A 286,383-nucleotide genomic window follows, 5' to 3' on the forward strand; every position below is an offset into this window, starting at 1 on the left:
TGTTCCCCTTTTTAACCATAGGTACAATGTGCACTTCTCCAGTCCTAGGTCCTCATCCCTCCTCCAGGAGTTCTCAAAGATAATCATTAATAGTTCTGAGGTTGCTTCAGCCAATTCCTTAAGTGCCCACAGGTGAATTTCATCAGGCACCACCAACTTGAATACATCTACCTTATCTAAATATTCTTTAACCTGTTCTTTCCTCTATTTTGGCTGCTGTTTCTCCCCCCTTGCTGCTAATATTAACTGTATTGCATATCTGGTCACAATTAACCTTTTTAGTGAAGATTGAAGCAAAATAGGCATTAAACACCTCAGTGTCAGTGACTGGGACATGGGCAATCATGCCTCATAATCAGAGCCCAGGGTCAAAACATGAGCCTGGTGCTTGATGCCAGAGCCTGGTATCAGAGCTGAGGTCAGACATCAGGAATCTGAATCAAGAGGTCAGAATTGGGTTAGCTAAAACAAAGCAAAACAGGGACAAGGCTAGAAGAAAGCAGGAGCTATCACCATGCCGCTGGGCTTAAGACCTGGTCTGCTAAATTTGGAAACCAATCCAGTGTTGTAGCCACTCAAGTAGCCTAGTTCAGGCCAGCTGCACTTTTTAGGTTGTTCAGAGACTGGCTCAGCCTTCTTGATGTTGTCTGTTATTAGCTTCCTTCTTTGCTAAGTAGAGGGCCTACACTTTCCTTCATTTTTCTCTTGCTCCTAACATATTTATAGACTCTCTTCTTATTGCCTTTTTTGTGCCTAGCTAGGTGTAGCTAATTTTCTGATTTGGCCTTTTGTCCCTATGTGCTTGTGCTGGTTTCCTGTGCTCATTCTTAGCAACTTGTCCACATTTCCACTTTTTCTAGGATTCCCTTTGATTTTCAGGTCATTAAAGAGTTCCTGATTGAGCCATATTGGCCTCTTACCGTTCTTCCGATCTTTCCTTCACATCAGGACAGCTTGCTGTTGCACATTTATTAGTGTCTCTTTGACAAACTGCCAGCTCCCCTGAACTCCTTTTTCCTGTAGATTTTCTTCCCAGGGGACCTTAGCTGCCAGTTCTCTGAGTTTGTTAAAATCCATTTTCCTTGTTCTGCTGCTCTCACTCCTTCCTTTCCTTAGAATCATGAAATCTAACATTTCATGGTCACTTTCACCCAAATTGCCTTCAACCTTCAGATTCACAACCAATTAGTCAGAATCACGTCTAAAAGGGCTTTTCCCCTGGTTACTTCCTCCACCTTCTGAAACAAAAGGTTGTCCCTGATATATTTCAAAAACTTACTAGAACCTTTTGTGTTTTGCTGTGTTGCTTTTCCAACAGGTATCTGGGCAGCTAAAGACTCCCATTACTACCACGTCTTGCATTTGGATATTTCTGTTGTTTGTTCTAGAAATGCCACACCTACCTGCCTTTCCTGATTTGGTGGTCTATAGTAGACCTCTCTCATGACATAGCCTCTATTTCCCCCCGCCCCTTTTATTTTAACACATTGTATGGGACCAGGACATAGTTTTGCCTGGCAGTTTTGCCTAGCGGTCCCAGCTGGGCTGAGGTCTGCCCACCAGGGAAGGGAGTTTCTGTGTCACAGTTAGAGGAATCCCAAGGCCAGGTTCTGTAAACAGGAGTCAGGGTTAGAGTCAGGCCAGGTCAGAGACTAGAGGCAGTACCAGGTTAGGATCATGAGTCAGGGTCAAAGTCAAGCTGGGATCAGGAGCTGCAGTATAGTAGTAGCCAGCAAAGATCTATGTGGGTGCCCAGACATCTTCCTGGGCCAACCCCTGGGGTTGAGTAGGGGCACTTGTCCAATCAGAGGACTGCAGGGTACTATCACTCTGGGTCTCCTGGGTGGTACTTCCTGCAGCGCCTATTCTCCATAGTGCTCCCTGGCTGTACCTCTACAGGGCCTTCCAGTGGGACTGTGTGAATATCAGGTGCTACAGACCCACATTCTAGTCCCTGGGTCCTTACACTCAAACTTTCAACTGGTCTGTCTCTCACCTCCTTCTAGACCTCAGAACAAGTGAATACCAGTATATTCTTGATGTATTACATAGCACCTTGTGGGCAGCAGGTGGATCCCCACTTTGGGGAAGCTAGCCCCCAGCCCCACCCCTTCTGCCCATTCCCCCCTGTGGCCAGAGCCCCCAGACCTCCTGCCCCCCTATGGCCAGAGCCACAAGCCCTCCCCCCACCCCCCAGGAAGCCCTGAGCACCACCCCCCTCAGCCAGAGGAGCCCCAGGCCAGCTGTACCTCCCCTCCCCACAGGGCCGGCTCCAGGCTTGGGGCGGTGATCGGGGTTTGTTTTTGTTTGTTTTGGTTTGGCCAGGCGGTGCTGGGGGGGGGGCAGGGACTTGGGCGGCACGATGCGGTGCTGGTGGGGTGGGAACTTGGGCGGTGTAACACTGGGGGCGGGAACTTGGCCCGACGTGGAGCTCAAGGGGGCGGGGACTTGGGCGGTGCGACGCGCGCCGGGAGGGGTCATGCAGAGCTCGCAGGGGCAGGGCGGCGCTCTTTTTTTTTTGCTTGGGGCGGCAAAAATGTTAGAGCCGGCCCTGCCTCCCTAAACTGCCCTAGGGAAAAAGTCTTTTCCAAAACACTTTTGATATGCCCAATGCGGTTCCAGGACAGCTGAGGAGGTGCTATGTGCTACACAGTTTCCTGGGTTCCTCAATAATCCCCCTGGAGTCCATGGAGATTACTGAGGAACCCAGGAAGCTGAATAGCACATTCTGCCTCCTCAGCCACCCTGGAACCTGCATGGGGCATAATAAAGGAAAAACTTTGCCCCAAACCTCACAATGTGGGTCCTGCAGCAGCACCACAGGAGGCAGAGCCTCCCCTGGCCTATTATACCCACCACCCATGTAACACCTCATCCTTTTTTCTCTGCCTGTCCTTCATGAACAAGCAGTGCCCCTCTATACCAATATACTAGTCATGAGAGTTACCCCACCAAGTCTCTGGGATGCCAATTAAGTCACAGTTTGGCTCATGTACTAATACTTCCAGTTCATTTCCCTATGCTCCTTGCATTTGTGTATAGACATCAAAGACACGATAAATTCTCCCACTGTTATCCCTCTCGCTGCTCCTATGGCCCTCTTGTAATTTTCCATTTCCTGAACTGTGCACTGATACCTGAACTCTACACAGTATTCTAGTAACAGTCTCACCAATGCCATATGCAGAGGTACATACAGCTCAATGAGAGGTAAATTCAGTGCTGTAAATTCAACTCCTACTCAATACCCCCCTGTTTATATATCCAAGGATCACGTTAGCCCTTTTTGCCACAGCATCACACTGTGAGCTTAGGCTTAGTTCTTGTCCATTAGGACCCCCTAAATCTTTTCCAGAGACACTGCTTTCCAGGGTACAGTCCCTCACTCTGTGGATAGGGCCTACACTCTTTAGGACTAATTTTCAAAACCATTTAGGCACTTCAACATGCACATAGATACCTATAGGATTTTCAAAAGAATCTGAGCAGGTTAGAAAAAAACATCTGCCAAGGATAGTCTCTACTGAACCTGCCATAGCACAGGGAGATGAACTCGATGGCTTCCTGAGGTCTCTTCCAGGCCTACGGGTCTATGATATCTAAGAAGTCATGTGATAAAGAAAAAAACTTGTGCTAGAGGAAACATAAAAGGAACAGAAATTGTGAAATAACAAATGTAAATTACAAAATCCTGGCAAGAACATAGGAAATGTTCTGCTACAAATATGGTAAGTGATTGTTTAAATACTAGCATCAATTACTATTTTCTGTAATTATTTATTATTAAAACTGTACACTCAGCAGCACAATGACATCCATGTGCACCATGCTGACCAAGGTGTGCTAAAGAAAACAGGAGTAACCAAAACGCTGCTTTTAAAAGTGAATTAAAAATAAATAAGTAAAATGGAGTGAAATTGCATTTGCAGTGGCTTATAGGAAACAGTAATTTTCAGGGAATCGGAACAGCAGATAAGACCCACATAAAGTGACAATGAATTATTTTATGTAACAAAGATGTACACGACAATGTGCTTTAACACCACACCCAAGAGAGGAGGTGCTAAGATGGCCCAGCAATGAACACAAGCCTCTCTGCCACCCAAGTCCTATTTTGGCATCTACTGCAGCAGAGGGCTCACCCCATTGTGATAACTTTTATCCCCTCTGTCCCTCACTATCCCAGCACATCTCCCTCTGTCCTAACTTGGGTTCCTGCGCCCTCTCCCTGCACAGATTCTGCCCATCCCATCCCTCTGCTACAAACGGGGCCCCTCTGTGGCCCTTCAGCTGGGAGGAGATTCTGATGGCAAGTGAGGGCAGAAGCTTCAGCAGTTGTTCCTAGTATCAACCCTGCATTGCATAAGAGAAAATGAAGATTTCCTGGACAGATGTCAGGATATGCTTCTGCAGGCACAACATTCTGAAGAATCAGAGCAGCCTGCGCAGCAGGGACAGAAGGACAGTGAAGAAAATTGGCAGCATGTGACCTCCAGAAGAAGAAAGAGGAGCATCCATGTACCAGCAATACAGATACAGGTGAGCAACCTTTTCATGTTCTCTCCACAGGTACTAATGCGGTGAGTGGACTAGATGATATATCTGAGGGAAGAGAGGAGCAGGAGACTCCACTGATTGGAAGGCATCAAATGCGCTGTCCTCAGGGCCACCGGGGTGGGGGTGGGGGGGCTCAGAAGTGGAGCAATTTGTCCCGGGCCCCACAGGGGCCCCCATGAGAATGTCGGAGGCTCCCTGCCTCCACCTTCCCCCACCCCGCAGCGCCTCAGCGTGCCACATCCAGGAGCGGCCCTGGAGAGCGCTGCAGGGGCATGGCTCAGGCAGGACCTGAGCTCCCGCCGCTCATGGTAAGGGGGCAGGGCTGCAAGCTGCCGCCAAGCGGCAGGAGCTCAGGCCCCACTGGAGCCACGGTGCTGCAGCGCGTCCAGGGCCGCTCCTGGATGTGGCGCGCTGAGGCTCCGGGAGAGGCAGGGGTAAGTGGCATGGTAAGCCCCTCTGAGCCGGGCTCCACCCTGACCACCCCCCCTGACAGCCCTGACCCCCACCTCCAAGCTCAGCCCCACTGAGCCGAGCATCCCCCTGACCCTATCCCCCCCACAGCCCTGACCCCCCAGCTCTGACCCCAGCACCTCTGAGCCAGGCACCCCCCTGACCCCATCCCCCCCCAGCCCTGACCCCTGGCTCCGAGCTGGACACCCAACAACCCAGAGCCCAGCTCCCCACTCAGCCCTGGGCAACAGCAGCACCACCCCCAGGCAGCGACAGCCCATTGGCACCAACCATCACCATCACCCAGTGACAGCTGTGGAAAAAGCTAATGTACCCAATGCTATTTTTGCCTCTGACTACTCCACTGGGCAGCACAGTATGGGGAGGAGAGGAGGTTGTGACATAATGAGTGTAATATAATATCTCATTGAAAGGTGACAGGTCCAGAAAGAGTTAATTAACTCACAGACTGACCTGACCCATGGCCGAACTGTAGAACCTGGTTAGGAAGATATGTCAGTGAACAGAGCTTTGAAATGCAAGTCTGCATTGTTAGAGGTAGAAAGGTAGATGTTTGCTCAGGGCTTGTGATGTAAGCAAACAAGTCTTGTCTATCACTACAGCTTTGATTCAAAAGATCAAAAAAGGAATATTAACATTTAGGAAGACACTGGAGTGAAATAGTTTTATGGTCTATGTGTCTCTTTGAAGGTTGTGGTAACCTGTATCTGAACTGTTTAGTGGATAAATTACCCTGTGCTAATTGCCAGGAGGTTTAGAAGAAGGAAAGTTAAGCCTATTGTTTTCTCAGGCCAAAAGGCTGCAGAAAATGTATAAAAACCCTGGAACACGATCCTGCTTCATCTCAGATCTGCTTTGGGTTTCAAGAGGGGGAAACCTTAAGCCATAAGGATTGAGATCCCCAGTCATTGACTGGAGTCACCCTGAATATGGACATTGGACTATAACCTATGGACTATTTCTAAGCTCAGTGCTTTAACCACTGGGCTAGGAGTTATAAGGTGGGCACCACCACCTCTTCAATTGAACAGCTGTTTGAATGGGACCCAATCTGGGAGGCATGCTGGGAGGATCAGGCCCCACATGCACAATCAGCAGCTGAATGCCGATCTTCCCCTGGTCCATGACTCACTTGGGGGCTTAGGTGGGAGATAGGCACCTCACACTCCTAGAATGGGGCAGAGTTGTGCACGGCCAGAGGCAGAAACAGGTGCCAAGGGAACTTGTACCCTGAAAACAGGACGTGCATCTCCCCGTTTCTGAACCCCAGTGCCTGCATCCAGTCCCCGATTTTGCCCATCTGCCCCGTCTCCTTCCCCTCCCTCCTGCCCCCACCCCCGTTTCACTCTCCTCTGGACACCTGTTAGCTCTGCACAAATTCTGCCCATCCCACCCCTCCCACTTTCCTGTGTTAGTCCCCTTCTATTGCAGGAAGCAGATTGTTGTCTCAAATGAGGACAGAGAGAGAGCAGTGGTTTCAGGGGATAATTTATTATTATTCAGAGAATTTTATTCCATTAATCTTGAAAAGACTTTGGATTCTTAAAGGTTCAGTTGTGATCATAGGTGCTCCTCAGCCTCTAGGACAGTAATGGAGTCATAACAGAGGATTCCTCTCAGGGTTTGCGTGGGGTGTGGGGGCTGCTCCCTGGACAATGACAGACCACATATAGCAAGGGAGAGAGATAGAGCCTGTATCTGCACTGCTAGATTCTGTCTCCTGCTGGTGCCTTGATGTTCAAGCCCCCACCACCCCACTATCCTGGGGTCCCATATTCTTACAAGGAACTCCTTGTGGTGAGATGTTGACAGATGTTTTGCTGTGTGTGTGTGTTCCCTCCATGTGCCACCACAGCCCTGCACAGACAGCAAGCACAGCAGACCTTGAGCGAACCGCCCAATGACCACAAGATCAGTTAAGGGATGAAGGCACCAGGCTGGGTTCATTGTTGACGAAGCGCGGTAATAGCACCTGGAAGACTCTACGAAGATACTAAGACTTGTATGTCCGTGACAATGGATGTAGCTCAATCAGTGGCGGGACTTTCCACTGCCTCCTAGGCCGGCCAAAGATGCTCCCTCTGAGACACATCTTTATACCCTGATATAAACAAGTTAGTATGGCTCCCTGACGTCATCTTGTACATCTTGGTTCAATTGAAACATTTATTGCATATTGTTATCCTGACCTAATCTTTTAGGTGAGCTCAGTGTGTTCCTGTTTTCCTTGGGGAATGTTTTTGTACCATTCTTGATATCAGAATGTTTTGGTACTGTTTGATATTCGGATGTGTTTGCATGAGTGCTTTGTGACTAGCACTTCTTAGTCAGATTCTGTGAACAGCTTCTGCCTCATCTCAGGTCTCTAATGCAAGGGCTTATGTCTCAGGATCTCTCCTTACTACAGGGTCAGGGGCGGCTCTAGAAAGTAGGCTGCCCCAAGCAGCGCGGAGCGCTGCGCCGCCCTTCCCCGGTCCCGCGGCGGGTCCCCTCTTCCCGCGGCTCTGGTTGAGCTCCTGCCGGCATGCCTGCGGCAGGTCCACCGGAGCCCGGGACCAGCGGACCTGCCGCAGTCATGCCTGCGGGAGCTCAACCGGAGCCGCGGGAAGACGGGACCCGCCGCAGTCATGCCTGCGGCAGGTCCGCTCATTCCGGGCCCCGGTGGACCTGCCGCAGGCATGCCGGCGGGAGCTCCACCGGAGCCAAATGCCGCCCCCTGGGAAACGGCCGCCCCAAGCGCCTGCTTGGCGCGCTGGGGTCTAGAGCCGCCCCTGTACAGGGTGTAAGTGAGCAGTGCGTGGGCAGGAAACCTCTCAAATGACCAGAGTCATCACACAGGAGATATTTCCTATTTTCAGAAGTAGAAACAGTGTATAATCCATAGACGCCGACTTTTAGTTCTCACAGGGGTGCTCCATCCCTGCTCTGCCCCGAGGCCCTGTTCCCACTACATCCCCTCCCCTGAGACCCCACCCTCGCTTCCCCTCTTCCTGCCCCACTCCACCCCTCCCCCAAGGCCTTGCCCTCATTCTGCCTCTTCCTGGCCATGCTCCGCCCCCCTCCCTAAGGCTGCCACTCACCCACCCACCACTTGCTGCTCTCTGCCCTCCACCAAGCCCCTACCTGAGCCCCCAAACTGGTGAGCACTATTTTTTTTAGCTGTGAAATATCAGTTAAAGAAGAAAAAGTTGAATAATGAGCCAGCACGACATTAGTTGCTGGGTTTTCTTCAGCTTGACCCTGCGCTGATTAAAAAGTTAACACACACACCAGGTAATTTTTTATAGATAGTATAAGGTTGTTCCCAATTAAATACTGAGCTGTAAAAGTGGCCCGAGTTAAGGAAAAAATCCCCTTCCACAGAGGTGGGGCATTTATACCTGTTGAATTCCTTGAGCTTTTTGTACAGCACAATCATCCTATAGACAGGAGAAGTTTTCCTTACAGATGTAGATTTTAGACATCACCTTTGGATTGTTTATAACATGAGGGATCTCAGCCTTGGACGTTTGAGCCTTTCAAGAAACGCTGTTCCCTGTTCAGGACACTGGAGTATGTTCAATAACAGCGAAGTAGCAAATTCTGATGGGAAGCAGATTCTGATCCAGTGCACTTGCCTGTGAGCAGCAGCCCAGTGCTTCTGTTCCACCCCCTGCCTGCAACACCCAGCCTGGGAAGGGGGAGAGGAGACCACACTGCAACCCTCCAGAATCCAGGCTGGGGAATGGGGGTGAAGGACACACACTGAGGGTGGCAGGGGGAGTTCAGACATCAGATTACCAAAAAACACAATATAATCCTAAAACCAAACAAACCATGATGTTGGGGCAAATTCCATGATTTCTTTTGGGGCGAGGGAGAGGCTGACTCATGAAAAGCCGCACAGGGGCCACTGAAACAAGGGAGCAACTTTGGCTCAATCTCAGGACTTCCACAGCCTGTGCCGAGGTCTGCACCAGCCCCTGCAGCCACTGAGCAGGGAAGTCACAAACTGCCTCTCCTCTATCCCTTTGCCAGCACAGGAGTGAATCTGGCCCATTGAGCAAACCAGCTCCTGCCTCAGTTTCCACATCCATAAAATACATTTATTTTTATTCCTGTTACAGTCTATGGAGGACGAGGCCCCGTTGTGCTGAGCTCTGCACAGACACTGAGTAAATAGCCCCAAAGAGCTCACAGTGCAAGGCCCTGATCCTGCCAGGAGTCAAAGTTTCAGTCATGTCAAAGGATCCAATTTGTGTAAAGCTACTTTGCACTGGAGTCTTGGCAGGATCTGGGTCTAGGTTAGGAGAAGCTGCAATGGGAGGATCAGAGAAACAAACTGGGGGTGGAGGGGCAGGGGAGGACGAGGTAACAGGAAATCTCCCCTACACAGAGTCTTTCTTAAGATGGCAGTGAGCTTTAGTGGCTGTTGATTCAGCAGCTTTGAGGTATCTGAATGAAAGAGGAAATGGAAGTGCAAGGGCTCAGATTAATTTGTATCTGGCCTCTTTAGAGAGCTCACACTTTAGGGTCCTGATCCGGCTAAGAGTCAAAGTTTCCATCATGTCTAAAGCTACTTTGCACTGGAGTCTTGGCAGCATCTGGGTCTAGGTTAGGAGAAGCTGCAATGGGAAAATGAGAGAAACAAATGGGGGGAGGGGAAGGGAGGATAGTCAGGATATGGATGAGGTAACAGGAAATTTTTCCTACAGATACTATTTCTTAAGTTGGCTGTGAGGTTTAGTGGCTGTTGATTCAGCAGCTTTGAGATGCCAAAACAAAAGAGGAAATAGAAGTGCAAGGTTCAGATTAATTTTTATCAGGCCTCTTTAGAAAGATCTGAGTGCATGTATCCCTGTCTAATAATTAGAACATTAACATAGAACAGTTAAAGGTGATGATACCATTGTAAATGTCACAGAATGAAATCTTAGTGATCCTTTTATTCCCTCCACTCTGCCATGTGAAGTGGAGAAGAACAGCAGGAGATCTTTGGCATCTCAGACAAAGGGTGAGGTTTCAGCGGGTGTTTATATTTAAATGAAAAGAAAATTCCCATGGAAACATCTTCACTAAAGAAACATGAACAAAAACTCAAAGACACTAAATAATCAGAAACATTGTCACCGACCAGGACCCAAACACCTTATCTCAGCCCATATGAGTCCCAGATTCTTATTAAAGATCTCTGTCTGTCTGTCTGTCTGTCCCTCCCTCTCTGTCTTTTTCTCTCTCATAAATAAAACATCACATCAGTTAAAATATTCAAGGATATTTAGAGCTGAATCCAATAATCACCTGTAAGGGTCCGGGTGCGGGTCCCCTTTTCCGGTGAGGGGTCGCTCTTCGCCTTCGGGAGCCTGGGATCCAGGCCGCCTCACTACAGGAGGCTGGAGTAGCCGTTCAGTCTATACGCCCAGGCCCTAACTCAGGGCGGGGCAGCAACGAGAGGCAGGGCTCAGACCCTCAGGCAGGGCTGAGCAGCAATAATAGTTCAGTGCTCAGGTCCTTGTGGTAGGAGCTGAGCAGCAACCAAGTCAAGAAGCCCAAGCCCTCGATCAGGACGGGGCAGCAAACAATTGCTCAGGGGGCTCAGATCCTTGCAGCAGGCACTGAGCAGCAACAGGCAAGTGCAAGCTCTATGCCGGAGCACTGGTTTGAGGGGGAGACTGCCACCCGTGAGTGGGGTGGCAGGGGGGACACAGGCCCACCCACTCCACTGTGTCCCAGCCCGGGGCCCTAACAGCGGCGTGGATCCGCTGGAGTCAGTGGGGATCCTGGCCGCAACACACTGACATAGGCTCAGGGTCAGCGGCAGCCAGACTGGGGTCGGCTATCCCCGGGCCACTTCCACTCTCCCCCTCCACTGGTACCTGTGTCGTTGCGGCTTCAGCTGGGGGGTCTACCAGCATGGGCTCCTCCGGAGATGGGTGTATCGGTGGGCTCGACTCCTCCTCGGGGTACCGAGCTTGGGGTAGGCTCGACCAGTCGTCCTCTGGGTACCGGGTTCGGGGCAGGCTCGGCCAGTCCTCCTCTGGGTACTGGGCCAGGGGCAGGTTCGACCAGGCGTCCTCTGGGTACCGGGCTCGGGGCAGGCTTGGTTCGGCAGGAGCTCGGGCACCAGCGTCTGTCTCCTCCCGCGGTCGGGGTCTAACTGAGCGCTGGACCTGGGCTTTTGTACTTCCTGTCCCGCCCCTTGACTTCTGGGGGGCGGGGACAGGCGGCGGTGGCTCCACCCACTGAGGCAGCTGATCTGGCTTATCCCTCTCAGGTGCGCCTGGGAGCCAGGCCGCCTCACTACATCACCTCTATCAGCACTGGTTTGGCTTTGGTGGCTTCATTAATATGGATATATTAGTAGGCTGGAAGACCAAGGAATTTCCAAGCATGCTTTCACCACAGAGTGCCGCTGCGTGGCCAGCGATCACATGGTTGCCAAAAGTTTGGCGGTGGGATACAATCACCACTGATGGACACAAACTGAATATCCAGCTGGGCCACGTTAAGGACTTAGCTAGAGATTGATTTGGGGGATGTTCAGTCTGCAAGGAGGCCACGTCCCTTTGGGATTTGCCATGACCATATGTCCATTAAAAGTGGGGATGTCGTTACAAACACAACAGCATGAAATCTTATCTTCCTCCTCCTCCCTCTCACCTCCCAGATGTCCCACCATCTGAACTGAAGAGAAAAAGGAGGAACCCATCAGATCACACAGATATGGTGAGACTCCAGGGGGACATTTTCTTTATAGGAAGAGAAAATTCCCATGGAAACATTGTAATGAACATGTAGATAAAGGGAAACATTGTAATAAACATGTAGATAAAGTAACAAGTCAAACATACCCCTCTAATACATCATACGCCAAGAAGATTCCAAGCCGAAGCCACACAAACAATCCTGAAACCAGCCTCATTGCTCAGTTCATGGTCTTGACGAGGAAGAGAAACATTTTCGCTGTCCACCATCCAGACTTAACTCTGCCCTGGGGTTCTGTGAGGCTTTCATCTGTCTGTTTCATATTAAATCCAGAGGAACAAGTGATGTGACGGATCCTGCCCCATGGTTCTTCTCCAGCATCCCCCTGTTCCCTTGGGCTGGGCTTTTTCTGATATTTCCCTTTATGCTGCTCCCTTCTTCATGGGTTGAGGAAAAGCTTTCCCTGCAGTGCTGCCATGAATGTGACGCAGGATCCAGATACGGCTCATCCCAGCCTCACTGTGTTAGAGTATAAGAAAAGTATGAAAAGAGAAGATGTGTAGCAAGACCTGCCTGACAATCCAGAGAGATTTGATGCACATCACTGTGTGCTGGGCTGTGAGGGATTCAACTCGGGGAGACATTACTGGAAGTTGGAGGTGGGGGGTGGGGATCCTGGGCTGTGGGGTCACCAGAGAGTCTGTGAGGAAGAAGGATCAGAACAACCCTAACCCTGCAGAGGTGATCTGGGCTGTGGGGCAGCGTGGGATCAGTTATAGGGTCACAATGTTACTCTGGATTTGAGGGGTGTGTGTACTTCAGATTTTGATCATGCTACATGCAACCATTTTATGAATTAATAAAATAGAACACTGCACAGTTAAGGGTTAATTTGAAAAACAGGCTTTTAGAGTCAAGGTCAAAACTAGCTGGCAGTTTCTGCTAATCAGAATGGGAGGAGGGGAAAGAAAAGTCAACAACTGAGACTGAAAATCTTGGTGGATGAAAACCTCGAGTTTGGGCACCTTCGATATAGAAGTATTGTTATGATTAAAATTGTTAGCAATGCTTGTTGATAAGTAGTTTATAGAAAGTTAGGAAAAGTGATGATTTAGTTGGGGTCACTATGACCTACGTGTTTTGTAGAAGTTAGTTATAAAAAATTAGCTAATAGAATGTATTTGTAGCAGTCCTCTGTAGCCCTCTTGAGAGAGGTTTTTCTTGACACCTTTTCTCCCTGGCAGGTGAGCACCTGGCCACTGCGAACTCGCTGTTAATTACTCAATACCATGCCAGCTGTTAGGTGAATATTTGGGATGTTCTAAACCCCTGCTGTGGGTTCTGAAAACCCCGGGTAACAATCAGAGACCTTCTTACATAGCTTCTGCCTCTCCCATAGACTGACTCCCTCAGTAACTTGGGTTCTTCTCTAGGGTTACCCAAAGCTGGGCTCTAACAGCCGTGTGTTAGGGAGAGCGGCTGTGAGACTGGAGAGCACAGAGGGAAGGCAAGTACTAGAATGTTTGTTTGTTTCTCTGTGGGGAATTAAAAAAATGTTATTATTATTCTAAAACCTGACAGACAGAATTTCTGTCCCCCCGCCGTCCAATATTCCACTATCTGAAGTGGAGTAGCTCTTCTCCAATGCCATGTCTTCCCCTCTGCTGATCAGCATTCCCTCAAGGTCGAGGATGATCTCTTTCACAGGGTTTATTTTTATGGGTCCTTTGGTGACTGAGGAGTTTGATCTTTGAGTCGCAGGCTCATTGGCAGACATTGCAGGTGGTGTTGGAAGTCAGGGTTGGCCCACGATTGCTGTGTGACAGTCATCAGTCCTTTCTTTCCTGGTATTTTTCTGTGACCAGGGCATGGTGATTTTCCTCGAAAGTGGACATTCCTTCTCTGACAAGTCTTCACCAGTTATCCCTATCCTGGGCCACTGTCTCCCAGTGTGTGATATCAATGCCACATCTCTTGATGTTTATCTTGAGGATGTCTTTGTTTCTCTTGACCTCCCCGTTTCCCTTCTCCTTTGGTGAGTTGGCCATATAGCAGTTGTTTTGATAACCATACGTCAGGCATGCACACACAGTGCCCACTCCACCTCAGCTGGTGCTGGATAATCAGGGCCTCAACATTGAAGATGTTGGCTTCTGTGAGGACAGTGACATTAGTGTGATGATCCTCCCACTTTATGTTGTGGATCTTTAGAAGAAAGTGCTGGTGCTGGCATTTCAGGTTTTTCAGGTGTTTTCTATAGGTCTCCTAAGCCTCACAGCCATAGAGGAGAGTTGGGATTACCAGCTTTATAAACTAAAAGTCTACTGTGTGTTCTGATGTTGTGATTGTTGAACTCCTGGCGAGACAGTCTGCTAAAGGCAAGGCTGGCACAGAGGATTCTGTGCTGAATCTTGTTGTCCATATCTGCTCTCTCTGAGAGATGACTGCCAAGACAGGCAAAGTACTCTACATCTTCCAGTTGTCTGTCAGAGTAGATCTTCCTTGATGTGTCTGATGATTGACTGGGAGCTAGCTAGTGGAGAACTCTTGTTTTGCCGATGCTCAGAGTTAATCCAAGGCTTTTTTAAGCTTCAGAGAAGCAATTAAGGGCTGTTTGTAGATCCTCCTTTGAGGGTGAAGCTACAGCACAAGGAAGGGGGCACCAGCTGCTGGAGGGGGACTCCCCAGGGGGGTGAAATCTGTTATATTTTATCTACTTTTTTATCATTTAAATGTGAGCACATCATCAGAATATTGTCAGCCAGTTTCCTCAAGCTCCTTCTGCATTTTTAGCTGTTTTCCCTCAATGTCCTGTGATAACATAGTGTGTGAACTATATTTAATGCCATTTCTTTCTCTTTTCAGTTGTCCTTGCCCTGCAGAGGTGAGTTGGAACTCAAATTCTGGCTGGAATCACCCTAAAGTAATTTATGAGGGGTTAGGGGTCTAAACCTGGGTATTTAGTCAGTACCAGACCTTCCCCTCCCTTTTCTTTAGGGAATTGGACCATTCAGGACCAATGTCGTTTGCTGCATCCGCCACTCTAATAGCTTTTCCTCCTTTCTGTCTCCAATTCTAACTTGTTTGTCTTGCTCATATTGGGCCAGCTTGTGGCCCTACAGAGTCCTGCTTGTTTACATGTCCAGAGACAGCCTCACATTATAACTTCGGAGTGGTCTTTATTTGTAGGTATTATGACTGTGATGTTGTTTAGTGAATATCACCATTTCCAACTTGTTCTAGGCTAGCACCGTTCTTTGGTATCCAATCAGAATTCTGGATTCCTAATGCTGGTCTGTAATTTCTCTGTAAAATTGCAGACTAAACCCTGGTGCCAACACTCTGAAGCTGAAGTCACTGTGAATTACAACTGTTCAATACCTCTCACTGTGGGGCCCCTGCGACTTGACTGAGAGGGAAATAATATTGGTGCATCTGTTTTTTCTCTTTAACACTTAAAGGAAAATATCTGCTGGTTAAAGATTCAGTCACCCACCATCTTCAATGAGAAGCTGACAAAGCTCCCAATACACATGGAAATCACCCAACCAGGCCCCCAGCAACAAGAAGGGAGCTGTGACTAAACTGTCCTGATATTGCTAAAGGGGGGGGGGGAAAGAGAATTCTTAATTTTTTTATTTAAATAAAACTTTTTCTTTTCCCTCAAATGATTGATGTTTGTTTCCCCCCTCAGATTTTGTCCCATTTTCTCTCTACTAATATTCAAAGGTCAATACAAAATCGCCGATTGTGGGGGGTTTCCTACCAGTTCAATCTGCAGCAACTTCTCTGTATTTGGGAGAGAAACTGGTGCCCCGAGTTTTTAGTCCAGATGTGTGTGTGGGGGGGGGGAGTTGCCAACTCACATAAATCTCACACATGTTCCCCATTGAGGAGAGACCGGGGAGAATCCCAGGGGATGAATGTGCGTCGTGTGGCTGGTGCCCGGCTAGACGGCGCTGGGACCCTGCGGGGGTGAGGGGCTGTAAGGACTGAATAGAACAGAACTTGGGAGAGCGGCACCACCCGGCTGCTATCTCATTAACTCTCGATAGAAAATCCTCTGCAGACTGTGCCCCATTTATCCCAAAATACCAAATATTAATAAACTGCCCAGCCCCAATTTGCCCATCCCAGCTGCTGCCCCCTCCCAGCTGCCACTGAACCTTCTAGATCGATCCCTCACCCTGTCAGTTAAAGGTCCAGCGCCCAGGAGAGAGATTGGGAGAGAATGATGCTGCAGCCAGATGGGAGACACTGGGGTCCCCCTGCTCCAACCCCCCTGGCACTATTGATCCACAGTGCGGCAGCTTCAGCAGGGGAGATTGAGGGACCCCACATCAGAAACCCACTTTCTGAGAGGGGTGAGAGACCCCTTTTCAAATCCTTCCTCCCCCTCTTCTAGAAAGGGGGGACTGGAACCTGGGTCTCCCGCATCCAGCTGAGTGCTCTAACCACTAGGCTCCTCTGCCTGGATTTTGAATGGGACCCAATCCAGGAGGCAGCCTCTGATCGTGCTTATAAACTCAGGCCCTGCATATCATTTAGGGTATGTGAGCCCTGCAACATAAATAAATAAACAAAAAAAAAAAAACCCACGGCAGCGAGTCTCCGAGCCCAGCTCTACAGACTCAGGCTCACACGGGGCTCACACTGTGGCACTCAAATAGCGCTGTCGATGTTCCCACTTGGGTGCTGAAACCCAGCCAGGGAGTTTGTCTCACAGCCCAAGCTCCAGCCTGAGTGGAACCTATGACAGGGCTATTTTTAGTGCCATAGCACAAGCCCAAGTCTGTAGACTCAAGCTTTGCTTTGGGTCTTTTGTTGCGGTGCAGCCAGACCCTTAGAAGTTCGTCAGCTTATCGTCCACTGGTTTGCGCATCGCTCTGGGACTTAGGCAGGAGACAGGCCTCCAGATGCCCACAGGGAGGCAGCATTGCAGGTGCCTAGAGACTCAAGCACAGACGCAAAGGGAACATTTTCATTAAAAAACTTAGGGCCCAAGTGAATTCAGGCACCTACAGGTTTGACAGAGGGTTTGAGCATCACGGTGGGGCCAAAACCAGGATTTAGTGCCTAAAATAGGGACTTGGGAACTTGACTCTTTGGGGTGTTCAGCCCTTCCTCCATATTTGGCCACGTTTGAGACACTGTGATGGGGTCCCCAGGGTGCAACCTGGACTGTGGGATCACTGAGCCCCCTGTCCCACTAACCTGGGGCATCCCTCTCACGCTGTGATACTGATGTCAAGCCACAAACCTCTGGCAGGTGCTGCACTTACACAGACATCCACAGGCAGGGACACGCCCCACTGAGTGACATGACTGATCTCCCAGACACTCATGGACCATCAATAGGGAGGCTCCAGCCAATTCCCCCCAGCTCCTCAGCCTTGCACCCCAGAACTGTGTTGTCCTGCCCTGGTCAGAAGCCTGGCCAATGTAAGTTCATTATCCAGGCTCCCCCTCCCTTGATGTGGAGAGGACATGCACTAGCCTTAGTCAACTGAGCTGAGATGTTCCAAGCACTTCAACCAAAACACACAGTTTTAGTTAAATATCAAACAGATTTATTGGCTACAGAAAGATCGATTGTACGTGGTAACACATAGCAAATGTAGAGATCAAAGCTGGTTATCTAAGAAATGAAAATAAAATCAGAGTCTAAGTTCTACAAACTAAAGAGGATTTGAATCAAGCAGTGTCTCCCCCTGACAGATGGTCTAGTTCCTCAATACTCAGGCTGGGACTCTTTTCCAGCCTGGGACCCCCTTCTGTTATAGTTTCTTCCAGCTTGCTGGAAAGATCTTTTGCTGTGACATGGGGGTCACTCAGTCCCCACTGGTGAAGCCATCTCCATTGCACACAGTCTCTGGAGAGTGGATTCTTTCCTTGATGGGTGTTGATGAGCCATTAACCACCGTCTGGCTACTCCATTGTTGTACCTGAAAGGCTAGTTGTGGTGTTCCCAACCTGACAACATATTTCAGTAACACATATAGCAACAATTCATCACGTCACATACAATAACACATACAACCCAACAGATCAAGACTTTAAAAATGATACCTTACAACACATACTTTGTACAAAACATATCATAATGATCGGACAGTGGTGAATATGGGGATTGCAGGGTGCTGCTTTGAGGGACAGAGGCCTTATATTCAACTCAATGCATTTCACCTCTCTGTCTGTAACACAATAATGTTTCAATGCTGCATCTGATCAATTCCAACACTTCAGCGAATTTTCTAGGCATCAGCGGGCAGAACTGCACTGATTGTGTCAGAAATCTGGAAGCAGGAAATGGGAGACACTTGGGGCCCCTGGCACTGGGGGGGACAAATGGGGGCCCTTGATGACAGAGTTGGGGGTAACGGCACCTTTAATCCCCTCTGTGGTGTATTGAGAAGCCAACTACAGCAGTAGGAGGGACAATAACTCCTCGTGGGGAAGCCCCTGCCCCAGCCAGTTTGGTTCTGGTGAACAGGGCAGGGATTTTGGAGGAGGCCTCCACACACGCTGCTGGGACTCAGCCTCACTTTCCCTTTGTTAATTTCTCCCCATCCCCCGGATGCTTTTGCCCCTAAATTCTTTATGTTCAAAACAGAACCAGAAACAATAGAACCCTCCAGATGGTGGCCTGTGGCGGGGCAACCCCGCCCCGCACTAGCCCCAGCAGCGTCAGACCAGTAGCTCTGATGGAGGAAGTCCCACCCCGTTCATACTGGGCATGCTCCAAGTGCTCTGGGAGTATAAAAGGAGGGAATTCAGCTCAGTCTGGGCTGGTGGCTGCAGGGGAAGGACTTACCTAAGAAGCTTCTGTGGGATCAGCCAGCACCCTTGAACTTGCTGGGATCTGAAGCTTCCCCTGGCCAGCATGAAGCCCTGCTGTGGGAGGAGCCCAAGGAGGCGATGGACCTGGAGATTTGTGAGAGACTCCAACTTTCAGGATGGTAGGAAGCTGTGACGGTGCTGCCTGTGGGAGCCAGCTGAGGTCACTCAATCAGGGTGAACTGCAAACAAAACGGGGCAGATGAACCCCAGACGCTGGTGGTTATTTCAATACTTAGATTTACCAAACCAGCACAAAGCAGCTTCTATAGTACCTCACTGGTCACTTAGAAGTCCAAACCACGCAGTTCCCTTAAAGTGCCCAGCCTCAGGCCTCCGTCCAGACACACCTGTCAGATATGATGATGATTCCTGAAAATCTTACTTCATCATACAAAAGAAAAGGTTCTTCCAATCCCAAAGGATCAGCCACATACCCAGGTCCAATTATAACTTAGATCTTACCCAACATACATGCTATAGCCAATTCTTATTAACTAAGCTAAAATTTATTAAAAAAGAAAAGAGAGAGAGAGTTGGTTAAAAGATCAATATACAGACAGACTTGAATTCAATTCTTGAGGTTCAGATAGACAGTAGAGATGAGCTTGTAGTTGCCAAATGCCCTTTTAGAAATAGTCCATAGGTTATAGTCCAATTTCCATATTCAGGGTGGCTCCAGTCAATGACTGGGGATCTCAATCATTGTGGCTTAAGGTTTCCCCCTCTTGAAACCCAAAGCAGATCTGAGATGAAGCAGGATCATGTCCCAGGCTTCTTATACATTTCCAGCAGCCTTTCGGCCTGAGAAAACAATAGGCTTAACTCCTTCTTCCAAACATCCTGGCAATTAGCACAGAGTAATTTATCCATTAAACAGTTCAGATACAGGTTAGCACAACCTTCAAAGAGACACATAGACAATAATACTATTTTACTCAAGTATCATCATAAATGTTAATATTCCTTTTTTGATCTTTGAATTAAAACTATAGCAATAGACAAGACTTGTTTGCTGACATCACAAGACCTGAGCAAACATCTACCCTTCTACCTCTAACAATCCAGGCTTGCATTTCAAAGCTCTAGTCGTTTACATATCTTTCTAACCAGTCCTCAAGGTTCACCCATGGGTCAGGTCAGTCTATGAGTTAATTAACTCTTTCTGGCCCTGTCACCTTTCAATGAGATATTATATTATACTCATAACGTCACAGAAGCTACTTGGGGGGTGACAGACTGGTATCTTGCCCCCAGTAAGCTTCAGTGTGTTTCAGTAGGATCTCCCCACTGAGCCAGTGTCAAGGCCCTATGGCACAGTAACCGGGGCAATCCTATGGACTACAGCCACTGGGCCATGCTGCCTTGTGACCAGGGGCAATTCTATGGACTCTGGCCGCTAGGCTGCGCTACCTTGCAACGAGGGGTACGAATCCTCACAGGGCCACAGAAAATACTGACCCTAGGACCAGTTCTCCATCCACATCTCACACTGCCCATGAGACCTCCTGTTCTCAGTCATAGCTCTGACCCCAGTTCTGCATGGCTGGATGGGTCCCTCCACAGCTGGGATGGGCAAATCCCCTCATGCAGCCCCTCCCCTGCCTTCCCACCAGTTAGGATGGGGGACTCTGGAAAGTCTGGAGGATGCAGCCCCATTAGCCTTGGCCTCCTACCTCCTCAGATGCAGTTGGTGGGGACAGAAATGAGGACACCCCAGGAGGGGGATGTCTAGAGGGACCTGGGATTGTTTTGGGAGTTGCCAAAATAAAAGCCCACCAGGGCTGATGGGATGTTCGCCCCAGGGAGGGTGTTGTAGGGCAGCAGGGGCCATGTTTTTCTGGGTCTGTCTCTGGTTTGTTTGTTTCCCCAGCTGCCCCCACCAGAGGGCTCTGGCTATTGCTCAGGGAGGGGAGGCTGCTGGGCAGATGCTGCTGGGTCACAATGGCAGATGCTGCTGCAGCTGCCATTGTGACCCAGGAGCCCAGGCCGAGCTGCTGCTCCCTCAGAATTGAGTTTTCCCCTTTAATTATTGAATATTCATATTAAATCTGAATTATGATGCTTTTTTCCATAGTCCAATAGTAAAACTAGAATTCCCTCCGATTTCCCTCCCATCCCTGTAATTCTCAGTAAGGCTGTGATTGGACCATGGGAATTTTTAATAAATTTCACTGCAAAAGTGTGGGAAAAACACAAGGAGTCACAGAAAGGTCACTTGGTGTGTGACTGGATCCTTCCTCCTCCCAGGCAGCACCAAGACTGGTCACAAATCTAAACTTAATCCCCCTCTTCCCCCCCCCCCACACCCAGCCCTGCCACTGACACAGGCAGCAGGGAGCCCTGAGTGATGCTGCATTAACAGGGGCAGGGTGGGGGATGGAGCTGGCAGATCCCATGGCACTTGGGGGTGAGGGGCAGCAGAGGAAGGGGAGGTGATTGACGGTTGGGGTTGGGGGCTGGGTTTGGTTAATCAAAGTAATTTGGGGGAACGGGGCAAAGTCTGCAGAGGCTATTACATCAATATTTAATGAGTAGCTGGGAGTTTAAGGGTCCAGCCCACTGGCCCGTTAGCAGCCAGGTGATGCTGCTCCCCCATGTTCTGTTCGGTTCTCACAGCTCCTCATCCCTGCAGGGTCCCAGTGCAATCTAGCCGGGCACCAGCCACACAACTCGCATTCGTCCTCTGAGATTTTCTGCTGCTCCCTTCTCTCCCCAGTGCAGGGATTTTCACTCTGTTTATCCGTTGGTGGATGTGGTGCCTGCCGTGCTCTGTGCGCTGGTGACTGGAGGCAGGTCTGACACATCCCCTGGCTCTGGGAACCCAGTGTGGGGATGTTTGGGGGTGGGGGTTCTCATCTCCTGTGGGAGTTTGTCCTACAGCCTGGGAGCGGCTCCTCGGCAGCCGGCAGATCCTGATCAGCAGCTCTGAGAGTGCAGGGACCCTGCGCCCTCTCCATGGCTTTGACTCCATCCTGGGCTTCCCCTCAACAGCACCTTCCCAGCACATATCCCTGGTCTGGACCCACCTTTCTGCTGCTGGCCTCCCTCTGGGGCCATGGGAAATGGCAGGGGAGGAGCCAGCACAACCAGCTATGTCCCTGCATGGTCCCAGTTCCCAATTCTGCTCATTGTCAGGCAGCCAGGCTAGAAATTAAAGCCGTGAAAACAAGAATAAAGTACCATGGATCCCAATGACATCTCTATTGGGTCTGTGAAATGAGAGGAGTTAATGTCACACCCAGCATCAGCATCTCAGCACACAAGGGAGCTGTGCTGGTGTCTGGCTGTTATAGCAGCGGGGATACAGAGAGAGAAACACAAAGGAAAGTGAATGTCTGTGCGGATCTCGTGACTCCCATAGTGTGTGTGGGCTGCGAAATCAGCGGCGTCACTAGGCATGAACGATGAAGCCCTTTTTAACACTGCAAAGCCAAACTGCTTCCAGCCTCCCCTGTCTGACCCGAGCACAACACTTGCCCAGCTCAGGCTCACCAGCTCCCTCGCCACAGACGGCACCGAAGGAGGGGGCTGCTGGGGACAGAGCAGGTCAAGGAGGGGTTAGGGGTCTGGTTGTACAGGAAGGTGCCCAGGTGAAGGACGTGGATTGGGGAGGAGCCGTGTGGTCGGGTGAACACGTGGCGAGAACGGGAGATCAACTGCCCAGGCTCCTTCCTGTGGGCGGGTCCCATTTACCCAGCCTGGGCCCATCACTCACACAGCCCTGGGGCTGGGCTCTCACTCCCCTTCCCCTGGCCCAGCCACCGAATCCCCTTCCCCAGCTCACCCCACCCCTCCATCGCGCTGGGACCAGCTGCCCCACATAGCTGAGTCTGTAGCACAGAGTGGCCCCTACAGCAGGGCCCTGGCACTCTCACTCCTGCCCTCTGTGGCTGTTTCATGCCCCTCCATGAGCAGAGACTCCCCTGGGGCAGGAAATGCCGGGAGGTTCCCATCTCTGAGTCATATAATACAGCTAATGGCCCTGAGGGGACCTGGGAATCACTGAATCTCCCTCCCCCTATTGCACAGACACATCCCCGCCAGGTAACGCTGAGTGGGGCGTTATCAGTGCAGATAAAGGTCTCTCTTGCGCTGGTCACTGTGTGTAACAGAGATGTAAATTCCTTTATCAGGCCCTTGTCAGCATCCCAGTCACAGCCCCACAGTGACACCAGCTTAGCAACGTCCAAAGTCAGATCTCCAGTGCAGTGACTGGCTACAGGAACTTCCTGAACCAACACTTCTTCCTCAGTGTCGCTGAGATCCAGGTCTCAGTGCAGCTCCCAGAGGAGTGCCGTAGGGCTCCTGGGGTCATATGGCAGCAGCAGTGATGCACTCGAACTCAGGAGCGAATGAGCAAAATTTGGCCCCATCCCAACTTTTAAAAGGGAGATGGGTCAATCTGGAAACTAGACACCAGAGCAGAGGAGGGCACGCAGCTAAACAGGTCATTAACAGTTCCCTGCAAAGCAGTGTGGGATAGTTATTGGAGGACTGCCAAAGTGGTGTGCAGCAGGATTGTGTGCACACAAACAATAGACGGATCAAACTCTATTCGCAGCATGGGGATCTGCTTTGCAAGAGGACTCCAGAGTTCACCATAAATGCAGAATTAGTGTGCTGGGAAGGACTGTGATATGTGTGCACATATGTTTTTAAATCAAATTAACTCAACTTAATCCAGTTTAAACCCCCCATGTAGACAAGTAGGGTGGTCACTGACACGTCCCCAGAGTACTGGACATTCCAGTATTTCTGGAACAGGATGGGTTCACCCTCGCTGGCTTAACCCTGCCCCTGCCATCATGACTTCACAGGCTCCATTTGTGCCAAGTCATGCTGTACAGAGGACACCATTTTGCAGAGTGTGCAGCCCTGCCCCTGTAATGCTTATAAAAACTCACAGAATCTTTTTCAGGGGACAAGGCAATATGCCGTGTTTATTTAAAATGCTAAACAAGTATTAAAATCAGTATGTGCACACACACACCCCAAAGATTCTGAAGCTGGTATAGTTACCAGTCTTTATCGTTTCTCGAGTCAGCCTAGTGGCTAGCTAGACCGAACAGGAGTGGGAGCTGCGCCTTCGGAGGATCAGGTGCGTCCGACGTTGTTGGTGCAGAATGAACCCAAAGTCTCCTGGCTCCTGCCCATCTTTATAGCAGTTGTCTCTTGTGTAAATCTATGGATTTTGCTGTGTCAGCTGGGATTCATTAATTACAAATTTGCCATTCTCACAGTGATGTTTGGATCCTTAGTCACAAACCAGGTACTGGATGTTTACACAGGGACAAACCTTTCCAAAAACAGCACTGTCTGACTTGAAACTGGACAAATGGCCTGCCTAGAGATGCGCCTTAAATAAGTTTTTCAACCAGTTTAGTTTAACTTGCGTGAAAGGCTGTGTGGACACTCTTAGTTTGGGTTGAACAAGACTTGTTTTAGTTCATCTCAAATCAATTAGGAATCGGGTTAATCTAAACTGCAGTAAGCTGCTTTTAAAATGAAATAAGCCTCCACACAGGGATTTGCTCTGGTTTAACTTTCTACCTAAATAGTTCTAGCACTACAAACCATAGTGCAGCTGCATTGAGATCAGTATAAAGTGACTCCTTCTGGTAGAGCTTATTCACCTCCCCATAAGGGAACAGCTGTACTACTATAAACATCTCTGTACAGGTTTAACTCTGTCTGCACTAGGGGGGCGTTTAATCACATTGGTTTAAAAAGACTCTGTTAGTTAAACAGGTGTGAACAAACCAGATGGAGAGTCACTTCCTGTCTCCCAGGGGAAAGTGCTACTGGGATACTGAAGACAATACAGAGAGAACTTGGAGCCATGTGATGGTTTGGCAAAGAGGGCTCAAGCCCTAGGGATCCAGGACTTGGGCCTTGGCTACACTTGAGAGTTACAGCTGTTGGTGGCTTTACAGCGCTGTAACTCGCTCCCCATCCACACTGGCAAGGCACATACGGTGCTGTATCTCCCTGGCTACAGCGCTGCTTGTACTCCACCTCCACGAGAGGAATAAAGAGTATAGCGCTGCTGCTGCAGCGCTGGGGTGCCAGTGTAAACAGGGAATAATCTTAGTACGCAGTGACTGACCTCTGGAACCTTCTCATAATCCTTTTTAAGTGAAGGTCCCGCTCTTTGGTTTGTTGTGAACTCTGGGCTCTGGAGCTGCTTATCAAAAAACCAAACACACCCCCTGTTTGCTGTGAATGAGCAGAGGCAGGCAGGGGGCACCTTTTGGAACGTCCATGGCTAGTGTTTGCTTGAGGAGAGGGGGAAGGATGGGGGCTTGAGGAGAGAAGCAGCGCGGCGGGTGGGAGGGGGGGTCCATTTCGGAGCAGCTGCTTCTCAAGTCTGAGGGGGAAAAAAAGCTGCTGTTTGCTTTTAGAGAGTGAGAGAAGGGTCGGGGAGGGGGTTGTAACTAGCAAGGCAGCTCCTGACACAGTGTCGGCTCCAAAAATCCACTCTCTTTCTCCCCCACGCTCCTGTCACACTCCACTCCACCCCACCTTTTGAAAAGCACATTGCAGCCACTTGAACGCTGGGATAGCTGCCCATAATGCACCACTCCCAATGCTGCTGCAAATGTGGCCACAACAGTGTGCTGGTAGCTGTCAGTGTGGACAGACTGCAGCGCTTTCCCTACTCAGCTGCACCAAGACAGATTTAACTCTCAGTGCTGTACAGCTGCAAGTTTAGCCAAACCCTTGGATGAAATGGTGATGTGAAATGTGGGGAGGTGGGAACTTCACCTCCAGAGAGATCTGGTCTGTCTGGGAGTACCAGGGGCTAGGGAACTTCAAATACCTTCCCTGACTGCAGGAAGCCCCCATTCCTGCTGGGGAGTGTGAAGACAGCCGCCAGGCAGCTTCAGAGCAGTTATTTGTCTGTGCATCTCCTCTCCACTTCCCATGCAATGATCCTGCAGCCTTCAGCTATGAATACAATGCATGCAGGGAGTACCTGCGTGCCTGGGGATGTAGCAATGGCAGTGATGACCTCTTTGCCCAAGAACACTATCACCTATGATAAGTATGCGGAGACATGAAGACAGGAGATAGTGGTGTGGAAAGGGTGATGGCCCCAGGGGCATGGAGGGATCTGGTGAGAGTAGCAGACACATCAGGGACATGGTGGAGAGTGTAAAGAAACCATCTTCCATGGAAGTAAGAATGGTCTAATGCAGGGGTCGGCAACCTTTCAGAAGTGCTGTGCCGAGTCTTCATTTATTCACTCTCATTTAAGGTTTCACGTGCCAGTCATACATTTTAACGTTTTTAGAAAGTCTCTTTCTAGACATCTATAATATATAACTAAACTATTGTTGCATGTAAAGTAAATAAGGGTTTTAAAACTGTTTAAGAAGCTTCATTTAAAATTAAATTAAAATGCAGATCTTATCAGTTTAGTGTCCTTGCCCTGACTTTTCCTTGCTGAGTTTTCCAATGTCTGGCACGTATTTGGATACTTTAAGCTGCACACAGGCTTCTGAGTGATCAGTTGTTAACTGGCTCCGAGAGGGACAGAGGACAGATTTCATGTGTGAAAATACCTGTTCACACAGGTATGTGGATCCAAATGCTGAAAGCATTGCAAACGCAATTTTCTTCAAAGAGTTAAATTTCACTGGCAGGGATGTCCAGCAGGTCAGAATACAGGCCCCATGATCTCGCTCGGTAGCTTCAAGTGCACTCCGCAGATCTCCAAACTTTGATGCTCACAATTCTGAGCTTTTTAACTGAATGAGCCGCATTTCGAAATCTTCAACACCCACCCACCGAAATAGAGACAAATCCAAGTCGCTTTAGTTGAACTTTCCAGGTTTAATTAGAAAAGAAAGCATTGGGCCAGATCGCTGGAAATCGTGAAATCGGTCAGAAAAGTCTGATTCCAGTTTTTGCCTGTACATTCTAATCTGAACGTCCAATGCAATGGGCTGTTCCACGTGGCATGATAGTGATGTAAGCAGCAAATCAGGACTTAAAAATATCCCAGCACAGTGGTGCTGGAACAATTTTTAAGGTGAGGGTGCTAAGCTGTACCCCCTCTTGCCCCTGTCTGCACCCCTCACTGCCCCAGGCTGGGGCCAGTGGGCCACAGCTGGGGGTTGCTGCAGAGCCCTGGGCTGGTGGCTGGGACCCCAGGCTGGCAGCAGAGCCCCACAGACCGGTGGCCGGGACCCGGGGCCGGCAGCGGGCTGAGCGGAGCTGGTGGATGGAACTCCAGCGGGCAGGGGGCCAGCAGCAGGTACCCCAGGCCAGCAGTGGAGCTCTCGGGACCGGTGACCAGGACCCAGGCAGTGTGAGTGCCACTGAAAATCAGCTCACATGCTGCATTTGGCACACGTGCCATAGGTTGCCTACCCCTGGTCTAATGGTTATGGCACTGGGCTAAGAATCAGGAGACCTGGGTTCTCTTTCCACCCTGCAGGGTAAGTCAGCAATTCTTAGAACACAGACTGTAGATTAAAAGAGGGTTGACTTCTTCAGGGACAAGAAACTGTCCAGAGCTGTGGCATTTGAAGCCCTTTCAATTATCATGTGCTGGTTCCATCAGGCAGTTTGTTTCCACTGCTTGGTTTGGGTCCCTCTTAGATCTCCAAGGAGACCTTTGAGTGCTCTGAGTAACGTTCTCTGGTTTCATTGGAAAGACAGCAGAGAACCCAGGGAGTTGCAGAAGGTTCTGGTCACCCTGCTGTCTCTGTCATATGCTTTGCAGGAGTTCATACAGGATCTCATGCCAGGCAAATGTCCTGCTTGGATTGGACTTAACTTTACAAGCCCTGCAATGAAGTGAACCTGAGCAGATGGCTCCTGGTTAAATCAAACACTTGGCATCTTTCCCCATGTTAAACACATCTGAAGTGTTTTTAAACATTGGCCAAGTTGATTGTTTATCATGACCTATATTTATTATTGCTGCACAATAAAGCCTCTAATCAGCTCTAACAAGTGCCCCTGTGAACTAATGGATGACATAGTGCAGCAACTACTACTATTGTATTTATGCAAGTTTTCAGTTGCGGAAGTTTGGCCTGTATTTATTTATGTCTGACAAACACCAAAAGTTAGATTCTGACTGTGTGGAAACATCAACTATTATAGAAACCACATTATAACATTTACTTTGCTTACTATAGATGGGATTATAGTTAAAATGTCATAGGAAAGATCCAAATGAGAACTCTAGCCTGTGTTCTTGCACACAGGTTGTTAACCCTGGGGATTGCGGGGAGCAGATTTAATTGGGCTCTATCCAGTACCACAGAAGCGATACCAGTATGTACTGACAGCTACAGATGATTTTTCAAAAGAAGTAGAAGAATTTCCACTTAGAACTATGACAGCACATGAGGGGGAGGAGAAGACATGTAACATTATATACCCACATGGCTGTGCAGAGCAGACACTGGCAGATCTGGGTTCTGAACTGAATGATGAGGTAACAGTTTACATCTGGTGTTATTTCCACTCTATGGTCAATTACACACTCATGGCCGTGTGACAGAGGCTGTTAGCAGCTACAAACTGAGCCCTTTGGAAGCCGGCACCCTGGTCACAGAGCACCCAGGCTACCTGCAGGGCCGTCCCTAGACATTGTGGTGCCCTAAGCAGCTGCCCCCACCCCCCAGTGGGAAGGGAACCCCAGGCCTCCATGCAGGAGGTGTCCTGAGGCCTCTGTGGGAGGGGGAGGGGGTGCCCAATGTCTGTGGGGCAGAAGCAACTTAGGGGGCAGAGGGGAAACCGCCCCCCGGCATGAGCCAGCAGAGTGGAGCAGATTGGGGCTGGGTCGCTCCACTTCCCACTGCCTGGTGATTGCAGAAAAGGCCCAACCCTGCACTCATGGGGCGGCAGGAAGTGGATTGACCTGGCCCCTGACCCTTCCTCTCTGCTTCCCTGACTCCCAGCCTTGGGACTTGGGGGAACCACCCCCAAGCACTCACTGGCGGTGCAGCTGGGAGCTGGCAGAGCGGATCAGGCTGAGGCTGGGTCACTCCACTTCCTGCTGCCTGCTGAGTGCAGGACAGGTGTGACGTTATTGATATAATCTGGGACCATATAGAACATGGTTGCAACCAAGGTCCTGTAGTGGCATCAAATCTTATGTAAAGGGGGTCATGTAAGGTGTCTAAGACCAGGTTATGGGTTGCTGGTTATGATTATGGTGTCTATATGTATGGATCATTTTGTAGTTGAAGTTGTAAGTATTAACTCTGTACTATCTGTATTTCAAATTTGTGCTGTGTTTCTGGTGGTGTTAGCTCTGTCTAGCCTGCTTAATGGCCCATTAAGGACCATCAGCTACACAATTGACCCATGGAGAGAAGGCAGATATGCCTTGTAACTCAGCAAAGTATGCAGGGACTTGCCCAGGTGACTCCAGACTCCATTTTGCTGTAAAGCCTATAAAAGGCTGATGCCTCATCTCCATCTGGTCTTCAATCCTGCTTCTTATTTCTGGAGAAACTTTGCTACAAACTGAAGCTCTGCACAAAGGACTGATTCCCCCAGCAGGGGATGTTCTCCAGAGACTTGATTTAAACCTGCAGTTTACTCCATCACTGCTACAAGCCTGAACTAAGAACTTTGCCATTACTGTGTGTAATTGATTCCATTTAACCCATTCTAGCTCTCATCTCTACCTTTTTCCCTTTATGAATAAACCTTTAGATTTTAGATTCTAAAGGATTGGCAACAGCGTTATTTGTGGGTAAGATTTGATGTGTATATTGACCTAGGTCTGGGGCTTGATTCTTTGGAATCGAGAGAACCAGTTTTCTTTTACTGGAGTGTTGGTTTTCATAACCATTCATCCCCATAACGAGTTGCACTGATGGTGATACTGGGAGACTGGAGTGTCTAAGGAAATTGCGTGTGTGACTTGTGGTTAGCCAGTGGGGTGAAACCGAAGTCCTTTTTGTCTGGCTGGTTTGGTTTGCCTTAGAGGTGGAAAAACCCCAGCCTAGGGCTGTAACTGCCCTGTTTAAGCAATTGGTCCTGAACTGGCACTCTCAGTTGGGTCCCGCCAGAACTGCATTGTCACAACAGGCCTGACCGCTGCTGCAGTGCCCCGGATGTAGCTCAGGGGAAGGGGTGGAGTGAAGGCGGGGCTGGGGTGGGAAGAGGCAGGGTGGGGGCAGGGGCTTTGGGGAAGAGGCGGGGTGGGGACAGAGTGGGGGTAGGGGCAGCTTTCCTGGTTGGCTCAGCCGGCTGGGGGATCAGGCTGGCTTCTGGAGCAGCACGCAGCTGCGTAGGTGTGACAAAATGGGGGATTTTCTTATATTTTCATGGTTTTCCAATGGTTTGCATGCAGAGGGAGTGGGACTCAGTGCCCCTGGGTGTTACTGATTTAACGAGGTGAGGGGAGAGGGAGTTTGATGTGGCAGAGGACCGGAAAGGGAACTTGGGACCCCAGCCAATGGCCTGGAGGAGGGACACCCCACAGATTGGTGACCTGATGACGCAGCCGGTTCTGGCCAGTGGGAGGACAATGGGCTGCGAAGAGAGGACCCCATGACCTAACCCGCTGGTTCCAGCCAGAGGAGGGCGGAGAGAAGAGGAAGCCAGATGACCCTGTTTACCTGGAAAGAAGACAATGGACAGAGGCAGGGCCTGGGGCTGGTGATATCCGATGCCCAGCTGGGAAGCAGAGGGGCTCCAGGCTGGAGAGGGGGAGCAGGCCGAGTCCACCTGGATGCAGGGGAGACTGGGATGTGCTGTGCTGAGGGAGGCCAGGCCTGAGGGTCAGAGAGGTTTTCTGTGCTGTGTTCAATGCTCAATAAACCCTCTGGTTTTATGTTGGCTGAGAGTCACTCCGGTCTAGAGAACAGGGTTGCAACATACCCTTTGAGGGGTGGAGGCCCTGGGGGGTCCAGAGCAAGTGGACTCCCCAAGGGGGCCCACAGCAGAGACAGACGTGCTAAGGCTCAGAGAGGTGCAGCTCCAGGAGGTGGAGGGGCCAACCCTGAGAGAGAGTGGACCCCCAGGAAAGGGCTGTCTCATTGGAAGGGGCATCCCCCCCCACTCCCCCCCTCCCCACGGACCGCACAGGGCCATGAGTGGGCACGATCTGTAAGTCCGTGACAGTTGGGCACAAGGAAATTTGGGGCAATTTGGTGCCCTACGCAGCTGAATAGTTTGCATATGGGTAAGGACGGCCCTGGGCACTGGGTGCAGTTACAGTAGGAGGGACTGAGTAGTTTGCGTTTGGAAGGGCAGAGGGGATCACTTGCACCTGTAGGGAGCCTGATGCGGTCACTAGCTCAGCGCTGAGAAGAAAGCAGCAGTATAAAAGGCTGAACCAGGGAGCTGGAAGGGGGCTCCTCGTAACTGCTGCGATGTTGTGATGCACCATAAAAAATCATAGACGCTTGGTGGAGGTGCCCTGGCAGACTGCCTGCTGCTTAATTCACAGAGAGGTCTGCCAGCCAGGGGTTGCAGGAACTGATGGGGGATTGTAGAAGAGATTTCTGTCTATAGGAAGAGAGCATTTGTGTTTTCTTAATTGATGTGAAAAAAAGAAAGGAAGGGTCACATCTTGATTAACAATTATATGTAGCTAGAAAGTTAAAAGTCACATGAATTAATGTTGACAGAAGTTCAAAGACTATTATATAATCGTGTGAGTTTAGTTAAATATATTGCTTAATTAATTATATCATTTTTAACCTATTAATTTTCAAAGATGTACTGCAGGAGGCGGGTGTATGTGCCCTGCCTTCCAGGGAGAACCAGTCAAGACAATAAAGGGGGTGAGGGGGAAACAGAGAGAGCAGCTGCACATGTGTGTAGTTGTGATGTTTATAACACATGTACATTGTTACTGAATAACCCAGTCTGAGAACTTAATACTTTATTTTAAGATAAATATTTTGCATTTCATGTATTCCCCAGTTGAAATACAAATGACGTTATTTAGAGAAGTTAAACTTCAATATAGATTAGAGGGAAGAATAAAAAAATAAATGTAATGTAAATAATTCCATTTCTAAAAATGTTTACATGCTTGTTTTGAAGTACTGTTTAAATGTAAATAAAAATATTCTTGTATTTACACCTTGTTACAATAATATTTTCTAAATAATCTTTTTTCTTTCAGATTTTACATTGAGATCTCATTGTAGAAAATTCTGACAGGAGTGAATGACCCCATCCATCCCCATCTGCTACCCCTGGGACAGGGGACGAGAAAGGTGGGGGCTGGGGGTTCCCAGGTGTCCGGTTTTCGACTGGAACCTCCAGTTGAAAAGGGAAACTGGCAGCGTCTGGTCAGCACAGAAAGTCTAGTTGCTGCAGTAACTGGCCCCCCACTACTGGGGGCAGGAAGAGCAGCAGGGCTGGGAGGGGCCAGTCTGTGCCGCAGGGTCACTGTCAGGGACCGAGATTCCCTCCGGCCTGAGCTGGGACTGGGCAGATTATCAGGGGAGCCGCGTTTGTACCCCCAGCGTTGAGATAGGGATGGAAATAAGGGCGGAGCTTCCCGGAGAAGGTGCCAGTGAAAGTGAAGAGATGGGACCTGTCAGTCACATTGTAAAACGAGACCTCGCCCTCCTCATAGTCCAGGAAAATCCCCACCCGGCTGGGCCTGACGCTCACGGGGAGGGGGGACGGGGGACGGGGGGGAGGTGAGGGCCTTGTATTCCCATCCCTCAGCCACACGGCCCAGTGTCCATCCTCAGGTGTGAGTGTGACCTGCCCCTTCCTGCTCACAGATTCCCTACAAACCCCCAGAGTCCAGCCTGTCTTGTCTCCCACCTCCACCTCCCAGTAACGCCTCCCACCCACGAACCCCTCAGCGCCCAGGACAGAGACACAAGGATCAAATCTCTCAGGGTTGTCAGGCAGATCCTGGCGTTTGTCTCCGTGTCTCACACTTTTCCGATCCTCAGACAGGACGAGGCTGGGATGAGCCGTGTCTGGATCCAGAGTCACGTCCACTGGGGAGAGAGTCACAGGGCTGGTCTACACTAAGGGGAAAAATCGATATAAGATACGCAACTTCAGCTACGTGAATAACGTAGCTGAAGTCGAAGTATCTTATATCGATAACTTACCCGTCCTCACGGCGCGGGATCGATGTCCGGGGCTCTCCATATCGACGCCGCCACCGCCGTTCGGGGCGGTGGAGTTCCGGAATCGATAGAAGCGCGTTCGGGGATCGATATATCGCGTCTAGATGAGACGCGATATATCGATCCCTGAAAAATCGATCGCTACCCGCCGATACGGCGGGTAGTGTAGACGTAGCCACAGAGTCAGGGCCGGGGACAGGGTCTGGTCATTGGGATCAAAAGGAAATTAACCCGCGTCCCCATTAATCACTGGGGAGGGGGTTGTTGCCTGAGGAGTCAGGGCCCCTCTGCCTGTGAGGAGACAATGAGGGGAAGGGCAGGAGGAGCGGGGAGGGGTGAGAAGGTGGCGGGGAGGTGGGGAGGGGAGGTGACAGACTGATGTTGGGAGAGGAAAGGGGAGGGGAGGTGACAGGAGCAGAGGGGTGGAGGGAGGGACATAGGGGTGGGGCAGGCACAAGGGATATGGGGTGATAAGGGAAGGGAAGGGAGGGGCACCAGACAGGGGTGTGAAGGGAAGGGCAGGTTCCAGGGGCTGCAGGGGAGAGGGGAGGGGAGGGGTGGGCTCCATGGGAGAAGAAGGGGACAGACCCCAGGAGGCTGCAGGGGGCAAGGGAAGGGGCAGGCACCAGGGGCAGAGGGGGTGAGGGAATGGGGGAGCTCCAATGGGGCAGGGGAAATCAAGGGGCGGGTGAGCTGCCAGGGGTGAGATGATGAGGAGTGGGGGAGGTGGAACCATGGGGGGGAGCGAATGAACAGGCATTGGTGCCAAAGGGGCAGAATGGGGGGTTAGGGAGCAGGTGAGCAGAAGGGGGGGCAGAGAGAGGGGTGTGGAGAAGGGCAGGACCTAGGGGGGCAGAGGCGTGTGCAGGGAGATGTGGGCACCAGGGGGGCAGAGGGAGGATGAAGGGAGGGTGGGGCCCAGGGGTTAGGAGAGGGTGAGGGGAGGGGTGTGGCAGTGCTGAGGTGAGGGGAAGGGCTGAGACCAGGGATTTCAAAGGGGAGTGAGGGAAGGGACTTGCACCAGGGAGGAAGATGGGGCCAGGGTGGAGCTGGGACTTGGGGCAGAGGAGGAGCTGGCACCAGGGAAGTGGAGGAGTTGTGACGGGTGCAGGTGTCACAGAGCCAGCGGGGGACGGGCGGGTCTGTGGTGACAAATATGGAGACGGTGGCATGGGTGTTGGTGGCAGAGGGGCATGAGGATTGCTGGGTTAGTGGGGCAGAGGGTGGGTAGGGGCTGGGCACCAAGAAGGAAGGGGACAAGGGGAGGGTCAGGTGTTGGGGGCAGGAGGAGGGAAGGGGCAGGCAGCAGAAGGGTGTGGGGAGGGAAAGGGCAGGTGCCAGGGGACTGAGGGGTTGAGCAGAAGGGCAGGCACAGGGAGGGCAGAGGAAGGAGGGACAAGCACCAGGGGGCAGAGAGGGGTGAGAGGCAGGGCAGGTGGGCAGAGGGAGGTGTTAGGAGAGGGGATTGGGGAGAGGCAGGTGCCAGGGGGTCAGAGTGGGGCTAGAGGAGGGGTGGGCACAGGGGGGTGAGGGAAGGGGCGGGTGCCAGGGGTCAGAGAGGGTGGGGAGAGGGGTAGGTGTCAGGAGGGCTGAGGGGAGTAAGAAGGGCGAAAGTCAGGACAGCAGAGGAGGTGAGGGGTGGGGTGGGAGACAGGGCACAGAGGAGGGAAAGGGGAGAGGTGGATTCAAGGACATAGTGGGGGTGTGAAGTGATGGGAGGGCTCCAGGGTGCAGAGGATGTTTGGGGGGAGAGGGGCAGATGCCAGGAGGGCAGGGGGAGAAGGGAGAGGCTGTTCCAGTGGGGCAGAGATGGGTGGAGGGCAGGGGCATGTGCCAGGGAGGCAAAGTGGGCGTAGAGGGGCAGGGGCCCAGGGGAGCAGAAAGGGGTGAGAAGAGCGAGAGGGATGTTGGTGAGGGGTCAGAATAGATGCAGGGTCCAGGGTCCCTCACAGGGTTGGGGGAAGGGTAAGGGAGGGGCAGGATCCAGAAAGGGGTGAGGGAGAGGCAGGGAAGGCCCCAGGGAATCTCTGATGCTTTGGGGCCCTGTGTGGTTGGTTTCTTGCTTCATAGCAGGTCGGTGCTGTCCCCACGCACACTGGGGGTGCAGCCCTGCCCGAGGGGGAGCAGCTGGGACTCTCCATGATGGTGGGCCCCACAGGCCCCGCCTTCCAGCCAGGGAAACCCGACAGCCATCCCCTTCCCTCGCCGTGCCGAGCCCCACCCCCACGGGGGCTGTTGTCTGCATTGGGCTCACTTGGGGGGCATTACAGTGGAAGATTCGGGGGGGGGGGGTATAAATGCGCACTAATAGGCTGTTGCTAATAAGGCCAGGGCAGTGGGGAGGGGAGGGGGCATTTCCTCACTTACTGCCCCTTCCATCTGGGAGAAGCTGCACCAGGGACCAGTCCCAGTTCACACCTGCACAGCGTGTCTGCACTAGGGTGTGGGAATAGAATGTGAAATGCTGAGATTGTTTAGGCTTCTGGGACGAGCCGATTACGCTGGGAACTGTGTGTAAAGGGCTGGCCTTGGGCCCGTTCTCATCGGCTAGCTAACTGTAAATAGGATGATAAGTCAAACAGGTGTGTAGGATGATAATTACCCTAGGGGGTTACAGCTGCGGCTGTGTAAATTTAATTAACCAATTAGCAACTGTCTAATTGCTTGCCATAATTGTATATAAGAGCATGCTGGAAATGAATAAAGAACTCTCTGCTTATGATCACATGGGTTGTCAGACTCTGTCCATGCTCTCCTGCGATGCAACAAATGGTGACCCCGACGTGATTGAATTAGGATAGTGTTGGTGGCCTGAACTGAAAAGAAGAAAAGGAGGCGCACCTGAGTCTCAGTGTCGACCGGCTAGGAGCCGCAGGGCGTCCGAAAAGAGGGGCGCACCTGAGCTCAGTGTCGAGCGGCAAGCCGCAGGGCGTCTGAAAAGGGAGGCACACCCCAGCCCAGAGGTGAGCAGCTAACATGGGAACCGCTGCATCAGCGGAAGAAAGGACGGTGCATGAATATTTGATGCGCATCGCGGAGCGGCAGGGAGAGAAGCTCCCCTCTGATACGTTATCCCGTCTGCTGCGGTGGGGACGGAGAAGGGGACTTTCTGTTCAACCAAGTACAATTTTTGATAAAACTGTTTGGGAGCGGCTAGGCTCCGAGCTTTGGAAGTCGGTGGCTCAGGGCGATAAGGAGGCCTTCTCCCTGAGTCCAGTATGGAATAAGGCGAAGGAGATAGTAGAAACTCTCGCGGCCGAGGCAGGAGTGCAGGCGGCCCTTTCTGAGCTTTGCCGCCCAACGCCCGGAATGCCTTCTGTGTTGCCGGTTGGAGCCAGAGAGTTTTTCGGTGGTGAGGACACGGTGATACCTTTGGCTTCCAACCCCTACCCTATGGATGATGTTGCCCCTGCTACGGCCCCACTACCCTCCAATGTGGCTATCGGCCCCGACATGATTGATTCTGCTACGGTCCCGTTACCCCCTGATACACCCGAGCCTATGGAGACAGCCTTGCCGTATGCACCCCCTCCAAAGCCATGCCGTGTCCACGGGGCCTGGGGGTTCCACGATTGCGGGAGGACAGAGGAGGCTCGGGTGGAACATGTGCCATCAAACCCATATCCCGATTTGACTACGTTTACTCAGTTTACTCAGTCTGATGCCTTCTATAAGGAGATGGAGCGCCAGGGTCGACAGCTGCAGCATATGTGTGATAAGTTGGACCAATTTGAAGGTTTTCCACCTGGATCATCGCGGTCGCATCTTCACAAGTGTTTTCATTCGACTCGCCCCCCCGCCCCGCCTGGCCCCGGGGACCCTCCAACTGGGGACCCTCCGGATCCGGTACAGCGCTGGCATGGGGTTTTAAGAGAAGCCATCCTTGAAGGTCTAACACCCGAGGCCTTTCCGGTGATTACGCCAGACCCTCAACACCCTAATCATAGACGGTGGGCCCCTTTGGATTGGAAGTTGATCCGTGAGGCACAGAAATCGATCATGGCTTATGGACTAGATAATCCGTATGTACAGTCTATCATTGAACAGGTATTTGCTGGCCAAGCAATGTGTCCGTACGATGCGATTAAGCTAGCTGATATGCTTCTTACACCTACACAGAAACTGTTGTGGAAAGATGATTGGGCTAAGAGAGTTGACTTGGCTCTTGTCCGCAATTTGGATTTGCCGGACGATGATCCCCGGCACGTGGCCACTACTGATATGCTTTTGGGAGCCGGGCGCTTTGTTGACCCGCATTTGCAAGCTCGCCTTGAACCCCGGATCCTGCAGCAATCACAGGAACTAGCCTTGGCTGCCTTTAAAGCGGTGCCCCAGATGGGGAAGCCGACCCCTCCCTATGCTAAAATTACACAAGGCCCATCGGAACCGTATTCCACCTTTTTGGATCGCCTTCGCGAGGCTATTGATAGATCTCCTAATTTAACGGCGGAAGCCAGAACCGCAGTGGGACTTGACCTTGCCACCCAGAATGCAAATTCCACTTGCCGCCGTATATTAGCCACTTTGCCCAAGACTGCGACCCTGATGGAAATGATTGAGGCATGTAATAAGGCCGCTATGTTTGAGGAAACGGATAAGGCAGCAATTCATGCTCAGGCACATGCCACTGCACTGGCCGCTGCATTACAACCATTGATCGGGCGCAAGCGGGGGGCCAAAAGACCAACCCGGCCAAGTGGCCCCTGTTTTGGTTGTGGGAAACCCGGGCATCTCCGGCGGGACTGCCCTGGGCAAAATGGGCAGCGGGTCTCTGATGTGTCGCCTCAAGCCGCTACCGGCGCTTGTACACGATGTGACAAATTTGGACATCGCGCCGTTGACTGTTGGTCGCGTTACAAGAAGGATGGAACACCGCTGCCGGGAAACGGATCGCGGAGCGCCCCTCGGAGGAGCGCGACGACACAAGTGCCTCCACCCGCCAACCCGGCTGCCTGGAACACCTCACCGGAGCAACCCGTGGCAGTGCCGGAGTGGACTTGGCCACAGCGACAGATGTAGTTTTAGAGACTGACGAGGTTCAAGTTCTTCCTTCCAACATTGATGGTCCATTAGGATTTGGACTGAGTGCCCTTTTGATTGGCCGTTCGTCAACATCGAAACAAGGTATTTTTGTTTTGCCTGGCCTTATTGATGCCGACTATACGGGGAATATTGGGATAACGGTACGTGCCCTCTGTCCCCCTGTGACTATAACTGCTGGTACACGTCTTGCTCAGTTAATACCTTTCAAGGGATGTGTGCCCCGATCGACCCCGATTGACCGCGGGTCTCGAGGGTTTGGATCCACTGGCCCTCCCCACACTGCCTTTGCTATGGACATCACTTTGCGCAAGCCCACCCGAACTGCTCGGCTTCAGGGATCCGATGGGCGGCAGATCACTCAGGAAGCTTTTATTGGGGATGCAATGCAGAGTGGGGTAACTGAGGCACCTGTGACGACAGAGGTAGAAGATACTGTGTTTACCTTGGAATCAGAGCCCACTGAAGCGGTTGCAGCTGAGGCCCCCATGCAGAATGATGTAGGAGATGCGCCATCTAACCTAGTATCAGAATGCCCAGGGGCAGTTGTGAATGGGGCCCCTCTACAGAGCGACATGTGTCCTCAAGAACTGCCTGTGTGTGGAAAGGGAAACGAAGAGGAGCCTATGGAAGCAAAACAAACATTTCTACTGACTGCGACAAGTTCAAATGACAATCAGCGAGAGGAAACCAAGTTTGAGCTAAGGACGGAAGTGGAAAAGGATTTGTTTGAATCTGGAAAATTGGAACTTGCAAGCGGTGATAACTTTTATTCAACTCCAGTGCAGCAAGAGAATTTAGCTGTGCAGCTGGCAGATACTGGCTCACCCATTTTTAGTATTGAAAGCTCTGGGGCTCAAAAAGCATTTGTGCCTGTTACAGCTGCAGCAATTGAAGAACAAATCATTGCAGAAACTGTAACGCCTATGGAGACCTCGGCTGAAATTTTAAAGCCTTTAGAAGCAGTGCCTGAAATATTATTTCCTGAACTAGTCCACGATATTACCGCTGCTCATTCGGGGTTTGAGGCTGCAAGCAGTAGGAGTGAAGCAATTGCAACTGTGTCAGTGTCAGGGATGTCTGCTGCAATGGTGGATGGAATGTCTGAAAGAGCCACAAGATGTACACAACCTGGGCCCCTGGAGGATAGTTGCTTGTTTGCTATGCCAGGATTCTTTTTGTTTGATCCTCCCTGAATGATTTATTAATTGAGATAAATTTTTGCTTTGCCTGAATGTATAGGGTATTTGTGTGTTCTAAGTAATGATTGATTGCCCCCCATTACTTGCCCCGGCTCTCTGGAGCTTGGTTACCTTTGTTTTTGAAGTTTGAGAACACTCAGCCAAAAGACTTGTTGAGTATTCTCAAAGGGGGGAGTTGTAGGTTATTAGATATAAATTTAGGTAATTTGGAAGTATGGTTTTGGGTTGTTAGCCTTATTAGATTTTTGTATGTTTTGTGTTATGTGTAGTTGTAGGATTGTTTGATATTAGTTGTAGCCTATATTATAATAGATAGATGGAAAGTAAGTGTTGTTATTAAAGTTATATGCATGAGAATGTGGCCCCCACGGTGGGAAAGTACAGATAATTGTTCACAGAAGACTAGAGAAGGGTGGGGGCTAGTTAAAAGGTACACCCTCCTAGCTATTTGATCGTGGAATAAGTTAGTGTCCATGAAAGGAACGGTTTAGCAAGAGAAAAAAAAGGCTCGGGCCCAGGCAGGCAGGCAACAGACAGAGAATTTGGAAAGGAAGTAAGGATCGGGCCCAAGCGGACAGGCAACAGATAAGGCTTGGAAAGCGGGCTGGAAATTCTTGAGGGTGTAGTAGATAACCAAGGTTATTACGCATAAATTTGGGAGTTTCTAATATTCGGGAGGATATTTGATATGGTGATTTGCCAAGATATTAGTTTGTAATTGTTTGATTATGCATTATTTTATTGTATTAGCAATTGATTTTATTGATACATGTTTGATTTATAGAGGTATTTGTATGTTTTTAGTAATTATTGATTGCCCGGTAGGGGTAGATTTGTTTTTTGTTTTTTTAGATAATTGAGGAATATGGATGTTAGCTGCTTAGTATTTGATATACCATGCATTTATTTACAGAGTTAAATTTATGTTATGTGTTTTATGTTTTGTTTTGTGGTGTTTGTTTGTTTGTTTTCTGGCCAGAATTGTTTTTTGCATTTTATGTGGTTTATGTTGTGTTTTTTTCTAGGACCCCCCCTCCCTCAGTGTCAGTTTGATCGCCTGACATCTGAGGGATGATTTGGTAACAGAAGTTTGCCACAAGTTGGTGTGCTATAGAGAAGGGGGGAATCCTGTAGAATTTACACCATTTATTTGTTGTGCTTTGTTTTTGTTTGGTGGTGTTGGGGTTATGTTAAGAATTGCATGGTTATATAGGTTGGCTTTATAAAGTTTTAATTTTGGTTTGTGATAGATTGTGGTGTTATGTTGTTATAAGTTGGAAATGTTTTGCTAATGTCTTATCCCTTTTTTCTTTCCCTTTTTTGATTTTGAGTAGAAGGGGGAGGTGTGGGAATAGAATGTGAAATGCTGAGATTGTTTAGGCTTCTGGGACGAGCCGATTACGCTGGGAACTGTGTGTAAAGGGCTGGCCTTGGGCCCGTTCTCATCGGCTAGCTAACTGTAAATAGGATGATAAGTCAAACAGGTGCGTAGGATGATAATTACCCTATGGGGTTACAGCTGCGGCTGTGTAAATTTAATTAACCAATTAGCAACTGTCTAATTGCTTGCCATAATTGTATATAAGAGCATGCTGGAAATGAATAAAGAACTCTCTGCTTATGATCACATGGGTTGTCAGACTCTGTCCATGCTCTCCTGCGATGCAACACTAGGGGTTTGCACCAGTGCAGCTACATCAGTGCAAGGAAACCCCGGCAGACATGGCCTGAGACACTGCTGTGCCAGGGACCGTAACCCCTCCCATCACTGGGGTTATGGATCAATAATTACAGGGTCACTGGAGCAGGGGAGCTGGACTCTGGGCTCCCAGATGGGGGCCTGACCCCCTGGGCTGCAGAGTCATTCTCACTCCCACGTTCTGGCCCAGTGCCCCTGGCAGTGTTCAGACACAGGGGGACGTCATCAGCCACCTGGAGCCCAGCGGTTCAAGCTCTCATGGCATCACACAGGGGATTGAACCTGGGGCTCCCAGCTGAGGGCCCAGCCACTGAGCTAAAGGCTACAAGGGAAGGAGCGGCACCTTTTTCTGTTCATTGAAACTAGTCAGCAAACCCGACATGGATTCACAAATAGTTTCTCTTGACCCGAAATATAATTTTGCAGCAAATAAACTATTGTCCAAAACATTTCACCCAGCTCCACTGCAAACCTGCCTGAGCAACTTAGGAGCCCCAATCCCAGTGACCTGCAATGAGAGACTGTCAACATCCCCAGAAACGCAGGTACAGGCAGGCCAGGCTCAGGACATCAGCTATGAAACACTCCAGAGCTGCTGGTTAATTTGCCCTTTGAAGACAAATGCCCCCTGGGCCCCTGATCTCACCCCCACAAGTCAGGCTGAAAATGGAGACTTGGCTCCAGCCTGAATTCTCTGCCCAGAGCCATTTGTCCCATGGATGATGCTAGCAGCACAGACCCTCTGAAGCTGCACCTGGGCATCTCCCAGGGCGGATAACAGTCACAGAGACCCTCTCAGAGCCCCAGGAGCTCAGGTGTCTCCATCTAATGACTGTGCCAGCCACCCCCGTCGCTCTCATTAACCAGCCCTGGGACAGACACGCTGGGAACTTTCACACCCAGACTCTGGAGACACTTTGGGTCCTTCTACACAGCCTGCAGCAGCGAGTCTTGGAACAGGGTGGACAGATTCAGGTTGGCGGGGCTCCCTCTTTGGAATTAAAAATAGCCGCATAGATTTTCAGGTTCTGGCTGGAGCTCAGGCTCTGAAGCCCAGGGAGGAGCCAGGTCTGCCCCTCACAGTGCAAGAGGGGACATTGTCTGTGTCCACATCCCCTTCACCCCCTTCCGCGGATGGGGAACAGCAGCCCTAGGGCCCCTCCCTTCACCCCCAGGGCAGGGGAGTGAGAGCCCTCAGCCTCCTGGGCAGTGGGGCCTCCCAGCACCAATTCCTGGGTGAGCGTGAAAGTGTCTCCACACAGAGAGCTCTGTGCACCTAGCAAATACACAGATGTGCCTGTGGATCAGGATCCGGGATGGTGCTCTCCCCAGGAGTGATGGAAGCTCCTTCAAAGTAGAGGGGTCACCCACTCATGCCAGCCCTTCTCCCTGAGCTCCTGTCCCCGCACCTCTGAACCCTCGCTCTCACACTGCCCCTCCTTCCTGAGCCCCTGCCTTCACACCACCCCTTCCCCAACACCCTGACCCCCTGGTCTCTCCTCTCGGCCCCCTCCCCCATCCTCACTCACCCTTACAGCTGGTAAAAAGTGGGAGGGAACAGCCCTCCCATTGGTAAAAGTGATGGGGCCATGGCCCCCTGGCCTCTCTCTTCCAGTGCCCCTTACTCACCCCCACATCCCCAGGAAGAGAGGGGGCTTGGGCAAGTGTCAGTGAGTTCGGTGCTGGGGATACGAATTGGGTTTTACACCCCTGCTGCTGGAGCTCTGTGTATTGAGGGTATAAGGAGACTGAGGCCGTGTCAGCTCCCCACTGTCCTGCCAACGTGGCTCAGCCCTGACAGCTGCTGGAGCCTCTCCCTGGGGAGGAATCATCCCTGTGGCCCATTCAGGCCTTGACCTCCCTGCGGAGATGGCCAGTGAGGCGGCCGTTAAAGTGAGTTACGATGTGAGCTCCTGTCCGCTGGGAACTAGACTCTGAGCCTGGGCTGAGATCGGTGACTGGGAAGTGAAAGGCCCCAGCTGCCTTCACTTCCCCCCTGAGCCAGCCCAGCGCTACCAATCATTCAGTGCAATAACAGTGATGCTCAGGCTTGGTGACACAGCCAGTGCCCAAGCGGGCAGGGTGAGGGCCTGTCCAAGGAGCAATGGGCACAATCTGCAGCAAGGGAGGTTGAGGCTGGAGATGAGGAAACACTTTCTAATTCTCAGGGCAGTGAAGCTCTGCACCAGGCTCCAGGGGAGGTTGTGGGATCTCTGTCACTGGAGGTTTGTAAGAACAGGTTGGACAAATCCCTGCCAGGGATAGTCTAGTCCCTGACCTAGCATGGGGGTCTGGACTAGGCAGGGCCGCCCAGACGGGAGGGGGGGGCAAGTGGGGCAATTTGCCCCAGGCCCCAGGCTCCGCAGGGGCCCCCACGAGAATGGCTGAGGCTCCCTCCCCAGCCCCGGCCTGACTCCGCCTCTGCCCTTCTCTCGGAGCCTCAGCACATCCAGCAGCGTCCCTGAACAGCGCTGCAGCGTGGCTCCGGCGGTGCCCCTGAGCTCCGCCCCACTCAGAGCCGCATGGTAAGGGGGCGGGGCTGCGAGCTCCAGGCTGAGCTCAGCTCCCTCCACTCGTCCTGGAGCTCACAGCCCCGCCCCCTTACCACAAGGCTATGAGTGGGGCGGAGCTCAGGCCTCACGCAGCGCACAGTCAACTTGTGGAACTCCTTACCTGAGGAGGTTGTGAAGGCTAGGACTATAACAATGTTTAAAAGGGGACTGGATAAATTCATGGTGGCTAAGTCCATAAATGGCTATTAGCCAGGATGGGTAAGAATGGTGTCCCTAGCCTCTGTTCGTCAGAGGATGGAGATGGATGGCAGGAGAGAGATCATTTGATCATTGCCTGTTAGGTTCACTCCCTCAGGGGCACCTGGCATTGGCCACTGTCGGTAGACAGATACTGGGCTAGATGGACCTTTGGTCTGACCCGGTACGGCCTTTCTTATGTTCTTATGTTATGTTCTCACCAGAGACACGCTGCAGCTGTCGAGGGAAGCTCCTGGATGCGTTGAGGCTCCGGGTGAGGGGGGAGCCGGAGCCGGGGCCGGGGGGGGCGGGTTAGCTAAGGGACAGGAAGTCCCGGGGGCAGTCAGGGGACAAGGAGGGGGCAGAGGTTGGGGAGGCAGTCGGTCAGGGGACAGGGAATGGGGGGGTTGGATTGTGGGCATTCCGGGGGTCTGTCAGGCCTCAGCTGGGGGGTGGTGGTGGATAGGGGTCGGGGCAGTCAGGGGACAGGGAGCAGGGGTGGGGTCCCAGAGTGGTGTCTCTGGGGGAAGTCAGGGGACAAGGAGCAGGATGGGTCGGGGATTCTGAGGAGGGGCGAGCAGTCGGGGGGCAGGAAGTGGGTGTGGGTCAGATAGGGGGCAGGGCCAAACTGTTTGGGAGAAACAGCTTTCCCTACCCTAAAGCTCATTCAGCAGTTAGAGGCTTGCAGAAGAGCCAAGCTGTTAGCTTTTCCACTAGAGATACCATCCCTTTCATGTCTCATATGCCAAATTATAATCTATATTTAATTTCAGTGCCATAGGGAGATTCATGTCAGGGGAGGGTAGCTTCATTTAAACTTAGCCACGGGGGGAGGGATCACATGAGAAGAGCAATATCCTACACCATCTACCTCCTTCCCAACCCTACCCTGGGTGACCCCCCCCCCCCCCGCATTCCCCGAGGCTCCAGAGGGGTTAATTCAGTGGTTCTCAAACTTTCTACTGGTGACCCCTTTCACATAGCAAACCTCTGAGTGCGACCCCCCCCATTATACATTAAAAACACTTTTTTATATATTTAACACGGTTATAAATGCTGGAGGCAAAGTGGGGTTTGAGGTGGAGGCTGACAGCTCATGACCCCCAGTAATAACCTCGTGACGCCCTGAGGGGTCCCAACCCCCAGTTTGAGAACCCCTGGGTTAATTTAATTTTAGCACCCTGTATCCAATCACATGCATGTGCTATTTTGAGCATTTCAGTTTTCACAACATAGGCCCATCCCAGATTCTGGAACAAGCTCAAATGCTCAGTTCATGGAGTATGTACATAAGCTATACTAAAGACAAACCCACAGTAACCGTCTCCAGTTTGTGAGGGACCCCATGGAGCCAGTCTCTAGGAAACAGATAAATGCATGGAGGTTAAGTCCATTAATGGTTATTACCCATCCTGGCTAAGGAATGGTGTCCCTAGTCTCTGTTTGTTTGTTTGTTTGTTAGAGCGTGGAGATGGATGGCAGGAGAGAGATCATTTGATCATTACCTGTTAGGTTTATTCCCTCTGGGGCACTTGGCATTGGCCATTGTCGGTAGATAGGATACTGGGCAGGATGGCCTTTGGTTTGACCCAGTATGGCTGTTCTTATGTTCTAATCTAAATGAACCCAAAGTTATGGAGACAGATATGAGTCAAGGAAGCCAGCAGAGTATCAGAAACCTGGAAAAATCTGACTGGATGAGCTCAGGCATTTGGTCACAAGCTGAGGTGGTTCAAAAGTTTTGGATTTTTTTTAAGCAGAATTTTTTTACTGTTTCTTTAAACATTCAAACACAGCAAGCAGCAAATATTTGGCCTCACGTTTCTGAAACCCCAAACCATACTCAGGTTTTGGCAGACTAATTTCAGCTTTTCAATTAAAAAAAATACAACAAAATTTGAAGGAAACCAGACATTGTCCGTGATTTTTTTCTGCTTTTTAAAACCCCCTAGTTTTCAATCCAAAAAAAGTTTTGACGGAAAATATTTGTCCAACCCTTTTAATGAGCTTTAGTGCCTTTTAGCACTAGCTGATGCTGAGAACCAGTGATACCTTGTAAAGAAGTTTTCTCAAAACTGGGTTCGTGCCGAGATGCAGTAGGTTTATTTTTGCCAGGACCGCCTGTGGGTGTGGAGCAAGTGAGGCCATTTACGCCGGGCCCCTCAGGGGCTCCCATGAGAATATAGTATTGCAATTTTTTTTATGGAAGGGACCCCCAAAATTGCTTTGCCCCAGGCCCCCTGAATCCTCTGGGTGGCCCTGGGGCTAGGTGACCTCTCAAGGTCCCTTCCAGCCCTGCATTGCTATGGTTCTAGGTTACAGCTGTTCTGGGGCTGGGCCCAGGGCCCTGGCGGCTCTAAGCCTGGTGAGTGGCACGTGACAGAGTTAACACTGTTAGTGACCATGGCAGCTGGCAGCTCAGCGTCCCTGCCAGGGGCCTGGGCTGGCATGTGGCTGCCTGTACCTGGCTCAGCAGTGTGTTACTAGGCCATGTGAACAGGACCTAGGGTTGGCACCTGTCCATAGGGTTGCCAGGCATCTGTTTTTTTATTGGAATGCCTGGTCAAAAAGGGACCCTGGCGGCTCCAGTTGGCACCACCGACTGGGACATTAAAAGTCTGGTCAGTGGCGCAGTGGGAGCCCGGGGCTAAGGCAGGCTCCCTGCCTCCCTAGGTCCGTGCAGCTCCTGGAAGTGGCCACCAATTTACTTCCCTGGAGTTTGAAACTTTTCTAGCAGAACATAACCAAGCGTCAGCCATGGTCACGCCTCCCTTTGAATACAGGTTGGCTCTGGGGGTGGGGGGAAATGTATGAAGAGAGCTGATCCTTTTAGGGGAGTCAGGGACCAGACTACCTGTGACAGGCTCCTGTAAGGGAGAATGAGACAACCCAGACCAACCTGGAAGTCATTAAATCCCTAGGTGGCTAGTCGGCAGCGAAACAGCTCATGAGGCTGATAAAGGGTAACCCAGGGCTCAGCTGAAGGGATCCTAGGGACAGGAAGCTGCTGAGGAGAGGAGCTCCCAGGAGAGCTCACAGAGCAAGGAGCCTGGAAGGGGCTCCTAGAGCAGTGCTCCCCAAACTGTGGGTCGTGCCCCCCTAGAGGGTGTGGAGGAACATTTGGGGGGCCTGACAGGTCCTGAACCAGCCCCCATGGTGGGAAGAGAATGGCACCCAGCCCTGCTCTGCCCCCAGCTCCACTCCGGCCCTACCCTAAGCCCCAGCTGCAGCCCCAGCCTCAGCCACTGACTCCCAGCCCTGCTCCGAGCTGCGACCCCAGATGCAGCTCCAGCCCCTACCGTGGTTCCACCCCTGGACGAACCCCCTTTTCCTGGCTCCAACTGCAGCTCAGGCTGCACCAATGGCTTCATTCCCGGCTGAAGCCAGCGGCTCCCAGCCCCAACTGTGGGTCCACTCCCAGCCATGGCCCCCAGCTCCTGGTCCCAACTGTGGCCCCATTCCTGGCCCACTCCAGACCGCAGCTCCCAGGGTGGGGGCGCAAACCAGGTAAGGAAGGACATGACCAAAAATGTTTGGGGACCACTGTCCTAGGCAGAGGAGCTCCCCTAAGGGGAAGGAGCTGCCAGAGATGACAATGACAGCAGCAGCTGTAGCAGGACAGAACCCTGGAGAGCTGCCCCTGGCTGGAGAAAGTGGATGCAGAGAATAAAGGCACAGTCTGAAATGACCCAGCTCCAGGAGGGAGGGCTGGAGTCATCTGATTCCACGATGGAAACTAATCCAAGCCCAGGTCCAGGAAGGGGGACTGAGGACTCCTGACTTGAGGACAGTGAGGAGCTGGAGTGAGAGCTGGAGGCTGGAGCAGAGTGAAAGAAAATATTTTAATCCGGGGTTTACTTAGACTCAGGAGGGGACTTTACTCTCAGATCTTTTGGACTGTGAGGTGTAATTTAAGGAGTGCTGAAGAGGGCAAACTGAGGCAAGATGCTTGCCAAGATACCCTGAAATAGCTGAGGCTGGTATCAACAACAACACTCGCTGCCCAGCCCCTAAGGGTTGCATGACAGCGCGGGGCCTTCCCCATTACACACAGGGACCCTGGGGTGCAGGAAGCCCTGGTTACTCTGCCCCACGCATTCAACTAGCGACTCCCACAAGCTGTCGGACCCGGGTCCCTGGGGTCAGAGCGCGGGAAGTCGAGTGGCACTGACCAGCTGGGGCTGCTGGGGTGGGGGGAAGGAAAGGGTTAATCCCAGCACGGTGGCACTTTGTTGCCTGGCCCTGGCTGGTCTCTGCCCTCTGGGTGCAGCTCAGGGCGTGTGTCTCTGAGCAGGTCCCTGCCCACTCACCCGCCATTTGCCCCAGACACAGAGAACCCAGGTGCCAAGGGAAGGAGCAGCCCCAGCAACGCTGCATTGGCCCTGGCACAGGCTGAGCCTGCGAACGCAGCAGCAGAGGCAGCGGCAGAGACAGGGGCTCAGCCATTGAGAGCAGCAGCGTCCCCACCCGCAGGGGAGCGGTCAGCGCTGGGACAACGGGCCGGGCTGGGTCGGGGCTGGGAGCTCTGGCAGCGAGCGCGGTGCCAGCACCAACAGCCCTGCTGGAGACCCTGGGCCTGGCCAGCCTGGAGCAGCCAGTGAGTGATTCAGGGCCTGGGACCCTGCCCAGGAAGGAGTTTCTGGGGGGCTGACAGGAGGCTCCCCAGGGGCTGGTGATCCCCTAGAACGAGGCACTGAGCTGACTGGCTCAGGATCCCGACAGGCTCAGGGGCCAGGGGTGTGGAATGGCCCAGGGCTGCCCAGAGAGGGGGGGGGGAAAGGGGACAATTTGCCCCGGGCTCCGCAGGGGCCCCCAAGAGAAGAGTGGAGGCTCCCGCCTCCGCCCCTCTCCTGGAGCCTCAGCCTCCGGCCGAGCCCCTGAGCCCCGCCCCGCTCAGAGCGGCGTGGGGAGGGGGCGGGGCAGCTGCCTCCAGTCGGCCCGGAGCACACCCCCCCGCCCCCTCCCCACGCGGCTCTGAGCGGGACGAAGCTCAGGCCCCGCCGGAGACCGCTCGGGTAAGAGGCCGGGCGGGGCGGAAGCGGGACCCGCTGGGGCCGGGCGGGGCGGGACCCGCCAGGGCGGGGCCGGGCCGGGCCGGGGCGCGGCGGGGAAGGAAGCGGGACCCGCCAGGGCTGGGGCGGGGGTGTGGAAGCGGGACCCGCCGGGCCGGGCCGGGCCGGGCCGGGGGGGGGAAGCGGGACCCGCTGCCGCCGAAGCGCAGCCCGGTCTTCGGCGGCGGGGGGGCCCGTCTGGTCCGGGACCCGCCGCCGAAGTGCCCCGCAGGCCCGCGGCGGGGACCCCCCCCCGCCGCGGGTCTTCAGGGCATTTTGGTGGCGGGTCCCGGAACGGAAGGGCCCCCCGCCGCCGAAGACCCCGGGCCCCCGGAATCCTCTGGGCGGCCCTGGAATGGCCCAGAGCCCAGCCGGCTTCAGGGCCCAGTGGGCACAGACTGTGCTGGGCTGGGAGCAGTGAACCGGGAGGGGAGCAGGGATGTGCTGGCTCCAGCCAGTGACAGAGAGGAAGCTGCTTCCCCCACAGCCTGGGGTTCCTGCTCCCCGGAGCCCTGAGATCCTGGCCCTGCAGCTGGCACCGACTGCGCAGCCTCCATCGGCCGGGACAGACACACCCAGCTTGGCCCCTTCGACTGCCCCCTGCTGGGGGTGGGGGGTAGGAGAGGAGCGGCAGGGTTGGAGGAATGGGCCAGTTCAACAATCACAGACCGAGCTCACTGAACCTTCCCACCCCCCTCTCTTCTTCCTTGGTTTCTTCTCTGTCCCTCCTCGCTGTCAGGTTTCTGCCTTTGCCCCCGGTCTCCACGCTGGGGTTGTAGGAGGGGGTTGGACGGGGGCAGCTCACGCTCAGCTGTTGTGACAGGATCACAATTTTGTGAGTGAGTCTCACTCACTGAGCAGCAAACCACTCACCCAACCTCACACTGGGCTGTGCTCAGAGCAGACGAGGGGCCCGTAGGATTCAGCTTGTTACCCAGTAACACACGGCCCAGGTCAGACCGCAGCAGCCAGACTGGCCCCTCTTCCAGCTCAGAAAGCTGGGCCAGCCTTGGCTAATGGGGGCTGGGATAGTGCTAAGCGGTGGCCACACAATGCAGCCCTCACATGTCCCAGGAGAGAGGCACAGACACGTCATCCGTTACCCGTCTGTGCAGCTCCCAGCACAACGGGTCCAGTCCAGGCCTCACAGCATCTGGCTCAGTGACACCCATTAACTCAGCCATGGAGGGGTCAGGATGGCAGAGTGACTGGTCCTGGTCAGACACCTGGACAAATACCAGCAGGTGGCTGTAAGTAGCAGGCAAACTGCCCAGCACTCAGTGCATCAGCCTCCAGCTATCACAGCTCCAAGCCTGTCAACTGGGTGCAAGCGTGTCCTGGGGTCCCAGGCTCTGTCCGGAGCCCCAGGCACAACACAGCTGAATGTCCCAGTAGAATCCACTCACCTACAAATCTCTGCAGCGCTTCCCTCATGTCAAGGGAAATTTTATACACGTTCTTCAGGTCAGTAGAAACAGCTACTGGTTCCTGGAGTTTCACATTCTCACTCCTATGAAGAAAACGTCCCATCATCACTCAGCTGCTCTGTACACACAGCATCCCAGAACCACCACCAAGAATATAAGAGCAATGAACATAGGAAACACACCTGCTCAATGTGCTTTTCACATCCTGAAAGGAAAAAAAGAGAATCAATGTTCTGTATTAACACAATGTGCATAAAACTGTGTGAGTTTCACTCTGGGCATCAAACTTTCATCTAGAAAATAGATCAACCCTCCCAGGCTTCACTGTTTTGTGGTAAAATCTCGTACACTTATGTGCATTAATACTTGTGTGCATTAACACTTGTTTCATTTATGTAGGTGAGACAGGAATTTAGCTAAAGGATTCTCCCTTCTAGGGACCCAACCCATCAGTATCTGTGTTTATCATCTGAGTTGGGCCCAATGTTCTGGAGTTAGAGCAGGGATGGGTTCAGCTCAGTATCCTTCTTCTATCATCCATTTAATCTCCCATGGCCTCACTGGGTCTCCATGAGGAGAATTCCCCTCTAACATGAACTGGGATATTTTGGAACTGATGGAGCCCTTAGCCTGATGTTCTGTTTGTCAGTAAACCACAGAACACATTTACTCTAATTGTTGGAATTCAGACCCAGGGATCTGAGTTCTAATTCTGGATGGGTGGAGAATTTTGATGCCGTCTCACCTTTAGCAGCTCCACAACTGGTTGCTGACACTTCTCCTCTATCTCTGTGATCAGCTGCTGCAGAGAGGAGCTTTGCTGGGAGAGTTTGGTTACATTTTCCTGTAGTCTCTGCAGAGTCTCCCTCTCCTCCTCCTCCAGGCTCTCCAGAAGCAGCTGCTCCTCCTCTCTCAGCAGTGTGTGCAGTTTGTTAAATTCAGCTGCAATCGTCTCTCTCTCGTTCTTCACTTTCCCCTTGAAATAGTAGAATAGGAAAGGCACAGAGAAAACGTGAGCCAGATGTTGAGTTACACAGTCTGGGCCTCTGTCCATGAAGCAGGGGATTAGATCAGTATCAGGTTTGTAAGGATATTGACTTTCTTGGGAAACGTACCATAAAGGGTTTGTTTTAGTTCAGAGTTAATATGGCCAGTTCAATAGCAGGGTTGTCTAGGGTGCTTTGTAAAGCCACAGTATGTTATTGCAGGTGGCACGGGATGGACACAGTGGAGTGGGGTGAAATCGAGGGAGCAGGAGAGATTTACAGGGGGCCACACAGGGTGTCCATGGGGGCATTTGGGTGCCCAGTGCTGGTCACTCAGACACCAAGGGGAGCCATCACAGCGGGATGTGGGTGATGCTCCTTGTTTGATAACTTGCTCCCAGGGCTGTGAAGTTCAGGACCTAGGGCTGGTGCTAATAGTCCTTTTGGTGCCATCCGGGGGCTCACATGGGTGTTGGTAGCCCAGGCCATTGTCAGGGCTGGCTTTGGCCTCACCCAGCCTGGCCGAGTGCCCCATGCCCATGTGGCCAGTGCCCTGGGATCGCAGCCTTTAGGGAGCCCTCTAGGCTCACAGAGCAGCGGGCTGGCTGATGCCAGCTCTGTCCCCACCTGTTCTCTGGGCATTTTGCCGGACACATTCAAACCTGGCTGTTAATTGTTATCCACCTAAATCCCTGTTGTCTGAGGAAATGAGCACCAGCTGCTTCCGGTGCAGCAGTGGGAGCTGCTGCGGTTCTGTCCTCTGGAAACCAGCCCACTTCCACAGGGCTCTAAATATGGCTTCAGATGCAGAACCAGAGGCACTCAGCTCTGAGCACTTCCACTCTTGTAAATGGCCATTTTAATCTGAACAGTGGGACACCTACTTCTCCTCTCATCCCTGCTGCTGGTGTCTTCCTCACACCCCCACACGCTCCCTGCAGGGATTTCACTGTAAGAGGCAGGTGAATCTGGGTTCATCACCTGGCTACAGACAAGCACAGGTAAAGTCACAGTGACAGTAGCAGGTGACTGGGATGAAGTGGCTACGTGATGGCAGTAGAGGCTATGAAGTGGCTGAGCGCTGCCTGGCTTGACACTGACCTGCCCCTGGTTCTGCTCACTCAGGGGGTGTCCCCATTGCAATGAAGGTGTCACAGCACCGTGTGTAGACACACCCAGGCTAGCTCTGATCTGGCTAGCTCGGGTACTTGTAGCTATGAAGCTGCAGCAGCACGGGCTGTACACGCCCACGCAGACCCTGGGTATTACTCAGTGACTAGCCTGCAGCTGGCTGTTGGGGCCCTGTAGATGCACCCTGGGGGCAGATTTTCCACAGAGCTCCACACCCGCAACTGGGTTTGATGTTCAGAAGAGCTCAGCTCCCAGCATGGCCCCAGCCCAGCCAGCTGAGTGACTCTGAACCTCACCCACGGGGGGGCAAATCATCCTCCCCGCTCCAGTGTCTGGCCCAAGCACTGGGCAGATTCACTGCAGGGATGGTGGGCGCCCAGCGAGAAGGAACAAACTGTTTCCTCCAGGCTGCAGAGAAGCTGCGGAGCTTTGTCCTGGAGGCCACTGAAAACCGATGGCTGTAGCAGCCAACACACCCTCCCCATCTGTAGGAGGGAAACAGGATCCATGGAATAGTGAAAACACTGCACCCAATATGGAGAATTTGCCCCTATCAGAGATCTCAGGGGTGGGTCTGCACCACTGTACAAGGGCCAGGAACTGCCCCTCCTCTGCCTACAGGAGCTGCTGCGCTGAGATCCCCACCAGAGACACAGCCTGGTGCTGCCAGCACCCTGGATGGCAGGTACCATAGGCCAGGGGAGGCTGAGCTTCCTCAAACAGGATGCAGCACCCCTCCCTTTGGGGGCAGGCTGCAGACCTGCTGCCTTTGGAGTGCTGCCTGCGCTCCGGCTTGCTGCCCATCAGCTGTGGGGGGGGCCTCCCCCGTCAGTCACCCTTAAGGCAGAAGGGGCAGAAAGGAGCAAGCGGCAGGCGAGGGAGCCTTGGGGGAGGGGAGAGGAGTGAGCTGCAACACTGAACGGTGAGCGAGGAGCCTCTGGGGAGGGGGCTGAGTGGGAGCCGGGCATGGGGCAGAGCAGGAGCAGCGCATGGGCGGGGCCTCGGGGAGAGGAGGACAAATGGGGGTGGAGCAATGGGCAGGGCAATGATCTGGGCACCGGGGAGATTCCCGCACTCATGCCTGACCTCCCCAAATGCCGGAGGCATGTGCTGCCCATGGCCGGCACCAAGCCTGTGCAACGGAGCAAACCACCAGAGCAGGTTCATAACCTCATCCTGGAGCTTTACGGCCCCATCATTCCTGGGAATGCTGCAGGGGGAAGGGCTCAGGGATGAATGAACCCGGATACCCACCTGCCACTCTGTGGTTTTCTTCTCCTCCCTAGACATCAGAGCCAGGGCCTCTTCCAGCTCCTTCCTCAGAGGGCCCAGGGCTCCCTGGAGTTTCACCTGCAGGGGCATCGTGTGCGATAAACAGCCATTAGTCTACCTGTCTGATGGGTGGACAGTACTGTCCCTATTGGCATTTCATACACGAGCAGTAAAATACCCTGGAAGGAGGCAGCAGACTCGGCTCTGCCAGCCCCAAAGGCCTCATGGGAGCAGAGACGCCAGTCTCAGAGCAGGGGCTCTGCTCCCTGCAGACACTCAGGACTTCCCAGAGCCTGTGTCTGAGCTAAAGCTTCACATCACTGAGCACAGGCCAGAGGGGAAACAGCTGGGAAGGTTCTGAACGATCCCTCCTGCCGGTGCCAGTGAAGAGGTTGGGGCAGCACCTCGCTGCTCTGTACCCAGACCCAGGCCAGGAACAAGACCCCACTGTGCTCTCCTCTGTCCAGGCTCCCATGTGGCCTCCCTCAGGCAGCGGCCGAGCACCTGAGCCAGCGCAGTCCCATTAACTGCACAGGGTGAAGCTGTGATGTGGCTGGAGGTCAGTGAGGACCAGGGAACACTCGGTCTGGGGGAATGTGCCACCCATAATTATAACTGCTCCAGAGCTGTAACAACCCAGGGCTCTCTTCCCCTTTGACAGCGTGTGATTCCTTCACCCGGCACAGCAACACGCTCCTGGCTCTGTCAGCCTGACTCTGTACTGCACCCAGGGCAGCCCCTGAGAGTCCCCTTCTGAGCTCCTTGCAGAATCTCCCCATTTCACTCCTTCTCTTTCCTCTGGGCCCTCAAGTTCTCTCCCCTTCTCTGCCCAAGGCCCAGGCTGCTGCTGCTGAGAGCTCCTGGGGAGCTGCTCGGTGACACCCCTGCGGTGCTGCTGCAGGGAAGCAGTGAGGGAGGGAGGGAGCCAGCAGGGGCTAGTGAGAGACAGGAGGCGGAAAAGCAGCATCTGCATCCAGAAAAACAGTTTAATCGATGAGTCAGGACCAGAATTGGGGAGGGGCAAAGGTGGCTGGATTCTTTGAAGCTCCACCCACAAAATAAGCTCCGCCCATGCGAGTCACTAAAAGGAGACACATGATCTGTTCAAATGTAGCATTGTTCAAAACGGGATGGAGTTGCTGATTGGCTCCAAGGGGCTGGACTCCTCTCCTGGGGCTAGAATGTAGCCGTGGGCTCTCTGGGCCTGGTCCTCCTTTACTAGGGGGAAACAAGAGGTGGCATCTCCCAAACATCACCCGCTTGTGGCACTGGAAGGAGGCGGCACTGGCAATAAATGGTGCCCAGCTGTCATTCTCCCTCTCCGCTCTCACAGGGGAACGAAATAATTAACAGTGTTGAGATTTAAATGATCAGTTCTCCAGTCTGAAGGTAACACACTCACCTATACTGGCCTGCAGCTCGTGTGATTTAAACCTCACTGATCGTTAACACCGGCCGTGGTGTAAAAAGTCCCCTTATTTCAGCAGTGGAAGCTGAGTGTGAAAAACATTCAGAATCTCAGAGAAAAGTTTCCCACAGCAGGTATCGTTGAAGCCTTGATATTCTGATTCTGTTGCCACACTGCCAGATCATTCATTTTGTGATAGCATCTCCCGTACAATGAAGGCTTTACACAGCTGAATGATGCATCACACCCATGACAGGCAACTTTCAGTGAAATCAGCCTGTAATTAAAATCCAAAGTTATTACCCATTAAACTTGACAGCAATTCCCTACCTTGTACTCCTGGGCAGCCTCCTTTATGGGGACCACCCTGTGATCTCTGTGAGCCCGGGACAGATGGCAAATCTCACAGACAGAAGTTTGATCCTCTTCACAGAACAGTTTCAGAGTCTCCTGGTGTTCCCCACACACCCTCTCCTCTCCTGCTCCCTTTGCTGCCTGTAAACTCAGCCGTTTGACCATTTCTACAATATTTGCCAGCTTCCTGTTTGGCCTGAGGTTTCCCTGTTGCACAGTTTGTCTGCACTGAGGGCAGGAGACGGCTGTATTCGATCCCTCCCAGCACTGGGCGATGCAGGCTCGGCAGAAATTGTGCCCACAGTCTATAGTCACTGGGTCCTTAAAATACTCCAGACAGACGGGGCACGTAGCTTCCTCCTGGAGACTTTCCACGGGGTTGTCTGTGGCCATGGCTCCCTCTGGACAGTGTCACAGGGTTAGTTTCACTTTCCTGAGCTCAGAAATATGCCCCCCTCTGCAGCAGCAGCAATTGGGTGTTTCCCTTCCTGGAACTGACTCAGGCTGTTTGCTGAGTTGGAGCCAGATCCAGGGGTGGCTCTAGACCCCAGCGCGCCAAGCAGGCGCGTGGGGCGGCCCTTTCCCGGGGGGGCGGCATTTGGCTCCGGTGGACCTGCCGCAGGCAGCGGACCTGCCGCAGGCATGACTGCGGCGGGTCCCCTCTTCCCGCGGCTCCGGTTGAGCTCCCGCAGGCATGCCTGCGGCAGGTCCGCTCGTCCCGGGCTCCGGTGGACCTGCCGCAGGCATGCCTGCGGGAGCTCAACCGGAGCCGCGGGAAGAGGGGACCCACCGCGGGACCGGGGAAGGGCGGCGCAGCGCACCGCGCTGCTTGGGGCAGCCTAATTTCTAGAGCCGCCCCTGGCCAGATCACCAGTAATGTTCCAGCCCTGGGGGCTTTGGTGAGAAATGTCCCAACAAGGCTCTGATCCTGCAATCAGCCCCCTCTGCTGGTGTGTGTGTGGGGGTGGGGGGGAGTCACTGGGGCTTCACATGGACATCAGCTTCCCCTTGTCCTGCTGAGCTGACAGAACTGCGTGTCCAAGGAGTGATATTTAGGCTTGGCAGAATTCATTTGATTTAATATGTAATTTTGACAGATAAGATTAATATTAATTTGTAAGAATGTTTATATATTTATCTATTTAAACTTTCACAGTTTCAGTTTTTATCAATATTATTGTTCACAGCTGTGGGAAATTGGGGGGAATCAGACAATATTTTAGTCAGACAATTATTTTATGACAGTAGACACAGAGATTCAAAAAGTTAAAAAGTGTAACTGTTAAAACACAAATTGTCAACATCTCATGTCAAAACATGCTAAGTAAATATCCTTAAATTAAACTCTAGTAAGTTATCAAGCAGCATTTTTCTTACTGTAGCTATTTGTAAATTTCAGTTCTTATCAATGGAAATGTTTTTTCATCCCTTTGTGTGCGCAAAGTGAAATCAACATTTGCTGACATCTACCAATAAAATCTAATCCTTTCAAGTCTAGGGATATTCGATTCACAAGCCAAAAACTTGCTTAAGCTGGAATCAAGGTTTCAAAGGCCTGATTCTAACATACGCTAAGGCAGCTCTGCCTCAGTGTAAAGGAGACGCAGTGTCAAAAGTGTTGCCAACATTCATGATTTTATAATGAATCTCGTGAACATAAGAATGGCCAGACTGGATCAGACCAATAGTCCATCTAGCCCAGTATCCTGTCTTCCCACCGTGGCCAATGCAAGGTGCCCCAGAGGGAATGAACAGAACAGGTGATCGAGTGATCCATCCCTTGTTGCCCATTCCCAGCTCCTAGCAAACAGAAGTTAGGGACCTAAACAAAGGAAGTTTCTAGTTGTCTTGGTTGCAGAGAAAAACTTAAAATGTGACCTGAGCCAGCCTAAAGTGTGAGAATCAGAAGGAAAATAGAAAGAACTCAACATTTATTATTATTTTTATTTTTTAGTCTCACAAAAGGCATCACATCATTCTGGGGGTCCTGACTCATGATTTTAAAAAGTTTGGAGTTGGCAATGCTGTGCCACTGAGAACTCAGGCCTTAAATCTCTATCCCCCTTGGAAAGCCCTCTAATTTCGTGCCATCATTTATCTAAAACAGCAGAGTTAACAGATAGGGAAACAGAGAGGGCGAGGTGTGGAAATGTGCATAGAGGCGGGCTGTGGGCCCAAGCAGCAAATGAGCACAGCCCCCCTGGATTAAGGGTGAAGTAAAGGAATCACTCAGAATGCTCAGTTTTATATTTAGGTCCTTAGAGCCTTTGCTGGAGAAGCCAGGCCTGAAAACAAACTGATCACTGCCAAGGCAGTATTGCCAGCACCATGTAAGCAAAAATCAAGAAGCTGCTGAAGAAAACATGAGGGTTTTTCTTCTAAAAAATTATATTCTTGTTAGGCCTGAATAAAGATGTAGCACAAAACCAGTTATGCCAACCTGACTGAAGTCAGGCTAACAGAGGTTTCTGGGTAATCCCAGAGTGGAAAAATACTGAGAAGTAGCATTGTCTCACAAAGCCCTGGGAAAGAGTGAGATAAGTGAGGGGCTGGTACCAGCTGTGTTGTGTTAGGAACAGTGTTTGAAGAACTGATAAGAAACACAAGCATCCCACAGTTCTGACTCTAACTCCCTGGTTTAGTGTTCGGTGTGTTTTTAACTCCCTTACATTCCTAACTTTTGGCGCTTGTTAAAATATTAACAATTTAATGCTGTAGAGACTAGGCATGCGTATATATTAAAAGGTGTCTAATTTCTAGTTGTTAGACAAACGGGGGTGGGTTGCTCAAGTGAATGATCTATGACGTAATAAAACAGTCTATATAGGCTAATACTAAGCTGTAAAGGGGGGGCTGGTTCTCTCTGGAGCCGAGCTGCTCTCTATTGATGCGTGCACTTGTCAATAAAGAGCTTTTGATCAGACCTTGCTGGTGTTGCCTGTCTCTCTGCGGTCAGACAACGAACTTCGCTGTCGAGGGTTAGAGTCCCTGACATTCTGGACTGTTTGTTTGTTTGTGAGCAGTCAGGATTCGCTCTGGTCACGTATTCAACCTTTTCTACTCAGCCCCGAGAGCAAGAAACTTACTTTTGTTAAAGTGAGAGCTGAGATTGTCACGTAATCACAGGATTCCAAGAGCTGTGGCATTAAGAGAAACACCAGCTAGTGAAGGAGTCAGTGTGAAATTAGGAAATCTTGTGACTACCCCAATGTGACGTTTTTGTGATTTAATGTGGACAGGAAAGATCTGCATGTCTAACTATTGCAGGTCCTTACCTGGCCCCCATCCCTGCACTGTCTGAGCAACTCACAAACCTCCATGTGCTTAGACTCACCATACTGCTGTGCAGAGACACCTATACCTGCCAGTAGTGTGGGGGCAGAGTCAGGGCAGCGCCTTCATCTGAGGTAACTGAGCATGCTCAGTCTGTGTGAGCATGCTCACCACAAGGCAAGCAGCAAGTTGGTGGGGAGAAGGCACATAGGTTCATCTGTCCTCCTCCTCCCCACACAATGTCTCTGCTGCTGTGTGATGTGGAAGGTTGTTACCCCCATTTAGAAGAGGGGTAAGTCAGGCCCAGACAAAATAAATGACTTACCTGACTTCACACAGAGCAAAACCTGGATCTGTGCAGGTTAACTTAGCACCTTAACTATTGGGCAAACCTTTCCCTCTGCAGCCAGAACCTGGGAGAAGAGGATGAGGAGATGGATGGACACGCCCAGACACAGAGTTTGTCTGATAATCATCTCACTGACCCTCCCCACAGGCACTAATCCAGTCTGTGCAGAGTCAGGTGATAATGGTGAGATCACCAGTCCCTGATGTGGGCTTTCAGGGGGCTCTGCTACCCCGTAATTGGCTTCCTTTGGTTGGCCCCTGGCATGTAGTTAGGCCTAGAAATCAGTGCCTTTGGGCTGTGTCTCTAGAGGCAGCCTGAGCCAGGGGTTTTACCCAGGGCCATCCTTAGGATTTATGGGGCCCTACGCAGTATTATTAAACTGGTGGTGCCCCTCTGCCCGATGGCAGCTCGGGCTCGCAGCCCAGCGGGGAGGGGACGAGGCAACAAAGGATAGTGAGATGCCCGGCCCGCCTCACAGTGGTGGAGAGTCACAGTTCCCTGCAGAGACCCCGAACCAGCCCCCTCACACAGAATGGACATGCAGACCCATTTTAAACCCTTCACCACAAAAGACAAAGTCTCTAGGATTCATTATTAACTATTTATTTCTCCTCCCTTGGCTCCCTATAGCCACCAGCCACCTTCTTTCCCTCGTCTCTCACAGTCACAAAGACCCGAGGCACAGGAAGACCAGGGCCCTCCTCATTCCCCATTGATTTCCATGCTCAGCAGCTCACAGTGGCTGGCCCAGCTCAGAGACTCTCAGCCTGGGGAACAGTGTCCCACAAGGGAAGGGCTGGGAGCTCCATTGCTGGGACCTTTCCAAAAACACTGGAGACGGCTCTGGAGAAGCCCCTGCCCAGTCTGAGAGTGAGGGGCTCTTGGGGGCTGTTTGCAAATGAAATCCCCCTTTGGAGATGTTCTCTCCCCCTCTTTCTGCCTCTCTCCAGATAGACAGGGGAAGCCACCGAGGAACCTTAATGCCACTCACTTGCAGTAGGTGATGGTATGATGGATGGCGGATATAGGAGGGACAGAGGAAAAGGGAAAACAAAAAGGAGAAACCCCAATGTCCCCAGTGATTCTAAGGGACAAAGTCCTACGTTGGAAATAAAATGTTGCCCCCACAATCTAGTATTTTCCATTCCTAGAATTCAGCCAGCACCTGATGGATCAGACTGAACAGGTTCCAAACCTCTCGGAGGCTCTTACCTTCTATACAGGGACGTCTGTTTTCTAGCAAAATCAAGACAAGAAAAGGAGAAAACTCCAAAGAGGGTTCTCCTTGTGCTCACGTACGTGAAAGTGAATTCTCTCTCAGTCCTCAAGGAGAGACCTCGAGAAGGAGACATGCTGCAGCAAAGCCCAGGGATCTCCAAGGTTGCCCCTGTCCTGCACCCCTGTCCTGCCTGGCTGATGTCAAGATCTCTCTGTGAGATCATCGCCTCTCCACCACCTTTGTCCAATAGGCTGAGGTCCTGCCAAAGGCCCTTGTGATGTCACTGCCACACCCACCCCTCCCCTGCAGTGTTGATGTCCTGCCCCTGTCCAGCCACATTGGATGTTTGAGCTGCTTCCCCTGGATCACCCCACTCAATGACTCTTCATTGTGGGGATGACACCGACTACACAGTAGAACACGAGATGCTCTTCCCCAGGCTATGCTCAGTTGTTCATAAATTAGCAGACTTTATGGACAGAAGAGACAATTAGAGCATTTAATCTGACACCTTGCATATCGCATGCTTTCTGTATAGCATAGTAGCTAGTTTTTGACTAAACACATTCCAGAAAGGCATCTAGTCTTCATTAGAAAACATCAAGAAATGGGCAATTCCCACCACTTCCCTTTCTAGTTTGTTCCTTTGGTGATTCATCCTCACTGTTGAATATTTGTGCCCTATTTCTAATATGAATTGGTCTCTTTTGAGTTTCCAGCCACTGGGTCTTGTTATGCTTTTCTCTGCTAGATTAGTATCAGAGGGGTAGCCGTGTTAGTCTGGTTCTGTAGAAGCAGCAAAGAATCCTGTGGCACCTTATAGACTAACAGACGTTTTGCAGCATGAGCTTTCGTGGGTGAATACCCACTTCTTCGGATGCAAGTCCTTCTCTCCATGAAGTCACTTCAACACTTCAATGATGTCACTGCCTGATCTTTTTGATAATCTAAACAGGCTGAGCTCTTTCAATAGCTCACTAGCAGGCATTTTTCTCCAGCCCTTATTGCTTTTTGCTGCCCCATCTCCAATATTTCAAAATCTTTTTCAAAGGTGGATGCCAAAACTGGATGCAGTATTCCAGGATCAGTCTTACTGATGGTGTGTCACCTCCCTGTGCTACTCGCTGCTCTTTTCATACATCTAATGATGGCGTTAGCCCTGGTCACCACAGCATCACACTGGGTGCTCATGTTGAATGGCTTGCCCAGCATGGCCCCTAAATCCTCTTCACAGTTAGTGCTTTCCTGGATACACGTCCCCATGCTGTAGGTGTGGCCTGCATGCTTTGCTGCCAGGCATAGGACCGTTCATTTGGTTCTTTTCAAACTTGTTTTCTTTGAATGGGGCCAGCTTATCAAGGGATCCAATTGTTCTGTGTCACTGCCCTGTCCTCAGCATTAATTACCATTCTGCTCGTATTTTATCACCCACCCATGTTAGTGGCAGTGATTTTATATTGCATTGCAGTTCATTGTGTGATAGACCCAGGCCAGTTGGGTACAGCAGAATAGCAGAAGGCAGATATACTGGCCACTGTATTAACAGTTTTCTGTTTCCTGATTGACCAGAACAGGGGCTGCTCTAGGCTAATGAGAACACCTGACTCTAATTAACCTGCAAAGAGTCAGGTGAGGCCATGAATGTGACCATCTGACTCTAATTAAGGCCCTGCTGATACTATAAAAAGGGCTCACTCCAGTGAGGCAGGGGAGAGCCAGGGAGCCAGAGGAGAGGAAGAGTGGCTGAAGGGCTGGTTAATGCAGACATCCTCAAACCATCGTTAAGGGAGCCCTAAGGTATGGGTGAAGAAGGGAGAAGCAGGAGAGCTGTGGGGAAGTGGCCCAGGGAAATGTAGCAACTCTGGCAGTGAAAGGTTGGCTGCCAACAGCTGCTACCATTAGGGTCCCTGGGCCGGAACCCGGAGTAGAGGGCGGGCCCAGGTTCCCCCCAAGCCACCACTACAGGAACATCTCCTGGGAGGGGAAGTCAGGCCCCTGTCAGGACAGGAGGCTAAACAGACTATGGGAGTTATCTCATCAACCTCCTTGCAGCCTATGATGAAAAGGGCTCAGTAGACTGTGACCCTGGCCCTAGAGAGAGAAGGGCTACGTGGAGGGTCACAGTGAGCCACTGAGGCTAAGCATAAACCGCCTAGAAGCACAGGACCCACGGGAGCAAGATCAGAGCTCTGCCACAATTGATATTTATTTTCAAGAATGAGTCCTTGAGAGCCTCTTCATATCCCTAGTGCCCAGAACCTGCTCCACACAGCCCAGCGAGAAAAGGCTGCCCAGCCCAGCTGTTCCATACGGGCTAAGCACAGAACAAACTTAGGAGCTTGTGTTATCCATAGGTTCTGAACAACAGGTGGGGGTCATCAGCTTACAAAGACATCCTAGATCAGTAGCATAAACAGGCCCCAAATGTATCTAAGTTTCCTGCCTTGCAAAATAGGAGAGAGAAAAACCAGAACCTTGATTAGCTTCATGTTATAGTTGTGGAAACTGAGGCACACAGAAGCAAAGAGATTCGCTCATGGTCAAAAAGCCAGGAATAGAAAATGGCAGATCTGCTGATAGTCAGTCCTGGGCCCCAGCCGTGTATGTCCTGGCCTCTCTGCTTCAGCTCCAGTAACAACCCGAGTAGAAGTTTTCTTCTTCTCCATGTTCTTTAACTTCACGTCACTGCAGGAGAAAGATTTTTTCTTACTGGCTGGCTCTAATGCATGTAGATGTCTTTCCAGAAGATGTGCTCTGGCTCAGTCACGTCATAGGTTTTCTGGAGGAAGCACTCGGTGACGTTCTAGGACCTGTGTTATACACACGTTCTAAAGCCGCACCATCCCTCCCCGCTGCTCCTTCTACCAGCTCTGCAGATGCCCCTCCCCCAACCCCCAGGGCATACGCCCAGGTGGAGGCGACTCCTCCACCTGCCACTACATCATCTCCTCCGATCACCGCCTCCACTACCATCTATAGCGGCCGGGGCCCCTTCCCTACCTTGACCAGGAAGCATGGCGTCCGTTGCTTCCTGGTGCCCACCTCGCCCCACGTGGAGACCTACGTGCGGGCATGGGCGAGGGTAATGGGGCCCACTGCCATTGAGGTGGCCTCCAAAATGTACGGAAAGGTAGTCTTCTTCCTAGCATCTGAGGCTGCCGCCCAGGAGGTGGTGGAGAAGGGCCTGGCGGTGGGGGGGTGTTCGGCCCCCTGGAGCCATTGGAAGACCTGGGTGTCCAGTTAGTCCTGACCTCTGTCCCTCCGTTCCTGCCCAATGCTTCCATGCTGCCTGCCCTTTCTACCCTGGGGCGACCAATCTTTGTTATCAGCCCTCTTCCATTGGGCTGCAAAGACCCCGCCCTCCATCACATCCTCTCATTCCGCCGGCAGATGCAGCTTCAACTGCCACCGGCGGCGTGTGATGGAGAGGCGCTCGAGGGGTTCTTCCTCATCCCCTACCATGTAGCCCACTACCGGGTGCATTATTCCACAGGGGAGGCCCAGTGCTACCTCTGCCGGGAGATGGGACACGTCCGGAGGGACTGCCCCTTGGCCCAGCATGGAGGGTGTAAAGAAACCATGTTCCAGGGGAGTCAGAAGGGTCTAATGATTATGGCACTGGACTAAGAATCAGGAGACTTGGGTTCTGTTTCTGCCTTGCTGGGTAAGTCAGAAATTCTTAGTGCACAGACTGTAGATTAAAATAGGGTTGACTTCTTCAGGGACAAGAAACTGTCCAGAGCTGTGGCATTTGAGACCCTTTCAATTATCCTGTGCTGGTTCCATCAGGCAGTTTGTGTTTCCACTGCTTGGTCTGAGTCTCTCTTAGATCTCCAAGGAGACCTTTGAGTGCTCTGGGTAACGTTCTCTGGTTTCATTGGAAAGACAGCAGAGAACCTAGGGAGTTACAGAAGGTTCTGGTCACCCTGTCTTATGCTTTGCAGGAGTTCATACAGGATCTCATGCCAGGCAAATGTCCTGCTTGGATTGGACTTAACTTTACAAGCCCTGCAATGAAGTGGACCTGAGCAGATGGCTCTTGGTTAAATCAAACACTTTGCATCTTTCCCCATGTTAAATACATCTGAAGTGTTTTTAAACATTAGCCAAGCTAATTGTTTATCATTATCTGTATTTATTATTGCTGCACAATAAAGCCTCTAATCAGCTCTAACACAGTGCAGCAACCACTTCTATTGCCCGCTGTGCTGGCACAGTGACAGCGTGTTTATGCAAGTTTTCAGTTGCGGAAGTTTGGCCTGTATTTATTTATGTCTGAAAGACACCAAAAGTTAGATTCTGACTGTGTGGAGACATCAACTATTATAGAAACCACATTATAACGTTTACTTTGCTTACTATAGATGAGATTATAATAAAAATGTGATAGGAAAGATCCAAATGAGAACTCTAGCCTGTGTTCTTGCACACAGGTTGTTAAACCCTGGGAACTGCTGAGAACAAATTTAATCGGACTATATCCAGTACCACAGACGCGATACCAGTATGTATTGACAGCTACAGGTGATTTTTCAAAAGAGGAAGAAGAATTTCCACTTAGAACTCTGACAGCACATGAGGTGGAGAAGACAACATGTACAATTATATATCCACATGGCTGTGCAGAGCAGACACTGGCAGATCTAGGTTCTGAATTGAATCATGAGGTAACAGTTTACATTTTCACTCTATGGTCAATTACACAATCATGGCCGTGTGACAGGGGCTGTTAGCAGCTACAAACTGAGCCCTTTGGAAGCCAGCACCCTGGTCACAGAGAACACCCAGGGCACCGGGTGCAGTTAGAGTAGGAGGCAGTGGTGAGCTGCAGCCGGTTCGCACCGGTTCGCGGGAACCAGTTGTTAAATTTAGAAGCCATTTTAGAACCGGTTGTCCCGCGTGGGACAACTTGTTCTAAAAGGGCATTTAAATTTAACAAGCGCTCCCTGCTGCGGCCCAGCTTACCTCAGCTCTGCCTCCACCTCCTCCCATTAATGTTCCGCCCTGCTTCTCCTCCCCGCCCTGCTTCCCGCGAATCAGCTCTTCGCGCGGGAAGCCTGGGAGGGCTGAGAAGCAAGCAGGTTTCCCGCTCAGGCTCAGGAAGACGACGCTGAGGTAGGGGTAGAGGGAACGAGGAGGGCGGTGTGTCCCGGCCCCGCGTCCCTCCCCAGCCCCGCATCCGCGGCCGCCCGGCTCCGGCTCCGGCTGCGTACCTCCCCGGCCCCGCGGCTCCGGCCGCCCGGCTCGCCGCGTCCCTCCCGGCCCCGCGGCTCCGGCTGCCCGGCTCGGCTGCGTCCTCCCTGGCCCGCATCTCCGGCCGCCCGGCTCCGGCCGCGTCCTCCCGGCCCCGCGTCTCCGGCCGCCCGGCTCCGGCCGCGTCCCTCCCCGGCCCCGCGTCTCCGGCTCCGGCTCCAGCCACGTCCCTCCCTGGCCCCGCGGCCCTGGCCGCCCAGCTCCGGCCACCCGGCTCCGGCCCGCCCCGGCTGCCTGGCTCCGGCCGCAGCCTGACTCCGGGCATGGTGGCGGCCACGACCCCACCTACCCAGATGCTGGGCTCCGGCAGTGCGGGTCCGGGCGCGTCGGCCGGCTGCGCTCTGGCAGCGCAGGTCCGGGTGCGGCGGCGGGCCGGACTCCAGCTCCGGCAGCGCGGGTCCGGTGCGGTCCTCCCGGCTCTGTCAGGCAAGCCGCCTGGCTCCGGCCGCACAACTCCTGCCCCGGTCCTGCATCCCGGGCTCTCGGCTCCAGCTGCAGCCGGACTGTAGCGCTGCCAGCCATGTCCAGGCAGCGTGGTAAGAGGGCAGGGAGGGGGTGCTGAGAGAGGGCAGGGAGTTTGGGGGTGGGGGTGGATAGGGGTGGGGGGACAGAGGGCAGGGAACAGGGGGATTGAATAGGGGCCAGGGTCCTGGTGGGGCAGGCAGACAGGCTCAGGGGTTGGATGGGGCGGGGGGAGGCAGTCGGGGGCACGGGTTCCAGGGGCAGTCAGGGGACAGAGAGAAGGGGTGGTTGGATGGGGCAGGGGTCCTGGGGGCTATCAGGAATGAGAGGAGGGGTTGGATGCCGTGGCGGGGGGCAGTCAGGGTACAGGGAAGGGGGGTGGATGGGGCAGGGGTCCCTGGGGTGGGGGTGGGGGGCGTCAAGGAACGTGGGGGGTGTGCCATGATCCCCTCCTGGGGTGAGGAGGGAACCGGTTGTTATGATTTTGGCAGCTCATCACTGGTAGGAGGGACTGAGTAGTTTTGGTTTGGTAGGGCAGAGGGGATCACTTGCACCTGTAGGGAGCCTGGGGAAGTCACTAGCTCAGTGCTGAGAAGAAAGCAGCAGTATAAGATTCTCAATTGGAGCAGAAAGGGGGCTTCTCGTAACTGCTGGTATGTTGTGATGCACCATAAAAAGTCATAAAGACGCTTGGTGGGGGTTCACTGGTAGACTGCCTGCTGCTTCATTCACACAGAGGTCTGCCAGCCAGGGGTTGCAGGAACTGATGGGGGAGCCCATTCAGAGTTAGAAATTTAAAAATGAACATTGCCTGCAATCTCTTCATGACACTTCATGCTGCAAATTGTGAGTGACAACACATTATTGTGTCTTGTCAGATAGTAAAAACCATGTTGTATATTAACCTATTTGCCAACATATTTCCCCATGTAATAACACAATAAGATTGGATAAGAGAACACAGTTATTACACAGAATTCAGTGAGAACTAGGGAAAGGAACGCAGATATTTCTGAAGGAAATTTTATGGAAAAAATTATCTATTTTTAGATTAATATTTCCCTGTGTTAAAAATTAGGAAAAACACATAGCTTTGATAAAAAGCACAAATGAATCCGTTAAAAGATAATTTTAGGGTATTTATTTTCAAATAATCAAGGTACGCTTAGAGCACTCTGGCATGAATGGCATATTGTGAATAAATCTTCAAAACTGAATTATTACATTGAAAATGTTCATAATGCATCAAGTTTAAAACAAAAAGGAGTCCTAGCACTGCCATGTGATGTGCCTCCCCTCAGACTCTGCTCAGCTAGATCTTCAAGAAATTAGGTTCAACAGCTAATTTCAAGGAATTAGATCAATCAGTCACTATTTTTACAGAGCATTAGAGAAGGTGGTAGACAGAACCCAGAGGAATTGAGATGAATTTCCTGGAGAAACTTTCTATTCTTTGTACTCTAAACCTCACATGACAACAAAAATATCACCCTTTCAACTGATTTATGGCCGAGAAGAAAAGTTTGCCAAAAAGCTTCACCAAATTTCATGTTATGTGTCATTAACTGCCGGCGTCTTTAATACAATTAAGTTAATTTGTGATGATTGAGTAAAGGAACACAACCCCTTCTCTGTTTCTTTATCGAACTACATTTGTTGTGTCTTTATAACCAAGAACGTGAAGAGCCTGGCAGTACATTGAAATCAACAGTGCACAGTGACAGTACATTGCCTGTAAATAATATGTCTAAAAAAATAAACTAAAAACTGCAGATTGTAGAAGAGATTTCTAGCTATAGGAAGAGAGCATTTGAGGTTGGGGGGCTGTGTTTTGTTAATTGATGTGAGAAAAAGAAAGGAAGGGTCATATCTTGATTACCAATTATATGTAGATAGAAAGTTAAAAATCACATGAATTAATGCTGACAGAAGTTCCAAGATTATTATATAATCTTGTGTGAGTTAACTTAAATATATTGCTTAATGAATTCTATTATTTTTTCAACTATTAATTTTCAAAGGTGTAGTGCAGGATGTGGGTGTAGCTTCCCTGCCTTCCAGACAGAACCAGTCAAGACAATAAAGAGAGGGGGAGAGGGAGAAAGAGCAGCTGCACATGTGTGTAGTTGTGCTGTTTATGACACATGTACATTGTAACTGAACAACCCAGTCTGACAATTTAATAGTTTATTTTGTTAAGATAAATATTTTGGATTTCTTGAAATTCCACAGTTGAAATACAAATGACATTATTTAGAGAAGTTAAACTTCACTATAGATTTGAGGGAAAGAAAAAAATGTAAATAATTCCATTTCTACAAATATATTTATATGCTTGTTTTTGAAATACTGTTGAAATGTAAAGTAAAATATTCTTGTATTTACACCTTGTTAAAATAATATTTTCTAAATTAAAATAATATTTTTCTTTCATATTTACACTTATTTCACAGGGGTAGAAAATTCTGATTGGAGTGAATGACCCCATCCCCCACCATCTGCTACCCCTGGGGCAGGGGACGGGGAAGGTGGGGGCTGGAGGTTCCCAGATGTCTGGTTTTCGACTGGAACCTCCAGTTGAAAAGGGAAACTGGCAGCGTCCGGTCAGCACAGAAAGTCCAGTTGCTGCAGTAACTGGCCCCCACCACTGGGGGCCGGAAGAGCAGCAGGGCTGGGAGGGGCCAGTCTGTGCCGTGGGGTCACTGTCAGGGTTGAGATTCCCTCTGGCCTGAGCTGGGACCGGGCAGATTATCAGGGGAGCCGCGTTTGTACCCCCAGCGTTGAGACCAGGATAGAAGAAAGGGCGGAGCTTCCCGGAGAAGGTGCCAGTGAAAGTGAAGAGATGGGACCTGTCAGTCACATTGTAAAACGAGACCTCGCCCGCCTCATAGTCCAGGAAAATCCCCACCCAGCTGGGCCTGACGCTCATGGGGAGGGGGCTCCTGGGGTAGGTGCAGGCCTCATATCCTCCATCCCTCAGCCGCACGACCCAGAATCCATTCTCAGGTGTGGCTATGAACCATCCCTTACTGCTCACAGATTCCCTACAAACACCCAGGTCCCACTCAGGCTTGTCTCCCACCTCCACCTCCCAGAAATGCCTCCCGCCCCTGAACCCCTCAGTGCCCAGGACACAGACACAAGGATCAAATCTCTCAAGGTTGTCAGGCAGATCCTGGCGTTTGTCTCCGAGTCTCACACATTTCTGATCCTCAGACAGGACGAGTTGGGTATGAGCCGTGTCTGGATCCAGAGTCACGTCCACTGGGGAGAGAGTCACAGAGTCAGGGCCGGGGGCAGGGGCTGGTCACTGGGATCAAAGGGAAATTAACCTGCGTCCCTATTAATCACTGGAGGGGGAGGGGGCGTTGTTGCCTGAGTGGAGTCAGGACCCCTCTGCCTGTGAGGAGACAATGAGAGGAAAGGGCAGGAGGAGTAGGGCGGGTGAGGTGTCAGCGGAGGGGGGGAGAAGAGAGGAAAGGGAGGGGTGGTGACAGAAGCAGAGGGGTGGAGGGAGGGACATAGGGGTGGGGCAGGCACAAGGGCTATGGAGTGATAAGGGAAGGGAGGGGCACCAGGGGCAGAGGGGGGTGAGGGAATGGGGGAAACTCCAATGGGGCAGGGGAAATCAAGGGGAGCGTGAGCTGCCAGGGGGTGAGATGATGAGGAGTGGGGAGGTGGAACCATGGGGGGGGGGGAAGCGAATGAACAGTCATTGGTGCCAAAGGGGCAGAATGGGGGGTGAGGGAGCAGGTGAGCAGAAGGGGGCAGAGAGAGGGGTGTGGAGAAGGGCAGGCCCTAGGGGGGGCAGAGGCGTGTGCAGGGAGATGTGGGCACCAGGGGGGCAGAGGGAGGATGAAGGGAGGGTGGGGCCCAGAGGTTAGGAGAGGGTGAGGGGAGGGGTGCGGCAGTGCTTAGGTGAAGGGAAGGGCTGAGACCAGAGGGGTGAGGGAAGGGACTTGCACCAGGCAGGCAGACAGGGCAAAGGAAACAGCAGGCACCAGGGAGGCAGCTGGGGCCAGGGTAGAGCTGTGACTTGGGGCAGAGGAGGAGCTGGCACCAGGGGACTGGGGGGAGTGCTGTGGGCTGCAGGTGTCACGGAGCCAGAGGGGGAGGGGAGGGGCAGGAGTGACAAAGAGAAGGTGGCATGGGTGATGGTGGCAGAGGGGGGAGAGGAGAGCAGGGTCAGTGCGGCAGAGGCTGGGGAGGGGGCTGGGCACCAGGAAGGAAGGGGACAAGGGGAGTATCAGGTGTTGGGGGGCAGGGTGAGGGAAGGGGCAGGCAGCAGGAGGGGGCAGCTGGTAAAGGGAAGGGCAGGTGCCAGGGGATTGAGGGTGTTGAGCAGAAGGGCAGGCACAGGGAGGGCAGAGGAGGGGACGGAGAAGCACCAGGGGGCAGAGAGTGGTGAGCAGAGAGGCAGGGCAGGTGGGTAGAGGGAGGTGCTAGGAGAGGGGATTGGGGAGAGGCAGGTGCCAGGGGGTCAGAGTGGGGCTAGAGGAGGGGTGGGCACAGGGGGATGAGGGAAGGGGCGGGTGTCAGGGGTCAGAGAGGGTGGGGAGAGGGGCAGGTGCCAGGAGGGCTGAGGGGAGTAAGAAGGGCAAAAGTCAGGACAGCAGAGGAGGGTGAGGGGTGGGGTGGGAGACATGGCACAGAGGAGGGAAAGGGGAGAGGTGGATGCCAGGACATAGTGGGGGTGTGAAGTGATGGGAGGGCTCCAGGGTGCAGAGGATGTTTGGGGCAGAGGGGCAGATGCCAGGAGGGCAGGGGGAGAAGGGATGGGCTGTTCCAGCAGGCCAGAGATGGGTGGAGGGCAGGGGCATGTGCCAGGGAGGCAAAGTGGGAGTAGAGGGGCAGGAGCCCAGGGGAGCAGAAAGGGAGTGAGAAGAGCGGGAGGGATGTGGGTGAGGGGTCAGAATAGATGCAGGGTCCAGGGTCCCTCACAGGAGTGAGGGAAGGGTAAGGGAGGGGCAGGAGCCCCTGGGCCCCTGATCTCACCCCCACAAATCAGGCTGAAAATGGAGACTTGGCTCCAGCCTGAACTCTCTGCCCAGAGCCATTTGTCCGATGGACGATACTAGCGGCACAGACCCTCTGCAGCTGCACCTGGGCATCTCCCAGAGCGGATAACAGTCACAGAGACCGTCTCAGAGCCCCAGGAGCTCAGGTGTCTCCATCTAATGACTGTGCCAGCCACCCCCCTCGTGCTGGGGGTACGAGTGGGGTTTACACCCCAGCTGCTGGAGCTCTGTGTATCGAGGATACGAAGACATCACAACGGCCATGTGAGTCCCCCCACTGTCCTGCCAACGTGGCTCAGCCCTTACACCTGCTGGAACCTCCACCTGGAGAGGAACCGTCCCTGCGGCCTGTTCAGGCCTTGGCTTCCCTGAGGAGATGGTGGCCAGAGCGCCCCCCTCCCTCCCAGCTCTGTGTGGTAGGATACCCCAGTATTCATTGACCCCTGGGCTACTGGTGCTGCTATGTGTATGCATGTCCCCTGGGCTTGCTAACCTCTGCTGGCGCTGCCCAGTCTCCCCCAGCATGCACCAGTGCACACAGAGGTCAGGCAGCAGGCTGGGTGTGAATGTAAAACACAGCTCAGCCACAGCTGAGAGACAGGAAAGCTGCTATGTGGGCACAGTTTGTTTTACTTGTGTCTGAGTTTCACAGTCTGGTTATAAAAACATCTGCCTCTGCACCGGGGAGAGGGCCTGCCTCAGCCCAATCCATGGAGACACTGAACAGCTCTTAGCCCTTCAGAGTATTGTAGAAGGAAATTGCAGGTTAAAGGCCTGTATGAGCATGGAAACCCTGCTGTTGGGAGGGGCGATTTGAGCAGTTTAATGCCTATTAAGGTTAGGTGAGATAATGTCTATCAGGCACGACCCAGATACCATATTGGGAAGGTGAAGTGGAGGGGAAATTACTCAGCATTTTTCCAAAGCAAAGGAGCAGAGAGCTCTCAAGGGCTGGTGGGTTTTTGACAGATCTCATTCCAGCGGAGCTTACAGCACAGTTACCTACATATTGTCGGGCTTTTTCCCAACCTGAAATCAAGCAAATAGAGAGAGATGAGAACTGCCCTGAACACAGACTTGCTGAATAGAAAACAATCTCTAACAAAGTTTATGATAAGAGAAAATATATTTCTGTATGATAAATAAATTTGTGGTTTTGCTAATAGATAGTTACCTGCATTTAGTAGGGCTCTTCTCCACTCTGAAACCAAACACAGACAGAGAGATGAGACCTCCCCTGAACACAGACACTCCGAATACGATACAATTTTGTAGCAAGGTTTATATTAGGAATAAAAGGCAACTTACTGAGTTCACCCTGCAGTTTCTCTAAAAGCAAAGCAAAGAGAAACGAGTAAACATATGATAAAAGAAAAAGGAGGCTATTCAACAAGTTCCCATACCACACAAACCAAACTGACTCTCAGTTCATAGTGAAAGCTCTGAATACCTGCCCTTGGGGGGGTCTACGGAACTTGTAAAGTTTGAGATTCCCCCTCCCTTACCCATTGCAATGAACAAAGGGACTCTCCTTTCTCTGCATGATGCAAGTGAATAGCAGGAGAGATGTGTTACAAGGCAGAAGATTTAACTCAATTATTGCAAGCTCATAGGAGTCATTTTTCTACTGGTAGAAAGTAGAACACACACAGGGCTTGGCTACACTTACAATTTGCAGCGCTGGTGGAGGCTTTCCAGCGCTGCAATTATACCCCGTCCACACTTGCAGGGCACAACCAGCGCTGCAAGTCCCTGGTTGCAGCGCTGGCTGAAAACCCGTTCGGGTTGGGGTATAAGGAGTGCAGCGCTGGTGATCCAGCGCTGCTCATCAGGTGTGGACACTCACCAGCGCTTTAATTGTCCTCCAGGGAATAAGGAGATATCCCAGAATTCCTGTTCAGCCACTCTGCTCATCAGTTTGCACTCTACTGCTCTGGCCTCAGGTGACCCGCCCTTTAAATGCCCCGGGAAATTTAAAAATCTCCTTCCTGTTTGCTGCAGCCAGGTGTGGAGTGCAATCAGTTAATCTTTCCAGGTGACCATGCCTCCACGCAGCAAACGAGCCCCAGCATGGAGCAATGGCGAATTGCAGGACCTCATTAGTGTTTGGGGGGAGGAAGCTGTGCAATCCCAGCTGCGCTCCAGCCGTAGGAATTACGATATCTTTGAGCAGGTATCAAGGTCCATGCTGGATAGGGACCATGATCGGGACGCGCTGCAATGCAGGGTAAAAGTAAAAGAGCTGCGGAGTGCCTATTACAAAGCCCGCAAGGGAAACCGCCGATCCGGAGCTGCCCCCACGACCTGTCGTTTTTACAGGGAGATGGACGCGATACTTGGGGGTGACCCCACTGCCAATCCCAGGACCACGATGGACACTTCTGAGCAGGGTGGGGGACAGGAGGAGGAGGAGGAGGCGGAGGCGGCGGGGGGGGAGGAAAACGCGAGTGAAGCTACTGGGATGGGGGAAGACACCCCAGAGTCCCCGGAGGCATGCAGCCAGGAGCTCTTCTCAAGCCAGGAGGAAAGTACCCAATCGCAGCAGCCAGCAGTTGCAGAAGGACAAGCAGAGCAGCGGGTTACCGGTAAGCGGCTTTTATTTTCTGGGTGGAAATGTTTCTGGAGAGGAAGGGGGGTTAGGGCTGCATGCATGCCAGCCTAGATGTGGAATAGCCCATTGATGTGGTCTATCACGTCGCGGTAATCGGCTGCACCAATCTCCTCAAAAGTTTCAGACAGAGCGTGGGCAATGTGCCTGCGCAGGTTTATAGGGAGAGCCACTGTGGTCCTTGTCCCAGTCAGGCTAACGCGTCCGCGCCACTGTGCCACAAGGGGTGGGGGGGACCATTGCTGCACACAGGCAACCCGCATAGGGTCCAGGGCGGAATCCACATTGCTGTAGAAGAGCCTCCCGCTCTTCCCTAGTGACCCGCAGCAGGGAGATATCTTCCAGGAATAACTCCTGTGAAAAATGTTGGGAGACTCTTTAGTGAAGATAGTGATAGAGATAGGGAGATAGTGAAGATCACCCCTGCAGCTGCATCTTCACTCAACCCCTCTATCACTGCAGCTGTTCGGTGCACTTCCCCGAAGCAACCAGCACCCCTCTATCACTCAAGCCCCACTTCTCCCTCGATGCAGCACCCCTCACTCACCATTTCGTGGCTTCTGTTGTGTTATGTGTGTGGTAAAAGAATGCTAAAGTGAGGACTAAGAACTCCTTCAGTGTGTGGGAATTACTGTCTGGATGAGATAATGAAAACAATGCTACCCTGTTAAATGTTGCCATTTCTGCCTTTCTAAAGTGACCTTGACTGCTGGACTGACCAGATCTACCACAGCACAGAGACTGCAGAATTTGAGGAAAAATCCCCGAAAGAGCAAGGAGGACATGCTGAAAACTGTTATTGATCACTCTGCTAGAGAGAGTAAAAACTTGCAGGAGTGGAGAGAAAAGGAAAGCAGGATCCGCCAGAGGGAAAGCAGGATCCGCCAGAGAAATGCAGTGGCCAAGAGGAGAAGCACAGAGCAGCTGCTAAGCATCCTGTCGCGCCAAGCAGACTCTATCGAGTCACTCGTAGCCATGCAAGCAGAGCACTACCGTGCTACTCCCCCACCCCCCCGTCCCAAAGCTTTTTGCCTTGTGCCCCAATGTCAGCTCAAACCCCCCTTCCCCAGCATCCAGGTTCTTACTACCACCAGCTGCCTCCAACACCTGTACGTTCACCAACCAGCCCTGATAACTACAACCCTTACCCTCTGCACTCAGCCCCCATCACCATGCAGTATATGCACCCTGAAGTGCAGGATTCATTGCACAGCACTCCAGACAGGACATATGCAAACTTGTGACTGTACAGTTCACCAACCCACACCCCTGCCCTCTTGTGTTCATGAAATGTTGTCTGTCTGTCAAGGAAGTTTTTTTCTTTTCAATAAAACAATTCTTGGCTTTGAAAACAGTCTTTATTATAGCAGATACTGAAAGATACCTTAGCACAGTAAAGAAACAGGCACTGCAAATCATTGTAGGGATAATAGAATAACAGTGTAAAAACTCCACTTCACTCCCATGCAAGGCAGCAAATATTACTGTTGGCTTTCAGCCTCAAATTCTTCCCTCAAGGCATCCCTAATCCTTGAAGCCCTGTGCTGGGCCTCTCTATTAGCCCTGCTCTCTGGCTGTGCATATTCAGCCTCCAGGACTTGAACCTCGGTGGTCCATGCCTGACTGAATGTTTCACCCTTCCCTTCACAAATTTTATGGAGGGTACAGCAAGCAGATATAACCGCGGGGATGCTGCTTTCCCCCAAGTCTAGCTTCCCATACAAGGATCTCCAGAGGGCCTTTAAACGGCCAAAAGCACACTCCACAGTCATTCGGCACCGGCTCAGCCTGTAGTTGAACCGGTCCTTGCTCCTGTCAAGCTTCCCTGTATAGGGTTTCATGAGCCAAGGCAGTAACGGGTAAGCGGGGTCTCCAAGGATCACAATGGGCATTTCGACGTCCCCTACTGTGATCTTCCTGTCTGGGAAAAAAGTCCCTGCCTGCATCTTCCTGAACAGGCCACTGTTCCGAAAGATGTGTGCATCATGCACCTTTCCAGGCCAGCCTGTGTAAATGTCAATGAAATGCCCACGGTGATCCACAAGCGCCTGGAGAACCATAGAGAAATACCCCTTACGATTAACATACTCTGATGCTAGGTGGGGGGGTGCCAGAATAGGAATATGCATCCCATCTATCGCCCCTCCACAGTTAGGGAAACCCATTTGTGCAAAGCCATCCACAATGTCCTGCACGTTCCCCAGAGTCACGGTCTTTCTTAGCAGGATGCGATTAATTGCCTTGCAAACTTGCATCAACACGATTCCAACGGTCGACTTTCCCACTCCAAACTGGTTCCCGACCGACCGGTAGCTGTCTGGAGTTGCCAGCTTCCAGATTGCAATAGCCACCCGCTTTTCCACTGTCAGGGCAGCTCTCAATCTTGTGTCCTTGCGCCGCAGAGTGGGGGCGAGCTCAGCACACAGTCCCATGAAAGTGGCTTTTCTCATACGAAAGTTCTGCAGCCACTGCTCGTCATCCCAGACTTCCATGACGATGTGATCCCAGCACTCAGTGCTTGTTTCCCAAGCCCAAAAGCGGCGTTCAACGGTGCTGAGCATTTCCGTGAATGCCACAAGCACTGTAGTGTCACACGCGGGAGGCGAATCGATATCGATATCATCGTCAGACTCCTCACTGTCACTTTGGAGCTGAAGGAATAGCTCGACTGCCAAACGTGTTGTGCTGGCGACACTCATCAGCACAGTCCTCAGCAGCTCGGGCTCCATTTCCCACAGAAATCGCGATTCACACACAGAGAGTAAAACAGAAAGACACTCACAATGGCGCCAAACGTTGCCGGAAAGACTGAATGCTGGGATGTGAAGCGATGCACCACGGGGCGTTGGCACAGGAAGCGGAATGACCCACACACTTCCTTCCCCTTCCCACAATACTCAGCGCCAAAATGGGACGAGGTGCTCTGTGGGATAGCTGCCCACAATGCACCTCTCAATACAGCGCTGGAAAGTGCTGCAAGTGTGGCCACACTGCAGCGCTGGTAGCTGTCAGTGTGGCCACACTCCAGCGCTGTCCCTACACAGCTGCATGACCAGCGCTGTAACTCCCAGCGCTGCAATTTTCAAGTGTAGCCAAGCCCACAGAGGCACTCTGCCTAGCTATTCCCATTGCAAGCATTATACTGGGGACACAAGGCCTAGTGCAGTTAAAACACTGAGGGTATGGCTACACTTACGGTTTGCAGCGCTGGTAGTTTGCCGCGCTGGTCATCCAGCTGTGTAGGAGCAGCACTGGTGTGTGGCCACACTCACAGCTACCAGCGCTGGTGTGTGGCAGCATTAGCAGCGCTGTTGGGAGTGATGCATTATGGGCAGCTATCCCAGCATTCAAGTGGCCGAAACGTGCTTTTCAAAAGAGGTGGGTGGAGTGGGGTCTAGTGTGACAGGGAGCGGGGGGAGAGAGAGAGTGGCTTTTTGGAGCCAACACTGTGTGTTTAGCTTCCTGCCTTGAAAAATCAGAACATTTTTCCGACCCCTTAGTCTTAACTCTTAATTGCAAACAGCCTGCAGCCAACACGACTCCCCGCTGTTTCATTCGCTCCCTGCCTGCCTCTCATTTGATTGTTTACAGCCAGGTACAGATGATCACAGCAAACAGGAGCTCTGTTTGTTTTTTAGATAAGCAGCAACGGCAATGGAGCTCCGCGGAGCTCGTTCACAACAAAACAAAGAGAGGCTGCATAACAAAACAAAGAGTAATTTATAAAAGCATTCTGGGATACATCCTTATACCCTGGAGGCCAATCACAGCACTGGTGTGTGGCCACACTTGATGACCAGCGCTGCAGCACCAGCGCTGGAATCCTTATTCCCCATGCTGAGTGAGGTGTACGGCCAGCGCTGCAGCCAGGGAGTTGCGGCGCTGGAAGTGCCCTGCAGGTGTGGCCACTTACTAATTGCAGCGCTGGTGGAGGCTTTCCAGCGCTGCAAATCGCCAGTGTAGCCAAAATGGCTCTCTCCTTTCCCTTCTGGCCGAGTGAAGGGAGGCCCCACACTGAACTCGGTGGCGTTTCTGTCCGTCTGTAATGGGAGAACTTTTGAAAACCACGTCCCATCAGCTCCAGCGTTTCAGGGCATGTTCTAGGCCTCAGTGGGCAGAAACCTCCTGATTTTGGTGAAAACCGGAGAACTGTAAAGCCGGATTTCCACTAAAATCACCATTTGATCCCTCAAGATATAGGATGAGGCAGTGACCTCAGGGTTAGGGTTTAAGCTGTGGGTAAGGTTAGAGTTAGGGTCAGCAGGCTCCTCATTACACTCCAGTCATCCCCTCCCCAGCTGCACTTCTTGCCCCAGTGTCAGCCAGACACCCAGCTGGTCTCCTCACCCCCAGAGTCCAGCCAGGCCGTTCTCATCCCTGCTCTGGTCTGAACGCTATTGATCTGGGTAACAATCAGAAAAGCCTGATTTTAGTGGAAATTAATTTTTCCAGTTTTCTGCTTTTCACCAAGCTCAATAAGGTTATGGCCAGAGTGGGGAGAAGAGGGACCCAGTTGAAGGGGGATGGAGATGGGGAGGAGCCCAGCTGGGATTACTACCGGGCCTATGTAATCAACAAAATGTGCTACCCTCTTGTTAAAGATTTGCCACATAATTATGCTCCGTGACCTAAACTCTCAGGGTGAGATTCTGTGCTCAGAACCTGCAGCCCAGGAGCATGCGAGGGCTCAGGCAACTTTATCCTGATCTTGGGTGCTCTGAATGCCAAATCAACCCCCGCAGTAATGCAGGACTTGTCTGCCTGGGAAAGTTACACAGGTACAAGGTAAAGTGGCCATTTAAACCACTTTTGTTATACCGGTGTATAGCTCCATGGCAACACACACATTCCGTAAGAAAAGTGAGTTTTTCTGGCTTAGTTTAATATCAGAAACTGTTCCTGGCTGGCAGGGGAGCAGAGCAAACTCACAGAGGTGAGACATCAGGAGCTGTTGCTCTCCTGCCCTCCCCTTACGCAGCCCAGGCAGGGAAAGTGACCTGGGATGCAGGGAACCTTGACATCGCTCCTCGATCGTGCCCCCCCAGCCCCTAGGGGTGTGCAGAGGGAGGGAATCCCCAGCTGTGACGATCTTTACATTGAGTCCCAGCCTCCCTTTGGCTTCATTCCAAATGTCTCCCCTGCCTGGCAATCTCTAGTTTACTGACATCTAGTTTGATGACATCCTCGTCATCTGGACTCAGGGGAAGGAGGCCCTTGAGGAATTCCACCAGGATTTCAACAATTTCCACCCCACCATCAACCTCTGCCTTGACCAGTCCACACAAAAGATCCACTTCCTGGACACTACAGTGCAAATAAGCGATGGTCACATAAACACCACCCTATACCGGAAACCTACTGGCCGCTATACTTACCTACATGCCTCCAGCTTCCATCCAGACCACATCACACGATCCATTGTCTACAGCCAAGCTCTAAGATACAACCGCATTTGCTCCAATCCCTCAGACAGAGACACACACCTACAGGATCTCTATCAAATGTTCTTACAACTACAATACCCACCTGGTGAAATGAAGAAACAGGTTGACAGAGCCAGAAGAGTACCCAGAAGTCACCTACTACAGTACAGGCCCAACAAAGAAAGTAACAGAACAACACTAGCCGTCACCTATAGTCCCCAACTAAAACCTCTCCAGCGCATCATCAAGGATCTACAACCTATCCTGAAGCATGAGCCCTCACTCTCGCAGATCTTGGGAGACAGACCAGTCCTCGCTTATAGACAGCCCCCCCAACCTGAAGCAAATACTCACCAGCAACTACACACCACACAACAAAAACCACTAACCCAGGAACCTATCCTTGCAACAAAGCCCATTGCCAACTCTGTCCACATATCTATTCAAGGCACACCATCATAGGACCTAATCACATCAGCCACACCATCAAATGCTTGTTCAACTGCACATCTACCGTGGCCGTGCTGTAACGTGGGCAGTGTAGACATACCCTTAGTGTAGATAAGTTAACTGCTAACCTTTCCATTTGCACAGCCACTACTCTGCCCATCCACAGCTCCTACTCACCTGCATGGGGAGATGGGAGGCGGGGGTTCATGCACAGACTGAAGGGCAGAATTGGGTCATAAGTTTCCCCTGCCCGGCTTTGCATTCTGGTTTTCCTGTGAGCAGCCAAGTTACGTATGTCGGCGCTCCAAGTCCAGCAACATGAGCCTCACAAGGTATTTCAAACTGAGCCAGGCTGATCCCCAGGGAACAGTTCAGAATCACATTTGATTGGGATTCCTGAGTGAGATCTGAATGGGTGAAACCACTTGACACTTCTTGTTTCAAACATGATCATAATTTATTCAGCTTCCTCTTCACCCTCAGCCCAGCCTCCATTGCCTGAAACTCCTCCAAACATAGAATCAAAGCCCCTTAGTCCCTGTATCTTTACTTTTGGTTTTGTTTCTCTCTCTCTCTCACACACACACACACCAAATTCCCCCCTTTTGTTACTTCACCTTTCGCTCTGTGTTGCCTCCAGAAGCAGTAACTGGCCAGGCCAATGAGAACAGCCAGGAGAGACAGGATCACACCCAGAGCCACCATCCAGGGATTGACTAGGGCCATCTAGGGCCAGAGCGGCAGAGCCACCGAAACACGGTGCCTCTTGACCCGACATGGCAATTAAAGGGACCGCAAGGCAATGGAGTACCTCCACAGCGCTAGGCTCAGGTGCCTCACTAAATGAGGCACCCACAGTTACAGCGCTGAGGGGAGGCGAAAACTGCGGTCCCATCTCATGCGATAGGGCACCCATGGGCTCAGAGCCTGGCCGCTCAGCGTTGGCCGCCACCACAATGGGCACGGAGGTGCCAGCCAGATTACCATTCGTGGCCAGGCAGGTGGTCAGGGCCGGGGGCATTGCAGAGGCCAAAACAGGGGCAACCACCTGAGACGGAGGGAAGGGGAGAAGTGGGGGCGCCAGATAGCAATCGCCCAAACTGAGGCCCTCCAACAGGGAGGCCCCACTCCCTCAGTGGTTGGGGTCAAGCCCAGGGCCTCAATCTCAGCAAGAATAGAAGCAAAGTCCCCGCCCGCCGCTACAGAGTCCCCCTCAACAGCAGCCGGGGCAGTAGCCATTGCAGCGCCGACAGGGGGCACAGATGGCAACGGGGCAGTGGGGGCACTGTCTGGAACCCCCTCAGGGAGGGAGTCCATAGGAGAGATAGTACTACCCGCCTCCGCAGCTGCAACGACGTCGGCCAACTCCAAACAATGAACGTCAGCAGGGGAGTCAACGGTACACCCAGCAGCAGCGACCCACTTCATAGTTTTACAGGGGGTCCCTTCCCTCTCGCCAATGAGGGGGGGTGCTGGGCCTGTGCTCCCCGCTTGTGGCATCTCCCCCGCACAAGCTCCCAGCTCCCCGAAGAGGGGGGCTGGCCAGCTGGATCAGGGCCTGGGAGCGAGGGCAATGATGGGAGGGCCAGGGAAGACAGGGGCTGGGCAACAGGGAAAGGAACAAACTCCCCCTGAGGAAAGCCCCACTCGAGTCTTGCTACCGGCCCTGCCACCCTCGCCTCTGAGGGCCCCGGTCTACTACCCGCCTCAGCAGCGGGGCCCGCACGCTCATCTGGGCGCATCGGGGGAGCCTTCCCCAAGGCCCGAGCGGAGTTGACAATGGTCATGGATGGAGGAGGGGTGACCCCAGACACCGGGTGATCAGGGCCGCCGGCGATGATAGAGCTGACACCCTTCCGGATATCGGGGGTCCCGGATGCCCCTCCAAGCTGGGCCAGGGGTCAGTCCCTCCGGGCATGTCCCGCCACCCGGCAGAGAAAGCACCGGGCCACCCCCGAAGAATAATAAACCCGGTACTGGGCCCCTCGATGGGGCACCAGAAAGGACCCCTCCAAAGCCTCCCCATCATGTGCCGCTGGCAGAACTTGAACCTGCACCTGCCGGCGGAACGACAAAACATGGCGGAGGGCAGGGTCCTTACAGCCCAATGAAAGGGGGTTGAGGATGGACAGAGGCCTCCCCAGGGTGGAGGGACGGCAAAAGGGCAGCACTGGGGAGAAAGGGAGGAACTGAAGAGAGAACCACCCGTACACCCAGGTCCTCCAAAGGCTCGAGGGGGACGTGAACGCCCCCCACCGCCAAGCCCCTCTCCACCGCCTCCTGGGCAGCAGCCTCCAACGCCAGGAAGAACACGACCTTCCCAAACATCTTAAAGGCCGCCACAACGGCCGTGGGCCCCACCACCCTCGCCAATGCCCACACGTAGGTTTCCATGTGGGCCGAGGCCGGCACCAGGAGGCAACGCACCCCGTGCTCCCTGGTGAGAGTGGGAAAGGGTCCCCGGCTGCCAGGAATGGTATTCCGGGAGGCGGCTGGAGCAGATGGCGAGGCGGCGAGCGGAGGGGTCGCAGCCACCTGAGCGTACGCCCTGGGGGCCGAGGGAGCGGCACCCCCAGAGCTGGTGGAGGGAACAACGGGGTAAGGGAGAAGGGGGAGCTGCAGCTGTTGATGGGGCCGCAGCGGGAGAAGGAACCACTGCCACAGGGGTGTCACCTTCCAGGCAGGGCCCTTGCCTTTCTTCGTCCCCCGGCCTTTCCCACCTGCTGAGGGAGTGGTCTCAGAAGTGGAGGCAGCCAAGGTCCCGGCAGCAACAGCGGAGTCTCGGGAGCCCCTATCCATGCCTGCCAGTGCCTCAATGGTAGCAATGGCAGGCAGCCCGGTGGCAGAAGTCGAGGCGGCCATCTCAAGGGAGGGTGTGGGGAGGGGGAACTGAGAAAGAACTGCAGAGACGTCCAGGGAAGTCCCACCCCCTGAATCACCCACCACAGAAAGGGAGAGAAGGGGGCAGCCACTAGGGCAGGGGAATAGAAGGAAGGGGAGGGAGGAATGGGAGGAAAGGGAAGGGCAGGGGAGGGAGGGGAAGAGCGGCTACCATACCACTAGGCTGAAAGCAGGGTGGAGGGGCACCAACAGAAAGGGACAAAGGAAGACAAGGGACACAACTCCAGCACAAGATGAAAAAGAAACCAGCTCCCCCGGCTGCACTAAGGAAAAGAAGGGAAAACTAAGACATCATGGGGCAGTGTGCATCAATGAAGGAGTCAATGAAAAAAAAGAGAGGGAGGGGGGAATCTCAAATGCCAACAGTGGAACATGGGCACACAGGCAATAAGGGCTGACCCGAAGGGAGGGAAAGAAACAAGGGGGTGGAACGCAGGGGAGGGCTAAAGCACGGGTGCCTCAGGCTCCGAACAAAGAACAGGGTGGGTCCAAAAACAATCAAACCAAAAAACGGGGAAATGGGGCTGGCAACCAGGCCTGCACCACAGGACAAGGGCAGGGCAAACAAACAAGGACCAAAAAGCAAAACAGGGCAAACCAGAGCAAACAGGGTGGCCAAAAGGGGGACGGGCAAGGCAGGCAGCAAGGGGAGAGGGGGGGCAAGCAGCTGCAAAAACAGGGCAGTGGGCGAGGCAGAGGAAAAGGGGGCCCACCGGCCAAATGCAGTTGGGGAGGGAGGACAAGACCAAGGGAGGGGAAAGGAAACGTGCACCCACGGGCATTTGAAAAGCAAATGCCTGTTTGCGGCTGCTACATTCTCTGAATGGTTAGAGGGGCAGAGCAAACTGCTGGGCCAGAGATCAGAGAACAGAGCCAGAAGGCAGGTGGAAAGGCAAAGGGGGCAGTGGCATGGGCGCCAACTTATATGGGCTCTTGGAGCTAAAGCCCCAGGAATATTCATAATCAGGGGCTCTGCTCCACCAATATTTGGAAATATTAGATTTTTCCCCCTCCCCAGAGTTTTCCTGCCTGAATGTAAAGAGAGCACACAGCACGTCTCTCTCACTCTCCTTTGCTGCTGCTGCCGGTAGCCTAAGGGCTGTAGCATTAGCATAAGAGGAATGTGCTAACGACCGATCAAAAGGGAGTCGGGTTCAGATCCCCGAACGAATCCGGAGTGGCGGAGACGGGCGTAAGAGGAATGTGCTAACGACTGCTGAAGCACTCAGGAGGGGGAGGGGAGGGGAGGAGAGGGGGCCGGGCCTCCCCTCCCCTGGAGGAGACACAAACGGGCCAGGAGACAGACATCATTCACCTTAGCAGAAGTTGAGGCTTCCGTGAGTGTTTGACCCTATGATTTTTTATTATGTTTGAGTGTTTGACCCTATGATTCCCCCCCAGCCCCAGCCCCTACTCCTACCCCCAGTGAGGCGCAGCAGGCTGCACAGGGGAGGCAGGAAGCCACATGTGAAGGCAATGCCCCCTCCCCCAGCACCCACCAACCCACCCACCACAGGAGGGATGGGAGAGGGAGGCTTCCTAGACCTGAGCAGCTGGGGCTTGGGTGAATTTTATGACACCCTGCTCCCCCACCCCATAGCTAGCCACCATCCTGCCTACCCCACTTCTGCCCCATGCTGGGCAAGGGGCAGCCCCATCCCCCCTCCACAGTGAAGTTATGGTGAGGGGCAGCAACATGGAAGGCCACCTGTGCCCCCCCCCAGTACCCATCATAGGGGAGGGGAGTGAGCTTTCTGGACCTGAGAGGGGCTCTAGGAGCATGTGCAGAGTGTGTGTGCCATGGGGGGCAGGAGGGGACCCTCCCCTGGAGCTTGCTGCTGCCAGTGGTGGTGATGGGGAGTCCTCTCTGGCCCTAGCCCTGGGGCAGCCTGTCTGCACCCCAAGTTCCTCATCCTCAGCCCTGCCTCACCCCAAAGCCTGCACCCCCAGCACCGAGCACGCTCCTGCACTGTGAACCCCTCATCCCCAGCCCCACCCCAGAACCCTCACCTGAGGGGAAAAACATGCAACTTAAATTTGGTGGTCAGTTTGGAGTATCATTGTATTTAGCACAATATTTGATTATTTTACACCCTTCAAAGTATGTAACTGGTCGTATACAGGTGTTTTCTCTGAATACTGTCTGTGTGCCTCAGTTTCCCCAATGCATTTCTTAAGGCTCTAGATGGTGGGATAAGGGGGTGTGATTGTTGTAAAGCCCTAGAGGGCCAGTGTGATGCTGTCTGCACAGAGAATGGCTGACACCCTGTCTCCAGGCAACTGATGGCCTGGGCCACTTTCCTGCAAGGTGCCAACTGAAGGTGTTTGGAGTATCATTGTATTTAGCACAATATTTGATTACTTTACACCCTTCAAAGTATGTAACTGGTCGTATACAGGTGTTTTCTCTGAATACTGTCTGTGTGCCTCAGTTTCCCAATGCATTTCTTAAGGCTCTAGATGGTGGGATAAGGGGGTGTGATTGTTGGAAAGCCCTAGAGGGCCAGTGTGATGCTGTCTGCACAGAGAATGGCTGACACCCTGTCTCCAGGCAACTGATGGCCTGGGCCACTCTCCTGCAAGGTGCCAACTGAAGGTGTTTGGAGTATCATTGTATTTAGCACAATATTTGATTACTTTACACCCTTCAAAGTATGTAACTGGTCGTATACAGGTGTTTTCTCTGAATACTGTCTGTGTGCCTCAGTTTCCCCAATGCATTTCTTAAGGCTCTAGATGGTGGGATAAGGGGGTGTGATTGTTGGAAAGCCCTAGAGGGCCAGTGTGATCCTGTCTGCACAGAGAATGGCTGACACCCTGTCTCCAGGCAACTGATGGCCTGGGCCACTTTCCTGCAAGGTGCCAACTGAAGGTGTTTGGAGTATCATTGTATTTAGCACAATATTTGATTATTTTACACCCTTCAAAGTATGTAACTGGTCGTATACAGGTGTTTTCTCTGAATACTGTCTGTGTGCCTCAGTTTCCCCAATGCATTTCTTAAGGCTCTAGATGGTGGGATAAGGGGGTGTGATTGTTGGAAAGCCCTAGAGGGCCAGTGTGATGCCATCTGCACAGAGAATGGCCGACACCCTGTCTCCGGGCAACTGATGGCCTGGGCCATTCTCCTGCAAGCTGCCAACTGAAGGTGTTGGAGAACAAAGAGATCAGGTGGCCTCCTAATGCTTGAAAAAGAGACAAAGGCCAGAGGAGGGAGTGTCAGTGCTTGTGCAGACTTCCGGGAAGCGCATGGTGTGGAAGGGGATGCTGGGATGCTTTGGAACAACTCCATACAAAGCCAGTCAGGACTCTGGGAGAGCCTCCTCTCTGAGCATACTGTCTCCAGGGCAAGAAGCTTACACCTTCCTGGGTCTGACCTCAGAGCATTCAGCATGCCCTTCCACACCATGCACTTTCCGCAGCGAGTGTGCCCAGGCAGGTCCTGGGGGAACCAGAGGTCCCTGCACCCCAACTCCGCAGTCAGATGTGACTTTCAGCCAGACAGTAAAACAGAAGGTTTATTAGATGACAGGGATACAGTCTAAAACAGAGCTTGTAAGTACAGAAAACAGGACCCCTCAGTCAGGTCCATCTTGGGGGGTGGGGAGCCCAGACCCAAGTTCTGGGCCTCTCCCGATTTCCCCAGCCAGCTCCAAACTGACACTCCTTCATCTGACCTTTGTGTCTCTTCCGGACAAGGAGGCCACCTGATCTCTTTGTCCCCAACACCGTCAGTTGGCACTTTGCAGGGGAAACTGAGGCACCCACACAGTATTCAGAGAAAACATTAAGAACATTCCCACTTTGTCACAACAGGTGCAACAAAATTTAATACCGTATATTAGGTATTAATAGGCAAGTGCTGCTTCTGACTTTCCACTTTTAATTGACCCTTGTAATCTTGTGGTGCTGACGCATTGTAGCTTCATTTTATATCAGCTTACAGGGTGAGAGCGGGGGGGGGGGGGGACCACCATTTTGGGCCCCACCAAAAATTATACGAACCTGCCGCCTATGGGCAGTGGTGGTGGCAGTAGGGGAGCGGGCAGACTAGAGGGAGGGCTCCAGGCCATTCCCCCAGCTCCCCGCAGAAAGGCACCTACCATCACAGAAGCAAGGATGTTACAAACCCGCTTCACAGAACAAAGCCTCCTCTACTCCCTCCTCAGCTCCAGCAGCAGTAACAGCTCCCCAGCAGTGACAAGGACATCAGTAACCCAGCCAGAGGAGGCCCCAAAAATGATAGAAGAAGTGGGGCCTTACACTCCCCTCTGAGGGTCACACCAGCAGGGTCCTCCCTACAGCAGCAGCAGCCGCAGCCAAGGGGGGCACAACCGGCCAACAGAATGGCCTCAAAAGTGTGGAAGGCAGATAGCTCAGCCTTCAGAACAAATAGGGAACTTGCTGGAACCAATTAAGGCAGGCTAATTAGGACACCTGGAGCCAATTAAGAAGCTGCTCTAGAATGCATTAAGACAGGCAGGCTAATCGGGGTACCTGGTTTAAAAAGACCTCACTTCAGTCAATGAGGAATGGGAAAGGAGCTGAGAGGGTGTGCTGCTGGAGGACTGAGGAGTACAAATGCTATCTGGCATCAGGAGGAAGATCCTGTGGTGAGGATAAAGAAGGTGTTTGGAGGAGGCCCTGGGGAAGTAGCTCAGGGAGTTGTAGCTGTCACACAGGTGTTATATGAAACACTGTAGACTGCTGTTATCCACAGGCCTGGGCTGGAAGCTGGAATAGAGGGTGGGCCTGGGTTTCCTCCATTCCCCTCAACTCGCTATCTGAGACAAGAGGAGGTGATCTGGGCTGTGGGTCGCACCAGAGGGGAAGGTCCCTGGCCTATCCCCTGACCTACTAGGTGGGTCAGCAGAGGCTGATGGGATTGTTTTCCTCCCTTTCCTCATGCTGGCCAGTGATGAGGTTAGTTGAGTGAATGGCAGGTTTGAGCCACTAGCAAAAGTGGCCAAACTGAGGGCTGCTGTTAATCTCTGAGGCAAGCAAATCCGCCAATAAGTGCATGACCCACCAAGGCAGAGGAGGAACTTTGTCATGATACTTTATAGAAATATGCTTATGAGTGTAAATATGACATAACTGGAATATGTTTTATGCTAGTGTGATGGTGCTGCCTGTGGGAGCCAGCTGAGGTCACTCAATCAGGGTGAACGGCAAACAAAATGGGGCAAACAAACCCCGAACACTGGTGGATATTCCAATACTTAGATTTATCAAGCCAGCACAAAACAGTTCTGTAGTACCTCACTGGTTACTCAGAAGTCCAAACAATGCAGTTCCCTTAAAGTACCCAGCCTCAGTCCAGACACACCTGTCAGATAAGATAAGATTTTCAGTAATCATCATCATATCATATAAAAGAAAAGGTTCTTCAATCCCAAAGGATCAGCCACATACCCAGGTACAATTATAACTTAGATCTTACCCAAAATACACGCTTATAGCCAATTCTTATTAACTAAGCTAAAATTTATTTTAAAAAAGAGAGCATGTTGGTTAAAAGATCAATATACATACAGACTTGAATTCAATTCTTGCAGTTCAGATACATAGCAGAGGTGATCTTGTAGTTGCCAAAAGTCCGTTCAGATATAGTCCATAGGTTATAGTCCAATGTCCATATTCAGGGTAGCTCCAGTCAATGACTGGGGATCTCAAGTCGATTGTAGCTCACGAAAGCTTATGCTCAAATAAATTTGTTAGTTTCTAAAGTGCCACAAGTACTCCTGTTCTTTTTTAAAAAGCAAACAGAATGTTGGGAATCATTGACTGCCACTGCACATTGAGTAGATGTTTTCAGAGAACTATCCACAATGACTCCAAGATCTTTCTTGAGTGTTAACAGCTAATTCAGACTCCTTCATTTTGTATGTATAGTTCAGATTGTTTTCCAGTGTGCATTACTTTGCATTTATGAAAATTGAATTTCATCTGCCATTTTTGTTGCCCAGTCACCCAGTTTTGTGAGATCCCTTTGTAACTCTTTGCAGTCTGCCTGGGACTTAACTATCTTGAATAGTTTTGTATCATCTGCAAATTTTGCCACCTCACTTTTTTCCAGATCATTTATGAGTATGTTGAACAGTAATGGTCCCAGTACCGACCCCTCAGGGATACCACTATTTATCTCTCTCCATTCTGAAAACTGATAAAGGGTAGGAATAACTGGTTTCCCATCTTTTAACCAGTTACTGATCCATGAGAGGACTCTTATCCCATGATGGCTTATCAAAAGTCAATTTAAATTAAATACTTTTTAAAAAAAATGTATATTTTTTTTAGAAATCTAGACCTGTTATGTGTTTTGGTGTAACTTGCATTATTCTTATGTTAAATTTGCATCATCCTAACAAAACATTTACTTTATTCGTATCTCTTTTCTATATCTCATTGGTCCTGACACCCCCCCCTAACTTCAATTCCTGGGGAAACCACTGATATAAGCCCCTGGAAACCCCTCCATTTTGTCTTCAGCTGGCTCAAGAAATAGCCTTTCCACCCGAAGAGATGCCTGAAAGAAACTGGAACAAAGGACAGTAACTACAGGGGTGTGAGTGATTGCTGGACCCAGACTAGGAGAAAGTCTAGTCTGTAAGGCCTGGTCTACACTAGGACTTTAATTCGAATTTATCAGCGTTAATTCAAAATAACCGCTCAACCGTCCACACCAGGAAGCCATTTAATTCGAACTAGAGGGCTCTTTAGTTCGAATTTGGTACTCCACCCCGGCAGGTGGAGTAACGCTAAATTCGACATGGCTAGCTCGAATTAGGCTTGATGTGGATGCTAATCGAACTTAGCAGCTCCGGGAGCTATCCCACAGTGCACCACTCTGTTGACGCTCTGGACAGCAGTCCGAGCTTGGATTCTCTGGCCAGCCACACAGGAAATGACCCGCGAAAATTTGAATTCATTTTCCTGTCTGGGCACTTTGAATCTGACGTTCTGGTTGCACATCGGGGCGAGCTCCGCAGCACCTGCAATGATGCAGAGCTCTCCAGCAGAGGAGTCCGGGCAATCCCAGAATAGAAAGAGGTCCCCAGCATGGACTGACAGGGAAGTCATGGATCTGATCGCTGTGTGGGGCGAGGAGTCTGTGCTCTCGGAGCTGCGCTCCAACAAGCGGAATGCAAAGACCTTCGAGAAGGTCTCGAAAGCCATGAAAGAGAAAGGATACAGCCGGGATGCGATGCAGTGCCGCGTGAAAGTGAAGGACCTAAGACAAGGGTATCAAAAAGTCAGAGCGGCAAACGGATGCTCCGGAGCCCAGCCCCAGACATGCCGCTTCTACGAGGCACTGCATGCCATTCTAGGTGGGTCTGCCACCACTGCCCCACCAGTGACGGTGGACTCCGAGGACGGAATAGTGTACCGGGACAGTTCCTCCTCCATGTTCGCCGATGGGGAAGATGAGGAAGGGTCTTTTGAGGACGGCGCAGGCGACATCCAACCCACTCCCGCTTTCCCTGACAGCCAGGATCTCTTCATCACCCTCACAGAGATCCCCTACCAACCGTCCCCGCCCGTTAACCCGGACTCGGAATCAGGGGAAGGATCAGGCGGTAAGTGCTACAAACAGGGAAACATTTATTTTTTTAAGAAACAGGTATATATATAAAAAATAGAAATACTATATTAAAAATTTTAAATATCAAACTATACAAAAAGTAGGTCTACACATATAGGAATGGAGCAATAATCCTCTTGGGACAGTTCAAAAAAGCTCTCAGAGCAGCTGGAAAAGCCTCAGCAGGAGGTTCCTTGGTAGAGGTGCCTTGTTGGGTGCTCCGTTGAAGCACACTCTTCCGCGCCAGGCCATCCTAAGGTAAAAGGGGACCATCGCCTCTACGAGCATGGCAGCGTATGGTCCTGGTCTGTGCAGGGCTTCTGTTAGCATCCGCTCTCTCTGAGTCCGCCTGACACGCCTCAGGGTAATGTCGTTCTGGAAGTGCTGCATCTAATTAGTGGAATTAGTGTACTGTTACTATTGTGAATGGTAGACTTTTACTTTGCATAAGAATGACCCTCGCTTAACAGAGTTTTACTTTGCATAAGAATGACCCTCGCTTAACAGACTTTTACTTTGCATAAGAATGACCCTCGCTTAACAGCCACGTGTTGGAGGCCACAGAGGAAAAGCATACAGTGATCTTTCCCGTGCACTGGCGGGAGGGGCCGCAAAAGGGTCATCTTTTCTGCTTTGCACATTGCCTTCAGCAGGAGAGCACAGCTAACCACTAACTGATAAGCACTATGTACTGTAAGGCTTACCAGGACTTTGTGCAAGAGGGATGCAGCTGTCTCTCCTCGCTTGTGCGCTATCCTGTGCAATGGCGCCGCCAATGAGAGCGTATTCCGAAATCTCGGACTAGTTCTGAGATCTCCTGAGACTTGGTTCCCTCTTTGGTCTTCTTAACTGAAACTGACTAGACTGTGTTTACTGTTGGCAAACATGTATGTGTTCAAGGAAATCACCTACTTTTTCGCATCACACAGCTTCGGCTCCTTCCCGGACTGTCCCGGCATCCCCCTCGCAGAGGCTGGCTCAGATTAGACGCCGAAAGAAAAAGACTAGGGACGACATGTTCCAGGAACTGATGCCCAGCTCCAGAGCGGAGGCGGCAGAGCAGAGACAGTCGAGGGAGAGCCTGTGTCAGCAGCATCGCACACACCTGGAACGGGAGAATAGGTGGCGGCAGGAAGACCAGCAGGCGACTCAAACGCTGCTTGGTCTAATGAGGGAGCAAACGGACACGCTCCGGCACCTTGTAGATGTTCTGCAAGACCGCAGGCAGGAGGAGAGCCCCCTGCAGTGCATCTGCAACCGCCCTCCAACGCCAGGAAGTCCTGTCCCCTCACCCAAAGTTACAAGAAGGAGGCGGTAGGGGCCGTGAGAACTGTCCCTGCACCGCAGCACACCGATAATGTTCGAGACAACTCTCGCGCTGTAAATTTGTACAAGCTCTTTCCTTACAGCATCAACCAGTCCCAACTCCAAGTTTAAACCCCCCACTGTGTACTACATTATTAAAAGCGGTTTGGTGTTACTCACTGTTTCCGTCACGTTTCTGGTGTCAGAAGACTTTCTGTTGGTGTGTGTGTGGGGGGGGAATTGTAATTTCAGTGCATAGCCCACAGTGCCATGGTACAGACTTGGCTGCAGGGTCAACTGCAGGGCACACACAGACTGCAGTCACTAGGCACCAGGGACAGTCTGTGTGGTGTATGCTGCCCCGGGTCTTTCCTTGATGTGTATGCTTGTCCAGGGTCCTGGTGCCTGCCATCCCCGAATGTAAAGGCAGGCTTCCCTTCACATGCACTTGGACCGTAGCCACGATCCTCCCCGGTGCCCTGAGCCCCAAAAAGAGCCCTCATCCAGGGGCAGATACTCACCCTTCCCCCACACCCCTCACCCCTTCCAACGCCCAAACCCACAGCCGTCATGTTAACTCCTATCCAAAGACGGCACCCCTCGCCCCTTCCTGCAAACCCACCCATTCCTGCAACCCTCCCCCTACATGGACAACCACCGTAAACCGTCCCCCACCCCGCAGACCTATGTAGGAGCAGGAGGCTGTCCGTCCTCTTTTGGACAAGCGGTCTGTACATCAGTGCACACCTTACCCACCACAGAATGCTTCCATGTTTCAAAAAAGAAACAGAAATGCAAAGTCAACGAAAGATTTATTATTAATTACTGTTACATTTCATTAGTTTTAAAACGTGCTTTGGAAGTGGGGGAAACTTGGAGAACCGGGTTTGTGAGCTCAGATCTAACTCGACACATACAGACACAGGCCCATGATCAGGCTCTCTTAAAATCAAGTGGACAGTCACAGGTTACCCTGCTCTGCGAGGAAACTCGCTTTCAAAGCCTCCCTGATGCACATCGCTTCCCGCTGGGATATTCTCTCGGCACGGGTGTCTGGCTGAGCGTAAACAGCAGCCAGGCGATTTGCCTCAACCTCCCATCCGGCCAAAAAGGTCTCGCCCTTGCTCTCACAGAGATTGTGGAGCACACAGCAAGCAGCAATAACTACGGGGATATTCTTTTCGCTGAGTCCGAGCGAGTCAGTAAGCTCCGCCATCTCCCCTTGAGACGTCCGAAAGCACACTCCACCACCATTCTGCACTTGCTCAGCCGGTAGTTGAAGAGTTCCTTCTCACTGTCCAAGGCGCCTGTATAGGGCTTCATGAGCCAGGGCATTAGCGGGTAGGCCGGGTCCCCGAGGATCACTGTAGGCATCTGCACATCCCCAACCGTTATTTTGTGGTCCGGGAAGAAAGTACCTGCCTGGAGGCGTCTAAACAGACCAGCGCTCCTGAACACACGCGCGTCATGAACCTTGCCCGCCCACCCGACGAAGATGTTGGTAAAACGTCCCCTATGGTCCACCAGTGCTTGCAGCACCATTGAAAAGTAGCCCTTTCGGTTAATGTACTCGCTGGCCTGGTGGGCTGGTGCCAGGATAGGGATGTGAGTCCCATCTATAGCCCCACCGCAGTTTGGGAATCCCATCGCGGCGAAGCCATCTATGATGACCTGGACATTTCCGAGAGTCACCACCTTTGAGAGCAGTTGCTCAACGATTGCGTGGGCTACTTGAATGACAGCAATCCCCACGGTAGATTTGCCCACGCCAAAGTGGTTCGCTACTGACCGGTAGCTGTCTGGCGTGGCAAGTTTCCAGAGGGCTATGGCCACTCGCTTCTGCACACTCAGGGCTGCTCGCATCCTTGTGTCCTGGCGCTTCAGGGCAGGGGCCAGCAAGTCACACAGTTCAAGGAAAGTGCCCTTACGCATCCTGAAGTTTCGCAGCCACTCTGTGTCATCCCAGACCTGCAGCACTATGCGGTCCCACCAGTCTGTGCTTGTTTCCCGGGCCCAGAATCGCCGTTCCACACCATGAACGTGACCCATTGCCACCATGATCTCCACTGCCCGGCGTACCCTGCTTTGTGAGAGGTCCGCGCCACTCTCCTCACCGCGCTGCCGGAGCCTCCTCGCCCGGTTTCTCAGCAGCTGACTGTGGAAGAGGTGGACGATAAGATGCGAGGAGTTGACAACGGCCATAAGTGCAGCGATGATCGCAGCGGGCTCCATGCTCGCAGTGCTGTGGCGTCCGCGCTGTAACCGACCAGACAAGGGCGCGAACAGATTTCCCGCCGGCGCTTTCAAGGAAGAGAGGGAGGGCGTGATTGACGGTTCAATGACGACACTAACCCAAAACCACCCTCGACACATTTTTCCCCCCAGCATGCATTGGGGGGAAATCCCAGAATTCCAATGGGCAGCGGGGAGTGCGGGAACTGTGGGATAGCTTCCCACAGTGCACCGCTTCCAAAGTCGAAGCTGGCCCCGTGAATGTGGACTCAGAAGTTCGAATTTGTGTATTTAGTATGGATACACAAATTCGACTTATTAAGGTCGAATCCACAAATTCGACTTAAGTAGATTCGAAATAGTCCTGTAGTGTAGACAAGGCCTAAAAGAGGCTTATTGGAACATCCTGAGGGTGAGATTTACTTGCATTTAGTTTCTTGCTGTATTAGGCTTAGACTCGTGTCATTTTATTTTGCCTGTCAATTAACTTTGTTCTGTCTGTGTTGTACAGACAAAACTACACAGGATCGTTTTAGGGGTCAAGACAAAGATGCCACATTTATTATGATCTATAACTAATAGCAAATACCTTAATACACACACCCAAATGTTCTGCAGCTGCTGGATAGTTACCAGTCCCGATTGTAGCTTGAGTTTGTGGCTTGAGTTCACCGCTTGGGATCGTAGCTCGTGGCAGCTAACTGGCCAGGAAAGCTGAGCACGAGGAGGAGCCGGATCTCTGTCGGGCGCGCACCGATGCCCCTCAATGTTGATAGCAGAACATTACCCAAAGTCTTTCATCTCACCCTTCTTTTTTTATAGGCTTTTAGTTTGGATTCAAAGTCTATAGGTCTCGCTGTGTCACACTGCCTCTGGGTTTGGTGGTTGATCACCCGTCAATTGCAGGTGTGACTTTCAGCCTTGGACCTGGCTTTGATCTTCCTTCTGTTGTTCTTCTGTCCTTTTCTTTTTAGGATGGATGCTTTTTTTACTTTGTTTAGGGCTGTTGTTTGCGTCTTCAGCCGCTGGTATTTGAACTTTATCTCATCAGGACAGGCTGGCGCTGGAGGTTGATTCTATCACCCATACATACCTCATTCATACATTTAAACTAAACTAATAAAATTACAGCAGGGCTTGCAAAAATGAAGGCTGCAGCAAGAAGCCTTCCACAAAATGGAGTAAGCATTTTAAAATGGGTTTTGAATTACAATAGTGCACAAGTTACAATGTAGGCAAAATGGCAAGTGTCATGAAATGGTGAACAGAAGTTACAATGATACAGTGAATAACTAAAAACAATTTCATTCACATCAATTCTACATCTGCTATTACTTGGAACCACTTAAATCCTACTTTATATATTTAATAAAATAACTTTTTACTTAATACTTGCTCTGGGTTAATTAATAATACCTGGGGGAGCAAACAGCTGTGCATAGCTCTCTATCAGTGTTATAGAGGGTGAACAATTTGTGACTTTACCCTGTATAAGCTTTATACAGAGTGAAACAGATTTATTTGGAGTTTGGACCCCATTGGGAACCGGGTATCTGGGTGTTGGAGACAGGAGCACTTCTTAAGCAGATTTCAGTTAAGCCTGCAGCTTTTGGGGATGTGGTTGAGACCTGGGTCTATGTTTGCAGCAGGCTAGCGTGTCTGGCGCAACCAGACAAGGTACTGAATTCCCAAGCTGGCAGGGAAAACGGGCTCAGAGGTAGTCCCAGCACATCAGGTGGCAGTTCTCTAGGGTGTTTCTGTGACCCCAACCTGTCACAGTGTGCGTCATTCACCTTTCCAGACCAGCCTGCATTGATGTCCATGAAACACCCCCACCTGCAACACCATGGAGAAATATCCCTTTCTAATGATGTATTCTGAGGCAAGGTGTTCTGGCGCTAAAATTGGAATGTGTGTGCCATCGATTGCCCGGACACAACTAGGAAAACTCATCTCTGGAAAGCCATCCACTCAGTGGTGAGCTGGAGCTGGTTCCCACCGGTTTGCGGGATCTGGTTGTTAAATTTAGAAACCCTTTTAGAACCAGTTGTCCCGCGAGGGACAACTGGTTCTAAGAGGGCTTTTACTTTTAATAAAAGTTCCAGCAGCTCCCTGCCCTCCCCCTCCCATCCCCAGCTCACCTCGCTCTGCCTCCTCCCCTGAATGCTCCCCCGGCTTCTCCTCCCCCTCCCCAGCTTCCTGTGAATCAGCTGTTTGCGTGGGAAGCCTGGGAGGGCTGAGAGGGAAGCAGCAGCTTGCTGCAGGTGAGCTGAGGCAGGGGGGCGGGGGCGCGAGGAGGGCTCCAGGAGCCACACGGTTCCGGCCCGACTCCCGGCCGGGCAGCGTGGCTCCAGCCTGGCCCTCACCCTGGCGGCATGGCTCTGCCCCTGGGCCCAGCCCGCAGTGTTGGATAGAGGGCAGGGGAGTTGGGGGAAGGGGGGGTGGATTAGGGTCAGAGCAGTCAGAGGTCAGGTAACAGGGGGATTGAATGGGGGCAAGGGTCCCGGGGGGGGGAATCAGGAAGGAGCAGGGGTTGGATGGGGTGGGGAGTTAGGGGCAGGGGTTCCAGGGGTAGTCGGGGACAGAGAGAAGGGGTGGTTGGATGGGGCAGGAGTCTCGGGGGGGCATCAAGAATGAGAGGAGGGGTTGGATGGGATGGCAGGGGGCAGTCAGGGGACAGGGAAGGGGGGTGGATGGGGTAGGGGGGGCTGTCAAGGAAGGGGGGGGGTTGGAGGGGGCAGGAGTCCCGAGGGAGGGTACGACCCCCTCGTGGGGTGAGGAAGAGGGAACCGGTTATTAATATTTTGGCAGCTCATCACAGCATCCACTATTTCACGCACATTTCCCAGAGTCACGGTCCTATGCTGCAGGATGTGATTTATTGCCCTTTGTCATGAACATACAGCTAAGGGTAGCATAAAATCCCTTCTTACCGGTAAAGGGTTAAGAAGCTCAAATAACCTGGTTGGCACCTGACCAAAAGGACCAATAAGGGGAAAAGAGACTTTCAAATCTAAGGGGGAAGGCTTTTGCTTTGTGCGGTGTGTGTGTGTGGGGGGGGGGGGGGCTCTCTCCAAACAAAGGGAGAGACCAAGCAAATGATCCAGCTCCTACTAAAATAATACTCTGAATATTACAAAAATAGTAAGTAATAATTTAATGCATTTTTTTGCTATCTTTTGTTTTAGCTTATGAATTTTCCCTGTGCTAAGAGGGAGGTTTATCCCTGTTTTTGTAACTTTAAAGTTTTGCCTAGAGGAGAACCCTCTGTGTTTTAAATCTTATTACCCTGTAAAATTACTTTCCATCCTGATTTTACAGAGGTGCTGCTTTTACTTTTTTTTTCTTTATAATCTGTTTTTTTTTTTAAATCTAATTTGTTTTTATTGTTCTAAAACCCCAAGAATCTGGTCTGTGCTCACCTTGTTTACCTATCTGGTTGGTAAATTATTCTCAAGCCTCTGCAGGAAAGGGGGTGAAGGGGCTTGGGAGGGGGGGGTATTTTTGGGAAACAAAAACTCCAAGTGGTCCTTCTCCTGAATCTTTATCGAATCCACTAGGTGTTGGCAGCAGTACTCATCCAAGAACAAGGAAGAACTTGTGCCTTGGGAAAGTTTTTAACTTAAGTTGGTAAAAATAAGCTTAGGGGGACTTTCATGCAGGTCCCCACATCTGTACCCTAGAGTTCAGAGTGGGGAGGGAACCCTGACATGGTGGCAGAGTTGTGGGATCATTCTGAACCAGAAGCACAAACCTGAGGATTTTAAAAACACTTTTTCTTGGAATATGACCACGAGGCTGCTAGACAGCTCTCTAACACCACATTCTACAGGCCATTATCCTCTGATCCCACTGAGGATTACCTAAAGAAACTACACCATCTGCTAAAAAAAATCCCTGACAAAGCACAGGAACAAATCTGTACAGACACATGCCTAGAAACCTGACCAGGGATATTCTATTTGCTACCCAAGATCCATAATCCTGGAAATCCTGAACACCTCATCATCTCAGGCATTGGCACCCTAACATCAGGATTGTCTGGCTATGTGGACCCTTTCCTCAGGTCCTATGCTACACCAGCACTCCTAGCTATCTTCAAGACGCCACTGACTTCCTGAGGAAACTACAATGCATTGGTGATCTTCCAGAAAACACCATCCTGGCCACTATGGACGTAGAAGCGCTCTACACCAATATTCCACACAAAGATGGACTACAAGCTGTCAGGAACAGTATCCCTGATAATGTCACAGCTAACCTGGTGGCTGAACTTTGTCACTTTGTCCTCATCCACAACTATTTCACATTTGAGGATAATATACATCTTCAAGTCAGCGGCACTGCTATGGGAACCAACATGCCCCACAGAGTGCCAACATCTTTATGGTTGACTTAGAACAACACTTCCTTAGCTCTCGTCCCCTAATGCCCCTACTCTACTTGCGCTACATTGATGACCTCTTCATCATCTAGACCCATGGAAAAGAAGCCCTTGAGGAATTCCACCATGATTTCAACAATTTCCATCCCACCATCAACCTCAGCCTAGATCAATCCACACAAGCGGTCCATTTCCTGGACACTATGGTGCTGATAATTGATGGTCACATAAATACCACCCTATACCGGAAACCTACTGACTACTATACTTGCCTACATGCCTCCAGCTTCCATCCAGGACACACCACATGATCCATTGTCTACAGCCAAGCTCTTAGATGCAACCGCATTTGCTCCAATCCCTCAGACGGAGACAAGTACCTACAAGATCTCCATCAAGCATTCTTGAAAGTATAATACCCACATGCTGAAGTGAAAAAACAGATTGACAGAGCGAGAAGAATACCCAGAAGTCACCTACTACAAGACAGGCCCAACAAAGAAAATAACAGAACACCACTAGCTGTCACCTTCAGCCCCAACTAAAACCTCTCCAGTGCATCAGCAAAGATCTACAGCCTATCCTGAAAGATGATCCCTCACTCTCACAGATCTTGGGAGACAGACCTGTCCTCACTTACAGACAACCCCCCCCCCCAACCTGAAGCAAATACTCACTAGCAACCACACACCACTGAACAAAAACACTGACCCAGGAACCTATCCTTTCAACAAAGCCCAATGCCAACTCAGTCCACATATCTATTCAAGTGACACCATCCTAGGACCTAATCACATCAGCCACACCATCAGGGGCTCATTCACCTGCACATCTACCAATGTGCTATATGCCATCATGTGCCAGCAATGCCCCTCTGCCAAGTACATTGGCCAGACTGGACAGTCTCTATGCAAAAGAATAAATAGACACAAAATGGGCATCAGGAATCCTAACATTAAAAAACCAATAGGAGAACACTTTAACCTGTCTGGTCACTCAGTAACAGACCTGAGGGTGGCAATTTAGCAATAGAAAAGCTTCAAAAACAGACTCTAAGGAGAAACTGCTGAACTTCAATTGATATGCAAATTAGATACAATCAAGTTAGGCTTGAATAGAGATTAATAGCTCAGCCGTCCCCACAAACATTGAATCTGTCTCCCCATATAAGTATTCTCACACTTCTTATCAGAATGTCTGTACTGGGTTATCTTGATTATCACTACAAAAGTTTTTTCTCTTACTTAATCGGCCTCTCAGAGTTGATAGGACAACTCCCAACTTTTCATGCTTTCTGTCTGTGTACATATATCTCCTCAATATATGTTCCATTCTATGCAACCAAAGAAGTGGGCCATAGCCCACGAAAGCTTATGCTCAAATAAATTTGTTAGTCTCTAAGGTGCCAGAATTAGAATGGGTGGCGGTTCAGAGCCCTAAGGTGGAAACCAGACATGGCATTTTCCTGACATGCCTACCACATTGTAAAAAAATTGGGATGCCTGGATATCAGGAGCAAGTGTTAAATCTCTGAAAGATCTGTTCTTCCTAATACAAATGGAGCAGTTCTTAGAGGGTGTTCCTGAGAAAATAAAAAAGTACATCCTAGATGAGAAGTCCAAAACTGTAAGCAAGGTGGGGGAGATGGCGGAAGAGAAAAAACTAGCAGCAGTTAGAGCAAATATCAGAAAGGGCAACCTGAATCAAAACCCTACCACCGGGGGCAGCCCAAGGCCCCACCTACATCCCAAGGAAAACCCCAAACACCTTATCTCACCACACCAGTTTCCAGTAACTCACCTCACCCCAGTGACCAGTCAGATGGGCGATGTTTTAAATGTAATGAGCTGGGGCTTGTAAAGGCCAGCTGCCCCCAAAACCCCAACAGATTGCAGTTCATTACACCAAAATCATACCAAAGGTCCCCAGACCCAGGTGCCTCCCAGATACCCTCAGAGCGAAGGAAAACCATCAGTGTGGGTGGGAAAAAAGGTTATAGCGTGACACTGGAGCACAAGTGTCAGCTATCCACCAGTCCTTAGTGGACCCCAAATTCATCAACCCAGAGGCCCAAGTGATGATTCAACCCTTCATGTCAAACTCCTTAAACTTGCCTACAGCAAAATTGCCTGTCCGGTACAAGGGCTGGTCAGGAACGTGGACTTTTGCAGTTTACAATAACTATCCCATTCCCATGCTGCTGGGGGAAGACTTGGCCAACCATGTGAAGCTAGCCAAGAGAGTGGGAATGGTCACCCGCAGCCAGGCTAAGCAAACCTTCATACCTAGCTCCGTTCCTTCTACAAGGGCCCAATCTGTGTTACCAAAGACTGAGACTAAGGTGGTGAAATGTCAGCAACAATGCCAAAGTCTGGGACAGCAGTAGTGGATCCAGTTGCAGAGACCCAAACAGAGCCAGTCCCAGAACTGAAATCATTTCCAGCACTGAATCCAGCACTTGCAACCCCTTCTACAACTCCAAAGCCAGAGGGCACCAGCAAGCCTGCACTGGCAGCAGCAAATAAACCTAAGCAAGAGGCTTAGCAGGAGCCTGAAATACAACATAGTGCACCAGCGAAGAGCGGTTCAGTCAATGGAAACAGCCCCGTCACCTACATCGCTTCCAGAGGGATCAAGCCCAAGTCCACAATCCAATGAGGAACTAATGTCTCCAGCATCAAGGAAACAGTTCCAGGCAGAGCAGAAAGCAGATGAAAGCCTCCAGGGAGCTTGGATGGTGGCACAGAGCAACCCACTGCCTCTCAGCTCTTCTAACCAATCCGAGTTTGGTTGTTGTTTTTTAAACTTTTTCTGGTGGGCACCAGGAGGACTGGCATCCTCAAAGACAGTTGGTAGTTCCAACTAAGTACTGGGTAAAGACCTTAAGCTTAGCCCACGATCATCCTAGTGGCCATGCTGGGTTAAAAAGGACTGAACACTGTTTGTGAAAGTCCTTCCACTGGGAGGGAATGGGCAAGGACGTTTCTACTTTATGTCCGGTCTTGAGGTGTGCCAAAGAGTGGGAAGACCCCAAGACCAAGTCAAAGCCCCTCTTCAGCCACGCCCCATAATTAAGGTTCCATTTCAGGAAGTAGCTGTGAACATTCTGGGTCCTTTCCCGAAAAAGACACCCAGAGGAAAGCAGTACATACTGACTGGCCGGAAGCAGTAGCTTTAAGCAACACTAGGGCTAAAAGTGTGTGCCAGGCATTAACAAACATTTTTGCCAGGGTAAGTTGGCCCTCCAATATCCTTATGGATTTGGGAACTAATTTCCTGGCCAGGACCATGAAAAGCCTTGGGAAGCTCATGGGGTGAACCACTTGGTTGCCACCCCTTACCACCATCAAACCAATGGCCTGGTGGGAAAGTTTAATAAAACTTTGGGGGCCATGATATGTAAATACATGAATAAGCACTCCAACAATTGGCACCTAGTGTTGCACAAGTTGCTCTTTGCCTACAGGGCTGTACCACATCCCAGTTTAGAGTCTTAACCCCACGGCCATACACAAGTTCAAATGGTGAAGGGGCCATTACAGTTGGTAAAGCAGCAATCGGAGGGGTTTACTCCTTCTCCAGGAACTAACATTCTAGACTTTGTAAGCAACCTACAAAACACCCTTTGAGACTCTTTAGCCCTTGCTTAAGAAAACCTAAAAAATGCTCAACAAAAGCAAAAGGTCTGGTATAATAAACATGCCAAAGAGTGTTCCTTCAAAGTAGGGGACCTTCAAAAAGCGATTGGAAGCTGTTAACTATCTCATAGCTTCCTCCACCTCAACCCTAAAGTGTATCATGTTAATTCTCTAAAGCCCTTTTATTCCAGCGAATTAAAGGTTTCCCAGTTTACAGCCCAGGGAACATATGACACGGAGTGGCCTGAAGGTGTCTACTATGAAGGGAAAAGTGATGGTGGCGTGGAAGAGGTGAACCTCTCCATGACCCTCAGACGTCTGCAGTGACAGCAGATCAAGGAGCTGTGCACTAGCTTCGCGCCGATGTTCTTAGCCATCCCAGGATGAACCAAGCGGGCATACCACTCCATTGACCCAGGTAATGCTCACCCAATTAGACCTCAACCTTACTGGGTGTCTCCTCAAGCCAAAACTGCTATAAAACAGGAGATCTAGGACATGATACAGATGCGGCTACTCTGCCCCTCTAACAGTGCATGGGCATCTCCAGTGGTTCTGCACACTTGCAGTAATACAGCCCCAACGGTGGGCATCCCTGCTCCAAATTGATTTGCAACTGACCCGTAGCAGTCTGGATTTGGCAGCTTCCACACAGCGATTGCAACGTGCCTCTCGACCAAAGGGGCAGCTCTCAATCTGGTGTCCTTGTGCTGCAGGCCAGGGGCCAGCTCCGCACATAACTCCAGGAAGGTTGCTTTATGTGGGAATATGTTGCTAACTTGGCGTTAGGGAATGTGAGAAACTGATATGCAGGTTTCAAGGATGAGGCTAGTTCTTATCTGCTGGTAGGCAGTAAACAGGATAATAAATCAGAAGGTCGTATAGAATGGCAGTTATCCAATGAAGTTACAGCTGTGCTTGTGTGTATTTTATTAACCAATTAGCAACTGCTTGATTGCTTGGCCTTAATTGTATATAAGAGCATGCTGGAGAGAAATAAAGGACTCTGCTGCTAATCATATTGACTGCTGAGCTTTGTCCATGTACGCCTGCGATGCAACAAATGGTGACCCCGACGTGATTCGTATCGAATGAAAGTGTCGGTGGCCTGACCCAGGCGGAGAAGCCCTGAGCTCAGAGGCGAGCGTCCGAAAAGAGAGGTGCACCTGAGCTCAGAGGTGAGCGGCTAACCCCGACGTGACTCGTATCGAGTGATGATAGTGTCGGGAGCCTGAGCCCAGAGGCGAACGGCCAGGAGCCTGAGCCCAGAGGCGGGGAGTGCTTATCCAACGTGACTCATATCGAATGATGATAGTGTCAGGAGCCTGAGCCCAGAGGCAAACGGCCAGGAGCCTGAGCCCAGAGGCGGGGAGTGCTTATCCAACGTGACTCGTATCGAATGATGATAGTGTCGGGAGCCTGAGCCCAGAGGCGAACGGCCAGGAGCCTGAGCCCAGAGGCGGGCGGCTGGGAGCCACGGCGGGGAGTGCTTGAGAAGCCCCCGGACCCCGGCGTGACTCGTATCGAATGATGATAGTGTCGGTGGCCTGAGCCCAGAGGCGAGCGTCCGAAAAGAGAGGCGCACCTGAGCTCAGATATGAGTACCGCTGTATCAGCTGAAGAAAAGATAACACAGAAGCTTTATTTGCACATTATGAACCGACAGGGGGAAAAGATTTCCCCTGCTGCACTGATTCACTTATTAAGAAGAGAGGGGGAGTTGGGGAGGCTCCTCCTGACCGGCCTTCGGGCACAGGACGAGGAGGTGCTCCGCTGGAAGCGAGCCCTGGACGGGAAGACGTTGGAGTGCACGGCGCAGGCAGAGGCTCGTGCCGTGGCCCCGGAGGTCGTTTGGACCTACAAGCAAGTAAGTTGTTTTGGCAGGAGCCCGGAGAAGGCGTCCTACGCTGGCTGGTCTAAGCCTGGGACAATGCCGGGAAAACCGTTATGCTTCTCCGGTATGAGCAGCAACAGCTGGGTGTTCTGACACAGGATTTACAGATTAAAAGAAGCCAAGCAGGGAAGGAAAAAAGAACAGAATGAATTAGCCGAAGATAGCTCATTCTTTTCTGGCCCCAGTCAAGGACGCGGCACAGCTAAGATTTGGCGGACAGCCTAGACAAAGGGGCTTGACTGGGCCCAAAAAGCTAATGAGAGCTGTAAAACCCTGACAGGTACTAATGGAATGTGTTAGCTGTCTCTTCTCACAGGTATGGAAGAGCTGCTCAAAGATCCTAGCAGCCCTGGAACCAGGAGTCTTGGAACCAGGAGACTGACTGCTGGGACCCATGATTTTACTACAAAAAGACCCCTTTACATCAGGAGGATTCTACTACTGATGATTGGCCTAATTTTTTTTTATTTAGCTTCATTGTGCTTCTAAACAGCAGGAAAAAAGGACAAGGTGACGTGCTGACTAACCTCTCCCTTGTCCGCTGCAGCCCCCATTGTGTTATTGGATTTTTTTTTTGTTTTTTGAAAGAAGCAAAATTACTACAGGATGATGTCCTGGTAACTTTCCCCCGTAGAAGCTGACCCACGACGGTGGTGGAAAAGAAGAGAAAACACTCACATCATTGACATTGCCAAAGTCCAGAAATTCCTGACTAAAAGGACATTGAGAACGAACCCTGGTGAAGAAATAAAGAATTGTGCACTGGCAGGAAGAAATTTGGGACTCCTGCTGAGAAATGTGGTATTAATTGGCTTTTGGGATTTATTTTACAGGCTGCGCCCTGTGTTTTGGATATATATATTTTTTTAGCATGTATTGCCCCCCCCCTATTTTGGTAGCCCTCCCTAATTGGATTGTAAATGATATGCCCTTATTTTGTTTTTATTGTTGAAGCTCCGCTGAGCCCTGTATAGGTTGGAGTTGGTGAGTTACATGTTGTTTTTGTCATTAGTTTCATGACCCAGAAGCTATTGGCAGAGATGGTATGGGCTATTACTGAGGCTGAGAAAGCATTGCTGTGGGAGCTAGTATGTTTGAAATTTTGACTGACCAGCTGATGGCCATTCGGAGTGATTTTGAGCACCAGGATAGCCCACTGCCCTTCCAGATATATTGGGAGTACCATCTGATCTGGGGTTGTAGAGATATACTTGGACACTGTTTGGGTGGAAGTGTGAATATTTGCAGTGCCCCTCCCCAGCATGTGGACCGGTTAGGTTGGGGGGTGAGGGCTCTCACATACCGAATCCTGCCAGATTCATGGGGAGGATGAATGTGGAATTAATTACCCCAGCTTTCTAGAGTTTAATTGTTTGTTGTTTTTTAAGTTTGAGAAAACTTAGCCAAAAGGTTTGTTGAGTATTCTCAAGGGGGGAGTTGTGGGTTATTTAGGCATAAATTTAGTAATTTGGGAGAATGGCTTTGAATTTATGTGACCCAAAGTACCTTTATGTAAAGTGCTTTTGTTAGCCTTTTTAGCTTTTTGTAAATTTTGTGTTATGTGCTGATTATTGGCCGTTGTAGACTGCTTGATATTAGATGTAGCCTATATTATAATAGATAGGTTGAAAGCAGATGTTGTAATTAAAGTTATGCATGAAAATGTAGCCCCCACGGTGGGAAAGTACAGATAATTGCTCGCAGTAGAGACTAGAAAGGTGGGGGCTAGTTAAGTACACCCTCCTAGCTAAATTGATAGTGGAATAAGTTGGTGTTTATGTAAGGAACGGTTTAGCAAGAGGAAAAAAGGATCGGGCCCAGGCAGGCAGGCAATAGACAGAGAACTTGGAGAGGAAAAAAGGATCGGGCCCAGGCAGGCAGGCAATGATTAAGAGATTAGAAAGCAGGTTGGAAACCTTTGAGGGTGCAGAGTAAAAAGTTAACTTTTTAGTTGCTAGAGGGAACAGCAGTTGGATTTTGTAAAGATGCTAAGAGAAAAGGTTTTGGTGTTTTTTAAATGTTTGTAATAAATTTAGGCAAAGAAATTAGTTTGTAATTGTTTGGCTATGAATAATTTTGTTGTATTAGCTGAAGAATGTATATAGTGCTATGTAATTGAGATTGTATTAGGTTTTATGGGCATATAAGTGGTGATGTTTGTTTTTTTTTTTTTTAGTGTTTAAAAGCAGAAGTTAATAGTAAGAATTTTTAAGCTGTGATTAGCTTTGGATTTTAGAAGTAAGCTAGGAAGCAATTGTATTATTGTAAATGCTTTAATTGATGAAGTAATTCCCCTGTTTTGCCTGCAAGCTATATAGGGTATTTGTATATTTTAAGTAATGATTGATTGCCCAGTAGGGGTAGATTTGTTTTTGTTTTTTAGATATTAAAGAAATGTGATGCTAGCTGCATAGCATTTAGTGTACCATGCATTTATTAATAGAGTTAAAATTTATGTTTTGTGTGTTATGTTTTGTTTGTGATGTTTGTTTCTGGCCAGAATTATTGTTGTGTTGTTAAGATTTTTATGTGGTTTATGTTGTGTTTTCTCTAGGACCCCCCCTCCCTCAGTGTCAGTTTGATCACCTGACATATGAGGGATGAATTGGTAACAGAAATTTGTCACAATTTGGTGAGCAATAGAGAAGGGGGGAACCCTGCAGAATTTACACCATTTATTTGTTTTACCCTTGTTTTTTTATGTTTGTTTTGTTTGGTGTTGTTGGTGTTATATGTTGAAAATTGCATGGTTATAGGTGAGCCCTGTAGCATAAGATATATTATTTTGTTTTGTTTTGTTTTGCATGCCTTTTGCTATACAGTTTGGAGTAGTTTCTTGGATGTTTTTAATTTTTTTTTTGTGTGTTTAAGAATAGGGGAGAGATGTTCGGTTGCATCTTCCCTATGCTGCCTTGGTGGAAAATTACAGCAGCGTGGTTACAAGAATAGAGGGATGAGATAAAGTTGTTATGAGAAAGTAGGGGGATGCCAGGTGGCCTAGCTGAGATTGTTTTCAAGGTCCCAGGTGGATTCCGGCGAAGTGGGTCCGGCCTTGGCTGCGTTCTCGGGCGCAACAACAGGCAGATACGGAAGAGCCACACGAGACGCGCCCAGAGCCGCGGAGCCAGAGCCCCTGGAGAACAACTGCTCGGTGGCTATGCCAGGATTTTGGCTGCTTTGTGGGTGTTTGCACCTTGGTGGAACCCTCCTGGCCCCTTGGGCCACTTGCGTTACCTGGAGGAGGGATGCATAGGTAAAAGTAGGGCATTGCGGAAGATATTGTTACGGTTTAGTTAGGCAGCTGGTGTTTAGATTTGCTTTTTAGTTTTGCTTTGTAATAGATTGTAGTAATGTGATGCTATGAGCTGGGAATGTTTTGCTGTGCCTTCCTTTTTTTTCTTTATTATTATGAGTAAAGGGGGGAGGTGTGGGAATATGTTGCTAACTTGGCGTTAGGGAATGTGAGAAACTGATATGCAGGTTTCAAGGATGAGGCTAGTTCTTATCTGCTGGTAGGCAGTAAACAGGATAATAAATCAGAAGGTCGTATAGAATGGCAATTATCCAATGAAGTTACAGCTGTGCTTGTGTGTATTTTATTAACCAATTAGCAATTGCTTGATTGCTTGGCCTTAATTGTATATAAGAGCATGCTGGAGAGAAATAAAGGACTCTGCTGCCAATCATATTGACTGCTGAGCTTTGTCCATGTACGCCTGCGATGCAACAGCTTTACGCATCCGAAAGTTCTGTACCCACAGGTCTTCATCCTACACCTACATGACAATGAGATCCCACCAATCAGTGCTAGTTTTCCTAGCCCAAAAGTGACGCTCCACCATATGCAGCTGCTCTGTGAATGCACATAGTACTGATAAGTAGCTGCCGTCCATATCTCACACGGGTGCCTGCAATTCATCCTCTGTCAGTAACTTTGCAAGTAAGTTTTCGAGCAACTCTGCTGCCATGTGCAAAGTCCTCACAACAGTTAACAGTGCATAGGAGAGAAGTGCGGGATCCATCCTTTCTCACTGCAGATGCTGACGTGCACTACAAAAGATTCACAGTTGGAAAAATGGCACGAAAAGTCAGAAACCATAGGAGGTCTGGGACACAAAGTGGTGCATGACGGTACATTTTGCACGTCCCAGGATGCGCCACACTCTGTTTACACATTCCCACAACACCTAGTGACAGATGGTGTTACCAGGCACTGTGGGATACATACCCACAATCCATTGCTCTCAGTGTTGACAATGGTGCCCTGAATGTGGACATGATCTGTCGACAGAGGGAGCAAATATACACACACTTTGGTGACTTTGCTTTGGTTTATTTTTTTCGTGTGGACATTAGTTTCATTGACAAAACTTGCCAGTGTAGAAAAGCCCTTAGTTTGTTCATTGCCCATGCTGTTTTTTGACTCTCTACCATGTAATCAGTCACTGGCTTTTCTTTCCCTCTGGTGTTTCCCTTTGTGTTGGCTCTTAATTTAATCATATTTTTGGAATGTTGGTGCCTCAGGGTCCAGCAAGATAGGTGTTCAGGGAGATCCTGCACATTCATTGGCCCCATGGGGAGCAGTCTCCCAACCCCAGGACTGTACATATGTAGAAAATAAAGCTTCCCTTTTGGGGTTACCCTGTGTTTCCCCTTCCCAGCACTGAGTCCTTCCCTGCCCCCTTGAGGGCTATGATCTATGCTCTTGGGGCTAGGTGTGTTTACTCTTTGATTAGATGCACCTTTTCCCAGTAGCTTTCCCATAACTGCTCTCTATGTCTCACCAGCGTGGGGGAAAACACTCCCTCTCTGTCATCTGACACCCCACTCGCTGACATTCCTCTCTCTCTTGCTTCCAGCTGCAGTGCAGAAGTTAGTCTCAACCACCCTCCCACCTGGAAGTAGACTACTTCCTGTGCTACAGAGTCACAGGAATCCTCGTCCACCTCAGGGGTTTTTGAAATTCCCTGCCACTTCTCTGGGCTCTCCTCTGGGACACATTTCTCTACGCTCCCTAGAGCCGGTTTTGCCTCAGATTCAGCTGTGACCTGCCTGCAGCTAACAACCTGGACAATGCTCTCCCTGGCAGCCCATTACACCCCCATCCCTTCCTGATGTGGTGCTGCCTCCAGCTGCAGTGCAGGAGTTCATCTCAACCACCCTCCCACCTGGAAGCATGTGGCTTCCCCCTGCTGCCGAAGAATCAAGGAGACTCTTTCCTATTCTCTCAGCAGTCCCTGAGACCTTGTCCTTTCCCTCTGGGGTCCCAGGATAAAACTCCCTCCTGCTGCAGGCAAATACTTTAACATGAGCTACACTGAAAAAAATCCTTACCACAGAGCAGGCCAACTAGAAGGTGTTCTATTTCCCCCACAGTCAAAACACTTTCCAAACCACATGGATCTTAGCTAGTGGTACAAGGAATCTGTTTTCACCCACCCCCACAATCTCTTCCATTTGGCCAGGCAACATACTGGCCTTTGGGACCACAGTCTGACTAACCAGAGAGACTTTGGGCCCCTGTATCCCTCTGCCCCAAGTATTCCCTGCCATTAGCATGCTCCATATCTAGTTCTGCAGAGGCTAGCCTCACAGAACCAGTATGATAGGTTTCAATTGCTTGTGGGGTTCCTGTGTTGAGGACAGCAGAACTAACATGAGCTATTGGTTGCCTGCTTCCTCCTAGCAGACGGCATTTATTCTTCAAGTGACCAGTGGAATTACACTGATAGCACCTTTACGGCTCTTCTGCTTTTACAGGAGATTTGGGATGTGGGTTAGAGGAATGTTTTTGGGTAAGAGAATGTTTAGGATCCCAAACTCCTCCTCTCTTCCCAGAGGCAAAATGGGATCCTCCCTTCCCACAAGTTTTAAAACCATCTTTCTGTGGCCTGCCCTCAATAGACGCCTGATTCTGTTCGAAGGCATCAGCTAAAAAAGCCATCTCATCCAGTCTTTACATCTTTGTCATATAGACACTGCTTTACATGAGCCTTACATACACTTAGGAAATGCTCTTGAGCAACAAGATCCAACATTCCCTCAAAACTTGCCACCTCTTTACCCCTCACCCATTTTCCCAACAAATCTTTCATTTTGTTTACATATTCCTCATTACTCATCCCAATATCCCTCTTAAGATTCATAAATGTAACTCTATATGTTTCAGGGGTAATTTGAAAATTTTGCAAAACAGTATCTTTAAATTTACAATAGTCTAAAGCATCTTCAATAGACATTCCATTGAATGCATTTCGAACTTTACCAGTTAATTTCGCAGTCAGGGTGGGAACTCTCTTATCAGAGATTTCATATATTACACACTGCATTTTGAAGGTAATCAGATATTCAGCAATATTGTTCTCACTGTATGCAGGACATAAGTGTTCCCACTTGTGGATTTTTGGAGAGATGAGCGTCGCTGGGGTTGGGGGGTTCTGGTACTACTTCTCTAACAGGTCCAGTTGGTGTTTTTGTGCTCTTTCTCTTTCTTCCCACGATTTTTCTTCCAAGGCCCTTCTGTGTGCAGGCTCCTCAATGGCTACCTCTGCCTCCATAGTTTCCCTGGCAGCAGCTGCTTCTTTGAGCATCATTTCTGCCTGCTACATTTTAAACTCGAGGTCCTTTGCCTTCTTCCACTTCCAGTCTGGCCAGCTCTAGTTCTGTAGCTGCCTTACTGATAGTCATTTTTCTGTGTTCTTGTGCTTATTTCCCTCAACCAAAATAAACCAACAGAAAATAACAAAACTGTGACCTCCTCCTGACTGTTCTTAGCCACTACACTTAAGACTCACTTAAAATCACAAATGTCAGTGCTTAAAGTGTGAACTTCACTTGGAGTAACAAGCCGTACATACACCCTGCTTGCTGCACCACTGTGACGTTCCCCTCTGGTATTATCCAGACCAGTGGTTTCCCCAGGAATTGAAATTAGGGGTCGGGTGTCAGGACCAATGAGATATATAAAAGAGATATGAATAAAGTAAATGTTTTGTTAGGATTATGCCAATTTAACATAAGAATAATGCAAGTTACACCAAAACACATAACAGGTCTACATTTCTAAAAAAAAATACATTAAAAAAAAAGTATTTAATTTAAATTGACTTTTGAAAAGTAAGCCATCATAGGGTAAGAGGAAAGTCCTCTAATGGATCAGTAACTGGTTAAAATATGGGAAACAAAGGGTAGGAATAAATTATCAGTTGTCAGAATGGAGAGAGATAAATAGCGGTATCCTTGAGGGGTCAGTACTGGGATCAGTGCTATTCAACATATTCATCTGGAAAAATGGGTAAACAGTGAGGTGGCAAAATTTGCAGATGATACAAAACTATTGAAGATAGTTAAGTCCCAGGCAGACTGCGAAGAGCTACAAAGGGATCTCACAAAACTGGGTGACTGGGCAACAAAATGGCAAATTAAATTCAATTTTGATAAATGCAAAGTAATGCACATTGGAAAGCAATCTCAACTATACATACAAAATGATGGCATCTGAATTAGCTGTTAACACTCAAGGAAGAGATCTTGGAGTCATTGTGGATAGTTCTCTGCAAACATCCACTCAATGTGCAGCAGCAGTCACAAAAGCAAACAATGTTGGGAATCATTAAGAAAGGGATAGATAATAAGACAGAAAATATCATATTGCCTCTATATAAATCCATGGTACGTGCACACCTTGAATAGTGTGTGCAGATCTGGTCACCCATCCTAAAAATATATATATTGGAATTGAAAAAGGTACAGAGATGGGCAACTAAAATGATGAGGGGTATGAAACAGGAGGAGAGATTAAAATGACTGGGAATTTTCAGCTTAGAAAAGAGACGACTAAGGGGGGATATGATAGAGGTCTATAAAATCTTGACTGGTGTGAAAAAAGTGAATAAGGAAATTTTATTTAATCCTTCACATAACACAAGAACTAGCAGTCACCCAATGAAATTAATAGGCAACAGGTTTTAAAAAAACAAAAGGAAGTACTTTTTCACACAATATAAAGTCAACCCGTGGAACTCTTTGCCAGGGGATGCTGTGAAGACCAAAACTATAACAGGATTATAAAAAGAACTAGATAAATTCCTGGAGAATAGGTTCATCAGTGGCTGTTAGCCAGGATGGGGAGGGCTGCAACACCATGCTCTGAGTGTCCCTAGCCTGTTTGCCAGAAGCTGGGAATGGGCAACAGGGGATGGTCACATGATGATTACTTGTTCTGTTCATTCCCTCTGAAGCACCTGGCCTTGACCACTGTTGGAAGACAGGGTACTGGGCTATATGGACCATTGGTCTGACCCAGTATGACCATTCTTATGTAAAAATTAATTATAATAATAAAAATGTTTAGTGCAGAAACTCCCCAACATAATGACCTCCCAAGATAGCAACAATGTGAGATAACAACCTTGGCAAATAATGCATTTTAAAAATCTTGGCCTACTAGGAAACATATTTATATAAGCTTCCATTCCCAGTCACAAATCTAGCATTCTGGAGCAAATTGACTAAAATATAGTCCAACAAACAAATGTTTATTTAACATGCCCTTACCGCACTCCACTCACCGGTGTTGTCTTTGGTCAGTGGAGACTCAGAGTTCAGAGGTGCTTTCACGTGAGTACACCTTCCAGGTGGGGGACAAGAAGGCACCTTGCTTGTTCCTCCAGCTGCTCACTGTTCGCTCTGGCCATGTCTGTTCATTGTGCCACCGTTCACTCCACCGCTCTGTTGCCAATGGCCCTGTGCAGTCACCTTCTGCTGCCACCTGCCACTGTGACCTCTGTGAGTTGGTCTCTTGAGGTTCCACCAGCTCTCAGTGATTTCAGCTGAGCTCTCAGTGTGGGAACCTCACTCGCTGCTAGTGCAGTCTGGGCTGTCTCTTACACAAAAACACTGTACCCACAGGAACACTGTCCCCACAACAGGGCTAAGCACTTAGACATGATTGTCAGTGATTTCAGCTGCAGTGGTCACCTAGTAGAACAAAAGACTCTCTATGGAGCCTAATCAGCTCTGTCTTTAAACAGCAGAGAGAGACAGGTCCCCACCCTCTCTCTTGATGCCTTCAAATCATCACAGGCTAAATATAGTTCTACTGCCCTTTACTCATACAATAAGAACAACATTTCATCCCCCCCTTCCCCCCCACATTCAAGTGGTTTGTAACCCAACCCCAGCCAAAATCTATCACTTGGACAACATAGCTCTGTTTGCTGGATACCTAGGTAGATTAGGTGTGAATGTAAATATAATGTGGCCCTGAAACCTTTCCCCCCAGCCCCAGCTCATCACTAGCTGTCAGGGAGAGCTCATTTAGACTTTGCTTACAAATCATCATTTGAAATTATTAGGTTGGCCAACATCACCGAAATGAATGCACTGACATCATAAAAAACAACAGCTGTATAAGGAAGCAAGGAAGCTAGTCTATGTTAATACTTTTCAAATCTATTCTACTTTTTCAGATATACATTTTATCATACACTGTATAAGCTTTTAAAGTGTGTATTAATGTTTCAGTTTAAATTCAGATTTCCCAACAGTCACTAAATTGGTATGTAACTAGCTCACAAAACTGGAGGGGGGGGGTTGGGGAAATTCATGGGGGGGTGTAGGGAAATCACTGATCCAGACCCTGATCTGCTAGCTCACGCCAATCCTTGACTCTGGGAGCCCGCCTGACCCTGCTCCGCTGTGAGAACCCCCACTCCTGCACTGTTCACGCACAGCCTCTAGCATGTAAGCTGCTCCTGGGATAGCGTAACTGAATGACACTAGCCAATATCTCCAGTCCCAGACACAACCCTAGGAACCTCCGTCTTGCAGTGTCCAGTTATGTCCAGTTCATCAATTTAACAAAGAAATTGTTATCCCAAGGAGAGTATCTGACACACTTCAGACCAAATGCCCCTGTGCCCTGCCCGCCCTCCATGGGCCACAGGGAGGAGACAGCACAGGTAGAATAAACAAACAGATTTATTAACTAAAAAGATAGAGATTGTTAAGTGATTACAAATCAAAACATAAGTCAGATTTGGTCAAATGAAATAAAAACAAAATGCATTCTAAGCTGATGTTAACCCTTTCAGTTCCCTAACAAACTTTGATGCTTCTCATCACAGGCTGGCTGGTTGCTCTTCAGCCAAGCTCTCTCCTTTGATCAGTACTTAGTCGCTTGGTGTAGTGTCTGTAGATGGAGGTGCAAGAGAGAGAGAGCATGGCAGATGTCTCTCCCTTTTATCATGTCCTTTCTCCCTGCTCCCCCTTCAGACTCAGGTGAGCATTACCTCATTGCAGTCCCAAACTGACCAAAGGAAGGGGGGTGACTCCCTTGATAGTCTAACAGAGACTTTTGTTACTGCCAAGGCCAGTGTCCTTTGTTCCTGTGAGGCTGGGCTGGGTTTGTCCCATACACCCCGATGAGGTGTGAACCACCCCTCTGCTCTTTGAGAGTTTTTTTCTGGGCTTATTTTAAGCCATGAGGATACAGTTTCAGCCTCATAACTACATACATGAAATTATAACCTATAACATTACTGTAACAACTACTATAACATCACTATAACAACCATGCTCAGTGCATCGTGAGCCTTCCAAAGACACTTGCCATGACAAACTGTAATTGGTTGGATACAACACAATTATTTTATAAAGATGAACATAGGGGTGTAGGGTGTTCCCCAGAGGTACAGAGCATCACAGTGTTGGACAGAACCCAGAGAAATTGTGATGAATTTCCTGGAGCAACTTTCTTGTCTTTGTACTCTAAACCTCACATGACAACAAAAATATCACCCTTTCGACTGATTTATAGCCAAGAAGAAAAGTTTCCTTATAAAGATTAACAAAATTTCATGTTATGTATCATTAAGTGCCAGGGTCTTAAATACAATTAAGTTAATTTGTGATGATTCGGTAAAGGAACACAACCCCCTCTCTATTTCTTTATCAAACTACATTTGTTGTGTCTTTATAACCAAGAACATGAAGAGCCCAGCAGTACATTGAAATCAACAGCAGACACTGACAGTACATTGCCTGCAAATAATATTTCTAAATAAAAATAAATTAAAAAATGGAGATTGTAGGAGAGATTTCTATCTGTAGGAAGAGAGCATTTGAGGCTGGGGACCATGTTTTGTTAATTGATGAGAGAAAAAGAAAGAAAGGGTCATATCTTGATTACTGTTTATATGTAGCAAGAAAGTTAAAAATCACATGAATTAATGCTGACAGAAGTTCAAATAATATTATATTGTGTGAGTTAACAAATATATTGCTTAACTAATTTGATCATTTTTTCATCTATTAATTGTCAAAGATGTAGTGCAGGAGGTGCGTGTATGTACCCTGCCTGCCAGAGAGAACCAGTCAAGGCAATAGAGAGAGGTGGGGAGGGAGAAAACAGCTACACATGTGTGAAGTTGTGATGTTTATGACACATGTACATTGTAACTGAACAACCCAATCTGACAATTTAATAGCTTATTTTAAGATAAATATTTTGAGTTTCTTGAAATTTCACAGTTGAAATACAAATGATGCTATTTAGAGAAGTTAAACTTCAATATAGAATTGAGGGAAGAATAAAAAAATGTAAATAATTCCATTTCTAAAATATGTTTAGATGCTTGTTTTTGAAATACTGTTGAAATGTAAATTAAACTATTCTTGTATTTACACCTTGTTACAATAATATTTTCTAAATTAGAATAAGCTTTTTCTTTTTCTTTTTTTTTAAGATTTCACAGGGGCAGAAAATTCTGACAGGAGTGAATGACCCCATCCCCCACCATCTGCTACCCCTGGGGTAGGGGATGGGGAAAGATGAGGGCTGGGGGTTCCCAGGTGAAAAGGGAAACTGGCAGCGTCCGGTCAGCACAGAAAGTCCAGTTGCTGCAGTAACTGGCCCCCACCACGGGGGGTGGGAAGAGTAGCAGGGCTGGGAGGGGCCAGTCTGTGCCATGAGGTCACTGTCAGGGACCGAGATTCCTTCCGGCCTGAGCTGGGACCGGGCAGATTATCAGGGGAGCCACATTTGTACCCCCAGCGTTGTGACCAGGACGGAAATAAGGGCGGAGCTTCCCGGAGAAGGTGCCAGTGAAAGTGAAGAGATGGGACCTGTCAGTCACATTGTAAAACGAGACCTCGCCCGCCTCATAGTCCAGGAAAATCCCCACCCGGCTGGGCCTGACGCTCACGGGGAGGGAGGTTGGGGGGGATGTGCTGGCCTTGTATCCCCCATCCCTCAGCCACAGGACCCAGTATCCATCCTCAGGTGTGGCTATGAACCATCCCTTCCTGCTCACAGATTCCCTACAAACCCCCAGAGCCCAGTCAGTCTTGTCTCCCACCTCCACCTCCCAGTAACGCCTCCCGCCCGCGAACCCCTCAGTGCCCAGGACAATGGGCATAGGATCAAATCTCTCAGGGTTGTTGGGCAGATCCTGGCATTTGTCTCCGAGTCTCACACGTTTCCGATCCTCAGACAGGACGAAGTTGGGATGAGCCGTGTCTGGATCCAGGGTCACGTCCACTGGGGAGAGAGTCACAGAGTCAGGGCCGGGGGCAGGGGCTGGTCACTGGGATCAAAGGGAAATTAACCTGCATCCCCGTTAATCAGTGGGGCGGGATGTTGCCTGAGGGGAGTCAGGGCCCCTCTGCCTGTGAGGAGACAATGAGGGGGAAGGGCAGGAGGAGCAGGGGTGGGGTGAGAAGGTATCTGGGGAGGCGGGGGAGGGGAGGTGACAGACTGATGCTGGGAGAGGAAAAGGGAGGGGGAGGTGACAGGAGCAGGGGAGGGAGGGACATAGGGGTGGGGCAGGCACAAGGGCTATGGGGTGATAAGGGAAGGGAGGGGAACCAGGAAGACAGGGGTGTGAAGGGAAGGGCAGGTTCCAGGGGGCTGCAGGGGATGGGGGGCACCAGGGCAGAAGAAGGGGATGGACTCCAGGGGTCACAGGGAAGCAAGGGATGGGGCAGGCACCAGGGGGCAGAGGGGTGTGAGGGAATGGGGAGCTCCAACGGGGCAGGGGAAATTCAGGGCAAGGTGAGCTGCCAGGGGGGTGAGATGAGGAGTGGGGAGGTGGAACCATGGGGGGGAGCGAATGAACAGGCACTGGTGCCAGAGGGGAAGAATGGGGGGTGTGGGAGCAGGTGAGCAGAAGGGGGGCAGAGAGAGGGGTGTGGAGAAGGGCAGGCCCTAGGGGGGCAGAGGCGTGTTCAGGGAGATGTGGGCACCAGGGGGGCAGAGGGAGGATGAAGGGAGGATGGGGCCTAGAGGTTAGGAGAGGGTGAGGGGAGGGGTGGAGCAGTGCTGAGGTGAGGGGAAGGGATGAGACCAGGGGACCCAAAGGGGGGCGAGGGAAGGGACTTGCACCAGGCAGGCAGAGGGGGCAAAGGAAACAGCAGGCACCAGGGAGGCAGATGGTGCCAGGGCAGAGCTGGGACTTGGGGCAGAGGAGGAGCTGGCACCAGGGGACTGGAGGGGTGGTGAGGGGTGCAGGTGTCACAGAGCCAGAGGGGGAGGGGAGGGGCAGGGGTGAGAAATAAGGAGAAGGTGGCATGGGTGATGGTGGCAGAGGGGCGAGAGGAGAGCAGGGTCAGTGGGGCAGAGGGTGGTGAGGGGCTGGGCACCAGGAAGGAAGGGGGCAAGGGGAGGGTCAGGTGTTGGGGGGCAGGAGGAGGGAAGGGGCAGGCAGCAGGAGGGTGCGGGGAGAAGGGAAAGGGCAGGTGCCAGGGGATTGAGGGGTTGAGCAGAAGGGCAGGCACAGGGAGGGCAGAGGAGGGGAGGGAGAAGCACCAGGGGGCAGAGAGGGGTGAGAGGCAGGGCAGGTGGGCAGAGGGAGGTGTTAGGAAGGGGATTGGGGAGAGGCAGGTGCCAGGGGGTCAGAGCGGGGCTAGAGGAGGGGTGGGCACAGGGGGACGAGGGAAGGGGCGGGTGCCAGGGGTCAGAGAGGGTGGGGAGAGGGGCAGGTGTCAGGAGGGCTGAGGGGAGTGAGAAGGGCGAAAGCCAGGACAGCAGAGGAGGGTGAGGGGTGGGGTGGGAGACATGGCACAGAGGAGGGAAAGGGGAGAGGTGGATTCCAGGACATAGCGGGGGTGTGAAGTGATGGGAGGGCTCCAGGGTGCAGAGGATGTTTAGGGGAGAGGGGCAGTTGCCAGCAGGGCAGGGGGAGAAGGGATGGGCTGTTCCAGCAGGGCAGAGATGGGTGGAGGGCAGGGGCATGTGCCAGGGAGGCAAAGTGGGAGTAGAGGGGCAGGGGCCCAGGGGAGCAGAAAGGGAGTGAGAAGAGATGGAGGGATGTTGGTGAGGGGTCAGAATAGACGCAGGGTCCAAGGTCCCTCACAGAGGTGGGGGAAGGGAAAGGGAGGGGCAGGAGCAAGATCGGGGAGGGAGAGGCTGGCGCCAGGGAATCTCTGTTGCTTTCGGGCCATGTGTGGTTGGTTTCTCACTCAGAGCAGGTTGGTGCTGTCCCCAAACACACTCAGGGTGCAGCCCTGCCCCAGGGGAGCAGCTGGGACCCTCCATGCTGGTGTGCTGCTTGCCAGGGGCTAGGATTCACGATGTGACGGAGAGACTGCCGAGACTCATCAAGTCCTCGGATCACTACCCCTTCCTGCTTCTCCACATGGGCACCAATGATACTGCCAAGAATGACCTTGAGCGTATCACTGCAGACTACGTGGCTCTGGGAAGATGGATAAAGGAGTTTGAGGCGCAAGTGGTGTTCTCGTCTATCCTCCCTGTGGCAGGAAAAGGCCAGGGTAGAGACCGTCGAATCGTGGAAATCAACGAATGGCTATGCAGATGGTGTCGGAGAGAAGGGTTTGGATTCTTTGACCATGGGATGGTGTTCCAAGAAGAAAGATTGCTAGGCAGAGACGGGCTCCACCTCACGAAGAGAGGGAAGAGCATCTTTGCAAGCAGGCTGGCTAACCTAGTGAGGAGGGCTTTAAACTAGGTTCACCAGGGGAAGGAGACCAAAGCCCCGAGGTAAGTGGGGAAGTGGGATACCAGGAGGAAGCGCAAGCAGGAAACTGCAAGAGGGGAGGACTCCTGTCTCAGACCGAGAAAGCAGGACAATCAGCGAGTTATCTTAAGTGCCTATACACAAATGCAAGAAGCCTGGGGAACAAGCAGGGAGAACTAGAAGTCCTGGCACAGTCAAGGAATTATGATGTAATTGGAATAACTGAGACTTGGTGGGATAACTCACATGATTGGAGCACTGTCATGGATGGATATAAACTGTTCAGGAAGGACAGGCAGGGCAGAAAAGGTGGGGGAGTTGCGTTGTATGTAAGAGAGCAGTATGACTGCTCAGAGCTCCAGTATGAAACTGCAGAAAAACCTGAGAGTCTCTGGATTAAATTTAGAAGTGTGAGCAAGCAGAGTGTTGTTGTGGTGGGAGTCTGCTATAGACCACAAGACCAGGGGGATGAGGTGGACGAGGCTTTCTTCCAGCAACTAACAGAAGTTGCTAGATCACAGGCCCTGGTTCTCATGGGTGACTTTAATCACCCCGATATCTGCTGGGAGAGCAATACAGCAGTGCACAGGCAATCCAGGAAGTTTCTGGAAAGTGTAGGGGACAATTTCCTGGTGCAAGTGCTGGAGGAACCAACTAGGGGAAAAGCTCTTCTTGACCTGCTGCTCACAAACAGGGAAGAAATAGTAGAGGAAGCAATAGTGGATGGGAACCTGGGAGGCAGTGACCATGAGATGGTCGAGTTCAGGATCCTGACACAAGGAAGAAAGGAGAGCAGTAGAACAGAGACCCTGGACTTCAGAAAAGCAGACTTCGACTCCCTCAGGGAACTGATGGGCAAGGTCCCCTGGGAGAATAACATGACGGGGAAAGGAGTCGAGGGAAGCTGGCTGTATTTTAAAGAAACCTTATTGAGGTTGCAGGAACAAACCATCCCGATGTGTAGGAAGAAAAGTAAATATAGCAGGTGACCAGCTTGGCTCAACAGTGAAATCCTTGCTCGTCTTAAACACAAAAAAACAGCTTACAAGAAGTGGAAGATTGGACAAATAACCAGGGAGGAGTATAAAAGTATTGCTCAGGCATGCAGGAGTGAAATTAGGAAGGCCAAATCATGCTTGCAGTTGCAGCTAGGAGATGTTAGGAGTAACAAGAAGGGTTTCTTCAGATATGTTAGCAACAAGAAGAAAGTCAAGGAAAGTGTGGACCCCTTGCTGAATGAGGGAGGGAACCTAGTGACAGAGGATGTGGAGAAAGCTAGTGTACTCAATGCTTTTTTTGCCTCTGTCTTCACAGACAAGGTCAGCTCCCAGACAGCTGCACTCTGCAGCACAGTATGGGGAGGAGGTGACCAGCTCTCTGTGGGGAAAGAAGTAGTTCGGGACTATTTAGAAAAGCTGGACGAGCACAAGTCCATGGGGCCGGATGCGCTGCATCCGAGGGTGCTAAAGGAGTTGGCCGATGAGATTGCAGAGCTATTGGCCATTATCTTTGAAAAATCATGGCGATCGGGGAAGGTCCCGGATGACTGGAAAAAGGCTAATGTAGTGCCCATCTTTAAAAAAGGGAAGAAGGAAGATCCAGGGAACTACAGGCCAGTCAGTCTCACCTCAGTCCCTGGAAAAATCATGGAACAGGTCCTCAAGGAATCAATTCTGAACCACTTAAAGGAGGGGAAAGTGATCAGGAACAGTCAGCATGGATTCACCAAGGGCAAGTCATGCCTGACTAACCTAATTGCCTTCTATGATGAGATAACCGGCTCTGTGGATGAGGGAAAAGCAGTGGATGTGCTATTTCTGGACTTTAGCAAAGCTTTTGATACAGTCTCCCACAGTATTCTTGCCAGCAAGTTAAAGAAGTATGGGCTGGATGAATGGACGGTAAGGTGGATAGAAAACTGGCTAGATGGTCGGGCTCAACGGGTAGTGATCAATGGTTCCATGTCTAGTTGGCAGCCGGTATCAAGTGGGGTGCCCCAAGGGTCGGTGCTGGGGCCGGTTTTATTCAATATCTTCATTAACGATCTGGAGGATGGTGTGGACTGCACCCTTAGCAAGTTTGCAGATGACACTAAACTGGGAGGAGTGGTTGATACGCCGGAGGCTAGGGATAGGATACAGAGGGACCTAGACAAATTAGATGATTGGGCCAAAAGAAATATGATGAGGTTCAACAAGGACAAGTGCAGAGTCCTGCACTTAGGACGGAAGAACCCCATGCACTGCTACAGACTAGGGACCGAATGGCTGGGCAGCAGTTCTGCAGAAAAGGACCTAGGGGTTATGGTGGACGAAAAGCTGAATATGAGTCAACAGTGTGCCCTTGTTGCCAAGAAGGCTAATGGCATTTTGGGTTGTATAAGTAGGGGCATTTCCAGCAGATCAAGGGATGTGATCATCCCCCTCTACTCAGCACTGGTGAGGCCTCATTTGGAGTACTGTGTCCAGTTTTGGGCCCCACACTACAAGAAGGACGTGGATAAATTGGAAAGAGTCCAGCGGAGGGCAACAAAAATGATTAGGGGGCTGGAACACATGACTTATGAGGAGAGGCTGAGGGAACTGGGATTGTTTAGCCTGCAGAAGAGAAGAATGAGGGGGGATTTGATAGCTGCTTTCAACTACCTGAAAGGGGGTTCCAAAGAGGATGGATCTAGACTGTTCTCAGTGGTAGAAGATGACAGAACAAGGAGTAATTGTCTCAAGTTGCAGAGGGGGAGGTTTAGGTTGGATATTAAGAAAAACTTTTTCACTAGTAGGGTGGTGAAGAACTGGAATGGGTTACCTAGGGAGGTGGTGGAATCTCCTTCCTTAGAGGTTTTTAAGGTCAGGCTTGACAAAGCCCTGGCTGGGATGATTTAGTTGGGTTTGGTCCTGCTTTGAGCAGGGGGTTGGACTAGATGACCTCCTGAGGTCCCTTCCAACCCTGAGATTCTATGATTCTATGATCTCAGAGCCCCAGGAGCTCAGGTGTCTCCATCCAACGACTGTGCCAGCCACCCCCCTCGCTCCCATTAACCAGCCCTGGGACAGACCCACTGGGGACTTTCACACCCAGACTCTGGAGACACTTTGGGTCCTTCTACACAGCCTGCAGCAGCAAATCTTGGAACAGGGTGGACAGATTCAGGCTTGCGGGGCTCCCTTTTTGGAATTAAAAATAGCCGCATAGATTTTCAGGTTCTGGCTGGAGCTCAGGCTCTGAAGCCCAGGGTGGAGCCAGGTCTGCCCCTCACAGTGCAAGAGGGGACATTATCTGTGTCCACATCCCCTTCACCCCCTTCCTGGGATGGGGAACAGGAGCCCCAGGGCCGTTCCCTTCACCCCCAGGGCAGGGGAGTGAGAGCCCTCAGCCTCCTGGGCAGTGAGGCCTCCCTGCACAGGTTCCTGGGTGAGCGTGAAAGTGTCTCCACACAGAGAGCTCTGCACACCCGGCAAATACACAGATGTGCCCGTGGATCAGGATCCGGGATGGTGCTCTGCCCAGGAGTGATGGAAGCTCCCTAAAAGTAGAGGGGTCACCCACTCATGCCAGCCCTTCTCCCCGAGCTCCTGTCCCCACACCTCTGAACCCTCGCTCTCACACTGCCCCTCCTTCCTGAGCCCCTGCCTCCACACCAACTCTTCCCCACACCCTGACCCCCTGGTCTCTCCTCTCGGCCCCCTCCCCCATCCTCGCTCACTCTTACAGCTGGTAAAAAGTGGGAGGGAATAGCCCTCCCATTGGTAAAAGTGATGGGGCCGTGGCCCCCTGGACCCCTCTTCCAGTGCCCCTTACTCACTCCCCAACCCCAGTAGGAGAGGACCCTTGGGGCAGTGTCAGTGAGTTCGGTGCTGGGGATACGAATTGGGTTTTACACCCCAGCTGCTGGAGCTCTATGTATTGAGGGTATAAGGAGATAGAGGCTGTGTCAGCCCCCGACTGTCCTGCCAACATGGCTCAGCCCTGACATCTACCAGAGCCTTGCCCTGGGGAGGAATCGTCCCTGCGGCCCGTTCAGGCCTTGGCCTCCCTGCGGATGTGGCTGGTGAGGCTGCTGTGAATGTGAGTTATGATGTGAGCTCCTGTCCACTGGGAACTGGACTCTGAGGCTGGGCTGAGATCGGGGACTGGGGTGTGAAAGGTCCCATCTGCCCTCACTGCCCCCCTGAGCCAGCCCAGCGCCGCCAGCCATTCAGTGCAATAACAGCGATGCTCAGGCTTGGTGACACAGCCAGTGCCCCAGCGGGCAGGGCGAGGGCCTGTCCAAGGAGCAATGGGCACAATCTGCAGCAAGGGAGGTTGAGGCTGGAGATAAGGAAACACTTTCTAATTCTCAGCGCAGTGAAGTTCTGGACCAGGCTCCAGGGGAGATTGTGGGATCCCTGTCACTGGAGGTTTGTAAGAACAGGTTGGACAAATCCCTGCCAGGGATAGTCTAGTCCCTGACCTAGCGTGGGGGCTCGACTAGGTGACCTCTCGAGGGCCCTTCCAGCCCTGCATTGCTCTAGTTCCAGGTTACAGCAGTTCTGGGACTGGGCCCAGGGCCCTGGGGGCTCTAAGCCTGGTGAGTGGCACATGACAGAGTTAACACTGTTAGTGACCATGGCAGCTGGCAGCTCGGGGTCCCTGCCAGGGGCCTGGGCTGGCATGTGGCTGCCTGTACCTGGCTCAGCAGGGTGTTACTGCACCATGTGGACAGGATCTAGGCTTGGCACCTGTCCATAGGGTTGCCAGGCGTCTGTTTTTTATTGGAACGCCTGGTCGAAAAGGGACCCTGGCGGCTCCGGTTGGCACCACCGACTGGGACATTAAAAGTCTGGTTAGTGGCGCAGTGGGGGCCCGGGGCTAAGGCAGGCTCCCTGCCTGCCTAGGTCGGTGCAGCTCCTGGAAGCGGCCACCAATTTACTTCCCTGGAGTTTGAAACTTTTCTAGCAGAACATAACCAAGTGTCAGCCATGGTCAAGCCTCCCTTTGAATACAGGTTGGCTCTGGGGGTGGGGGAAATGTATCAAGAGGGCTGGTCCTTTTAGGGGAGTCAGGGACCAGACTACCTGTGACAGGCGCCTGTAAGGGAGAATGGGACAACCCAGACCAACCTGAAGTAATGAAATCCCTAGGTGGCTAGTTGGCAGCGAAACAGCTAATGAAGCTGATAAAGGGTAACCAGGGCTCAGCTGAAGGGATCCTAGAGACAGGAAGCTGCTGAGGAGAGGAGCTCCCAGGAGAGCTCACCAGAGCAAGGAGCCTGGAAGGGGCTATAAGCAGTGCTCCCCAAACTGTGGGTTGTGCCCCCCTAGAGGGTGTGGAGGAACATTTGGGGGGCCTGACAGGGCCTGGACCAGCCCCCATGGTGGCGGGAAGGGAATTTCACCCAGCCCTGCTCTGCCCCCAGCTCCACTGCAGCCCCACCCTCAGCCCCAGCTGCATCTCCGGCCCCGACTTCAGCCACCCACTCCCGGCCCTGTTCCAGGCTGAGAACCCAGCTGCAGCCCCAGCCCCAGACATGGTTCCACCCCCGGCCGAAGCCCCCAGCTCCTGGCCCCAACTGCGGGTCCACTCCCAGCCATGTCCCCCAGCTTCTGCCCCCAACTGGAGCCCCGTTCCTGGCCCAGCTCCTGACAGCAGCTCCCAGGGTGGGGGCGCAAACCAGGTAAGGGAGAACTTGATCAAAAAAGTTTTGGGACCACTGTCCTAGGCAGAGGAGCTCCCCTAAGGGGGAGGAGCTTCCAGAGATGACAATGACAGCAGCAGCTGTAGCAGGACAGAACCCTGGAGAGCTGCCCCCAGCTGGAGAAAGTGGATGCAGAGAATAAAGGCACAGTCTGAAATGACCCAGCTCCAGGAGGGAGGGCTGGAGTCATCTGATTCCAGCTCCGGGAGGGACTGAGGGCTCCTGACTTGAGGACAGTGAGGAGCTGCAGTGAGAGCTGGAGGCTGGAGTAGAGTGAGGGAAAAGATTTTATTTCGGGGTTTACTTGGACTCAGAGCGGACACTAGGAGGAGACTTTTCTCTCAAATCTTTTGGACTGTGAGGCGTAATTTAAGGAGTGCTGAAGAGAATAAACTGAGGCAAGATGCTTCCCAAGATACCAGCCTCAGCCATTTCAGGGTATCAATAACACTCACTGCCCAGCCCCTAAGGGCTGCGTGACAGTGCAGGGCCTTCCCCATTGCACACGGGGATCCTGGGGCTCAGGGAGCCCTGGTTACTCTGCCCCACACATTTACCCAGAGACTCCCCTGAGCTGCTGGACCCGGGTCCCTGGGGTCAGAGCACAGGCAGTCGAGTGGCACTGACAGGTCGGGGCTGCTGGGGTGGGGGGAAGGAAAGGGTTAATCCCAGCACGGTGGCACTTTCCTGCCCAGCCCTGGCTGGTCTCTGCCCTCTGGGTGCAGCTCAGGGCGTGTGTCTCTGAGCAGGTCCCTGCCCACTCACCGGCCATTTGCCCCAGACACAGAGAACCCAGGTGCCGAGGGAAGGAGCAGCCCCAGCAGCGCCGCATTGACCCTGGCACGTGCTGAGCCTGCGAGCGCAGCAGCGGAGGCAGCAGCAGAGAGAGGGGCTCAGCCATTGAGAGCAGCAGCGTCCCCACCCGCAGGGGAGGGGTCAGCACTGGGACAACAGGCCGGGCTGGGTCAGGGGCTGGGAGCTCTGGCAGCGAGTGCGGTGCCAGCACCAACGGCCCTGCTGGAGACCCTGGGCCTGGCCAGCCTGGAGCAGCCAGCGAGTGACTCAGGGCCTGGGACCCTGCCTGGGACGGGGCTTCTGGGGGGCTGACAGGAGGCTCCCCAGGGGCTGGTGATCCCCTAGAACGAGGCACTGAGGTGACTGGCTCAGGATCCCGACAGGCTCAGGGGCCAGGGGTGTGGAATGGCCCAGACTCCAGCCGGGTTCAGGGCCCAGTGGGCACAGACTGTGCTGGGCTGGGAGCAGTGAACGGGGATGGGAGCAGGAATGTGCTGGCTCCAGCCCGTCACAGAGAGGAAGCTGCTTCCCCCACAGCCTGGGGTTCCTGCTCCCCGGAGCCCTGAGATCCTGGCCCTGCAGCCGGCACCGACTGCGCAGCCTCCACCAGCCGGGACAGACACACCCAGCTTGGCCCCTTCCACTGCCCCTGCTGGGTGTGGGGGGAAGGAGAGGAGCGGGCGGGGGGGTTGGAGGAATGGGCCAGTTCAACAATCACAGACGGAGCTTACTGAACCTTCCCACCCTCCTCTCCTCTGCCTTAGGTTCTTCTCTGTCCCTCCTCACTGTCAGGTTTCTGCATTTGCCCCCAGTCTCCGCGCTGGGGTTGTGGGATGGAGGCAGCTCACGCTCAGCCATTGTGACAGGGTCACACTCTTGTGAGTGAGTCTCACTCACTGAGCAGCAAACCACTGACCCAACCTCACACTGGGCTGTGCTCAGAGCAGACGAGGGGCCCGTAGGATTCAGCTTGTTATACCAGTAACATACGGCCCAGGTCAGACCATAGCAGCCAGACCGGCCCCTCCTCCAGCTCAGAAAGCTGGGCCAGCCTTGGCTAATGGGGGCTGGGGCACTGCTGAGCAATGGCCACACAACGCAGCCCTCACATGTCCCAGGAGAGAGGCACAGACACGTCATCCGTTACCCATCTGTGCAGCTCCCAGCACGATGGGCCCAGTCCAGGCCTCACAGCACCTGGCTCAGGGACACCCAGTAACTGAGCCATGGAGGGGTCAGGATGTCAGAGTGACGGGGCCTGGTCAGACACCTGGGCAAGTACCAGCAGGTGGCTGTAAGTAGCAGGCAAACTGCCCAGCACTCAGCGCATCAGCCTCCAGCAATCACAGCTCCAAGCCTGTCAGCTGGGTCCATGTGTGTCCTGGGGTCCAGGCTCTGTCCAGATCCCCAGGCACAACACAGCTGAATGTTCCAGTAGAATCCACTCACCTACGAATCTCTTCAGTGCTTTCCCCACGTCAAGGGAAATTTTATACACGTACTTCAGGTCAGTAGAAACAGCTTCTGGTTCCTGGAGTTTCATATTCTTACTCCTACGAAGAAAACGTCCCATCATCCCAGAACCGCCACCACGAATATAAGAGCAATGAACATAGGAAACACACCTGCTCAAGGTGCTTTTCACATCCTGAAAGGAAAAAAAGAGAATCAATGTTCTGTATTAACACAATGTGCATAAAACTGTGTGAGTTTCACTCTGGGTATCAAACTTTTATCTAGAAAACAGATCAACACTCCCAGGCTTCACTCCTTTGTGGTAAAATCTCGTACACTATTTTGCATTAACACTTCTTTCATTTATGTAGGTGAGACAGGAATTTAGCTAAAGGATTCTCCCTTCTAGGGACCCAACCCATCACTATCTGTGTTTATTGCCTGAGTTGGGTCCAATGTTCTGGAGTCAGAGCAGGGATGGGTTCAGCTCAGTATCATTCTTGTATCATCCATTTAATCTCCCATGGCCTCACTGGGTCTCCATGAGGAGAAATCCCCTCCAACATGAACTGGGATATTTTGGAACTGGTGGAGCCCTTAGCCTGATGTTCTGTTGGTCAGTAAACCACAGAACACATTTACTCTAATTGTTCGGATCCAGACCCAGGGATCTGAGCAGGGCCGCCCAGAGGATTCAGGGGGCCTGGGGCAAGGCAATTTCAGGGGCCCCTTCCATAAAAAAAATTGCAATACTATACAATACTATATTCTCGTGGGGGCCCCTGCGGGGACCAGCACAAATTGCCCCACTTGCTCCCCCCGACAGGCGGCCCTGGGAAAAATAAACCTTCTGCATCGCGGCACAAACCAAGTTTTGAGAAAACTTTTTTACAAGGTATCACTGGTTCTCAGCATCAGCTAGTGCTAAAAAGCACTAAAGCTCATTAAAAGGGGTGGACAAATATTTTCCATCAAAACTTTTTCTGGATTGAAAACTAGGGGTTTTTAAAAAGCAGAAAAAAATCATGGACAATGTCTGCTTTCCTTCAAAATTTGTTGTGGTTTTTTTAATTGAAAAGCTGAAATTAGTCTGCCAAAACCTGAACATGGTTTGAGGTTTCAGAAGTGTGTGGCCAAATATTTGTTGCTTGCTGTGTTTGATTGCTTAAAGAAACAATAAAAAAAATCTGCTTAAAAAAAATCCAAAACTTTTGAACCACCTCAGCTTGTGACCAAACGCCTGAGCCCATCCAATCAGAGATTTTTCCAGGTTTCTGATACTCTGCTGCCTTCCTTGACTCATATCTGTCTCCCTAACTTTGGGTTCATTTAGGTTAGAACATAAGAACAGCAATACTGGGTCAAACCAAAGGTCCATCCAGCCCAGTAGCCTGTCTACCGACAATGGACAATGCCAAGTTCCCCAGAGGGAGTAAACCTAACAGGTAACAATCAAGTGATCTCTCTCCTGCCATCCATCTCCACCCTCTGACAAACAGAGGCTAGGGACACCGTTCCTTACCCATCCTGGCTAATAGCCATTAATGGACTTAACCTCCATGCATTTATCTGTTTCCTAGAGACTGGCTCCATGAGGTCCCTCACAAACTGGATACGGTTACTGGGGGTTTGTCTTTAGTATAGCTTATGTATATACTCCACCAACTGAGCATTTGAGGTTGTTCCAGAATCTGGGGTGAGCCTATGTTGTGAAAAACTTAAATGCTCAAAATAGCACATGCATGTGAATGGACACAGGGTGCTAAAATTAAATTAACTCAGGGGTTCTCAAAATGGGGGTCAGGACCCCTCAGGGGGTCACGAGGTTATTACTGGGGGTCGCGAGCTGTCAGCCTCCACCTCAAACCCCGCTTTGCCTCCAGCATTTATGATAGTGTTAAATATATAAAAAAGTGTGTTTAATTTATAAGGTGGAGGGTCCGCACTCAGAGGTTTGCTATGTGAAAGGGGTAACCGGTATAAAAGTTTGAGAACCACTGAAATAACCGCTCTGGAGTCTCAGGGAATGTAGGGGAGGGAGGGTCTCCCTTGGCAGGGTTGCGAAGGAGGTAGGTGGTGTACAATATTGCTCTTCTCATGTGATCCCTCCCCCAGTGGCTAATTTTAAATGAAGCTACCCTCCCCTGACATGAATCTCCCTATGGCACTGAAATTAAATATAGGCTATAATTTGGCACTTGAGAAGTGAAAGGGATGGTAGCCCTAATGGAAAAGCTAACAGCTTGGCTCTTCTGCAAGCCTCAAATTGCTGAATGAGCTTTAGGGTAGGGAAGGCTGTGCCTCCCAAACAGCCTGGCCCTGCCCCGTATCCGACCCCCACCCACTTCCTGCTCCCCGACTGCCCCCCCCCCAGAATCCCTGACTCATCCTGCTCCTTGCCCCCTCACCATCCCCCAGAGACCCAGCCAACCACCACCCTGGGACCTGTGCCCTGACTGCCCTGTCCCCTATCCACCCCCTGCTGAGTCCTGACAGACCCCGGAACGCCCACAAACTAACCCCCACCCCCTTCCCCCTCCCCTGACCACTCCCCACAACCTCTGCCCCCTCCCTGTCCCCGGGACTCCCTGCCCCCACCCCGGCCCCTCACCTGGAGCCTCAGCGCATCCAGGAGCTTCGCTCAACAGCGGCACAACATGGCTCTGGCGGGGCCTGAACCCCGCCCCGCTCAGAGCCGCGTGGCCAGGGGGCGGGGCTGCGAGCTCCCGGCCGAGCAGAGGGAACTCAGGCCCCGCTGGAGCTCACAGCCCTGCCCCCTGACCATGCGGCTCGGAGCCGGGCGGAGCTCAGGGGCCCCGCCGGAGCCACGCTGGGCAGCTGTCCAGGGACGCTGCTGGATTCGCTGAGGCTCCGGGAGAGGGGCGGAGACGGGGTCGGGCTGGGGCGGGAGCCTCGGCCGTTCTCGTGGGGGCCCTTGCGGAGCCTGGGGCCTGGGGCAAATTGCCCCACTTGCCCACCTCTCTGGGCGGCCCTGGATCTGAGTTCTAATTCTGGATGGGTGGAGAATTTTGATGCTGTCTCACCTTTAGCAGCTCAACAACTGGTTGCTGACACTTCTCCTCGATCTCTGTGATCAGCTGCTGCAGAGAGGAGCTTTGCTGGGAGAGTTTGGTTACATTTTCCTGTAGTCTCTGCAGAGTCTTCCTCTCCTCCTCCTCCAGGCTCTGCAGAAGCAGCTGCTCCTCCTCTCTCAGCAGTGTGTGCAGTTTGTTAAATTCACCTGCAATCATCTCTCTCTTGTTCTTCACTTTCCCCTGGAGATAGAAAAATAGGAAAGGCAGAGAGAAAATGTGAGCCAGATGTTGAGTTAAACAGACTGGGCCTCTATCCATGAAGCAGGGAATGTTAAATCACTATCAGGTTTGTAAGGATATTTACTTTGAGAAACATACCACAAAGGGTTTGTTTAAGTTCAATATTAATAAGGCCAGTTTGGTAGCAGGGTTGTCTAGGGTGCTTTGTAAAGCCGCAGTATGTTCTTGCAGGTGGCATGGGATGGACACAAGGGAGTGGGGCACACATGGGTGTTGGGAACTCAGGGTATTGTCAGAGCTGGCTTTGGACTCACCCAGCCTGCCTGAGCACCCCATGCCCATGTGTCCAGTGACCAGCCAGTGTCTTCCTCACACATCCCACACTCTCTGTGGGGATTTCACTGTGAAAGGCAAGTGAACTGGCACAGACATTGTGTCCCATGGGTTCATCACCTGGCTACAGACAAGCACAGGTAAGGTCCCAGTAACAGTAGCAGGTGACTTGGATGAAGTGGCCACATGATGGCAGCAGAGGTTGTGAAGTGGTAAAGCTCTGCCTGGCTTTACACTGACCCGCCCCTGGCTCTGCTGACTCAGGGGGTGTCCACACTGCAATGGAGGAGTGAAGGCAGCAGGTGAAGACACACTCCAGCTTGCTCGGGTGTTGGTAGCAGTGAAGCCACAGCAGCAGGGGCTGTACAAGCCCACCCAGCCTCCTGGGTAATGACTCAGTGACTAGCCTGCAGCTACTTGTTGGTGCCATTTAAACGCACCCTGGGGGCAGACTTTGCAAAGAGCTCAGCACCCACAACTGGGTTTGATGTTCAGAAGAGCTCAGCTCCCAGCCCGGCCCCAGCCCAGGCAGCTGAGTGATTTTGAACCTCACCCATGGGGTAAATCCTCCCCCCAGCTCTAGTGTCCGGCCCAGGCACTGGGCAGATGCACTGCGGGGACTGTGGGGGAGGAGATGGGGGAGGATGGAGAAGGAACAATCCCTGTGTCCTCCAGGCTGCAGACACACTGTGGAGCTATTTCATGGAGGCCCCTGAATCCCACTGGCTGCAGCAGCTTCTACACCAGCCCCACCTGCAGGAGGGAAACAGGGTCCATGTGATAGTGAAAACACTGCACCCACTATTGAGAATTTGCCCCTATCAGAGAGCACTGGGGTGAGTTTGCACCACCTCACTAGGGCCAGGAACTGCCCCTCCTCTGCCACGTACAGGAGCTGCTGTGCTGAGACCCCCACCAGAGACACAGCCTGATCCTGCTGGCACCAAGCCTCTGTCATGGGGCAAGCAACCAGAGCAGGTTCATACCCTCGTCCTGGAGCTTCACAGCTCCTTCATCCTTGGGAGAGTTGCAGGGGGAAGGGCTCAGGGAGAGAGAAACCCGGACACCCACCTGCCACTCTGTGGTTTTCTTCTTCTCTTTAGACGTCAGCACCAGGGCTTCCTCCAGCTCCTTCCTCAGAGGGCCCAGGGCTCCCTGGAGTTTCTCCTGCAGGGACATTGTGTGCAATAAACAGCCATTAGTCTGCCTGTCTGATGGGTGGAGAGTATCATAGAATATCAGGGTTGGAAGGGACCTCAGGAGGTCATTGAGTCCAACCCCCTGCTCAAAGCAGGACCAATCCCCAACTAAATCATCCCAGCCAGGACTTTGTCAAGCCTGACCTTAAAAACCTCTAAGGAAGGAGATTCCACCACCTTCCTAGGTAACCCATTCCAATGCTTCACCACCCTTCTAGTTAATTTTTTTCCCTAATATCCAACCTAAACCTCCCCCAGTGCAACCTGAGACCATTACTCCGTGTTCTGTCATCTGCTACCACTGAGAACAGTCTAGATCCATCCTCTTTGGAACCCCCTTTCAGGTAGTTGAAAGCAACTATCAAATCCCCCCTCATTCTTCTCTTCTGCAGACTAAATAATCCCAGTTCCCTGAGCCTCTCCTCATAAGTCATGTGCTCCAGCTCTCTAATCATTTTTGTTGCCCTCCGCTGGATTCTTTCCACATCCTTCTTGTAGTGTGGGGCCCAAAACTGGACACAGTACTCCAGATGAGGCTTCACCAATGCCAAATAGAGGGGAATGATCACATCCCTCAATCTGCTGGCAATGCTCCTACTTATACAGCCCAAAATGTCGTTAGCCTTCATGGCAACAAGGGCACACGGTTGACTCATATCCAGCTTCTCATCCACCGTAACACTTAGGTCCTTTTTTGCAGGACTGCTGCTTAGCCACTCGGTCCCTAGTCTGTAGCAGTGCATGGGATTCTTCCATCCTAAATGCAGGACTCTGCACTTGTCCTTGTTGAACCTCATCAAGTTTCTTTTGGCCCAATCCTCTAATTTGTCTAGGTCCCTCTGTATCCTATCCCTACCCTCCAGCATATCTACCACTCCTCTCAGTTTAGTGTTATCAGCAAACTTGCGGAGGGTGCAGTCCACGCCATCCTCCAGATCATTAATGAAGATATTGAACAAAACCGGCCAAGGACCCACTCTTGGGGCACTCCGCTTGAAACCGGCTGCCAACTAGACATGGAGCCATTGATCACTGCCCATTGAGCCCGATGATCTAGCCAGCTTTCTATCCACTGTGACCAGGGCCGGCTCCAGGCACCAGCCTACCAAGCACGTGCTTGGGGCAGCACCTTGGGAGGGGGCGGCAATCGGGGTTTGGTTTTGTTATTTTTGGTTTGGTCAGGCAGTGCCGGGGCGGGCGGGGACTTGGGCGGCGTGATGTGACACGGCGCGGGGGGGGCGGGGACTTGGGCGGTGCGACGTGACGCTCAGGGAGGGGCAGGGCAGCGCTCTTTTTTTTTGCTTGGGGTGGCAAAAATGTTATTGTCGGCCCTGACTGTGACAAAGTTCCTCCTCTACCTTGGTGGGTCCTGTGCTTATCTGGCAGATTTGCTCACCTCAGTGATCTTCCCCACAGTCTGGGTCAACTCCTCCTGTGTCTGATCAGGAGTTGGGAAGTTTGGGGGGAACCCGGGTTCCAGCCTAGGGCCCTGTGGATTTCAGCTGTCTATAGTGCCTCCTGTAACAGCTGCATGACAGCTACAACTCCCTGGGCTACTTCCCCATGGCCTCCTCCAAACACTTTCTTTATCCTCACCACAGGACCTTCCTCCTGGTGTCTGATAACGCTTGTACTCCTTAGTCCTCCAGCAGCAGCACACCCTCTCATTCTCAACTCCTGGTGCCTCTTGCTCCCAGCTCCTCACACTCACTTCCTCTCCTCTGGCTCCCCCATCCCTGACTGGAGTGAGCTCCTTTTTAAACCCAGGTGCCCTGATTAGCCTGCCTTGATTGGCTGCAGGTGTTCTAATCAGCGTGTCTGCCTTAATTGGTTCTAGCAGGTTCCTGATTACTCTCGTGCAACCCCTGCTCTGGTCACTCAGGGAACAGAAAACTACTCATCCAGTGACCAGTTTATTTGCCCTCTACCAGACTCCTGTACCCCACTGGCCTGGCTCTTTCACACCACCTTATAGTCTATTCATCCAGCCCATGATTCTTTAACTTGCTGGCAGGAATACTGTGGGAGACTGTATCAAAAGCTTTGCTAAAGTCAAGGAATAACACATCCAGTGCTTTCCCCTCATCCACAGAGCCAGTTATCTCCTCATAGAAGGCAATTAGGTTAGTCAGGCATGACTTGCCCTTGGTGAATCCATGCTGACTGTTCCTGATCACTCTCCTCTCCTCAAAGTGCTTCAAAATTGATTCCTTGAGAACCTGCTCCATGATTTTTCCAGGGACTGAGGTGAGGCTGACTGGCTTGTAGTTCCCCAGATCCTCCTTCTTCCCTTTTTTAAAGATGGGCACTACATTAGCCTTTTTCCAGCCATCCAGGACCTTCTCGATCACCGTGAGTTTTCAAAGATAATGGCCAATGACTCTGCAATCACATCAGCCAACTCCTTTATCAACCTCTGATGCAGCTCATCCAGCCCCATGGACTTGTGCTCATCCAGCTTTTCTAAACAGTCCTGAATCACTTCTTTCTCCACAAAGGGCTGGTCACCTCCTCTCCATACTGTGCTGCCCACTTCAGCAGTCTGGGAGCTGACCTTGTTCATGAAGACAGAGGCAAAAAAAGCATTGAGTACATTAGCTTTTTCCACATCTCTGGCCTGGTCTACACTACGCGTTTAAACCAATTTTAGGAGTGTTAAACTGAAGTAACGCCGCACCCATCCACACTAAGAGGCCCTTTATATCGATATAAAGGGCTCTTTAAACCGGTTTATGTACTCCTCCCCAACGAGAGGAGTAGCGCAAATATCTGTATTACCATATCGGATTAGGGTTAGTGTGGCCGCAAATCGACGGTATTGGCCTCCGGGCGGTATCCCACAGTGCACCACTGTGACCGCTCTGGACAGCAATCAGAACTTGGATGCAGTGGCCAGGTAGACAAGAAAAGCCCCGCTAACTTTTGAATATCATTTCCTGCTTGCCCAGCATGAAGCTCCGATCAGCATGGGTGGCGATGCAGTCCCAAATCCAAAAAGAGCTCCAGCATGGACCGTACGGATGTGATCGCTGTATGGGCAGACAAATCTGTTCTATCAGAGCTCTGTTACAAAAGACGAAATTCCAAAGCATTTTTTAAAATTCTCCAGACAGAGGACACAGCAGGGACTCAGCGCACTGCTGCGTGACAAGTGTAACGGAAAGCCAAAGAATCAAATGGACGCTCATGGAGGGAGGGAGGGGGGATTGAGGACTCAAGCTATCCCACAGTTCCTGCAGTCTCCGAAAAGCATTTGCATTCTTGGCTGAGCTCCCAATGCCTGTAGGGTCAAACACATTGTCCAGGGTGGTTCAGGGCATAGCTCATCAATTTACCCCACCCCCCACCCCCAGAAGGAAAAGGGAAAAAAATCATCTCTTGACTCTTTTAAATGTCACCCTATGTCTACTGAATGCTGCTGGTAGACGCGATGCTGCAGCAGTGAACTGCAGCATCCTCGCCCCGCCCCTTCCTTGGTGGCTGATGGTACAATATGACTGCTATCCATCAGCAGCAGCAGCCTGGTGGCAGATGGTACAGTTGAGAAGATATCCATCCTCATCATCAGCCCATGAGTGCTCCTGGCTGGCCTCCCGGTCAATTCTAGTAGATGGTACAGAATGGCTGGTAACCGTCTTCATCATAGCAACAGGGGGCTGAGCTCCATCAGCCTCCGCCCTTCATGTGTAAAGAAAAGATTCTGTACTGCCTGGACTATCATAGCAGCGGGATGCTGGGCTCCTCTCCCCCACACTGCTTAATGTCCTGTCTGGACTGTCATAGCAGCTGGAGGCTGCCTTCCCCTCATTTTATCTCACTAACAAATCACTGTTTCTTATTCCTGCATTCTTTATTACTTCATCACACAAATGGGGGGACACTGCAACGGTAACCCAAGAAGGCTGGGGGAGGAGGGAAGCAACAGGTGGGGTTGTTGCAGGGGCACCCCCTGTGAATGGCATGCAGCTCATCATTTCTGTGGGATCTGACACGGAGCGGCTGTGCTCTCTGGTTCTCTGATACACTGGTTCTCTAGTACACTTGCCCCATATTCTAGGCAGGACTGATTCTATTTTTAGATACCATAAAGAAGGGATTGACTCAGGAAGTCATTCCCATTTTTGTCTTTTGCGCCCCCGGCCGACCTCAGCCAGGAGCACCCATGACAGCAGCAGACAGTACAGTACAGAAGGACTGGTAACCATCATCTCATTGCCAATTTACAATGGCAGCAGACGATACAGAATGGCTGATAACCATCTCTGCTATCATGCAAAAGCAAATGAATGCTGCTGTGTAGCGCTGCTGAATTGCCTCTGTCAGCGGCATCTAGTACACATACGGTGACAGTGACAAAAGGCAAAACAGGCTCCATGGTTACCATGCTATGGCGTCTGCCAGGGCAATCCAGGGAAAAAGGGCGTGAAATGATTGTCTGCCGTTGCTTTCCCAAAGGAAGGAGTGACTGACGACATTTACCCAGAACCACCCGCGACAATGACTTTTGCCCCATCAGGCACTGGGATCTCAACCCAGAATTCCAAGGGGCGGGGGAGACTGCGGGAACTATGGGATAGCTACGGAATAGTTACCCACAGTGCAATGCTCTAGAAATCGATGCTAGCCTCGGACCGTGGACGCACACCACCGAATTAATGTGCTTAGTGTGGCCGCGTGCACTCGACTTTATACAATCTGTTTTACTAAACCGGTTTATGTAAAATCAGAATAATCCTGTAGTGTAGACGTACCCTCTGTCACTAGGTTGCCTCCCCCATTCAGTAAGGGGCTTACACTTTTCCTGACCTTCTTGTTGCTAACATACCTGTAGAAACCCTTCTTGTTACTCTTAACATTCCTTGCTAGCTGCAACTGCAAGTGTGATTTGGCCTTCCTGATTTCACTCCTGCATGCCTGAACAATATTTTTATACTCCTCCCTGGTCATTTGTCCAAACTTCCACTTCTTGTAAGCTTCTTTTTTGTGTTTAAGATCAGCAAGGATTTCACTGTTAAGCCAAACAGGTCGCCTGCCATATTTACTCTTCTTTCTACACATCAGGATGGTTTGTTCCTGCAACTTCAATAAGGATTCTTTAAAATACAGCCAGCCATCCTGGACTCCTTTTCCCCTCATGTGATTCTCCCAGGAGATCCTGCCCTTCAGTTCCCTGAGGGAGTCAAAGTCTGCTTTTCTGAAGTGCAGGGTCCGTATTCTACTGCTCTCCTTTCTTCCTTTTGTCAGGATCCTGAACTCGACCATCTCATGGTCACTGCCTCCCAGGTTCCCATCCACTTTTGCTTCCCCTACTAATTCTTCCCAGTTTGTGAGCAGAAGAGCTCTGCCCCTAGTTGGTTCCTCCAGCACTTGCACCAGGAAATTGTCCCCTACATTTATTTGCCAAAAACTTCCTGGATTGTCTATGCACCGCTGTATTGCTCTCCCAGCAGATACTGGAGTGACTGAAGTCCCCCCTGAGAACCGGGGGCCTGTGATCTAGTAACTTCTGTTAGTTGCCAGAAGAAAGCCTTGTCCACCTCATCCCTCTGGTCTGGTGGTCTATAGCAGACTCCCACCACAACAACACCTCACACTTCTAAACTTACTCCAGAGACGCTCAGGTTGTTCTGCAGTTTCATACTGGAGCTCTGAGCAGTCATACTGATCTCTGACATACAATGCAGCTCCCCCACCTTTTCTGCCCTGCCTGTCCTTCCTGAATAGTTTATATCCATCCATCACTGTACTCCAGTCATATGAGTTATCCCACCAAGTCTCTGTTATTCCAATCACATCATAATTACTTGACTGTGCCAGGACTTCCAGTTCTCTCTGCTTGTTTCCCAGGCTTCTTGCATTTGTGTATAGGCACTTAAGAGAACTCGCTGATCGTCCTGCTTTCTCAGTATGAGGCAGGAGTCCTCCCCTCTTGCGCTCTCCTGCTCGTGCTTCCTCCTGGTATCTCACTTCCCCACTTACCTCAGGGCTTTGGTCTCCTTCCCCCGATGAACCTAGTTTAAAGCCCTCCTCACTAGGTTAGCCAGCCTGCTTGCAAAGATGCTCTTCCCTCTCTTTGTTAGGTGGAGCCCGTCTCTGCCTAACAATCCTTCTTCTTGGAACACCATCCCATGGTCGAAGAATCCAAAGCCTTCTCTCCAACACCATCTGCGTAGCCATTCATTGACTTTCACTATTCGACGGCCTCTACCCAGGCCTTTTCCTTGCACAGGGAGGATGGACGAGAACACCACTTGCGCCTCAAACTCCATTATCCTTCTTCCCAGAGCCACGTAGTCTGCAGTGATCCGCTCAAGGTCATTCCTGGCAGCATCATTGGTGTCCGTGTACCATAGATATCGTCCTTCCATACACAAGCAGTAAAATACCCTGGAAGGAGGCAGCAGACTCAGCTCTGCGAGCCCCAAAGGCAGCGTGGGAGCAGAGACGCCAGTCTCAGAGCGGGGACGCTCTGCTCCCTGCAGACACTCAGGACTTCTCAAGGCCTGTGTTTTTAGCTAAAGTTTCACATCACTGAGCACAGGCCAGAAGGGAAATAGCTGGGAAGGTTCTGAACGATCCCTCCTGCCGGTGAGAGCGAGGAGCTTAGGACGATGCATCACTGCACTGTGCCCCAGGCCCAGGCCAGGAACAAGATCCACATGGTGCTCTCATCTGTCTGCCAGGCTCACATGTGACCTCCCCCAGGCAGCAGCTGGGAGCCTGACACCAGCGCCGTCCCATTAACTGTACAGGATGAAGCTGTGATGTGGCTGGAGGTCAGTAAGGAACAGGGAAAACTCGGTCTGAGGGAATGTGCCACCCATAATTACAACTGCTCCAGAGCGGTAATACCCCAGGGCTCTCTTCCCCTTTGAGAGCGTGTGATTCCTTCACCCGGCACAGCAACGTGCTCCTGCCCTGTCAGTCTGACACTGTACAGCACCCAGGGGAGCACCCGAGAGCTCCCTCCTGAGCTCCTTGCAGAATCTCCCCATTTCACTCTTTTCTTTTCTCTGGGCCCTCAAGTTCTCTCCCCCTCTCTGCCCAAGGGCCCAGGCTGCTGCTGCAGCTGCTGCTGAGAGCTCCTGGGGAGCTGTTCGGTGACACCCGTGCGGTGCTGCTGCAGGGAAGCAGTGAGGGAAGGAGCCAGCAGGAACTAGTGAGAGACAGGAGGCAGAAAAGCAGCCTTTGCATCCATCAAAACAGCTTCATAAATGAGCAGGGATTGGACTGGGGGAGAGGGCAGAGGGACAAAGGTGGCTGGATTCTCTGAAGATCCACCCACAAAATAAGCTCCGCCCATGTGAGTCACCAAAAGGAGACAGCATGGTCTGTTCACAGGAGAGGGTGCATTGTTCAAAATGGGATGGAGTTGCTGATTGGTTCCAAATGGCTCCTGGGGCCGGTCTCCCCTCATGGGGCTAGAATATACCCGTGGGCTCTCTGGGCCTGGACCTTCTTTACTGGGGGAAAATAAGAGGTGGCATCTCCCAAACATCACCCGCCTGTGGCACCGGAAGGAGGTGTCACTGGCAGTACGTGGTGCTAGGCTGTAACTCTCCCTCTCCGCTCTCACAAGGTGAATGAAATTGTTAACAATGCTGATATTTAAAGGATCATCCCCAGGCACCTGAGCCCACCCCCCACTCAGGGACTGGAGTTGTTCACACCTCTCCGAGCTGCTGTGCCCAGCTCTCTGCATCCCTACATGTGGGTCAGTTTTGAGGTTTTCTTCACAACCAGAACAGCTGGAGAGTCAGTTTAACACAAAGTGAAAGCTGAGATCCTGGAGAACAAGGCAGTCGCAGAGAAGTGCCAGTACTTCCTGGTTGTTTCTGAGCCCCGTCAGTAAAAGTAGACACCAGGACTTACCAGTGCTCCCTGCACCAAGCCCGGCGTCCTTAACAGGGCTGGTAGCTCTGGCCTCCTGGAAGGGGGGGGCCTTGGGGCAGAAGGGCCAAGGGGGCTCCGCTTCCCACCACTGGTGAGTGCAGGGAAGGGGGTGATTCCATTCCTCCCCCCCCAAAAGCAACACGGCTGGGGCCGGGTCGCTCCGCTTCCTACTGGCTGCAGTGAGTGCGGGTGCGCACCCAACCCCTGCTGCCGGCCGGCGCCAGGCCCCCTGCTAATCCCTCAGGCTACCCTGGGCCCCACAGGGTCCCCCAAAGCTGGGGCCCAGGGCAGCAGCCCCTATTGCTCCCCCCTGTCGGTGGGCCTGCTGGTAGGGTCCGGCAGCACTGCCAAGCCAGCACTTTAACCTCGCTAGTGCGGCCGTGCTGCTGGGACCTACCGGCAGGGCTGCCAATGGGGGAGCAAATGTTGGCTGTGTGCGGGCCGGACTGGCGGCCGGCTCTTGCCAGAGCACTGCTCCGGCCCGCACCGGCCCACTTTCACCTCTGCAAAGCACCCTGGTGGCCAGTTTTCACAGTGGGATCGCTACTAACCGTGCTGCTCTCTGTGTGGAAGTAAGAGCTGCTAGTGTAAATGTGCTCTGCCTGCACAAGGAGCTAGTGTGCACATGCAACAGCGGCTTTAATTAAAGTGGCATCACTTTTGCCAGCAAAACTTTGTAGTGTAGGCAAAGCCTAAGAGCTGACAATCACTAAGAGCAGGGTAGAACCTCAAGAGACTGAATGTATAGAGCTTATAGTAGAGAAGCAGGTAACAGCTGATGGGGCAGCCGGTGGAGTGGACCAGTTAGGTATGTGGCAGGGTGGTGACTGACAGGTGATGCAGAGGAGCAAGCAAGGTGCCTTCTTCCTCCCCTCCACCAGGTGTACCTCCGAGCCTTCACTCACCTGTGGCAACCACTGTGAGTGGGGTGTGGTGAGGGACTTGTTAAAGGAACTTTTGGTTGTAGAACTAAAAAACCTGAGGCAGAAGACACTGCCCATCACACTCTGGGGTGGGGGTTTTGCTCACGGTTTTATGTTCATGAATCCTGCTTGCAGCATTTTGCTTAATTAATGCAGGGTGACCTCCCAACTCTCATTTAAAGTTTCTTCTCTACGATAGGCACCAGCTCTGGGGGGGCTCCAAGGCTAAAGCAACCAAGGGAAAAAAAGAGTTGGTGCTCAGCACCCACCAGCGGCCCTGCGATCATCTCCTCCCCCTTCCTCCCAGTGTCCCCTGCCCACCGTGGGTCAGCTATACAGCTGTGGGCAGGAGGCATTGGGGGGAGAGGGCAGAGCGAAGGCAGAGTGCGCTTGGGTGAGGGGGCAGAATAGGGCAGGAAGAGGTGAGGTGAGGTGGTCTTGGGGGAAGGGATGGAGTGGGGGCGGGGCCTGTGCAGAGCAGGGCTTGAGCACCCCTGGGGAAACGAGGAAGCCAGCACCTGTGTTTTCCACACTCAGGCTCTGTGCTTTAGAGAGAGGAAGTTTTGCCTCTCAGAGGCGCGCAGGGTGGGGTGTGGTTTGCCCAGGTCACTGGGTGGGGGCTCGAGCTGGTCCTGTGTTGTATATCGAACCCAGCCCTTCTTGCTGCCCACTCCACCTGGCAGAGGGGTTGCAGGTGCACAAAGAGCCATCAGCCCTGTTCTCTCTATCAGACATTGAAACTTGCAGTGTTGGGGCAAAAAAGTCTGGATCTTTTTCCATTACCCACAACCCCCAGTGCTCACCCCCCTGAAAACCAGGCCCCTTTCGTTTAGGTGCCCAACCTTAGGCAGCCAGGTGTGAAAGATTGTCCTTGGATTGATGGGGGATAAACCTGGGGTCCTTAAGGGGTTTAATTAAGCAAAGTCAACAGCATTTCCTACCTTGTACTCCTGGGCAGCCTCCTCCACGGGAACCACAGTGTGAGCGCGGTGAGCCCGGGATTTCTCACACACCCAGCAAATGGTTTCTCCATCCTCCTCACAGAAGAGTTTGAGACGTTCCTCGTGTCTCTCACACAGATCCTCCTTTTGCCCTTGTCCTGGTTTTGACCCTAGTTGTTTGAGCTTTTGTACAATGATGCTCAGCTGGGTGTTAGGTTTGAACTCCCCTTTCTGGAACTGGGCTCTGCACTGGGGACAGGTCAGGGGTGTCCCCACTCCCTTTTCCGCACAGTACTGGCTGATGCAGGCTCGGCAGAAGTTGTGCACACACGCGATAGTCACCGGCTCTGTCAGATACCCCAGGCAGATGGAGCAAATAGTGTCATCTTTTATGTCCCCTGCTGTAACTGGAGAGGCCATCGCAGCTGGGTGGGTGTCTGTTCTCTCTGCCCTTTGCAGGCGGCCAGCAGCCCAACCAGCCACACCTGCAGGAAACCCGAAAGTGAAAGGAAAAAATCAACAACAAGCAGCCTTTTAAAGCTTCTTTTAGCATCTTGTGCAACCGGGAGCCAATCACGCGCTCTGGCAGGATATTCCACCCAAAAAAAAAAAAAAAAAAAGGAAGAAGCCACAGCACTGAAAAGCCTCCAAACAAGCAACTTTAAGAAACGAATAGGCAGAGGGGATAAAAGTTACCACAGTGGGGTGGGCCATCTGCAGTGGTTGCCAAAATAGGCCATGTGGCAGAGAGGCTGGTGTTCCTTGTTGGCCCATCTCAGCACCCCTCCCCTAGGGCTGTGGTGTTAAAGCCCATTGCCCCATATGTCTTTGTTACATAAAATAATTCATTGTCACTTGATGTGGCTCTGACCTGCTGTTCCCAGGGCCTGACAGTTACTCTGTTTCCTAGAAGCCCCTGTAAATGCAGCTTCACTCTATTTTAGTTATTTATTTTTAACTCCTTTTTAAAGCAGTGTTTTGGTTACTCCTATTTTCCTCAGCGCACCTTGGATAACTCTGTGCGCATGGCTGTCATTGCGCTGCTCAGTGTATGGTTGTAATAATAAATAATCATAGAAAATAATAATTGATGCTACAGGTTGAACCTCCCTAGTCCAGCAACACCCCTGGTCTGGCATAGTCAGTGACCCAGTGGGTGCTCTGGGCTGGAACACTCAAGGGGGAAAAACTGACGGGTTGGGGCCAGGAGTGTTGTGGGACCAGGGAAGAGTGGAGCTGGCAGCGGCCGGAGGAGCAGGGGGCCAGCGGCTGGGAGCTGAGCCCCTGGGGAGCGGAGTCCTGGTGGGCCGGGGGCCAGCAGTGGAGCCCCAGAGTCCCTGGAAAGCAGAGGGGCCAGTGCCCTGGGGACAACGGCTGGGAGCGGTGAGACTGCTTGACTGGCTACAGCACCTGATTGGTTGGGAGAGTCAGCAGAGCAGCTCTTAAGCCCAGCAGCAGATGCACTTAAAGGTTGTGCAAAGGATCAGGCGCTGCTGGGATAGCACCTGCCCTGTTCTAGCCTTGCCCCTGATTTGCCTCATTCCAGCTAACCCAGTTCTGACCTTGACTCAGGTTCCTGACATCAGCTCTGGCTCCAGTGTTGGCTCCTAGCTCTGGTTACTGACCCCTAGGCCTGGTTGCCCAAGTCCCGGTCACGGACACTGGGGTGTTTAATGCCTATTTTGCTTCAGTCTTCACTAAAAAGTTTAATTGTGACCAGATACTCAACACAATTAATATTAGCAGCAAGGGGGAAGGAGCTCCACCCAAAATAGGGAAGGAACAGCTTACGGAATATGTAAGTAAGTTAGATGTATTCAAGTTGGTGGGGCCTGATGAAATGAACCAGAGCCAAGGTTGGTGCCTGGAGAGAGCATCTGGCCATCCTGACTCTAGTCTTGCCCTGCAATTCTGTTCTGATCATTGCCACCCAACTCCTCCTCCTCACCACCCTGGATGCCTCACACCCATTGCCATCCCCTTCACTGCCTCCACTCCTTGTCCTCCCCTCCCAGGCTCTGCCCTGCTCACCCCTGCTGCTCCCCCACTACCAGCCCCTGCAGGTTAGTTTCACTCTCCTGAGCAGAGGAAGGAAGCAGCCTTTTCAACCTTTTTTTTTTAAAAGCAGATTGCACAACCAGGAGCCAATCACGTGGGAAATTAAAAAACAAACAAACAAACAACAATAAAGCAGAAGCCGTGGCCTGGGAAAAGCCCCCAAACAAGTTACTTACAGAAATGAATAGGTGATTTAATTACATACACAAAGAAGCCAAGGCTGCTCCCCTATTTCTACATCCAAGAATCACATTAGGAACGGGAGTTCAGGTTCAGCTGTTTGTCCTTTATGACCTAAATCCTTTTCATAGTCACTGCTTTCCAGGCCACCCCTAGAGCACAGGGAACTGTGGCCACCAGTCTTCCTTCCTAGCTATAGGGCCTTGCTGTTGGCTGTATTAAAATGCATTTGTTTTACTAATCCCAGTTTAACAAACCATCCGGCCTGCTCTGTGCAACTGCCCTGTCACTAGCATTATTTACCACCACTCCCAGCCAGCTATGTTAGCCACAGAATTTATCAGCAGTGATTTTATATTTACTTCCAGATCGTTAATTACAAAGTTGAATAGTGAGGGGGCTACAGCCAATCCCTGTGACTCCTCGTTAACAGCTCTCCCATTCAATGACGATGCCCCATTGTCAGTTACAAGGTCAGAGGTTTAGGTTGGATATTAGGAAAAGCTTCCTAACTGTCAGGGTGGTTAAGCATTGGAATAAATTGCCTAGGTAGGTTGTGGAATCTCCATCATTGGAGATTTTTAAGAGCAGGTTAGATAAACACCTGTCAGCAGGGCTGCCTGGGCTCCGCAGGAGCCCCCACAAGAACGGCCGAGGCTCCCTCCCCGGCCCCAGCCGGACCCAACCCCGCCTCCGCCCCTTTCCCGGAGCCTCAGCGCATCCAGGAGCATCCCTGGACAGCGGTGCAGTGTGGCTCCAGCCGGCCCTGAGCTTCGCCCCACTCAGAACCACATGGTAAGGGTGCGGGGCTGCGAGCTCCAGGCTGAGCTCAGCTCCGTCCACCAGGGCCGGCTCCAGGCACCAGCCTACCAAGCATGTGCTTGGGGCGGCACCTTGGGAGGGGGTGGCAATGGGGGTTTGGTTTTGTTATTTTTGGTTTGGCCACGCAATGCTGGGGGGGGTGGGGACTTGGGCGGTGCAGCGATGCTGGGGAGGGACTTGGGCAGCGCCGGGGCAGGGGCTTGGGTGGCGCGACGCGGCGCTGGGGGGGCAGGGACTTGTGCGGTGCAACGTGGCACTTGGGGGGGCAGGGACTTGGGCGGCTCCACACAACGCTCGGGGGGGCGGGGACTTGGGTGACGCGACGCTGGGGGGCGGGGACTTGGGCAGTGCGACGCGATGCTTCGGGGGGGCAGGGCGGCGCTCGCGGGGGCAGGGCGGCGCTCTTTTTTTTTTGCTTGGGGCAGCAAAAATGTTAGAGCCGGCCCTGGTTGAGATGGATGGCAGGAGAGAGATCACTTGATCATTACCTGTTAGGTTCACTCCCTCTGGGGCACTTGGCACTGGCCACTGTCGGTAGACAGATACTGGGCTGGATGGACCTTTGGTTTGACCCAGTATGGCTGTTCTTATGTTCTAACCTAAATGAACCCAAAGTTATGGAGACAGATATGAGTCAAGGAAGCCAGCAGAGTATCAGAAACCTGGAAAAATCTCTGCCTGGATGGGCTCAGGCGTTTGGTCACAAGCTGAGGTGGTTCAAAAGTTTTGGAATTTTTTTAAGCAGATTTTTTTTATTGTTTCTTTAAACAATCAAAGAGTTTATTAAAAAAAAATCAAACAAGCAGCAAATATTTGACCACACACTTCTGAAACCCCAAACCATATTCAGGTTTTTGCAGACTAATTTCAGCTTTTCAATTAAAAACCCACAACAAATTTTCAAGGAAAGCAGACGTTGTCCATGATTTTTTTCTGCTTTTTAAAAACCCCTAGTTTTTGATCCAGAAAAAGTTTTGACGGAAAATATTTGTCCAACCCTTTTAATGAGCTTTAGTGCCTTTTAGCACTAGCTGATGCTGAGAACCAGTGATACCTTGTAAAGAAGTTTTCTCAAAACCTGGGTTTGTGCTGAGATGCAGAAGGTTTATTTTTCCCAGGGGCGCCCGTGGGTGTGGAGCAAATGGGTCAATTTGCGCCGGGCCCCGCAGGGGCCCCCATGAGAATATAGTATTGTATAGTATTGCCATTTTTTTATGGAAGGGGCCCCCGAAATTGCTTTGCCCCATGTCCCCTGAATCCTCTGGGCGGTCCTGCCGGTCAGGGATGGTCTAGATGGTGCTGGTCCTGCCATGAGTGCAGGGGACTGGACTAGATGACCTCTCGAGGTCCCTTCCAGTCCTATGATTCCATGATTCTATAAGCCCATGAGTGAATCCATCCCTGTTCAGCACATGCACAGTGGTTTCCTGACTCAGACTCCAAAACAGAAGCTTTTGAGAACACAGGAGTCACCAAAGCAAATCAGACCAGAGTCTGACTAGTCTGAGATCCTGTCTGTGACAGAGGCCCCAATCTCTGATCCATGACAATCTTACTTCTCATACCATGATGACTCAATTTTCTTATAACCTTTTGTAAGGAACTTTGTCAAAGGCTTGTGAAATTCCACAGGAACTTTTAGCTCATCTACCTTGTCTCTCTAATATCCTGGGACCAGCCAAGCTACACTTATACCGCAAACACATAAGCTGTGTCAGTGGGTTCTCCTTTGTCCACTGTTTTATTGACATGCTCAAAGAATTCTGATAGATTTAGGGAGACCCCATTTTCCTTTGCAGAAGCTGGGCTGGTTAGAACTCAGCATAGCATGACCGCACAGTTCTCTGTTAGTTATTGTTTATCAGGCCCTGCATAAAGCTCACCGGGCTGTAATTCTCAGGATTACCTCTATCAAATTGTTAAAGCTGGGTACAACATTCCCAGCCCTCTGATTCTCCAGAAGAGTAACTGATTTTAATGAGAGGTAGATTACTGTTAGCAGCTCAGCCATATCACTCTTAGGTCATTTCAGAACTCTCGGGCATTTGCCATCTGGTCTTGGTGGCTGCTGTTTCTTTAACTTACCAGTTTGTTCCAATCTCTCCTCTTCACACCCCAATCCATTATCTTTATTTCATGAACAGAGCAGCCCCAACACCCTGCTGAAAACTGATGCAAAGAAATCAGATATTGTCTCTCAGTATTGTCCTTACCGTCCTCAATTGCTTCCTTTCCCCTGCTGATCCAAGGCATCCTTCATTTCTCTCACAGGCTTTCTGATTCTGATGGACTGAAATAATTCCCTGGTATTTGGTTTATATCTCTGCCTGGTCACTCTTCTAATTCCATTTTAGCCTCCTAATTCCCATCATGCACTTCACCTGATATACGGTGTGCTCCTTTTTCTTGGCTTCACAGGGTTAATATTTTCCATTTGCTGAAGGATCCCTGTTTTGGCTCTAACAACCCCTTGCCCATGGCCACGGGGGGTTACAGTATTTGTCCCCTTGCTGATTCTTTTGTTTCTCAGGGGTTCAGGTGTCTGGTTGTTGATGTAGCCTCCAAGCTGAGTCTAAGGATTGTAATTTCCCTGCATTTAGGTCTTTTTGACTCACTTCCCATCTGCAAGATAATGTGATATTGACTCATTTATCTGTTTTATTTTCAGACAAACTCCAGGCTGAGTTCAGTAAGTTCCATTCCCCCCTGTATCGCCCTGTGTGACATTGTCTCCTGCTCAGTGTGTTGGTGTTCAGGGGTGTTCTCACCCCTCTGTCTGTGTTTGGTTGCAGGGTGGAGAAGCGCCCAGCTCTACGCAGGTACTGTACATACCACTGATGTTTTATCCATGGTGACACCCACCTCCCCCTGGAAGCTCTCTGCTCCTTTCCCTGCACAGAGCATTTTCCTATGACATTCAATAGGCTGGAAACAGCAATGTCACTGGGGTGGATGGAAAGGGGCAGACAAAATCCTGGTTTATTGCAAAGCAGGGACATGTCCCCTTTGGGAAGGGCTGATTGGTGAGGGAATGCTGCCCCCTGGTGTCACCTTTCCAGGGTCGGCTCTAGGAACCAGCATTCCAAGAATGTGCTTGGGGTGGCACTTCTCAAGGGGCGGCATTCTCGCTTTTTTTTTCTGCTTGGGGCGGCAAAAAACCTGGAGCCAGCCCTCCACCTTTCCAGAGCGGCTGTTCTTATCTGTCCACAATTTGCACTCAACTGCTCAGCTCACGCCTCCCAGCAGCAGGCTCAGACCAGGCTTTAGCCCACAATTTCCTTCTAACATAACATGCTCAGACAGGAGCTGTTCAGTGTCTCCATGGCTTTGGGGGGAGGAAGGCCCTGTCCCCACTGAAGGGCAGATGTAACCAGCTTGTGACACTCCCCTGACCCAGTTACAACAAACTATGGCCACCTGGCAGCTATTCTGCCTCACAGCGGTGGCTGAGCTCTGTGTGTGTGTTTGCTCCCAGCATGCAGCCTGACAGTGTGCGCGCCCTGGTGCATGCTGGGAGACTCTGGGCTGCTCCAGCAGGGATCAGAGAGCCCAGGGGACATGCACAGACTTTGCAACACAACTGGCTGGGGGTCCATGCACTCTGGGGTATCCTACTGCATAGAGCTGTGGAGAGGGGGGCATCCAGGGCAGTTTCACCAACACTGTTAGGGGATCCTTATAGGGCTGCCACCTCTCAGGTTCACAAAACTAGGACATCTACCTGCTCCACATACACAACCTAGTCCCCCACCCAGAGCACTGTGTCCCCATCCCACACTTGGGAGAGGGCACCAGCAGGGCCGGTGCAACCATTTAGGCGACCTAGGTGGTCACCTAGGGTGCTAGGATTTGGGGGGGTGCCATTTTCTTCGTCAGCAACTGCGGCGGCCGGATCTTTGGGCACCGCGGATGCTGCTGGCATTTAGGTGGAGTGAGCTGTAAAAGTTACTGGTGACCTCCCTTAATAACTAGCAGGCAGCCACTAGGAAAAAGCAGAAGCCTCACATACACAGTAACCTGAACTTTTGAACTGTCTTTTCTCCTCTGCCTTAAAACAAAAAAAGCTGGCTCCAAACCGGTTTTCACTGACCAAATAACGGTTTCACGGGGTCTGGCAACCACCAATAAAGTGTTAACATGGCATAGTCTTTGTTTAAAAGTATATGAAAAATTTGTATGCAGCAGAGTTCTTTGTACCTGAGTACAGAACTCTCCTTTTTTCTGCAGAATAAAGCAATCTTTCCTTATCCCTGTCAGGCTGTTATTGGCTCTCAGCTAGACGAACCCGATATTTCAGTAACAGTTTCTGGCGACCCCAGACAGGACTCTCCTAGCTCGGACATCGGACTCTGGACGGCTGTGGCGAACAAGGAGCGGCGCCATCGGGGTGTTTAGCCCCTCTTCCTCACTTCACCGCGGCCCCTGGGGTTCGTGCTCTGATAAGGTGAGCCCTAATAGAATAAAAAAACACTATCTGGTTCTGGTTCTGTTCTGTTCTGGTTAACCAATTAATGTTTTTCTGCTTTATACATTTTAGCGTTACATGTGTGGGCGGAACTAAGCCTCTCGTTCGTAATTCCTCAGGGTGGAAGCCATAGCGTGCAAGGAAGCTCTGAGGTCGAATTGGGATCCTTCTGTCCCGTCCCCTGTAGCAGTCAGTGTCAGTAAAAGTAAAAAATCCTGAATTAGACCATAATTCCCTCTGCTCTCTGTTTAATTCTCTGAGTGTCAAAAGACAGATGGGTGGGTCTCAAAGAAAACCCTCACACAATCCTGACTGCCATTCCAGCAGGTACCGTTTGTTATTCAATAATAAATTTGTGTAATGCCTTTTTCAGTATTCCCCTAGATCAAGACAGCTGTGGATAGCTTTGGATCCAGAAGAAAGCCAGAAAGCATCTGTAGTAATGCAAATTATCTAACTAATAAGGTAGAAGCCACTGAAACCTGGGCTGCCTATAAAACAAATACAAGAAAATATAGGGTAATTCCTCTGTTTTGCTTGAAATCAACAAGGGTATTTGTATATTTTAAGCAATGATTGACTGCCCAAAAGGCATAGACATCTGTTTTTTGTCTTTCAAATAATCAGAGAAAACTGATGCCAGCTGAACAGCATTTAACGTACCATGCATTTACTGGCACAATAGGAATTATGTTTTGTGTTCTATGTCCTGTATTGTGGTGTTTGTCTCGTGGCCAAAATTGTTGTGTTTAATATTTTCATAAAATAGTCTAATTTAAAATCAAACAAAAAAGTTACATTAAAATGCAAATATTTGTTTTATTCAACTTAAAATACAAAGTGTTTAAATAAATCAGGAAAATGTAATATACTAAAGTCTAATACATTTCCTTAAAACTAAAAGAAAAAAAAACTTCATTGGCCAAATCTTTTAATTAAAAAAATTGTTATTAAAATGTGCACTCCAACAGTCTTTGGAAGCAAGGACATAAAAAGTTAACCACACTCCCCATATTGTACATGGAATCCTTCTGGCTACCTCAGATTTCTAGCCAGAGGGCCGGGGAGGGTAAAAAGCTATTGGACACCAGAGGTTGTATTAAGTAAATTCCTCAAAGTGAGTGTGCTTGTCCTGGCTTGTTGCTCCAAAGCTCTGTAATAAGTTATTTTAATAAAAAAGTATATGTAGCATACATTAAATAATAAAACTAATGTACTGTATAATAAAAATGTTTATAGTTAAAAAAAGGTGTATAAGTAAAAAATAAAAGTTTCCTTTGTAAGTTAAAAAAGCCAAAAAACAAACGAACAAACAAAAAACAAAATAAATTAACTAAAAAAAATAGCTAGCAAGCTCAGGCTAAAGATAAGACACTGGCCCCATTCAAGGACACCGCTCATAGCTAAAAGTTGGCTGACAACCAAAAAAAGGTGGGGGCTTAAATGTGCCCAAGCAGCTATAAAATCTGCAAAACACTGCCAGGCACTAATGAAATGTGTTAGGTTTCTTTTCTCACATGTAAAGAAGCGCTACCCAAAGACCCTAGCAGCCCTGCCACTACTTGGAACCAGGAGACTGGATCTATGTAAAGGTCCACCAATGAAAGACTGCTTTGGCTCCATGCTGGAAAGGCCCTTATTAAGTCCTGCTGACTACCAACACCACTGTGAAGTGCCAAAGACTGACTGCTTGGACCCATAATTCTCACTGCAAAAAGACCCCTCCACCTCGGGAGGATTCTCCTACTGATAATTAGCCTATTCCTCCTTCTAGCTCTACTGTGCCTTCTGGACAGCAAAAAAAAGGACAAGGTGAAGTGCTAGTAACCTCTCCCTTGTCCACTAACAAACCTACTGTGCCTTTGAATTTTTCTAAAAAAATCAAAACCATTACAGGGTAATGTGCTGGTAACCTCTCCCCTATAAAATGCTAAACCACAACTGTTTCAAAAAAAAAAAACTCACTCCACTAAAATTGCCAAAGTCCAGAAATTCCTAACTAAAAAAACATTAAAAACTAATCCTAGTAAAAAAACAAAAAATTATAAACTGACAAAAAAAAATTTGTGGGACCCATGCTTAAAAATGTGGTATTAATTAAATTTTAAAGTTTATTCTACAGGCTGCGCCCTGTGTTTTAAATAAATCCTTCAACATATATTGCTCTCCCTAATTAAATTTTAAATAACAAATACCAAAGGCACCTTGTTGCCACTGCCTCTGCCATCTTCTCAATTACACTATTACCTGTGTAATACATCCAAATACAAACAATGCCATATATTTAATAAAACCAATGGCCAAGGCCCTCACACTTTAGTAATTTATTTAAAAATTGTTTAAAAAAAATGTTTAAAGTTCAAAATATCCCATATAAGTAAACAATTAAGTAAAGAATAAATGGATCAGTAAAAATAGAAGTATATGATATCACTACAAATAAACCCAAAAAATCTGTAATTAAAATTAATAAATTCCATAATAAAATAAATATAATGACTATTCCTAAAATTTGTACTGTATTACATAAAAAAAGCTCTTATTGTTATTTGGTTACCCAATTAGTAAATAATCAAACAAATACCCAAAAAGTTTGTTCTGCCACTAAAAATTTTACCTGTATTAAAACCATTCCAGTAACTAATAATGTAACCTGTACCTTATTGCAATACATTCCCTCTTATGCTATTAACATTAATGCCTTCAGAAAATATATAAAAGTATACAACCAACAAATGTGGTATAGCCCTACACCAAAAAAAAAATATTAAAATATCAATAAACTGTAATTAATACGACACTAAAAACTATCAAATGTACATTGCCCTTATCCAGTTTCCAAATCACCTCTACATACCCAAATTGCTCACAAGGGGCTGCCATTAAATTAGCACAACAAAGGGCCTGGGTTATTTTCTCTGGAAGAAGAGGGACCTAATTAAATCCCTATGGGATGGGGCCAATAGTGCAGCAGCCATTTGGAATATTCTTAAAAGCCAAGAACATAATAAGAAATTGGGTCAACTAGAAAAGGCCACTAGCCTTATTTCTGGAGCTCAGCTATCCCAAGTACAGGCTAAAGTTGGTAAATTACATGTCATTTCCACCCTTAGTTCTATAATCCAGAAGTTACTGACAGAGATGGTATTAAATATCGCTAAAGCTGGGAAGGCATTGCAGTAGAATCTAGCTTGTTCAGGAATTCAGGATTTCCTGAATGACCAGCTAATGGCCATTCGAAATAATCTTAAGCACCAGGCTTGGCCCACTGCCCTTCCAAACACATCAGAAGTACCATCTGATCTGTGGTCATGGAGACATATTTGGACACTTTCTGGGTAAAAGTGTAAACATTCACAGTGCTCCTTCCAAGCATTTGGACCGGTTAGGGGGTGTGGGCTCCCACATAACGAATCCTACCGGGTCCATGGGGAAGATGCATGTGGGACTAAATTATTCACCGTAACATCTAAAAAATTTAAACACCTGGTATACCTAACTAATTTATAGTCAGTGCCCCTAAAATAACACCTGACATTTTGAATAGGAATAGGAAGTCAATAAACTTTTTAGTTGTTAAAACCCGTACAGCTTCAGTGTATCCGTAACTGAAGCCAGGAGAAGTTGTCACTGTTCATAACTGCGTTATCTAATAAAGTAAAAAACAAAAAACTATGCTGACAGGACACCTACTTTTTTCAAGCTAATAATAGCTGTGTGTATGTTAAAACCACCACAATGCAAAATATACATTTTAATCTCATTACCATTGCAGGCAATCATATTGTTTATTGGCCTACAAATAAAATTTTGCAAGTAGCCTTAAATTCCAAATGCCCTTTAATTAAACCAGCTTAGTACCTAATCGATTTCAAGATTTGCTTTCATTGTTACCAAAAGTTGAAAAAATCTCTAAAATACAAAAGCAAATTCATATGCTTCAAAATATATATATCAAGCTAAAAATTGCCTTTCATACAGCTTATAAAGTGTCTATTTTTTGTACTAAGTATAATGTATTATGCTTTATAACTAAAACTGTACAACAACCCCATCATATTATCGCTATAAAAATGTTGAAGCAGTTGCATCTGAAGAAGTGGGTATTCACCCACGAAAGCTCATGCTGCAAAACATCTGTTAGTCTATAAGGTGCCACAGGACTCTTTGCTGCTTCTACAGAACCAGACTAACACGGCTACCCCTCTGATATAAAAATGTTATTGCTTATATTGCTATTAGTTAGCTTAAAATTATATTATTGTTGTTGTTGTAAAAATGTACTAAAAGTAATACCTTTCATGTCCATGCTAATCATGCATTGTCATTACAGCCAATCAAAACCCCTAAAATTAAAACATCTAATATAAAATCTAAAATCCATAGCTTAATGCAAATAAAAGTTTAAAAATATTTGTTGTACTAAAAGTACAAAAAAAATATAAAAATACAAAAAAACTAACAAAAATTTATAAAAAATCTTAATGCATAACAGTCTCTGTTAGCCAAAGTTAAGCTAGCTGTAACCCTAATAATGCAAAATTTATAAAAGCAAAAATTATATAAAGCAAGCAAAAAAAACTGTATAAAAAGTTGTTTTAACCTTATATAAATAATATGTAAATAAACTGGAATCTCTCAAAAAAATATCATAATAACCTATGTATAAACAAAATGCAGCTGTTTCTTCTTATTGTCTAATACAAAAGTATAAATATTTGTGTAATGCTATAACCAGAAGCTCTGCTATCCGTAAAAAAACCAAACAAACCCAGTATCTATCCCTCCAGCTTAATCGCAAATTGTGTAACGGGCCTGACAATTTGGGCTTGTCAGGCCCGAAGGGGGGGCTGTAAAAGTTACTGGTGACCTCCCTTAATAACTAGCAGGCAGCCACTAGGAAAAAGCAGAAGCCTCACGTACACAGTAACCTGAACTTTTGAACTGTCTTTTCTCCTCTGCCTTAAAGCAAAAAAAGCTGGCTCCAAACCGGTTTTCACTGACCAAATAACAGTTTCACGGGGTCTGGCAACCACCAATAAAGTATTAACACGGCATAGTCTTTGTCTAAAAGTATATAACAAATTTGTAAAATTTGTATGCAGCAGAGTTTTTTGTACCTGAGTACAGAACTCTCCTTTTTTCTGCAAAATAAAGCAATCTTTCCTTATCCCTGTCAGGCTGTTATTGGCTCTCAGCTAAATGAATCAGATATTTCGGTAACAGAGCGGAGGGAGGGGAGCACGGGGAGGGCCACCTGCAGCAAGTACGGGGGGTGGGGGCGGCACACAGGGGAACTCCCCACCTCAGCTCACCCCTGCCCCGCCTCCTCCCCGAGCACGCTGTGGCTGCTTCACTTCTCCCGCCTCCCAGGCTTGTGGTGCCAATCAGCTTAGGCGCCGCAAGCCTGGGAGGCGGGAGAAGTGAAGCAGCCACGGCGTGCTCGGGGAGGAGGCGGGGCAGGGGTGAGCTGGGGTGGGGGGGTGCCTCAGGGTGGAAAGGGGGAGTTGCCACGGGGGGGGGGGTGCCTCAGGGCAGAGGGGGGGAGCCTCTGGGCAGGGGCTCGGGGACGGGGGAGGGCACAAGGTGGAAGTTTCGCCTAGGGCGCAAAACATCCTTGCACTGGCCCTGGGCACCAGCCCCCACTGGCTTCTGTTCCTGGGCTGCCTCAGTTACTATTCTCACAAAGCAAGACATGGTGCCAGACCCACTCTGCTTCCCCCGGCAGTGCCCCCCAACGCCCAACAGCCAGTACCTGCACTGTGGTGAATGGATCCTGCTGGCTCCGAACTCCCCATCTCACTCACTGCTCCCAAGATGCCCCATCCCTGCAACTCCCAGGCACTCTGGACCCAGAGCTCCCTCTGTGAAGGCACCGACACCCCACAGCTCCCCTGCTACAGCCACCCACACACCCGGGGCTTGTAATGTCCTGGGCAGACTCACTTAAAACCCCCAGGGCCCTGGCCCAGCCCCAGAACAACTGTAACCTAGACTTGAGAGGTCACCTAGTTCAGCCACCCCGCACTGGGGCAGGGCCTGGACCAGGGGTTGGCAACCTTTCAGCAGTGCTGTGCCGAGTCTTCATTTACTCAGTCTAATTTAAGGTGTCGTGTGCCAGTCATACATTTTAATGTTTTTATAAGGTCACTTTCTCTAAGTCTATAATATTTAACTAAACTATTGTTGTATGTAAAGTAAATAAGGTTTTTAAAATGTTTAAGAAGCTTCATTTAAAATTAAATTAAAATGCAGAGCCCCCCGAACTGGTGGCCAGGACCTGGATAGTGTGAGTGCCACTGAAAATCAGCTTGTGTGCTGCCTTTGGCACACGTGCCATAGGTTGCCTACCCCTGGCCTAGACCATCCCCAGCTGGGCTTTATCCAGCCTGTTCTTACAAACCTCCAGTGATGGGAATCCCACAACCTCCCTTGGAGCTAGGTCCAGAGCTTCACTGCCCTGAGAATTAGAAAGTGTTTCCTCATCTCCAGCCTCAACCTCCCTTGCTGCAGATTGTGCCCATTGCTCCTTGGGCAGGCCCTCGCCCTGCCCGCTGGGGCACTGGGAGTGTCACCAAGCCTGAGCATCGCTGTTATTGCACTACAGGGGGAAACCACCTGGTTCAGGGGGGCTGTGAGGGCAGCTGGGGCCTTTCACTCCCCACCAATCTCAGCCCAGGCTTACAGTCTCGTTCCCAGCGGACAGGAGCTCACACCATCACTCAGGGTACGTCTACACTACGGGATTATTCCGAATTTACATAAACCGGTTTAGCAAAACAGATTGTATAAAATCGAGTGTGCGCGGCCACACTAAACACATTAAATCGGTGGTGTGCGTCCACGGTCCGAGGCTAGCGTCGATTTCTGGAGCATTGCACTGTGGGTAGCTATTCCGTAGCTATCCCATAGTTCCCGCAGCCTCCCCTGCCCCTTGGAATTTCCGGGTTGAGATCCCAGTGCCTGATGGGGCAAAAATCATTGTCGCGGGTGGTTCTGGGTAAATGTCGTCAGTCACTCCTTCCGCTGGGAAAGCAACGGCAGACAAGCATTTCGTGCCTTTTTTCCCTGGATTGCCCTGGCAGATGCCATAGCATGGCAATCATGGAGCCTGTTTTGCCTTTTGTGACTGTCACTGTATGTGTACTCGATGCCGCTCACAGAGGAGATTCAGCAGCGCTACACAGCAGCATGCTTTTGCTTTTGCATGACAGCAGAGATGGTTATCAGCCATATTGTACCATCTACCATACCATAAATAGGTAATAAGATGATCGTGGCTACCAGTCCTTTTGCACTGCACCATTTGCTGCTGTCATAAGTGCCCCTTGCTGAGATCAGCCAGGGACGCAAAAGCCAAAATTGGGAATGACTCCCTGAGTCAATCCCTCCTTTTTGGTATCTAGAAATAGAATCAGTCCTGCCTAGAATATGGGCAAGTGTATTAGAGAACCACTGTATCATAGAACCAGAAAGCACAGCTGCTCTGTGTCAGATCCTGCAGACATTATGAGCTGTATGTTATTCACAGGGGGTGCTCCTGCAACAACCCCACCTGTTCATTCTGTTCTTCCCCCAGCCTTCCTGGGCTACCATAGCATTGTCCCCCCACTTGTGTGATGACACAGTGACTTGTTAGTGAGAAATAAGTGGAAGGCAGCCTCCAGCTGCTATGATAGTCCAGACAGGACATTAAGCAGTGTGTAGGAGAGGAGCCCAGCATCCCACTGCTAGTCCAGGGGCAACTGAATCTTTTCTTTACACATGAAGGGTGGGGGCTGATGGAGCTCAGCCCCCTGTTGCTATGATGAAGATGGTTATCAGCCATATTGCACCATCTACCAGGAAAAATTAGGGGCAGGCACCCTTGATTGACCTAACTGATGCTAGTCGGCATGGTTACCAGTCCTTTTGCACTGCCCCATGTGCCAATAGGCTGATGATGATGATGGATATCAGTCTTATTGCACCATCAGCCACCCATGGCAGGGGGGAGCAAGGATGTTGGTGTTGAGTGCTGCAGCATCGTGTCTATCTGCAGCATTCAGTAAAGATAGGGTGACATGTAAAAGAGTCAAGAGAGGATTGTTTTCCCTTTCACTTCTGGGGGTGGGTGGGGGGGAGCATAAATTGCCGAGCTATGCCCTGACCCACCGCGGACACTGTGTTTGACCCTAGAAGCATTTGGAGCTCAGCCAAGAATGCAAATACTTTTCGGAGACTGCAAGAACTGTGGGATAGCTTGAGTCCTCCAGGCCATGAGCGTCCATTTGATTCTTTGGCTTTCCATTACGCTTGTCACGCAGCAGTGAGCTGAGTTCCTGCTATGGCGTCTGTCTGGAGATATTTTAAAAATGATTTTGAATTTCGTCTTCTGTAACGGAGCGCTGATAGAACAGATTTGCCTGTCCTTACAGCAATCACATCCGCATGGTCCATGCTGGAGCTCTTTCTTTATTTTGATTTTTAACTGCCTCGCCACACGTGCTGATCGGAGCTCCACGCTGGGCAAACAGGAAATATTCAAAAGTTCGTGGGGCTTTTCCTGTCTACCTGGCCACTGCATCCGAGTTCAGATTGCTGTCCAGAGCAGTCAGTGGTGCACTGTGGGATACCACCCGGAGGCCAATACCGTCGATCTGCGGCCACACTAACCCTAATCCGATATGGTAATACCGATACTAGCGCTACTCCTCTCGTTAGGGAGGAGTACAGAAACCGGTTTAAAGAGCCCTTTATATCGATATAAAGGGCCTCTTAGTGTGGACGGGTGTGGCGTTAAATCGGTTTTATGCTCCTTAAACCAGTTTAAACACGTAGTGTAGACCAGGCCTCACATGAATGGCCATCACTCACCGGCCACCTCCGCAGGGAAGCCAAGACCTGAATGGGCCGCAGGGATGATTGTTCCCCAGGGAGAGGGTCCAGCAGGTGTCAGAGATGAGCCACGTTGGCAGGACAGTGAGGGGCTCACACGGCTGCTGTGACGTCCTCGTTCCATGGTTACCCAGAGCTCCAGCAGCCGATGGCCCCTTTACTTTTAGGGAGCTTCCATCACTCCTGGGGGAATATCATCCTATATCCTGATCCACAGGCACATCTGTGTTTGCTGGGTGCGCAGAGCTCTCTGGGTGGAGACACTTTCACACTGACTCAGGAATTGGTGGTGGGAGGCCCCACTGCCCAGGAGGCTGAGGGCTCTCACTCCCCTGCCCTGGGGGTGAAGGGAGGGGCCCTGGGGCTGCTGTTCCCCATCCCAGGAAGGGGGTGAAGGGGACGTGGACACAGACAATGTCCCCGTGTGCGCTCTGAGGGGAAGACCTGGCTCCACCCTGGGCTTCAGAGCCTGAGCTCCAGCCTGAGCCTGAATGTCTACGCGGCTATTTTTAAGGCCAAAGAGGGAGCCCTGCAAGCCTGAATCTGTCCACCCAGTTCTGAGACTCGCTGCCGTGGGCTGTGTAGATGAACCCAAAGTGTCTCCAGAGTCTGGGTGTGAAATTTCCCAGCGTGTCTGACCCAGGGCTGGTTAATGAGAGCGAGGGGGGTGGCTGGCACAGTCGTTAGATGGAGACGTGAGCCCCTGGGGCTCTGAGATGGTCTCTGTGACTGTGGTCCGCTCTGGGAGATGCCCAGGTGCAGCTGCAGAGGGTCTGTGCTTCTGGCAGAGTCCATGGGACAAATGGCTCTGGGCAGAGAGTTCAGGGTGGAGCTGAGTCTCCATTTGCAGCCTGATTTGTGGGGGTGAGATCAGGGGCTGTGGGGCAGACATAGACAAGCTTCCTGGTTACCTATAATGCAAACCTCAGCAATTATGACTCAGCTCTCATCAGGAAGGATGCGGATCAAGCTGCCCTTTCTGTGACACCCAAACCCCCTCCTCTCCTGACTCGGTCATGCTGCTGCATACCCGGTGCTGTAACAAGGGCGAGGCGAATGAGGCACTTGCTTCAGGTGCAAAAAAGCCGAGGGGCGCAGAAAGTGGTGGAGGAAAAAAAAATCCGCTGGCAGGCACAGAGATATCTGTAACCGAGGTGATCTCCCCCTGGCCCCACCTGCCACACACCCCGCGCCACCCCGAGTGTCCTCCACCCCCCTTCCTGGACCTGAAGCAGAGCAGCTCCATGCTGCCTCCCTGCAGCTACTGCTGCCGCAGGGTCCTAGTGCCCCCACGTCACTGCCAGGGCAGACTGACTCTGAGCCTGCCCTTCCCCCTCAGACCCTTTCATTTTCCAATGGGACCCTCCAGCAGCACAGCCCCCCACACGGCCCGCAGTCACTGCTCCTGCCCCATGCTGGGCAAGGAGGCAGCCCCAGTGAGGCTGGATCTGAGAGAGGCCCTAGGAGCACATGCAGTGACAGTGGTGGGGGTGAGTGTGCTGCTGGGGGGCAGGAAAGGGGGGCTCCTCCCCCAGAGCTCGCTGCTGCCAGCAGGGAAAGGGCTGGGTGGAGTCCTTTTCTCTGGCCCCTGTCCTGGAGCAGCCTGCCTGCACCCCAACCTCATCCACAGCCCTGCCCCACCCCAGAGCCCACACCCCCAGTCAGAGCTTTCACCCCCACCACACCCTCAACCCTCTGCCTGAGCCCTGAGCCCCTCCAGTACCCCAAACACCTCATCCCCAGCCCCAGACAGAGCCCTCACCCCGACTCTCGTCCTGAGCCCCCCATACTCCAAACCCCTCATCTGCAGCCACAACCCACAGCCCTCACCCCTGCACCCCATCCCTCTGCACCCCCTCCCATCCCCAAACTCCCTCCCAGAACCTGCACCCCCTCCCTCTGCAGCCCCTCCCATCTCCAAACTCCCTCCCAGAGCCTGTACCCCAATCCCCTGCCCAAGCCTAGGGCCTGCACCCCAGACCTTCTCCCTCACCCAAACTCCCTCCCAGAGCCTTGGGCGGGTGGGCGGGGGCAGAGTTTGGCCGGGGGCGGGTTCTGGGCACCACCAAAATTTCTACAAACCTGCCACCTCTGATCCTGCCCTGCAGACCTGAACTCCCAGCATTCTCAGGACACTTGCTAATCCCTAGTGGCCACTGCTGATATCCAGCACCTCCCACCTCTCAACCTGTGAGTCCCTCTGTGATTTGGAACTGGACTGGAATCAAAGACCATCTTGGAAGCAACATTACCAGCCCAAGCAGTCAAAAATAATGAGTTGACCCCCCAAAATCACAGGCTCTACCGCCGCCACTTCGTTCATTCTTCGGCGGCAATTTGGCGGCAGGCCCATCCCTCTGAAAGGGACTGAGGGACCTGTCGCTGAATTGGTGCCGAAGACCCAGCCCTGGGGGAGGGAGCAATTTTATATTCTTGCCTCGGGTGCAAAAATACCTAGTTACGGCTCTGGCATACGCCCACTTACAGCCTGCTGGCTTGGCTACTTTTACCAATAAGCAGTCGTGGTTTGGCACTTTACTGGTCTGCCGAGATCTCCCCGTACACTGCTGGGGGCTGGTTTGGGAATAGTCATTAGGGACAAGGAGCCAGGTACCAAGAACAAGACCAATTTCGTAGCTTGCAGCTCCAAGTCCGTTTAGTCAACACCAGACGCTCTCTCTAGATTGTCCGGGGTCACACTGTGCTCACAGCGGCTGCTTGGCTTTTGCCTCTGCCTCTCTGTCCTTGTCTGTTCTCTGGTCCTCTGCATTTTGCATATTTTCACACACACGGTCTCCTACCCAAAATACTGCTCAGCAAAGCCCTTCTGTCCAACCCCCCTGGGTGGGTTCACATACCTCCTTTGTCTTAGGTAGGGGCTGGTGATAAATTTATCCTAACGGTTATGTTAACTGAAGGATGAATTCACATCCATCAGTCTCAGAGAGTTTTTAACTTGACCCATATCAAGGTTTCACCCAGTTCATAATGATACTAACCCGACTGTTTTTCCTGTACCAACTCTCTCAATAAACTTTGAAAAGTTGCACAAGTGAACAGAATCATTATTTGAATCTACCCTGTAAGGGAAGGGAGGGGAGGTAGAGGCTGTGACTGCTCCAGGAGGTCGCCATTTTGAGCTCACAGATGGAGGCTGGGGGATGGACAGATGCTCAAAGGGAAAAGACAATTAGTAGCTGGGGATGTGCCCACCATGGCATGGGCATGTTAACAGTCAGTGGTTGGGGCTTCAGTCCGAGTTAGAAGCCAATTGCCTGGGCATCCAACTCTCAGTTTGAAAACTTGTTCAGGGGGCTGAACAAAGGGGGAGAGTGTAGGGGGAGAGAGGAAGGTGGGAGCTGGAAATTCGGAAAGGCTCCTAGCTCACATTCACCAGAAATGGCTGAGGCCATGGGGCACCCAGAACAGCAGTGAGCCCAGCAGTACAGCATAACAATAATACATTGTAAAGAGGGATCCTTACACGCCAAGCTCCCCTCAGTCAGATCTTCCTTCTGTGTCCTGGGCTGGGTTTGGGGCTGAGAATCAGGGCAGCTTCCTATAAGGCAACGCTCAGAGGCCTGAGTCCTGAAGAGATCCTGGCTTTCCGGGGACAGGGCCATAGCAACAAAGAACGTGGCCCCCTCCGAACATATGTCCGGGGCCCCTTACAATGCAGAAACTGGAATGCGGTATTTATTTTATATAATATACAGGGTTCATATTATGTATACATAGGCCTACAGTGTACATGTATTCCGTATTTACGCAAAGCGCTTCTTTCGAGCCTTGTTCTCCGCAAATTGGTTAATCAATGCATCATAGTCCAGAGATCTGGCAATCTTGTTTTTGATTGAGATAACTACAAGTGCAGAAAGCCTGTCATCTGTCATGGTTGAGTGCAGGATATTCTTGATCAGTTCATTCTGCTGAAGCTCCTTTCAGCACCGGCGACAGTAACTGGTGTGGTCAGAAGAATTCTGATGCAAATGCAAAGATTCGGATATATCTCCTGAAGGCTGTTCTTGCATATGTACGTTAAAAAATTGTTTGCTGTGACAAGTCCTCTCTCTTTCTCGATGACATAAATAAAATGATTCAATTCCATTATGAGTTCGTTGGCATCAATGTCTCCCATTTTTCTTTCAAAATTTTTGCTGTGATTCTCCAGTTCATTTTCTCTGTGACACTGCTTCAGGCTGTTAGCGTTGTACAGAAATCCAAACAACTTATACCACTCCACGAGTTGGTCAAATCGCGACGAAACAGAAGATATGGCCTGATCAGTGAGAACAAGAAAGAACTGCGATTTGAATTTTTCTTTGGCAGAAAGACGACTCGAATCATCAGCACATTCGTAATCAAACATTCTCTTCTTACGTCGCACCCTGATTTCTGGAAACACCTGCTCAATACCCATATGCTCTACTATTTCACGTGCATTTGTGACCACAGAGTTATATCCTGTATTTCAATAGACTTCCAAAAACTTCATTGTAGCACCGACTTCTGCCTGCAGTATGTCAATTGACACATCTGGTGACTGAATTAATTTGCTGGTTTTATTGACGTGAAATAGTATATCGTACCACGTGTACACAGTCAGAACAAAAGGCCACGTAGTAACATGGTCTAAAAGCGCACCGGCTTCTGTTGCTGTATTGCCATCTTTCTTTTCGAGCGCATATTCTCGCAAAGATGACAAAGCATTGCACAATTCTTCAAGGTGATAACGCAATGGCTTCACAGCATCAATTCTCGACTCCCAACGAGTGTCCGATAACCCTTTAACAGATATTGGCATATGTTCTTGAAGTATATCCCAACGTGAAGGTGACGAAGAAAAGATAACGTATATTCTGTTAATCAGACCGAAAAAGTCAACGGCATATTTCGATGCCGCGTCTGAGATCACAAGATTCCAAGTGTGAGCTCCATATGGCACGGCCATTTATTTCTAGCATGCGGGCTTGAACTCCTTTATTCTTTCCTCTCATATTTGTGCTGTAATCATAAGCTTGGCCTCTCATGTCAGCAATGTCTATTCCTAAGTTGTTTGCCTTTTCAAGAAACACTTCCAATAAGCCCTCGCCAGTTGTATCATGAACATTAAGAAAACCAACAAACGCTTCACAAATATTGACACCATCTTCACCGTTGCATTCAACAAAGCATAACACCACAGACATCTATTCTTCATGTGACACGTCGGGAGTACAGTCCAAAATAACTGAATAATATTTTGCTTTGTTAAGCTGCGCTATGTTGGCCTCTTGAATGTTACTGGCAACAAGTTGAATCAGCTCATTTTGGATCTGTGGACTGAGGTACTGAACATGTGTCTCTGCCTTCTTAATCCTCTGTAAAAGTTCGCTGAGGACAGTATCACACTTTGCAAGCAATTCAAACAGTCCCAAAAAGTTGCCATTCGAAGGATCGCCGAGCTTTTCATTACTTCCTCGAAATGCCAAGTTTCTTTCGGACAAGAAAATAACGACATCAACCATGCGTTTGACAACATTTCTCCAGAAATCTCTTTCTTTCAGAAAAGCCTGCAATTCGAGTTGGTCAATAGATGTACGGTTTACTATGCCTGACCGAAGGTCAAACCATTTCACCATACAGTCTTGATGACCTTTGCCTGTTTCATGCTGCTGAAGTCTTTTTGACAGTGATTTCCAAGCAGATGTTCCACGACGTAGCGGTATGTCGCCAGTGCCAAATAATTTACAACAAAAACAAAAAATGGCATCTTTCTGAACTGAGTACATTAACCATGAACATCTTATTTTCTCGCCATTTGCCACGGTTCGATAGAAATGAGTACTTGTGAACCTCCATCTTTCCTCGTTAAATGGAAATTTGTAACTTTCATTCTGCTGCGGTGGGCCACGTGCAACAATGTCACACACTTGCCTGTCCGATATTATAGACGGCCAATCTCCTGGATCATCAGTCAGTGGTTCAGATTCAGATACTTCTTTCCCGGCAGCAGCTGGAATATCTGTCACAGTTTGTTTGGTAGAACAACTGGCTTCACCTTTGACCTCACTTGAAGCACTTCTGGATACTTCTGGATACGATTCGTCGCTGCTAGTGCTGTCCGTTTCATGTGCCTGTACCTGTACGTTGGATAGCAGCGCAAAATACGTTGACAACTTTGGAATTTTCTCAAGTTCCTTCTCGGCATCTTTTGCTGCCTTTCGTTTACTAGCTCCGCTCTTATACGTTCTCTTAGACATCACAAAGCACGCTTCTGCGTTGGAAACGATAAAAAACTAAACAACTAAAATGAATAATATTTATCCGCCGACCGCCATTATGAACGCAAATACACATTCTTTGAATGGGTCCAACTAAAATTCGAAACTGACCAACAGACAACTGATGTAGCCAATAGCATTATGATGTATCATAATGACTTCACGGTTTTGTCAGTAAAACCGACATGGATTGTGCAATAGCGTCAATAAATGTCACTTACCTAGTTATACCTTACATTTTTTTGCCACTTTTAGGGGCCCCCTTCCTTGCAGGGCCCCCTCCGGGCGGAGGGTACGGAGGGCGCTCGCTACACCTCTGTCCGGGGAGATCTCCTCACGGCCCTCTCCGTGTTCCTCCTCCAGTGACTCTTGCTGCTCGGCTTCGGGGCTCCACTGTCCTTATGGTGGCGTCATTGCATCCACATGAGCAATAATCCGCAAACTAACTTAATTCACATTGAATTTAGCGCACTTTTAAAGTGGAATCCAGAATTCACAACAAGTGGGGAGTCGGTGCGCTTTATGGGTTTGTGTTATGTGCACACAGGTATTTTCAATCTGCATTAACTTGAGTTAGTCTGGACTTAACCCCCCCGCCCCCCCAGAGATAAGCCCCTAGATTCCAAGGGCAGGGGCTGGGGGTTGGCTCTGCGCTGTGTGACTGAGCCCTCGCAGTGGCAGGGTGATGCTGGAAGGCAGCAAAGGCAGAGAGAGCTGCTTCTTGGGCACAGCGCTGGAGTATTGGGCTTGGGATTTCTGTAGGCGCCTGTGCACTGTACATCCCCACTGCTTTTCAGGGGAACAGGACTTACTCTGTGTTTCTATAAATAACCAGATGACACTGAAGATAACCCTGACTTCATATATGCAATTGCTCATCCAAACGGATCCCGGCTTCCCCGGCCAGGTCCAAAATTTCAACTGCTGCTCAGCCAAAGAGGCATCGAGACCTGTCAGAAACCATGTGATGTGAGCAGGCATGGAGCAAATCACCTTGTATATTCATTATGTGTGATGTGATTGGTCACTTAAGTCCCCTGGGTTGAAAGCACCACCAGATTGGGATGAGAGGGTTTGTGTGTGGACAGAAGGTGGGTTAGGGCAGTGCCTGACTTAGAGCCTGAGTTAACTCTGCCATGGAGACAGAGCCCATTAGACACAGGCGCTAACTTTTGTTATTCCCAGTGGATGCTCTGGCCCTGTTCCACCCCAAGGCCCTGTCCCCGCGGGGCATCTTCCCTCAGGCCCCACCCTCACTTCACCTCTTCCTGCCCCTACTCTGCCTCCTCCTGTACCTGTAACTTGCTCCTCTGCACCCCCTCCCTGAGCCTTGCCGCCCACCCGACAACCTCTCACTCCTCTCTGCCCCCTCCCCGAGAGCCTCCCTCCAGCAGCTTGCTGATCAGCGGCCAGCCCCAGGGCCAGCCAAATAGAGCTTGGGGAACAGCTGATTGGTGGCTAGCCTCAGGACTCCTGCAGAACAGCTGATTAGCGGCCAGCACCAAACAGCTGTGGCTGGTGGGTGTTGAACACTCCCTATTTTTTTCCATGGGTGCTTGGGCCCCAGAGAACCCTCGGAGTCAGTGCCTCTGCTGTTAGCGTAGAATGCAGCCCCCAGACTAGGTACAGCAGGTTTCTGCCGGCCAGCCCCAATACAGGATGAGGAAATAAAACTTCTTTATCAACTACCAGAAAGCCCAAAGCAAAGAGGTGACTCCTGAGTGTTTCACGTCACTCGGAGGCATTTACATTGCAGACCATGAACCACGAAGCTGCACGTCTCTTCAGATACCTGCTTAAAGCAACCCAAATGTAAACAACAAGCCATTGTCAATCTCTGACTCAGCCCAGGGAACCGGTCTGAGTGGTTTGTGAAGAATTGTACAGAGGCGAGGAGAAGTTCATACAAATAAATGTTTCTGCTAAGACTCCACAGCTCCAAAGTGCTTCACGAGTAAATATTTTGTATGATTGCCACATCTGGAGCAGTCAATCGATTAACAACAGAGAAATTTTGTTTTTAAAAACTTTCTCTCTACATGGACACCCTCATAGACCTCAAGTACACAGAGAGCAAACAGACCCAAATACAAACAGAGACTGTTACTGTCAAGGTTCCTTCCCCACTCTGGACTTTAGAGTACAGATATGAGGACCTGCATGTGAACCCCTAAACTGAATTACCAGCTTAGATTTGGTTTTGCTGCCACCACTCCCAAATACTAACTCCCTTCCCTGGATAGTCTTGAGAGACTTCTTCACCAAGTTCCTGGTGAACACCGATCCAACCCCTTGGATCTTAACACAAGGAGAATTTAACCATCCCTCCTCCTTTCCCTCACCGATTCCTGATGAGTCCATATCCAAGGAAAAATCAATCAGGTTCTTAAAAAGAAGGCTTTTAATTAAAGAAAGAAAGGTAAAAATCATCTCTGTAAAATCAGAATGGAAAATAACTTTACAGGGTAATCAGATTTGTAGAGCCCAGAGGAACCCCCTCTAGCCTTAAGTTCAAAGTTACAGCAAACAGAGGTAAATCTTCTCAGCAAAAAGGAATGTTTACAAGTTGAGAAAACAAAGATAAACCTAACATGCCTTCCCTGGCTATTATGTACAAGTTTGAAATATGAGAGACTTGTTCAGAAAGATTTGGAGAGCCTGGATTGATGTCTGGTCCCTCTTAGTCCCAAGAGCGATCAATCCCAAAGCAAAGAGCCCACAAACAAAAGCCTTCCCTCCACCAAGATTTGAAAGTATCTTGTCCCCTTATTGGTCCTTTGGGTCAGGTGTCAGCCAGGTTACCTGAGCTTCTTAACTCTTTACAGGTAAAAGGATTTTGGTGTCTCTGGCCAGGAGGGATTTTATAGTATTGTACACAGGAGAGCTGTTCCCTTCCCTTTATAGTTATGACAGTTACACACAGGTGTGTCCTGTTTCCAAAACTCAGGGAAGCCATTCCAAAAGTCACGCCCCACCCACTATATCTACGTGTCCTGCCTTGCTCATCACAATTCTTTGGTAACCCACCAAACAGTTTCACATTCCAAACTCACAGGGATGTTCTGCAGAAGGCAGCAAAGAATGTGCTGCAGGTAGAAGGAGGTGGGTCCATACTGTTAGCACAATGGGCGTTTTTGAGAGTGCTGCCTCCCATAGGCGGCCCATTCTGGGCTCCTGTGACTTAGGGTAGCTCCCCTGGCTATCTTAAATTACACTGGGGGATGGTTTATCCCCTCCTTCCTGCCAGAACAGCCTGGAATAGCAAGGATGCAGAAGTGGTATCAAGTGACCTTTGCCATCTCCCCCAGAGCTGTGAATTCTGTGCTGCATGTCCCAGAGGTCCGGCACAGTATCACACCCTGTGTTTCTAGACCTTGTGGTTGCAGAGATAACCCTGAAAAGGAACTGAGTGTAAGTGATGCAGTGATGCCCACCTGAGTCTGCAGACAGCCTGAACCCATAGCGCTAAGAAATGGGAACTTCTCCATTCCTCACAGCGCAGGGGACTCGTGATGCCATGGAATTCTGCGCGTCTGCCACAATTCACAGGTTGCCGCAAGTTTTATCTTCTGTGTCCCTGCCCTGCTGCAGACAGGAGTGGGGGGAGCCACCCCCTCATCTAAACAGCCAACGCCCCAGTCAGAGAAGGAATCTTCTCTCCCTCTTTCAAACATGCAATAGTCCAACCAACACTGAGCAAACCCACCCTGGATACTTCAGTTTTCACCACTATTACCAGCATCGTATCTATTCCTGAGCGAGCTGAGAGGGGAGCTAGCAAATGGCCCCCCACTAGCTCATCTAGCTGGAGCTACACTCTAGACATGGCTCGCTCTGGATTGAGGCCAGGCCATTGAACTGCAACTGCTTTAGGGGCACAGATGGATGATCTCCTGTCACTGGACAGGTGGTTAGAAAACTGACTAACGAGCTATGAACTCCTGCTCACAAGATGCTGTAAAGGAGCGACATTTGCACTCCGCTCCAGAGTCTGCACATGCTGTGTGGGGTCAAACTCACCCCTGCCCTGGGACTTTGCTTTATTCATAAGGTAACTCACAATAACACAACGGGAACTCCAGCCCCAGCTTTCCTCCCAGTCTGGCTTTTCCTAGGGCTCCTCCTGTGGTGCCAGCAGAGAATGGGCGCAGCAGGTCCTGGGGAAGCTGACAATGGGACATGCTCACAGAGGTTGAAGGCTCCGGCTGGCCCCTGGCTGCCCAGAGAGAAGGGCCTGTGCACTCACAGAGCTGGGCACAGGAAGCACAGCGGGGTCCAGGTCTAACAGAGGCAGATGTCCCGACCAGTCCGGCCCATGGAATTTCACTACGGGCCAGAGTTCTGAAGGTACAGCGGCAGGGGTGAAAGTAACTTACAGAACTTACCGGTACTACCAGAGTCCTGAGGGGGCGTGGCCTCAACCAGAATTGGCAGGGCCTTTCGAGATTTAAAGGCCCTGGGGCACCAGCAGTGGCTGAGGGCCTTTAAATCCACCGGGGGCTCCCAGCTGCAGAGGTGACTGGGAGCCCCTGGGGCTCAGGGGCAAATTAAAGGGCCCGGGGCTCAGCCGCCGTGGAGCTCCGGGCTTTTTAAATCCCGGCCCCAGCCTGGCAGCCGAGCTCAGACATGGATTTAAAGGGCCAGGAGCTCCCACCGCTGCAGGGAGCCCCAAACCCTTTAAATCCCGGCCACCTAGCTGCAGGCGGGATTTAAAGGGCTCTGGGCTCCCCACCACTACGGGGAGCCCAGAGGCCTTTAAATTCCAGCCATGGAAACCAGTGCAGTCCAGCACGGCAAACAGGCCCTTGCGGGCACGCCGTATCGGACCGGCTTACTTTCACCTCTGTACAGCGGTGCCTACAGAGGCAGACAGTTGCCTACTGGGTTCTCAAAAGCTTCTAAGCAAGTAATGCGCCCAAGGGAAATCAATAGGAGTCAGGTACCTAAGGGCTATTCAACCCAATGGGAGCTAGGCACCAAGGGCTATTGAAACCAAAGGGAGTTAGGTGCCTAAACAGAAGCACTTTTGAAAATCCCACAAGGTACCTAACTTCCTAATTGCTAATTTCAAGGAATCAGATCAATCAGTCACTATTTTTACAGAGCTTTAGAGAAAGTGGTAGACAGAACCCAGAGGAATTGTGATGAATTTCCTGGAAAGAACCAATCAAGACAATAAAGGGTGGGTGGGGGGAGGGGACAGAGAGAGAGAAGCTGCACGTGTAGTTATGATGTTTATGACACATGTACATTGTAACTGAACAACCCAGTCTGACAATTTAATAGTTTATTTTGTTAAGATAAATATTTTGCATTTCTTCAAATTCCACAGTCAAAATACAAATGACGTTATTTAGAGAAGTTAAAGTTTAATATAGATTTGAGGGAAGAATCAAAAAATAAATGTAAATAATTCCAGTTCTAAAAATATGGTTAGATGCTTGTTTTTGAGATACTGTTGAAATGAAAATTAAAATATTCTTGTATTTACACCTTGTTGCAATAATATTTTCTAAATTAGAATAATTTTTATTCTTTCATATTTTACATTGAGATTTCACAGGGGTAGAAAATTCTGACCGGAGTGAATGACCCCATCCCCACCATCTGCTACCCCTGGGGCAGGGGACGGGGAAGGTGGGGGCTGGGGGTTCCCAGGTGTCCGGTTTTCGACTGGAACCTCCAGCTGAAAAGGGAAACTGGCAGCGTCCGGTCAGCACAGAAAGTCCAGTTGCTGCAGTAACTGGCCCCCACCACTGGGGGTGGGAAGAGCAGCAGGGCTGGGAGGGGCCAGTCTGTGCCGCGGGGTCACTGTCAGGGACAGAGATTCCCTCCGGCCTGAGCTGGGACCGGGCAGATTATCAGGGGAGCCGCGTTTGTACCCCCAGCGTTGAGACAGGGACAGAAGAAAGGGCGGAGTTTCCTGGAGAAGGTGCCAGTGAAAGTGAAGAGATGGGACCTGTCAGTCACATTGTAAAACGAGACCTCGCCCGCCTCATAGTCCAGGAAAATCCCCACCCGGCTGGGCCTGACGCTCATGGGGAGGGGGATCAGTGGGGAGGTGAGGGCCTTGTATCCCCCATCCCTCAGCCACACGACCCAGTATCCATTCCCAGGTGTGTATGTGACCTGCCCATTCCTGCTCACAGATTCCCTACAAACCCCCAGTTCCCAGCCTGTCTTGTCTCCCACCTCCACCTCCCAGTAACGCCTCCCGCCCGCGAAACCCTCAGTGCCCAGGACACAGACACAAGGATCAAATCTCTCAGGGTTGTTGGGCAGATCCTGGCGTTTGTCTCCGTGTCTCACACGTTTCCGATCCTCAGATAGGACGAGCCAGGGATGAGCCGTGTGTGGATCCAGAGTCACGTTCACTGGGGAGAGAGTCACAGAGTCAGGGCTGGGGGCAGGGTCTGGTCACTGGGATCAAAGGGAAATTAACCTGCGTCCCCGTTAATCACTGGGGGGAGGGGTTGTGGCCTGAGGGGAGTCAGGGCCCCTCTGCCTGTGAGGAGACAATGAGGGGGAAGGGCAGGAGGATCGGGGGAGGGGTGGGAAGGTGTCAGGGGAGGCGGGGGAGGGGAGAGGCTGATGCTGGGAGAGGAAAGGGGAGGGGGACGTGACAGGAGCAGAGGGGAGGGAGGGACATGGGGCAGGCACAAGGGCTATGGGGTGATAAGGAAGGAGGGCCACCAGGACAGGGGTGTGAAGGGAAGGGCAGGTTCCTGGGGGTGCTGGGGGGTGGGGTGGGGTGGGCTCCATGGGAAAAGAAGGGGATGGACCCCAGGGAAGCAAGGGAAGGGGCAGGCACCAGGGGGCAGAGGGGTGTGAGGGAATGGGGGAGCTCCAATGGGGCAGGGGAAATCAAGGGGCGGGTGAGCTGCCAGGGGGTGAGATGAGGAGGAGTGGGGAGGTGGAACCATGCGGGGGAGCGAATGAACAGGCACTGGTGCCAAAGGGGCAGAATGGGGGGTGTGGGAGCAGGTGAGCAGAAGGGGGGCAGAGAGAGGGGTGTGGAGAAGGGCAGGCCCTAGGGGCAGAGGTGTGTGCAGGGAGATGTGGGCACCAGGGGGGCAGAGGGAGGATGAAGGGAGGGTGGGGCCCAGAGGTTAGGAGAGGGGGAGGGGAGGGGTAAGGCAGTGCTGAGGTGAGGGGAAGGGCTGAGACCAGGGGTCCCAAGAGGGGGGCGAGGGAAGGGACTTGCACCAGGCAGGCAGAGGGGGCAAAGGAAACAGCAAGCACCAGGGAGGCAGATGGGGCCAGGGCAGAGCTGGGACTTGGGGCAGAGGAGGAGCTGGTACCAGGGGACTGGAGGGGTGGTGAGGGGTGCAGGTGTCACGGAGCCAGAGGGGGAGGGGCAGGGGTGAGAAATAAGGAGAAGGTGGTATGGGTGATGGTGGCAGAGGGGCGAGAGGAGAGCAGGGTCAGTGGGGCAGAGGGTGGTGAGGGGCTGAGCACCAGGAAGGGGACAAGGGGAGGGTCAGGTGTTGGGGGGCAGGAGGAGGGAAGGGGCAGGCAGCAGAAGGGTGCGTGGGGAGGGGAAGGGCAGGTGCCAGGGGATTGAGGGGTTGAGCAGAAGGGCAGGCACAGGGAGGGCAGAGGAGGGGAGGGAGAAGCACCAGGGAGCAAAGAGGGGTGAGAGGCAGGGCAGGTGGCTAGAGGGAGGCGTTAGGACAGGGACTTGGGGAGAGGCAGGTGCCAGGGGATCAGAGTGGGGTTAGAGGAGGGGTGGGCACAGGGGGACGAGGGAAGGGGCGGGTGCCAGGGGTCAGAGAGGGTGGGGACAGGGGCAGGAGTCAGGAGGGCCGAGGGGAGTAAGAAGGGCGAAAGCCAGGACAGCAGAGGAGGGTGAGGGGAGGGGTGGGAGACATGGCACAGAGGAGGGGAAGGGGAGAGGTGGATGCCAGGACATAGCGGGGGTGTGAAGTGATGGGTGGGCTCCAGGGTGCAGAGGATGTTTGGGGGAGAGGGGCAGATGCCAGGATGGCAGGGGGAGAAGGGATGGGCTGTTCCAGCGGGGCAGAGATGCGTGGAGGGCAGGGGCATGTGCCAGGGAGGCAAAGTGGGAGTAGAGGGGCAGGGCGCAGGGGAGCAGAAAGGGAGTGAGAAGAGAGGGAGGGATGTTGGTGAGAGGTCAGAATAGACGCAGGGTCCAGGGTCCCTCACAGGGGTGAGGGAAGGGTAAGGGAGGGGCAGGAGCCAGAGAGGGGTGAGGGAGAGGCAGGCCCCGGAGAATCTCTGTTGCTTTGGGGCCGTGTGTGGTTGGTTTCTCGCTCAGAGCAGGTCGGTGCTGTCCCCACACACACTGGGGGTGCAGCCCTGCCCCAGGGGGAGCAGCTGGGATTCTCCATGCTGGCAGGTCCCACAGGCCCCACCTTCCAGCCAGGGAAACCCCACAGCCAGGCTCTCCCCTTGCCGGGCTGAGCACCACCCCCACGGGGGCAGTTGCCTGGATTGGGCTCACTTGGGGGGCATTACAGTGGAAGATTCGGAGTGGGGTATAAATGCAGATTAATGGGCTGTTGCTAATGAGGCCAGGGCAGTGGGGAGGGGAGGGGGCATTTCCCCACTTACTGCCCCCTCCATCTGAGAGAAGCTGCACCAGGGACCAGTCCCAGTTCAGACCTGCACAGCGCGTCTGCACTAGTTTGCACTGGTGCAGCTACATCAGTGCAAGGAAACCCCGGCAGACATGGGCTGAGACACTGCTGTGCCAGGGGCCGTAACCCCTCCCGTCACTGGGGTGATGGATCAATAGTTACAGGGTCACTGGAGCAGAGGAGCTGGACTCTGGGCTCCCAGGTGGGGGCCCGACCCACTGGGCTGCAGAGTCGTTCTCACCCCCACGCTCTGGCCCAGTGCCCATGGCAGTGTTCAGACACAGGGGGACGTCATCAGACACCTGGAGCCCAGCGGTTCAAGCTCTCATGGCATCACACGGGGGGATTGAACCTGGGGCTCCCAGCTGAGGGCCCAGCCACTGGGTTAAAGACTACAAGGGAAGCGGCGGCACCTTTTTCTGTTCATTGAAACTAGTCACCAAACCCGACATGGAGTCGCGAATAGTTTCTCTTGACCCGAAATATAATTTTGCAGCAAATAAACTATTTGTCCAAAACATTTCACCCAGCTCCACTGCAAACCTGTCTGAGCAACTTAGGAGCCCCAATCCCAGTGACTTGCAATGAGAGACTGTCAGCATCCCCAGAAACGCAGTTACAGGCAGGCCAGGCTCAGGACATCAGCTATGAAACACTCCAGAGCTGCTATTTAATTTGCCCTTTGCAGACAAATGCCCCCTGGGCCCTGATCTCACCCCCACAAATCAGGCTGAAAATGGAGACTTGGCTCCAGCCTGAACTCTCTGCCCAGAGCCATTTGTCCCATGGATGATGCTAGCGGCACAGACCCTCTGCAGCTGCACCTGGGCATCTCCCAGGGCGGATAACAATCACAGAGACCGTCTCAGAGCCCCAGGAGCTCAGGTGTCTCCATCTAACAACTGTGCCAGCCACCCCCCTCGCTCCCATTAACCAGCCCTGGGTCAGACCTGCTGGGGACTTTCACACCCAGACTCTGGAGACACTTTGGGTTCTTCTACACAGCCTGCAGCAGCGAGTTTCGGAACAGAGTGGACAGATTCAGGCTGGCGGGGCTCCCTCTTTGGAATTAAAAATAGCCGCATAGATTTTCAGGTTCTGGCTGGAGCTCAGGCTCTGAAGCCCAGGGTGGAGCCAGGTCTGCCCCTCACAGTGCAAGAGGGGACATTGTCTGTGTCCACATCCCCTTCACCCCCTTCCTGGGATGGGGAACAGCAGCTCCAGGGCCCCTCCCTTCACCCCCAGGGCAGGGGAGTGAGAGCCCTCGGCCTCCTGGGCAGTGGGGCCTCCCAGCACAGGTTCCTGAGTGAGCGTGAAAGTGTCTCCACACAGAGAGCTCTGCGCACCCGGCAAACACACAGATGTGCCCGTGGATCAGGATCCGGGATGGTGCTCTGCCCAGGAGTGATGGAAGCTCCCTAAAAGTCGAGGGGTCACCCACTTGTGCCAGCCCTTCTCCCTGAGCTCCTGTCCCCACACCCCTGAACCCTCGCTCTCACACTGCCCCTTCTTCCTGAGCCCCTGCCTTCACACCACCTCTTCCCCGCAACACCTTGTCCCCCTGGTCTCTCCTCTCGGCCCCTCCCTCATCGTCGCTCACCCTTACAGCTGGTAAAAAGTGGGAGGGAACAGCCCTCCCATTGGTAAAAGTGATGGGGCCATAGCCCCTGGCCCCCCTCTTCCAGTGCCCCTTACTCACCCCCCCCATCCCCATTAGGAGAGGATCCTTGGGGCACTATCAGTGACTTCGGTGCTGGGGATATGAATTGGGATTTACACCCCGGGTGCTGGAGCTCTGTGTATCGAGGGTATAAGGAAACAGAGGCCGTGTGAGCCCCCCACTGTCCTGCCAACATGGCTCAGCCCTGACAGCTGCTGGAGCCTCTCCCTGGGGAGGAATCGTCCCTGCGGCCCCTTCAGGCCTTGGCCTCCCTGCGGAGGTGGCTGGTGAGGCTGCCGTTAAAGTGAGTTACAATGTGAGCTCCTGTCCACTGGGAACTGGACTCTGAGCCAGCCCAGCACCGCCAGCCATTCAGTGCGATACCAGCGATGCTCAGGCTTGGTGACACAGCCAGTGCCCCAGCGGGCAGGGCGAGGGCCTGTCCAAGGAGCAATGGGCACAATCTGCAGCAAGGGAGGTTGAGGCTGGAGATGAGGAAACACTTGCTAATTCTCAGGGCCGTGAAGCTCTGGACCCGGCTCCAGGGGAGGTTGTGGCATCCCCGTCACTGGAGGTTTGTAAGAACAGGTTGGACAAATCCCTGCCCGGGATAGTCTAGTCCCTGACCTAGCGTGGGGGGCTGGACTAGGTGATCTCTCGAGGTCCCTTCCAGCCCTGCATTGCTCTGGTTCTAGGTTACAGCAGCCCCGGGCTGAAGCCCCCAGCTCCCAGCCCCAACCGCGGGTCCACTCCCAGCCACGGCCCCCAGCTTCTGGCCCCAACTGGAGCCCCGTTCCTGGCCCAGCTCTTGACAGCAGCTCTCACGGTTGGGGCGCAAACCAGGTAAGGAAGGACATGACCAAAAAAGTTTGGGGACCACTGTCCTAGGCAGAGGAGCTCCCCTAAGGGGGAGGAGCTGCCAGAGATGACAATGACAGCAGCAGCTGGAGCAGGACAGAACCCTGGAGAGCTGCCCCTGGCTGGAGAAAGTGGATGCAGAGAATAAAGGCACAGTCTGAAATGACCCAGCTCCAGGAGGGAGGGCTGGAGTCGTCTGATTCCATGATGGAAACTAATCCAAGCCCAGCTCTGGGAAGGACTGAGGGCTCGTGACTTGAGGACAGTGAGGAGCTGCAGTGAGAGCTGGAGGCTGGAGCAGAGTGAGGGAAAAGATTATATTTCGGGGTTTACTTGGACTCAGAATGGACCCCAGGAGGGGACTTTTCTCTCAGATATTTTGGACTGTGGGGCGTAATTTAAGGAGTGCTGAAGAGGGTAAACTGAGGCAAGAAACTTGCCAAGATACCCTGAAATGGCTGCGGATGGTATCAATAACAACACTCACTGCCCGGCCCCTAAGGTCTGCATCACAGTGCGGGGCCTTCCCCATTGCACACAGGGACCCTGAAGCGCAGGAAGCCCTGGTTACTCTGCCCCACACATTTACCCAGAGACTCCCCTGAGCTGCCGAACCCGGGTCCCTGGGGTCAGAGCACAGGCAGTCGAGTGGCACTGAGTGGCCAGGGCTGCTGGGGCGGGGGAAAGGAAAGGGTTAATCTCAGCAGGGTGGCACTTTGCTGCTCAGCCCTGGCTGGTCTCTGCCCTCTGGGTGCAGCTCAGGGCGTGTGTCTCTGAGCAGGTCCCTGCCCACCCACCCGCCATTTGCCCCAGACACAGAGAACCCAGGTGCCGAGGGAAGGAGCAGCCCCAGCAGCGCCGCATTGACCCTGGCACGTGCTGAGCCTGCGAGCGCAGCAGCAGAGGCAGCGGCAGAGAGAGGGGCTCAGCCATTGAAAGCAGCAGTGTCCCCACCCGCAGGGGAGGGGTCAGCGCTGGGACAACAGGCCGGGCTGGGTCAGGGGCTGGGAGCCCTGGCAGCGAGCGCGGTGCCAGCACCAACGGCCCTGCTGGAGACCCTGGGCCTGGCCAGCCTGGAGCAGCCAGCGAGTGACTCAGGGCCTGGGACCCTGCCTGGGACGGGGCTTCTGGGGGGCTGACAGGAGGCTCCCCAGGGGCTGGTGATCCCCTAGAATGAGGCACTAAGCTGACTGGCTCAGGCTCTCGACAGGATCGGGGCCAGGGGTGTGGAAAGGCCCAGAGCCCAGCCGGGTTCAGGGCCCAGTGGGCACAGACTGTGCTGGGCTGGGAGCAGCGAGCGGGGAGGGGAGCAGGGAATGTGCTGGCTCCAGACAGTCACAGACAGGAAGCTGCTTCCCCCACAGCCTGGGGTTCCTGCTCCCCGGAGCCCTGAGATCCTGGCCCTGCAGCCGGCACAGACTGTGCAGCCTCCATCAGCCGGGACAGACACACCCAGCTTGGCCCCTTCGACTGATCCCTGCTGGGGGGGGTGGGGTGGGAGGAGAGGAGCGGGGGGGGGTAGGAGGAATGGGCCAGTTCAACTACCACAGACCGAGCTCACTGAACCTTCCCTCCCTCCTCTCCTCTGCCTTAGCTTCTTCTCTGTCCCTTCTCGCTGTCAGGTTTCTGCCTTTGCCCCGGGTCTCTGCACTGGGGTTGTGGGAGGGGTTTGGATGGGGGCAGCTCACGCTCAGCCGTTGTGACAGGGTCACACTCTTGTGAGTGAGTCTCACTCACTGAGCAGCAAACCACTGACCCAACCTCACACTGGGCTGTGCTCAGAGCAGACGAGGGGCCCCTAGGATTCAGCTTGTTACCCAGTAACACACGGCCCAGGTCAGACCACAGCAGCCAGACTGGCCCCTCCTCCAGCTCAGAAAGCTCGGCCAGCCTTGGCTAACGGGGGCTAGGGCTGTGCTGAGCGGTGCCCACACAACGCAGCCCTCACATGTCCCAGGAGAGAGGCACAGACACGTCATCCGTTACCCGTCTGTGCAGCACCCACAACAGCGGGCCCAGTCCAGGCCTCACAGCACCTGGCTCAGTGACACCCAGTAACTCAGCCATGGAGGGGTCAGGATGTCAGAGTGACGGGGCCGGGGCCTGGTCAGACACCTGGTTAAGTACCAGCAGGTGGCTGTAAGTAGCAGGCAAACTGCCCAGCACTGAGTGCATCAGCCTCCAGCTATCACAGCTCCAAGCCTGTCGTCCCAGGCTCTGTCCAGTTCCCCAGACACAACACAGCTGAATGTCCCAGTAGAATCCACTCACCTCCGAATCTCTGCAGCGCTTCCCTCATGTCAAGGGAAATTTTATACACGTTCTTCAGGTCAGTAGAAACAGCTTCTGGTTCCTGGAGTTTCACATTCTCACTCCTATGAAGAAAACGTCCCATCATCACTCAGCTGCTCTGTACACACAGCATCCCAGAACCACCACCAAGAATAGCCAAGCAATGACAATAGGAAACACACCTGCTCAATGTGCTTTTCACATCCTGAAAGGAAAAAGAGAAAAAATGTTTTATTAACACAATGTGCATAAAACTTTCATATAGAAAATAGATAAACCCTCCCAGGCTTCACTGTTTTGTGGTAAAATCTCGTACACCATTTTGCATTAACACTTGTTTCATTTATGTAGGTGAGACAGGAATTTAGCTAAAGGATTCTCCCTTCTAGGGACCCAACCCATCAGTATCTGTGTTTATCGCCTGTGTTGGGTGCAATGTTCTGGAGTCAGAGCAGGGATGGGTTCAGCTCAGTATCATTCTTGTATCATCCATTTAATCTCCCATGGCCTCATTGAGTCTCCATGAGGAGAATACCCCTCTAACATGAACTGGGATATTTTGGAACTGATGGAGGCCTTAGCCGGATGTTCTGTTTGTCAGTAAACCACAGAACACATTTACCCTAATTGTTGGAATCCAGACCCAGGGATCTGAGTTCTAATTCTGGATGGGTGGAGAATTTTCATGCCGTCTCACCTTTAGCAGCTCGATAACTGGTTGCTGACACTTCTCCTCGATCTCTGTGATCAGCTGCTGCAGAGAGGAGCTTTGCTGGGAGAGTTTGGTTACATTTTCCTGTAGTCTCTGCAGAGTCTCCCTCTCCTCCTCCTCCAGGCTCTGCAGAAGCAGCTGCTCCTCCTCTCTCAGCAGTGTGTGCAGTTTGTTAAATTCATCTGCCATCATCTCTCTCCTATTCTTCACTGTCCTCTGGAGATAGAAAAATAGGAAAGGCACAGCGAAAACATGAGCCAGATGTTGAGTTACACAGACTGGGCCTCTGTCCATGAAGCAGGGAATGTTAAATCACTATCAGGTTTGTAAGGATATTTACTTCTTTGAGAAACATACCACAAGGGGTTTGTTTAAGTTCAATATTAATAAGGCCAGTTTGGTAGCAGGGTTGTCTAGGGTGCTTTGTAAAGCCGCAGTATGTTCTTGCAGGTGGCATGGGATGGACACAAGGGAGTGGGGCACACATGGGTGTTGGGCACCCAGGGTATTGTCAGAGCTGGCTTTAGCCTCACCCAGCCTGCCTGAGCACCCCATGCCTATGTGTCCAGTGACCAGCCAGTGTCTTCCTCACACACCCCACACTCTCTGTGGGGATTTCACTGTGAAAGGCAGGTGAACTGGCACAGACATTGTGTCCCATGGGTTCATCACCTGGCTACAGACAAGCACAGGTAAGGTCACAGTAACAGTAGCAGGTGACTGGGATGAGGTGGCCACATGATGGCAGCAGAGGCTGTGAAGTGGCCAAGCTCTGCCTGGCTTTACACTGACCCGCCCCTGGCTCTGCTGACTCAGGGGGTGTCCACACTGCAATGGAGGAGTAAAGGCAGCAGGTGACGACACACTCCAGCTTGCTCGTGTTGGTGCCACTAGGCCTGAGTAAACCAAAGTTGTGACTTTGGGCCTGAAGTGAACCAAAGTTCTTACATGCTGTAAACTTTAACCAGCCTAAGATGCTAACAGACTGCAAGCAAAATGTGTAACTGTCAGCAATTTCAGCTTGCAAATGCAGGAGTTTGAAACAGCAAAAGCAGCGGGGAGGAGGTGTAGAGGGGGAAGAAAAATCTGTATGCGTTTGTTCTGTCAAGGCCACAAATAAGCTTGTGCATAAGAACCTTTTTTAACACACTGAAATGTAATGCCTAATGTAGCTGCTGCTGGGAAGGGAGGGGTGAGGGGGAAAACCGAACAAAAGGCTTACACAAACAAAGGGGGTATAAATGTTGGGACCCCACCTGTGAGCGAGCGTGCAGGATTTAAGAATGCTTTTCTCCCTGGCACCTTTCTTTGTGCACAAATAAACCTGGTTTTGCTTCTCCACCCTGGTGTGTTAATTAGTCACGGCCTTTGCAGACCGGCAACGAACCCTGCTGTTGCTCCGCCTCGGGCTCTTTGGGCCGGCAACAGTTTTGGCGTCCCTGGGTGGGCTCGAGGCAAAATTGTGCCTTGCCCGGACTCCTCCAATGGCCAGTGGACGAAGGTCACAGCCGATGCCCAGCGCGCACCGGTGCCTTTACTGGGGGCCTCGGCAGAGACGCGTCAGGCCGACCTTGGAGGGCACAACGGTGCAACGCACTCAGATAGTGGAGAAGCAGCTGCGGGCGACGGTGAGGAACCGGCCCTGTGGTAAGGTAGGAACAGTCCAGTGGTGTGGACTTTTGCCTGAGGCTGGGGACGCCCAGCCGTTGTAATTCCCACTAGACAAGAGAGCGTCCTATAGTGGGTCAAGGGCAAGCCCGTGGTATGGGGCAGGAATAGAATACAGGCAGGGTACGGTGTACACCCTTAGAAGGCATTCTGATGAATTGGAGAGTGTTTGAATCAGATCCATTGACTAAAAGTAAACTGAAAAGATTTTATACAGTAGACTGGCCTCAGTATCAGTTAGAGAGCCAGGAAAGGTGGCCACCGGAAGGATCACTTAATTACAACATGATCCTTCAATTATTTCTGTTTTGTCAGCGAATGGGTAGCTTCTGAAGCTGTTTGTATGTAGAGCTCTTGTAAAAATCCCTCATCATATGCCCCAGAGCTGCACTGGGAGGAGAACTGTCCGTGGGAATGTCTGTCTCTGCTGGGCTCATGCCATTTGAATTTATTGACTGTGCAGCAAGATAAGATGCATCGTGGCAATAGGAAACAATGGCCTTGGTGTGTGTGTGTGTGTGTGTGTATACCTGTGTGAGTGATCGTTACTGGAAGATGCCCAGATTGCCCTGTGAAGCGATTGCTAATGATCAGGAGTAGTCTAACGCAAGCCCAGTAACTAGTGGATCTTTAGGAGATCCGACCCACGGTGGGCTGACTCAGCCTGGCATCGTCCGGCGAGGAAGCTGCCTGGGTCTAGGAATGTGTGAACCCATCTTCCCTCCCCCCCCCCTCCTTTCCGTGTGGGCTACTGACAGTCTGATCATCTCATTGGATGCAATTAGAGTATACGGCGCTGTGTCTCCCAGAGACTAGCCGACGCTCTTTGCTGAAAGGGGATGTAGGAGAGTCAATCATCCTTGTTAGTCTCCCCTGTGTGAATGTTCTGTAGGGAGAGATTCTTAGTTTATGAGCCGCTAGTGCGGACAGGGTACCCTCTCTGTGTGTGTAAGTGGAAAGTGGGTAAAGGGACAGTCTAAAAATTCTACCTCACCCCCTAAGGGTACCCCAGCATAGTACATGTACGTACATTATGGTCCTAAAACCTGCAGGTATTTAGAGAATTGGAATCTTCACATGTGTAAAAATCAATCTAAACAGTGCCCATTAGAAGGTATCTTCAATCTAGATAAGATCATATATCTCAGAGGAGCTTTTAATCACAAAGAAAAGCCTCTGACACAGTGTGAGCAATTTGTCTAGGAACGGGTTAATTTGAAACTCGGCTAACCCCAGAGATAAAGAGAGAGCTGCTCTGCGTACAAGGTCAAGAACCAGCACACAGACTATGCTAAGTAAAATTGCTTTCAGCCCCAGCTGGTTGTGGAAAACAGAGACAAAAGCAAACCAAAAAAACAGTATAAATTACAGAACTGAGATTGCATTTGCAAAGCTTAACGGTTTAGTGAGATCCAACAGTTTTTGCAACCCTGAAGCCGGACAGGCAGCTGACCTGAACTGGAATCTCTGAAAGAGACGCCGCAGGAGATTCCAGGGTGTAAAAGAACAGCCATCCCAAGAGTGGAAGCATGTTGGAAATGCTGGACAAGCTGTATACAGGATAATCTCCCGTCCACCTATTTCCCTTCTCTGAACATTATACACAGACATGCCAGTCTGGATATGTGTAAGTATTAAAGTGGCTTAAGGCTTGGGGCATTTATATTTTTCCTGAGTGATGTGGAAGTGTTCCCAATACTCTCCATTGTTGTTTTATTATTTTTAATGAAGCTTTAAAATTTGGATATATGGTGTGATTTCTCTATCTACCCCCCCCAGTCCTGCAATGTCAGTTTGATCACCTGACATAAGGGATAATTGGTAACAGAAATTTGTCACAGTTTGGTGAGCAATAGAGAATTGGGGAGCCCTGTAGAATTTACACCATCTGTTTTACCCTTGTTATTTTATGTTTGCTTTGTTTGGTATTGTTTGGTATTATATGATAAGGATTGTATGGTTAAAGGTGAGCCCTAATAGAATAAGGAAACACTATCTGGTTTTGGTGCACTATCTAGTTTTAGCTCTGTTCTGTTTAACCGGTTACTGTTGGTTTTTCTGCTGTTTATTTGGGCGTTGGGGGTGTGGGCGGAACTGAACTTCTCGTTCGTAATTCCTCAGGGTGGAAGCCATGTGTGCGATGAAGCTCTGGGGTTGTATTAAGATAATTCTGTCCCGCCCCCACCGTGACGGACAATGTACTAGAAGTGGAAAAATCTGGCTTAGACTGTAATTTTCTCTGCTCTCTGTGTAATTTTCTTTTCTGTTTAAGTGTCAGCAGACAAATGGGTGGGTCTCTGGGTAGACCCCCAAAGGAGTTTGGATTGTGTGTTAAGTAAATGGCCTTTACCCAATGGCCGTGTATTTTTGCCAGGTGGCAAGCCTTACTAGGGAGGACTTGAGTAGTTTTGGGAGTAAAATGTTTTAGGGAAAAGACCAGAAGGATGGGGGCTAGCTGTGAAGCCCACCCTCCTAGCTAAACTGGTAGTGGAATAAGTTTGTGTCCAGGATAGGAACAATTCAGCAAGAAAAGCAGGATCGGGCCCAGGCAGGCAGGCAACAGAAAAATGGGAAAACAGGTTGGAAACTTTTAAGGGTGTAGTAAAAAAAAAAAGTAAGTAAGTATAAGCATGGAAATTTCAAATACTCAGGAGGATATTTGAAATGGTGATTTGAATTGATAAGTGGCTGCTGAAGGAAAAAGCAAGTGATTTAAGGGAAAAGCATGTGATTTTTAAGGGAAAGTGAAAAGTTAACTCTTTAGTTGCTGGAGGGAACAGCAGTTGAACTTTGTAAAAATGCTAAAGAAAAAAAGTTTTTGGTGTCTTTAAAATGTTTGTAAATAAATTCAGGCAAAGAAAATATGGGGTAATTCTCCTGAATTAACAAAAGTATTTGTATATTTTAAGTTTTAAAATTGACTGCCCAGAAGGGATAGACTTTTGCTTTGTCTTTCAGATAATCAAAGAAAACTAATCCCAGCTGAACAGCATTCAACAATATCATGCATTTACTGACAGAGTAACAATTATGTTTTGTGTTCTATGTTCTGTCTTGTGGTGTTTTGTCTCGTAGCCAAAATTGTTGTGTTTAATATTTTTATTAAATGGTCTAATTTAAAATCAAGTGGCAGTGTTAAATTGAAATGCAAATACTTGTTTTGTTCAATTTAAAATACAAAGTGTTTAAATATATCAAAAAAATGTGATATACTAAAGTCTAATACATTTTCCTAAGTAAAAAAAAAAAACTTTATTAGCCAAATCTTTTAATTAAAAATTGTTATTAAAATTTTCATACTAACAGTCTTTAAAAGCAAGGACATAAAAAGTTAACCCACTCCCCATATTGTACATGGGATCCTTCTGGCTACCTCAAACTTCTAGCCAAAGGGCTGGGGATGGTAAAAAGCTATTGGACTAGAGGTTGTATTAAGTAAACTCATCAAAGTGGGTGTGCTTGTCCTGGCCTGTTGTTCTAAAGCTCTGTAATAAAGTTATTTTAATAAAAAAGTATATGTGGCATACATTAAATAAAACTAATGTACTGTGTATATGTTTATTGTTAACAAAAAGTGTATAAATAAAAGTTTCCTTTATAAATTAAAAAAAAATAAAAAAAAAAAAATTAACTAAAAAAAAAAAATAGTTAACATGCTAAAAATAAACTGGCCAAGATTTGTGCTAAAACAAACTTAAAGTGGCCAGATGCCCTTCCTTTGGCACTAATAAGTATAAAAACCATTACTTGGCTAAAAACCAAAAAAAAAAAAAACTTAAATTTGCCCATGCAGCTATAACATTTGTAAAATCTGCAAAGACACTAATGCAATGTGTTAGGTTTTTTTCTCACAGGTAAAAAAAAAACAACCCGAAGATCCTAGCAGTCCTACCACTCCTAGAAACCAAAAAACTGGGTCTACATAAAAATCCATCAACAAAAAACTGCCTTGGCTCCACGCTGGAAAGGCCCTTTCCAAGTCCTCCTGTCTACCAACACTGCTGTGAAGTGCCAAAGACTGACTGCTTGGACCCAAGATTCTCACTGCAAAAAAACCCCTCCACATCAAAAAAATTTTCCTATTAATAATTAGCCTATTCTTTCTTCTAGTTCTACTGTGCTTCTGGACAGCTTCTGAACAACCTCTCCCTTGTCCACTGACAGACCAACTGTGCTTTTAGACTTTTCTAAAAAAAGCAAAGCCATTACAGGGTAATATGTGCTGGAAACCTCTCCCCTGTAAAATGCTAAACCACAATTGTTTTAAAAAAAAAAAAAAACACTCACTCCACTGACATTGCCAAAGTCCAAAAATTCCTAACTAAAAAAACATTAAAAACTAACCCTGGTAAAAAAACAAAAAATTGTACACTAGCAAAAAAAAAATTTATGGGACCCATAATTAAAAATGTGGTATTAATTGACTTTTGGGGTTTAATCTACAGGCTGTGCCCTGTGTTTTAAATAAATCCTTCAGTATGTATTGCCCTCCTAATTAAATTTTAAATAACATTGCCCTTATCAAGTTTTCAAATCACTTCTACATACCCAAATTGCTCACAAAAGGCTGCCATTAAATTAGCACAACAAAGGGCCTAAATTATTTCCTCTAAAAAAAAAAATTAAGCAAATCCCTGTGGGCTAGGGCCAATATCTAAAAGCCAAAAACATAATAAAAAATTGGGCCAACTAAAAAAGGCTACTAGCCTTATTCTTAAAACTCAGCTATTTTAAGTACAGGCTGGAGTTACATGTCATTTCAGCCCTTAATTCTATGACCCAAAAGTTACTAACAAAAATAATATTAAATATCACTAAGGCCAAAAAGGTATTGCAGTGGAATCTAAACCAAACTTGGCCCACTGCCCTTACAAATGCATCAGGAGTACCATCTAATCTGTGGTCATAAAAACATACTTGGACACTTTCTAAATGAAAGTGGGAACATTCAAAGTGCTCCTTCCAAGCATATGGACCGGTTAGGGTGGGTGTGGGCTCCCACATACCAAATCCTGCTGGGTCCATAAAAAGCATGCATATAAAACTAAATTATTCACCAAAACATCTAAAAAATTAAACCACTTGGTATACCTACCTGATTTATAGTCAGTGTCCCAATCCCTTAGTTGTTAAATAAACATTCCACTCTTTTGTCCATGCATTCATTCCTGGGTTGGGGGTAACTAAGCTCAAAAAAGCAGTTGTACATATATCTGTAAAGCTTCATTGTTTTTTGTTTTTAAAGTTTAAAAAAACTCACCAAAAGTTTGTTAAGTATTCTCAAAGGGGGGAATTGTTTTTCCTAATATCCAACCTAAACCTCCCCCTCTGCAACTTGAGACCATTACTCCTTGTTCTGTCATCTTCTACCACTGAGAACAGTCTAGATCCATCCTCTTTGGAACCCCCTTTCAGGTAACTGAAAGCAGCTATCAAATCCCCCCTCATTCTTCTCTTCTGCAGACTAAATAATCCCAGTACCCTCAGCCTCTCCTCATAAGTCATGTGCTCCAGCCCTCTAATCATTTTTGTTGCCCTCTGCTGGACTCTTTCCAATTTTTCCACATCCTTCTTGTAGTGTGGGTCCCAAAACTGGATGAGGCCTCACCAATATCGAATAGAGGGTAATGATCACATCCCTCGATCTGCTGGCAATGCTCCTACTTATACAGCCCAAAATGTCGTTAGCCTTCTTGGCAACACTGTTGACTCATATCCAGCTTCTCATCCACCGTAACCCTTAGGTCCTTTTCTGCAGAACTGCTGCTTAGCCACTTGGTCTCTAGTCTGTGGCAGAGCATGGGATTCTTCCATCCTAAATGCAGGACTCTGCACTTGTCCTTGTTGAACCTCATCAAGTTTCTTTTGGCCCAATCCTCTAATTTGTCAGGTCCCTCTGTTTCCTATCCCTACCCTCCAGCATATCTGCCACTCCTCCCAGTTTAGTGTCATCTGCAATATTGCGGAGGGTGCAATGCACGCCATCCTCTAGATCATTAATGAAGATACTGAACAAAACCAGCCCCAGGACCGACCCTTGGTGCACGCCGCTTGATACCGGCTGCCAACTAGACATGGAGCCATTGATCACTACCCATTGAGCCCAACAATCTAGCCAGCTTTCTATCCACCTTACAGTCCATTCATCCAGCCCATACTTCTTTAACTTGCTGGCAAGAATACTGTGGGAGACGGTATCAAAAGCTTTGCTAAACTCAAGGAATAAGACATCCACTGCTTTCCCCTCATCCACAGAGCCAGTTATCTCCTCATAGAAGGCAATTAGGTTTGTCAGGCATGACTTGCCCTTGGTGAATCCATGCTGACTGTTCCTGATCACTTTCCTCTCTTCTAAGTGCTTCAGAATTGATTCCTTGAGGACCTGCTCCATGATTTTTCCAGGGATAGAGGTGAGGCTGACTGGCCTGTAGTTCCCCGGATCCTCCTCCTTCCCTTTTTTAAAGATGGGCACTACATTAGCCTTTTTCCAGCCATCCAGGACCTCCTCGATCACTATGAGTTTTCAAAGATAATGGCCAATGGCTCTGCAATCACATCAGCCAACACCTTTACCACCCTCAGATGCAGTGTATCTGGCTCCATGGACTTGTGCTCATCCAGCTTTTCTAAATAGTCCTGAACCACTTCTTTCTCCACAGAGGGCTGGTCACCTCCTCCCGATACTGTGCTGCCCACTTCAGCAGTCTGGGAGCTGACCTTGTTCATGAAGACAGAGGCAAAAAAAGCATTGAGTACATTAGCTTTTTCCACATCTCTGTCACTAGGTTGCCTCCCCCATTCAGTAAGGGGTTTACACTTTCCCTGACTTTCTTCTTGTTGCTAACATACCTGTAGAAACCCTTCCTGTTACTCAACATCCCTTGCTAGCTGCAACTGCAAGTGTGATTTTGGTCTTCCTGATTTCACTCCTGCTTGCCTGAGTAATATTTTTATACTCCTCCCTGGTCATTTGTCCAAATTTCCACTTCTTGTAAGCTTCTTTTTTGTGTTTAAGATCAGCAAGGATTTCACTGTTAAGCCAAACAGGTCGCCTGCCATATTTACTCTTCTTTCTACACATCAGGATGGTTTGTTCCTGCAACTTCAATAAGGATTCTTTAAAATACAGCCAGCTCTCCTGGACTCCTTTTCCCCTCATGTCCTGAGTTTATGCCAGCAATGCCCCTCCACTATGTACATCGGCCAAACTGGACAGTCTCTAAGGAAAAGGATAAATGGACACAAATCAGACATTAGGAATGGCAATATACAAAAACCTGTAGGAGAACACTTCAACCTCCCTGGCCACACAATAGCAGATCTTAAGGTGGCCATCCTGCAGCAAAAAAACTTTAGAACCAGACTTCAAAGAGAAACTGCTGAGCTCCAGTTCATCTGCAAATTTGACACCATCAGCTCAGGACTAAACAAAGACTGTGAATGGCTTGCCAATTACAGAACCAGTTTCTCCTCCCTTGGTTTTCACACCTCAACTGCTAGAACAGGGCCTCATCCTCCCTGATTGATCTAACCTCGTTATCTCTAGCTTGCTTCTTGCTTGCTTATATTTACCTGCCTCTGGAAATTTCCACTACTTGCATCCGAAGAAGTGGGTATTCACCCACGAAAGCTCATGCTGCAAAAACATGTTAGTCTATAAGGTGCCACAGGATTCTTTGCTGCTTTTACAGAACCAGGCTAACACGGCTACCCCTCTGATACTTACATAAAATGCAACTCCCCCACCTTTTCTGCCCTGCCTGTCCTTCCTGAATAGTTTATATCCATCCATCACTGTACTCCAGTCATGTGAGTTATCCCACCAAGTCTCTGTTATTCCAATCACATCATAATTCCTTGACTGTGCCAGGACTTCCAGTTCTCCCTGCTTGTTTCCCAGGCTTCTTGCATTTGTGTATAGGCACTTAAGAGAACTAGCTAATCATCCTGCTTTCTCAGTATGGAGGCAGGAGTCCTCCCATCTTGTGCTCTTCTCCTCGTGCTTCCTCCTGGTATCTCACTTCCCCACTTACCTCAGGGCTTTGGTCTCCTTCCCCCCGATGAACCTAGTTTAAAGCCTCCTCACTAGGTTAGCCAGCCTGCTTGCGAAGATGCTCTTCCCTCTCTTCGTTATGCGGAGCCCATCTCTGCCTAGCACTCCTCCTTCTTGGAGCACCATCCCATGGTCAAAGAATCCAAAGCCTTCTCTCCGACACCACCTGCGTAGCCATTCATCGACTTTCACAATTCGACGGTCTCTACCCAGGCCTTTTCCTTGCACAGGGAGGATGGATGAAAACAACGTTTGCGCCTCAAACTCCGTTATCCTTCTTCCCAGAGCCACGTAGTCTGTAGTGATCCACTCAAGGTCATTCTTGGCAGCATCATTGGTGCCCGTGTACCATAGATATCGTCCTTTCATACACAAGCAGTAAAATACCCTGGAAGGAGGCAGCAGACTCAGCTCTGCGGGCCCCAAAGGCAGCGTGGGAGCAGAGACGCCAGTCTCAGAGTGGGGATGCTCTGCATCATGCGGACACTCAGGACTTCTCAAGGCCTGTGTTTTTAGCTAAAGTTTCACATCACTGAGTGCAGGCCAGAGGGGAAATAGCTGGGAAGGTTCTGAATGATCCCTCCTGCCGGTGAGAGCGAGGAGCTTAGGACGATGCATCACTGCACTGTGCCCCAGGCCCAGGCCAGGAACAAGATCCACACGGTGCTCTCATCTGTCTGCCAGGCTCCCATGTGGCCTCCCCCAGGCAGCAGCTGGGAGACTGACACCAGCACCGTCCCATTAACTGTACAGGATGAAGCTGTGATGTGGCTGGAGGTCAGTGAGGAACAGGAACACACTCGGTCTGGGGGAATGTGTCACCCATAATTACAACTGCTCCAGAGCTGTAATAACCCAGGACTCTCTTCCCCTTTGACATTGTGTGATTCCTTCACCCGGCACAGCAACGTGCTCCTGCTCTGTCAGCCTGACTCTGTACTGCACTCAGGGGAGCACCTGAGAGTCCCCTCCTGAGCTCCTTGCAGAATCTCCCCATTTCACTCCTTCTCTTTTCTCTGGGCCCTCAAGTTCTCTCCCCCTCTCTGCCCAAGGGCCCAGGCTGCTGCTGCAGCTGCTGCTGAGAGCTCCTGGGGAGCTGTTCGGTGACACCCCTGCGGTGCTGCTGCAGGGAAGCAGTGAGGGAGGGAGCCAGCAGGAACTAGTGAGAGACAGGAGGCGGAAAAGCAGCCTTTGCACTCATCAAAACAGCTTCATTAGTGTCAAGTATCAGAGGGGTAGCCGTGTTAGTCTGGATCTGTAAAAGCAACAAAGAATCCTGTGGCACCTTATAGACTAACAGACGTTTTGCAGCATGAGCTTTCGTGGGTGAATACCCACTTCTTCGGATGCAAGAAGTGGGTATTCACCCATGAAAGCTCATGCTGCAAAACGTCTGTTAGTCTATAAGGTGCCACAGGATTCTTTGCTGCTTTAGCTTCATTAGTGAGCAGGGATCAGACTGGGGGAGAGGGCAGAGGGACAAAGGTGGCTGGATTCTCTGAAGATCCACCCACAAAATAAGCTCCGCCCATGTGAGTCACCAAAAGGAGACACCATGGTCTGTTCACAGGAGATGGTGCATTGTTCAAAACGGGATGGAGTTGCTGATTGGCTCCAAATGGCTGCTGGGGCCGGTCTCCCCTCATGGGGCTAGAATATATCCTTGGGCTCTCTGGGCCTGGACCTTCTTTACTGGGGGGGGAAATAAGAGGTGGCATCTCCCAAACATCACCCGCCTGTGGCACCGGAAGGAGGTGTCACTGGCAGTACATGGTGCTGGGTTGTAACTCTCCCTCTCCGCTCTCACAAGGTGAATGAAATTGTTAACAATGCTGATATTTAAAGGATCATCCCCAGGCACCTGAGCCCACCCCCCACTCAGGGACTGGAGCTGTTCACACCTCTCCAAGCTGCTGTGCCCAGCTCTCTGCATCCCTACATGTGGGTCAGTTTTGAGGTTTTCTTCACAACCAGAACAGCTGGAGAGTCAGTTTAACACAAAGTGAAAGCTGAGATCCTGCAGAACAAGGCAGTCACAGAGAAGTGCCAGTACTTCCTGGCTGTTTCTGAGCCCTGTCAGTGAAAGTAGACGCCGCGACGTATCAGTGCTCCCTGCACCAGGCCCGGCTTCCTTAACAGGGTGGGTGGCTCTGGCCTCCTGGAAGGGGTGGGGCCTTGGGGCAGAAGGGCCAAGGGGGCTCCGCTTCCCACCACTGGTGAGTGCAGGGAGGGGGGTGGTTTCCATTCCTTCCGCCCCCCCCCCCCCCCCCAAGCAACATGGCTGGGGCCGGGTCGCTCTGCTTCCCGCCGGCTGCAGTGAGTGTGCGGGCGAACCCAACCTCTGCTACCGGCCGGTGAAAGGCCCCCTGCTAATCCCTCAGGCTACCCTGGGCCCCACAGGGCCCCCCAAAGCTGGGGCCCAGGGCAGCAGCCCCTTTTGCTCCCCCCTGTCGATGGCCCTGCTGGTAGGGTCCAGGAGTGCTGCCATGGCAGCGCTTTAACCTCGCCAGTGCAGCCGTGCTGCTGGGACCTACCGGCAGGGCCGCCGATAGGGGAGCAAACGTCAGCTGTGTGCGGGCCGGGCTGGCGGCCGGCTCTTGCTAGAGCACTGCTCCGGCCCGCACCGGCCCACTTTCACCTCTGCAAAGCACCCTGGCGGCCAGTTTTCAGAGCGGGATCGCTACTAACCGTGCTGCTCTTTGTGTGGATGTAAGAGCTGCTAGTGTGAATGTGCTCTGCCTGCACAAGGAGCTAGTGTGCACACGCAACAGCGGCTTTAATTAAAGTGGCATCACTTTTGCCAGCAAAATTAGTGTAGACAAAGCCAAAGAGCTGACAATCACTAAGAGCAGGGTGGAACCTCAAGAGACTGAACGTATAGAGCTGGAGGCATTGGGAGAGAGGGCAGAGCACGCTCGGGTGAGGGGGCAGAACAGGGCAGGAAGAGGTGGGGTGGGGGTGGGGTCTTGGGGGAAGGGATGGAGTGGGGGCAGGGCCTGTGCAGAGCAGGGCGTGAGCACTCCTGGGGAAGCGAGGAAGCCAGCACCTGTGTTTTCCACACTCAGGCTCTGTGCTTTAGAGAGAGGAAGTTTTGCCTCTCAGAGGCGCACAGGGTGGGGTGTGGTTTGCCCAGGTCACTGGGTGGGGGCTCGAGCTGGTTCTGTGTTGTATATTGAACCCAGCCCTTCTTGCTGCCCACGCCACCTGGCAGACGGGTTGCAGGTGCACAAAGAGCCATCAGCCCTGTTCTCTCTATCGGGCATTGACACTTGCAGTGTTGGGGCAAAAATGTCTGGATCTTTTCCCATTACCCACAACCCCCAGTGCTCACCCCCCTGAAAACCAGGCCCCTTTCGTTTAGGTGCCCAACCTTAGGCAGCCAGGTGTGAAAGATTGTCCTTGGATTGATGGGGGATAAACCTGGGGTCCTTAAGGGTTTAATTAAGCAAAGTCAACAGCATTTCCTACCTTGTACTCCTGGGCAGCTTCCTCAATGGGAACCACCGTGTGAGCGCGGTGAGCCCGGGATTTCTCACACACCCAGCAAATGGTTTCTCCATCCTCCTCACAGAAGAGTTTGAGACGTTCCTCGTGTCTCTCACACAGATCCTCCTTTTGCCCTTGTCCTGGTTTTGACCCTAGTTGTTTGAGCTTTTGTACAATGATGCTCAGCTGGGTGTTAGGTTTGAACTCCCCTTTCTGGAACTGGGCTCTGCACTGGGGACAGGTCAGGGGTGTCCCCACTCCCTTTTCCGCACAGTACTGGCTGATGCAGGCTTGGCAGAAGTTGTGCACACACGCGATAGTCACCGGCTCTGTCAGATACCCCAGGCAGATGGAGCAAATAGTGTCATCTTTTATGTCCCCTGCTGTAACTGGAGAGGCCATCGCAGTTGGGTGGGTGTCTGTTCTCTCTGCCCTTTGCAGGCGGCCAGCAGCCCAACCAGCCACACCTGCAGGAAACCCGAAAGTGAAAGGAAAAAATCAACAACAAGCAGCCTTTTAAAGCTTCTTTTAGCATCTTGTGCAACCCGGAGCCAATCACGCGCTCTGGCAGGATATTCCACCCCCCCCCAAAAAAGGAAGAAGCCACAGCCCTGAAAAGCCTCCAAACAAGCAACTTTAAGAAACGAATAGGCAGAGGGGATAAAAGTTACCACAGTGGGGTGGGCCATCTGCAGTGGTTGCCAAAATAGGCCATGTGGCAGAGAGGCTGGTGTTCCTTGTTGGCCCATCTCAGCACCCCTCCCCCAGGGCTGTGGTGTTAAAGCCCATTGCCCCATATGTCTTTGTTACATAAAATAATTCATTGTCACTTGATGTGGCTCTGACCTGCTGTTCCCAGGGCCTGACAGTTACTCTGTTTCCTAGAAGCCACTGTAAATGCAGCTTCACTCTATTTTAGTTATTTATTTTTAACTCCTTTTTAAAGCAGTGTTTTGGTTACTCCTATTTTCCTCAGCGCACCTTGGATAACTCTGTGCGCATGGCTGTCATTGTGCTGCTCAGTGTATGGTTGTAATAATAAATAATCATAGAAAATAATAATTGATGCTACAGGTTGAACCTCCCTAATCTGGACTTCCCTAATCCGGCAACACCCCTGGTCTGGCATAGTCGGTGACCCAGTGGGTGCTCCGGGGCTGGAACACTCAAGGGGGAAAAACTGACAGGCTGGGGCCAGGAGTGTTGTGGGACCAGGGAAGACTGGATCTGGCAGAAGCCAGAGGAGCACGGGGCCAGTGGCTGGGAGCTGAGCCCCTGGGGAGCGGAATCCTGGTGGGCCGGGGGCCAGCAGTGGAGCCCCAGAGTCCCTGGAGAGAGGAGGGGCCGGTGCCCTGGGGACAATGGCTGGGAGCAGTGAGACTAATTGACTGGCTACAGCACCTGATTGGTTGGGAGAGTCAGCAGAACAGCTCTTAAGCCCAGCAGCAGATGCACTTAAAGGCTGCTCAAAGCATCAGGCGCTGCTGGGATAGCACCTGCCTTGTTCTAGCCTTACCCCTGATTTGCCTCATTCCAGCTAACCCAGTTCTGACCTTGACTCAGGTTCCTGACATCAGCTCTGGCTCCAGTGTTGGCTCCTAGCTCTGGTTACTGACCCCTAGGCCTGGTTGCCCAAGTCCCGGTCACGGACACTGGGGTGTTTAATGCCTATTTTACTTCAGTCTTCACTAAAAAGTTTAATTGTGACCAGATACTCAACACAATTAATATTAGCAGCAACGGGAAAGGAGCTCCACCCAAAATAGGGAAGGAACAGCTTACGGAATATGTAAGTAAGTTAGATGTATTCAAGTTGGTGGGGCCTGATGAAATGAACCAGAGCCTAGGTTGGTGCCTGGAGAGAGCATCTGGCCATCCTGACTCTAGTCTTGCCCTGCAATTCTGTTCTGATCGTTGCCACCCAACTCCTCCTCCTCACCACCCTGGATGCCTCACACCCATTGCCATCCCCTTCACTGCCTCCACTCCTTGTCCTCCCCTCCCAGGCTCTGCCCTGCTCACCCCTGCTGCTCCCCCACTACCTGCCCCTGCAGGTTAGTTTCACTCTCCTGGCTTGTGAAATTCCACAGGAACTTTTAGCTTATCTACCTCTCTAATACCCTGGGACCAGCCAAGCTACACTTATACCACAAACACATAAACCGTGTCAGTGGGTTCTCCTTTGTCCACTGTTTAATTGACATGCTCAAAGAATTCTGATAGATTTAGGGAGACCCCATTTTCCTTTGCAGAAGCTAGGCTGGTTAGAACTTAGCATAGCATGACCGCACAGTTCTCTGTTAGTTATTGTTTACCAGGCACTAACAAAGCTCACCGGGCTGTAATTCTCAGGATTACCTCTATCGAATTGTTAAAACTGGGTACAACATTCCCAGCCCTCTGATTCTCCAGAAGAGTAACTGATTTGAATGAGAGGTAGATTAATGTTAGCAGCTCAGCCATATCACTCTTAGGTCATTTCAGAACTCTCGGGCATTTGCCATCTGGTCTTGGTGGCTGCTGTTTCTTTAACTTACCAGTTTGTTCCAATCTCTCCTCTTCACACCCCAATCCATTATCTTTATTTCATGAACAGAGCAGCCCCAACACCCTGCTGAAAACTGATGCAAAGAAATCAGATATTGTCTCTCAGTATTGTCCTTACCGTCCTCAATTGCTTCCTTTCCCCTGCTGATCCAAGGCATCCTTCATTTCTCTCACAGGCTTTCTGATTCTGATGGACTGAAATAATTCCCTGGTATTTGGTTTATATCTCTGCCTGGTCACTCTTCTAATTCCATTTTAGCCTCCTAATTCCCATCATGCACTTCACCTGATATACGGTGTGCTCCTTTTTCTTGGCTTCACAGGGTTAATATTTTCCATTTGCTGAAGGATCCCTGTTTTGGCTCTAACAACCCCTTGCCCATGGCCATGTGGAGTTACAGTATTTGTCCTCTTGATGATTCTTTTGTTTCTCAGGGGTTCAGGTGTCTGGCTGTTGAGGTAGCCTCCAGGCTGAGTCTAAGGATTGTAATTTCCCTGTATTAAGGTCTTTTTGACTTGCTTCCCTTCTGCAAGATAATGTGCTATTGACTCATTTATCTGTTTTATTTTCAGACAAACTCCAGGCTGAGCTCAGTAAGTTCCTTTCCCCCCAGTATCACCCTGTGTGACATTGTCTCCTGCTCAGTGTGTTGGTGTTCAGGGCGTTCTCACCCCTCTGTCTGTGTTTGGTTGCAGGGTGGAGAAGCGCCCAGCTCTACGCAGATACTGTACATACCACTGATCTTTTATCCATGGTGAGACCCACCTCCCGCTGGGAGCTCTCTGCTCCTTTCCCTGCACAGAGCATTTTCCTATGACATTCAATACGCTGGAAACAGCAGTGTCACTGGGGTGGATGGAAAGGGGCAGAAAAAACCCAGGTTTGTTGCATAGCAGGGACATGTCCCCTTTGGGACAGGGCTGATTGGTGAGGGAATGCTGCCCCTTGGTGTCACCTGTTGTGTATTTGGTTGTCATGGTTTTTGTCCCTATGGCAACTGAGTTAGATTATTAGGGGATAGCCCGTCCGGCTTTGGCTGGTTGGGTGAGCTCTGTGTCTGTAAATAAAGGGGTAGTTTTGTTAGCTGTCTGCTCTCTGGCCTCAAGTGATTTCTTCCTAAACTGGCTGCCCCCAAGGATATAACAAGTGGCGACGATGGATGGGATCCCGGTGCTGCTCCAGTAACAGAAGGAAGAGAAGTCAAGGTAAAGAACAAACAAAGAAAAATACTGCTTGTTTGCACTGACTGTGAAAGTGAAACTAAAATCATGGCTATTCTGATCAGGCCACTGGAACCTTTTGATGAGAATATAGAGCAGTGGCATGTGTATACTGAGCGTTTTGAGCTTTTTGTTATTGCAAATGACATTACAGAAGCGAAGAAGGTGCCAATATTCTTAAGTGTTGTAGGGGCTAAAACTTACTCCCTGCTACGTTGCTTACTACACCCTGTTAAGCCTGAGACTAAATCTTACAGTGACATTGTGGAAATCCTGGGGTCCCATTTTTCCCCAAAACCACTGGTAATTGCTGAAAGATATAGGTTCCACAAAAGAGACCAAAAAGAAGATGAAACAGTTGTACAATTTGTAGCAATTTTAAAAAAGCTAGCAGAACACTGTAAATTTAAAGAGATGTTAAATGATGCCCTGCGTGACAGGTTAGTGTGTGGCCTCTACAGTGAAGCTATACGGAAGCGCCTACTGACAGAGGCTCAGCTTATCTTACAGAAGGCTGTTGATATTACTGTCTCCATGGAACTGGCTACAAGGGAGGCGCAATACATCGGTGCATCCTATAGGGTGCAAAAAGTGTCACAAGAACCGACCCACAAAACTGTGTGGAGTCAAGAATGTTACCACTGTGGTAAGCCGGGTCACCAGGCATCAGAATGCTGGTGTAAGGACCTGGTGTGTCGACACTGTGGCAAAAAGGGACACATTGAGTGTGCCTGTAAACAAAAGAAAAAGAAGCCTGTGGTCTGGCTGACAAAAAGAGGAACTCTGCAAACCCTAAAGCAGACCCAGGATGATCCAGGTGACACCTCATCGCAAAAGGAAGTGCCACTGCATGTTTTGTCTTTGGCAGTGGGCTCACATGAATACTGGGTAACCCCGTTGTTGGATGGCAAACCTATACGCATGGAACTGGACACCGGTGCAGCCGTCTCGCTGGTCTCCGAGACTGTGTATAAAGAAAAGCTACAGCATCTTCCGCTTAAGGCAACAAAAACTGTTCTGAAGATGTATACGGGAGAAGCTGTGCCCATGTTGGGCACTATTAATGTTAAGGTGGAGCTCAATGGACAGGCTGCTAAATTGCCACTGTTTGTGGTGAGAGGTAACTACCCAGCCTTAATGGGTAGGTCTTGGCTTGGGAAGATTCAACTGAACTGGGCAGAAGTGCACCGGATGACTAAAGAAGAAACCAGTCTAACCCCTATACTAAGGAAATATGCTGCTGTTTTTGGAGATGATTTGGGAAGTATAAAGGGAATCACTGTAACATTGAACATTAAACCTGACAGTCCACCAAAATATCTGAAAGCCCGAACTGTGCCATGTGCCATCAGGCCAAAAGTTGAAGCAGACCTGGAGCGCCTGGTCACCAATGGAGTCCTAATACCAGTTACCCATAGCTCATGGGCCACTCCTATCGTTCCAATAGCGAAGAAAGATGGCTCTCTCTGGATTTGCGGTGATTTTAAAGTCACTATCAACCCAGTGTTGTGTGCAGAGCAATACCCGCTTCCCCACATCGATGACCTCTTCGCAGGCCTGGCTGGGGGACAAAAGTTCAGTAAAATTGATCTGAGTCAAGCATATTTACAGATGCACGTCGATGAAAAGTCCCAAGAGCTGTTGACTATTGTGACTCATAAGGGGCTTTGTCGATACTGTCGCCTACTCTTCGGAATAACGTCTGCTCCCGCCCTGTTCCAGAGGGCTATGGACCAGATCTTGTGTGGCTTGTCAGGAGTTCAGTGCTATCTGGATGATATCCTGGTCACTGGAAGAAATGAAGAGGATCACTTAAAGAATTTAGAGACTGGAAGAGTATGGCCTACGAGTTCGCAAAGACAAGTGTGAATTCTTCAAGCCCTCTGTTCAATATCTGGGACACATCATTGATTCTGCAGGTCTTCATAAGGCCCCTACAAAAGTTAAAGCTATTGTGGAGGCTCCCCCACCTCGAAATGTAAGCCAGCTGCGCTCGTTTCTAGGACTACTGAAGTATTATGGAAAGTTCATCTCACAGTTAGCTACACTGCTAAAACCACTTCATGAGCTCCTTGGGCAAAACAAGGCCTGGAAATGGACTGAAGCCTGTGATGTTGCATTTAACAAAGCTAAGGATGCATTGCTAAATTCTGAAGTTCTAACGCACTTTGATCCATCCTTACCCCTACAATTGGCCTGTGATGCCTCCCCTTATGGAGTGGAAGCAGTCGTGTCACACATTATGCCTTCAGGAGAAGAGAGACCTATTGCTTTTGCTTCACGCACTCTAAGCAAAGCAGAAACTAACTACGCCCAAATCAAACGTGAGGCATTAGGAATTGTTTTTGAAATTCAAAAGTTTCATCAGTACCTGTTTGGGCAAAAGTTTACTCTTCTCACAGACCATCGACCTCTGACGTCAATTTTTGGACCCTACACAGGCATTCCCCCATTAGCTGCTAGTCGTATGCAACGTTGGGCATTGTTACTTTCAGCACACACATATGACATCAAATATCAGAAATCCACTCTGCACGGCAATGCAAATGGCCTGTCAAGGTTGCCTTTGCCGGTCAAACATCAAAATAGGGCCCAAAAGGAAATCTTCTACTTTAAACAGGTAGAGAATACACCCATCACTGCTGTTGCTGGCACAGAGGCCTGAGGCAGCAGCAACAGTGGTTCGTTGCCCGGTGTGCTTCGCTCCAATAAACACACCGAGGTGGAGAAGCAGACAAAGTTTATTTGAGATCTCAAAGAAAAGGTGGATGCTCGGAGACACAGACACATCTCAAATCAAGCAGCACAGATAAAAGCAGCCTTCTCTCTTTATACATAATTTCAGCTAAGCATTCCTACCCCCACTGCCCCCCTTCCTTCCCCCCTTTCTACCCCCCTCCCCCTTACGTTCCCATGTAGCAAGTACATTATAAAGTAGCAATTACACTAAGCAGGTTAAATCATACTTGGCAACAAACAAATCATCTCGTTAGTGACTTTTTCTTGACCGGTTATTTTGTTTTACTCCCTCTTTGTTATCCTGCTTTCCCCCTCCTCTCCTTAGCCAGGTGCAAGCAGGCCTTATAATTGCCTCCTGGTATCAGTGTTGCACTGATAACTAGCTGCTATACATTCCATTCTCGGTTACTGACTTGTAAGGTCGATCAGAGTTTAAGATGGGGCCCTCTAGGCAAGCATAGAATAACTTTGGTTCATTCAGGCCTAATACAGATGCCTGATGCCACCAACAATTCCCTCCTTTGAGAATACTCAACAAACCTTTGGCTGAGTGTTCTCATATACTGTGGACAAGATGTGAGTGAGTGCCCTGGAGCTGGGGCTCTCAATGAGAGGGTACATAGGGACCTTCGGGGCACGGGGGGCACAAAGTTTACGAAGGAGCAGTTTAAAACAAGCAATCAGGAGGAGGGTGACCAGGCACAGTACCACACCTGTGAGGAGGAGACGCACAAGGCCACTTCCCAGTCCTCCTAGGTTGGGCAACCAACTCCAAAGGGAATCAAAAATTGTGGGTTTCCCTTCCTGGGCCTTCCACTGCTCGAAAGCCTGTTTGGCTGACAGGATGCGTTTGTTAATGTCCTGTGAGTTGTCTGGGACATAAGTACAACATTCATCTCCAATAAGGGCACACACCCCACCCTGAGAGGCTAAAACATAATCTAGGGCCTGTCTGTTTTGCAGGGCCAGCAACCAGAGCTGATAAAGCTCAGAGTTAAGGCTTTTCTCTATGGCCAGGGTGTCATTGGCAAACTTGGTGAGAAACATAGAGAGCTTACGGTAAAGTTTATTCAGCCGTCCCACCCCATAAGATGGGAGGAGGATCATGCCAAGTCTGTCTCCCTCGCCAATGGGCTCTGGGACATCATACAAGGACCTGTGCTGCCTGGGGCGGCCAGGGGGCAGCTTAGGGAGCACTCGGAGGGGAGGGGCAAGATATCCTACGTAACAGCTTCCATACCACCGATGCGGGAGCCACTTATAGGCAGAGGTACCACAAATGTAAAAGGAGTGGCCATTTCCTACCAACCCATTATTCCCACTTCTCCATTGTTTTTCTTGGGCACGACTAAGAGTTCCAACCCGGGCAGTAGAGTTGAATTTGCCATTAACATAGACCGGGAGAGAATCATTACGGCCAGGGGAGAAATAATACTGACAGGTGCTATTTCCAGCAGGCCAGGTGTGATTGTCGGACTGGAACTGTCGATAGCACACTAACCCGGGGTCCACTGACTGCAGTCTAATAGGGGAAGGGATATGCGTCGAGTTGGCCTGTGGTTCCCAGGGGTCGTTCCTCAATGCATACTGGGATTCAATAGTACAGTTTTGTACAAGGGGGTACCCAAGATGTTTCTTCCCCTACTGAACCATCCCCAACAGAGATCTGACCAATTTTGGGGAACCACCCTCCAGGGCAACCCAGCTGCGTGGTGCGGGATTTGGGAACATATCCAGCAGTTAGAGAGATTAAACTCTTGGGCAAAGCAAATCTTCAGATCCTCATACGTATTTGCTCCTAATTTATTAGGGATTCCCCTCCATCCCGCATATGCCTGGGGAGAAACGGGAGTTAACGAGAGGAGTGTTCCCATAGCAAAGAGCAACACTGTGGCAAACCCTAGGCCTGGATCCATACTGGGCAAGTGATCCTAAGGCCTAACAATTACAATTCCCCAAATACCCACAAAATAACTACTACTAATAACAAGCAGATTAAAAACAAAAGGGACCAGGCCCACAGGTTAGGCTGGCCCTGTGAAAATAAACACAGCCAACGCTCAGAGTTTTCACAGGGAGTGCGCTGTAACTGTCCAAAGGGGTCACAGGGCATTCCCATCAGGCCTTACCGTCACCTGAATAACAGTTTGAGTCCCAGATCGTCGCTGGCAGTCTTCTCCGCGGGTTGGACGGTCCACCGTTCAGGAGCTGGCACTGCTTTCAGACGAGAGTGGTGGATCCAGTTCTTGTATCCCTCGACCTTTGCTGCTGTGTGGGAGATCAGCAGGACGGTGTGGGGTCCCTTCCACTTCTCTTGGAGAGGCTCGTCCTTCCAGGTACGAACGAGAACGGAGTCACCAAGCTGCAGGGAGTGGACAGGGGCATCCAGCGGGAGAGGCTGCAAATCTTTGGTATACCTGTGGAGAGAACAGAGAACAGCAGACAGAGAGCACATGTACTGAGATAAGAAACCGCAGCCTACCTCCCACTCCCCTAACAGAACCGGTGTACCATTCATGGGCCATGCCCTCCCAAACATAATCTCGAAGGGACTAAGCCCTAACCTGCCCTTTGGAAGAGCACGAACTTGGAGCAAAACAAGGGGTAGGGCATCAGGCCACCGAAGAGAAGCCTCTTGGCAGACCTTTGAGAGATGCCGCTTGAGTGTCTGATTAGTACGTTCCACTACTCCACTGGCCTGTGGTCGCCATGGAGTGTGGAGCTTCCAGGTGATCTGTAGGACATCCGAAATCCCCTGAATGACTTGCGATGTGAAGTGTGTTCCGTTGTCAGATTCCATCCACTGGGGGAGTCCAAAGCGAGGAATGATCTCCTTGACAAACTTGAGAGCCACCGTTCTGGCAGTGTTGTTTTGGCATGGGAAGGCTTCAGGCCATCCACTGAATCGATCCACCAAGACGAGGAGGTATCTGAACCCTTGGGTCCGGGGGAATTCAGTGAAGTCTACTTGCCACACCAATCCTGGCCCTGGGGTAGGTTCCAGAGTGGCTGGCGGCACTGACACTCCTGGTCGAGGGTTGTTCTTTTGACAGACTAAACACTCAGCCTGTACCTGGGAAGCCAGGGCTCTAAGTCCAGAGGTTAGAAAATACTTATTCATAAGCTGGGTGAGAGCCTCCCTTCCAGCGTGAGTGGTCTGATGTAGTTTCTGTAGTACTGGCCGTATTAGGCTTTTAGGTAGGAGGATTTTTCCTTCTGTGGAGTGGAGCCATCCCTCCTTTTCCTGGAGCCCAAGTGAGTTAGCCACGTTCCTTTCTTCGCGAGAGTACTGAGGGGCTGGGAGCTCACCCACTGATGGGATAAGGGCATGCATATGGGCCTCCTCAGCTCCCAATGGTTCCAGGGTGGCAGCTCGCTTGGCTTCCCTGTCTGCCCTGGCGTTGCCCTTGGCCACATCTTGGTCTTCTCTTTGATGAGCCTTGCAGTGTACAACTGCTACCTCTGAAGGGAGCTGTACCGCTTCCAGAAGCCGGAGGATCTGTGTCCCATGCTTGACCGGAGAACCTTCAGTTTTCAGCATTCCTCTTTGCTTTCACAGACCTGCATGAGCGTGCAGCACTCCAAAGGCATATCTGGAATCAGTAAAAATGTTAACTCTTTTTCCTTTTGACAGTTCGAGTGCACGGGTTAAAGCTATCAATTCAGCCAGCTGGGCTGACGTTCCAGCAGGCAAACCCTCCGCTTCCACAGTTTCGTGGAGAGTTACAACAGCATAGCCCACCCTCCTTTGTCCATCTGTGACAAAGCTGCTGCCGTCAGTGTACCACTCATACTCTGCATTCGGGAGTGACTGATCTTTTAAGTCTGGACAGCTGGAGTATTGGGCATCTATGACTTCCAGACAATCATGTTCCTGCTCCTCTGTTTCTGGCAACATAGTGGCTGGGTTAAGGGAGGGGCAGGTTTGCAGGGAAACCTCAGGATTTTCTAGGAGTTTAGCCTGGTACCGAGCTACCCGAGCCTGGGTGAGCCAGAGACAACCCTTAGTGTCCAGCAGGGCTTGAACCATGTGAGGGTATACACTTGCACAGTTCCCCCAAAGTCAGTTTCTCTGCTTCCCCAAGCACTAGGGCAGTTGCTACGACCACCCGCAAGCATGCTGGCCACCCCTTGGCAACTTGATCCAGTTGTTTAGAGAAATATGCCACAGGACGTTTCCAGGTGCCTAATAACTGAGTAAGCACTCCTAGGGCTACTCCCTTTCTTTCATGCACATACAGTTGAAACGGCTTAGAGAGGTCTGGCAGACCGAGGGCGGGGGCTTCCATTAGTTTTCTCTTTAAAACTTTAAATGCCTTGTCGGCTTCTGAGGACCAGTGAAAGGGGTCGTGGTCCGCTCCCTTAACACATTCATATAAAGGTTTAACCCACAGTCCAAACTCTGGGATCCATATTCTGCAGAAGCCTGCCATGCCCAGAAAAGCCCTGAGCCGTTTACGATTGCTGGGGACAGGAATTTGACAGATTGCTTCCTTCCTTTCATTTGAAAGCTGTCTCTCTCCCTGCCGTATGTGAAACCCTAAGTACTGTACTGTACTTCTGAGAGGGCAATTTGAGCCTTGCTCCGAGCTACCCAGTATTCTCGGAGTCCAACAAAGTTCAGGAGGCTCACAGTAGCCTTAAGGCAAGGAGTCAGACCCACAGCAGCAATTAACAAGTCATCTACATACTGCAGGAGGAGGACTTTGTCCACATTATCCCATTCTTCCAAATCTCTAGCCAGAGCCTGGCTGAAAAGGGTGGGGGAGTTTTTAAACCCCTGAGCTAACACAGTCCAGCAGAACTGCTTTTTAACCCTCTTCTCGTCCTCCCACTCAAAGGAGAAAATCTCCTGAGATTGAGTATCAACCGGAATTATGAAGAAAGCATCTTTTAAGTCCAGGACCGAAAAGTGGGTGTACTGCCCCCCTATAGATGCCAACAGTGTATACAGGTTTGGAACAAGGGGGTGCAGAGTCTTAACCCGCTCATTAACTGCCCTCAGGTCCTGGACCAGCCGATATGTGCCATTGGGCTTTCGAACAGGCAGGATAGGGGTGTTCCAGGCTGACTGGCATTCTCGCAGTACCCCATACTTCAGAAACCGATCTATAGTTTCCTGCAGCCCTTCTCTGGCTTCCCTCTTGATCGGGTACTGCTTGATCCGCACTGGACCTTTTCCTGGCAGGAGCTGAACCTTAATGGGGGTGTGATGGGCTGCCTTTCCTGGGACCCCCGATGTCCATACTAGAGGAAAAACCTGGTCCTCCCACTGGCTCCACTCTGGGGCTTGCATGGCTGAGGGCTCAACTGCAAGAGTCATTATCCTGGCATTCTCTGGGGGTAGGGTGAGGGTGATTTCCTCTTGAGTGAAATGCAGGGTGGCACCTAAGCGACAGAGCAGATCCCGTCCCAATAAAGGTGTTGGACAGTCAGGGAGGTAAACCAGCTTGTGGGATAGAGTTCTGTCTCCCAAGGCACATTCTGCTGGGGCATACACTGGACACTTAGTTCCTCTCCCTGTGGCACCTACCACAGTGAGGGAATCTGCCACAGGCAGCTGAAGGGGTTGATTTACAGCGGTTTGAGCTGCTCCAGAGTCTATTAAAAAGTCTATTTCCGAATTTCCCACCCGCATTTTTACTCAGGGTTCCGGGGGCAGGACAGTCTGTCTCCCCTGACACCCCTAGTCTTGATTCTCTGCTGCCATCATAGGGGTATCTTCCCTTTCGGGGCACTCATTTTTCCAGTGTCCCTCCTTTCAGCATATGGCACACTGGTTGCGACCCAAACGCCTTGCCTGTGGGCCAGGGCGCCCACGTCCACGGCCTCTCATTCCCCGGCCCCTTCCACCTCCTTCCTGAAATCTTCTCTTGCTACCAGCCTGTACTGCTGCAACCATCATCTTCACTTGCCTCTTTTCCTTCTCTCCCTCTCTAAGGCTGTAAGCCCTATTTGCAGTTTCCAAAATTTGAGCCATAGACATTCCCATTAAATCCTCCTTTTTCTGCAATTTCCTTTTAATGTCAGGGGCCGCACGGCTGGTAAAGATACCCTTTATAATTGCCTCAGTTGCCTCAGCATCAGGGTCTGCATTAGTGTGTTGCCAAATGGCATCCCGGATGCGCTGCAGAAAAGCGACTGGACTTTCCTTAGGCTCCTGTATGAGCTCGTAAGGTTTGGCCCAATTGTTATGGCGAACAGCTGAGCGTCGGAGTCTGTGCAAAAGCAGCTCCTTATACACGGTGAGGCGGGTCTGACCATTAGGATCATTAGGATTCCACCCAGGATCTGCCGTGGGGACCATGTCGGCAGGAATGGGGATATGAACCTGATCCCGATCATGCCTCTGCTGTGCCTCCTCCCTTGCCTTGGCTATAACCTGATTCCTCTCCACCTCAGACAACAGAGTCCTCATAAGGATATTACAGTCATCCCAATCAGGCTTGTGACTGGCAAAACATCCCTCAAAAACCGAAATGAACTTGCTGGGGTTCGTGGAGAATTCCCCTGCCTGTGCCTTAAAGGCTGCTAGGTCCACCGGGTTGAAAGGCACATGCGTGTAGACCTGCATAGTGGTGGCCTGGCGATTGTCTGCTCCATGGAGGGTTACCACAGTCTCAGTGATCAACGGATAAAGTCCCACTGAGGGGGCAATCTCTGGGACCTGAGGCACCTGGTCTTTATATGGTGGGGGTGTAGGAGCCAAAGGGGACACCGACTCTGCCATTACAACCTGGCAGGGGTTCGGGGAACTAACACTAGTGACTACCGAACCTGTCGGAGTCAAATTACACTTTAACAAGAGATCTGACTTATCTCTTAACGTCATAAACAACTGTGCATACATAAGTTCATTCCATTTATTCATTCGCTGACAAAACAAAGCTAATTGAAGGATCATATTGTAATTAAGTGATCCCTCCGGTGGCCACCTTTCCTGGTCCTTTAGCTGGTACTGAGGCCAGTCTACTGTACAGAATCTTTTCAGTTTACTTTTAGTCAATGGATCTTTTTCAAACACTTTCCAATTCAATAGAATGCATTCTAAGGGCATACACTGTGCCCTGCCTGTACTCTGTTCCTGCCCCATACCTATGGGAAGACACTGGGCGTCCCCAGATCTTAACAGGCAAACAAAAGGTTAACAGCACTGGACTATTCCTACCTTATCCACGGGACCGGTTCCCCACCATCGCCCGCAGCTGCTTCTCCACTACTCGAGCGCGTTGCACCGTGATGCCCTCCGGGGTCGACCACACTGCGTCTTCGCCGAGGCCCCCGATGAAGTCACCGGTGCGCGCTGGGCGTCGGTCATTGCCGCAATCCGTCGACCTCCAGGAGAGGTCCGGGCAAGGCTAGATTTTAGCCTTGAGCCCACCCAGGGACGCCAAGACTGTTGCCGGCCCAAAAGGCCTGAGGCTGCAAACAGTGGTTCATTGCCCGGTGTGCTTCGCTCCAATAAACACACCAAGGTGGAGACGCAGACAAAGTTTATGTGAGATCTCAAAGCTTGTGCGAGGAGACACATGTCTCAAATCAAGCACACACATATAAGCTATTTCTCCCTTCTTATACATGATTTCAGCTAGGCATTCTCATTACCCCCACTATTCCCCCCTCCCTCGAATCCCCTCCCATATAGTAGACACATTGCATAGCTAGTAATTACACTAAGCAGGTTAAATCATTCTTGACAGCAAACAATTCATCTTGTTAGTAACTTTTCAAGGCTGTTAGCTTGGTTTACTTTATTTGATTTGTTATTCTGCCTCCCTCAGCCAGACACAAGCAGGCCTCTTTATTATCTCCTGGTGCCAGTGTTGCACTGATAAGGGGCTATTACACATTCCATTCTCGATTCTGGCCTAATACAGATACCTGATGACACCAACACCTCCCTCTCAGGGATGCCTTCAGCCCCCAATAGCTTCAGAAGCCCATAGCAGAGCCCCCCACCCCACTGTCCAAGACTCCATGGGAGGTGCCGACTCCCCCAGCCCCGGAGCACCAAGGACCAAAGTGGCAGCAGCTCTTGATGCCCCCACCCCTAGTTCCCCTGACTGCTGCTGGTGTCAGTGGGGTTCACGTGGCTCAGGCCAGACACCTGGGCTGGGGACCCCCCCCCCACCATATCACTGGGAGAGTGTCTGGGCCCAGGGTGTTCACATCCCCGTCCTCACCACCCCTCCCCGAGCCCAGCCTGGCTCCTCACCTGGAACAAAGCAGCAGCGTCCATCAGCATCGCTGCTGCCAGAGTCCCAGGCGCTGCTGCTGTCCCAGGCTGAGCTGCTGGTGCTGGGGCAGGGATCTTCCACCTCCTGGCCTGAGGGCGCTGGAAGGTCCTCAGTGACCGGGCAGGGTGATGCCTCCTGCTGGGAATGAGGCTGAACTCCTGGGGCCGCTGCTGCCCACACAACAAGCCCCAAAGCCTCCCTGCCCGGCGCCCCTCCTGGGCTGGGGCCTGTCTGCGACACCGCACCCTGAGCCAGCTCCATCTGGGCCTGGTCGGGGCCTTTCCTAGCTCAGTGCCTGCACCGGGAGCTGGTTTTGTTCACCAGAAGGCTGGGCACTTCTGCCTTCTGGCCTGGATGGGAGCTGCTTCCCCACCAGCGGGGATGGAGAGGTTGCTCTGCCCCTTGGGAAGATGGCAGCTCCTTCCCTCAGGCTCTGGGGCCACCTGCAGAGCCTTCTTCCCGAACATCCTCAGGAGCCTGGACATCCTGGAATCGAGCGGGGAGCAGGTGTGAGGCTGGGCTCAAGGCAGCCTTTCACTCATGGGCCTTTTCGGTCCCTCCTCAGCCCTGCTCCAGCCAGAGCAGCCCCTTCTCCCCACACAGGAGTGCAGGGAGTGCAAGCTACACACACTGGCAGGAGTTCACTGCACGATCTGCTCCCAATGTTCCCCCTTGTAATCCCTGCTGTTGCTGCAATATCCAGGAAGTCTCATCCTTTTAGAGCAATGGGGTCAGTCCCAAAGACCATCGGTTACTTTGGACACGCAGCCCCCTCCTGCCATCCCAGGCCACACTCCCCCACCCAGGCTAGAGAAGGAACAGAACCCAGGATTCCGGACTTCTCCTGGGAAACCATTCCCCATGTCAAAGTCACAAAGACCCTAGGCACAGGAAGACCAGGGCCTTCCTCAGTCCCCATTGATTTCCATGCTCAGCAGCTCACAGGGTCTGGCCCAGCTCAGAGACTCTCAGCCTGGGGAATAGTGTCCCACAAGGGAAGGGCTGGGAGCCCCATTGCTGGGACCTTGCCAAACACACTGGAGATGGCTCTGCAGAAGCCCCTGCCCAGTCGGACAGTGAGGGGATGAAAATTCTTTGCTAAAATATTTGTTTGCAAAACAAGAGCATCTCCTGTTTGTCACAGTGCATTAAACTGTCTCGTCGTACACAAAGAGGAGACACTGTGATCTAGAAAGTTAGATGAGATGCTTCAGTCTGAGCTAAGTAGTTGCTGCTCTTAACAATTTCAAAAGAATGAAATACCAATCAAATAGAATATTATGTCATAATCTGATATGGCTCAATGTGATAGGACACCTCCTATTCTGCACTGCTACTAGTGACACTCTTCAATGGATCCCCATCATCCACCCAGCGCGAGGTAGATGGGAGAGGATTGTTATTCGTACTTGACAGAAGATGAAACTAAGGCTGAGAAAGGAGCAGTGACTTGTCTTAGCTGATGCAGCCAGTCAGTAGCAGAGTTGCTCTCAAATGAGCTACAGACCAACGATTGTTTATAGTAATTGTTCAGCAAGTATTTTAGAAGAATTGGAATGTTAGAGAGGATCATGAACTGCTCCCAGACAATGAATGGAGAGCAGCATCAACATGGGTCAAACATATCACTGGTTGTGACTTATTTGCTTGGTTATAAAAGAGAACAACAAAGACCAGAGTTTCCTCCCTGTCAATAGCCCCCTCCTCAGCCAATCAAGGTTGAGACTTTGAGGAGTGGGAGGCTAAGGGTTCTCATCAAATAGCCCAAAGAATGGCGCAGGTCACCACCGAGGGGATCACTCTCGGAGCACTATTCCAGTCTCACCTCTCTGTGAGGGCCTCCCACAACCCCTGGCCCCGCTGCACACACAGAGCTCCTGGTGGTGGGAGGAGAGCAGAAGAAAAGGACAAAGGAAGCAAGAAGAGAAAGGTAGGAGAGATAGAGGAAAAGGGAAAAGAAAAAGGAGAAACCCCAATGTCCCCAGTGATTCTAAGGGACAAGTCCTACGTTGGGAACACAATGCTGCCACCTCAATTTAGTGTTTTCCATTCCTAGAATTCAGCCGGCACCTGATGGATCAGACTGATCAGGTTCCAAACCTCTCGGAGGCTCTTACCTTCTATACAGGGATGTCTGTTGTCTTGCAAAATCAAGAAAAGAAAAGGAGAAAACTCCGAAGAGGGTCCTCCTTGCGCTCACGTACGTGAAAGTGAATTCTCTCTCAGTCCTCAAGGAGAGACCTCGAGAAGGAGACGTGCTGAAGCAAAGCCACAGGGATCTCCAAGATTGCCCCTGTCCTGCACCCCTGTCCTGCCTGGCTGATGTCAAGATCTCTCTGTGAGATCATCACCTCCCCACCACCTTTGTCCAATAGGCTGAGGTCCTGCCAAAGGCCCTTGTGATGTCACTGCTACACCCACCCTTCCCCTGCAGTGCTGATGTCCTGCCCCTGTCCAGCCACATTGGATGTTTGAGCTGCTTCCCCTGGATCATCCCACTCGATGACTCTTCATTGTGGGGATGCCACCGACTACACAGTAGAACATGAGACAGTTTTCCCCAGGCTACACTCAGTTTTTCATAAATTAGCAGACTTTATGGACAGAAGAGACCATTAGCGCATGTAATCTGACACCCTGCATAGTGCATGCTTTCTGAATAGCATAGTAGCTAGTTTTTCACTAAACACGTTCCAGAAAGGCATCTAGTTTTCACTAGACAACATCAAGAAATGGGCAATTCCCACCACTTCCCTTTCTATTTTGTTCCTTTGGTGATTCATCCTCACTGTTGAATATTTGTGCCCTATTTCTAATATGAATCGGTCTCTTTTGAGTTTCCAGCCACTGGGTCTTGTTATGCTTTTCTCTGCTAGATTAATGAGCCATTTAATACCCAATATTTTCTCTCCATGAAGTCATTCAATACTTCAATGACGTCACCTCCCGATCTTCTTGATAATCTAAACAGGCTGAGCTCTTTCAATAGCTCGCTAGCAGGAATTTTCTCCAGCCCTCATTGCTTTTTGCTGCCCCATCTCCAATATTTCAAAATCTTTTTCAAAGGTGGACGCCAAAACTGGATGCAGTATTCCAGGATCAGTCTCACTGATGGTGTGTCACTTCCCTGTGCTACTCACTGCTCTTTTCCTACATCTAATGATGGCGTTAGCCCTGGTCACCACAGCATCACACTGGGTGCTCATGTTGAATGGCTTGCCCAGCATGGCCCCTAGATCCTCTTCATGGTAAGTGCTTTCCTGGATACACGTCCCCATTCTGTAGGTGTGGCCTGCATGCTTTGCTGCTAGGTATAGGACCTTTCATTTGGTTCTTTTCAAACTTGTTTTCTTTGAATGGGTCCAGCTTATCAAGGGATCTCATTGCTCTGTGTCACTGCCCTGTCCTCAGCATTAATTACCACTCTGCTAATATTTTATCACCCACCAATGTTAGCGGCAGTGATTTTATATTGTGTTGCAGTTCATTGATATTTATTTTCAAGACTTAGTCCTTGAGAGCCTCTTCATATCCCGAGTGCCAAGCACAGAACACACTGAGGAGCTTGTGTTATCCATAGGCTCTGAACGAGAACTGGGGGTCATCAGCTTACAAAGACACTCTAGACCGGTAGTGTAGACAGGTCCCAAATGTATCTAAGTTTCCCGCCTTGCAAAATAGGAGAGAGAAAAAACAGAACCTTGATTAGCTTCATGTTATAGTTGTGGAAACTGAGGCACACAGAAGCAAAGAGATTCGCTCATAGTCAAAAAGCCAGGATTAGAAAATGGCAGATCTGCTGATAGTCAGTCCTGGGCCCTAGCTGTGTTGATCCTGGCCTCTCTGCTTCAGCTCCAGTAACAACCCGAGTAGAGGTTTTCTTCTTCTCCATGTTCTTTAACTTCACATCACTGCAGAAGAAAGATTTTTTCTTACCGGGTGGCTCTAATGCATGGAGATGTCTTTCCAGAAGATGTGCTCTGGCTCAGTCACGTCACAGGTTTTCTGGAGGAAGCACTCGGTGACGTTCTAGGTCCTGTGTTACATACATGTTCTAGGGCCGCGCCGTCCCTCCCCACTGCTCCTTCTACCAGCTCTGCAGATGCCCCTCCCCCAACCCCCAGGGCATATGCCCAGGTGGCAGTGACCCCCCCCACCTGCCACTACATCATCTCCTCCGACCACCGCCTCCACTACCATCTATAGCGGCCAGGGCCCCTTCTTCACCTTGAACAGGAAGCACGGCGTCCGTTGCCTCCTGGTGCCCACCTCGCCCCAAGTGCAGACCTACGTACTGGCGTTGGTGAGGGTAGTGGGGCCCACTGCCATCGAGGCGGCCTCCAAAATGTACAGAAAGGTCATCTTCTTCCTAGCATCGGAGGCCACCGCTCAGGAGGCGGTGGAGAAGGGCCTGGTGGTGGGAGCATATTCGGCCCCCTGGAGCCATTGGAAGACCTGGGTGTACAGTTAGTCCTGACCTCCGTCCCTCCCTTCCTGCCCAATGCCACCCTGCTGCCTGCCCTTTCTACCCTGGGGCGACCAATCTCTGTTATCAGCCCTCTTCCATTCGGCTGCAAAGATCCCACCCTCCATCACATCCTCTCGTTCTGCCGGCAGGTGCAGCTTCAACTGCCGCCGGCTGCGTGTGATGGAGAGGTGCTCGAGGGGTTCTTCCTCATCCCCTACAATGGAGCCCACTACCGGGTGCATTATTCCACGGGGGAGGCTCAGTGCTGCCTCTGCCAGGAGATGGGACACGTCCGGAGGGACTGCCCCTTGGCCCAGCACAGAGGATGTAAAGAAACCCTGTTCCAGGGAGTCAGAATCGTCTAATGATTATGGCACTGGACTAAAAATCAGGAGACCTGGGGTCTATTTCTGCCTTGCTGGGTAAGTCAGAAATTCTTAGTGCGCAGACTGTAGATTAAAATAGGGTTGACTTCTTCAGGGACAAGAAACTGTCCAGAGCTGTGGCATTTGAGGCCCTTTCAATTATCCTGTGCTGGTTCCATCAGGCAGTTTGTGTTTCCACTGCTTGGTTTGAGTCTCTCTTAGAGACCTTTGAGTGCTCTGGGTAATGCTCTTCTGTAACTCCCTGGGTTCTCTGGTTTCATTGGAAAAACAGCAGAGAACCCAGGGAGTTACAGAAAGTTCTGGTCACCCTGCTGTCTCTGTCATATCCTTTGCAGTTCATACAGGATCTCATGCCAGGCAAATGTCCTGCTTGGATTGGACTTAACTTTACAACCCCTGCAATGAAGTGGACCTGAGCGGATGGCTTCCCATTAAATCAAACACTTTGCATCTTTCCCCATGTTAAATACACCTGAAGTGTTTTTAAACATTAGCCAAGCTAATTGTTTATCATGATCTGTATTTATTATTGCTGCACAATAAAGCCTCTAATCAGCTCTAACACAGTGCAGCAACAACTTCTATTGCCCGCTGTGCTGGCACAGTGACAGTATATTTATGCAAGTTTTCAGCTGCAGAAGTTTGGCCTGTATTTATTTATGTCTGAAAAGCATCAAAAGTTAGATTCTGACTGTGTGACGACATCAACTATTAGAGAAACCACATTATAATGTTTACTTTGCGTATTATAGATGGGATTATAATAAAAATGTCATAGGAAAAATCCAAATGATAACTCTAGCCTGTGTTCTTGCACACAGGTTGTTAAACCCTGGAAACTGCTGAGAGCAAATTTAATCGGACTATATCCAGTACCACAGACGCGATACCAGTTTGTACTGACAGCTACAGCTGATTTTTCAAAATAGGTAGAAGAATTTCCACTTAGAACTATGACAGCACATGAGGTGGAGGAGAAGACATGTAAAATTATATATCAACATGGCTGTGCAGAGCAGATCCAGGTTCTGAATTGAATCATGAGGTAACAGTTTACATTTTCACTATATGGTCAATTACACAATCATGGCCCTGTGACTGGGGCTGTTAGCAGCTACAAACTGAGCCCTTTAGAAGCCAGCACCCTGGTCACTGAGAACACCCAGGGCACCGGGTGCAGTTAGAGTAGGAGGGACTGAGTAGTTTGGATTTGGAAGGGCAGAGGATCACTTGCACCTGTAGGCATAGGCAGGTTCGTATAATTTTGGGGGGGCCCAAAATGGTGGTCCACCCCCCCCCCCCCCGCTCTCACCCTGTAAGCTGATATAAAATGAAGCTACAATGCGTCAGCACCACAAGATTACAAGGGTCAATTAAAAGTGGAAAGTCAGAAGCAGCACTTGCCTGCTTCAATATACAGTATTAAATTTTGTTGCACCTGTTGTGACAAAGTGGGAATGTTCTTAATGTTTTCTCTGAATACTGTGTGGGTGCCTCAGTTTCCCCTGCAAAGTGCCAACTGACGGTGTTGGGGACAAAGAGATCAGGTGGCCTCCTTGTCCGGAAGAGACACAAAGGCCAGATGAGGGAGTGTCAGTTTGGAGCTGGCTGGGGAAATCGGGAGAGGCCCAGAACTTGGGTCTGGGCTCCCCACCCCCCAAGATGGACCTGACTGAGGGGTCCTGTTTTCTGTACCTACAAGCTCTGTTTTAGACTGTATCCCTGTCATCTAATAAACCTTCTGTTTTACTGTCTGGCTGAGAGTCACATCTGACTACGGAGTTGGGGTGCACGGACCTCTGGTTGCCCCAGGACCTGCCTGGGCAGACTCGCTGCGGAAAGTGCATGGTGTGGAAGGGCATGCTGAATGCTCCGAGGTCAGACCCAGGAAGGTGTAAGCTTCTTGCCCTGGAGACAGTATGCTCAGAGAGGAGGCTCCCCCAGAGTCCTGACTGGCTTTGTATGGAGTTGTTCCAAAGCATCCCAGCATCCCCTTCCACACCATGCGCTTCCCGGAAGTCCGCACAGGCACTGACACTCCCTCCTCTGGCCTTTGTCTCTTTTCCAGGCATTAGGAGGCCACCTGATCTCTTTGTTCTCCAACACCTTCAGTTGGCACCTTGCAGGGGGGTGGCCCAGGCCATCAGTTGCCTGGAGACAGGATGTCGGCCATTCTCTGTGCAGACGGCATCACACTAGCCCTCTAGGGCTTTACAACAATCACACCCCCTTATCCCACCATCTAGAGCCTTAAGAAATGCATTGGGGAAACTGAGGCACACAGACAGTATTCAGAGAAAACACCTGTATATGACCAGTTACATACTTTGAAGGGTGTAAAATAATCAAATATTGTGCTAAATACAATGATACTCCAAACTGACCACCAAATTTAAGTTGCACGTTTTTCCCCTCAGGTGAGGGTTCTGGGGTGGGGCTGGGGATGAGGGGTTCACAGTGCAGGAGCGTGCTCGGTGCTGGGGGTGCAGGCTTTGGGGTGAGGCAGGGCTGAGGATGAGGAACTTGGGGTGCAGACAGGCTGCCCCAGGGCTAGGGCCAGAGAGGACTCCCCATCACCACCACTGGCAGCAGCAAGCTCCAGGGGAGGGACCCCTCCTCTCCCCCCCCTGCCCCCCAGAGCACACTCACTCTGCACCACAGTCACTGCACATGTTCCTAGGCCCCCTCTCAGGTCCAGAAAGCTCACTCACCTCCTCTATGATGGGTACTAGGGGGTGGGGGTTGCCATCACAGGTGGCCTTCCATGTTGCTGCCCCTCACCATAACTTCACTGTGGATGGGGCTGCCCCTTGCCCAGCATGGGGCAGAAGTGGGGTCTGCACGGTGATGGCTATGGGGCAGGGGAGCAGGGTGTCATAAAATTCACCCAAGCCCCAGCTGCTCAGGTAGGTCTATGAATCCCCCTCCCCCATCTGCCCTGTGGTGGGTGGGTGCTGGAGGGGAGGGGCACTGCCTTCATATGGCTTCCTGCCTCCCTGACCCCTGCTGCAGGCTGCAGCCTGCTGCCCCTCACCGTAGCTTCACTGGGGGACGGTGGGAGGGGATGGCATGGGGCTGCCCCTTCCCCAGCGTTGGGCAGGAGTGGGGGCTGGGGCTGGGGCGGGGGGGTGGAATCATAGGGTCAAACACTCACGGAAGCCCCAGCAGCTGCTCAGGTGAGTGAGGTCAGTCTCCGAGTCCTGGCCGGAAGTCCCCTTTGCCTCTCCTCCAGGTAGGGGAGGAGGGCTGCCAAACATGGCACAGCCCTCCACTCCGCTCCCCTCCCCCGGCCAGTGCTCCAGCAAGCAACAGTAGCTTGCATTGCCTTAGGCAGCAGCCGGCAGCAGCAGAGGCAAGGGAGACACGCTGTCTGGTCTGTGTTCAGGCAGGGAAGCTCTGGGGCCGGGCGGCAGGCCCGGCTCTAAGTTTTTTGCCGCCCCAAGCAAAACATTTTTTGGCTGCCCTCCCCCGCCCCCAGACATGAGCCCCCCCCCGCCCACCAGTGCCCCCCACTCACACCCCCTGTTGCCCCAGCACTGGGCTCCCCCCAAAATGTGGGATCCGCTACCAGCACACTGCAGCTGAACCCTGGCCCAGCTGCGACTCTGTCCCCATGCAGGTGGAGCTGCTGGGCGGCGCGGAGCGGGAGTACTTCCAGGTGGTGGCGCGGCTATGGGGTGGCGCAAAGAACACGGCCCCCTCCCTGGGCTTCACAGCACTGCTGGTGGCCAAGGTGGATCAGTTCGCGCTCACCGCCCTCACCCCCGACATGCTGGCGGCCGAGGACCTGGAGAGCCCCCCGGACCTGCTGCTCTTCAGCCTCACGGTGCCCTGGCCCAGCCCCAGCGGGAGGGAAGGCGAGGATCTCCGGCTGCGGGGCTACCTGCTCAGCACCGACAAACCCAGCCGGCCACTCACCTCCTCACACACTCCAGGAGCCCCTCGCCGCCATCGCAGCCTGGGCTCGGCTCCAGGGGACCCCGTTTCCGTCCCTCCCCAACTCCTCACACACACTGGGTAGGGCTGCCCAGAGGATTCAGGGGGCCTGGGGCAAAGCAATTTTGGGGGCCCCTTCCATAAAAAAAAGTTGCAATACTATAGTAACATGTATTTGGAAATGTAAAAAATAACTAGTGAAAATTAATTTGTAATAATTTGAAAATACACCAAATACATTATTTAAAAACATTAAATGCTTTACTGGTCTGTCTACATTTGCAATTACATAATGGGCTGTTGCTGGGTGATGGTTGGTGCCAATGGGCTGTCACTGCCTGGAGGTGGTGCTGCTGTTGCCCAGGGCTGGGTGGGGAGCTGGGCTCTGGGGTGTGCCCGGCTCACAGGGGCTGGGCTCAGGACTGTGGGGAGATGGGGTCGGAGGTTGTCTGGCTCAGAGGGGCTCGCCTCAGAGCTAGGGGTCTGGGGTGGGGGATGGGGTCAGGGGTGCCCGGCACAACGGGGGCTGGGCTCGGAGCTGGGGGTCTGGGGTGAGGGAGATGGTGTCGGGGAGTGCCCACCTCAGAGGAGCTGGGCTCAGCGCTGGGGCTCAGGGCTGTGGGGATGGGGTCAGGGTGCCCAGCTCAGAGGGGCTGGGCTCAGAGCTGGAAGTCAGGGCTGTGGGGAATGGGTACAGGGGTGTCCGGATCAGAGGGGCTGGGCTCGGAGCTGGGGTCAGGGCTGTGGGGAATGGGGTCAGGGGTGCCCAGGTCAGAGGGGCTGGGCTCAGAGCTGGTGGTGAGGGCTGTGGGAGGATGGGGTACAGGGGGGTGTCGGGATCAGAGGGGCTGGGCTCGGAGCTGGGGTCAGGGCTGTGGGGGGAAAGGGGGTCAGGGGGGTGTCCAGCTCAGAGGGGCTGGGCTCAGAGCTGGGGGTCAGGGCTGTGGGAGGAATGGGTACAGGGGGGTGTCCGGATCAGAGGGGCTGGGCTCGGAGCTGGGGGTCAGGGCTGTGGGGAATGGGGTCAGGGGTGTCCAGCTCAGAGGACTGGGCTCAGAGCTGGGGTCAGGGCTGTGGGAGGAATGGGTACAGGGGGTGTCCGGATCAGATGGGCTGGGCTCGGAGCTGGGGTCAGGGCTGTGGGGGAATGGGGTCTGAGCTGGACACCCCTGAGGGGCTGGGCTCAGAGCTGGGGTCAGGGCTGTGGGAGGAATGGGTACAGGGGTGTCCGGATCAGAGGGGCTGGGCTCGGCGCTGGGGTCAGGGCTGTGGGGAATGGGGTCAGGGGTGTCCGGCTCAGATGGGCTGGGCTCAGAGCTGGGGGTCAGGGCTGTGAGGGGGATGGGGCCAGGGGTGTGCCCAGGTCCGAGGGGCTGGGCTTGGAACTGGGGGTCAGGGCTGGGTGGGGAGGATGGGTTTGGGGGTGTCCACCTCAGAGGGGCTGGGCTTGGAGCTGGGGGACAGGGCTGGGTGGGGAGGATGGGTTTGGGGGGGTGTCCAGCTCAGAGGGGCTGGGCTTGGAGCTGGGGGTCAGGGCTGGGCCTGGGGGGTAATGGGGTCGGGGGTGCCTGACAACCACCTCCCTGAGACCCCCCCAATCCAACCCCCCTTCCCTGGCCCCTGACTGCCCCCCCCACAGAACCTGTGCCCCCTGAGTGTCCCCGGGACTCCCTGCCCCTTAGCCACCCCCCGGCTGCTCACCCCCGGCTCACTGCGCGCCTCGAGAAGCGGCCCTGCCCAGCGAGGCAGCCGCGTGGCTCCGGAGGGGGCTGAGCTCTTCCCCGCTCAGAGCCGCGTGGGGAGGGGGCGGGGCTGCGAGCTCCGGGCTGAGCTCAGCTGCCCCCGCTTGGCCCGGAGCTCGCAGCCCCACCCCCTCCCCCACGCAGCTCTGAGCAGGGCGGAGCTCAGCCCCGCCCCCAGCCAAGCCGCTGCTGCTGCTGCAGTGCTGTTTAGGACCCGGGCGCGAACAAGCGGAGGAGGAGCGGCCTGTCTTCTGCAGCCAGGGCGGGGCAGCGCTACCGGTAAGGGGCCATCCCTCTCCCCCAAGCGGAGCCGGGAGCACGGCCCCGCCCTGGCTGCAGGGGACGGGCCGCTCCTCGGCTCGCAGCGGCAGGATGAGCTGGGGCCCCAGCCATTTGCCGCCCCAGGCACCAGCTTGTTTTGCTGGTGCCTAGAGCCGCCCCTGCCGGGCGGGGAGGGGGGGAAGCTCCAGCCCTGGTGGCGGTGGCGGCGGTGGCGGGGGGGGCGCTCCAAGCAGGGGAGAAAACATTGGTGGAGCAGAGCCCCTGCTTGGGAATATTCCTGGGGCTAAAGCCCCAGGGAGCCCATATAAGTCGGCGCCTATGCCTGTAGGGAGCCTGATGAGGTCACTAGCTCAGTGCTGAGAAGAAAGCAGCAGTATAAAATTCTCAATTGGAGCAGGAAGGGGCTCCTCGTAACTGCTGCTATGTTGTGATGCACCATAAAAAGTCATAAAGATGCTTGGTGGAAGTTCCCTGGCAGACTGCCTGCTGCTTCATTCACACAGAGGTCTGCCAGCCAGGGGTTGCAGGAACTGATGGGGGAGCCCATTCAGAGCTGGAAATTTAAAAATGAACATTGCCTGTAATCTCTTCATGAGACTTCAAGCTGTAAATTGTGAGTGACAACACATTATTGTGTCTTGTCAGATAGTAAAAACCATGTTGTATATTCATCTATTTGCCAACATATTTCCCCATGTAATAACACAATAAAATTGGACACGGGAACAGTAATTACACATAATTCAGTGAGAACTAGGGAAAGGAAAGCAGATATTTCTGAAAGAAATTTTATGGAAAAAGTATCTATTTTTAGATTAATATTTCCCCGTGTTAAAAATTAGGAAAAACACAAAGCTTCAGGATCCCACACCACCTAGACACCAGTAGACTGGATAAAAAGCACAAATGAATCCATTAAAAGATAATTTTAGGGTATTTATTTTCAAATAATCAAGGTACGTTTAGGGCACTCTGCCATGGATGGCATATTATGAATAAATCTTCAAAACTGAATTATTACATTGAAAATGTTCATAACGCATCACGTTTAAAACAAAAAGGAGTCCTCGCAATGCCATGTGATGTACTTCCCCTCAGACTCTGCTCAACTAGATCTTCAAGAAATTAGGTTCAACAGCTAATTTCAAGGAATTAGATCAATCAGTCACTATTTTTACAGAGCTTTAGAGAAAGTGGTGGACAGAACTCAGAGGAACTGTGATGAATTTCCTGGAGAAACGTTATTTTCTTTGTACTCTAAACCTCACATGACAACAAAAATATCACCCTTTCAACTGATTTATGGTAAAAAAAAGAAAGGTTTGCCAAAAAGCTTCACCAAATTTTATGTTATGTGTCATTACATGCCGACATCTTTAATACAATTAAGTTAATTTGTGATGATTGAGTAAAGGAACACAACCCCTTCTCTATTTCTTTATCAAACTACATTTGTTGTGTCCTTATAACCAAGAACATGAAGAGCCTGGCAGGACATTGAAATCAATAGTGCACAGTGACAGTACATTGCCTGCAAATAATATGTCTAAAGAAAAATAAACTAAAAAATGGAGATTGTAGAAGAGATTTCTATCGATAGGAAGAGAGCATTTGAGGTTGGGGCCGTGTTTTGTTAATTGGTGTGAGAAAAAGAAAGGAAGGGTCATATCCTGATTACTGATTATATGTAGCTAGAAAGTTAAAAATCACATGAATTAATGCTGACAAAAGTTCAAAGATTATTATATAATCTTGTGTGAGTTAACTGAAATGTATTGCTTAATTAATTCTATCATTTTTTCAACTATTAATTTTCAAAGGAGTAGTGCAGGAGGTGGGTGTATGTGCACTGCCTTCCAGAGAGAACCAGTCAAGACAATGGGGGGGGGAAGAGAACAGGGAGCAGCTGCACATGTGTGTAGTTATGATGTTTATGACATGTACATTGTAAATGAACAACCCAGTCTGACAATTTAATAGTTTATTTTGTTAAGATAAATATTTTGGATTTCTTGAAATTCCAAAGTTGAAATACAAATGACGTTATTTAGAGAAGTTAAACTTATTTAAATTTAGTTAAACTTCAATATAGATTTGAGGGAAAAATTTAAAAAAATGTAAATAATTCCATTTCTACAAATATATTTAGATGCTTGTTTTTTGGGGCAGGCACAAGGGCTAAGGGGTGATAAGGGAAGGGAGGGGCACCAGACAGGGGTGTGAAGGGAAGGGCAGGTTCCACAGGGCTGCAGGGGGAGAGGGGAGGGGAGGGCTCCATGGGAGAAGAAGGGGACAGACCCCAGGAGGCTGCGGGGGGCAAGGGATGGGGCAGGCACCAGGGGGCAAAAGGGTGTGAAGGGCAGGTTCCAGGGGGCTGCAGAGGGTGGGGGGAGGGGTTGGCACCAGGGCAGAAGGAGGGGATGGACCCCAGGGGGCACAGGGAGCAAGGGAAGGGGCAGACACCAACGGGCAGAGGAATGAGAGGAAATGGGGGGAGCTCCAATGGGGCAGGGGAAATCAAGGGGTGGGTGAGCTCCCAGGGGATGAGATGATGAGGAGTGGGGAGGTGGAACCATGGGGGGCGGGAGCGAATGAACAGGCATTGGTGCCAAAGGGGCAGAATGGGGTGTGAGGGAGCAGGTGAGCAGAAGGGGGGGCAGAGAGAGGGGTGTGCAGAAGGGCAGGGCCTAGGGGGGCAGAGGCGTGTGCAGGGTGATGTGGGCACCAGGGGGGCAGAGGGAGGATGAAGGGAGGGTGGGGCCCAGAGGTTAGGAGAGGGGGATGGGAAGGGTGCGGCAGTGCTGAGGTGAGGGGAAGGGCTGAGACCAGGGGGGTGAGGGAAGGGACTTGCACCAGGGAGGCAGATGGGGCAAGGGTAGAGCTGGGACTTGGGTCACAGGAGGAGCTGGCACCAGGGGACTGGAGGGGTGGTGAGGGGTGCAGGTGTCACGGAGCCAGAGGGGAGGGGAGGGGCCGGGGTGAGAAATAAAGACCTGGTGGCATGGGGGATGGTGGCAGAGGGGCGAGAGGAGAGCAGGGTCAGTGGGGCAGAGGGTGGTGAGGGGCTGGGCACCAGGAAGGAAGGGGCCAAGGGGAGGGTCAGGTGTTGGGGGGCAGGAGGAGGGAAGGGGCAGGCAGCAGAAGGGTGCGGGGGTAAGGGAAAAGGCAGGTGCCAGGGGATTGAGGGGGTTGAGCAGAAGGGCAGGCACAGGAGGGCAGAGGAGGGAGGGAGAACCACCAGGGGGCAGAGAGGGGTGAGAGGCAGGGCAGGTGGGCAGAGGGAGGTGTTAGCAGAGGGGATTGGGGAGAGGCAGGTGCCAGGGGTCAGAGGGGGGCTAGAGGAGGGGTGGGCACAGGGGTGAGGAAGAGGGGCGGGAGCCAGGGGTCAGAGAGGGTGGGGAGAGGGGCTGGGGTCAGGAGGGCTGAGGGGAGTAAGAAGGGTGAAAGCCAGGACAGCAGAGGAGGGTGAGGGGAGAGGTGGATGCCAGGACATAGCGGGGGTGTGAGGTATTCGGAGGGCTCCAGGGTGCAGAGAATGTTTGGGGAGAGGGGCAGATGCCAGGAGGGCAGGGGGAGAAGGGATGGGCTGTTCCAGTGAGGCAGAGATGGGTGGAGGGCAGGGGCATGTGCCAGGGAGGCAAAGTGGGAGTAGAGGGGCAGGGGCCCAGGGGAGCAGAAAGGGAGTGAGAAGAGCGCGAGGGATGTTGGTGAGGATCAGAATAGACGCTGGTTCCAGGCCTCACAGGGGTGGGGGAAGGAGGGCAGGAGCCAGAGAGGGGGGAGGGAGAGGCAGGCCCCAGGGAATCTCTGTTGCTGTCGGGCCATGTGTGGTTGGTTTCTCGCTCAGAGCAGGTCGGTGCTGTCCCCACACACACTGGGGGTGCAGCCCTGCCCCAGGAGGAGCAGCTGGGAATCACCAAGCTGGCAGGCCCCACGGGCACCACCTTCCCGCCAGGAAAACCCCACAGCCAGCCCCTCCCCTCGCCGGGCTGATCCCCACCTCCACGGGGGCAGTGGTCTGCATTTTGGGGAGGGGTATAAATGCGTGCTAATGGGCTGTTGCTAATGAGGCCAGGGCAGTGGGGATGGGAGGGGCATTTCCCCACTGACTGCGTCCTCCATCTGGGAGAAACTGCACCTGGGACCAGTCCCAGTTCACACCTGCACAGCGCGTCTACACTAGGGGTTTGCACCGGTGCAGCTACATCAGTGCAAGGAAACCCCGGCAGACATGGCCTGAGACACTGCTGTGCCAGGGGCCGTAACCCCTCCCCTCACTGGGGTCCGGGCCAGCTCTAACATTTTTGCCGTCCCCACGAGTGTCGCCCGACCGCTCCCGAGCATTGCATTGCACCGCCCAAGTCCTCGCCCCAGCGCCTCGTCGCACTGCCCAAGTCCTCGCTTCTAGCGCCGCGTCGCGCCGCCCAAGTCCCCGCCCCAGCGCCTCATCGCACTGCCCAAGTCCCCGCCCCTAGCGTCGCGTCGCGCCGCCCAAGTCCCCGCCCCACCCCCAGCATCACCTGGCAAAACCAAAACCAACAAAAACAAACCCCGATCGCCACCCCCTCCCAAGGTGCTGCCCCAAGCATGTGCTTGGTAGTCTGGTGCCTGGAGCCGGCCCTCACTGGGGTTATGGATCAATAATTACAGGGTCACTGGAGCAGGGGAGCTGGACTCTGGGATCCCAGGTGGGGCCAGACCCACTGGGCTGCAGAGTCGTTCTCACTCCCACACTCTGGCCCAGTGCCCATGGCAGTGTTCAGACACAGGGGGACGTCATCAGACACCTGGAGCCCAGCGGTTCGAGCTCTCATGGCATCACACGGGGGGATGGAACCTGGGGCTCCCAGCTGAGGGCCCAGCCACTGGGCTAAAGGCTACAAGGGAAGCGGCGGCACCTTTTTCTGTTCATTGAAACCAGTCAGCAAACCCGACATCCCAATCCCAGTGACTTGCAATGAGAGACTGTCAACATCCCCAGAAACGCAGTTACAGGCAGGCCAGGCTCAGGACACCAGTGATGAAACACTCTTGAGCTGCTGTTTAATTTGCCCTTTGCAGACAAATGCCCCCTGGGCCCCTGATCTCACCCCCACAAATCAGGCTGAAAATGGAGACTCGGCTCCAGCCTGAACTCTCTGCCCAGAGCCATTTGTCCCATGGATGCTGCTAGCGGCACAGACCCTCTGCAGCTGCAACTGGGCATCTCCCAGAGCGGATAACAGTCACAGAGACCGTCTCAGAGCCCCAGGAGCTCAGGTGTCTCCATCTAACGACTAGGCCAGCCACCCCCCTTGCTCTCGTTAACCAGCCCTGGGACAGACACGCTGGGAACTTTCACACCCAGACTCTGGAGACACTTTGAGTCATTCTACACAGCCTGCAGCAGCGAGTCTTGGAACAAGGTGGATAGATTCAGGCTTACGGGGCTCCCTCTTTGGAATTCAAAATAGCCGCATAGATTTTCAGGTTCTGGCTGGAACTCAGGCTCTGAAGCCCAGGGTGGAGCCAGGTCTGCCCCTCACAGTGCAAGAGGGGACATTGTCTGTGTCCACATCCCCTTCACCCTCTTCCTGGGATGGGGAACAGCAGCCCCAGGGCCCCTCCCTTCACCCCCAGGGCAGGGGAGTGAGAGCCCTCGGCCTCCTGGGCAGTGGGGCCTCCCAGCACAGGTTCTTGGGTGAGCGAGAAAGTGTCTCCACACAGAGAGCTCTGTGCACCCGGCAAACACACAGATGTGCCCGTGGATCAGGATCCGGGATGGTGCTCTCCCCAGGAATGATGGAAGCTCCCTAAAAGTAGAGGGGTCACCGGTGCTGAAACCGTGGACCCACCCTCTCATGCCGGCCCTTCTTCCCAAGCTCCTGCCTCCGCACCACCTCTTCTCCCTGAACCCCCACTCTCACACCGCTCCTTCTCCTCGACCCGAGCCCCCGTCCTCACTCCAACACCCTGACCCCCTGGTCGTTCCTCTCCCTCCCCCCGCCCCCATTTTACAGCCTGTAAAAAGTGGAAGGGAACAGCCCTCCCATTGGTAAAAGTGACTGGCCATGGCCCCCGGCCCCCCTCTTCCAGTGCCCCTTACTCACTCCCCAACCCCAGGAGGAGAGGGGCCTTGGGGCAGTGTCAGTGAGTTCAGTGCTGGGGGTACGAGTGGGGTTTACACCCCAGCTGCTGGAGCTCTGTGTATCGAGGAGACAAAGACATCACAACAGCCATGTGAGCCCCCCACTGTCCTGCCAACGTGGCTCAGCCCTGACATCTGCTGGAACCTCTCCCTGGGGAGGAACCGTCCCTGCGGCCTGTTCAGGCCTTGGCTTCCCTGAGGAGATGGTGGCCAGAGCGCCCCCCTCCCTCCCAGCTCTGCGTGGTAGGATACCCCAGAATTCATTGACCCCGGGGCTACTGGTGCTGCTATGTGTATGCATGTCACCTGGGCTTGCTAACCTCTGCTGGCGCTGCCCAGTCTCCCCAGCATGCACCAGTGCACCCAGAGGTCAGGCAGAAGGCTGGGTGTGAATAAAACACAGCTCAGCCACAGCTGAGAGACAGGAAAGCAGCCGTGTGGGCACAGTTTGTTTTACATGTGTCCGTGAGTTTCACAGTCTGGTTATAAAAACATCTGCCTCTGCACTGGGGACAGGGCCTGCCTCAGCCCAAATCCATGGAGACGCTGAACAGCTCTTAGCCCTTCAGAGTATTGTAGAAGGAAATTGCAGGTTAAAAGGCCTGTATGAGCATGAAAACCCTGCTGTTGGGAGGGGAGATTTGAGCAGTTTAATGCCTATTAAGGTTAGGTGAGAACGTCTATCAGGCAAGACCCAGATACCATATTAAGGAGGTGAAGTGGAGGGGAAATTACTCAGCATTTTTCCAAAGCAAAGGAGCAGAGAGCTCTCAGGGGCTGGTGGGGTTTTGACAGATCTCATTTCAGCGGAGCTTACAGCACAGTTACCTGCATATTGTCAGGCTTTTTTCCAACCTGAAATCGAGCAAATAGAGAGAGATGAGAACTGCCCTGAACACAGACTTGCTGAATAGAAAACAATCTCTAACAAAGTTTATGATAAGAGAAAATATATTTCTGTATGATAACTATCTATTAGCAAAACCACAAATTTATTTACCTGCATTTAGTAGGGCTCTTCTCCACTCTGAAACCAAACACAGACAGAGAGATGAGACCTCCGTGAACACAGACACTCCAAATACGATACAATTTTGTAGCAAGGTTTATATTAGGAATAAAAGGCAACTTACTGAGTTCACCCTGCAGTTTCTCTAAAAGTAAAGCAAAGCAAAACGAGTAAACATGTGATAAAAGAAAAAGGAGGCTATTCAGCAAGTTCCCATACCACACAAACCAAACTGACTCTCAGTTCATAGTGAGAGCTCTGAATACCTGCCCTGGGGGGGTCTATGGAACTTGTAAAGTTTGAGATTCCCCCTCCCTTACCCATTGCAATGAACAAAGGGACTCACCTTTCTCTGCACAATGCAAGTGAATAGCAGGAGAGATGTGTTACAAGGTAGAAGATTTATCTGAAAGTATTGCAAGCTCATAGGAGTCATTTTTCTACTGGTAGAAAGTAGAACACACACAGAGGCTCTGCCTAGCTATTCCCATTGCGAGTATTATACTGGGGACACAAGGCCTAGTGCAGTTAAAACACTGAGTAAATGGCTGTCTCCTTTCCCTTCTGGCTGAGCGAAGGGAGGCCCCACACTGAACTCGGTGGCGTTTCTGTCCATCTGTAATGGGAGAACTTTTGAAAACCACGTCCCATCAGCTCCAGCGTTTCAGGGCATGTTCTAGGCCTCAGTGGGCAGAAACCTCCTGATTTTGGTGAAAACCGGAGAACTGTAAAGCCGGATTTCCACTAAAATCACCATTTGATCCCTCAAGATATAGGATGAGGCAGTGACCTCAGGGTTAGGGTTCAAGCTGTGGGTGAGGTTAGAGTTAGGGTCAGCAGGCCCCTCATTACACTCCAGTCATCCCCTCCCCAGCTGCGCTTCTTGCCCCAGTGTCAGCCAGACACCCAGCTGGTCTCCTCACCCCCGGAGTCCAGCCAGGCCATTCTCATCCCTGCCCTGGTCTGAACGCTATTGATCTGGGTAACAATCAGAAAAGCCTGATTTTAGTGGAAATTAATTTTTCCAGTTTTCTGCTTTTCACCAAGCTCGATAAGGTTATGGCCAGAGTGGGGAGAAGAGGGACCCAGTTGAAGGGGGATGGGGAGGAGCCCAGCTGGGATTACTACTGGGCCTATGTAATCAACAAAATGTGCTACCCTCTTGTTAAAGATTTGCCACATAATTATGCTCCGTGACCTAAACTCTCAGGGTGAGATTTTGTGCTCAGAACCAGCAGCCCAGGAGCATGTGAGGGCTCAGGCAACTTTAAGTCCTGCCCTGTATCCTCCTGATCTTGGGTGCTCTGGATGCCAGATCAACCCCCGCAGCAATGCAGGGCTTGTCTGCATGGGAAAGTTACACAGGTACAAGGTAAAGTGGCCATTTAAACCGCTTTTGTTACACCAGTGTATAGCTCCACGGCAACACACACATTCCATAAGAAGAGTGAGTTTTTCTGGCTTAGTTTATGTAATATCAGAAACTGCTCCTGGCTGGCAGGGGAGCAGAGCAAACTCACAGAGGCAAGACATCAGGAGCTGTTTCCCTGCCTGGGCTGTGTAAGGGGAGGGCAGGAGAGCAAGTGACCTGGGTGCAGGGAACCTTGACATCGCTCCTCGATTGCAACCCCCCCCCCAGCCCCTAGGGGTGTGCAGAGGGAGGGAATCCCCAGCTATGACCATCTTTACATTGAGTTCCAGCCTCTCTTTGGCTTCATTCCAAATGTCTCCCCTGCCCGGCAATCTCTAGTTTACTGACATCTAGTTTGATGACGTCCTCGTCATCTGGACTCAGGGGAAGGAGGCCCTTGAGGAATTCCACCAGGATTTCAACAATTTCCACCCCACAATCAACCTCAGCCTTGACCAATCCACACAAAAGATCCACTTCCTGGACACTACAGTGCAAATAAGTGATGGTCACATAAACACCACCCTATACCAGAAACCTACTGACCACTATACTTACCTACATGCATCCAGCTTTCATCCAGACCACACTACACGATCCATTGTCTATAGCCAAGCTCTAAGATGCAACCACATTTGCTCCAATCCCTCAGACAGACACACACACCTACAGGATCTCTATCAAACATTCTTACAACTACAATACCCACCTGGTGAAATGAAGAAACAGGTTGACAGAGCCAGAAGAGTACCCAGAAGTCACCTACTACAGTACAGGCCCAACAAAGAAAGTAACAGAACGCCACTAGCAGTCACCTATAGCCCCCAACTAAAACCTCTCCAGTGCATCATCAAGGATCTACAACCTATCCTGAAGGATGATCCCTCACTCTCACAGATCTTGGGAGACAGACCAGTCCTCGCTTATAGACAGCCCCCCAACCTGAAGCAAATACTCACCAGCAACTACACACCACACAACAAAAACACTAACCCAGGAATCTATCCTTGCAACTAAGCCCATTGCCAACTCTGTCCACATATCTATTCAAGTGACACCATCATAGGACCTAATCACATCAGCCACACCATCAGATGCTTGTTCAACTGCACATCTACCGCGGCCGTGCTGTAACGTGGGCAGTGTAGACATATCCTTAGTGTAGATAAGGTAACTGCTAACCTTTCCATTTGCACAGCCACTGCTCTGCCCATCCACAGCTCCTACTCACCTGCATGGGGAGATGGGAGGTGGGGGGTTCATGCACAGTCTGAAGGGCAGAATTGGGTTATAAGTTCCCCTGCCCGGCTTTGCATTCTGGTTTTCCTGTGAGCAGCCAAGTTACGTACGTCGGCGCTCCAAGCCCAGCAACCTGAGCCTCGCAAGGTGTTTCAAACTGAGCCAGGCTGATCCCCAGGGAACAGTTCAGAATCACATTTGATTGGGATTCCTGAGTGAGATCTGAATGGGTGAAACCACTTGACACTTCTTGGTTCAAACATGATCATAATTTATTCAGCTTCCTCTTCACCCTCAGCCCAGCTCCCATTGCCTGAAACTCCTCCAAACATAGAATCAAAACCCCTTAATCCCTGTATCTTTACTTTTGGTTTTGTTTCTCTCTCTCTCTCTCACCAAATTCCCCCTTTTTGTTACTTCACCTTTCGCTCTGTGTTGCCTCCAGAAGCAGTAACTGGCCAGGCCAATGAGAACAGCCAGGAGAGCCAGGATCACACCCAGAGCCACCATCCAGGGATTGACCCTCGGGAAAAACAGCTCTGCAAGAGAAAGTGCCATTGACTTGGGAGCAAACACATGCAGTATGAAGGCAGGACACAGTGACAGTAGTGATGCTGTGACTAGTTAAAAGAGCCTCACAGGGAAATACACAGTGAGATGTGGCTCCTCTGTGCTTTATTATCAAGCCAATAAAAGTTCAAGCTTTAGCCTGGTTACTGAACATGGTTAATTAATGGGAGGGGAGTGTTGAGGGTAGGGAGGAGGTAGGGGGCAGCTCCATTATGCTACACCATCCCCCACTGGCGTAAGTTCAGGCATTCCCTAGGCTGCTCTAAGTGATTCCAAGGCTGCAGCCAGTGCAGATTGGCCCTCAGAATCAGAGAGTTGTGAGGAGCCTCCTGACACCCCTGTGCTCACTGGGGTTCAGCCACATGAAAGCATCTGGCCCAAAATATGTTAATACAGGATTTTAATAAAAACAAACTTGAGCCTGGAATTTCAGAGTAAAAATTCCTCCAGTGTCCTCTTTCCTGGGCCTTGGAGCAATGGCTGACTAGAGGGTCCTTGTTAAGTGATTAGTGCAGTGTATTGAGAACTGTAGGGGGCATGCATCTAGGTCCTCTGAGCAGGGGGGGTTTGGTTCTATCTCACTGCCTTAGGGAGCAGCCTGCTTTGCCTCTCTCTGTATTTGGCTGTTACATATTAGAGTTCTGGATTCTTAGAAATAAAGCAGTGTGATATTGCAGCCTTTCAGGAAGAGTAGTTAATTCTCCATGTGCGTGCTGTGAACATAACAATCAGGTAATACTGGGCATAGCATAGACTAACCAGCAGTGCAGCACCATGAGACCTCAGATGAACAGTGCTTTACAAATACAACATTCTTACTATTATAGTGATGAAATATTCATTCAACAGTAACCAAGTTATTTGGTAGATAATACATAAAATCACAACCTTTTTTTCCCTAAAAATTAAGTTTGCTGGTATTTTCAGATGTAATCTAAATAGCAACACTCAGACCAGATTCAGGGCTGTCTTGCGCTAGTCAGGAAAACTAACTTTATTACCCAGATTTTCATAAATTCTCAGCACCCACAACTCTCACTGAGAACAAAGGAGAATTCCCTCCCCCACCCCCACTGAGAACTGTGATAATCACAGCGCGCACACAAAGTTAGTTACAAACATAAATACTCGTGCTGGAAGGCTGCAGTGTATCGTGACTTTATTTCTTAGAATCCAGAATCTGAATACACAAGAACCCCAGAACAAAGAGGGAGGCGCCTCCCTAAGGTCACGGGCACAACTCACCCACCTTGCCTTACGGTGTCTCATCTATAGGCAGTTAGTGTGCGGCAGGCTGGGGTGTAAATCCACCATGCACCAGCCCACTGCACACTGTCTGTGCACACCCTTCTGCACTGCACTAAAAGTTCCCTGGTGCACTTTGATCTGTACCCATTTCAAAGTGGGGTAGATCAAAGCACTGAATGGAATTGTTAGTGCATGTAGCAGGGTCCACACAGTTAGTGCGTGCCAGGCTAGTGTGAGGCATATTTACACCCCAGCTTGCCACGAACTAACTGTTCCTGTAGACAAGCCCTGATTCTGCTCCCACGCTTTGCTACAGAGCCCTCTAGCCTGAAAATAGCACCTGGAACCTCCCTCTACTAAAGTGACAGCTTGTAATTCCAACACAGTCCTCAGTACAGCACAAGAACAAAGGAGAATTCCATCCCAGAGCCCCACTAGGGGTGGGGAGGGCAAAGAACTGTGCATATCTTCCTCCACATTCAGGGAGGGGGAGAATTTCAATAAGCTTACGTTGCAGTTCTCTGTGCAGTGCAAGACAATACAATTTTGGGTTTACACTCCTAGGGTGGTGTGTACACTCGAGGGCTGGGCAATTCCCTAGCTGAGTCCTTCCACGCAGACCTGATTTCAGTGTCTGTGTCTTTCTGCGGTGGAGCTGGGTGTGTCCCTACCTGTGTGTGCGCTAAAAGAGGCTTGAGGGCCTGGCATAGCAGAACAGGGTGAGGGAGCCCAAGCTGCTAGAACAAGCAGGCTCATTGGAAGCCCAGTACATCAGGTGGCACCACAAAAAGGGGAGCAATCCATTCCCGTTCTTGGATCACAAGCAGAGATAGGTGCCTCCCTGCATCTGACACTGAACTTGGGCTTCAGCTTCGGGGGGAGGGGGGGGAGGGCGGGGTCAAGTAGTAATTTTTGTTGTCAGAAGGGGGTCACGGTGCAATGCAATTTGAGAACCCCTGATCTAGTCTGTCCTCCTGCACAACACAGGTCAGAGACCTGCCCTGAATTAATTCCTGCTTCAAGTCCAGTAGCTGCGGTTGAATGACAGCGCTTCTTTTAGCTACAGTAGAACCTCAGTTACAAAACACCAGTTATGAACTGACCAGTCAACCACACACTTCATGTGGAACTGGAAGTACACAATCAGGCGGCAGCAAAGACCAAAAAATAAAAAAGCAAATACAGTCAGTGCTGTGTTAAACATGAACTGCTAAAAACAAAGGGAAACCAGCGTTCTTCTTCTGCATAGTAAAGTTTCAAAGCTGTAGTAAGTCAGTGTTCAGTTGTAGAAGTTTGAAAGAACCACCATAATGCTTTGTTCAGAACACAAACATTTCAGAGTTACGAACAACCTCCATTCCCCAGGTACAGTAACTCCTCGCTTAACGTAGTTATGTTCCTGAAAAATGCAACTTTAAGCAAAATGATGTTAAGCGAATCCAATTTCCCCATAAGAATTAATGTAAATGGGGGGGGGGTTAGGTTCCAGGGGAAATTTTTTTTTTAAACCAGACAAAAAAAAATATATATATATATATATATATACACACACACACACACACACACAAATTACATATACATTTTAAACAAACAATTTAATACTGTACACAGCAATGATGATTGTGAACCTTGGTTGAGGTGGTGAAGTTAGAGGGTGGAAGAGGGTGGGATATTTCCCAGGGAATATCTTACTGCTAAATGATGAATGAGCTTTTGGCTGAGCCCTCAAGGGTTAACACATTGTTGTTAATGTAGCCTCACACTCTATAAGGCAGCAAACAGGGGAGACAGCATGGCAGACAGAGACAGAGACACACACCCTGTGTGTGGGGGACAGAGAGAGAGATGCACATTGCCCCTTTAAGTGCATTGTCTTTTTAAGTTGATCAGGAACTTGAGACAGCAGCTGCTGCCCCAGGCTCTCTATGTCTCTCTCTGTCTGTGTCCCCTCCCTGCTCTATATGGAGGAGGAGTAAGCAGGGTGCAGGAGCAGGGGGGAGGGGGACACCCTGACATTAGTCCCCCCTTCTCCCTCCTGCACAGCAAGCTCAGGGAGCAGTTCCAAGGCAGAGGGCAGGAGCAGCACATGGCAGTGTGGGGAGGGACAGCTGAATGCCGGCAATTGGTAGCCTGCAGGGCAGCTGCCCACAAGGAACTTAGGGGAACAGGGAGCTGATAGGGGAGCTGCCGGTCCACCCTGGTTCCAAGCCCCCACCAGCTAGCTGCAATGGGCTGCTCTTCCTGCAACCAGTGGACAAAGCAGGCGGCTGCTAAACAATGTTATAAGGGGGCATTGCACAACTTTAAATGAGCATGTTCCCTAATTGATCAGCAATATAACAGCGAAATAACATTAACCAGGATGACTTTAAGTGAGGAGTTACTGTATTCATAACTCTGAGGTTCTACTGTACGCGTAAAAGCCCCAAGAGGATGTGTCCATACAGGGTGTTCTCTGAGATTAACGGACACAAAATACGAGTCAGGAAATTCAGACTAAATCAGATATGACAGTGCGGACCTTAGCTCTTGAGATAAACAGAATCCTAAATACTACAATGGGCTTCCCCTCCCCCACTGGCTGGGTGCAGGTGGGTGGTTTGAGAGGCTGGGGGAATGGAAAGTGAAGGTAAAATTGGTCTGCGTTGGCGTAATCAGGAGCCCGTTGTAAGGGAGCCAGATGCTGCTTTGGGAGGATGCTGACTGCATTAAAGGATTTTGGTTTTTAAGATGTCTCAGCTCCTTTGTTCAAATACCCCTGATGGTACGGTGGGTGCTGTTACTGTTCAGCATTGACTAAAACATTAATTCTATATTAACAATAATATTTGATAGGCAGCATTGCCTTCCTAAGTGTCAAAAGTCATGACTCCAACCCCCAAATCATGAGATTTTAGAAAATAATAAATGTTCCTTTCTATTTGCCTTCTAGTTTGAGAGCCTGCAGGGGCCACGTTTTCAAGCTTGTCTCTGCAAGCAAGAAGGTTAGAAATGTTTTTTTAAGTAAAGCTGAGATTCTGATATAAACACTCAATTCTAATGGCCAGGGCTTTAACTGAAATAGCCAATATCAGGAGACTCACTAGAATATCATAACAACCAGCAGTGCTGGTAGTGAATAATATAAAGGCTCCCTGCACTTCCTGCTTTATAACTTAGGATACATGTATGTAATATTTCATATCTGATGAGTTTGGGTCTGACCCTTCTGTGTCCAGATCTCCCACTGATTTGTGTACGAAGAACTGGGCCCATTGTGTAACACACCATCAGAAAGTACATGCTCAGGGGAGATCAGGGTCAATGGGGACATGCAGATTCTCACTCTGAATTCCCTCACTTTTATGATATTTAATATTGTGACTCTTCAGAATGTGCGTGACCATTTATAGTATTGTTGATACCAATATTGAAATGGCTCTTACAAGATACGCCATGTAAGGTATCAGTGGAAAAGTCATGATTTGCTGAATACGATAAGCTTATTTATATGCATGTATCATCTTTGTATCATGAGTTATAAATATATATATGACATATTGATCTCAAACTTGTGCTGTGTATCTGGGTGACACCCCCAGACAGGTTGTCCATGATGGGCCATCAAACATGCCAGAGAGTGCTGATACCAATCAGCCCGTACAATGAACCCATTGAGAGAAGCCAGGGGCTACACCTATGAGTTAGCAGGACATGTAAGGACATGCCTGTGGATAGGGGACTCCAAGAGCTTTTCTATGCCCATGTGCTGTGAGCTTGTGTTTGGGACACAGGAAGTACAAGCCACATGGCTAAAAGAATTAAAAAAGCAGCTGCATCATCTCCCTTTTGTCTTCAATAATCCTGCTTCCTACCTCTGGAGCAACTTCCCTACAAACTGAAGCTTTGAACAAAGGACTGATAGATCCACCTAAGCTTTGGTGTGGTCCAGAGGGACTTTACAAGCTAGCAAAATCACCAATTCTGCTAAGACCCGGATATATGGACTCTGATGTCATATGTATGTATCTGATTGCTTTGATAATTTAATAACCCTCCTTGTTCTTTTCCTTTCTTTTATGACAAAGCTTTAGTTACTAAAGGATTGGCTGGCAGCATGGTATTTTGTGTAAGTTCCAAACTTGCATTGATCTCAGGGCCGCCCAGAGGATTCCGGGGGCCCAGGCCAGGCCCTGCGAGAGTTCACTCCGGAGGCCCCGGAAAACTCTCGTGGGGGCCCCTGCGGCCAATTGTCCCACTTGCCCACCCCCTCTGGGCGGCCCTGATTGATCTGGTAATGTGGCTCTTTGGGAGAAACTGCTCTTTTTACAGCCTACCCTGACCTTAGCATTTCCAGTGTGGGCAACCCTAGGTACCTCGGGTCACAAATGTAATAGTGACAGTCCGGTCCCTTGGTCTTTACTCAGACAGAGCTCTCAGCTAAGCCAGTGAGAGTGTTGCCTGGATCTGGACTGAAGGCCTGGGTCCCTGGTGGTTCTATTACACTGATTTAGTTTTTTGGCATGTACTATATGAAGCCTTCCTAGGAGAGTATCTAGAAAAAAATATATAAACAAAACACCCCACTGACATCTGCCACATCCATTCTATCCCCGGCGCAGCGCGGATGGGCACTGACCTGCTGTGGAAACTGTTGATATTTTCTCTCGGTTGAGGAGCGGGTTCCTGACAGAACAGGACAAGTCCTGGTTGGAATGTTCTGTTATAACAATAGAAATCTGGCTTTGAAACAGGCCGTTGGCCTCCTTAGATATTTTTTCAGAGGCAGATGATAACAGCTGCCCATGGTGATCTCTCCACTGAGCCTCAGGTTCTGGGTGCCAGCCTGCTGATCGACACACAACCCAGATCCCTCCGTCCTGGTGGCCATCAACAGAGATGTGGGGGTCAGAGCCTGAAACTAGAGACGAATGGAATAAACCTGTGTTAATTCTATGCATTTAGCAAAGAGAACAAGAGGAGGAAGAATGAATTAATTCTCCCTCTGCATGCACAGAACCCAGGGTCACCGGAAATTATGTCAGCATGCCTGGCAAGTGTTTCTCAGAGGGTCGGGAGATCTTTTCCCTCCTCTATAATTTCCTGATACTTCTCCCTACCTGTGTAAATTAGATCCTGAGTGTGTCCTCGATGGAAAATAATAAGGCAATTCCAATAGAAAGTGAACAGAGAAAACGGCAAGTTAATAAATAAAATAAATGTGTGCCCAACTCCTGAGAAGTGCCGAGAGCTCAGGCACTTCATTGGGAATCACCAGCACTGCTGCCCCTGCTGCTCAGTAACTAGAATCTGAAAGGGGATTCTGGGTATCAACGTGTGAATGAGAAGCATCCAGAGTCCTCTCACAATGAGCTCTCCTGCCCCATTTATTACACTGTTAGTGAGGTAAAACAAGCTACAGACCTGCCACTTGCAGCTCCAGTAAGGCTTCTTCATATGAAACATTGGACTGAAAGAAACACGTGTACTGTCCATGGTCAGAAAGTTGGACATTGCGTATTCTCAGGGAAACACTCCCACTGGTGATATTGTCTTTCAGCAGCTCTGTCCTGCCCTGATATCCCGGCATCTGCTCTCCGTACTGATCCTGCCCATCCTTATACCGGTGCACAACTGCAGAGAACTTGAATCGGAACCACCTCAGCTCCATGTTCTCAGCGCTCATCCTGGGGGAGAGGTGGCAGGGCAGGACGGCCTCCCCGCCTAGGGAGGCAGTGATCGGGTGGCCAGGTCCCCTCACTGTGAACTGTTCTGTGAAATGTATCAAGGGGAAAAGAAAATTAAATTGGAGAGGAACCAAAACAGACAGACATATAAGTGCAGCCAGATGCTAATTCCCATCTTTTGAAGTGTTCAAAAATCAGGAGTCAACCTCCTGAAAAAATCAAGGGATTGGCTTAAAAATAGAGACTTTTTTTAAATAATAAAATTGGGCTTGTTCTCTGCCTTCTGATTTCTGAACCGTTAAAGTTGACTTGGGTCACATTTGCAAGCATTTATCTGCAACCACAAGGGACAGAAACTTACTTTAAAACAAAATGAAAGCTGAGAGTCTCACCTCATCACAGGCCTGCAGGAGTTGTGGCTTTAAGAAACATCAAATATCATGAGACTTGGGATAAAATTCTGTGAGCTGGTAACATTGAGGGGACGTCTACACCTTGAGCTGGAGCTGTAATTTCCAGTGTGGTGGACATGCACCCACTAGCTCTGAGTGAGCTGGTGTGAGAAAGTGCAGCTGTGGTGGTGTGAGCGGGGGGATGGGTTAGCTCTCCAGGTATGATCCTGCCCAGGACCTAGGTAGATATTCAGGGAGGCTGCTCATGCCACTGTGTCTACTCTGCCATTTATAGCAGGACAGCTTGATCAGAGCTAGCGCAGGTACGTCTACCCCATCTGGAGACAGCAAGGAGCAACATCTTACGTATTAAAGGCTTCTACAGAGCTAACTAATGGCTTAACGGTGTGGGAAGGGGAGGGAGAGCTGGAATGTTGGAGGGGAAGGGGGGGCTACACGTTGTGAGGGATGGTGCGGCAGGGGGTGGAGAAGGAGACAGACTCAGCAGTTTTCTCTCACCCTTACAATCACTGTAAGCACCAGGGAACCGTCACAACGCTGGGACATAGACTGGGTCTCAGATTTCTCTCACTAGTGCTGTTAGCAGCTACACACTGCAAATACTTCAAAGCCTGACCCTTAGCCCCATTCCACTATAACAAAAGGAATAGGTGGGGCAAGGAGTGCTGAGGAACAACACAGCAGCCGTGTGGCCTAGCAGAGAGACCACTGGACTTGGACTATTCCTGGCTCTGCCACTGGCCTGCTGGATGACCTTGGGCAAGTCTCTTCACTGTTCCATGCCTCAGTTTCCCCATCTGTAAAATGGGAATAATGAATAAAGTTCCTTGAACGCTATTGATGAAAAACACTATAGAAAAGCTAAGGATTTTTGTTATCTAGCCACAGTCATGTATCAACTGCAAACCTAAGTGAGAACTACAACTGTCTACTACAAAGAGTCCTTTCTGTTAAAGAAACTAGGAAGGAAAGTCACTGGTAAAATCTTTGCTACTGCAGAGTTAAGGTTCCCAGCGGTATCTCAGAACCATCAACAGAGAGGTGGGGGTCAGTTTGGCAAAACTCAGGCCTCCAAAAACCAGCAAATGCGGAATTAAGGTACATGCCAAAGTGACCTTAACTCTGCCCTGTTTGAGTGATGACCTGATACACCCATGGCGCATAGACCCACACCCTGCCTGTGCAGATAGAGCACGTTACTCAGAGATCAGGGCACATGACAACTGCAGCACTAACACCTTCTCCTTGCTGAGGGAACATTTGTTTTAGGTGAGCTGCGCCGTACAGGAGCTACCCACCCCTGTTCTGCCCTCAACACTGAGCGACTGCCCAGAAACAGCCCCACATTTGTTACTTTTTACAAACCCTTCACCCCTTTTACAAGCCCTTCACCCTCACTCCCAGGATTCCATCTAGCACTATATGTTCCCTTACCGATCATTACACACACCGACAATCCCCGTGGAAGCAGACCCCTGAGCCCTGCTACTGACACAACTACACAGCTCAGGGCTGAAATAAAGGATGCAGGATCCCTCAAGGGACACCTGCACCTCTCTCCTTTCATCACACGCTGGGGGTGGGGGACTCACACCCAGATCTCCTCATATCACAAGCACAGCTCTACCAAGCTGCTCCAGCTAATGTCTCCACCATTTCATACAGCTGCACCTAGCACAGTGACTGCAGCTGGGGTGGGTAGAGATGTGTATAATTATAATTTTGACACTCTGCTTCATAAGAAACAGTATTATGAATACCATAGGTGCAAACTCCGTTGGTGCTGGAGCACCCCTGGAAAAAATAGTGGGTGCTCATCACCCACCAGCCACCCACCAATCAGCTGTTCAGAGGGTTCCGCAGATCAGCTCCTCCCCCGCAGCACCTCCTACCTGCTGCTCATCAGCTGTTCGGTGGTGGGCAGGAGGAGGAGGAGCAGGGGCAGAAGCCTCGGGGAAGGGGGCAGAGCAGGGGCGGGAAGAGCAAAGCGAGGGTGGGTCCTCGGGGTAAGAGGGGGCCTGGGGGCGGGGCCTCAAGGCAGAGCGGGGGTGGAGCACCCCTTGGGGAAAGCTGAAAGTTGGCCCCTGTGAAATACAGGAATTAGGAGATGTACCCTGGAAGCTGGGGTTGAGAACAGAGCGTAGCCGTGTTCAGCAATTCACTACAGAAGCTCTCTGGTTTGTTTTATTAAAAGTTTTATTCCTTTCTAATAAACCGGTTTGTTGTTTAATGAACCTCAAGATCATTACATGGGGTCAGAGGTGCTGAATGAGAAGGAGGCTACAGTAATTTTGAAGTTAACTCCTGGGTTTGCAGCTGAAAGCAGAGGCAAGGGGAGCACATGCAGCAGCAAACAGAGAAAGACAATGGCTTTTGGATGTATTTTGTGAGCACAATAGTAGCTTGACTAGCTTAAGATGGGAAAAAAAGCCAAAAATGGATGTGTTGCAACCTCCACTCAGCCTGTAATTGTCAGGCAATGTTGCAGAAAACTGGAAAAAATTCAGACAGAGATTTGACTTGTATTTAGCAGCCAGAGGGGCAGAAGAGAAAAATAATAAAGTGAAATTATCGATCTTTTTGCCTGTTGTTGAGGCGGAAGCATTGGCTATTTATAACAACTTTAAGTTTGAAGAAGGTGAAAGCATGAAGTTAAGTAAAATACTGACTAAATTGGAGGAACATTGCATGCCAAAAAGGTCTTAAGTGCAAACAACACGAGCATGAGGTGCGCTGTATTGGCCATGGATCAATCACATCATCACTAAAGTAGTAGGAAACTGCTTTTCATTCTTGAAATACAAGCCAAGCAAACAAGCAGAGCCACTGAGACCTCATCCAGTTCCACCAAGGCCTTCTGAGAAGGCCGGCACTGACGTATTTACCTGGAAATCAAAGGATTATTTAATAGTCACCTATGATTATTCTCTGTATTCAGAAATTTGCACACTGCACAGTACTAGTAGTAAGTCAGTGATAGCCATCATGACGGGAATCCTCTCCAGACATGGAATTCCAAATGAAGTCTTTAGCGATAATGGGCTTCAATTTTCCATTGCAGATTTTAGGCAATTTGCCATAGATCAGGGGTAGACAACCTATGGCACATGTGCCGAAGGCAGCACGTGAGCTGATTTTCAGTGGCACTCACACTGCCCGGGTCCTGGCCACCAGTCCGGGAGGCTCTGCATTTTAATTTAATTTTAAATGAAGCTTCTTAAACATTTTAAAAACCTTACTTACTTTACATACAACAATAGTTTAGTTATATATTATAGACTTATAGAAAGAGATCTTCTAAAAAGGTTAAAATGTATTACTGGCACGCGACACCTTAAATTAGAATGAATAAATGAAGACTCGGCACACCACTTCTGAAAGGTTGCCAACCCCTGCCACAGACTGTAGTTCAGACAAATCAAGAGGACACATTTTGACGAATCAAAGGGATCTACAATTAATTCCAGAAAGTTCCAACACATTGACAGTGGACCTGGACTCTGGCATTTCCCAACTGACTGATCCTTTATCATCAACAGACAAAGGAGAAACTGACAGGGAACAACACAGACTCTAATGAAAGGCTGATACTGAGAAGATCAGAGATTAAATGTCCTGAACAACTCAGAGACTTGCTAACCTGCCCGGAGAAGGGGGATTTGAGGAAAGTGAGTGGTAAAGACTCACTCCAGAGAGATGTGCTGCTAACCTCACCTCTCTAGCTAATTGACACATGGGGTTTATGGAAATGTACTAGATGGATTGAGAATTTAATGCATGTGTTATTAAGTAGGTGTGTGTATATATATATAAGTTTATCTTCTCTCTAAAAAAAAAATTAGAGATAGGTTTGTAGAAGATTATAACTTAGAGATGCTCCCTAATGAGGGACAGTATTATGAACAACAAAATTTAGAGATGTGCCCTGGAATCTGAGGTTGAGTACACAGTGTGTAGCTGTGTGAGGTTGCACTCTGTATGATGTTATGACAGTATGCTGATGAATATGAATATAATGTAACCGGAATATGCTGCATGTAAAAGGTCTCTTGTAAGGTATCATTACAAAGCTTATCTACCGAGTGACAGGTTTCAGTGGTAGCTGTGTTAGTCTGTATCATCAAAAAAAGGAGGAGTTGTCCTTGTGGCACCTTAGAGACTAACAAATTTATTTGGGCATAAGCTTTCGTGGGCTAGAACCCACTTCATCAGATGTATGAAGTAAAAAATGCAGGAGCAGGTATAAATACATGAAAGGATGGTGGTTGCTTTACCAAGTGTGAGGTCAGTCTAACGAGACAATTCAATTAACAGCAGGATACCAAAGGAGAAAAAATAACTTTTGAAGTGGTAAGAGAGTGGCCCATTACTGACAGGTGACAAGAAGGTGTGAGTAACAGGAGGGAGAAATTAGTATTGGGGAAATGAAGTTTAGGTTTTGTAATGACCCAACCCCTCCCAGTCTTTATTCAGGCCTGGTCTGATGGTATCTAGTTTGCAAATTAATTCCAGTTCTGCAGCTTCACATTGGAGTCTGTTTTTGAAGTTTTTTTGTTGTAGAAGTGCCACTTTGAGTGATCAAAGGGACTGAAGTGTTCTCCTACTGGTTTTTGAATGTTATGATTCCTGCAACCGAACAGTCTCTATGCAAAAGAATAAATGGACACAAATCTGACATCAGGACAAAACCTTTGTCTTAGAAGCTGCCAGTCAGAACAGCAGCGTGTGTGTAGCTAGGCCTGACAAGATTGCGTACAGATAGGAACCATGGTTCCTGGGGACCCAGCTGTGCCCTGTGGTCTCCATGGGGCTGGTTGTTGGCAGGTTGAGCAGACGTGCTTTACAAGACAAGGCAGTGACAGTGATGACCAGCAATAGTAACAGCAGCAAACCCAGCGAGGAGGCCGGAGCTCCTACCTGACGCCAGACTGTGAACCTGTAGAGCGAGGCAGAGAGCGACGTAGCCGGGCAGAGCGGAGCTCACTGTGGAGCCGGAGGAGAACGAGGGAACCTTCCCCGTCATCGTAGCTGGGTCTGGGGAACAGGAGAAATAAATCAGACGGTGAGTGAGTGGGATGCAGTGACAGGACAGTGCCGTGGGGCAGTGGGGAGGAAGTAACAAGCCTCACTGCTGTCTAACATACACCAGAAGGGAAGGGATTTCCCCCACAGTCCCTCGTCTGCCCTGGCTCTGAGCAGGGTTAGATGTCACTGTGGCAGCAGCCGGTCCATACCACGCTCACTTCATAGAACCATAGAATCATAGAATATCAGGGTTGAAAAGGACCTCAGGAGGTCATCTAGTCCAACTCCCAGCTCAAAGCAGGACCAATTCCCAATTAATCATCCCAACCACAGCTTTGTCAAGCCTGACCTTAAAAACCTCTAAGGAAGGAGATTCCACCACCTCCCTAGGTAACCCATTCCAGTGCTTCACCACCCTCCTAGTGAAAAAGTTTTTCCTAATATCCAACCTAAACCTCCCCCACTGCAACTTGAGACCATTACTCCTTGTTCTGTCATCAGGTACCACTGAGAACAGTCTAGATCCATCCTCTTTGGAACCTCCCTTCAGGTAGTTGAAAGCAGCTATCAAATCCCCCCTCATTCTTCTCTTCTGCAGACTAAACAATCCTAGTTCCCTCAGTCTCTCCTCATAAGTCATGTGCTCCAGCCCCCTAATCATTTTTGTTGCACTCTGCTGGACTCTTTCCAATTTGTCCACATCCTTCTTGTAGTGTGGGGCCCAAAACTGGACACAGTACTCCAGATGAGGCCTCACCAATGCCAAATAGAGGGGAACGATTATCTCCCTCCATCTGATGGCAATGCCCCTACTTATACAGCCCAAAATGCCGTTAGCCTTCTTGGGAACAAGAGCACTGTTGACTCACATCCAGCTTCTCATCCGCCGTAACCCTTAGGTCCTTTTCTGCAGAACTGTTTCCTAGCCATTCGGTCCCTAGTCTATAACAGTGAATGGGATTCTTCCATCCTAAGTGCAGGACTCTGCACTTGTCCTTGTTGAACCTCATCAGGTTTCTTTTGGCCCAATTCTCTAATTTGGCTAGGTCCCTCTGTATCCTATCCCTACCCTCCAGTGTATCTACCACTCCTCCCAGTTTAGTGTCATCTGCAAACTTGTTGAGAGTTTAGGGTTAGGGTTACCGATCCTTGGGGCACTCCACTTGAAACCGGCTGCCAATTAGACATGGAACCATTGATCATTACCCATTGACCCTGATGATGTAGCCAGCTTTCTATCCACCTTACAGTCCATTCATCCAGCCCATACTTCTTTAACTTGCTGGCAAGAATACTGTGGGAGACTATATCAAAAGCTTTGCTAAAGTCAAAGAATAACAGATCCACTGCTTTCCCCTCATCCACAGACCCAGTTATCTCCTCATAGAAGGCAATTAGGTTAGTCAGGCATGACTTGCCCTTGGTGAATCCATGCTGACTGTTCCTGATCACTTCCTCTCCTCTAAGGGTATGTCTACACTACAAGAGTAGTTCGATTTAACTTAGGTCGAATTTGTGGATTCGACCTTATGAATTCGAATTTGTGTATCCACACTAAGGACACTAATTCGACTTTGTGAGTCCACACTAACGGGGCAAGCGTCAACATTGGAAGCGGTGCATTCTGGGCAGCTATCCCACAGTTCCCGCAGTCCCCGCTTCCCATTGGAATGCTGGGTAGAGCCCCCAATGCCTGCTGGGGGAAAAATGTGTCGAGGGTGGTTTTGGGTAACTGTCGTCATTCAACCGTCACTCCCGCCCTCTCTCCCTGAAAGCGCCGGCGGGAAATCTGTTACCGCACTTTTCTGGTCAGTGACAGCCCGGACGCCACAGCACTGCGAGCATGGAGCCCGCTGCGATCATCGCTGCACTTCTGGCCGTTGTCAACTCCTCGCACCTTATTGTCCACCTCTTCCACAGTCAGCTGCTGAGAAATCGGGCGAGGAGGCTCCGGCAGTGCGGTGAGGACATGAAGTGTCAGAGTGGCACAGACCTCTCACAAAGCACGGGACCCCGCGGCGCGGAGATCATGGTGGCAATGGGTCACGTTCATGCTATGGGACGGCGCTTCTGGGCCCGGGAAACAAGCACGGACTGGTGGGACCGCATAGTGCTGCAGGTCTGGGATGAATCACAGTGGCTGCGAAACTTCAGGATGCGTAAGGGCACTTTCCTTGAACTGTGTGACTTGCTGGCCCCTGCCCTGAAGCGCCAGGACACCCGGATGCGAGCAGCCCTGACTGTGCAGAAGCGAGTGGCCATAGCCCTCTGGAAACTTGCCATGCCAGACAGCTACCGGTCAGTAGCGAACCACTTTGGCGTGGGCAAATCTACCGTGGGGGTTGCTGTGATGCAAGTAGCCCACGCAATCGTTGACCTACTGCTCTCAAAGGTAGTGACCCTGGGAAATGTCCAGGTCGTCATAGATGGCTTCGCCGGGATGGGATTCCCAAACTGCGGTGGGGCTATAGATGGCACTCACATCCCTATCCTGGCACCGGCCCACCAGGCCAGCCAGTATATTAACCGAAAGGGCTACTTTTCAATGGTGCTGCAAGCACTGGTGGACCATAGGGGACGTTTTACCAACATCTACGTCGGGTGGCCGGGCAAGGTTCATGACGCGCGTGTTTTCAGGAACTCTGGTCTGTTTAGACGCCTGCAGGAAGGTAGTTTCTTCCCGGACCACAAAATAAGTGTTGGGGATGTGGAGATGCCTACAGTGATCCTCGGGGACCCAGCCTACCCGCTAATGCCCTGGCTCATGAAGTCCTATACAGGCGCCCTGGACAGTGACAAGGAGCACTTCAACTACCGGCTGAGCAAGTGCAGAATGGTGGTGGAGTGTGCTTTCGGACGTCTCAAGGGGAGATGGAGGAGCTTACTGACTCGCTCGGATCTCAGCGAAAACAATATCCCCATTGTTATTGCAGCTTGCTGTGTGCTCCACAATCTCTGTGAGAGCAAGGGGGAGACCTTTATGGCGGGATGGGAGGTTGAGGCAAATCGCCTGGCTGCTGATTATGCTCAGCCAGACACCCGTGCCATTAGAAGAGCCCAGCGGGAAGCGCTGTGCATCCGGGAGGCTTTGAAAGCTAGGTTCCTCGGAGAGCATTGTAACCTATGACTGTCCAGTCTCTTTACAGAGAAACTGAACCTGCCCCTGTTTCAGTTACTATTGACTTTTTTCAGCGGTTCCATACCCCGTTCCCCAGGTTTCCCCCTTTCCAACAGATGTTTAAAAATAAATTTATTGGAACATTTTTAATTCACAAAATTTTCTTTACTAACGAATTCGCGTTAAAGGGTTGAAACAGGGACGCAGACTGTGGTGGGTAGGGTGTGCAGTGATGTACAGACCACTTCTACACTCGAGGACTGACAGGCTCCTGCTCCTACAGCGGTCTCTGGGGGGAGGACGGTTACAGGAGGGTGTGCAGGAAGGGGTGGGTTTGCAGGAAGGGGTGAGGGGTGTGTGGGAAGGGTGAGTAGGTGTAGGGGGATGATGGCTCTGGCTGGGGCTCAGGGCGTCGGAGAGGTTCATGGCTAGGGTGGAAGGGCATGGTACGGGCAGCCTGCCTTGCCATTTGTGGATGCCAGGCGCTCGGACCCTGGGGCAGCATACACCTCCCAGACTGACCTGGGGCAGCAGACACCTCGCAGAGTGACCCGGGTGCCTAGTGACTGCACTCTGTGTGTGACCTGCTGTTGATCCTGCCCCCATGTCTGTACCCTGGTAATGGTGGCCGTCCTATGCAATTAACAAACCCCTATCTCCCCTTCACACAAAGTCTTCTGCAAAGAAACATGACGGAAACAGCAATGAACAGCAAACTATTTTTAATACTCAACTACACAGTTGGGGGATGAAACTGGGATTTTGGATCGGGTGAGCCAGGAAGGGAAGCAATTCTCATACTTTAGGGAATGAGAGCTGTTTGGTACATGAGCGCTCTGCTGGGGTGGAGTGACAGTTTTCACGGCCCCTAGCGCCCCTCCTTCTTGTGATTTTGGGTGGGGGGGACAGGACTTTGTGGCGGGGGAGGGCGGTTGCAGATACAGTTCAGGGGGGCTCTCTGCTCCTGCCTGCGGTCCTGCAGAACATCCACAAGGCGCCGGAGCGTGTCCGTTTGCTCCCTCATTAGTCCAAGCAGCGTTTGAGTCGCCTGCTGGTCTTCCTGCCGCCACCTGTCCTCCCGTTCGCTGTGTGAGCGCTGCTGCTGAGAGAGGGTCTCCCTCCACTGGCTCTGCTGGGCCGCCTCGGCTCTGGAGCAGGCCATCAGTTCAGCGAACATCTCGTCCCGAGTCTTTTTCTTTCGCCGCCTAATCTGCACCAGCCTCTGTGAGGGGGATGCCGGGGCAGTTCGGGAAAGAGCCGCAGCTGTGTGTTGGGAAAAAGGAAGTGATTTCCTTGCAAAGATACATGTTTGCGAACAGTGAACACAGTCTACTCAGTTTCTGTGAACAAGACCATACAGGGCACCTAATCTCATGTGCTCTCAGGACAAGTTCGAATTTTCGGCATTCGCTTTCATTGCCTGGGGTCTTGCACTGGAGATCGGACAAGCGGGGCAGGACAGCAGAATCCGTGTAGCAGCCAGGCCTGGTAAGCCGTAAACTTTAGGCTGCTTAACAGTTAATGGATAGCAGTGCCCTCCTGCTGCAGGCAATCTGGAAAGCATAAAGTCTGACCCTGTTCCAGCCCCTCGCGGCCGTCCCCGGGAAAGATCCCTGTATGCTTTTCCTCTGCAGCCTCCAACACGTGGCTGTTAAACGACGGTCATTGTTATGCAAAGGAAAAGTCAAGCATTCACAATAGTAACATTACAGTAATTCCTCTAATTAGAAGCAGCAGTCGCCGAGCAAGATCACCCTGAGGCGGGTCACTAGGAGAGACAGAGAGCGCATGCTGCGTGAATCCCTGCACAGACCAGGGCCCTATGCTGCCATGCTGGTCGAGGCGATGCTCCCACTGTACCTCAGGATGGCCTGGCGCGGAAGAGTGTGCTTCCACGGAGCACCCAATAAGGCACCTCTCCCCAGGAACCTCCTGCGGAGGCTTTTCAAGTACCTCTACGAGAGCTTCGTGGAACTGTCCCAAGAGGATTTCTGTTCGATCCCTATATGTATTGACCTTCTTTTCATATAGTTTTTATTCCTGTTTTTTAAAAAATAAATGTTTACATGTTTATAGAACTTACCGACTGATCCTTCCCCTGATTCGGAGTCCGGGTTAACGGCCGGGGAGGGTTGGTAGGGGATCTCTGTGAGGCTGATGAAGAGATCCTGGCTGTCGGGGAAAGCAGTATTGTAAGCGCTGTCGCCTGCCTCGTCCTCCACAAACCCTTCCTCATCTTCCCCATCGGCGAACATCGCCGAGAAACTGCCCGTCGACACTATCCCATCCTCAGAGTCCACGGTCACTGGTGGGGCAGTGGTGGCAGACCCACCGAGAATGGCATGCAGTGCCTCGTAGAAGCGGCATGTCTGGGGCTGGGCTCCGGAGCGTCCGTTTGCCGCTTTGATTTTTTGGTAGCCTTGTCTCAGGTCCTTGATTTTCACGCGGCACTGCGTTGCATCCCGGCTGTATCCTCTGAGTGCCATGGCTTTGGAGACCTTCTCGTAGGTCTTTGCATTCCTTTTTTTGGAGCGCAGCTCTGAAAGCACAGACTCATCGCCCCACACAGCGATCAGATCCAAGACTTCCCGGTCAGTCCATGCTGGGGCCCTCTTTCTATTCTGAGATTGCATGGACTCCTCTGCTGGAGAGCTCTGCATCGCTGCCAGTGCTGCTGAGCTCGCCACGACGTCCACACAGGAAATGAGATTCGAACTGGCCAGACAGGAAAAGGAATTCAAATTTTCCCGGTGCTTTTCCTGTATGGCTGATCAGAACATCTGAGCTCGGACTGCTGTCCAGAGCGTCAACACAGTGGTGCAGTGTGGAATAGCTCCCGGAGCTTCTAAGTTCGATTTGCATCCACACCTAGCCTAATTCGACATAGCCATGTCGAATTTAGAGCTACTCCCCTCGTCGGGGTGGAGTACCAAATTCGAACTAAAGAGCCCTCTAGGTCGAATTAAATGGCTTCCTGGTGTGGACGGGTGCACGGTTAATTCGAATTAACGCTGCTAAATTCGAATTAAAGTCCTAGTGTAGACCAGGCCTAAGTGCTTCAGAATTGATTCCTTGAGGACCTGCTCCATGATTTTTCCAGGGACTTAGGTGAAGCTGACTGGCCTGTAGTTCCCCAGATCCTCCTCCTTCCCTCTTTTAAAGATGTGCACCACAATTAGCCTTTTTCCAGTCATCCGGGACCTCCCCCGATCACCATGAGTTTTCAAAGATAATGGCCAATGGCTTTGCAATCACATCCGCCAACTCCTTTAGCACCATTGGATGCAGCGCATCCGGCCCCATGGACTTGTGCTTGTCCAGTTTTTCTAAATAGCCCCAAACCACTTCTTTCCCCACAGAGGGCTGGTCACCTTCGCCCCATACTGTGCTGCCCAGTGCAGCAGTCTGGGAGCTGACCTTGTTTGTGAAGACAGAGGCAAAAAAAAAAACATTGAGTACATTAGCTTTTTCTACTTTACCTCTGTCACAGGTAAAATGGTGCCATCACCTGACCACACCTGTCCCAGGTGAAGGCTCTCTGAGGATCTCCCAGATCAGTCCCTGGCCCTGGTGATTTCCCATGCCAGTGACCAACCCTCATTGCCTCCAGCCTTGGTACAAATGTGAGGGATTAATTTTGAACAGGTCACCTCAGCTCTGTGCCCCCTGGGATCTGCAACATTTAAACCTCTCTCAGGGTACATCTACACTGCAGCTGGGAGCGAGCTTCCCCATGGGGGTAGATAGACATGTGATAGCTCTGCTGGAGCTAACACACCTCAACTAGCATGTAGCACTAGTTGGGGTAGCAGAGGCAGCAGTTTGGGTTATGTGCCTGAGAACAAACCCGCCTGGACCCCCTTAGGCATGTACTTGGGTGGCTAGTTCGAGCCCCCACCGATGCTATCCCCAGCTACACCACTACTTTTATTGCACTAGCTTGAGCAGCGGAAGCATGTGTCTGCCTGTGGTGGGAATCGCACCTCCCAGCTGCAGGGTAGATGTACCCTTAGGGTACGTCCAGACTACCCGCCATATCGGTGGGTAGCCATCGATTTCTCAGAGTTCGATATATCGCGTCTCATCTAGATGCGATATATCGAACTCCGAACGTGCTCCCATCGACTCTGGAACTCCACCACCACGAACGGCGGTGGCGGAGTCGACAGGGGAGCCGCGGACTTCGATCCCGCGGCGTGAGGACAGGTAAGTATTTCGAACTAAGGTATTCGACTTTTTGAACCACCCCCCCTAGTGTAGACCAGGCCTTAGAGACAAAAGGTACGTCTTCACTACCCACCGTATCGGTAGGTAGCAATCGATTTCTCGGGGATCGATATATCGCATCTCATCTAGATGCGATATATCGATCCCCGAACACGCTCCTGTCGACTCCGTAACTCCACCAACCCAAACGGCGGTAGCGGAGTCGACATGGAGAGCCTCGGACATCAATCCCGCGCCGTGAGGACGGTAGGTAATTCGATATAAGATACTTCGACTTCAGCTATGTTATTCACGTAGCTGAAGTTGCATATCTTATATCGATTTTCCCCCGTAGTGTAGACCTGCCCAAAGAGTCTTACTCAGGGCTCATGCCACACTCAGCAGCATGGCCCCTGCCAGGGTGTGCAGTGCTCAGGGGCGGCTCTAAGAATTTGGCCGCCCCAAGCAGGGTGGCATGCCGCAGGGGGTGCGCTGCCGGGCGCCGGTCCCGTGGCTCCTGGTGTCCTCTTGCAGACGTGCCTGCGGAGGGTGCACTGGTCCCGTGGCTCCAGTGGAGCATCCGCAGGCATGCCTGCGGGAGGTCCAACCGAGCCGCAGGACCAACGGACCCTCCACAGTCATGCCTGCGGAAGGTCCGCCGGAGCCGCCTGCCACCCTTCCGGCAAAATGCCGCCCCACACGCGCGCTTGGCGTGCTGGGGTCTAAAGCCGGCCCTGGCAGTGCTGTACAATCCTCCCAGGAACCAGGCTGTTCCTGTAACTTCCCCTAGACTGGGGCAGCCGCCAGGGCCTGTGTTACCCACAGAGCGGTCAGCGGTGGCCAGGAAGGGGCCTGACCAGGGCTCCAGGGCACAGACTCGCGGCCTCCCCCAGTGACAGAGCTGTGGGGGGAGGTGAAGCGCCCCCTGCCCTGGCAGGTACCTGTAGTAACAGCACCTGCCCTGCCCCGGGCAATGGCCCTGCAGACTGGGGTGGGGCTGGGAGGGATTCACTGACTCTGGAAATAACAAAGGGCGGGGGGAACCCGGCCATTCCCGGGGGAGTTTGCACCATAACCCCCCCGGTCACTCACCGAGGCCGCTGCACCCGCTCCGCACAGGGAGTCACGACGCCGGAGGGTTTGAGAGATTCACCCTGATGTTTGTTACATTTGTAGCTGAATTGAGAGGGCCGAGCCCCCCCGGGCCTGACACTCGTTTCAAACTGAAAGTGCCAAAGTAGCTCGAAGTGAAAGTAACGGTCCGTGTCCCGGGCTGGTTGGGGCGGAGCAAATTCCTGTGAAAGTACCAGCCCCTCTAGTGCATGGAGCTGGGGACATAACGCGGCAGTAGCAAAAAGCACCAGCCAGTTCTGCCCCCCGGGCCCTCGGTGGAGGCAGAATGAGGAAGGGGGGAGGGAGGAGCTGAACGGGGTGGGAGGCAACAGCTGATCAATGGGGGTGGTGCTGTGTCAGAACGGACTGAATGTGACCCAGGCGCTGCCCGGCTGGAGCTGCTCGCTCCTTGGAGGGAGTTTTAATGGCCAAGTTTGAGTTTCACTGAAATCTCGGGGGGGCTCAGGGCTGGTGTTGAAGGCGGGGGCTGGGAGAAAGCGCCGTGGGGGGGAGTCCCCTCCCTCCTCACTGTTGTGCTGTCACCAGCAGCCCGGAGAGGAGGAGTCCGTGGGGCTCCCCGGGCGCTGAGTCCACGGGCTGGATTCTTATAAACAAGGAGTTCCCCCCCCACACACACACACCTGAGCCCCGCTCCTTCCAAACAGGAGCAGGCGGGGAGCAGAGCCCAGATCTGGTGCCATGTCCCTGCTGCTCAGCCCAGATGCTCCCAGCCACCGACACCCCCTGCAACCCCCACCCCCGCCATCTCCCCAGCAGCCCTGAGTCAGGGCAGGCTCTAGGTTTTTTGCTGCCCCAAGCAAAAAAAAATTTGGCTGCCCCCCTTCCCAGCCATGGGCTCCTACCCTCCTGCTGCCCCAGTCCTGGGCTCTCCCACCACATCCCCTGCCACCGCAGCGCTGGGCTTCCCCCGTTCCGCCCCACCAGTGCCCTCCCCACCCCGCTGCTGCCCCAGCCCTGGGCTCCCCACCAGTGCCCACCACACCTCCTGCTGCCCCAGCCCTGGGTCACTGGTAACTCACTCCCAGGGCGGGTCATTCAGCCGGAATTTTGGATGTGCACAAAACACAGGATTGGTTCCCATCTGGTTACAGAGCTGCAGTAAAGTGGAACAATTTTCAGCTTGTGTGATTGGAGGATATCTAGATGCATATTATAAGACTGTCCTCCATAAATGAGGAAAAGTTGAGGTGCCTTTATTATTCTTTTGTACCACTCTTTCTTTCTATGGGGAATTTGCCAATGCAATATCACTGTCTTCCTTTCAAACAAACAAAAAGGCAATGGCTGTTGAAAATAGCAATTCCAGTCCTAATAAGCATTTCTTGCTCAATTTTATCCTGCTTTTTGTACAGCAAGTTACAGTGGATCAATATATATGATTTGGGAGAAATGAAGTAAAAGCTGCCCAAACCGAGCTTGAGCACTCCTGAATTTTGAAGTGTTCAACTCTGGAAGGCAGGTGCTGGGGGTGGGAGAGGGATGTGGGCTCCATGGGGGAGCATGGCAGCAACTGTCTGGAGCTGCGCTGGTCTGAGTGGCACAGTAAGCGGTTTGGGGGTTGGAGAAGGGGTAGAGGTTCCGGGGGGCAGTCAAAGGACAAGGAGCAGGGGGGGTTGGATGGGGAAGAGGTTTGGAGGAGCAGTCAGGGGACAGGCAGCAATTGGATAGGCATGGGAGTCCAGGAGGTTTATCAGGGGACAGGTAGGGGGTGGGGTCCTGGGGGTAAGTTGGATGAGGTCTCAGGAGGGTGCAGTTGGGGACAAGGAGAAGGGAAGCTTAGATAGGGGCTGGGGTCCCAAGGGGCAGTTAGGGGCAGGGGTCTTGGGAGGGGGTACTCGGAGGACAAGGACCAGTGGTGCTTAGATAGGGGTTGGGGGTCCTGGGGGGCAGTTAGGGCAGGGGTCTGGGGAGGGGGCAATCAGCGGCCAGGGGCTGGGATTCAAAGGGCTCTGGTCTGCTGGCAGCTGGGAGGAGCCCTGAGCCCTTTAAATCCCAGCCGCCGGTGCGGCTGGGATTCAATGGGCTCTGGGCTCCCTGCCCCTGCGGGCAGCGCAGAGCCCTCTGATTCCCGGCCGTGGCTGGGATTTAAAGGGCCCTGGGCTCCCCGTGGTTGCAGGCAGCCCAGAGCCCTCTGATTCCCGGCCGCGGCTGGGATTTAAAGGGCCCTGGGCTCTCCGCGGCTGCCGGCAGCCCAGAGCCCTCTGATTCCCGGCCGTGGCTGGGATTTAAAGGGCCCTGGGCTCCCCATGGTTGCAGGCAGCCCAGAGCCCTCTGATTCCCGGCCGCGGCTGGGATTTAAAGGGCCCTGGGATCTCCGCAGCTGCCGGCAGCCCAGAACCCTCTGATTCCCGGCCGCGGTTGAGATTTAAAAGGCTCTGGGCTCCCCCCGGCTGCCTGTGGCAGGGGCGGCTTTAGGATTTGCCCCGGCGGGCCCCGAGGGGCGCTTTGGCAGTCGCCGGTCTGCGGCTCCGGTGGACCTCCCGCAGGCATGCCTGCGGGAGGTCCACCGGGGCAGCCTGCCGCCCTCCCGCGGGACGCCGCCCCAAGCGCACGCTTGGCGCGCTGGGGTCTGGAGCTGGTCCTGCCGGTGAGGTCGCGGCGGGACTCTGGGGCCGGGCGGCACGGCTCCTGCCCCCCGGGTCCAGCTGCGACCTCGCCGGGCAGCGCAACTCGGCTCCTGCCCGGCCCCTGGGTCGGCCGGGCAGCGTGGCTCAGCTCCTGCCCCAGCCCCCAGGTCCAGCCGGGCGGCGCGGTGCGGCTCGGCTCCTGCCCCGGCCCCTGGGTCCGGTCCGGCCGGGCGCGGCACGGCTCCTGCCCCGACCCGGGTCCGGCCGGGCGGCGCGGCGCGCTCCTGCCCCGCCCCGGGTCCAGCCGGGCGGCGTGGCTTGGCTCCTGCCCCGGCCCCGGTCCGGCCGGGCGGCACCGCTGCTCCTGCCCCGGCCCCCGGTCTCCGGTCCGGCCGGGAGGCGCGGCGCGGCTCAGCTCCTGCCCTGGCCCCGGGTCCGGGTCCGGCCGGGCAGCGCGGCTCGGCTCCTGCCCCGGCGTCCGGGTCTGGGTCCGGCCCGGCAGCGCGGCGCGGCTCAGCTCCTGCCCCGGTCCCCGGGTCTGGGTCCGGCCGGGCGGCGCGGCTCGGCTCCGGCCCCTGGGTCCGGGTCCGGCCGGGCGGCGCGGCGCAGCTCCTGCCCCGGACCCTGGGGCCCAGCCCCTGCCCAGCTGGGCCCCCATCGCCAGGCAGCAAGGTAAGGGAGCAGGGAGGGCGTGTTGGATAGAGGGCAGGGGAGTTGGGGGGGGGTGGATTAGTGTCAGGGGACAGGGAAGGCTGGTGGATAGGGCACGGGTCCGGGAGGGGGCTGTCAAGGAACATGCGGGCTTGGATGGGGCAGGAGTCCGGGGGGGCATGACCCCTCATGGGGTGAGGAGGAGGGAACCGGTTGTTAATATTTTGGCAGCTCATCACTGCACCCATGTACATATAAGTAATTTGTTTAACCAGAAGCACATATTTAAAAGGAATTTCCATAGCCTGAATTTGCTGGACTTCTATAAAGTTATTAGACATAATGGAATCCAAACAAATTATTAGCTAATCCACTGTCTTGGTTAGCCAGACTTCTTGCTTAATTCCAGAGTCCCACTTTTCAAATCCAGTTTTCCCCACTTTTGAATAGGTATCTGTTCCCCAGTCTTTATTTGAAACCAGGCAGGTCTGACATTTGTTTCCCCCATTCCCTACCCTTTTTAACATGTCTGAGTTAATAAGTGTTACGTTTGAGCCCACGTTCACCATTCCTGTGAATTTCACAGCTTATATTATACATTCAATAGTTAAATTCCTTTTACTGTTCTTTAACTGCCCAGATCTAAACAAATAGTGTGGGACCTGGCTGACCCTTGTATCTTCATGCTTTGCCTCTTCAGCCTGATGTTCCCTCATTTGTCAAACTGGGACTTTCACTAGGCATTTGTGATGCTCTGTCCTCACCAGATTCATAGATATAACAATCCTTTTTGTTACTCAACTTTTTCAGTACCAGCATTTAGCAGAACTGCTTCTCTTAATCTTTCCCTTATTGCCAATATTCCTTGTTTTACAAATCACATTTAACAATGCTTTCAACCCATAGAAAAACATCATGAACCAAATTACAATTCCTGTTCCATAGTGTACATTACACATAGATTTGTACTTACACAGCTCATAGGGATCAGCTTCCGTCTTCCCCATTGGTGACTACTTTCTTCTCTGGTGGGCTGCTTCAAAGAATCTGTGGCAAATTCCCCAGACTCACAAAGTGTCCTTGGTCTCCTTTAGCTGATCTTCAGCTGCAAACTGAAGTTCAGCTGAGCTTTTATGAACTAGTCCATTACTAATTTGCCCTGGAAGTCTTCACTGGTACCTGGATATTCCAGGAACACAGATCTCCTTGTGTTCTCCATCTGAGGTCTCTCTCCCCCACCACCCACTTCTATCCCTTAACTATGCTCGGCCAGACTGATGTCTGGCTCCAAACTGCTTGTCAAGAGCTTGTAACAAATCCAGACAACACAGTCTATTTTCCAGGGTAAATTCTGCTGCGGCAACAGAGCTGGCCACTCAAGTTGGCGGTCAGAAAACTCCTTCTCTCTCCAATCATTCATTTGGGCTATGACATTTGACTGAGCCAAATAAGACTCACAAGGATTTGTTCTCTCAGAGATAATGGGATTTTGTATTACTGGAGCTGGAACCAGACGACTTCTCCTTGCTGGGCCTCTGTGGGTTACAAATGGGGTAGAAAAGTACTGTAAAGTACCCACGCTCCCTGACTGGCCTGATTCCTCATCCAGGAGGCGGATGTCCACAGGGGTCTGCACTTTGGATTCTTTCTCTAGGTTATATTTTGGTTTCTTACATCAAGGCTGGGAATTTTCTAGCTGCAACTCCAACAGAATTTCTATTTCTGACTCCAGGTAATTTCTTAGTCCTTTCTAGGAAACCTCCAGATATTACTTCAATACTTTTGAAATGTCTCTAGCTCTTGTTTTAGTTCCTTCTGGGACATCTCCAGCTTTTGTTTTCATTTCTTTTGACCAGAGTTAAACCCCACATTTGATACTGATTTGCTTTGATTTCTGTGAGCACCTTTGTTATCTGCTCCCACTGGGGTCAGCAGGAATCCCTGCTCACAATTATCTCTTTGGAAGCTCTCTTGCGCCAAATACCAGCGTTGCCCCCATTGGCATGAGCAGTTAGCCAATATTCAGGGCCTCACCAGGTTGTTTCCATTAGGATAAGAAATTGATGATATGAGCTGGGTGGTATTTTTTAGTGTAATCTGGTTTATTTACAGAACATAAGAACATAAGAATGGCCATACTGGGTCAGACCAAAGGTCCATCTAGCCCAGTATCCTGCTTACCGACAGTGGCCAAATGCCAGGTGTCCCGGAGGGAGTGAACCTAACAGGTAATGATCAAGTGATCTCTCTCCTGCCGCCCATCTCCACCTCTGACAAACAGAGGCTAGGGACACCATTCCTTACCCATCCTGGATAATAGCCATTAATGGACTTAACCTCCATGAATTTATCCAGTTCTCTTTTAAACGCTGTTATAGTCCTAGCCTTCACAACCTCCTCAGGTAAGGAGTTCCACAAGTTGACTGTGCGCTGTGTGAAGAAGAACTTCTAATCATTTTAGTTGCCCTTCTCTGAACCTTTTCTAATGCCAGTATATCTTTTTTGAGATGAGGACACCACACCTGTGTGCAATATTCGAGATGTGAGCGTACCATCGATTTATATAAGGGCAATAATATATTCTCCATCTTATTCTCTATCCCCTTTTTAATCATTCCTAACATCCTGTTTGCTTTTTTGACCGCCTCAGCACACTGCGTGGACATCTTCAGAGAACTATCCACGATGACTCCAAGATCTTTTTCCTGATTTCTTGTAGCTAAATTAGCCCCCATCATATTGTATGTATAGTTAGAGTTATTTTTTCCAATGTGCATTACTTTACATTTATCCACATTAAATTTCATTTGCCATTTTGTTGCCCAGTCACTTAGTTTTGTGGGATCTTTTTGAAGTTCTTCACAGTCTGCTTTGGTCTTAACTATCTTGAGCAGTTTAGTATCATCTGCAAACTTTGCCACCTCACTGTTTACCCCTTTCTCCAGATCATTTATGAATACGTTGAATAGGATTGGTCCTAGGACTGACCCTTGGGGAACACCACTAGTTACACCTCTCCATTCTGAGAATTTACAAATTCCTGTTCCCCTGAACACTGTAGAAACAAAAAACTTCAGGCAGATTCCTGGCTGAAAATTCCCCAAGTCTGCCACTCCAGCAAGTGCTGTGCCCCAGAAGCACTGTGTAGGGACTTTACACTTCTTAAGCACTATGGGGGTAGGAAAACTGCCCCCTATCATAGAGCGGCTGAAGTGGTTCCCCCCCCACATCCGGTCAGGAGACGCACTGATTATGCGCCGACCAGGTGATTACCACTGGAACACGCTATGCATAAAGCACCAATTAGGAGAAAGGGCAAGAAGTTGGACTGAGTTTGTACATGTGCATGATATGATGATTTATGTAACCAATTATAATAAAAGGACGTGGAAAACCCCCGTTCGGGCGCTCCACTGGAACAGATTGACTGACTTGGCTTCATTATTGCTACATCTGGTGACCCCGACGTGATCCCCCCTGCTCACCGGCTGGAGTAGCCTTCGGTGCACCAAACCTCGCTGGAAAGCCCCGTTTCGTGAGTATGGGGGGGGAACTGTCAGCTCCGCAGAAAGTTCATGCGAAAGAGCTGCAGGCTGTCATACGACAGGCTGGTGGGCCAGTCTCCCTGGGTCAGTTAGAACAGCTACTTGTTGAAATCGATTGCCAATGTCCCTTGTACCCGGATCACGGGTCACTGTCGGTAGACGATTGGATACACATAGGGGCGACACTGCACGCGGAACCTCGAGCCGCGGTGCAGTGGATCCTGCTTTGGCAGCAATGCAAGGAGGCTCTGGAGACAATCGGGGTTGGAGTGTCATCCAGGGCTATCCTTCTCGCCCCCGCGCCTTTGGCCCCTCCTCCTTACCCTCGGATCTTGCCCCCTAAGCCGCCTGAGGCGGTACCCGAATGCCATGATGCATGTCCGGGTGCAGATGGCTCTTCACGGCCGATTTCTCGGCTGTCCCCTTTTCAGGCAATGATACAGCGGGAAAAGGAGAAGGGAGAACTGAGCGGTGAGGAGATGGGGAAATTATTAGCTGCGTTCCCAGTGACACACCGTCCTGGCAACGCAGCGGGAGAGGCTGAGGTGGAGATCACAGCCCTCCCCTATTCCATTCTCTGAGAGGCGAGACGGGCGGTTACTGAGTCGGGATTGAAATCCACCTTCACCCGAGGCATGTTAGAAGGGATTGCAAATGGATATAGCATGCTCCCCCAAGATTGGAAGGATCTTTGTAGGATGCTTTTAAGCCCCGCGCAGTATGTTATTTGGGATAGTGAATTTCAACAGGAAGCATTACAACAGGGGCGGGCATCGGGGGGGGGCTATACTCCCGAGCAATTGTATGGAGCAGGACAGTTCGCCGCTATACGAGAGCAGGCTGCGAATATCCCTCTCGTAACACTCCAAGTTGTGGGGCGTTGTGTTTTAAAAGCCCTGTTTAAAGTACCGGTGACGGGAAAACCCTCCCGGTCCTTTACCGTCACCCGCCAGGGCCCTCAAGAGTCGTATGTGGAATTTATTAACAGACTACAGGAGGCTATTCAGAGGCAGGTAGATAATCCTGATGCCCAGTGGGAATTAATGAGGAAACTCGCTTATGAGAATGCTAATGCGGACTGCCGCAAGGCATTACAGTCCATTGTGACCAAACCGGAGTACACTCTGGCAGAAATGCTAAAAGCGTGCACAGATGTTGGCACTCAAGTGCATCAGATGAATTTGCTGGCAGCAGCCATGCAAAAGGGGTCCAAACCCCAGGGAAAGTGTTTTAATTGTGGGAAACCAGGCCATTTTAAGAGGGAGTGTCGGGCCCCTGGGCAATACCGGGACGCAACAGCAGTCCAATAAACCAAGGTCTATTTGTCCCCGATGTAAGAAGGGTTACCACTGGGCAAACCAATGCCATAGCAATCCCCCGCTCAATGCCCAACCTCCGGGAAACGGGGCAACGGGCGATCCCCCAACCCCGGCCCAAAGGAGGGAGGAGGTACCGCCTATGATACCCCGGCAGCCACCCTAGGAAGTGCGGGAATCAATTTGTTGTTGTAGGAAGATAGGGAGCTCACTTTCCCCGGGGAGGTGGTGGCGATTCTTACCCAACTTTCTGGACCCCTGCCCCCGGGCACAATGGGGCTAATCCTCCCTCGGTCCCATGCCGGAAAATATGGCATTCAGATAGTCCCCGGGGGTAATAGATAGTGATTATATGGGAAGAATTTATGTCCAAATCTGGGCTCATATGCCAAAACAGCTGCACCAAGGGGACTCATGGGCCCAGATGGTGATCCTTCCCTCCTGTTTGCCCGCAGGGGGAACAAACGTGACCCGGGATGCTGGGGGTTTCGGGTCCACCTTAGCGAAGGCCCATCCTCAGGTGGCGGCGATCACTCAAGCAATAGGATGAGCAAAATTTAAGCGTACCTATTACTGTAACGGTATCCCCCTTGAGGGGCTGGTGGATACTGGAGCTGACGTTACAGTCATCTCCGCTCGGCAGTGGCCGTCCACCTGGGACAAATCCGAAGTGCCCGCCATTTGGGGAGTGGGCGGATTGCAGGCTGCTCAACAAAGCACCCGATGGATTGCTATAACTCCGCGAGAAGGGGGAAAGGAGATTCTCCTTAAACCCTATATCTTGGATATTGCTGTATCCCTATGGGGAAGAGACTTGTTAAGCAAATTTGGATCGCATCTTACCATTCATGACTGAGTTTACTGCTCTTCCCCTTGTGTGGCTGACCGGCACCCCTGTGTGGGTGGAACAGTGGCCACTGCCCCAGGAGAAGCTTTCTGCATTGTATCACTTATGTGAGGAGCAATACCAGGCGGGCCATGTGGAAAAATCCACTAGCCCCTGGAATTCGCCAGTTTTTGTTATTAAGAAAAAGTCTGGTAAATGGTGAATGCTCCATGATCTTAGAGCGATTAACGCCTGCATTCAACCCATGGGACCCCTGCAGTGTGGAACCCCAAATCCCAATCTTATCCCATATGATTATCAGCTTATGATAATAGATCTTAAAGACTGTTTTTTTACAATCCCTCTTTGTCCCAAAGATAGAGAGCGGTTTGCCTTTACTTTACCGGTCCTAAATAATTCCCAACCCACCCAACGTTATCAATGGAAAGTTTTACCCCAGGGCATGCTTAATAGCCCTACCTTATGTCAATATTATGTGCAACAGGCTCTGTGTCCTTTTCACCTAATTCACCCCGAGGCTATTGTTTACCATTATATGGATGATATCCTTGTTGCTGCCCCACGCATCCCTCTGGATTGGGAGGCCGATTTGCAAGCCGCGCTATTTAAATATGGTCTTTGTGTTGCACCAGAAAAGGTTCAGTGGGTGCCACCATTTTTATATTTGGGGCACAAAATGTTGCAAACCTATGCTACTCCGGTGTTGCCCGAATTGTGTATCCCAAACCCATGTACCTACGTGAAGTTGCAACAACTCCTTGGTACCATTAATTGGATCCGCCCATATTATAATATCCCCACCTCTCTGCTGTCCCCATTGTTTTCTTTGTTGTCCCTGGGCCGGCAGCCTAGTGATCTGATATCGCTGATGCAGCCCGCCGAGCAAGCGTTGCAAGAATTCAATCGACGCCTTGCTTCCGTGTGGGTAGATAGACAAGTTCTTGGCCAAGCGCCCCAGTATGCCATCATGCCGACCTTGAGCCAGCCCACTGCCACTATTTATCAAATGAATCAAGCCACCGGGAAGGTTCATATTTTGGAATGGATAACATTGGCTCACACCCCACCAAAAACGTTATCCCCCTATTGGGACCAAATTGCGAGTATCATTACCAAAGGGCACTCCCGCTGTTTGGTCTTGTTTGGTCAAGACCCCGAAACCATCACAATACCACTCCCTCTAAAAGAGATGGAGCAGTTTATTGCCTTAACGCCCTCACTGCAAATGGCCCTTGGGGGCTTCGTGGGGGTGCTTCAGTACCATGGGCCCAAGGACCCCCGGTTAACCGCCTCCCCTCATATTTCCCTTTCCCTTCGCCCTGTTCTGGCCTCCCAACCCCTTCAGGATGCCACAACGGTGTTTACAGACGGTGGGACAACCTATGGGGTATTAGCCTGGCAAGACATGGGAAAATGGAGAACAAAATATACTTTACCCCAAGTGTCCGCGCACCGCGCCGAAGTAGCCGCTGTGATCCTTGCACTTCGAACCTTTCCGGATGTCCCCATTAATATTGTTACGGACAGCCTTTATGTGCACGACCTTGTGCGACACCTGCCTGGGGCCTATGTCACTCCCACTATTGTAGCGACCTCATGGCCTTATTTATAACCCTGTAATTGACTCTTTGTAGTCGTTGTCAGTTGTTGTATATTGCCCATATACGCAGTCACCAGCCACTTCCTGGATTTTTAGTGGAGGGCAACCGGGTTGCCGACTCAGCGGCGAAACTCAGTCCCTCCCCTCTCCAGTTAACTCCCGTCTTTTCGGATCCCTTTGATAGTCATGCATTTTTTCATCAAAATGCTAAATCCTTAGCAAAGCATTTTATGATCCCTCTAATTCAGGCCCAACGTATTGTCCAAACCTGTAATCATTGTGCAAGTTTTCATCATTATCCCGAACTGGGTGTTAATCCCCGCGGCCTTCAATCCAACCAAATTTGGCAAATGGATGTCACGCTTTATCCCCCTTTTTCTCCTTGGAAATATTTACATGTCACCATTGATACCTACTCTCATTATATTTGGGCCACCCCCCAACGGGGCGAACAAGCCAAACATGTAATCAATCACGTTCTTGCTGCGGTGGCCGTTATGGGCCGCCCCCGACAAATAAAAACCGATAACGGCCCCGCCTACATTTCTCACAGGTTTGCGGATTTTTGCACGCAGTGGCAAATTAACCACGTTTTTGGTATTCCGTATAATTCCACTGGTCAAGCCATTGTGGAACGAACCAATCGTACACTTAAAGAGTACCTAAAAGAGCAAAACAAAAAAGTGGGGGATGATGGGCCATCCCTGGGCGCCAAGCAAAATCAATTAGCGATAGTATTGTTTACCCTAAATACTTTAAATATTTTTCAAAATTTTACAGCCACTGAATGACATTTTAAGACGGAAACCCCGCTCCCACGCCCATCTGTCAAATATAGGCAGAGCCCGGACCCTAATTGGTATGGCCCCGTTCCATTGATAACCTGGGGACGGGGGCATGCCGCTGTGCTTACTCCCACAGGTCCGTTGTGGGTCCCTGCCAAAAACGTGTGACCGTGGCACAATGACGTGGCATCAAAGCCTCAAGAACCCGATACCCAACTTCAATCTGAACCTAACCGAGACCTTTCCAGCGTGCCGAGCCACGAAGACGGCACCGAAGGTTACCTGGGGGCAGGTGAAGCGGCTGGCGCAGCAGGCTCAGCAAACGCTGGAGAATAACAAGGCCGAGCCTACCCCCGAAAATTTTACTGCTGCTATCTTTGCCTGTTTGACCACTAATTCTTTTACCACATTGTTGTGTTGTTTTTGTGTGTTACCGGTTGGGGCTGTCATAAACAGATAGTTAAGGGTTAAGGTCTGTTTTACCTGTAAAGGGTTAACATGTAGTACCTGGTGACCACCTGACCAGAGGACCAATCAGAGATAAGATTTTTTCAAATCTCTGTGGAGGGAAGCCTTTGTCTGGGTGAGAACTGTTTTTGGATCTAACAGAGGACAGTCATGTCTCCAAGTTCTCCTGGGTGTGAGAACTCCATGGATTTGGGGCTCTTGGAATCCCCTAGGATTTTGGGGAAGGACTGTGTCTCAATCCACATTTCTTGATTGAGTGGTGGCGGCGAGAAGGAACCCCACCCTAAGGGTTAGGGTGGTGGCAGAATACCTGCGGGTCCCCATCTTTGAACCCACAAGCTCAAAGTGGGGGTGAGATCCCATAGGACATGGTGGCAGAATACATGCGGGTCCCCATCTTTGAACCCACAAGCTCAAAGTGGGGGTGAGATCCCATGACATGGTGGCAGCTTACTAGATCTAAACTAGGATTTTAGTTTAGAGGGAAACCAAGTCAGGTCCCCACATTGGAGCCGAACAGCTCCAAGTGGGGGTGAGACCTTTGACATGGTGACATGCGGGTCCTCACTTTGAAACCGCCCAGTTTCAAGTGAGGGTAGACCCATGACATAGTGGCAGCGGAGTTTCGAACCCATTGTTACAAGGAGTTTTTTTCTTCTGTTTGCTTGGACAGGCAGCTGGAGGAAAAGGCAGTTGAAGCAGTTTTCAGGGTTAGGAGGTTTTTTTCTCTGCTGGCTATGCTGAGGAAAAACTCTTCCCTAGGAGGTGTGTGCATTCCTTAGGTGGGGGGAAGTGCCCTCACAGGTTTGCTGGGGAGATAAAAACCTCTGGCTTGAGAATGGTTAACAGTTCAGAGTTTAGAAACATTTTTAGCTCTGGTTGCAAGGAGGTGTGTCCCTCTTTTGTGTGATCAGGATTCCTTGGGTGGGGGGAGGTGCTCCTCGGAGCTCATCCCGTCCACAGGGAAAACAGGTTTGGGGGTTGGAGAGAGAAACCCTCCAGCCAGGTTTTTTTTCCCCTGTGTCTTTTAAAATCCTCTGGAGGCAAGGAACTCCCTGCTCACAGAGTACTTAGCAATTGCAAGGGAGAGTTGCAGGGCAGGTTTCCACCTTCTTGGGAGAAGGAGAGGAAGATTGTTTTTTTGGAAACATATTTTCAGCTGGGTTTAGCTGGGGGAAATAAGGTTTCTAACGGGCTGTGTTAGAAAAGGATTTTTTTTCTTCTTCTTTTCTTTTTTCTTTCTGTCCGCTTAAAAACAGCTAGGGAAGAGGTGCAAGTTTTCTAGGAGGCTTGTTAGAAAGGACCCCCACTGTGAGGTACTTAGCAAGTTGCTAGAAACAGGACAAACCAGTTTTTTTTGGTCTTCTCAGTATATCAGCAAACAGCAACTACACATTTGCAAATGAAAAGGTTTTGTTTCTTTTCTATTCAGTCTCTCGGGAATAGAAAGGGTTAGGAATTGGGAAGCAAGCAACCCAATTCCCTGACTGCAGAGGGGTGTGGCCAGCACCAAAGAGCAACACCAGCAAGCCACACATAAAATTCACTGACTGCAGAGGGGTGTGGCCAGCACCAGAAGGCACTGTTCCCCATCCCAAGAAATTGCCCACCTACATGGCAGGTGAGGACACTAAGGCCTTCTTCAAAAAGGTTAAAAGGACCTGCCATGGGTACAGCATCCCTGAAGACCAGTACAAGGAATGGTCAGGAAAGTGGACTTTTGCTGTCTATGACAATTATTCCATCCCCATGCTATTGGGGGAAAACTTGGCCAACCATGTGCAGCTGGCCAAGAGGGGGGGAGTGGTCACCCGCGGCCAGGCCAAACAAGCAGGCCGGACCCATCCCTGTTCCTGAGCCATCCACCAGGACCCTGTCTGTGTTACCAGAGACCCAGACAGAGGTGATGGAACCAAATCTCATGCCAACAACTACAGCAGCCATAGTACATCCAGTCCCAGGACCGGAACTGGAAAAGCAACCAGCGGCAGAACCAGCGCCAGCACTGACGCCAGCGCTTGCAACTCCACCGCCAGGGGGCGCCAACGGGCCTAAACTGGCAGAAGCAGCAGACAACTCTACCCAAGAGGCTCAGCCAGAGCCTAAAATATCACCTTGTGCACCAGCGGAGAGCGGTTCACAGTCAACGGAAACAACCTCATCACCTACATCACTCCCAGAGGAACTGGTGTCTCCCGCCTCAAGGGAACAGTTCCAGACAGAGCAGGAAGCCGATGACAGCCTTAAGAAAGCTTGGGCGGCGGCACGCAGCAACCCACCGCCTCTCAGCTCTTCTACCCAATTCCAGTTTGTTCTAAAACAAGGACTTTTATATAAGGACATTCTTTCTGGTGGACACCAGGAAGGCCAGCATCCTCAAAGACAGTTGGTAGTTCCAACTAAGTACTGGGACAAGCTCTTAAGCTTGGGCCCTGACATCCCAGTGGGCATTCTGGGGTCAACAAACCAAAGACAGGTTGGGGAAGTCCTTCCACTGGGAGGATGGGCAAGGACGTTGCCAAGTATGTCCGCTCAAATGCATACAAAGTGTTCTTCAGTGTCAAATATCTTGTTGTTTACATACTTAGTAGTATATGTAATAGTGCATGTGTTTTGTTTATCTGTTTATTTTACAGTTCTAGGAGGAAATCACCACCAGTAGTTCCCACTGTTGGCGATTTGGGGGGCGTGTCATAAACAGATAGTTAAGGGTTAAGGTCTGTTTTACCTGTAAAGGGTTAACATGTAGTACCTGGTGACCACCTGACCAGAGGACCAATCAGAGATAAGATTTTTTCAAATCTCTGTGGAGGGAAGCCTTTGTCTGGGTGAGAACTGTTTTTGGATCTAACAGAGGACAGTCATGTCTCCAAGTTCTCCTGGAGTAGTTTCTACTAATTAATAGTGAGTATTAATTAGAAAGGCGAATTAGTCTTATGATTTGATTTCTACATTTGCAATTGTGTGTTTGCTAAAGGAAATGCTTTATTCCTGTTTGCTGATATTGCTTTTACTGAGAAAAGGGGGAGAGGGGATTCTCTCCAGAGATTGATAAGGTTATACCCTATGAGTGTCCAGCCTGGGCTCATAGAGATTCTGTACTTTCTTTTTGTTCTCTTAATAAATTCTTTTCTATTAAGGACTTGTTGGTCTTTCCTTGGGTGGATTCTCAGGGAAAGGGGAGGGGGAGGTATCCCTCTGTAGTTGGATCCCGGTATCTCTCCTAGAAAAAGGGAGGGGGGAGGAAGCAGGGGGAATGGTTTGTTTCTCCTGGGTGTGAGAACTCCATGGATTTGGGGCTCTTGGAATCCCCAAGGATTTTGGGGAAGGACTGTGTCTCAATTCACATTTCTTAATTGAGTGGTGGCAGCGAGAAGGAACCCCACCCTAGGGGTTAGGGTGGTGGCAGAATACATGCGGGTCCCCATCTTTGAACCCACAAGCTCAAAGTGGGGGTGAGATCCCATGACAGGGCCGAACCCGAATTGCATAGCCGCATGCGTTATAATATATGGGCTCGACTTGCGGTCCTTGCCAATCAATCTTCCTTTTGTTTACAGCAGGCCCCTGAGATGCATGGCCTGTTGGGCACCTGCCTGGTCCCAGTATGTAAGGCGCCGGGCAGTGCTGCAAATGCAACGGGGATGTCTAATTTTATAAATGCCACCGAGATTCAATATTCTTCTATGAGCCTATGGGGCCAGGCCACTTATGTGAAACCCGCGAGTGCCTTGTCCCTCTTCACCCCATGGGTAGCCAATCACGCCAATTTGACCTGTGTACGGATGGTTAATTGCACACATCACAAGCCCCCAAAAGGATGTTTGCGGGTGGGTACCCCGGAATGGAACTGTACACATTTTCAAAATGTGTCCAGCAATTACGGGCACATCTTGTTACCAGAGGGTTGTTTTTTTACGTGTGGTCAGAGGACCTTTAATTATATTCCGGCCAACATCTCAGAAGCTCAATGTTGCCTAAGCAGGCTCACATTGATACTCCCCACAAGGTCAATGTTGAATGGCTCCCAAACTAATGAGACCCGTACCCGACGCCGGCGAAGCTCAACTCCCATGAGGTCAGAATGTAATGCTAATGTCAGCCTTTTCAGTCGGGCTGAGTACATCTCTCTAGCTGTCTCCTTGGTGGGTCTCCCTGCGTTGGGAGTAGCCAATCACCAACAGCTTAGTCGATTGGCATGTGCCTTAGCGAAAAATATTAATTATACGTCTGCCGCCTTGGCCTTGCTGAATCAAGAACAGGAGGAGCTTCGCAATGCCATATTAGATAATCGAGCAGCAATTGATTACCTGCTATTGCTCAGCCATATGGGTTGTGAAGAGGTATATGGCATGTGTTGTTTTAATCTAACAGATAATTCTAAACGGATTCAAGCATATATAGATAACCTCCAAGAACTGGCACAACACATCCAGCAGGACAGGAACCCATCATGGTGGGATGACCTTTGGGCGTGGCTGCCATCCATGGGATGGGTCCGAACTGTTCTGCAATATGCTCTGATTGTCATTGCCTGCTTGATTGGTCTTTGTTGCTTTGCTCAGTGTATTCCTAATATAATTAGAATGTGTTTTACACCCTGTCGGCGCAAACCCCTGCCTTCACCCCAAGCCGTCATGTATGCATATAAAATCATGAAACATGCGGACCAGGCTCGGGTCGAAAAAACAGAAAAGGAGGGGATGTAGGGACTTTACACTTCTTAAGCACTATGGGGGTAGGAAAACCGCCCCCTATCATAGAGCGGCTGAAGTGGTTCCCCCCCCCCACATCCGGTCAGGAGACGCACTGATTATGCGCCGACCAGGTGATTACCACTGGAACACGCTATGCATAAAGCACCAATTAGGAGAAAGGGCAAGAAGTTGGACTGAGTTTGTACATGCGCATGATATGATGATTTATGTAACCAATTATAATAAAAGGACGTGGAAAACCCCCGTTCGGGCACTCCACTGGAACAGATTGACTGACTTGGCTTCATTATTGCTACAGCACTGTCCATCTGCTTCTTTTCAGGGTCATACTCACAACTGCTTCTCCAAGCTTTCTCCTGGCTTTTGGCCTCTACCACAGAAAGGCTACAAAACCAGTATCTTACCCACTTGGTTTGCAATCAGGGAAACTCTTCAGCCCACACAGTTTAATTCTGACCTGCCATGTGCCTTGGACAGTTCCTCCTTTGATTGTAGCTATCTCTACTATATAAAGGGACTTAATAGCTCCTTCTATAGAGTCTGAAAATATGATTAGCACACCCATTGACTTTAACTAGGTCAGTTACAGCCCAACGCTGAGATTCCTTTGCACACCAAGGCAAACCAAATCAGCCAAACAGAGAAGACTTCGATTTTACCCCACTTTGGCTATTCAGAAGTCATACAAGAAATTCCCTTAGACATTTGAGTTTCCCAGTATCACCACCAGTGCCACTTGTTATGGGGACAAATGGTTATGAAAACCAATACCCTAGTAAAAAAAAAATGGTTCTCTCGATGACAAAAGACCACGCCCCAGACCCAGGTCAATATACAAGTTAGATCTTACCCCACAAATCATGCTGTTGCCAATCCTTTAGAATCTAAAATTGAAAGGTTTATTCATAAAAAGAAAGCAATATAGATGAGAACTAAAATTGGTTAAATGGAATCAATTACATATAGTAATGGCAAAGTTGTTGGTTCAGGCTTGTAGCAGTGATGGAATAAACTGCGGGTTCAAATCAAGTCTCTGGAGTACTTCCACAGCTGGGATGGGTCATTCAGTCCTTTGTTCAGAGCTTCATTTTGTAGCAAAGTCCCTCCAGAGGTGATTGGGCACTTACTGAGAATATCCCCATCTCAAGAAGCTGACCAAATGCTTCACTGAGGCTGCTTAGAATCAAAACACATTGATATCATAGAATCAGAGACTTTAAGGCAGAAGGGACCATTATGATCGTCTAGTTTGACCTCCTGCACAATGCAGACCATTGAATCTCACCTACCCACTCCTGTATCAAACCCCTAACCTATGTCTGAGCTATTGAAGTCCTCAAATCATGGTTTAAAGACTTCAATGTGCAGAGAATCCTCCAGCAAGTGACCTGTGCCCCACGCTGCAGAGGAAGGCAAAAAAAAACCCAGGACCTCTGCCAATCTGCCCTGGAGGAAAATTCCTTCATGACCCTAAATTACAGCGATCAGCTAAACACTGAGCATGTGGGCAAGACTCACCAGCCAGACACCCAGGAAAGAATTCTCTGTAGAAACTCAGATCCCACCCCATCTAACATCCCAACACAGACCATTGGGCATATTTACCGCTAATAGTCAAAAATCAGTTAGTTGCCAAAATTAGGCTATCCCATCATACCATCCCCTCCATAAACTTATCAAGCTTAGTCTTGAAGCCAGATATGTCTTTTGCCCCCACTACTCCCCTTGGAAGGCTGATCCAGAACTTCACTCGTCTGATGGTGAGAAACCTTCATCTAATTTTAAGTCTAAACTTCCTGATGGCCAGTTTATATCCATTTGTTCTTGTGTCTACATTGGTACTGAGCTTAAATAATTCCTCTCCCTCCCTGGTATTTATCCCTTTGATATATTTATAGTGAGCAATCATATCTCCCCTCAGTCTTATTTTGGTTAGGCTAAACAAGCCAAGCTCTTTGAGTCTCCTTTCATAAGACAGGTTTTCCATTCCTCGGATCATCCTAGTAGCCCTTCTCTGAACCTGTTCCAGTTTGAATTCATCCTTCTTAAACATGGGAGACCAGAACTGCACACAGTCTTCCAGATGAGATCTCATCAGTGCCTTGTATAATGGTACTAACACCTCCTCATCTCTACTGGAAATACTTCGCCTGATGCATCCCAAGATCGCATTAGCTTTTTTCACGGCCATATCACATTGGTGGCTCATAGTCATCCTGTGATCAACCAATACTCTGAAGTCCTTCTCCTCCTCTGTTACTTCCAACTGATGCGTCTCCAGCTTATAACAAAATTTCTTGTTATTAGTCCCTAAATGCATGACCTTGCACTTTTCATTACTAAATTTCATCCTATTATTATTACTCCAGTTTACAAGGTCATCCAGATTTTCCTGTATGATATCTCGGTCCTTCTCTGTACTAGCAATACCTCCCAGCTTTGTGTCATCCACAAACTTTATTAGCACATTCCCACTTTTTGTGCCAAAGTCAGTAATAAAAAGATTAAATAAGATTGGTCCCAAAACTGATGCCTGAGGAACTCCACTTGTAACCTCCTTCCAGCCTGACAGTTCACCTTTCAGTACAACCCTTTGTAGCCTCCGCTTTAACCAGTTCCTTATCCACCTTTCAATTTTCATATTGATCCCCATCTTTTCCAATTTAACTAATAATTCCCCATGTGGAACCGTATCAAAAGCCTTACTGAAATCGAGGGAAATTAGATCCACTGTGTTTCCTTTGTCTAAAAGATCTGTTACCTTCTCAAAGAAGGAGATCAGGTTGGTTTGGCATGATCTACCTTTTGTAAAACCATGTTGTATTTTGTCCCAATTACCACTGACCTCAATGTCCTTAACTACTTTCTCCTTCAAAATTTTTTCCAAGACTTTGCATACTACAGATGTCAAACTAACAGGCCTGTAGTTACCCGGATCATTTTTTCCCCCTTAAAAATAGGAACTATATTAGCAATTCTCCAGTCATACAGTACAACCCCTGAGTTTACAGATCCATTAAAAATTCTTACTAATGTGCTTGCAATTTCATGTGCCAGTTCCTTTAATATTCTTGGATGAAGATTATCCCTGATTTAGTCGCATTAAGCTGTTTGAGTTTGGCTTCTACCTCGGATGTAGTAATATGTACCTTCGTATCCTCATTCCCATTTGTCACCATTATCCCTAAGCTCCTCATTAGCCTCATTAAAGACTGAGGCAAAGTATTTGTTTAGATATTGGGCCATGCCTAGATTATCCTTAATCTCCACTCCGTCCTGAGTGTTTAGTGGTCCCACTTCTTCTTTGTTTTCTTCTTATTTATATGGCTATGGAACCTTTTACTATTGGTTTTAATTCCCTTTGCAAGGTCCAACTCTACATGGCTTTTGGCCTTTCTCACTTTATCTTTACATGTTCTGACCTCAATAAGGTACCTTTCCGTGCTGATCACTCCCATCTTCCACTCCTTGTAGGCTTTCTGCTTTTTCTTAATCACCTCTATGAGATGCTTGCTCATCCAGCTTGGTCTACAATTCCTGACTTGAAATAATTCCAGGCCTCCTCCACCTTTAGATCCACAAGTTCTTTAGTCCAATCCATTTCCCTAACAAATTTCCTTATTTTTTTAAGGTTAGCCCTTTTGAAATCAAAAAACCCTAGTCACAGATCTATTTTTGTTTATCCTTCCATTTAGTTTGAACTGAATTAGCTCATGATCACTGGAACCAAGGTTGTCCCCTACAACCATTTCTTCTATGAGATCCTCAGTACTTACCAAAACCAAATCTAAAATGGCATCCCCTCTTGTTGGTTAAGCAACTACTTGGTGAAGAAATCCATCAGCTATCGCATCCAGGAAAATCTGAGCTCTATGATTATTACTAACACTTGTCCTCTGGTCTGTATCTGGGACGTTAAAGTCTCCCATGATCACACAATTCCCATTAGTATTTACTTAATTAAAAACATTAAAGAGGTCTCTCTCCATATCCAAATCAGATCCCGGCGGTCTGTAGCACACCCCAAGCACTATCCCAGGAGAGGCTTTAGTAGCTTTCCTCCCCAATGTGATTTTTTGCCCAGTACATAGCCAATATTCTTAATTTCAACTACAAAAATGATACACCCATACAGATAGCATAATCATAATCAGCAAATCATAACCTTTCCATAGACACCTTACACAACAACCTTTGTACAATATTTGCTACAAATATATAACAGTGGTTGAAACAATGATCTATACGGTTACAGGTTATGTCAGTAACATCACACCTGACATGTGCCTTGGACAGTTCTTCCTTTGTTTGTAGCTATCTCTACTACATAAAAGGACTTAAAAGCTTCTTCTATAGAATCTGAAAAATGCTTAGCACACCCATTGACTTTAACTAGGTCTGTGATTGTCTTAAGATCAAAGACTCATCTGGTGGCTGCCACTAGCAACTTTCATAACAACAGGGTAGATTCTCTAGGTCATCTTTTGTTTTCATTTGTTCATGTGATGATCATTAGAGGTCCTTGCAGGTCTCTGGGATTGTGAGCTCTTGTAGTTTGGACATGGGGTTCCAGTCCATATCTCTCATCTTAAGACCCTAGCATGACTGGCTATTTCTATTAGTTCTAGGGCTCCTCAATCTTACGAAATCTAGCTCACAATCAATAGGAGTTTGCCCTTGACTTCCATGAGTTATTAATTCACAAACATTTAAGAAAAAAGAATCATGTCATTCTACGTTTAACATGGCCCTCTACCACCATCCTCAAAAAGCAAAGCTCTGGATGGAAATCTTGTAACTTTAGTGCATGCTGAAGTAGGGAAAAATATTTGATAGATAAATAGAGGGGAGAAGGGGATGTCTTTGTGGAGTTTCATCATGAGTAGTTTCATGAAACAGCATCTCTCAGCCTGCAACCAGCATAGTGCAAAGCCCTCACTGCTACCCTCTTCAGTTTGGGATTACTCAAAATTAGGATAATAGAGTGCCCAGAAGGATAAGCACTCATTATCACTATCCATAAATAGTAGGAGCTGATGGTAGATAATTGTAACAAAAATATTAGCAGTGTCACAAAATAAGAAATGTAGAAGAAAATGAAAGAGATCAGTCCTTTAATTGCTCTGACATGAGCCTCAGTAACGGTGTCCCTGGAGCTGCTTGTGGTTTTTTCCATCCTCTTGCTGTGTCTCCACAGGGAAGTGATTAACAGTACAGAGGAAATAATAAATATAATGAAGGGAGAAGAATATCCAAGCATGGACAAAATAAAGAGGCTAGAAGATAAATCAACCTTATATCGACATTCCCTGGTGGTGTTTCCTGATAGATTATTCATTGAATGGTCTATGTTCGTTCTTTCTATGGCATTGATTGAAGGGAGACAGGTGACCAAGGAGACCAGAAAGGATCCCATGAGTAGCTGTGGCACTAGCCCTGATATTCTCTGCTTCAGCCAGAGGAATAGAGGTTGGCTGAAGTTGGCGATCTTCACACAATAGAAGACACTGAGCCAGGTGGCAAACCATAGACTGAGAGTATTTAGAAACATCCAGACAACAATCAATGTTCTCGACACAGCACACCGTTCATTCATCTCTGGAAATGAGTGAAAGAAGGTACTATTAATCATTATTAGGCACTGTAGGAAAAATCTGGAGGTGCCCAGGCTAGTCAGGATCACGTCACAACAGGTCAGCTTTCTGTTTCTGATCCACTCACTGCAATTCACAATGATCATCAATCCATTTGCTATAATCCCTGTAATGAACTCAATTCCTAAAATGATCAAACAAATAATAATTACAGGAAACATGGTTCTGCCTGTGGTCACTAATGCTTGCCCAGCTTCTGATGCTCCAAGAGAAATTGTCGCAGAGGAAAATACCTCACTGAAGTGCCAGGCTTCTGGTATCTTATCAGGGCGTCTGCTGTCCTGCCTTTGTATCACAGCCGAAAGTGAGATTGGAGATGTTTTCAGGTATTGAACATGGAAGATTCACCTGTGTTTGTTGGGATGCAAATCTCAGAAAGATTGTATTACATTTAGTGATGATCTACTCCTTTCTCTTGCCTTTTATTTGTATATCTTCTTCCTCGTTGCTGTTCAGTGACTGTCTGTGACCTGCTTCACAGATATTTTTCTATTGATCTTTCCTGATTATTTATTATTATTGCTTCTTTGTTTTCAGATTGGACTACTGCTATTCTTTTTATTATAGGCAGCCCTGGATACCACTCATAGGTTGCTCCTATTGCACAATATAGCCATAAGATTTTCAAAAGCCTGCGTCCACAAGTATCAGATTTATCTCCATAGTTTGCACAGGATCCCTGCTGGTCTCATGCTTCAAAACTCAATTTCAATGTTACTATTTAAAGGTTGACTTGATTTGCCTGGAAGATAGACTTGATTTGCCTGGAAAGTCCAGGTATATTTTGTCTGTATACTGATCAATAGAAGCCCTAACTCCCCAAACTAGTCCAAACAAGAACTCCAAATGCATCACTGTCTCAATGTCTCAGCATGACTTTGGTCAAAGGGCAATAAAACCTTCCCATAATTCCAGGAAGGATGTCAATAGTCCATAGGCTGAAAGCCATGACAATCTCTTTTAGAAAAGCAGGCTCTGTCAGCAGGTGGGTTCCACTGTCACAAAAGGGACCCAGTTGCAATGAAGTGATGCAAATCAGTGCAGGATTGCATTACAGATTCTTCATCTCAAACATTTTGCATTTTCCATATAGATTGTTATGTATAGATGGTGTCAGCAAACAGCAAATTAAGTGCTCTTTTGTTGTTGTTGTTGTTTGGACTATTAAAACCAGAATTGTCCTGTGAGTGTGTTGCCGGCTCAAAGAGCCCGAGGCGGAGCAACAGCAGGTTCATTGCCCGGTGTGCGTCGCACTAATTATCACACCAGGGTGGAGAAGCAAAAACCAGGTTTATTTGAGCCCAGATAAGGTGCAAGGGAGACAGCAATCTCAAATCCTGCACAGCGATACAAGCTGTTTTTCTCTCTTTATACATAACTTCAGCTAAGCATTCCCATCACTCCTCCCCCTTACCCCCCCTTCTTCCCCCTCCCAAATACAGCAAATACATCATGCAAGTAGCCATTACACTTAAGCAGGTTAAATCATACTTGGCAAAAACCACTTTAGCTCGTTAGAAACTCTTCTGTGAACAGTTATCTGTACTTTCCCACCGTGGGGGCTACGTTCTCATGCATATAACTTTAATTACAGCATCTGCTTTCCGCCTATCTTATCTAGTATTGGCTACATCTAGTATCAAGCAGCCTTGCAGCTGCCAATAGTCAGCACATAACACAAGAGGTTACAAAAGTTTAGTAAGGCTAACAAAAGCACTTTACATAAAGGTACTTTGGGTCACATAGGCCCAAAGCCATCCTCCCGAGTTACCCAGATTTATGCCTAGTGACACCAACAACTCCCCCCTTTGAGAATACTCAACAAACTTTTGGCTGAGTCTTCTCAAACTTTGAGGCCAAAAAAACAATTAAGCTCTAGGGAGCTGGGGTTATTAATAAGGGGGTATTCAGTTCCACATTCATCCTTCCCATGGACCCAGCAGGATTCGGTATGTGGGAGCCCACACCCACCCTAACCGGTCCAAATGCTTGGAAGGAGCACTGTAAATGTACACACTTCCACCCAGAAAGTGTCCAAGTATGTCTTCATGACCACAGATCAGATGGTACTCCTGATATGTCTGTAAGGGCAGTGGGCCAAATCTGGTGCTCAAGATTACTCCGAATGGCCATCAGCTGGTCATTCAGGAAATCCTGAATTTCTAAACATACTAGATCCCACTACAATGCCTTCCCAGCCTCAGTGATATTTAATACCATCTCTGTCAGTAACTTCTGGGCCATAGAACTAAGGGTGGAAATGACATGTAACTCAACAACTCCAGCCTATACTTGGGTTAGCTGAACTTCAGAAATAAGGCTAGTGGCCCTTTCTGGTTGGCCCAATTTCTTATCATGTTCTTGGCCTTTAAGAATATTCCAAATGGCTGTTACATTATTGGCCCCAGCCCACAGGGATCTGCCCAATTTCCTCTTTTTCCAGAGGAAATAACCCAGGCTCTTTGTTGTGCTAATCTAATGGCAGCCCCTTGTGAGCAATCTGGGTATGTAAAAGTGATCTGAAAACTGGATAAAGACAATGTCATTTAAAATCCAATTAGGGAGGGCAATACATACTGAAGGATTTATCCAAAACACAGGGCGCAGCCTGTAGAATAAACCCCAAAATCCAATTAATACCACATTCCCAAACATGGGTCCCACAAGTTTCTTCCTGCCAGTGTATAATTCCTTGGGTTTCTTCACCAGGGTCAGTTCTCAATGTCCTTTCTAGTCAGGAATTCCTGGACTTTGGCAATGTCAGTGGAGTGAGTGTTTTTTCTTCTTTCCCCAAACAGTTGTAGTTCAGCATTTTACAAGGGAGGGATTACGAGTACATCACCCTGTAATGGTTTTGCTTTTTCTAGAAAAATTCGAAGGCACAATAGATTTCATAGAATTCAAGATCAGAAGGGACCATTATGATCATCTAGTCTGACCTCCTGCAAGATGCAGGCCACATAAGCCGATCCACCCACTCCTTAGCAAGCGACCCCTGCCCCATGCTTCGGAGGAAGGCGAAAAACCTCCAGGGCCATTGCCAATCTTCCCTGGAGGAAAATTCCTTCCCGACCCCAAATATGGCGGTCAGCTGAACCCTGAGCATGCGGGCAAGATTCTCCAGCCATACCCTCTGGAAAAGGTTACATCATATCATTAACCCATTGTACTATTTACCAGTGTTGCACTTAATTGACCTATTGACTAAGCCCGTTATCCTATCATACCATCTCCTCCATAAACTTATCTAGCTTAATCCTGAAGTCATGGAGGTCCTTCGCCGCCACTGTTTCCCTCGGTAGGCTGTTCCAGTATTGCACTCCCCTGATGGTTAGAAACCTTCGTCTAATTTCAAGCCTGAATTTCCTGACTGACAATTTATATTCGTTTGTCCTCGTGTCCACATTAGCACTGAGCTGAAATAATTCCTCTCCTTCCCTGGTATTTATCCCTCTGATATATTTAAAGAGTGCAATCATATCTCCTCTTATCCTTCTTTTGGTCAAGGAAAACAAACCGAGCTCCTCAAGTCTCCTTTCATACGACAGGCCTTCCATTCCTCGGATCATTCTAGTGGCCCTTCTTTGTACCCGTTCCAGTTTGAATTCATCCTTCTTAAACATGGGAGACCAAAACTGCACACAATACTCCAAATGAGGTCTCACCAACGCCTTATATAACGGGACTAGCACCTCCTTATCCCTACTAGAAATACCTCGCCTAATGCATCCCAAGACCGCATTAGCTTTTTTAACGGCCACATCACATTGCCTACTCATAGTCATCTTACGATCAACCAGGACTCCTAGGTCCTTCTCCTCCTCCGTTACTTCCAACTGGTGCGTCCCCAGCTTATAACTAAAGTTCTTGTTAGTCATCCCTAAATGCATAACCTTGCACTTCTCACTATTGAATTTCATCCTGTTACTAATACTCCAGTTTACAAGGTCATCCAAATCTCCCTGGAGAATATCCCGATCCTCTTCCGAATTGGCAATACCTCCCAACTTTGTGTCATCCGCAATTTTGTGTCATCCGCATTTGTTCGTGGACAAGGGAGAGGTTTAACCAGCACGTCACCTTGTCCTTTTTCCCTGCTGTCCAGAAGGCACAGTAAAACTAGAAAAAGGAATAGGCTAATCATCAGTAGGAGAATTCTTCTGAGGTGGAGGGGTCTTTTTGCAGTGAGAATCCTGGGTCCAGGCAGTCAGTCTTTGGCACTTCACAGTGGTGTCGGTAGTCAGCAGGACTCAATAAGGGCCTTTCCAGCATGGAGCCAAAGCAGTCTTTCGCTGGTGGTCTTTTACATTGATCCGGTCTTCTGGTTCCAAGGAGTAGCGGGGCTGCTAGGGTCTTCGGATAGTGCTTCTTTACCTGTGAGAAAAGAAACCTAACACATTGCATTAGTGTCTTTGCAGATTTTACATCTGCTTGGGTATATTCAAGCCCCCCCCCCCCTTTTTCTTGGTTGTTAGCCAAGTCTTAGCTGTGAGCAGTGTCCTTGAACAGAGTCAGTGTCTTATCTTGAAACTGAACATGTTAACTATTTTTTTCTTAGTTAACTTGTTCTTTTTCCTTTTCCCCTTTTTGGCTTCTTTTAACCTACAAAGGAAACTTTTACATTTTACTCATACACCTTTTGTTAACAATGAACACGTACACATTGCCGTTATACAGTACATTAGTCTTATTATTTAATGTATGCCACATATACCCTTTTACTAAATTAACCTTATTACAGAGCTTTGGAACAACAAGTCAGGACAAGCACACCCACTTTGAGTTCATTCAATACTAGGGTGACCAGATCACCCAGGTCAAATATCGGGACGCGGGGGGGCGGGGCGGGGGTAGAGGGGGAAAAAATGGCGGCAGAGCAAAAAAAAAAAATCCCCCACCTCCGATTCCTCCTCCCTCCGCAAGCGCTGGAGGGAGGCCCGGGAGACTTAGGGGAGCACGGGGCCGGGGTGAGTGTGAGTCCAGCCTGGCCCCGAGCAGGCAGGACTCAGGCACGGTATCTGGAGGGAGAGTACGGGGTGGCCTGCGGGGCCAGGCAGCGGCTGTTTTCCCCACCTGGGCAGCAGGACTCGGGAGCAGCCGCTGCTGCAGCTCCCACTGCCGCGGGGGGAGAAAGCGGCCGCTGGCCAAGCTCGGCAGCTGCGGCTCTGGCGCCCACGAACCCCCCGAGCCCGGGCCTGCTGCGGGGACCCAGCGCGCACGCTGCGCATACCCAGCCCCTGGCCACTCGCGTCTGGGCTGGCTGCCCAGCTGGTGCAATCCTGCGGGCGGCCTCGGAGTGGGGGCAGCAGGCCCCAGCCCCCCGCATCCCGCTCGGGTCCTGCAGGGGAACGAACGGGACTGGGCTTCCGATGCCTCCGCCACGGGATTGCACCAGCTGGGCAGCCAGCCCAGACGCGACTGGCCAGGGGCTGAGCGCAGCGTGCGCGCTGCCCCGCAGCAGGCCCGGGTTCGGGGGGTTCGGGCCCGGGCACCAAAGCCGCAGCCGCCGAGCGCCACGTGCTTGGCCACTTCCTCCCCCCACAGCAGTGGGAGCTGCAGCAGCGGCTGCTCCCGAGTCCCCTGCCCAGGTGGGGAGAACAGCCGCCACCTAGCCCCACGGGCCGCCCCCCTACTCTCCCTCCAGGTACCGCGCCCGAGTCCCGCCTGCTCGGGGCCAGGCCAGACTCACACTCACCCCGGCCCCGCACTCCCCTGAGTCTCCTGGGCATGGCATGCTTGGAAAGAGGCGGGGATTTGGGGAGGGAGACAATGGGGCAGTGAGGGGGCGGGGATGGGGGCGAGGATTTGGGGAAGGATCCAATGGGGGAAGGAGGGGGCGGAGTCGGGGCAGGGGAGGGCGCGAGCCCTTCGGGCTCCGGAGCCTTTGCTTGTTTGCCCAGTGTCCCGACCTAACGTTGGTCGGGACGCGGGACAAACAAGCAAATATCGGGACAGTCCCGATAAAATCGGGACGTCTGGTCACCCTATTCTATACAAACTATAGTCCAATAGCTTCCCACCATTCCCAGCCCGCTGGCTAGAAGTCTGAGGTAGCCAGAAGGATCCCATGCACAATATGGGGAGTGGGTTAACTCTTCATGTCCTTGCTTCCAAAGACTGTTAATATGCAAATTTTAATAACTTCAATTAAACAATCAATTTAAAAACTTTCAATTAACAGATTTGGCCAATAAAGTTTCTCTTTCTCTTAAGGAAATGTACTAGACTTTAGTATATCACATTTTTCCTGATGTATCCAAACACTTTGTATTCTAAGTTGAACAAAACAAGTATCTGCATTTCAATCCAACCCTTTCACTTGATTTTAAACCAGACCATCCCATGAAAATATTAAACACAACAATTCTGGCCACGAGACAAACACCACAAGACAGAACATAGAACACAAAACTTAATTTTTTACTCCATTAGTAAATGCATGGTATGTTGAATGCTGTTCAGCTGGCATTAATTTTCTTTGATTATCTGAAAGACAAAAACAGAGGTCTGCCCCTTCTGGGCAGTCAATTATTACTTAAAATACACAAATACCTTTATTGATTTCAGGCAACACAGGGGAATTACCCCATATTTTCTTGTATGTGTTTTTAGAAAGTTCAACTGCTGTTCCCTTTAGCAACTACAGAGTTAACTTTGCACTTTGTCTTAAATCACTTACTTGTTCCAACCTGTTTTCCAATCTCTCTGTCTGTTGCCTGCCCGCCTGGGCCCGATCCTGCTTTTCTCGCTGAACCGTTGCTTCCATGGGTACCAACTTATTCCACTACCAGTTTAGCTAGGAGGGTGGGCTTCTGAACTAGCCCCCACCCTTCTGGTCTTTTCCCTAAAACATTTTTACTCACAAGACTATCCGAGTCCTCCCTTTTCTCCAACCACTTTATTGCCCAGTCCTGCTACAACTGGGGGTAGATCCACCTGCCACCCTTCCCGGTCAACCAGGCTTCGAGAGAGGAATGCTAAACCCCTCTCCAGTTCTCAGACTTACTGCGGCTGAGAGTGGGCACACCTTTAATCATACAATCCTTAACATATAACACCAACAGTACCAAACAAAGCAAACATAAAATAACAAGGGTATAACAGATAGATGGTGTAAATTCTGCAGGGCTCCCCCATTCTCTATTGCTCACCAAACTGTGACAAATTTCTGTTACCAATCAATTCCTCATGTCAGGTGATCAAACTGACACTGCAGGACGGTGGGGGGGTGGATAGAGAAAGCACACCATATAACCAAATTTTAAAGCTTCATTAAAAATAATAAAACAACAATGGAGAGTGTTGGGAACGCTCCCACATCACTCAGGAAGAACATGAATGCCCCAAGCCTTAAGCCACTTTAATACTCACACATATCCAGACTGTTCACGTCTGTATATAACATTCAGAGAAGGGGAATAGGTGGACGGGAGATTATCCTGTATACAGCTTGTCCAGAATTTCCAACATGCTTCCGCTCTTGGGAGGGCTGTTCTTTTACACCCTGGACTCTCCTGCGGCGTCTCTTTCAGAGATTCCAGTTCAGGTCAGCTGCCTGTCCGGCTTCGGGGTTGCAAAAACTGTTGGATCTCACTGAACCGTTAAGCTTTGCAAATGCAATCTCAGTTCTGTAACTTGTATTGCCTTTGGTTTGCCTCTGTCTCTATTTTTCCACAACCAGCTGGGGCTGAAAGCAGTTTTTCTTTGTACTTGGCATAGTCTGCTCTGATCCTTGACCTTGTACGCAGAGCAGCTTTCTCTTTATCTCTGGGCTAAGCTGAATTTCAAATTAACCCGTTCCTAGACAAATTGCTCACACTGTGTCAGAGGCTTTTCTTTAGTGATTAAAAGCTCCTCTGAGATGTATGATCTTATCTAGATTGAAGGTACCTTCTAATGGGCATTGTTTAGATATAAATATTTCAATTCTCTAAATACCTGCAGGTTTTAGGACCATAATGTACGTACATGTAACATGCTGGGGTACCCTTAGGGGGTGAGGTGGAATGTTTAGACTGTCCCTCCCCCATTTTCCACTTACACACACAGAGAGGGTGCCCTGTCCGCGCTAGCGGCTCATAAACTAAGGATCTCTCCCTACAGGGCACTCACATAGGAGAGACTAACGAAGATGACCACAACTCTCCTACACCTCCCTTCAGCAAAGAGCGTCGGCTAGTCTCTGGGAGATGGCGCCGCTTACGTTGATTGCATCCAGTGAGATGATCAGACTGTCAGTAGCCGACACAGAAAGGAGAGGGGAGGGAAGATGGGTTCACACACTCCTAGACCCAGGAAGCTTCCTCGCCGGACGATGCCAGGCCGAGTCAGCCCACCATGGGTCGGATCTCCTAAAGATCCACTAGTTACCGGGCTTGCGTTAGAGTACTCCTGATCCCTAGCCTTCGCTTCACAGGGTAGTCTGAGCGTCTTCCGGTAACAGCCACTCACACTGGTATATATACACACACACACACACACCAAGACCATTATTTCCTATTACCACGATGCATCTTATCTTGCTGCACAGTCAATAAGTTCAGATTGCGTGAGCCCAACAGAGACAGACATTCCCACGGACAGTCCTCCTCCCAGTGCAGCTCTGGGGCATATGATGGGGGATTTTTTTACAAGAGTTCTCTATACAAACAGCTTCAGAAGCTACCCATTCGCTGACAAAACAGGAGTAATTGAAGGATCGTGTTGTAATTAAGTGATCCTTCCGGTGGCCACCTTTCCTGGCTCTCTAGCTGATACTGAGGCCAGTCTACTGTACAGAACCTTTTCAGTTTGCTTTTAGTCAATGGATCTGATTCAAACACTTTTCAATTAATCAGAATGCATTCTAAGGGTGTACACCGTGCCCTGCCTGTACTCTGTTCCTGCCCCATACCTATGGGAAGACACTGGGCGTCCCCAGATCTTAACAGGCAAACAAAAGGTTAACAGCACTGGACTGTTCCTACCTTATCCGCAGGACCGGTTCCTCACCGTCGCCCGCAACTGCTTCTCCACTATCTGAGTGCGTTGCACCGTTGTGTCCTCCAAGGTCGGCCTGACGCGTCTCTGCCGAGGCCCCCGGTAAAGGCACCAGTGCGCGCTGGGCGTCGGCTGTGACCATCATCCGCCGCCATTGGAGGAGTCCGGGCAAGGCACAATTTTGCCTCGAACCCACCCAGGGACGCCAAAACTGTTGCCGGCTCAAAGAGCCCAAGGCGGAGCAACAGCAGGTTCGTTTCCCGGTGTGCGTCGCACTAATTATCACACCAGGGTGGAGAAGCAAAAACCAGGTTTATTTGAGCCCAAATAAGGTGCAAGGGAGACATAGCAATCTCAAATCCTGCACACCGATACAAGCTGTTTTTCTCTCTTTATACATAACTTCAGCTAAGCATTCCCATCACTCCTCCCCCTTACCCCCCCTTCTTCCCCCTCCCATCTATTTTCTATAGCAAATACATCATGCAAGTAGCCATTACACTTAAGCAGGTTAAATCATACTTGGCAAAAACCACTTTAGCTCGTTAGAAACTCTTCTGTGAACAGTTATCTGTACTTTCCCACCGTGGGGGCTACGTTCTCATGCATATAACTTTAATTACAGCATCTGCTTTCCGCCTATCTTATCTAGTATTGGCTACATCTAGTATCAAGCAGCCTTGCAGCTGCCAATAGTCAGCACATAACACAAGAGGTTACAAAAGTTTAGTAAGGCTAACAAAAGCACTTTACATAAAGGTACTTTGGGTCACATAGGCCCAAAGCCATCCTCCCGAGTTACCCAGATTTATGCCTAGTGACACCAACAAGTGGTAGCAGGCAGTGGCTGCAGGGACAATGGCCAACATCTTGAAAAAAAATGGATGTGTGAAATGAGGCTTCTCGTCCATATTTAGGCACCTAAAAGTAAGTTGATGCATGTTCTTACCTGTGGAACATCACATAGTCCTTATTGAAGTCAATGTGCAAATGTCAAAATTGTGACCCTGGTGCTATGTTAATGGAAAGTTACTTAGGTTGCAAAGTCAAGCACTGAAAAGTTAGGAAATGCCCATGCAATTCTGCCCCAGTGTGTGTATGCATTATGTGACAGTCTTTTAATTACATGATTGCATGCTACTTTTCCACATTGAATATACAGGAATGTGTAACAATTAGCAATTAACAAGAGCAGGCCCTGGATAGCAAAGAGTCACAGCTCAGGCCCTTAGGCAGGGGCTGAGCAAACACAGGTAGCAGTTAACAAGCCCAGGCCCTGGGTCAGGACCAAGCAGCAAAAAGTTCAAGGCTCAGGCCCTCAGGCAGGGGCTCAGCAGTTTAAATAGGTACTGCAGCAGTGAGTCTAAGGCCTGGTCTACACTACGAATTTGGGTCAAATTTAGCTGCGTTAGGTCAATTTTATAATGACTGCGTCTACACAACCAAACCCCTTTCCGCCGACCTAAAGGGCTCTTACGATCAACTGCTGTACTCCTCCCCGACAAAGGGAATAGTGCTAAAATTGACCTTCCTGGGTCAAATTTGGGTAGTGTAGATGCAGCGCTGTGCAACTTGATGGTATTGGCCTCCAGGAGCTATCCCAGAGTGCTCCAATGTGACCACTCTGGACAGCACTTTCAACTCCGATGCACTAGCCAGTTACACAGGAAAAGCCCCAGGAACTTTTGAATTTCATTTCCTGATTGGTCAGCGTGGTGAGCTCAGCAGAAGGTGACCATGCAGTCCCAGAATTGCAAACAAGCTCCAACATGGAGCTAACGGGAGACACTGGATCTGACTGCTGTATGGGGAGAAGAATCTGTGCAAGCAGAGCTCTGATCCAGGAGAAGAAATGTTGATATATATGCCAAAATTGCACAGGGCATGGTGGCCAGAGGCTACAACAGGGATGCACAGCAGCGCCGTGTGAAAATTAAGGAGCTCAGGCAAGCCTACCAAAAGACAAAGGAGGCAAATTGTCATTCTGGGTCAGAGCCCCAGACATGCCGCTTCTATCAGGGCCGGCTCCAGGCACCAGCTGAGCAAGCTGGTGCTTGGGGAGGCAGATTCTAGGGGGCGGCATTCCGCCCAAACCTAGGGCGGCACTGACGCTTTTTTGGGGGGTTTTGTTTGCTGCTCTGGCCGCCCTGTAAGGCGCGGAGGAGGGGAGCGCCCTGCAGCAAACTTGGCAGGGCAGCCTGCGTCCTTCCCTCCCTGCCGACCGGAGCAGCGCGGAGCCCTCCCGGCAGACAGCGCGGCAATCGGGGCCGCGGGGTGAGCTCCCCGCTGAAGCGCTGGCCGCCCCCCTTCTCTCTCCTCCCGCCGCCCCGCTCCCTCCCCGCCACTAGACCAGGCACGCACTCTGCAGCACAGGGAGTCCCCCTACACCCTGAGTCCAACCACCCTGTAGGGTTTTTTGTTTTGTTTTTTCCCCTGCTTTGCCAGCCGCGCCGTTGTCCCCCGCCCCACCCGTCCTCCCCTTTGCCGCCCCAGCCGTGTTTTGTTTTGTTTTGTTTTGTTTTTTTCTCCCCCCTGCTTTACCGCTCCGGCTGTGCTGCAGGGTTTTTTTCCCCCCTGCTTTGCCGTTCCAGCCACGCTGTTTTTTTGTTCCCCCCACCCTGCTTTGCCGCTCTGGCTGTGCTGTTTTTTTTTGTTTCCCTCCCCCCGCTTTACCGCTCCGGCTGTGCTGCAGGTTTTTTTTTTTCCACCTGCTTTGCCGCTCCAGCCACACTGTTTTTTTTGTTTTTGTTCCCTCCCCCCGCTTACCGCTCCGGCCGCACCGTGGTTTTTGTTGTTGTTGTTGTTTTCCCCCGCTTTGCAGTTTCAGCCGTGCCGTTTTTTTGTCTCCCCTCCCCCCGCTCTAGTCGTGCTGTGTTTTTTTTTCTTCCCTGCTTTGCCGCTCCGGCAGGGCCCCCCCCCTTTTTTTTTTGCTTGGGGCAGCAAAAAAGCCAGAGCTGGCCCTGGCTTCTATGATTAGCTGCATGCCATTCTAGGGGAGGGGACCCTACCACTACCCCAACACTCTCCGTGGACACCTGCAAGGTGCCAGCCTCGCGCAACATGGATGAGGATTTTGTGGAGGAGGAAAATGCGCAGCAGGCAAGTGGAGAATCCGTTCTCCCCGGCAGCCAGGACTTTTTCCTCACCCTGGAACCAATACCCTCCCAGGGCCTATTGTTCCCAGACCCTGAAGGCAGAGAAGGCACCTCTGGTGAGTGCATGTTTGTAACGACACTACAGGAGTTAAAAGCAATTGTGTTTAATGTTTGATTTATCCTGAACAATTGGGATGCATTCGCAGCCAGTATAGCTACTGTAAAAGTCTGTTAACATGTCTGGGGATGGAGCGGGAATCCTCCAGGGATATCTCCATGAAGCTCTTCTGGAGGTACTCTGAAAACTTTTGCAGAAAGTTTTTGGGGAGGGTGCCTTATTTTGTCCTCCACAGTAGGACACTTTACCATGCCAAACCAGTAGCAAGTGGTCTGGTATCATTGCAGCACAAAGAATGACAGCAAATGGTCCTGGGTTTTGGTCGCATTCATGCAACATTCGGTCTTTATCTTTCTGTATCAGCCTCTGGAAAGTGATATCATTCATGGTCACCTGGTTGAAATAGGGAAATTTTTGTAAGGGACCAGTAATCTCCTCTGTTTGGTGATCCCCAACACATTAAACCCTGGTCATGCTGGGCCGTTTGCGCTTGGCTAAAAGGGATCATCCTGGAGAATAGCCATGTGGGGGAGGGGGGAAGAGGGGTGTGCTGCACATCCACCCCAAAACTGCAGGCCCTCCTTTTAAATGGCAACCACAGCTCCTCCTTTTAAATAGCAAACCCAGCCGGCATTGGTTGCTATGGGAAAGGAGGGTGCTGCAGTTTGAAACCATTCCCACATGTTATGAACGTGGAAGAAGACAACCCTGCTTACCCTTTGGCTTACCATGGCTGCCTGCCAGGGGCGTCTCTAGGCATTTTGCCGCCCCAAGCACGGCAGGCAGGCTGTCTTCGGCGGCATGCCTGCGGAGGGTCCGCTGGTTCCGCGGCTCTGTGGGAGGTCCGCCGGAGCCACGGGACCAGCGGACCCTCCGCAGGCATGCCGCCGAAGGCAGCCTGCCTGCCGCCCTCGCGGCCACCGGCAGAGCGCCCCCAGTGGCTTGCCGCCCCAAGCACACGCTTGGCGTGCTGGGGCCTGGAGCCACCCCTGCCCTTAGTCACAGCAGCAGTGACTGTGACTCCAACATGCTGTGTGAAACGGGAGGCTTTGCAGGATCAGACCCTTGTTGGCTTACTCGTATATTGTTGCTTTTCCATATTCCACACAGCAGGAGAAGGGATCCCAGAATGGGGTCTGTGGGAAGGGGAAAATTCCAGCCCATGAGGGGAAGGGGCTGAGCTCCAGGCAGCTGAAGCTGGTCACTGTGCCAGGAACTGCTTCCCATCGGAATTTGCTACTAGCAGCAAAAACCTAAACTCACTTGATTTGGAGCCTATTTTTTTGCAGTAGCAGCCCCCTAACTGCCTGTGTTTCTGCCTGTAGACATGTGTCCTGTTGCCTCCCACACACCTGTGTCCTGCCCAATCCCTAACACTCATGAACCTGGGGGGCCACAGGTGCTCCTCCACTTTTATCTTCCCTTCAGAGCCCAGTTCAGGAGATCTGCTCAGAGGCAGACCAGCAGATCTGGTCCCATTCAAAATGCGGCCAGAGGAGGCACTACCTGCCTCATTACATTCAGCCCAGTGATTAGAGCCCTCCCCTGCAGTATGAGGGGACCCAGGCAGGGCCGGCTTTAGGAAGTGCGGGGCCCAATGCGAACAGTTTTGACGGGGCCCCGGCAGGGATGACTTTAAAAAAAACAACAACAAAAAACCCGACCACATGTAAAAAAACACGTGGGGCTTGTACTCACTGGACGGCGCTCCACCTCCAAGTCTTCGGCGTCACTTCGGCAGCTGGTCCTTCACTCGCTCCACGTCTTCGGTGGCACTGAATGACCCACTGCCAAAGTGCCGCTGAAGACCCAGAGCAAGCGAAGGACCCACCACTGAAGTGCCGCTGAAGACCCAAAGCGCCGCCAGGTGAGTAAAAATTAAAAAGGCGCCTCTAGCCAGGAAAGGGATTCTCACCGGGTGCGGGGCCCTCTTAGGCGCGGGGCCCGATTCGGAGGAATTGGTGGAATAGGCCTAAAGCTGGCTCTGGACCCAGATTAACTTCCCCTCTGTGTGAGGGAGAGGAAGGACTTGAACTGGGGTCATAGGAGAGTGCTCTAAATATATGTTCCAGTAACTGAAGTTAGGCTGGCTGGTCTATAATTCCCTGGGTCTTCTTTGTTCCCCTTTTTAACCATAGGTACAATGTGCACTTCTCCAGTCCTGGGTCCTCACCCCTCCTCCAGGAGTTCTCAAAGATAATCATTAATAGTTCTGAGGTTGCTTCAGCCAATTCCTTAAGTGCCCACAGGTGAATTTCATCAGGCACCACCAACTTGAATACATCTACCTTATCTAAATATTCTTTAACCTGTTCTTTCCTCTATTTTGGCTGCTGTTTCTCCCCCCTTTGCTGCTAATATTAACTGTATTGCATATCTGGTCACAATTAACCTTTTTAGTGAAGATTGAAGCAAAATAGGCATTAAACACCTCAGTGTCAGTGACTGGGACATGGGCAATCATGCCTCATAATCAGAGCCCAGGGTCAAAACATGAGCCTGGTGCTTGATGCCAGAGCCTGGCATCAGAGCTGAGGTCAGACATCAGGAATCTGAATCAAGAGATCAGAATTGGGTTAGCTAAAACAAAGCAAAACAGGGACAAGGCTAGAAGAAAGCAGGAGCTATCACCATGCTGCTGGGCTTAAGACCTGGTCTGCTAAATTTGGAAACCAATCCAGTGTTGTAGCCACTCAAGTAGCCTAGTTCAGGCCAGCTGCACTTTTTAGGTTGTTCAGAGACTGGCTCAGCCTTCTTGATGTTGTCTGTTATTAGCTTCCTTCTTTGCTAAGTAGAGGGCCTACACTTTCCTTCATTTTTCTCTTGCTCCTAACATATTTATAGACTCTCTTCTGATTGCCTTTTTTGTGCCTAGCTAGGTGTAGCTAATTTTCTGATTTGGCCTTTTGTCCCTATGTGCTTGTGCTGGTTTCCTGTGCTCATTCTTAGCAACTTGTCCACATTTCCACTTTTTCTAGGATTCCCTTTTGATTTTCAGGTCATTAAAGAGTTCCTGATTGAGCCATATTGGCCTCTTACCGTTCTTCCGATCTTTCCTTCACATCAGGACAGCTTGCTGTTGCACATTTATTAGTGTCTCTTTGACAAACTGCCAGCTCCCCTGAACTCCTTTTTCCTGTAGATTTTCTTCCCAGGGGACCTTAGCTGCCAGTTCTCTGAGTTTGTTAAAATCCATTTTCCTTGTTCTGCTGCTCTCACTCCTTCCTTTCCTTAGAATCATGAAATCTAACATTTCATGGTCACTTTCACCCAAATTGCCTTCAACCTTCAGATTCACAACCAATTAGTCAGAATCACGTCTAAAAGGGCTTTTCCCCTGGTTACTTCCTCCACCTTCTGAAACAAAAGGTTGTCCCTGATATATTTCAAAAACTTACTGGAACCTTTTGTGTTTTGCTGTGTTGCTTTTCCAACAGGTATCTGGGCAGCTAAAGACTCCCATTACTACCACGTCTTGCATTTGGATATTTCTGTTGTTTGTTCTAGAAATGCCACACCTACCTGCCTTTCCTGATTTGGTGGTCTATAGTAGACCTCTCTCATGACATAGCCTCTATTTCCCCCCGCCCCTTTTATTTTAACACATTGTATGGGACCAGGACATAGTTTTGCCTGGCAGTTTTGCCAGCGGTCCCAGCTGGGCTGAGGTCTGCCCACCAGGGAAGGGAGTTTCTGTGTCACAGTTAGAGGAATCCCAAGGCCAGGTTCTGTAAACAGGAGTCAGGGTTAGAGTCAGGCCAGGTCAGAGACTAGAGGCAGTACCAGGTTAGGATCATGAGTCAGGGTCAAAGTCAAGCTGGGATCAGGAGCTGCAGTATAGTAGTAGCCAGCAAAGATCTATGTGGGTGCCCAGACATCTTCCTGGGCCAACCACTGGGGTTGAGTAGGGGCACTTGTCCAATCAGAGGGCTGCAGGGTACTGTCACTCTGGGTCTCCTGGGTGGTACTTCCTGCAGCGCCTATTCTCCATAGTGCTCCCTGGCTGTACCTCTACAGGGCCTTCCAGTGGGACTGTGGGACTATCAGGTGCTACAGACCCACATTCTAGTCCCTGGGTCCTTACACTCAAACTTTCAACTGGTCTGTCTCTCACCTCCTTCTAGACCTCAGAACAAGTGAATACCGGTATATTCTTGATGTATTACATAGCACCTTGTGGGCAGCAGGTGGATCCCCCCTTTGGGGAAGCTAGCCCCCAGCCCCACCCCTTCTGCCCATTCCCCCCTGTGGCCAGAGCCCCCAGACCTCCTGCCCCCCTATGGCCAGAGCCACAAGCCCACCCCCCCCCCCCCCGGAAGCCCGGAGCCCCACCCCCCACCGCCCGAGGAGCCCCAGGCCAGCTGTCCCACCCCGCCCCCCCGGGCCGGCTCCAGGCTTGGGGCGGTGATCGGGGTTTGTTTTTGTTTGTTTTGGTTTGGCCAGGCGGTGCTGGGGGGGGGGGGGCAGGGACTTGGGCGGCACGATGCGGTGCTGGTGGGGGTGGGAACTTGGGCGGTGTAACACTGGGGGGGGCGGGAACTTGGGCGGCCCGACGTGGAGCTCAAGAGGGCGGGGACTTGGGCGGTGCGACGCGGCGCTCGGGGAGGGGTCATGCAGAGCTCGCAGGGGCAGGGCGGCGCTCTTTTTTTTTTTGCTTGGGGCGGCAAAAATGTTAGAGCCGGCCCTGCCTCCCTAAACTGCCCTAGGGAAAAAGTCTTTTCCAAAACACTTTTGATATGCCCAATGCGGTTCCAGGACAGCTGAGGAGGTGCTATGTGCTACACAGTTTCCTGGGTTCCTCAATAATCCCCCTGGAGTCCATGGAGATTACTGAGGAACCCAGGAAGCTGAATAGCACATTCTGCCTCCTCAGCCACCCTGGAACCTGCATGGGGCATAATAAAGG

At 50.7% G+C, this 286,383-nt stretch overlaps 4 protein-coding genes and 2 long non-coding RNA genes across 6 annotated transcripts in view; all 6 read right to left on the reverse strand.

Moving 5' to 3' along the window:
- Positions 1 to 31,627: 31,627 nt before the first annotated feature.
- On the reverse strand, positions 31,628 to 140,906 carry LOC120383934 (E3 ubiquitin-protein ligase TRIM39-like). Its single transcript, XM_039502261.1, has 6 exons — positions 140,417 to 140,906; positions 130,532 to 130,627; positions 128,897 to 129,127; positions 49,988 to 50,010; positions 49,785 to 49,888; positions 31,628 to 32,501 (listed from the first exon to the last, which is right to left on the reverse strand). Exons 1-6 carry the CDS (start codon positions 140,834 to 140,836, stop codon positions 31,936 to 31,938), a joined length of 1,440 nt encoding a protein of 479 aa, XP_039358195.1. The 5' UTR covers positions 140,837 to 140,906; the 3' UTR covers positions 31,628 to 31,935.
- Positions 54,547 to 55,400, reverse strand: LOC120383984 (zinc finger protein RFP-like). The gene is made up of 2 exons (XM_039502319.1): positions 54,933 to 55,400; positions 54,547 to 54,687 (listed from the first exon to the last, which is right to left on the reverse strand). Exons 1-2 carry the CDS (start codon positions 55,347 to 55,349, stop codon positions 54,670 to 54,672), a joined length of 435 nt encoding a protein of 144 aa, XP_039358253.1. The 5' UTR covers positions 55,350 to 55,400; the 3' UTR covers positions 54,547 to 54,669.
- Positions 71,537 to 79,726, reverse strand: LOC120384001. Its single transcript, XR_005588588.1, has 4 exons — positions 79,629 to 79,726; positions 71,839 to 71,859; positions 71,705 to 71,731; positions 71,537 to 71,559 (listed from the first exon to the last, which is right to left on the reverse strand). It is a non-coding gene; the product is annotated as an uncharacterized LOC120384001 (long non-coding RNA).
- A 27,691-nt stretch (positions 140,907 to 168,597) lies between the features above and the next one.
- Positions 168,598 to 286,383, reverse strand: part of LOC120383937 (E3 ubiquitin-protein ligase TRIM39-like) — a 961,691-nt gene continuing 843,905 nt past the window's right edge. The window contains exons 3-6 of the mRNA XM_039502264.1: positions 177,189 to 177,419; positions 176,674 to 176,696; positions 176,471 to 176,574; positions 168,598 to 169,455 (exon numbers count right to left, since the gene is read on the reverse strand). Of these exons, the coding sequence (XP_039358198.1) occupies positions 168,896 to 169,455; positions 176,471 to 176,574; positions 176,674 to 176,696; positions 177,189 to 177,419 (918 nt within the window). The 3' untranslated portion in view covers positions 168,598 to 168,895. The remainder of the gene's footprint in view (positions 169,456 to 176,470; positions 176,575 to 176,673; positions 176,697 to 177,188; positions 177,420 to 286,383) is intronic.
- On the reverse strand, positions 222,511 to 226,291 carry LOC120384012. Its single transcript, XR_005588600.1, has 4 exons — positions 226,177 to 226,291; positions 223,229 to 223,249; positions 223,096 to 223,122; positions 222,511 to 222,950 (listed from the first exon to the last, which is right to left on the reverse strand). It is a non-coding gene; the product is annotated as an uncharacterized LOC120384012 (long non-coding RNA).
- LOC120383449 (butyrophilin subfamily 1 member A1-like) lies at positions 229,978 to 238,674 on the reverse strand. The gene is made up of 4 exons (XM_039501603.1): positions 238,569 to 238,674; positions 232,976 to 233,323; positions 232,191 to 232,472; positions 229,978 to 230,027 (listed from the first exon to the last, which is right to left on the reverse strand). The coding sequence occupies exons 1-4, from the start codon at positions 238,672 to 238,674 to the stop codon at positions 229,978 to 229,980; spliced, it is 786 nt and encodes a 261-aa protein (XP_039357537.1).

Source organism: Mauremys reevesii, linkage group 15 (assembly GCF_016161935.1).
Source record: "Mauremys reevesii isolate NIE-2019 linkage group 15, ASM1616193v1, whole genome shotgun sequence".
Taxonomy (NCBI): Eukaryota; Metazoa; Chordata; order Testudines; family Geoemydidae; genus Mauremys; species Mauremys reevesii.

Excerpts from the sequence above, each read along its gene's own strand:
- LOC120383984 (XM_039502319.1), bottom strand. The coding sequence starts at position 55,349 with ATGGCCACAGACAACCCCGTGGAAAGTCTCCAGGAGGAAGCTACGTGC.
- LOC120383934 (XM_039502261.1), bottom strand. The coding sequence starts at position 140,836 with ATGGCCTCTCCAGTTACAGCAGGGGACATAAAAGATGACACTATTTGC. Across the intron at positions 50,011-128,896 it reads CAGTTGTTGAGCTGCTAAAG|GATGTGAAAAGCACATTGAG; the intron begins GTGAGACAGCAT and ends TTTTCCTTTCAG. Across the intron at positions 32,502-49,784 it reads AGCGCTGCAGAGATTTGTAG|TGGACGTGACTCTGGATCCA; the intron begins GTGAGTGGATTC and ends CTCTCTCCCCAG.
- LOC120383449 (XM_039501603.1), bottom strand. The coding sequence starts at position 238,674 with ATGACGGGGAAGGTTCCCTCGTTCTCCTCCGGCTCCACAGTGAGCTCC. Across the intron at positions 233,324-238,568 it reads GGTTCACAGTCTGGCGTCAG|AACAGTTCACAGTGAGGGGA; the intron begins GTAGGAGCTCCG and ends TACATTTCACAG. Across the intron at positions 230,028-232,190 it reads ATCAACAGTTTCCACAGCAG|AGAACACCCTGTATGGACAC; the intron begins GTCAGTGCCCAT and ends CGTTAATCTCAG.